The sequence below is a fragment of the Lepisma saccharinum genome, chromosome 2, assembly GCF_977018435.1.
Source record: "Lepisma saccharinum chromosome 2, izLepSacc3.1, whole genome shotgun sequence".
Classification (NCBI taxonomy): Eukaryota; Metazoa; Arthropoda; class Insecta; order Zygentoma; family Lepismatidae; genus Lepisma; species Lepisma saccharinum.
This window is the reverse complement of record NC_139230.1, coordinates 2035068-2254683: the sequence shown is the minus strand read 5'-3', so window position 1 is coordinate 2254683 and position 219616 is coordinate 2035068. Positions and strand designations below refer to the sequence as shown.

At 37.7% G+C, this 219616-nt stretch overlaps 4 protein-coding genes and 1 non-coding gene across 5 annotated transcripts; 3 read left to right on the top strand and 2 right to left on the bottom strand.

Annotated features, from left to right (window-relative positions):
* The first annotated feature begins 34164 nt into the window (after positions 1–34164).
* On the top strand, positions 34165–112703 carry LOC145983858 (dynamin-1-like protein). Its single transcript, XM_083116916.1, is given in 14 exon segments — positions 34165–34378; positions 42839–42983; positions 55714–55922; positions 57175–57385; positions 69768–69868; positions 76301–76447; positions 84112–84275; positions 88053–88203; positions 96288–96503; positions 100740–100884; positions 104404–104418; positions 105652–105972; positions 109933–110144; positions 111476–112703. Coding segments are annotated over 14 exon segments (2196 nt in total). The 5' UTR covers positions 34165–34276; the 3' UTR covers positions 111533–112703.
* A 1852-nt stretch (positions 112704–114555) lies between these two features.
* LOC145984334 (histone-lysine N-methyltransferase SETMAR-like) lies at positions 114556–114966 on the bottom strand. The gene has a single exon (XM_083117985.1). The coding sequence runs from the start codon at positions 114964–114966 to the stop codon at positions 114556–114558; it is 411 nt and encodes a 136-aa protein (XP_082974111.1).
* A 6599-nt stretch (positions 114967–121565) lies between these two features.
* Positions 121566–147919, bottom strand: LOC145983857 (RWD domain-containing protein 3-like). Its single transcript, XM_083116915.1, has 6 exons — positions 147884–147919; positions 139863–139974; positions 127988–128109; positions 125648–125828; positions 124541–124701; positions 121566–122763 (listed from the first exon to the last, which is right to left on the bottom strand). Exons 2-6 carry the CDS (start codon positions 139954–139956, stop codon positions 122536–122538), a joined length of 786 nt encoding a protein of 261 aa, XP_082973041.1. The 5' UTR covers positions 139957–139974; positions 147884–147919; the 3' UTR covers positions 121566–122535.
* TRNAA-GGC (transfer RNA alanine (anticodon GGC)) lies at positions 144669–144739 on the top strand. Its single transcript has one exon. It is a non-coding gene; the product is annotated as a tRNA-Ala (tRNA).
* LOC145983856 (ankyrin repeat domain-containing protein 16-like) lies at positions 147269–215922 on the top strand. The gene is made up of 6 exons (XM_083116914.1): positions 147269–147320; positions 171562–171737; positions 191103–191224; positions 203611–203874; positions 211877–212260; positions 215613–215922. The coding sequence occupies exons 2-6, from the start codon at positions 171562–171564 to the stop codon at positions 215639–215641; spliced, it is 975 nt and encodes a 324-aa protein (XP_082973040.1). The 5' UTR covers positions 147269–147320; the 3' UTR covers positions 215642–215922.
* Positions 215923–219616: the final 3694 nt, after the last annotated feature.

Sequence of the window (219616 nt, the reverse complement as noted above, 5' to 3'; positions counted from 1 at the left end):
GGAAACATATGTACAAAAGGACCGCACGTGTCGCAGAAATCTGTATCCGTGTCTTTACATACAGAAATTTCCTGTTACATGCGGCGCATTTTCTAGGGGTAGTGTTAGTGCTTTCATTGCCGTGTGTGTATTCACACAATGAGCAATATTTAGTGCATTCAGTATGTTGATACTTGTGAACAAATCCAACTTGACATTTGGGACAGTCAACTTTTTTCACTATAATTGTGGGGACAGAGTTGATTATATCAAAATGTTGATCATGATGCAATAAATTAATTTGTTTGGGGGCATACGGAGTGGATAGAATATCTTCATACTCTCTTTCCCCCTCTTTCATTCAGAACACTAGAATTTGATATTCTGGTCCCAATTGGTTCTGAAATTTTATAACATCTTCTACAGTGCAGCCATTGGATGGATCATGACATAACCGCATAGCGGGTTCTTTCAGTTTATTATCGTATCTTCTAAAGGATTGGATTTTGCTTGTGTTCTTGTCAACTTTGGCTTGCGCAAATGCAATTGCACGTGGCAAGTACAAATTGTCATCATTACTGATAGTAAAAGCAGTCTGTCTCTGCTTAGGTTTGCTCATTGTTAGTAAAGGGGCATATCTTCTGTAAAGTGAGTACTTTTTCTTCCCTCTACCACGCTTTGGTTCAACAATATGCGCCACAGATTTCATAGTGTTATCCACAAAGAAGGATTCATTGCTCTTCAACACTTTGGTTACATAGTGTTGAATAATCTTAGGATTTAATGCCGAAAGGGGGCGCCAAGGGATGTAAATATCCTTATTGGTTGCATTGCCGAAAATAACCAATCCCACCTGACTGTCCGATGACACATCAAAGAAAACGTTTCTCATAAAAAATTGGAACATAGACCCAACCATGCATTCAGGGTCCCCCACTACCTGATTAGGTGTTTCAATTGATACCTCCCGCCTTAACATTCCAAATCGTCTGAAATACCTTTCTCTTCCATCCACAATTGAAAATTGACTTGCCCCCACCCCTAATTGACACATTGCTGTTTGCACTGTCTCACAGAAAAAAGTCGGATCATAAATGTAGAGATATCGTCATAGAACACAACCCTGTCACACATATCGTAATATGCATTAACCAGTTCTAGTGGGGAAATATACATTACAGAGGTAAAATTGCGTATTATCTCGTCTGAAGTACTCACCGAAGTGTGAGTTGGTAGAGCTTGTAGACGCCATCTTTCACTAAGAGTTCCTTCCACTCACATGTACACAGAAGATAGAATCGCCTGCAAAAATAGAAGAATAATTGTAGTACTTGTTCACATTACGCCTCTTTACTTATCCTTCGTTTCAATATTTGTATTTACATATTATTTAAAAGCACACTACATATATGTAACAATGGACATTTCCACTTTGACATGAAAAACGTTTTAAATCCATTCATTTTACAGATAATGACACAAACATGGGATGTGCAAAATATCTCGGCGATATTTGTTTTGGTTCTCGAGAAACACGCCTTCAAACACCGCTGAAATTCACCTCCTACGTCACGGATTTGAAAACGTCCTCTCTACAGACACGAGGTCATCTGACGTCATCACATAGAAATGCGTGCAGGCGGGGCTTCTGCTCGTCCTGTCAACTTAGCATGAGCCGCGGAAGCGACGGCAAACTCACTTGTTACTGTGTAAAACAAGTATCTTGCAACTTCCAGTGCAAAAATCTGTGCTCCATTTCTTGGAGATGAATTATGCCCTAGCAGTATAGCAGTATTTACTATAACTCAGCCATTCGGTAGAGGGTTTTCCCATTAGGGTGACAACGCAAACCTTGTAAGAGTCAATGGCTGAACACGTGAACAGCCTTGTCCATTGCGAATACATAGGTTGGTTCTGACTGGCAAGAACTTAATGTTATAGGAATGCCTTTTCTGGAATTACAATTATTTTCGTCATAATATTTTTGTCGCAAATTTTAAGATAATACTTTTAGAACACACTGCTTTACACGCCAATTTCTGCAATATAAGAGGTGATACGGTATAAAAAGGTACGGTGTTTTTTAATTTCCTGCAGTAAATGACAGTTTTCTTCAGTTAATATATATTGCAAATTTTTGTATTTAGCCTACTTTTACGTCGCTTTTCCGTTCACTTTGTTTAACCGCAACGATGAGAACGCATGGTTAATTTATTATGTATCTTCTCTAACATCACATTTCTTCCCACTTTTGGCTAATCGCTCCAATGAAGATGAATGACTACAAGAGTATTCGAAGTCGGGGTGCAGGAGTACACCCCCACCACACACACACACACACACACACTACCACCAACTGCACAATCTAAGAATCACCCAACCTGCCATGATAAGAGACGAACTTTTTCTTCTGTCCCATCTCATTTCGAAAACATTCACTTGTCCCATCTCCTTTTATGAGACGAGACGGAACATGTCTCGTGAGCAACACTAACATTAACAATAGAAGCTTCCCTCTAGCTGTCCCCAAAGTCTCGAGCAAACATCCTCCCATGTAACAATTTCCAGTCCAATGAAATGTCACTCATAATGAAACAGTCATGCCCAGGTCGAGAGTTAAACCTGGAACATGCGACTTCCTCAGATAAATCATGAATTTTGTGTATAATAATTACAATGCCAGTTCATTCCTGGTAATTCTGAATCTGCAGTTTGGTTTGCATATATAAGCAGGATAATATTCAGTTTTCGAGGGCTCGTACCGTCGAAACGAGAAGTCAAAAAAAAAAAAAAAAAATTAAGAAAGTTTTTTTTGTATTTATAATGATGCATACATTGTTAATTCTATATTTTTCGAGACTTGAGGCGAGAACGAGAATTGCCCTTCCAAACCGAGACGGATGTTTATAAATCGAGACGAGACTGTCAATGAGATATTTACAAATAAACACGAGACAGACATTTACAACTCTCAACGACAACGAGATAGGATCCTTAGTGGTGAAGTTGTGAACCAACTAATTAATGCGTTCGGGGTAACGAGATGAGGCGGCTTTTTTCGCAGAACAAAATTCAAAATATATTGTACCATTTCAGTATGGGATATTGTTATACACATGGGCCTATATATAGTTCACGGGTGGGGGGGGGGGGATGGATCAACTTTTGGTATGATTAGGGTTGCTTTATTTCGTAAGTAAAAATCCAGGACACTGCTGGCTGGAAGCTTGTTGGGGAGCAGGGGGTGCTGGACCCGACAAAATTGTGTGTATGTAGTCTCGAAGTGACGCTAGTATTGATACTTTTCTGTTCATCTTGTGTCACTGCGTTTTTAAAAACCAAATATCTTTAAGATGACTCGAGGGGGGGAAAATTACTGTTTTGACAGTCTCAATGCAGTTTCTTATCGCAGAAATTACGAAACGTTCAGGAAATTGCAGACATTGGTTTGCAGTCCCATCTGGTGTGTGGAATTACGAAATTTCCTTCCCATCCGTATCCCGTCCTATTCGTCTCTAATTTAAGAGAATGAAATAAGTACGAAGAAATTTTTATGAACAAGCGGATAGAACAGGTAAATCTGGTAATTTTATTGAACAAAAAAAAAGAGGGGGGTTGGACCCGTTGAATCCCCCTTAAATACGCCCATGGTTATACATATTATTTCCTTGTAATAATTATACATAAACTAAGTATAGATATGTACTGTGCAACTAATGTAATCTTCTCAGTGTATTTTCTCTTATCTGCACAAAAATATTTGATCATAATTTGCGCAACAGAAATGGAACACAAGTAGAGGTTGACCGACTTAAGCTCGCTCGCTATTTAATATTCGCAATTCATTTGCACGTACTTATAACTAATTTGCACGGGTTTTAATTAATTCGCATGTACTTAGAATTCATTTGCAAGTACTTAGAATACTTTACATTTATGTATTTGCATGTTTATAACTTTTTATGAATATATAATTATTTATTTTATGAAAAATATGTATATAGAAGGTAATTAGAGGTACTAAACGCTATGCATATGGTTTTATATTCATTACTGCAAAGTATGTAACGTATGAAACTATAATAATTAATGTTTATAATATTGAAAATAAGAGTTTATGGTTTATGAACCGCTATGAACGGTGGTAATGGGTGTAGGTACAGGTCCAATTACGATTGGGGACGGTCCCGGTACTCGAACCCGCGATATGTAATATTATTAATTAGTACTATGTAATAATTGCATTATATTATGAAACACGGTGGTGCAACACGCTAGACAGAATACTGTCTCCGAATCTCGACTCCGCTCTGATCCCAGACAGAGAGAATGAATTAATATTCCGCGCAGGTAGACGAGAAAGGAATTTGGGGGAAGTGCGTTCAAGGTCAAATGACGTCAGAATGTCACAACAAAGAACGAACCTGATTGACCAATCAGAGAACGCGTCGGTAGATTTTCAGAACCGGTTTTTCCAAGGTTAACTAGTACGCAAGAACAGGGGAAAGCTATGCAATACTATAGGGCAGGGGAGGGATTCAACCAGACAACAAAGGATGTCTGGAAATACGCAGCAAGGGTCAAATCTCTGAAGGTATGCGTCGCTTGTAGAACCGGTTTCCGCCGCCAATTAATATTCCGCTCAGGTTTGCCTTCAAGGCACAGGACGCTTTAGCGCAGGTTTTTTTTATCTGTACTATGAAGAAGGGAGAGCTATTAGGGACGGGGCCTACAGTTTTCACCATTTGCTTTTATCACGGGGTAACGAACCTAGGACCCTTTGATTATTGATTTAGGTAGTAAATGTATGTTACTGTGTGCTATTTAACTTAATTTTGAGTTTATTTTTTACCAAACTTTGACTTTATGTCAAACATTTTCACAGCTTATTTTTATTTTTACAAAAATAACACTATTTGTACTATTCAGGCAACATTTTTTATTAAATTTTGGACTCGCAAAGATATTTTTTCTACGTTTAACTTATTATTTTACAACTTTATATTAATTTTTTACCAAAATAACACTATTTGTACTAATCAGGCAACATTTTTTATTAAATTTTGGACTCACAAAGACATTTTTTTCTACGTCTAACTTATTATTTTACAACTTTATATTAATTTTCTACCAAAATAACACTATTTGTACTAATCAGGCAATATTTTTTATTAAATTTTGGACTCACAAAGACATTTTTTTCTACGTCTAACTTATTATTTTACAACTTTATGTTAATTTTTACCAAAATAACACTATTTGTACTATTCAGGCAACATTTTTTATTAAATTTTGTATTTACAAACATATTTTTACAACATTTTAACTTATTATTTTACAATTTTATACCTATTTTTACCAAAATAACACAATTCTATCTGTTCAGGAAAGACTTTGTTACATTTTCTTCACTATAGTACAAATACCAAAGAAATAGGTATATTTTATTTATAATTTGACAAAATGTACTAGTATTTAATTCACAAAGTTAGGTAAAAAGCAGTATTTTTTAAAAAAATATTGTTACTGCCTTTAAATTTTATGTTATTTAGCCACTAACATCTGGTTTACACTGTTTGGCATCCTTTAAATAGGAAAAGAAGGAATTATTTGTTTAGTATTTTTACTACTTTATATTTATTTAAGAAAACAATTCTACAGTTTAACTTAATTTTAACAAATTGTTACTAATTTATTTATCAAAGTTATGTTATTTAGAGTGTATGAAGGCGCATAAAGTTAATATTTGTACTTATCAGTTCAACTAACAATTATATTTTACACACAAAAGATAATGTTTACAGTTAAATTACTTGAATCAGAGAATAATATTTTACAGTAATTGATTCATTCAGCACTAGTCAGTACTTTTATGTATCAGAAAGTTTTCTTAATTTTCTATTACGCATGCTATTTTTGGGCTATTCTTAAAATGTATTTCTAGGGATAACTGGTTTAATTTTCTGCTTATAATGCAAAGTTGACAGTTTTCGCACAGTGCATTGTACATTTGTTATATTCACTACTTACAATCCAAATATTATGCTTATTTAATGTATAACTAACTAACTCTCTAGCCTTCTTAAACCCGAATGTTCATGGCTGCAGCAACACATGCCTTTCATCTGTCCCTGTCCTGAACAAGATCTATATACTCCTTTCCTTCCCTACCAGTTTCCTTTAGGTCCATCTCTACATTATCCCTCCATCTATGTTTTGGTCTTCCTATTGGTCTTTTACCATCAGGTTTCCCAACAATAATCCTGTATACTCTTCTTTCTTCTCCCATTCGTACCACATGATCTACACATCTAAGTCTTCTTGATTTAATCATTTTAATAATATCTGGACATGAATACAAATTATGTACTTCTAAATTATGTAACCTTCTCTACTCATCTGTCTCCTCATCTGTTTTTAGGCCCAAATATTTTCCTAACGATCTTATTTTCAAATACTCTCAATTTATGTTCCTTTTTTCAATGTAAGAGACCAGGTTTATTTACTGTATTTAACTTTTATTTTTGTAATTAACAAAAATTAAAAGCTTATACTGTAGTTATTATATCTTTTTCTATCAGCTTATTTTGAAATTAATATTATTAGGTATAGCCTTTGATTTATAACTATATTGCTTTTTTATCAATTTATCTAACAGTACACGCAGACAAACACATGTGTACACACTTTTATGTAAATAGATATGCCTTTTTTCAATATTTTAGTATGAAGATTGCACTTTAGCTATTTAAGCAAGGGTAGGAAAGGTAGGATTTCTGAGAATTTGTTGTAGGATTTTGTTGTCCAAGTATAGATGAGACCTGAGCTGGGAGACTGTTTTGAACCTTTTCATGATAGTTTGCATGTGAACTGTATGCAAATTGAGCACTATTGACTGTGCATGCTTCTAAGTTTTGCTGTTATTTTACATCAAGTCTCTGAGACTGTAGTCAATTTTCCCATTTCAAGTAGTTTTTATTGATTGTATTTGTATATGTTTTGGGGACTTAGCAGTTTTATGTTATGAGGCAGTTTGTTGTAGAATATTTTTACATGATTGTTTTGAGATATTGAGTGTCTGCTGTTTTACTTCTAATTATTTTCCTTCTTGTGTTGTGTATTTGACTATATTTTGTCCAAGTTCGTAGTATTTAGAATAATTGTTGTTGACTTGTAGATGTAGGGAGTAATAATCCTTTGCAAGATGCCCTATACTTTAGTCTGAACATTATTCTTAGTGTTCACTTTTGAAGCCTTAGTATTCTTGTAGTATTATTAATGTAGAGGTAAATTAGGCTGAAATGTAGGCATTTTTCTGATAAATTATACTCACTTAGTTGTTTCAGCAGGTAGAAGTTGCATGATGGTTTACTGCTGATGATGTTAATTTGCTCTTCTTATGTACTACGTATGATGTAGCTTACTTGAGTAATTGGAATTTTCTACTGAAAAAAGGATGCTTGTCTATTTTATTCCTATGTTGTTGAGTTTGTCCATAAGCAAGCCATGATTTTACTCTATCCTATGCCTTGGAAGAATCTAGATATATTGTGTTTGCAGTTTTATGTTTCTCTAAGGTTTCAGCTATGTAGTTTTTTAAACTGTGCTATGGGTGTGACTATTGATTTCTCTTTCTGGATGCCATGTTGGTTTCTGTGTATTCCTCTTGCTGCTTGAATTTGACTTAGGTTGTTTGCTTTTTTTCTTAGATCTTTATTTGTTTATTTGTTCAGTACTTTTTTTATTTTTTAATATTCTTTTACATAAAAAATTCAAAGTACATTGTTAAAGTCAAAGTGTGTTAAAATTCAATTTTTCAAAGTTAAAGTTTTAAAAATACAATTTTCTTAAATTAAACGTTATAATAGTATATTTTTGTTAGTAGAAGTTTTTATACTAGGGCAAATTATTTTGTTGTTAATGTAAAATTTGTTAGTTAATGTAAAATTAAAGTAATTAAAAATCAGTTTTTCAAATTTAGTTTTAAAAATACAATTTTCTAAAATTAAAAGTTATAATAGTACATTTTTGTTATTTAAAGTTTTTATACTAGAGTAAATTCTTTTGTTGTTAAAGTAAAATATGTTAGTGAATGTAAAATTAAAGTAATTAAAATTCAAAAAAATAAAAAAGTACTGAACAAATAAACAAATAAAGATCTAAGAAAAAAAGCAAACAACCTAAGTCAAATTCAAGCAGCAAGAGGAATACACAGAAACCAACATGGCATCCAGAAAGAGAAATCAATAGTCACACCCATAGCACAGTTTAAAAAACTACATAGCTGAAACCTTAGAGAAACATAAAACTGCAAACACAATATATCTAGATTCTTCCAAGGCATAGGATAGAGTAAAATCATGGCTTGCTTATGGACAAACTCAACAACATAGGAATAAAATAGACAAGCATCCTTTTTTCAGTAGAAAATTCCAATTACTCAAGTAAGCTACATCATACGTAGTACATAAGAAGAGCAAATTAACATCATCAGCAGTAAACCATCATGCAACTTCTACCTGCTGAAACAACTAAGTGAGTATAATTTATCAGAAAAATGCCTACATTTCAGCCTAATTTACCTCTACATTAATAATACTACAAGAATACTAAGGCTTCAAAAGTGAACACTAAGAATAATGTTCAGACTAAAGTATAGGGCATCTTGCAAAGGATTATTACTCCCTACATCTACAAGTCAACAACAATTATTCTAAATACTACGAACTTGGACAAAATATAGTCAAATACACAACACAAGAAGGAAAATAATTACAAGTAAAACAGCAGACACTCAATATCTCAAAACAATCATGTAAAAATATTCTACAACAAACTGCCTCATAACATAAAACTGCTAAGTCCCCAAAACATATACAAATACAATCAATAAAAACTACTTGAAATGGGAAAATTGACTACAGTCTCAGAGACTTGATGTAAAATAACAGCAAAACTTAGAAGCATGCACAGTCAATAGTGCTCAATTTGCATACAGTTCACATGCAAACTATCATGAAAAGGTTCAAAACAGTCTCCCAGCTCAGGTCTCATCTATACTTGGACAACAAAATCCTACAACAAATTCTCAGAAATCCTACCTTTCCTACCCTTGCTTAAATAGCTAAAGTGCAATCTTCATACTAAAATATTGAAAAAAGGCATATCTATTTACATAAAAGTGTGTACACATGTGTTTGTCTGCGTGTACTGTTAGATAAATTGATAAAAAAGCAATATAGTTATAAATCAAAGGCTATACCTAATAATATTAATTTCAAAATAAGCTGATAGAAAAAGATATAATAACTACAGTATAAGCTTTTAATTTTTGTTAATTACAAAAATAAAAGTTAAATACAGTAAATAAACCTGGTCTCTTACATTGAAAAAAGGAACATAAATTGAGAGTATTTGAAAATAAGATCGTTAGGAAAATATTTGGGCCTAAAAACAGATGAGGAGACAGATGAGTAGAGAAGGTTACATAATTTAGAAGTACATAATTTGTATTCATGTCCAGATATTATTAAAATGATTAAATCAAGAAGACTTAGATGTGTAGATCATGTGGTACGAATGGGAGAAGAAAGAAGAGTATACAGGATTATTGTTGGGAAACCTGATGGTAAAAGACCAATAGGAAGACCAAAACATAGATGGAGGGATAATGTAGAGATGGACCTAAAGGAAACTGGTAGGGAAGGAAAGGAGTATATAGATCTTGTTCAGGACAGGGACAGATGAAAGGCATGTGTTGCTGCAGCCATGAACATTCGGGTTTAAGAAGGCTAGAGAGTTAGTTAGTTATACATTAAATAAGCATAATATTTGGATTGTAAGTAGTGAATATAACAAATGTACAATGCATTGTGCGAAAACTGTCAACTTTGCATTATAAGCAGAAAATTAAACCAGTTATCCCTAGAAATACATTTTAAGAATAGCCCAAAAATAGCATGCGTAATAGAAAATTAAGAAAACTTTCTGATACATAAAAGTACTGACTAGTGCTGAATGAATCAATTACTGTAAAATATTATTCTCTGATTCAAGTAATTTAACTGTAAACATTATCTTTTGTGTGTAAAATATAATTGTTAGTTGAACTGATAAGTACAAATATTAACTTTATGCGCCTTCATACACTCTAAATAACATAACTTTGATATATAAATTAGTAACAATTTGTTAAAATTAAGTTAAACTGTAGAATTGTTTTCTTAAATAAATATAAAGTAGTAAAAATACTAAACAAATAATTCCTTCTTTTCCTATTTAAAGGATGCCAAACAGTGTAAACCAGATGTTAGTGACTAAATAACATAAAATTTAAAGGCAGTAACAATATTTTTTTAAAAAATACTTCTTTTTAGTACTATAGTGAAGAAAATGTTACTAAAACTTGGCTAGTACAGTAAATCTGAGAGTTTTAGCTTTATTTGTCCGTAACTGGATATAATTGTAACTTGTTGATCTCGCCAAACACAATCTTTACCTCAATTTTGGAAGCTAGCTGAACTTTAGCGTTTCGAATAACATATAGTGAAGGCCTCTATAGTGGAAAAATACACCCAGTCTGTAAAAATTTAGAAATGTCGTCTCCTTCTCTGTCGAACCAGACCAAGAGTGTTCTCAAATGTTTCAATATATTTCTTAACATAACTAACTTTTCAAAAAAGAATACCTTGTGCCCAGATAGCTTAGTTGGTATAGCGTTAGGCTTTTAACCTATCTGTCCAGGGTTCGAGTCCCTGTCTGGGCTATTACAATTTTTAAATTTTGTCATCGGATCTTGTGCAGAATGGATATAAGATATGTTTACAGTCTGACAGATTATTATTTATCTTAAAATTTTGCAAATAAGCTTTTAAGTTTCTCAAATATCAGCATCTTTAACTAACAGTACAGCATAACCAGTATTATTATGATAGAAAAGTTCTGGTGGTAGAACCTACACCTACTGTAATATCTCTGTGGTATTAATTTACATACAGCCCATAACTTTTGGGACTGTTTCTCCTCCGTTACATTTCATCGCCATTTACCCTTAGCGTCGCGATTAGCCTCAGAAGCAAAAAAAGCGAAATCTTTTATTTGTTCTTTTTATATCTCTGAAACCACCTATACTATAGAACTACATTTAATGAATTTTGCAGTCTTCCTGTTTGATCTGTTAAATAATCCAGTCAATAAAAATATATTTGCATAGAAAAATCTGTTTTTCAGATACTTTAATCGGGTAATCTGCTTTTGCATACTTCCTCAGAAATATACACAATCATAGTTCTTTATAAATTTAGCACCTGATATAGAATAAGTCGAAGTGTAGTTAGAGTTGGCCTGTAAGTGCTTCTGGTACAAGTAGTTACTTGAAAAAGCAAATATTGGGTGTATAAAAGATAGCATTCTTGTGAAACAGTAAAAATCAAACTCATTTCCTCGTAATATTAGCTGTAAGTGCTTCTTGCAGATTAACAAAGCTCTGGCGTGTGGTCCTACGTCACCTATAATCCTTTGTAAGGTTCGTGTTGTCCTATAAATTGTCGATATACATACTAAGTCCCTTGTTACAGCCTAAGCTTTTAGTTTCAATCAGAGGATTTCAGTGTTCAGATAGTGATTGTAGCCTCGTATAATAAACCAAATGGAAATAACCCAAGTGTTGATGCACCCAAAAAACCAGTAATACTTCAAATATACCTTGAAAAAGGCTATAAGGCTAAGTTATTCTTCTAACATAGAAAAAAGTTTAGCAAGTGGACCTATGGTCCATATAGACAGTCGTCTGTTAACTTCGTATTGTAATTATATTGTTAAATTGTTATATGTAAGGGGAAAAAAACAATATTAGTAAGCGTCCAGTTATGGACCCATCGGTAAAAGAATTTCAGTCTTTATAGACACACAATAATTTTCGTTACACTAAAAATTTGGCCTCGTATAAAGGTAAATAGTCGAAATGATAAACATTTCGTGTACTTTATCCAGTAAGGCTTAGCTAGAAATATAATAAATGCGTTACAGACATAAAAATTAAGCAAGCTTTGATATTCTAGTGGCACATAATAAATATAAAATATCCTTTAAAATACTCTGACAAATAGTTGTGGGTTATCAGAGATCAAAATTTTCAAGCCATCTCTCCTGCATAAATAGGCTCTAGAATTCACTAAGCCTCAAAATAATATTGGGTACATAAAATAAAAAGCAGATGGAGAGTGATGCTGATCGCATCATCTCCAAACAGCAAAAACAAAAGTATATGGATGGAGCCCTACCTGATATATTTAGGAAATTTTAGCTAGTATAAGAGTAACAAAATACTCAGAAAACTCTAAAATAAACAAACTTTCCTACGTAGCAGGCATAACCTGACCTAAATAAATACATATAGAAATACAGAACCAAAAATAGCATAGTGGAAATCGGTAAACCCTAATAATAATAATAATAATAATAATATATTCTGTGGCTTACATTTTAGCTAAAAGTACTTTTTCTTTAGTGTTTTTGAAAAGATTTAAATAAATACTAAACTCTAAGTTAAAAATTTGTAAATGTACATATGATACAAAAGAAAATAAAAAAAATAATACATACCCTGCCAAAAAATCAGTAAAAAAGTTGAAAACATCTCTTTGTGCATCCAAAATATAATAACAAATCCTTCCTGACTGGATTAAATTGTGTTATTTGAGTAATATTAAGCCTAAACTTGTAAAATAAAAGGGTAAAACTTGACGAAACACACTTCATGTGTACAAAATTTAATTTAAACGTAATCTAATTTGTGTTATTTGAGTGGAAAGAAACCTAAACTTGGAAAAAATCTCTCTCTCTTTCTCTCTCTCTCTCTCTCTCTCTGTGTGTGTCTGTGTGTGTGGATGTGTGTGTGTGTGTGTGAGTGCGTGTGTGTCCCAAAATGTAATAAAAAACACGTTCAAATCGTGTTATTTGAGTAAATATTAGGCTAAACTTGTAAAATAAACAAATAAAAGTTGAGAACACACACTTTGTGTGTCGAAAATGTAACTAAAAACTTTCCTGAACAGATAGAATTGTGTTATTTGAGTAATAATAAGCCTAAACTTGTGAAATAAACAGATAGAAGTTGAGAACACACACTTTGTGTGTCGAAAATGCGACTAAAAGTCTTTCCTTAATAGTATAAATAGTGTTATTTAGGTTAAAAATAGGTATAAAGTTGTAAATAATAAGTTAAAAAGTTGTAAAAAATGTCTTTGTGAGTCCAAAATTTAATAAAAAATGTTGCCTGAATAGTATAAATAATGTTATTTGAGTAATAATAAGCCTAAACTTGTGAAATAAACAGATAGAAATTGAGATCACACACTCTGTGTGTCGAAAATATAACTAAAAGTCTTTCCTGAACAGATTGAATTGTGTTATTTTGGTAATAATAAGCCTAAACTTGTGAAATAAACAGATAGAAGTTGAGAACACACACTTTGTGTGTCGAAAATGTAACTAAAAGTCTTTCCTGAACAGATAGAATTGTGTTATTTTGGTAAAAATAGGTATAAAATTGTAAAATAATAAGTTAAAATGTTGTAAAAATATGTTTGTAAATACAAAATTTAATAAAAAATGTTGCCTGAATAGTACAAATAGTGTTATTTTGGTAAAAATTAACATAAAGTTGTAAAATAATAAGTTAGACGTAGAAAAAATGTCTTTGTGAGTCCAAAATTTAATAAAAAATATTGCCTGATTAGTACAAATAGTGTTATTTTGGTAAAAAATTAATATAAAGTTGTAAAATAATAAGTTAGACGTAGAAAAAAATGTCTTTGTGAGTCCAAAATTTAATAAAAAATGTTGCCTGATTAGTACAAATAGTGTTATTTTGGTAAAAAATTAATATAAAGTTGTAAAATAATAAGTTAAACGTAGAAAAAATATCTTTGCGAGTCCAAAATTTAATAAAAAATGTTGCCTGAATAGTACAAATAGTGTTATTTTTGTAAAAATAAAAATAAGCTGTGAAAATGTTTGACATAAAGTCAAAGTTTGGTAAAAAATAAACTCAAAATTAAGTTAAATAGCACACAGTAACATACATTTACTACCTAAATCAATAATCAAAGGGTCCTAGGTTCGTTACCCCGTGATAAAAGCAAATGGTGAAAACTGTAGGCCCCGTCCCTAATAGCTCTCCCTTCTTCATAGTACAGATAAAAAAAACCTGCGCTAAAGCGTCCTGTGCCTTGAAGGCAAACCTGAGCGGAATATTAATTGGCGGCGGAAACCGGTTCTACAAGCGACGCATACCTTCAGAGATTTGACCCTTGCTGCGTATTTCCAGACATCCTTTGTTGTCTGGTTGAATCCCTCCCCTGCCCTATAGTATTGCATAGCTTTCCCCTGTTCTTGCGTACTAGTTAACCTTGGAAAAACCGGTTCTGAAAATCTACCGACGCGTTCTCTGATTGGTCAATCAGGTTCGTTCTTTGTTGTGACATTCTGACGTCATTTGACCTTGAACGCACTTCCCCCAAATTCCTTTCTCGTCTACCTGCGCGGAATATTAATTCATTCTCTCTGTCTGGGATCAGAGCGGAGTCGAGATTCGGAGACAGTATTCTGTCTAGCGTGTTGCACCACCGTGTTTCATAATATAATGCAATTATTACATAGTACTAATTAATAATATTACATATCGCGGGTTCGAGTACCGGGACCGTCCCCAATCGTAATTGGACCTGTACCTACACCCATTACCACCGTTCATAGCGGTTCATAAACCATAAACTCTTATTTTCAATATTATAAACATTAATTATTATAGTTTCATACGTTACATACTTTGCAGTAATGAATATAAAACCATATGCATAGCGTTTAGTACCTCTAATTACCTTCTATATACATATTTTTCATAAAATAAATAATTATATATTCATAAAAAGTTATAAACATGCAAATACATAAATGTAAAGTATTCTAAGTACTTGCAAATGAATTCTAAGTACATGCGAATTAATTAAAACCCGTGCAAATTAGTTATAAGTACGTGCAAATGAATTGCGAATATTAAATAGCGAGCGAGCTTAAGTCGGTCAACCTCTACTAACACAAACTGAAATTGCTTTATGGAAAAGAAAGTTAAATAGGCTTTATAAATAAAGTGAAGAATGTGAAAATTCTTATTTTGCACTACATAGGTTACGGTAAATTTCGATAAATATAAGTTTAAAAAATATTTTTGAGTGTCTGATCAGCAACCGATTTTATAAGCAATATTTTTCGCATGGCCTGAGAATACACACGCAGCTGAACCCTTTCATTTATCTTGCACGTGAGCAGCACTGATATTTCATAGAAGAATGATCATTACAAAGCATAGCTTTCCTTTCTCCTATCGCTCCTTCTTCCATTATTTAAATCGGTACAGATTTGTAAAACTGCTGAACGTGTTCGCTCACCGTGGGCTACCCACCCGGAACTGGACGCTCGAAGCAGACGACAAACGAGCCCTCTCTAAGGCGTGACGTATTAACATGGCGGCGGCGTGTTTTCAGCGCAACGCTAGCCTCGCAACTTTGGAAGTCTCGTTTCTGCCTAAAACTGGACGCAGAGAAACGCGAGAACTTGCAGGGGTCGTTTTTCCAGGGTGTAGTTTTTACAATTGTTGTAAAAAAAATTGAGTGGAAATGTCCATTGCAGATATTGGTCTGCAGTCCCATCTGGTGTGTGGAATTACGAAATTTCCTTCCCATCCGTATCCCGTCCTATACGTCTCTAATTTAAGAGAATGAAATAAGTCCGAAGGAATTTTTTATGAACAAGCGGATAGAACAAGGAAACTGGTAATTTTAGTGATCCAAAAAAAGAGGGGGGTTGGACCCGTTGAATCCTACTTAAATAAGCCCATGGTTATACACATTATTTCCTTGTAATAATTATACATAAACTAAGTATAGATATGTACTGTGCAACTAATGTAATCTTCTCAGTGTATTTTCTCTTATCTGCACAAAAATATTTGATCATAATTTGCGCAACAGAAATGGAACACAAACTGAAATTGCTTTATGGAAAAGAAAGTTAAATAGGCTTTATAAATAAAGTGAAGAATGTGAAAATTCATATCCTGCACTACATAGGTTACGGTAAATATCGATAAATATAAGTTTAAAAAATAGTTTTGAGTGTCTGGTCAGCAACCAATTTTATAAGCAATATTTTTCGCATGGCCTGAGAACACACACGCAGCTGAACCCTTTCATTTATCTTGCACGTGAGCAGCACGGATATTTCATAGAAGAATGATCATTACAAAGCATAGCTTTCCTTTCTCCTATCGCTCCTTCTTCCATTATTTAAATCGTTACAGATTTGTAAAACTGCTGCACGTGTTCGCTCACCGTGGGCTACCCATCCGGAACTGGACGCTCGAAGCAGACGACAAACGAGCTCTCCCTAAGGAGTGACGTAGTAACATGGCGGCGGCGTGTTTTCAGCGCAATGCTAGCCTCGCAACTTTGGAAGTCTCGTTTCTGCCTTAAACTGGACGCAGAGAAACGCAAAAACTTGCAGGGGTCATTTTTCCAGGGTGTAGTTTTTAAAATTGTTGTAAAAAAATTTGAGTGGAAATGTCCATTCACTTACCTTAAATATAACTTCTCTTGAGTTCTTTGTCTACAACTCTCAGATAAGGATCGCAACTTGTTGTCATCTCTGACACAATATTGCAGAACCACTTCTCAAACTAACATTTCGATTTTACGCTCTTTTTATACATTGTAAGCAAAACCGACGCTCTCTCTCATTGGTTGAAATAAAACCGACGCGTTTTCTGATTGGTTGAAATAAAGCCGACGCGTTTTCTGATTGGTTAATTTACCAACCGACGCTTTCTTTTTTCTTGCAGTCTACTTCTCCTCGAACTCCTTCCCATCATCCTCTATTCTTGTGTTCTAGGAAACCTTGGTCTACTTTGACAAAAACATGTTCTAGCATGCAAGAGACGCACAGTTTAAAAAATTTGACTTTGACTGCGCATTCCCAAACATCCTTTCTTGTCTGGTTCAATCCCTTCCTTGTCCTACGCGGTTCCGTAACTTTCCTGTGTTCTTGCGTTGTGTAGTTAACCTTGAAAAAACTGGTTCTTAAAATCCACCGACGTGTTCTCTAATTGGTAAATCGGGATGTTTCTTTGTTCTGGCGTTCTAACATCATTTGACCTTGACATACCTCAACAGACGCTTCAGTTTTGATACCTGACCGGAATATTAATTCGATCTCTCTCTACCCTCAGCGCAGATATCACGGTTTCCTGTCTAGCGTCTCGGACCACCATCTTTCATAACATATACCATTATTCCTTAGTATGCTATAACCATATAATATTATTCCTTAGTACACTATAACCTTTTATTATTATTCCTTAGTACACTATACTTATTAGCAGTAGTTACATATCTCGGGTTCGAGTACGGGACCATCCTAAATCGTAATCGGACCTTTACCATTACCCATTACCGCTCTTCATAGAGTTTCATAAACCATAAAATCTAATTTTCAATATTATAAACTTTAACTATACATTACATACTTTACAGTAATGAACATAAAATCATATGCATAGCGTTTAGTACCGCTAATTACCTTATATTTACATATTTTTCATAAAATTAAAAATTAATAAAAATTATAAATATGCAGATATATAAATATAAATTATTCTAATGATATGCAAATTTATTCTAAATTATGTAAACAATTTCTGAATATTAAACACCGAAAGACGTTGGCGGCGACATCAACTACTCATTCCGAAGATAATTCTTTTTGTAGTGCATTAGTAACGGATATGACCTCCTCTATTTTTAAGCAGCATTTGAACACGGTTTGGCATGGAGTCTACTAGTTTCGAACAGTCACTCTTGATTTTCGGATCCCTGTACCACACTTGAATGAGCTTCTCCATAGTCGTACAGTCCACAGCACGAAGGCGAATTTTGCATGTAGTCCACAAATTATCAATGGGATTTACGTCCGGAGAATTCCCTGGCCAATCAAATACCTGTATTTGCTGCTTTGTCATGAATTTCTTCACCACTTTTGATGTTTCGTAGAACCTCAATATATTCTTGCGAGCGCATCATTCCTTCTATTGGATGCACGCTTCCGACACCATAATAACTGAAACATCCCCAAAAAATATTATTTTGTGGGTGCTTGACAGACTGATCGATGTGGCAATCACGAAGCTTCTCTCCCTGTGACCTTCGAACATACTGACTTCGCTGACCCTGTACAAAGAAATGGCTTTCGTCGGTGAATAGGACTTTTTGACACTGGTCTTTCGTCCATTCCTTATACTTTTTTGCCCATTTATACCGATTTCGTTTTATTGTTGTCGTTAAAAGCTGTTTCTTGATAGGTCTTCTGGCTTTTCGTCAGACCGCAATAAGGCGCCTGCGAACTGTAGAGGAACTAATTTTGATTCATTTCTCCTGCAAATCCGTTTTCAGTGCGTCACTCATTTTGCGGGGATCCTTTTTGCTTTGTCGAAGCAAGAAAGCATCATCTCTAGGGGTTGTTTTCTTCAAACGCCCAAACTTTCCTTTACGTTTAGGAGAAACCGATCCGGTTTCCTCCTGCGACTTGATGACACGACTGACAGTTGCCAAACTCACATCAAACCACTGACGCAATCTCTCTATACGTTTATCTGTTTGTTCGTGCAAAGTTACGATCTTCGTGCGTTTCCTAGGTGTCTCATCCATCTCGACCTGCTTTCGAATCACATCTGGTGAGATTTCTAAAATCTGATGCAATACTGCAGCTGCTTACGTCATGATTACATCAGTCAATGAACACTACGGCGATCGGACAGGATTCTCAAATCTGATGCAATACAGTAACCTGACGTAATGATTTCATCAGCCAACAAAACAAATGATCTAACTGACTTTTCGTGTTTGTTTTGAATACACGATTACGAGTAATGTAGAAAACATGACCCCAATGTAATCCTTCCCTTTCAATAAGTTTGACGGAAATACACCTCTCTCGATTATACGACAGATGCTAAACAAAACAAGCATATTTACATTATTTAATTTTAGTACTTCGTAAGTCTCTCGTGGAAGATTCGGACTCCCTGGACACCCTAAATAGTCCTTGGCTCGTCAATGTGTGTTTTTCTTCTTTCAGACACTCGGAAAAAGTGTTCTCTTGTCACAGAAACCCTGGGGGTTGTAAACGTGGGGGCTGAAAAAAAAGTCTGTTATGGTCGAGTCTGACCTTCTTGAGCGGGGGGGGGGGGGGGTAGCGGACAGGGAACCTTGTCTGTTTCTTTCGACAGAGCAACCCTCCGTGGAGCAAAGTCTCAACAGGTCTCCCATGCAATGGATTTGCGTTCGAAAGGGGAAATGGAATCAATATTGGTAAGACTAGGAAGAATAAATGACATCTGTCCGGTGCTTTTTTCGAGTGACACTGATACGGGCTCTTAAGCTGCAATCTTTCGCACAGACACGTATTGACGTGCAACTGGACAAACAGAGTGCTTTGGATGTGGGTCCTGTAGTAAGTTGAATTTTGCACTTAAATTAATATTGCGGGTTTTTATTTAACTAGTGCACGTCTTTCATTTTATATTTCACAGGGTTTTTTTATAGCTTTATAATACTGTCTTGTTTTATTATTTGAAATTCTACACATTTTAGAAGAGGTCAGATGGATTTCCTGTTTTTAATGGAAAGTTTACTTAAATACAACTTATTTCTTTAGATTTTAGAATTTATGGTTATTTTAAAAACAGATAATTCCTAAACATATAAAGCCTCTAGACCTCGTTTTGAGCTTATCTCGAATGTGATGGAATGGAAAATTAGAAGTTTGGCAGTTGAAAGTAGCTAACAAACATGCATCTTTATTTTAATGCAGGGTTCGATTTGAAGGGGATACAGGGCAGTGGCGCCTCCTGACCCTGAACTTAAGGCGTTGGCAAAGAAGGAATGTTAACCGCTCCCCCTCTTAGTTCTGTGAACTAATATTACAAATTTTCTCCGAATATTTTTGGTGTAAATTTAGAAATATTTAGAAAAACATTAAATTACATAAATTATTTTAAATGAAGTAAATACTTCATTTAAAATATTAATATATTTGAAGGGTAAGGAGAAGCAAGGACTGTTTAAACGAGAAAATTAATGTTCAATACTTCGCGATACAATTATTTTTTAAAGCACGAGTTTGCAACCAGAGGGGTTGGTGGAACACCCATCACCCCTACAAAAAAAAACCTGGACATAAGAATGACCCGTTCATTGAAAAATCGCTAAAATGCACATGCACATTCCCGGTTTTTCCCCTTACCCTTCATTATCCTTCCAAAAAGTAAATTTTGAAAAATCACTGCTCATTACTTACAGTTACTTGAATGCCAGCTCTATTCTTCTTACTTTAGAGAGAAATACGCTGATCACTGCCTCATAAAATTTGGATTTATCTCCTTCTCACAGCTTAGAAAGTAATTCTTTCTCGAAGGAGATAAGACTTAAATTTGTCATCCGGTTCGGAGTTTGAGTAGAGCGGCAGAATGTGTGGATCCTCTTGAGTGATGAGAAAGATCTCTCGACAGATGACGTCGTGGAAGGAATTGTTGCGATCCGTATTTCCGTAAACTCACCCACTAGATTCGTGTCCAGTAGATAATTTACAATCTCAATTGGTGTTTTCTCTGATCCTTCATTGGAAGCATAGCAAAAATAAAGTTCATTATGTAGTTTGGTTAAATTAAACAGACTGCCATAAATTTCCTGCAATTTATGTACGAGATGGTGAGGAAAGTTTTCTCATTTATTGAAGTAGCCCCGTTTTGTGGGATTTAGTAAATCAAAATATTACAATTTTTCAAATGATGCGAATCTAATTGTTATCTGGTTGCTGATATTATCAATGATTTCCAAGTAAAGCCTCCGGCAGTGGTCTTTCTATGATTTGTTGTTCAGTCGCCTTCTTTTCATTTCAACAACCTCTTCCTCTTCTACTGCACCAGTTATAGAATTCCATAGTGTATGGAAATTCTGCCTTTCCTTTTGCAGCTGTTGTTGAAATTCAGTTATTTTATTACTGCAATATACTGAACAATGCGTCTGAAAAGGCAAGCAAGTTGGATAAAGCCTTTTTTAAAAATATATATTAGAAATCCTTCAGGAAGCTAGAAAATCCTCTTGAAGTCATTACAGTCAAATGATCCAAGTCTCCACTTTCACTAACATGTTCAAAAAACATAAGAAGTGCTTCTCTGTTGTCATTGATTGTCCACACTAGCCTAGAGGTGAAATTCCATTTGGAGGAGCTAATGACGGGAACTTTCTGGACATGAAAGCAGAAAGTTCGTGTAACCTCTTTGGAAAATAAGAGAAAAACAAATACAGTGATTTAAGACCTCAAAAGAACACCTTAAGCTCTTTGTTATATTCTAAACTTAACACGGTTGATACCTGAGATTTATTGCTAATGTCTGATGTTTCATCCACCTATGATAGCCACAAAGTCTGTGTTTCGAATTTCATTGTAGATTTCATCTCTCAGAACATCCGAAACTGAATTTACATTTTGAATGCCTGCGGAAGTACCGCGCAAAACTGTAGAATTTAATAAACGTTCTTTTAATGAGGGATCCAACTCGACGCTTGCAATAAGGAATTCCATGCAATTGCCCTTATTGAGAGATGCTACATTTCCCTCACGGCCTCGGAATGGCAGTTCTTGCTTTGCTAAATAGCAGACGGCGTTAATCAACCTCTTTAATATTTCCCTGTTCTTTTTTACTTTTTCATTGTGTAATTCTAGTTCAGCTTTTCATTGAGTATCCAAAAGAACGTCAATTCTAGTAGGGTGGCAACAAAACTACTAAATTTAAAGAAAGTAGAAAGATGCAATTCAGACTCACTGTGTTTTTTCACTGCAGTATTGAGATGATTCAAATCCGCATACCCTTGATAATTCCAAACACCTTTTTTAGTCGAGAATAATAAACAAGTCCAACAGTAAAATGTATTCACCACATCACACCCGCAAAGCCAGTCTAAAATTTCATAGAGTTCTTTTCGAAAATGTCTCTCAAAACCTTTTCCAGCACCACTTTTACCTTTAACACATGTTGACGTCGTGAGATTCGGACATGGTCGACCATTGTCAATCACTTGTTTCTTCTCTGAATACGAAAGCGAAGAAAAGGAATTATTTAAATACTTTTGCACATCACTTTCACTATTCTCCATCTTAAAATAATCACATCACTTCACACCACACGTTTAAAAAATGATGCACAACAATCACGAACAAAACAACGCGGAACGCAGGGTGAATGAAAGCCAAATCGTTGGAAACAAATACAACGGTGGGTGGCAGGGTGCGCATGCGCGGTCATCCTATGTTTTGGCGGTGGTAAGACGTTGTATCTCCTCTCCAACGTCCTGGCAGTCCGGAACCGATCTGCCTGCCTGACAACCACTGGACGCTGCGCCGCGTTCGAAAACTACCGGGCGCTCGAAACTGACAATTAAAGAAAAACACTCAAAATCGTAATTTATAAAAGTACAGATACTTTCTTCTTTATTTCGTTTTCCTTTGGCCGTTGACACACGACTTACACACCCAGAGAAATCGCCACTGATACAGGGGCGGAGCCAGGGGACGCGAGGTGTTGGCGGAAGTGACGTCACCTAGTACAGTAGAAAGCGCCAAGAACAGGAGTACGCAAGTGCATAGCTCGCAGTGCAGGTGGAAGCTGACACGGTCACGTGATTTCCACACTCGTTGTTCGTTTGTTTAAAATCGCGGAGGTAGAAAGCCAGCAACACAGATTAAATATACGTTATGGGTCAGCAAGTTGTTGGTTAAAGTGCTTCTAATGTGTGGAAATGTATGTGTACGAACATTTAAAATGCAACGTGATTTCTATGGTGGAAATCAAGTGTTTATAAGGTGGAGAAAACAACGAGGACTCATTTTTATCTACTGATCGTATTTGGCGCTGCAGTCGAATTGCAATTCGAAAGACTTTCACTTCCAGTCCACAACTTCAAGACCGCACTCCAAGACCATACTCGGAGGACGCTCGCTTCAAGTACGGTCTTGCACCTTTGGGACCCTTAGAGTGTCATATTAAGGTGCGTTGCAAAATGATAAGAACGGTATGAAATTTGAACATATCGTGGGAACGAAAAGGAAATAGGAAACGAAAGTGATGCACACTGACAGAGAGAGGAAAGCATGTTATGAGAAACGTGGTACTGTTCAGGGAGACGTGTATGTGTAACAGCAGGCAAGGCCGAAGTCAAAAGAGCGTTGCAAAATGATAAGAACGCAGTGCGGTTACCGCAGTAGATGTCGTTGTCAGTGGCTACAGAAGGCGCTGTTGCAGCTAGCGTGCAGATCGCGATGTATTCATGCCCTGTTGAGGAGTACGACAGCATTGATGAAAGTTCAGAATGGGTCATCGAGCAAGATTGTTGAAACGTGAAAAGGGGCAGATATTGACATATAAGGAAGAGGGAGTGTCTTCGAATGAGATTGCATGCCGAATTTGTCGCAGTGCCTGTGTGGTGAACAATTTCCTAAAACTTGGAGACAGGTATGGAATGAAGAAAGCACCGGGAAGGCCACGGAAATTGACGCCCCAACAGGAACGTGACGTTCTGAGGAAGCTGTCTGCTGGTGAAACACCCCTCAGACAGTTGGCTCGTGATCCTCATATTCATATGCATCAATCAACGCTATCACGGGCTGTGAAACGTCACGTGTCCTGGGCCAATATGCACATGGCGTGCAAGGAGGAATGGCGGCGGGTAATTTTCAGTGATGAAAAGAAATTCAATTTGGATGGTCCTGATGGCTGGAGATACTGTTGGCATGATCTCCGCAAAGAGGAAAAGATCTTCTCCAAGAGACAACAAGGAGGACAGTCTGTAATGGTGTCGAGTGGGTTTGGTTATCATGGGAAAACGAATCTCGCCTTTCCCACAGGCTGTATGAATGCTCTCGGACACCAAAACGTCCTAACGGACAATCTGTTGCCATTTGCCAATGACATTGGTGGCGATCAGTGGCGTTTTCAGCAAGACAACGTCACTATACACACTGCTGAGTCCACTATCTTCTGGTTTCTTGACAGGAATATGAATGTAATTGATTGGCCTGCGATTCCCCCTGACATTAACCCCATGGAAAACCTGTGGGGTCTTCTGTGCCATTCAGTGTACGCCAATAGAACCCTATACAACAACGTTCATGACCTGAGAAATGCAATCATTGCTGCATGGGATGCCCTTGATGCTAATCTACTGAAAACGCTGGTGGACAGTGTGTGATCGGGTCTTCAAAATGGTGTACTGCCATGGTTCGTGTATTGGCTATTAAAGCAGGTCTGGGATGCCGTTCTTATCATTTTGCAACAGTAAACATGGCCACTTTTAAGGTTCGTTGCTTTGTACCTTTTCCTTGCCTGCTCATGACTTCTGGTCAACGCGTTTTCTCTTTCTGTACATTAGGTGAGCATTGTAATGTGCTGTGTGCCTGTACCTGTAACTTAGTAAACGTGTCACACTTACTTTTTGATTCGTTCTTATCATTTTGCAACGCACCTTATGTCATGTCGTCATATTGAGCGCCGAATGTTCATTCATTCATTCATTCATTGTTTTCTGCCTAATTGGAAGTACTGAATTTAAACCGTTATTATTGCAACAGACAAGCACTGAAAGAGATGCCGATACACATACTTTCCTGTACTGGCGGCAGCCTCTATAAAGTGCAGCGGCCGTTTTAATTTCGTCAGCATTGTTGTTACGAATATTTCTTCGTTTGTTTCTTCAAGTGGTCTGTTTGGTTTTCGATAATTGCCTATAGCTTAATGTGAGTTGTTTATTTTCCTCCTCCTTGTTCTTCCTCGCACTGAAGCAAAAATTTCAGCTGCTTTCAAAGGTAAGGTATCGGGAAATTGTAGTTAATGCGAGATGTAACGTGAAGGGTAGTTTTCTTGTTAACAAGTTCTATGTATTTGTTCCACGTAACATGTCTAGTAAACGTACCATTTCAGGCTTTTTTTTTAAAAAAAAAAAAAAAAAAAACTGTTAGGAAGATGCCCAATGTTCACGAAGAAATTTTACAGTTCGTTGTTGTGGATAGTGCAGCAGAAGGGATTTTAACGAAGACGAAGTTGCTGTGCACTTCGCGTTTTGTCCTGAAGTAGCAGACGGAAGGTACTATGTATTTTGTAGTACCTCCATTGGTTACATTGAAAGGTTCAAAAATTGTTTTTAAAGACAAGGGTAATTTCATTTTGTACTTCACTACATAGTTCAATAAGACTGTAACCTGTATCTGAATGTTTGCACTGTATGACCACTATCTTGGAGAATAAGACTTAATACATATAATCATGGACGTCCAGTGGCCTCCCCGATGGCGCAGTGGTTGCGTCATCGCCTTGTAATCAAGGGGTCCCGGGTTCGATACCCGGTGGAGGTACAAATGGTTCGGATCCCACTTTAAAAACTGTAGGTCCAGTCCCGATTAGCCTTACTGTGCATAAAGTGGACTTAAAACACCAAATCAACCAACCAATCATGGACGTCCAGGGTGGGGGAGGGGCAAGGGGGCACAATCTCCCTGGAAAATGGATGTCAATCTAAAGTTATATACTTCACACATATAATTTCATTTCAGTCAGTAATTTATGTTAATCAGAGGCGGCGATTCCCGCTTTTTGCTATTTTTGTACCCGTATTATGCTAAACCTTATCTACCAAGGGAAAGTAAACTGCCCTTGCCTCCCTTCCTCAGTTTTGGCACCTTGCTTCCCCAGTTTTGAAAGGTTGCATGTGTGTTTCATGTTTTCTTTATTTTAAGCATCGCACACCCTAAATTTCTTTCCCAACCCCCTCAACACCTCTAGATGATTAATCCTGGCGCCGCCGCTGAGGGGATAGGAAGTATTACCCCTTGTTTTGAACTATCAAACTTCCGGTTATGAATTACACATCTCAACCAGCGATCATTATTCCAGTTCTGTTCAATTAAGTTTAATGCACGATAGCTACATACGAAAATTTCGTTGCCCAATTTATGGCTTCTGCGTACATTGGGACCAATTTATACGGATCAGAGCCAACCCAATAATTTATGTGATTTTTTGTGAACTTATAATTCAAGCGTTTGAGCCCACCTAATGTTGTTGTAAAGTTGTCTCCCTGGCTGTGTCTTTCTTAGATGCCATGTATTCGGCATTTTTTCAGACTTCTGGTGTTTCACAAATTGTTTTGTATCGAATACTAAAAGTGGGTTGTGTTTTTTATGTATTTTAGGTCACTTCGTCGTTTAATCCTCTTCGAACGCTTGTTGAGATCTATAGCGATTTATTGTGTCTTAAATAAGTCGAGATAGTCCCCGATCGACCCGTGAGAGGTCCAACTATTTGACAAAATAGTCATTTATAATAGAATTTGCTACAAGTGCTGAAAGCAGTAGCGTACGCAGGATTTCATCAAGGGGGGTGTTATATCTAAAACTTTTTTCCAAATTCACATTACCATTGTTTTATTATACTTTAATTAAATAATAATAATCACAATTAATTAATAATACTTATAATTAATTAATTAGCTGAATTAATACTAATAATACAAATACCACTACTACTACTACTATTGAGTAGTAGAGATCTACATAAATATATTATTTATGAAAACAATAGAACGAAATTACTTTCTAGTCATCCGATTTTTATCAAATCCTGGGATGGTTTGTTTCTTTCTTACGAAATAATTGTCTCGTCAATGAGGTGAGACATTTCAGGGGTGAAGAAGATCCATAAATACAAGAAAATATATTAAAATAAATTGAAATAATCAAAGTATGGAACTCATCCAAGGAGCTGCGGTGATCTGGTCGGCAGAGCGTCTGACAATCACGCGGAAGATCCGAGTTCGATTCCCGAAATTGGTTGGAATTTTTCCGGCTTTTTTCCCGCATAAATGTCCCCGATAATTCACATCTGGATTATCTTGCTGTTCTTACCAACAAAACATTTTACAATAGTTAAGCTTATTGTCATTTGAATAATTGTCTAGTCAACAAGGTGAGACATTTTAAAGAGACATTCAAACGAGCTGCGGTAAACAATACAATGGGAAGGCGAATTGGTGACTGTATTCTTGTCCGCCTAGCCTTTGTCTATACATTAGCCTCTTACAACGAACCAACAACTTTATTTAGTTAATTCTCATTGTTCACGCACAAAAAAATACATGTTCGTTGAACACTGGCGTACGTAGAGGGATGGCCGATGGTGTTCCAGCCACTACCGAAATTTTGATAAAATCAGAATTTTCAAATAAAAATCTGTTAAGAACTTTAAAAAATCAAAATGTGTAAATGCGAAACCTCTTTTAAAGTGAATCCCGATTACCATTTTTGTCTTTGAATACAATTTTAATAGATTGAAAAGCTCCAAAAATACGAAATATTTTATTATGCATCCTGCCCTCCAAATCGAAGCCATTTGCTATCCACATTTACTATTCCAGCCCCTCCAGAAAAAAAAATCCTGCGTACGCAAGTGTGTTGAACATTGTGGCAACTGAGATACAAAACAACTTTTTTCTCTTTTAAATCATAGTTACCCTAACCTAACCTCATAAACTCGTGGTTATTTTCAAGGCATCACTCTGAAAGACGCGTGTGTTTGCAATGCTGTCCTTTTCTCCATGCTGCATGGAAATAATAATTCAAATTATTATTATATTATTATTATTATTATTAGTAGTAGTAGTAGTAGTAGAAGTAGTAATAGTAATATTATTGTCCCAGATCTTTGACTGTGAAAAATTGTCCATTTAATTTTTTTCATAGCATTTTTCATAATATTTCACAAGCTCAAGGGGGGGGGGGGTTAAACACCGTAACCCCCCCTTGCGTACGCCACTGGCTGAAAGTACTATCATTGTATATGTAAAACCGTAAGTATTCAGTTCTTAGAGCAAGAGAAGAAAAATACGGCTATTCTTGAAATGTTTGCCGACCCCCGTAGCGGAATGGTTAGCACATTGCGCTACGACGCCAGAGGTCCCGGGTTCGAATCCCGACCTACGCATGGATGTTTGTGAGTGTCCATTCATCAATTTCATCATATCATCATTCATCCCCATCTTCGCAATTATCCAAAAGTGGCACAAAAGCGAAGTAAAAATAAAGCAAGTCAATTAATCAATCTTGAAATGTTGAAAACGATTGATCAAAGGTGTGGGAGGACGGTAGTTCAGGAGTTAAGAGGAACACCATGCGTTAGAAGCAATTCTTTGAACCTTTGGTGGACAATATAAATAGCCGGCAATTGCATGGGAAATAGTGCGCCTTTCCGTAGTTGCTTGGAACTATCTTTTAGAGCATTATACGCAGTGGCGTCTCGTGGCCTCATATTTGGCCGGGCCTTATTTTTTAAAGAATTTAAAATATAATCACAATTCACATGAATTACAAAAATAGGTTTTTTTTCTTCAAGACTACAAAACTGGAATTACTTTTTTGAAAGAATTTAAAATGTAATGACAAATTACATGAATTACAAAAAACTAACTAACTAACTCCCTAGCCTTCTTAAACCCGAAGGTTCATGTCTGCAGCAACACAGGCCTTCCATCTTTCCCTATCTTGAGCAAGTTCTATATACTCTTTTCCATCCCTACCGATTTCCCTTAGATCCATCTCAACGTTGTCCCTCCATCTTCTTCTTGGCCTTCCTACAGGTCTCTTACCATCAGGTTTCCCAACAAGAATCCTGTAAACTCCTCTTTCCTCTCCCATTCATGCCACATGGCCTGCCCACCTAAGTCTTCTTGATTTAATTATTCTAATAATATCTGGACATGAATACAAATTATGTAGTTCTAAATTATGTAACCTTCTCCACTCACCTGTCTCCTCATCCCTTTTAGGTCCAAAGATTTTCCTAAGGATTTTATTTTCAAATACTCTCAATTTATGTTCCTCTTTCAATGTAAGGGACCAAGTTTCACATCCATATAATACTACAGGCAAAATTACTGTTTTGTAAATTTTAACTTTTAGTTTCTTAGATATTAAACGAGAAGACAAAAGTTTATGAAGAGAGAAGTAACATGCATTTCCTGAATTAAGCCTACTTTTTATTTCCTCTTTAATATAATTTTTATTTGTTAATATTACTCCTAAGTATTTGAATTTGGAAACTGGTTCAAACGAGTTGTTGTCAATAATTAGATTTTGATTATTACCTAACACTTGGTTTCGGCCTGTAAGCATATATTTAGTTTTCTCTTTGTTAACTTCCAAACCTATCTCTTTAGCAGTTTTGAAAAATATTTTAGCATTATTCTTAATTGTATTCACATCATCCCCCAGTAAGTCTACATCATCTGCATATGCTAACAACTGAGTCACACCATTTAATTTTAGTCCTTCTTTAGTTTCTTTTACCTTCCTAACAGCATATTCTAAGGCAAAATTAAAGAGCAATGGAGATAATGCATCTTATTGTTTTAACCCATCATTAATTGTAAATTTGAAAGACATATTAATACCCACACGAATTTTACTTTCTGTTTCACTGGTGCATATTTTTATTATACTAACAAGCTTCTTAGGTATTCCAAACTCTACTAATATATTATATAATTTATCTCTTTTGACCGAATCATATGCTTTTTTGAAATCAATGAATAGCTGATGGACATTTTGATTATATTCCCACTTTTCTTCAAGTGTCTGTCTGATGTGAAAAATTTGATCTGTAGTTGATCTGTTACGTTTAAATCCACATTGATAATCACCTATAATTTCATTAGCATATGGGGTTAGTCTTGTTAAAATAATGTTAGATAATATTTTATATGTTGTTGAGAGTAGAGAAATTCCACGGTAATTATTGCAGTTCATTTTATCACCTTTTTTAAACACAGGAATAATTATGGATTCTTTCCACTGTTGAGGGATTTCTTCTTTATTCCATATTAAACAAATTAATTTATGAATTTGATATATTAATGAATTTCCACCATATTTAATTAACTCAGCTGGTATTAAATCAATGCCAGGTGCTTTGTTATTCTTTAGCCTTTTAATAGCATCTTTAACTTCAGTCAAGTTAGGTTCTGGAACTAAAGGTTCTGCTGTGTGGACTTCATTTACTTCTGATTTATCTCCTACATGGACATTTAAAAGGTCATTAAAGTAGTTCTTCCATCTATTTAGAATATCGCTTGGGTCAGCTAGAAAATCACCGTCTTTATCTTTTATCAAGTTTACTTTAGGTTGCCACCCCTTTCTAAACTCATTTACACCTTTATATAAATCTCTGATATTTTTATTTTTGCTGTTTGTTTCAATTTCGTTAATTTTGCTTTTCAAGTAATCTCTTTTTTTACTTCTAAACGTGCGGTTAACTTCTCGCTTTATTCTATTATAATTGTTTAGATTTATATCATCAGAGTTATTTAACCACCTAAGTCTAGCCTGATTTCTTATTTCTATTAGATTATGACATTCATTATCAAACCATGGCTTACTTTTTCTCGGTTTATGGTATCCTATACTTTCTTTAGCTGCTGATTCTACTGCATTACGTATGTGCTCCCAATTCTTATTTACGTCTGTTTCATTTATGTTTTCATCATCATTTAAATCCTGCAAAACATCAAATCTATTTGACAGTTTAATTTGGTAATCTTTCTTAATTCTTTCATCAGTAAACTTTCCTGTATCAAATTTTAGAACTTTTAGATTTTGTTGCTTATGATTTATCACTGAGAGTCTTTCTCTTAATTTAGCAATTACTAAATAATGGTCACTGGCACAGTCAGCACCTCTATGTGTACGAACGTCAATTATACTAGTATGCCTTCTCTTGTCAATGAGAATATGATCTATCTGATTATGAGTTTTACCATCTGGAGAAGACCAGGTATATTTATGGATATCTTTATGTTTAAAAGTGGTACTTTTCACAATTAAATTCTTTGAGGTTGCAAAAGTAATCAATCTTATACCATTATCATTACTTAATTCATGAAGACTTTCTTTACCAATCGTGGGTTTAAATGTCTCTTCTTTGCCAATCTGTGCATTACAGTCACCTAACAGAATTTTCATATCATACTGAGAAAATTTATCAAAGACCTGTTCTAACTCTGTATAAAAATCATCTTTAGTATTATCATCTTTATCTTCCGTTGGCGCATGTATGTTTATTAAAATAATTTTACACCACCTACCCTGTAAAACTGCATATGATATCTTATCATTAATAAATTCTACTGTTTTAAGAGCCGAGATAATTCTATTATTTATGAAAAAGCCTGTTCCAAAATTATGATTTTCAGTACCACCATAGAAAAAAGTATAATTTTTAGTTTTACAATTCCCTTCTCCTGGCCATCTAACTTCCTGGACAGCTACTACATCTAATTTATACTTAACTATCTCATTAACTGTACACTGAAATGCCCCAGGCCGGTAAAGGCTCAGAACATTCCAGGTGCCTAATTTAATATCCTTATTCCTAACGTAGATCTTATCCTTAGTCCAGGGACCTCCCAAAGTAGTCCCCACCCGGAGATCCGAACGGAGGACTATTTTACCTCCGGAATATTTTACCTTGGGAACATCCATGGCCTTATATTGCTGTTTCTTGACATTTTTTTTTTTTACACTGCAGAGTTGTCAGCTCTACGCCTAACCCCCAATATGAATGGAGGAACTACTACACAAGACAAACACAAACACATTAGACAGCACAATTACTACACAAGACAAACACAAACACATTAGACAGCACAACTACTACACAAGACACACACAAACACATCACAACTATAACACAATGAACCTAGAGATTTAACATTAGTACACAAGTAGTTCTTTGAAATGCAAAATGAATTCCTGTTTTGCCAGATTCAACTTCAGAAATAAGAGATTTGGAAGCACTGAATACTGATGCACCAGGTATGCTCAAGTACATTACAAAAAAGTACATTACAAGTACTACATTACAATTACAAAAAAAACGTTTATTTATCTTCTTCTAAACTACAAAACTGTACTTATTTTTTTAAAGGATTTAAAATATAATGACAATTCACATGATTAAAAAGAAACAGGTATTGTTGTGAAACATACCTTTTTACTAACGTTGACTCCTGTTCTTCTGCTCAGCAAATTTTGTTATTACTTTTTCGTTGAAGCCCTCTATGTTTGAAATGTATTCTTTATCTATTGTAAGCAAGTGCCAAGGCATTTGGTCTGTCTTGTCCCATTACATTTCTTAAGCAGATTTTAATACGCTTCAATGTGCTGAAACATCGTTCAGATTCAGCTGTTGCCACTGGAGTTATTAAAACTATGTTTGTAATTTTTATTGTTTCTGAAAAGGTACCCTCTAAATAATTTTAAATAAGAAATGAATGCAATCTACTGATAGAGTTTATGTTTTTCAACTCTTCACTACAATAAAGAACACGAAGTTTCCTCTTTAGTTTTCCCTCTTCTATGAAGGCATAATAAATCTGGGAAGATGCCTCTGTTTAAAGATTGTTCTCTTTCATTATGTCCTCGTACAGTAAGTTCATATCGACCACAGAATTTTAAGCAATCGATAATTCTATTTAATATACGCCTATTTTTCCGGACAAATTCATTGTGTCTTGTAATTGACAGCATATGTCGTTCATCAATTTGTGTTCGAACATGAACCCTGCCAAACTCACTCAAACATAGCGCATGAAAGCCACCACAACACTACAGTACAACACGCGAGATCGAACGCGACGCAAAGGAACTAGCCCCGAATCAGCACTCAAATTCATTGCACTCTCCCCTCCTCTCTCTGCTAGCATGTGACCTTCACTGTAGCGTAAGTGAGTGTAGGCCACGCCTTCCTTTGCGACGTGCCCCGGAAAACTATAATTGGCATCAATGCCGCTAGGAGCGCTGTCGCATCCATTGCAACAGACGATAAAAGACTGTGTGATAGTTATGCGTTATGGTGATTGATAATTAAATCAATACGTCCGTTTTTCTTTAGGGGCTAAGCACCGGAAGCCCCAAGGGACGAGACGCCACTGATTATACGTATTATTTGACATCGGTAATAAGATTCATCTACACACAATTTCTAAGTAAGAGTATTAGGGGAGGGGTGGGGAATCCCAAGCGTACGCCTATGGTTCGTTGCCATTGCCGATATCACTTGCAAAAGTTAAAACAAACTCTTCACCAGAACCATCCATCGTAAGTGGATGGCAGACGACAGAACTACGCGGGAATGAGTAGTATAGATGTCCTATTACTGGGCCACATTTTGTTACCAGCACTGTTCGTAGTTCATTTCCTCGCCACGACTGCTAGCGCCACTCCCCAGCGCCATCTCTTGTGTCGTGTACAGCCAAGACCAAAACAGCTTCCATAGAAATTTTGACATTATCATAATAACGACCGGCGTTTTGGTTCGGGGACTTTTCGATCACCCTGTATAATTCGCTAGATATGGCATAGCTGTTTGTTTAGAATTATTATTTTTTTTCAAACTACAAGAAATATATATGCCGATTTTTTGTAACACTGAAAAAAAATGCATACAAATATTTGTATCAATTCAAGAATGCTGCTCCAGTATAGCGTACAGCATAACGTTGATTGAAAAGGGGGACTTTCATTAAAAGCCACTCCACCTTGAAAAATTCCTAACCTAACCTAGCCCACCTAAAAATATTTTATGGCCCTCACCCCTCCCCCCCATGATAATATTTCTGCCCTGCTAAAATGTTTGTGACGTCGCAGGCGAAGGGCGACGCGGAGTCAGTATCGTGTGCGGTGAGGCGAGATCATCCAAACTTCATTTGTTTCTCCATTCTACTCGTTTCATGTGTTAAATATGTTTTATACAGCATATAACACTGCTTGTTATTCATTTGAAAGCATGAAGTAATGATTTTGGTCTTATGTTCTTATAATATGGAACCTTCCACGTCAAAACGTACATTTCTTCAAGAACATTGTGTAGCATAGTTTGAAATTATGTTAAACCATAACTTATTGAGTGAGAACAATCACGCAGTATAAAAACAAGGAACCTTATGTTTCTGGTCAAGTTCTAGAGAGAAGTACAACTTCCGAATTAATGATTGCTTCTCATGTTGGTTTGTTAGAGTAATGTTCTGTAATATCATGAACTTGTGTCTCGATTTATAGACTTGTGGCTGTTGTTAATTTTTCCGCAATGGAAGCTCTGATACCTGTGATAAATAAACTGCAAGATGTATTTAATACGGTAGGAGCAGATGCAATTCAATTGCCGCAAATTGTCGTTGTGGGCACTCAGGTATGTTATTTTTGACAATTTAACCTTCTGTTACCCAGTTTTCTAGAGTACTGGAACCAGTATTTTAATTGTCTTGAGATAATTGTGTGTGACACTACCGGTACTCGTGAATCGTCAGTCACATGCTCGTGGTTGTCCATGGCGTAGGTAATTGAGATAATTCAGTTTCCCAAGTAATATCCGTAATTGATTACCTTGTATATACATAATGAAATTTTTAAAGAGCCTTCCTTACGACCTTTTGCTGACCTGATGATCGAATTTTACTACCAGCCTTTGCATTGATTTATGAACTTCAGGAAACTTCTGTTTTGGATACTTTGGTAAAACTTCGATATCATCCCAACACCTCTCACTCGTTTATTTTGTCATTTTTAACATTTGTACTTACCTATTCTGTATTACGAAAGATTCTTCAAGGTGCTATTTTGCTTTTTTCACGAAAAAAATTCAATTTTTGACAGAGTAATTATTAAACCATTGACGTTAGCCCCAAAAACCATCCACGGGTAGCCCCACAAACCATTGCCGATAGCCCCAAAAACTATCCATGGGTAGCCCCATAAACCATTGATGTTAGTCCCAAAAATTCACAATAACCCCACGAACCATCACGGGGACGATGTGTGCCTACTGGGTTAGGTTCCATTAGCACTTATTTCGTTCAATTTAGCATATAGGGACAACATAGGTTTTTCTCGATGAAAGAAAATACCAACAAGAACTTTGAAATGCTACAGAAACTCATTTCGGTTAGTAGTTTCTTGTGTAAAAATAAAGAAATCCATTGGGATGCTATCGAAGTTTTACCAATACTTTTTTCCTACGTAAATTTTTAGTTTTGCCCTTTTTTTTATGTGCTTATTGTTTGGCTATTGTAGGGGATATTATTATGTATACTCTTGTTCAGATAAAGTGCCACATTCTTCAAATGTTCAACCTTAAAAAGTGTGCGACTTTGTGAACAGGAGCGTATATATTCTACAGGAATATATTAAAAATCTGTGACTATTTTCACCAGCAAAAGTAAATACCTGAATCATACCATAACATTGTCTTATTCTATTATATTCATTGACAGTATTATGAACTTACTGCTAAAAAGTTATTTTGGTAACGGTTCAGATTGTTTTATGATTTCTCCTAGCACAAAGACTAATTATCGTAGAATCTTGGAAATCATTGTCACACGGAATTTGGCCTTCCTTAAAGTGATGAGCACTGTTTGGACTAAAACAAAGTTATTTATGTTGAAAAAACAACTTTAAAATTACCTTACGCACTTCTCATGGACAAGATATTTTCCATCGAAAAGTGACAGTAAATATCGTAGAAGCGTGAGAATGAATGTAGAAGTAAATCAGAACCTTAGTATAATGCATTTAGGGACTTTATTTTAATGGTAAGGGAACCAAACCTAACTAACCTGCCTAACCTAACCACGAAAGCATATATTGAACAAAACCTTAAGTAATCGCTAAAACTCCGCAGTGTGTGTTAACAGACGTAAATCTAAATCAAACCATGTAAAAATTGCATTCGCAGCATGATGAAATCGCAATAAAACAAAAGGAACTTGGGCCGTTATATTAAATTAAAAATGGGTGCAACTACTACTGTCACCAGGTAGTGAGAATAGCAAAAAGTGCTTAAGACCAGAAATTACAGATCAGGCGCTGGGAAGTACTGACAGAAGTAATTTTTATGCTAATAGCCCTAAACCTGACTTGCCTAACCTAACAACGAAAGTATTCAGGAATGTAATACCCCTTCATACTTGTGTAATGTGACATTAGCAGCACATGTCATAACAGCTTGAAGTATTTTTCCTACTCTATGGCATGCAAAAAAAGGGAGGATACTTTAGTATTATCCGGACTACCTCATTTCAGACAGTGTGTTTTTTGAGGTTAGGTTATTGATTGCCTTTTTCGTTTCTTTACCTAACCTAACTTCAGAAAACAGACAGTAGTAGTGGTAGTCCGTATAATACTAAAGTACCAAAAAAAAAGTACTAGTCTCCTGCATGAAAATAAATGCACACCGACGTAAGCTTCATACATATCGTGTAGTAGAGCAGGCCAGATTGTAGATCATGCACATGCACAGTTTACAATCTGGTGAAAATAGCTCAAAGGCTTGCTTCACCACCTGGTGAAGATAGTCACTCTGATATTAAAATGGCTGGGACTACTTTCACCAGGTGGGAAGATTACCAAAATCCTGAAGACAAGAGATCACGTGATCAGGTTATGGAAGTAATTTTAATGTTAACAGCTCGGTATGATTATACAATACCGGAAGTATCTACAATTGCTTTCAAATTCGGCATACTCACTAATTTTGGCGTTGTAATCACGAATCTGCAGTTAAAATTTGGCGGTCACGTCTAGAAATTGCAAAATAAGCCTAAAAAAGTGGTTCTGTGAACGGAGTAAACACCTAGTCATAACATAACGTTGTTCAAGTGATGTGCAATAAGTGAGACCTATTGTATGGAGCGTTGGTTTGCATGTGAGAAAATGGCGTCTTGCGTAAAGGAGGAAAACATGTTTGCCCCACGAACCATTCACGATAAGGTTAGGCAAGCATAGTTAAAATTAAGGTCTTCATAAACATAGTTTTGAAATGCTAATCATTGCGAAAATAGTTGTTTTCTTCATAAATCAAGGGTGTTTAGTCTGTTCACGGACCCACTTTTTTAAAATTATTTTGCAATTTCTAGATGTGACCGCCAAGTTTTAACTGCAGATTCGTGATTACGAGGCCAAGATTAGTGAGTATGCTGAATTTGAAAGCAATTGAAGATTCTACCGGTATTGTAAATTTTGCTCCAACAGCTCTAAACTTGACATACCCTAACCGGTAAAATTTTCGTTTCCCCAAAACTTCTTTTTTCAATTTTATAGGAGAAATTACTTACCGAAATGCGTTTATTTATACTTTAGGAAGGTCTTGGAATTATGTTTTTCCCTCGTTGAATTTTTTTTGGCGGTAAATCATGTAATTTTCGACATTAATTTCATTCCGATGCACGAAAGCTGTTCCCTTGCTGTCCGTCTACTACGTGAACCAAATATTTGCGAGCGTTTCATGACGTAACAACCGGTCAGTGTTTCCAAATATGCAGTTTTGTAACTGTGTAACAGTTATAGAACGTAAATAAACCTGCGTTACTGTTCATCATTTGTCATAACGAACTTGCGACACCATGACGTGCAAAGGATGCGTGGTTAAATTCGATGGGGTTCAAAATCCAGTACAATTTGTAACTCAACATGGAATTTTAAGGAGGGATTTGACAATTCCGGGAATTTCTTCATTTTGTTTGAAATTCGGTATACTCACCAATTTTGGCCCCGTAATCACGTATCTGCAGTTAAAATTTGGCGCTCACACGTGGAAATAGCAAAATAATCTCAATTAAGTTCGTATTTCCACACCCTCGATTTCCGAATTTCCCGCCTGTTCCGGGCTCCGCCCCTGGGGTAATCGACTTACCGCCCCCAACCGCTATCGCGGCCCCGCCTGTTTCTATAGACTCCCTGTTAAGGGCATGTTAGAAATTGGGCCGGATTCACCTGCACCCAAATAAGCGCCAGCAGTTAAAATTTGGCGCTCACACATGCAAATAGCAAAATAATCTCAATTAAGTTCGTATTTCCACATCCTCGATTTCCGAATTTCCCGCCGGTTCCGGGCTCCGCCCCTGGGGTGATCGACTTACCGCCCCCAACCGCTATCGCGGCCCCGCCTCCGCTCCGCTCCGGCTACCCGCCTGTTTCTATAGACTCCCTGTTAAGGGCATGTTAGAAATTGGCCGGATTCACCTGCACCCAAATAAGCGCCAGCAGTTAAAATTTGGTGCTCACACGTGCAAATAGAAAAATAATCTCAATTAAGTTCGTATTTCCACATCCTCGATTTCCGAATTTCCCGCCGGTTCCGGGCTCCGCCCCTGGGGTAATCGACTTACCGCCCCCAACCGCTATCGTGGCCCCGCCTGTTTCTATAGACTCCCTGTTAAGGGCATGTTAGAAATTGGCGGGATTCACCTGCCCCCAAATCAACGCCAAATTTATACGTGAGCGCCAAATTTTAAGTGCAGATTCGTGATTACGAGGCCCAAATTAGTAACTATCCCAAATTTCAAACAAATCGGATAAATACCCTGCATTTTAACAAGAGATTCATGATTAGGAGGCCAAAATTAGTTAGTATACCAAAAATTAACAAAATTGGAGCCTTTCTCTATATTGTCAATTCGCTCCGAGTAGGTGGGAAAAAAATCCAAAGTTCGTCAGACTTTTTCTTTGACATCAAATGAGAGTACGAGACGTGTATTACCTATTTCACAATCAGTTGCTTTCATTTATTTTAATCACTTATCGCACAACACTCTTGCTACCTTCCGTTCTGACGTCAGCAGACTCAAGTTTATTTTTAGGCTAAAGGTCTATGTTGTTATCCATATCATTCAAATTTCAGTAACCACCAAACGTCTCTAATTCCCTTATTTTTGTATTTTTCACATTCATACTTAAGTATTCTGCATACTAGAACCTAGATATTTTGCTATGAAGAAGGTCGCAACACTGCATAACCACTGATCATGGACTACGCTAGTCAAGATTTCTCCGCCATATTGCGTGTAACGCAAGCAAAAGCGAACAAAATAAAAATACTCGATATTTCGAAAATTGAGACTATTTGCCTGCAAAAAACGAAACGCGAAATAGAAGAATCCTTACGAATGCAGAATATGTGAGTATCAATGTGAAAAATACGAAAATAGCTTAAAACCTGGTGAAAATAGCTCCGAAGTTAGCTTCACCACCTGGACCTTGTGGTTACATTTTGCCTTGCTTTTTTTCCTTCTCATATTGTGCAGGGAAAATTAGAGCATCATATGTGCATATACATTTATACATAGATTAATGTATATATATATATTACATTGTACATTATCTATTTTACATTACAAAAAGTGCACCATTTGCACTACAGTGCTGCGCAATGTTATTTCTGGTCTCACACGTGATAACAAATGAACGTTGAAAGCTGCAGCATTTGTTGAATCTTACAAAATTGAATGCTGCCATTCTTGCCTACAGTATCATCATGGTTGAATGCAATTTCCTCACTACTTTGTAGATATCGGTGGTAATGAGTGAAAAAATGTGAAAATTTTATTATAAGTTTGAATTTACTTGATCATAGTGAGAAAAATGTAATGTTTTATCACTTTAAGAGCTAAGGAGCCGTTTATTCACTGTACCCCCTCGAGAATTACATCTAATTTCTTTTTGGTATAATTTTACAATACCGGACCCTTCTCCAATTTCATCCATATTTCGCATGCTCAATGATTTTGGGCTCCTAATCACGAATCTGCAGTTAATATTTGGCGGTCTTGTTTAGAATTTCGAAAAAAGGGGGTCCTTGATCGCAACCAACAATGCACGATTGCTCATTATTTACTGAAAGATTTTGTTTCTAATACTGAAAAAAGAAATGTAATTTCTATCCTACTTCTTATACTCACAAAATACATAGTCCCGATGAAGTATCTGAGGTTAACATGTGGGGGTAACATGTTGAAATTGTTATTTGACGTGTAGAAGTTGTAAAGTAAGCTTTTCAATTACCGCGATTGTTCTCCGTATACAATAATGGAAACCATGTTTGATGTGAATCACTTTATGCAAGAATGGTGTGAGGAATGTGTGGTGTGAGAAATATGCCGACTTTGAAGGTAGGAAATAAAGTTATTTTTTTCGTACGTTTTTCTTAATAAATTTTAGTTGGGTACATATTAATAATACAGGCCATTTGTTCATATTTCGCATATTCAATATTTTAGGACATTTGATCACGATTTTGTAGTTATAATTTGTCGCTCAAGTGCTACAAAACTGAGATTTTTTTTAGGGTGCCCCCTTAAACAGAATTTTACAGAACTGAGTTACTGTATTACGGAGAATAATTTATCAAGATCAAATCAATTGTGTGTGAATTGATTGATTGAGTTGGTGTTTTAAAGTCCACTTTATGCACACTACAGCTAATCTGGAATGGACCTACAGTTGGAAGTGGGATCCGAACCACTATGTGCCTCGACAGGATATCAAACCCAGGACTACTTGATTACAAGGCGACAACACTTACCCTACCACTGTGCCATCGGGGAGGCACATGTGGGTGTGTGAAGTGAGATAATTTGGGAAGCTATATGAGAATACAGGCTCTGGCAATACAGAGTTCCATAAATTACAACGAAACGCTTGGCAATTGCTCGATTTCCTTAACATTAATGATACATTTGGTACATGTGTTATTAATGCTTTGAGCTACCTGTATGTAAATACATATAAAATGAATGAAAGAACAGAAGTAGTAGTTAAAGAATCAGTTGTTTTTGCTTATCGGCTACCATTGGAGTGGCGCTATCCCAAGATCATCTTCATTGTTGGTTGCTAAAGGAACATCTTCATCTGAGCTACTACTGTCACTGCTGTCTTCCCGCCCAAGTGAAATTACAAAATCCTCCATTTGCTGCTCTTCAACTCCCTCCTTTTCCCATGCTTAGGAAATAATCTTCCTTGTGTGTTCTATAGCCGAACGCCACCTATCTGCTGTCACATCCCCGATAGCCTGTTCTGTCAATTGCAAAATTTTAGACGGTGTAAAAGGTGGCAATGTGTTCCTCTGTGCTACCAGCCCTTTGACCTGTGCCCAAAAAAGTTTGATGAGAACAATGGAAGTGTCCCGTTATTGACTGTTTAACCAGATGTTTAATCCTACACGTGTTTCTGTGGGCTCGCGAAAATTCTGAAGTAGGTCAATCCGGCAACAGCGCGTCGCTACCAGAGTGAGTGGTTCCACGCTGCTTGCTAGCGCGTCCCGACTTTAGTGAGTATGCGAAATATGAAGGAAATTGAAGAAGGGTCCGGTATTTTTAATCAACAGATTTCAATGTTTTGCGTAATGTAAAAGTAGTTCCAGCATTAGGAAAGCTTAAGTAACGAAGATATTTGATTCCAAAGAATGGCCCACGTAAGTTATAACCTGCAATTTCGGAGTATTTTCGCTGCTTTTTGTTAGTGAAAACTTTGTATGCACACTAAAATAGTGAAAGAACACATCGAATATAACTATCAGCACCAAACCTAACTACGTAAAATTATAGCTGCTTTTGTGAAAACTCATTTTGGGTGCTATATTCACTTGTGCAAAGCCATCAGGCTGTTCTTCTTCACAGTAAAGTAACATGCTAAGGTGACAGATGTACTCTACTTCACAATAACACATTTCCGAGAGCAAACATCAACTGAAAACGTTCATAAACAAAATCTTCATAAACCATTGAAAAATATTTCACTTTCTCCAGGGGGGTACAAAGGGTCAAGGGTACCAGAGCTAAATGTGTATGAGAATATAATAATTGTGCAAAATATTTAGAATTGATGTTTGTGTATTGGACACAACTGCATAAACCAAAATTCTTTTGGAATTGAGTAAGGTTGTAATCAGTTGTTTCAATTTGGTTAAGTGAAGGTAAAAGGATAGCAGTATGTAGTTATGTCTGGAGTTCTGTGATTTTGCATGTTTATTACAAAGAATTGAGCAGGTAATATCTGCAGAAATAAAGTTAGCTTTTGTAATGCCCTCTCGAAATGAAAAATGTAATAACAGTTTTCATGATGTCATTTATACCAGCCTCTGTGGCAGATTCGCAAGCTTAGCAGGAGCCAGTAGAAATCCTCAAAAATTTCATGTTTTTTACATTATAAAATTTTGTTTCAAGATGCAGAAACCACACATAACCAAGGATTTGTTCATGAAATGCAGTCTATGTAAGTGAAATCTGTTGTATTTTATGTGGGAAAAAATTTAAATACTCAAAAATATAACTTTTTGCTCAGATGTTTTAGGCAGATAAAATAGCCCAGTTTTTAATTGTGGAATTCCAATATCATGATTATCCCATTTCATGCTGATCAAAAAGTAGTTCAAATTTTCACCACCAGGTGCAAATGTAGCACTGGAAGTAACCAGTAATTTGAGTTTCTCTGTACGGCATTGTTCAATATGCACCCTGTCAATATGAATGAACCTTTAAAAACTGAAGACAGTGTGATGAATGATCACACAAAATGTTTCCCAGGATATTTATTGTTCACTGTGCATGATATTTCAGTGCCAGATTTCAACCTGGTGCTGAAAGTTGGAATTATTATTATTTTTTCATTAGCATTCACTTCCCCATGCCCCATAGCGTCTATACCAAGTTTCAGTGCAATCTGTTGCTTCAAATGGGCTCCAGTGGGCTCTGAGTAAGGCAACTTTAATTGTGGCCACTTGGTACTGCTTATATGTACATACATGCATGCACTACTGTTTCATTCGGTATGATGTAGATAGCCTGGTTATGAAATTGTGAATATTATTTTTTTTCAGAGTTCTGGAAAAAGTTCTGTCCTTGAAAACCTAGTAGGTCGTTCATTTCTTCCACGAGGAACAGGAATTGTAACAAGACGACCTCTGGTCCTTCAGTTAGTGTATTGTCCCAAGGATGATCATGAGCATCGTTTGCCTGAAGAAGGTAAATTATGTGTTTATATGCATGTCCATGTTTCATGGCAATGGTGATATTAGATTGTTATTTTTCCTTTTCAGAATGTACTGATTGTCAAAGAATGCACAAAATTAACTTTAAGTCTTATGTTATAATTACTAACATCTTGAAAACTAACAAGCTGGTATGTCTGCATATGTTGCTCTGCTGATTCAAGTTTCAGGTTTGGTGAAAGTATTGTCAGAAAAACTTGCATGATTTTTATGAGCTGTCTTGTTTTTATTCTGACCTGTTTTCCCATGCTAAACATTAATTGTGAACACATTGATGCTTGCTCAACTGGTCAAGTAAATGCACAGTTTTATTATAATTCATTCTAATGAGTTCATGTTGTATTTTTCTGCACACTTGGAAACGTGAACTCATTAGAATTAATTCTCTATTTCAGCATAACTGCCAAACCAATATCTTTAGATACAGTTTTATTGTGTGTTAGCTGTAGGTCATATTTTGGTCAAAACATGATGTAAAGCATATGTTTTTTAAACATGGGATCTTTTTAACATTTCACCAATCATACTTATGTCTGCAATGCAAAGGATTGTTTGCCTTCCTTCCTTTCCTCAGACACGTGTTAGTATTAAGCGAGATTTACGAGGAGTTCCTGTGAAACAAAGCATAAAACTGAAAGCTTGTTCATTTTTCATCTTTCAACCAAAAAAATATTAATCCTGGTTTGTAAAATTATTGCATAAAAAAATTGTAACAATTTGTTCAATGAAAAGTCTCCACTCAAATGTGAGCTTTTAAAATTCTTAATCAATCAAAAATTAAACAAACTTATAATACTCGTATTGTATTGAAATTTGAGTATGGCACGTTCATATGTATACAAATGAACAAAGAGAAGAAAAAAATTAAATGTCATGTCTGTTTTTTCAAGAAACCATGTGTTAAATGGCACCACATTTTGCTGGGACATGTGTAATCTCAACCACTGGGATTACTGCTGTCTCAACCATCTGATGAAAGATAGGGGTGTGGATGTAAGACTCAATATATTTCAATGTCATCTATGGTGAATGTGATGTGATGATCATTATGCAGCTATGACTGCCCTCACATTGTATGGAACAGTATTATTTCAGTGATTACATCAAGGAAAGCTATTAAATGTTTGAGAAGACCAAACTTCATATAATATTTTTTGGTTTCTAGCCATTGGTGAATATTTGTTTACTTCACTTTCATTTTCCACTGTTAATATATTTATTGTATCTTCCTAGTACAGACGATTGTGGGAATTAGTTGTGTTGTATATGTTTTTTTAATATTTTATATCTGTATACAATGATTACTTCCTACAGGTATACATGTTTACTTTTCTCGCACCCTCATCCGAAAACACCACAGTACTAAATCCCTTTGCCGCATCCAATCAAGCCTTAGGAGTCATTATCACAATTTTCTTGGCCCAATCATGACACCTTGTGAATGCTTGTTTGAGGAAGGTATATTACGGTTCATATTAGATCATAATTATCATCATCTTAGATTTGAATGTATGCTCCTGGGACACTGTAGGTAGTGTCTATAGTAGCAGAGACAGTAAGTTGTATGCTAGTGAACTAACAGTTGAAATAAGGTAGCATAACATTTAGTGACATATCTTGAAAGTATTCATTTTGTAGATATTTCAGAGCACAAGTAGTGTAACTCCATTCAAGACAGTTGTGAGAAAAAAGCTGTTGGAGCACAAGCAAGAATTTGAAACTTAGGAGATACTTACTTCTAGCACTGAAATGTTGATACCTCACAGTTCTAAGTTATACATGCAACTCAGTTTCCACAAAAAGTGGAGTTATGCTAGTTGTGCTCTAAACCCCTTATTCCTTTATTGCTCTTTCTCAATTACAACCATGCTTTGTCCAGACCATGGTTGAATAGAAATGTGACACGAAAATGTAAAGTTGTGCTCCAGATTTGGTTTTACCATATAATTTTAAAATATGACCATGACATATATTTTTTAATTGGAAGTTACCAAAGATGTACAAGAGATGAAAAAGAACTTCTCCAAGTTTTCGGCATCACAGTCTTTGTTTAGTTCATGCATTTGCATATTGGAAGATAGGTTGCTGAACTGCACACTGATCGGGGCTTTATTGTGTGATAGACAAAATGATTTACTTTAATAAGAAATAGAAACAAAATGCAGTGCTCCATGCATACTAAATGATGATCTGATATTGATGGCCAGACTCATGGGAATGCTCCATGAACCCTCTTTAAGTGCGGTGCCTTTAACTGTTGAGTCTTCCATGAAGTGGCGGCTAACATGCCTGATGGTGGGATAGCTTTTGCCGGCATTTGGACCCACAGCTGTATGCTTACGTTGGCACTGGATGTGTCAGTGTTTCAGTATCCAGATAGCTGGTGTCCAGTTTGTGAAGTGTTAAGTTGTTAACAACTATTTTAGATTTGCCGGCAGACACACTCTCGCTTCTTAGTGTAATAGCCGCCACTGCACGGAAGACTCGGGCCATGAAAGGCACTGTAGTATCTATGAGAAGAACAAAAAGACTAACACAAAAATGTACGTTAAGGCCGATCCACACGCTACGTCTTCAAGTACATCTTGTTGTACATTTTGTCCTACTCAGTTCCGTGCAGTCCATCATGGAGGAAGTGCAATTTTCGCAGATTGTCTTCCAAAAAGAAGGCAAATTAAACATTGTCTTCCAAAAAGAAGGCAAATTAAACATTTTATGAGGCTGCGGCCCGGGTGCCCACCCAGCATCGAATATCATGGGGGGGGGGGGGGGTAAAGGCAGTCAGGAGCATGATGCTGATCACATCACCCGCACTCACGACTGGATCAAGAAAGTGTGGGGCATTACCCCCACACACCCTATATGCCTTCATGGCATGGTGCTATGCAGAGGGGAGCACTTTACCTTTTTTTATGAGCACGAGATGTTCAGGATCGTACTGGCACTGGCTACTGAAAATGCACCAATTTTCTCACGTGACGTTACTTCATGAAATGTGTTGTGAGAAACGTTATGCTTATTTACTTATCACCTATGTCCTCTTATAAATATGTGAATAAATAAACCTTCATTGTAAATGTATATTATATTAGCACTACCTAAAATACTATTCCAATAGCTCACTAAGATTAGTTTCCCTAATTCCCTAGAATACTTTACAATGTTCAAAAATCAAAAGTTAACATAAATACCCTTTCTTGATTTCTCTTATGACAAATGTATTTACAATTCAGTTTCCTTAAAAAATATTTCTATTATAAATAATAAATAAATCACAATGTCCAAGTTATTTATATTTTCATTACTTTATGCCACTCTTTTACCTCTTGGATGAGAATGTATGATGAAGTGATTAAATGCTGATGGGACCAACACAGTGATATACACGAACATGACCATGGTTCAAACTTGGGACATCTGGCTGTCTGGAGCATTACTCTGACAGTATTGCCATGGGAAGAGGGGAAGTTAATTATTAAAAAGCACTGCCTGCGGGGTTGAAAAAAGTACTACCTTGCAGTGGCTAGCGTTATAGTATGTCCGTACACCCGGCGTTCCCAGATTTAAAATTTCAAAAATGCATAAATGCTGTGAATATAAAGTAAAATGTGTCTAATTTCATACATGTTTGACCTTCATGGCATTATAATAGCTATTTTTCACGATCCGCTTGCAACGCTCCACTAACAACACTCATTCTAGCATTTTTTTTTCAATGCCTTTCCTGGCCAGACGCCAAGCAGGTTCGGCGTAAAGGACTCTATATTCCTTGCTGCCTTTCTGGAGGGAAAGCTTGGATCTCTACAGCATGCGTGCAAATGCTCTCTCGTACGCCAGCGTATGGAGCAGAGGTCTACCATGATTGGTTCATGTGACCCTTCCTGCCTTCAGAAGCAGACAACAGCGGTAGAATTCCTACTCGGTTTTTCGCGCTCGTGTCACTCGTGCTATGTGATGCTACAATACGCAATATTGACTGACGTAACTTTACAAACCCAAATATACCACTTCTTAATGGCCACTGCATTGTATAATTTATTTGCACGAACAGCGATGTGCATTAAAAACTAAAAGATCAACACAGGTTTTGTCAAATAAGTTGGTGAAGTCCTCGTGGTAGAAGTTCAGCCTGTGGCTGCTCTACCACTTAACCACCACTTAACCCGCAAAACTATTTTTTTATTATTATCATTAGTATCTAACTGCTTAATATTGTGTCAATGGAAGTGTTTAGCATTCATTTGAAAAAACTCTTAACATCGAATGGTCTCTGGACAAAATTATTTTAAAATGTTTATCAACATTCTCAAGATGTAATAAACAGTGGTGTGAATTACTAATGAGCACTGTTACGTCAGTTGAGTGTACGATAGTTGGATCATCCACCCACCTCCATGTCAGAGTGTTTTGCACAGCGCGCAAGATGACAGAGGTCATTGGTTCGAATCCCGGCATGAGCACGGGTGTTCTTTGCGAGTGTCCCTTCTTCAATATCATCACTCATATTCATATTCGCGATTAACCAAAAGTGGTAGAAAAGCGAAGTAAAATAAACCATATCATCAGTAGTTGGATCATCCACAACAATGACGTCTACTGTTGTGCAGAGGCGCTTGTAATTCAGGTAGGTTTTTAATGGCTTGCGTCATGCAGCAAGGTATTAAAAAAGTTATAAAACACCAGAGTTCAAAACATTTGTGGCATAGTGAGGCATCTACTTTTCTAGCAAAAACATGCATGGATGATGTTTTATTGAAAACCCAGCTGACTTTAGGCAAATAAAAAATACCTGTGGCGACTAATACCATAAGTACAGAATTAAGCAAGAAAGGGCCGACCCTTCCTTCGAACTTGGTGTTCCCACTTGAAATTTCCATGCTACACCACTGCTACCTTGTTACCATTTGTGGTTTGGCTTATTTTGCTTCATAATTTTTGGCTAATTGCGAAGATGGGGATGAGTGATATATGATCAAATTGATGGACACTCACAAACACCCATGCCCGGATTCGAACTTGGGACCTCTTGCATCATAGCACAAGGTGATAACCACTCTGCCACAGACACTAAGATAGGGTAATCCGGCCTGAACCTATAATTGAAAGTGGAATTCGAACCGCTGTTTGATGCGCCCCTAAACAGAGATTGAACTCGGGGCCCCTTGATTGCATGGCGACAGAGTTATCATGGCATCATCACAGACTTCATCAGTTCAAGAAATTCAACATTCAATCTGATTGTTACGATTAGCGTGGAAAGGCAGAAAACAATTTGTAGTTTCTTGATCAGTCAAAAATCCAAATAAATTCAAATACCTTAACATTGGCTTGTAAACATCATCATCCCCAGCGCCAGAATGAACTGTTTGGCTTTTTCACTTTGGCCAACTCTTTTCGGTAAACATTCCTCATGGAATTGATTTTCCTTACTACTGTATTTCTGTTCGCTGAAGCGTCAACCTCTTTGTATTTTTATATTATGCTTCCATAGGTCTGATTCTTCTTGTCCTGGTCACTGTAGTTCTTTGAATTTAGTCGCTACAAACGCGGAAATTTCTTGCAGAGTTCAATGAACTCTGCTAAAACTCGCGTGAACATTAACGAAGATTTTTCATTGTTGTACAAAAACAAATTTATGAAGAAAAAAAGAGATCAAGATTTCGAACTCCGGTAATAGTGTTTGATCATTAGGGTCGAAGGAAAACAGCAACAAGAGGACAAAAGACTAAGAGGAGCATCCACACGCACAGACTTGCTTGCGCAGACCTTTGAGGTATGCGAACATCTTTCCTCTTGGGCTCAGTCTTTGGTTGACAATTTCTGCATGTGCGCAGTTATAAAATTTGCACAGTCTTCCGGTCCACACGCTATGTCTTGCATGCACAAGCAAGACTTAGCATGTGGACTGGCCAATAAGACAATTCACAGGTACTTCTTTACTTGAAGTAATGTTGATGATTCAAGACATGAAGTATATTATTTTTTTTATAGAATAATAGAATTACAGATTAATACATTACATAGAAAAAGTTTTTTTATTTTTTTTTTATTCAGAGAAGAAAACCAAGTATGCAAGTTTCAAGATATCAAACTGACTTCTTTTAAATGTCTGCAAATCCTACAGTGTTCTTTTGACCTCATTCCCCTTGCTTGTATTTCCAATTCTCCATTCTAGTTGATTTGATGATATGCTTATAGTTGGCTATTCAAATGCAGCTTGTATGACAAGTAGTTAATATGTTTTTCATTAATGTACTTTTAGTAATTAAGGTAACTTTTATTTTTGTCCTTTTTTTCCTTTATTGATATAAAGTTTCACAAATAACTTTTGAGATCTCATAGTTTAATAATAATATGATTAATATAAGTCATAAGCGAGTTACTAAAGTTATATCCACGAAAATTACTTGTAAATGTTCTATTAATTTCGGTGGCCTCTGCCACCATCCACTTGGGAACTTGATGCTTTGCTGTTGAATTGACTTCCGGTTCCTGTTGTTTCCTCGCTTACCGCTAGGGGCGCTGGTGTAGCCATTTAGTCTCCTGCACGTGATGGGTTTGAGTTGTTGTAATAGCAGGAGCCAAACCACTGTCGATATTCAACTCGTGCGGAAAGTGCATAATTGCATGTGTCTCTTTTGATTTTGTGTTAATTAGGGTGTGCGATGTATGCCTAACTGAAACTTTTTGGATCCTGTGTTTGTTAAACTTGAGGTACCTTGCTAGTCCGGTAGTGGGTTGGGATTTTTTTTGCATCCGTTAAGTGCTGTTGTATATGCTTGTTGACAGATCTGATGGATCTGCCAATGTAATGTGAGTCGCACTCACACTGGGTGCCATATACACCTGGGTTGTCTATTGGTGAAAGGAAAGATATCTTGTGTTTGCTTAGGGCACTGGCTATTTTATTCACTGGTTTGTGTGCGAGTTTGATGTCCTACAGTTTCAGGGTCTTGGCTAGGTGGTTGGATGTTGTCTGATGGTAAGGGAAGGCAATCCATTTAGTTTTATTGCTGTTGGCTGGGTAGTGTTGGTTAGGTTTTAGTACTTACATTTCAGCTTTGCTGCACAATGTAGAGAGTTGTAATGTGTATTCATTTTGAAGTCTATGTCTGTAACCATGGTAACTTCTTCCTTCAAATCTTCTTCACTTGAACAGTGTGAGAAAGCTCTTCAGTAGAAGTTAAGCCATACATCAGCTTTATGTTGGGGTGGGTGGTTGGAAAGGGAGTGGATATATTGGTTCCCTGCCCCTGGTTTTCTACAGACCGTGGTGGTGAATTAGTTGCCCCTCCTTTTGATGTGTAGATCTAGGAAGTTAATGATGCCTTGGTTTTCCCGTTCTATTGTATATTTCAACCTGGGTGCCGAATTTCTGTGTGTTTGTCCACAATGACAGCTGTAAGAGCTCGCTGTTGAGCATTGTACATGACGTTTTTCATTTATAGCTGTTCACCTGTACTTTCCACTGAATGAACTTTGGGAAGACATCACATGTTTTGCATACTTTGAGGAAACTAATGTCCATTCGTCAAACCAACAGTTTGCGTTCGTTCCTGGCAGATATGGAGATGGCACTATTGTCGTTTACAAAAACAAAGAGGAAATAGATCTACTTATGGAAAAACTTAGCGACATTCACCACAGGTTGAAATTTACAATAGAACGGGAAAACCAAGGCATCATTAACTTCCTAGATCTACCCATCAAAAGGAGGAGCAACAAATTCACCACCATGGTCTATAGAAAACCAGGAGAAGGGAACCAATATATCCACTCCCTTTCCAACCACCCACCCAAACATAAAGCTAATGTATGGCTTAAGAGCCATTATTTTGAAATTCGAACAAAAAAAAGGGATATTTGGATAGTTGTATTTTTTGATTTGCTTGATTTTTTTATATGTTGAAGTAGGTCATGAGAAATTAATATTGTGCAATTTTGAGACCTTGAAAAATTTTTCCGTCCCCTGTAGAAAATGTCAAAGTTCACGGTCAAACTACCTATTTTTCATGAAAAGTGAAACTTGGGTAAGTTCAGAGTGCTGTATCTTTGGAAGTCAACAACATCCCAAACTTTTGTTTTGATATACTGTTAACATAAGACTGTTTGCTTATATACATTCAATTGTTTGGATTGGACATTGTTGCTTTCCATTGTTATGCAGCTACAAAGAGGATCCAAAATGCAGTTTTTCCCTGGTTTTGGCCCTTAATATCTTGGTTAAGCAACACTACCCCAAAGATTTGTTTACTGGGCATTGAAGCTCACTACTGGGACAAGCTACCTGATATAGCACATTACTGGGATATTGATGCTGTAAGCAGATATAACCCTTGAATACTCAAAAATTGAGAAACCCGCATCTTTAGAATTAGGCCTATCTCAAAACAGCATCAAGGTAAAAATACACTAAGTATGCCAACTTGTAGGTGAATATATGTACTAACAACAGGAAATGAAAAAAAACTTTGGGGCCTCGTCCCATTTTCCTGAAAATAATTTTTAAAATATTAGGGGGGGGGCTATACATTGTTTAGTAGGCAGCCATCTATTTGCCACCTTTTCCTGCCTTTGACATTCTTTTTACTGGGCCAAAGGGAGGTTATTATCCCACCCCCCCCTCTTTATGCCTGCCACTGTCCATATTGCAATAAGAGTATACTTGTAAAAGATTCTATATTATTGTACCAAATAAAACATTACTTTCTTGTTATACATAACTTGAGATTCCCAGAATAAACCAATTTCAATTCATGTGGGCTTAAGAGTGGACCTTCCTGGTCAGGGTTCCCGGGTTCGAATTCCGGTCTGGGGATGATTGATTGTTCTTTCTGAGTGTCACTTCATTGATATCATATCATCACTCACCCTCTTTGCCATGATTAGTAAAAAGTGACAGAAAGGTGATGTAAAATAACCCAATATCAGGCAATAAATCTCAAATAGGCTTAGGAAAAGTAGGTTTAGGATATTTCCATCATCTTTAGTATTGTTCCTGCAAATAACCAACGTGTTTTTTTTATCATCATGGCAATTCCATTAAAGAAATTTTGAAACATCAGACACAAATTTATATTTTCAGGTGCTTCACCTTTCAAGCATAATGGGGTATTCCAGATTTGCTTGGTTTTCTTTGAATTGTGGTGAGGACAAGCCTTCAAAAAGTGATCAGTTCTCCCATCTGACAGAACTAGATGAAGAGACTTACAACAAGCATTCTAGAAAAGCATGCAACCATCTTGATGTGGACATTCAAGCAGTGCTTTAAGTTAAGAGGATGCAGAGGATGGTATTCCCCAGTTTGCAAAAGTTTTGCTGCCTACCAACGCGTTGGTGACACTCAGAAACAATCAATTCTCCCCAGACCGGAATTCGAACCCGGGACCCCTGGCATTGTGGATTGCTATTGTAACCACTCCATCACGAAGGTCTGCTCTTAAGCCCGCCTGAATTGAAATTGGTCTATTCTGGGAATCTTAAGTTATGTATAACAAGAAAGTTATGTTTTATTTGGTACAATAATATAGAATTGTTTACAAATATACTCTTATTGCAATATAGACAGTGGCATGCATAAAGGGGGGGATAATAACCCCCCTTTGGCCCAGTAAAAAGAATGTCGAAGGCAGGAAAAGGTGGCAAATAGATGACTGCCTACTAAACAATGTATAGCCCCCCCCCCCCCCCTTTCGAAAGTCCTTGGTATGCCACTGTGTATATAGAGCTTTGTTTTTAAGCCCACTTTATTCACAGAAAAGCTAATCGGGACTGGGGACTTGCAGTTTAAAGTGGGATCCGAACAACTTGCACCTCAACCTTGCATCAAACCCGGAACCCCTTGATTACAAGGATGCGACATTCCCACTATTCTATCTATCAAAGAAAGAAAAACAAAAACTGTCGCACAACTTGTCAAGACATGGGCTGTTCCATTTGCAACAAAGAAAAGTAGGAGAAAGGTCTGTTCCACTTTCTGATAGGGGAGGAAATGTGATAATTTACATTGACATTTCCTAATATTTAAAAAATTATTTTCTCAAATTGGAGGAGGCCCCAAAGTTTTTTCATTTCCTGTTGTTAGTACATATATTCTCCTACAAGTTGGCATACTTAGTGTATTTTTACCTTGATGCTGTTTTGAGGTAGGCCTAATTTTAAAGATGCAGATTTCGCAATTTTTGAGTATTCAAGGGTTATATCTGCTTACAGCATCAATATCCCAGTAATGTGCTATATCAGGTAGCTTGTCCCAGTAGTGAGCTTCAATGCCCAGTAAACAAATCTTTGGGGTAGTGTTGCTTAACCAAGATATTAAGGGCCAAAACCAGGGAAAAACTGCATTTTGGATCCTCTTTGTAGCTGCATAACAATGGAAAGCAACAATGTCCAATCCAAACAATTGAATGTATATAAGCAAACAGTCTTATGTTAACAGTATATCAAAACAAAAGTTTGGGATGTTGTTGACTTCCAAAGATACAGCACTCTGAACTTACCCAAGTTTCACTTTTCATGAAAAATAGGTAGTTTGACCGTGAACTTTGACATTTTCTACAGGGGACGGAAAAATTTTTCAAGGTCTCAAAATTGCACAATATTAATTTCTCATGACCTACTTCAACATATAAAAAAATCAAGCAAATCAAAAAATACAACTATCCAAATATCCCTTTTTTTTGTTCGAATTTCAAAATAATGGCTCTTAAGCCATACATTAGCTTTATGTTTGGGTGGGTGGTTGGAAAGGGAGTGGATATATTGGTTCCCTTCTCCTGGTTTTCTATAGACCATGGTGGTGAATTTGTTGCTCCTCCTTTTGATGGGTAGATCTAGGAAGTTAATGATGCCTTGGTTTTCCCGTTCTATTGTAAATTTCAACCTGTGGTGAATGTCGCTAAGTTTTTCCATAAGTAGATCTATTTCCTCTTTGTTTTTGTAAACGACAATAGTGCCATCTCCATATCTGCCAGGAACGAACGCAAACTGTTGGTTTGACGAATGGACATTAGTTTCCTCAAAGTATGCAAAACATGTGATGTCTTCCCAAAGTTCATTCAGTGGAAAGTACAGGTGAACAGCTATAAATGAAAAACGTCATGTACAATGCTCAACAGCGAGCTCTTACAGCTGTCATTGTGGACAAACACACAGAAATTCGGCACCCAGGTTGAAATATACAATAGAACGGGAAAACCAAGGCATCATTAACTTCCTAGATCTACACATCAAAAGGAGGGGGGTGTAAGGGGTGACCTTCCACGTAGGCGCCCAAAAGTCAACCTCACTTCCACATAGTGCACCCTGGAGTAAAGACTAACGAGGCTCTGGCGACTGGCACTATGGCCAGTATAATTTTGTGTGTGTTGTCTGGTTTGTTGTCCTTGTGTGTGCTGAGTGCCCGTTTACGGCCTCAGCTTTTAACAGAAGTCAGAACATTTTAAATTTTTTAGTTATGCAACGTTAGAGTTGTTATTTGTAATGATAAGAGGCTGGCCCCCGTATAATGTGACGGGAGCAAAATAGCCTAAGTGCTGACGCTCCCACAATTTTAAAATCAAATTCAAATTCAAAAGGAGGGGCAACTAATTCACCACCACGGTCTGTAGAAAACCAGGGGCAGGGAACCAATATATCCACTCCCTTTCCAACCACCCACCCCAACATAAAGCTGATGTATGGCTTAACTTCTACTGAAGAGCTTTCTCGCACTGTTCAAGTGAAGAAGATTTGAAGGAAGAAGTTACCATGGTTACAGACATAGACTTCAAAATGAATACACATTACAACTCTCTACATTGTGCAGCAAAGCTGAAATGTAAGTACTAAAACCTAACCAACACCACCCAGCCAACAGCAATAAAACTAAATGGATTGCCTTCCCTTACCATCAGACAACATCCAACCACCTAGCCAAGACCCTGAAACTGTAGGACATCAAACTCGCACACAAACCAGTGAATAAAATAGCCAGTGCCCTAAGCAAACACAAGATATCTTTCCTTTCACCAATAGACAACCCAGGTGTATATGGCACCCAGTGTGAGTGCGACTCACATTACATTGGCAGATCCATCAGATCTGTCAACAAGCATATACAACAGCACTTAACGGATGCAAAAAAAATCCCAACCCACTACCGGACTAGCAAGGCACCTCAAGTTCAACAAACACAAGATCCAAAAAGTTTCAGTTAGGCATACATCGCACACCCTAATTAACACAAAATCAAAAGAGACACATGCAATTATGCACTTTCCGCACGAGTTGAATATCGACAGTGGTTTGGCTCCTGCTATTACAACAACTCAAACCCATCACGTGCAGGAGACTAAATGGCTACACCAGCGCCCCTAGCGGTAAGCGAGGAAACAACAGGAACCGGAAGTCAATTCAACAGCAAAGCATCAAGTTCCCAAGTGTTTGGTGGCAGAGGGCACCGTAATTAATAGAACATTTAAAAGTAATTTTTGTGGATGTAACTTTAGTAACTTGCTTACGTCTTATATTATCAACTGCATTGTTTATTCCCCATTAAATGAATATGATTAAATTTATGACTTAGATGTGACAAATTGTAAATAATCATGTCAATTTTTTGTTCATTTGAATAAAGTAAAAATGCAGAGGACAGTTTCTTCATTATTCAAAATTTCAATTCTATTGTATTGAACTAAACTAATGCTTATATCTATTAATTTCAGGAAGTCTCGATTTGGAAGAATGGGGGAAATTTCTGCACACAAAGAACAAAATATATACTGACTTCAATGAAATTAGAGACGAAATTCAAAATGAAACTGATCGAATGGCTGGTAGGAATAAAGGCATTTGTCCAGATCCAATCAGCCTTAAAATATATTCAACCAAAGTCGTTAATTTGACATTGGTTGACTTACCAGGCATTACCAAGGTAAGACTAGTGTTAACTTTGAGCGAAGAATACCCTTTGTGCAGAAGCCTCTTAAAAAAGGGGGGGTATCAAGCATGTGCTTCTTAAGTGTGTATGGTGATAAACCAAAAAAGTGAAAGATGACAATTGTTTACTTTAAAGAGTTTCTGATCATTTTTTCTTTTTTTAAAAAAAGAATTGTGCTCTTGGAAATGAAATTTTGAAATACCCTTTGCATTGATCAAAGTTGAAAGAATACTTAAATTGATGGGGGGGGGGGGGGGGTGCTGTGACCACCACAATAATCCAAAGTGATGGAAATATTCTAAAATGTAATTATTACTATTATGTACGAGATGTTACATTAAGTAAAATGTAAAAAACAAGTTTAAAAAATCTTCCCAGAAATCAGTGAGAAGTGTCTGTGCATGTCCAACTAATTAATGAATTAATCAAAGAAGCTTATGAAATTTGGTGCAAAGTTTACACCTGCATGCTGAGATTTGTCCATGAAAGCATAATATGGAAACAGGAAATTTATATCAGAAGAGAATAAGAGAAAATTAATGAGAAAATATTAAAATTAGATATAGACATCAAATGTAACAAAAAAAGGGGTTGGCATAAACAACATTGTAAATTTAACAAAAATCGTCGATCTTAGTGATACTGAATACTTCTGAATAAGTGTGCGGAGTGCCAAAAGATATGATCTTAAAGAACAATTTATGTAGTTGTAAGTATTGATAATGCAGCTAATTAGGTTGAGGAAAATTCTTGTGTGTTTTTTTAGGGAAGGAAAGTAAGCATTTGAATGGTGTGTGTCAGACACATGTTGCCAGTTAAGTGAGATGTCAACCAAGTTTAAGGCAATCATCTTATTAGCACATCTAATAGACAAAATGCCAATTAGATTTTTAACTGTTTGTATGCAGACTGTGTCTTTTTTCAACATATTGTAATAAAGATGAAGTTTTCTCTGGGATATCAGCCAGTTTATTTCCAGATAGGCTTCTGAGCTTTCGAGAGCTAATGTCACTCTCATCTTCAAGGATTGAAAGCTCGGAAGCCTATCCAGAAATAAACTGGCTGATATCCTGAGAAAAAATTCTTCACCATTCGCTGCCAGGAAAACTTCAAGAATTACTTCATATTATAATAAAGTTATGTAATCCATTTATAAATTGTACTATTTTTGACCTTTCATAAACATTTGAAATTTTTGAATGTTCTTATGCAAATTTGGTTTTATTTCATAAATTAATATCTGCAGGTCCCAGTTGGTGATCAACCAGAAGATATTGAAATGCAGATAAGAGAATTAGTCTTACAATATATCAGCAATCCAAATTCTATAATTCTGGCGGTTGTTACAGCAAATACGGACATGGCAACAAGTGAAAGTTTAAAAATAGCAAAAGAAGTTGATCCGGATGGAAGGAGGACATTGGCAGTGGTAACTAAACTGGATTTGATGGATGCAGGTTTGTATTAAGTTTTCTGCTATGGCTGAACCATTATCAATGCCAGTGGTATTGATTTCAGAAAGTATCTGTTGGATATGCCGTGCAATTCTTTCGCAGAGTCTAATTATCCTGGAAGTTATGCAAAGTTTGAAGTTTCCATTAATATTGTACCAATATTATATGAAAAAACTGTATTTCTTGATTACGTAACAGGTATTCACATTTGGGAAATGAGAGACATGGTAGTTAATAAATATAGAAAACCTTAGTGCTCACTTTTTTCCATGAAGCTGTTTTCTGAAGTCCTATTATTTTTTGTCTCCACTGCCACCATCCTCTATAGTTTTTAGTTCTTGGCTGCTGCTAGGTGCACTGTTGTGATTTGCCTGCCTGTCAGTTTCATCTGCTATTGCCCGGTGTTAACTGCTGCAGTAGGGGAATCCATGTGTGGTGTGCTTGTCCGCTATCAATGTTTAGCTCATGTGGGAAGTTCATGATGGCTTACACTAACGTTATAAACCTCCACCCACTGAAACCTGAAAGAAAGAAGAAAAAACTACTAGCCGAGTGGAAACTTAAGCAGCTGATCAAAATGTCATGTTGAGTTGATAAGGAGGATGCCCTAACAAACTACAGTCAAACCCCGATTTTACATTCCCGCTTAATATGTTCAGCCATCCAGGTCCCGTCAAAAAGCTATGTTAAATAATAGGTCATTCACCTTGATTTTATGTTTGCTCTAACTCCAGTTTCCCGCTTTATACTTTTTCCAAGGAGTGCTGTTGTGGTAAAATTTGCCCGAAGGCTGGTCTGTTGGCCAGGCAACTTTTCCCTCCTTTTCCTTGCTTTCGCAGCTGTTTCGTTCACCCTGCAACCTTAAACTTCCAGATGTTAGGTTTATCATGCGAGAGTAGGGAGTGAAGGGGCATGATTCCATGCAGGAAGGGGGGAGGAGGAGGCACACAAGTTGCATTTGTCATACCTCCCTTGATGGACAGGAAGGTGTATTCCCCTTGAAAATTAAATGGGCCGTTCCTTCTGCCTCAGGATCAGACAACAAGTGCCCTGTTGCCAAACTGATTCTCGCTAAATGCTTCCTTCCCTAGAGTTTGAACACAATGTGTATGACCAAATGTGTTCACCCTGCCTCACCACAAAAACACAAATGGAAATTTGACAACAGGACTATCACCTATTGCTTCTTTGCCCACACATTTACGGAATCCTTCCTACTTGATGGGAAGGAAAAAGAGGGAGGGACTTGTTTCTAGAAACTTTTCCTTTCTTCTTATTTGCAGCGTTGGAAATGGAAAAAATAAGAAGGATTTGCCATATCCGATAATAACTGCATTTTTTGTTCAATGGGAAGTTGTGTAGATTCCTAAGGAAATACGATTGGATCTAGTTCGATATTTTTCATCTGAAGTTTTTTTACAAACACTATCATTTGGTAATCAGAATGAAGCTGAAAACACACAAGCTAAAGTGATTATATTCTTCTATGGGCAGATAGGGTGATATTTTACTCACAGACAGAAAAATATTCTTGTCAAATCAATTGTGTGTGTGGAGGGGGGAGGGTTCACATTGTATTCTTTTCCGTGAGGCAGAGAATGTTTTCTCTATTCATATTATGTGACTCGTGTGTTGTACAGTGACGAGGCCAGGAAAAATGAGTGAATAAACAAGGGGTGCAACAATATTTTCTGAGAGCAGCCAAATTTAGTACACATCTAAATGCCATTAAAATGTGTATTTGAGCCAAAATGTACTTTTTCTGATTTGCTGGGAGGCCGTGGTGGCTTAGTTGGTAAGGCATCTGACTGCCACGCTGGAGACCTGGATTCGATTCATCACTAAGCCCCGCGACAGGTTAAGTTTGCAGCAAGTTTTATGTATTAATCCATGCGAGAACGGCCCTCAGCTCCTCCTGTGCCAGTCTTGCCTCAACCGCCGAACAGTTCAATCACATACAGTGAGAAAACACCGCAGTATTGCAGCGGAACATTATTCTGCGGGCACGATTGGGGTTTATATATGCGAAAAATTGCTGCAAACTTAACCTGTCGCGGGGCTTAGTCTTGTAATTACTGACTTGTAGTGCCAAGTATTTCTGCCCCGATTTTCTTGCTCATGTCGAAGTGAGCCCCCCTTACTCGAGACATCTTAACCAATTAACATAACGGTGAAAAGTGATCCCCAGTCTCCTTTCCTCTGATGTCTAAAATTACGCAGTTGCTCTTGAACCTGAATACGCACATTCAACAAACACAGCGTATGGCAAGTAAAAAAATAAAAATATGCCCTTCTTTCCCCCACTTGAGCTCATTCTGCCATTGTGCACAACTATAAAGTAATTGGAGTATTCAGCCCTTTTCTCTTTCTTTAATGGCGGCCGTCGGATATCTTGCTCATATGTTGGAAGCATTGACATGACAGCATGGGAGAGCGTCTAATCAGTGATCCCCCCTTCCTTCTTTCTTTCTGCAACTTGGCCGGGAATGAGCACACTTCTGATAAGACTTGCTCAACTGCATTGGCATCGCTCCACCACCTGTTTATCTCCCCTTCCCCTCCCTCCCATTACAAACTGGTCAGAAGGGTATCTGCAAGCAGCAGGCAGCTGGCAACTGGCGTCAATGTTTTGTCTCCTGGCTCCAGAGCTAACACTCATCCAATCTGAAGAAAAGATAAATATCATTGCTTTGAATCTTGTCAACCCCTTCCCTACCTTTGGCCAGTATTTTTCTAAGAGAAAAAAATAACATGAAATGGAGGAGAAGATGGCAAAGTGAAGTCCAATTGTAACCTCTCAAAATGCGTAAGTTTGACAAAGCTTGTTTTGTGCACTTCATGCTGTTGGGCTGATTGGGACTGGATACGTATGCAGCTCAAAGTGGGGTCTGAACCATTCTGCACGTCTTCAGAACACTTTGATTACAGTATATAAAGATGCTTCACGTCCATCTATAAATGATCATCCCCCTCCAATTATCCGGGACTTCTAATTGGAGATCCTACACAATCAGATGCATAAACTGAACCTAATAGGCGACAGTTCGAAGCAGTCATCCACCATCTTTACCCTGGAAAGTGGATCCTCCATTAATCCGTCATTGACTTTCACAGCAGGTCTTGCTTTGTTCCTTAGAAATTCATAATCATACTTCTTTCCCATGTTAAATAATTTTTGACACAATATACCCCTAAAAAGTCAATTATGTAGTCATTTTTGCTATGGACACTTGAGTTTCACCCCTCCCACTCGTCAAGTCTACGTGGAGTAAATGAGATATTGTCAATTCAGTTTCTTTATAGAGATTTCTTAACGTATGCTTCCCCGCTTTTTAAGTTTTTTTATTTATGGGCCCCAGAAAAACGTAAAATCGGAGTTTGACTGTACTCCAGCTCTCTTCTTCTACAATCTCTTCTGGGTTTTCTAGATACGTTGGCATGTTTTGTCCAACCACTTGTTGCAACTTACATTTCGATAAGCCTATTAGTATATGTTCCCCTCATAAATTATAGTTTGTGTGCATGAAAATGTTTATTTCATTTATGTATGGTTATTTTTGGAATGTAATTACCTGACTCTGGAAGACTGCCACGATTTGATTCTGGATGGTAGACTGTGTTACAAAGTGTGAAGAACTTCCTTCAAGTTATCTGCAGCAATAGTAATTGACAAATGAAAGCAAGGGCAAGGAATGTGTCGTGAAATGTATCAATGGAAGGAAGGTTCTTGAATGATCTGTGTTAATTCGTCAAAAATAAGTAAATACACCAATTACATATATATTATACCCCAAGACCTCGACATACTCTTACTTTTTCATACGTGAGGGTTGCTATACTTCCCTGCTTTGTTGTCACATCGTGCAGATTTTCACATTAAAATTTTCAGGGGTGGGCATTTTTTTTTCTGTTGACAGGTGTACTTGTCAAACACAGCCCACATGCTCGTAGACACTACAATCAAGGAAACACATGCCATCATGCACTTCATGATAGGGGAAAAGCACACCGCACATGCATTCCTCTACTGCAGCAGTTAACATCGGGCAATAGTGGATGACAACAGTGCACCAAGGGGCAGCCAAAGAGCTAAAAGAGAAATAGAAGCATGCCAAGCAGTAGTGCAACAAGTCCCAATGAGGATGGTGGCAGTGGCCGCTAAAATTAATAGAACTAGTGGGTACCTGGAGGACACTCTGGGGGGTAAAGGTGGCCACGGGCATTGTGCTGATCACATCACCCCCACCTTCGGCCATGATCAAGAAAGTGTGTGGCCTAACTCCACACCCCCTATACGCCTTCATGGCATTGTGCAAAGCACAGGGGAGCACTTTATTTTACTTTATGAAAAACAGCTTTGCGTAAAATGTGAGTACCGAGGTTCTTTGTATTTATAATAGGTATTTTTATATTCTGATGTATTTTTTTAATATTTGTAGCAAGACTCTGGTAAATTGATGCTTGTAATTGGAGTGGAATACTCACCCACTAATATTAATCAATATTTTGAACTTTAATTGTTACAATTTTTAAGCATTGTTACCAGTGTCAGTTGCAGTATGGGTATCAGCTCAGCTTTAGTTTTTACTATTAATGTTTCTGTCATAGTTCGGCTGTGGCTTTTTGTCTCTCCTTTGGAATGAGTTTTCAGGAGGAGCAAAGGGTCATGCAGTAGCATTGTAACTCTCTTCCTTAACTTTGTTTCCATTCAAAAATATGCAAATGAGATATACATTTGAACTCCCAATTTTACATTCCACTTGCATTTACTATTTTCCACTCAATATGTTCAGTCAACTTTGTCCCATCAAAAGGCCATGTTAAATGAAATTATGTTTACCTCTATCTGACCATGCAACTTTGGCAAGTATATTACATAAATCCTTAGTAATGGACACCTCCCCAAACTTAAATGTAACAATAAACTATCGATTAATGTAAAAGTAAATAACATCCTCCCATTTCGACATCTAAAAATTAAAAAGTTTGGCAGAATCACTCTTCAGTTCACTTTATGCTGTTAGGCTAATTGGGTCTGGACATGCAGTTCAAAAGTGGAATTTGAACAACTGAACATATGCTTCCCCTAGAACCCCTTGATTAGTCTCTGCAGGAGATCATCCCTTTGATACCCAACATTAAGCAATCATCCCTGAGACTTCTACAGAGAGCACACAAAGTCCGTATACCCTATATTTTCATAGGTGATCATGTTTAATTTTTGCAGATGACTTTGGCACATGTCCTTCCACTGTCTCAAGGTCCTGTCCTCTATTGACACACTGCATTTTTAAGTTCATTGTATGAGAGTCATGGCAGATGGAAGTTCAAGCAGTGCTTGACACAAGTGATTACTAGGGGCATGCATATTTCGTTTTTGATGTAAAAACGAAATTTGATAAAACACATTGTAGTGTTAATTTTTCATGTTTTTGAAAGGTGTGAGATGCATTTTGTGACCATGTTTTGTCACGAAATAATGCGAAATTAACTGCAAAAAGCGAAATTAACTCTTAAACACGAAATTTACCATTTATATACCGACGCGACACTTTCTGAAGTCTGAAGTATCCTGTGAGTTATGCAATTCCCGGAAAATTGATTAATTCTGCTGTTAATATTGGAGAAGCAAAAATGGACTCCTTTACACAGAAACAAACTTAATACTCTTATAACTACATAAATGTGCTATTAGAAATGAAATGTTATTTCTATGGAATAAGTGTAGTTTTTCAATCAAATTTAGGATTATATTCACAATTTTAAAACCAAAATGCCTTTTTATATACCACTTTTCATCCAATTTTTCACCGCTATAACACCGATATTTCATTTTATTTACCGCTTTTGAACCCGAAATTGACTCAGTTTTTGTACCGAAATTTTGCTTTTTTATTTACCAAAAATATGTGCCTCTAGTGATTACACAATTAAGGAGCATTTGGTCGTGGCCAATGTGTCAGTTCATGAGTGTCCAATTAACAGCATATTGATAAGAAAAGAGTCATTGTGCAGTTTGAAAAGGCAGCACAAACAAAGAAGGCATTGTTGTTGCAATGGGAAAGGAAGGCAATGTTCATGACATGCTGAGAAGTGAAAGATCATCCACAAGGCTTAAACTTTGTGCACATGTGGCAGAATCTGTCCGATGATCCATGGTTATATCCATGCGAACATGTGCTACTGAGTTGGAAATACGTTCAACCTTTGTGATATGTGTTTGGACTTCGTGCAGACCCTATGAAACTAGTAAGAAATGTATGTAGAGTAAATGGAGGTAACTTACATTTAAATTTAACATTGAACAAGGTACATTTAAATTGCCGAACATTTCTCCAATCAGAGTAAGGGCTTGTACATTTTAATGCTCATTTCTCTTTCTGAACCTTGTTCTTACTCCACCGAGAGCAAGCATAAAACAGGTTTCCATATCCCTGAAGGTCATCTGTAGCATTCCTTTGATCTTTTGTCTTGCTATGTGTAGAGTGGATTTTATTGCAGCTTGCAATGCTGTTACATTACAGATCATTTAAAAGATGTCATCTTCCTTTCTGCACTGGAGGTGTTGTATATCTACTATCGATTTTTATCATTGATGTCATTTTTATGTCTTGATTCCATAATGTTTTTTCCCCATTGATAGGATAGAATACTTGTAGTACACTTCTGTTCACAGAAAGTGGCACACTCGTTTGAGTTAAAGATGAGCTTCAGAGCCAATTGAATGTGGCAGTACAGCCAGAGTAAAGGTTCGGGAAAACAGCACTCTGCAGTGTTGCTTACCACTAAAGTTTGTCACCAGATGCAGGGAATTTTATGACTTGCCGAGTGAAAAGAAATGGTCACAGGAAAGCCTTGCATTTTAATTATTAATGCAATCCAGTGTCCAAGTTTACAAGAGAATGGCGGGAAAAAATTCTTGAAAATATGTTCGAGATACTCAGTATCCCATAACTAATCTAAAAAAAAAAAAACACTACCTCAATCCCTTTGCTTGGGGAAAAGCTCATCTTTATTTGAAAGCAGAGTGGGGTGCATGGTGGTTCCATACCCTCTTTACCCACCTTAACGTAACAGCAATGTCGACATTCCCCAAGAAGACGCGGGTTCGAATTCCGACCCGAGCATGGGTGTTCTTTGAGAGTGTCCCTTCATCACTTTTCCCATATCATCATTTATCTTCTTCGTCGCAATTAACTAAAAGTGGAAGACAAGCGACGCTAACAAAAAATAAATCAAATTGGCATTCAGGATGTGGACGGGAGAAAATAAACAATCCAAGGCAATAATAATATCTATCACAGCCCGAATGACGTGACTTCAGGATCACTTTCGTTTCTTTCTCTTACGTATGCAAACTGCTTTTCTAGCTTGTAATTTGAACTTGAAAGTAGTTTAATAGAGCTCCCAAAATCAGTACAGGCTGGATGAATGTCTTCATATTTTCCTGAAAAATCACTCTTCTTTGTCAAATAGTTAGTTTAAAAATATAATTATGTATGTGCCATTGACTTATAAGATTCGTTGCCACATATCAGAATCTGCTATGTTGACAGAAGCTAGAGCACGAAGATTATTAGGGGTTGGAAACACTAACCTTGCTCAAAAGCACATCTTCATTAATATGCACACATAACATTAACTTATAGTCTAAGAGCAGTGTGTGCACAGCATAGAGACACTATAGCATGAAGCGTATTGCTTTCAAATTAATGTAATTAGAGAGAGGGTGCATTGAAAGTTTGGAACTGGACAGGTAAAAGTGCAATCTTCAGGAGAAATCACCCTAATTGAATGCTTTTTCACACTGCGGCTTGTGTCCATGTCGGTAAACTGACAGCTTCATAGGCTGAAATCCTAGGTTCGATTCCCCGTGTGGTCAAAGCATTTTTTTTTCCTTTTCTGCCAAATGGGTGCCACGAAAAGTATTTCACCGAGTCACGTCTTTTTACTTTGTTGTTGTTTGTTGTTCGTGTGGCAAAGAGAAAATAATTCTTGAAAGGTCATTCTTCAATCTGGTCACAAACTACTTGAGCTGGAGACATTGTTTGGGTGCAATGGCAACACCCAACCCTGCCTGTTGATGACCTGCGAGGGGTGTAAAGGCTGCTCCCTCAAAATTCTGAGAAACATCGAAGCACATCGAAGTGCTCGGTTCCTACACTGAAATCCAGTATAGATCTGTATTGAAGGTTCTAACTTTGTAACATCAACTGCCTTAAACTCTCCAACAGTGAAGTGTGACAAGTCGACAGATTTGAGAGACATTATGCAGGCGGCAAAAAAAAGTTCCCTTTGAAAATTAAATATTTTCTAAAAGAATAAAGTCATAATTTTGTTCTTTTTTGTGTATTTTCCCCCCAAAAACGAAAAAAATATAGGTTTCTCTTTGGCACTACTTTTTGGCATCTGAACGTTTGATTGAATTGAAAGTTGGCGGCTTACGCAATTACGTTATGCATTAATCATATTCGTAAATGCCAAATTGAGCCGAATTAATGGAGTCTAATTTTGAAACCGTCACATGTAACTTTTCACCTTGAAAGAAAATAAAAAATATTGATCTCACCAGGGTTTGAACTCATGTCACGAAGTTTCAGACCTATTTTAAAGAGTAATACGAGATGTGTCAGGCCGACGATGCACTAATTGTGTACGAAGGGTTCTGCAAGGATCCTCGCTCTTGCTTCCTGGTGAGGAGCCAGGTGGTAAATCACAAAATATTAATTCCTAAAATGGAACACTATGGGATAAGGGGTAACGTGCTTGAAAATTATGAAATCATACTTATCAAACAGAATTGAAATTAGCCATGAAAGAGAAGGAAACTTAAGAAAATACAAATCCACTCTAAAGACTTTAAAATATGGAGTTCCCGATACTTACTTTTTCTTATGTACATAAATGATTTACCACTAAATATACAGAATACAAAGATTTTGTTGTATGCAGATGATACCAGCACAATAGTAAAGGGAAATTATGTGATCGAGTTAGAAGCCAACATTGAAAAAACAATGGAAGAAATGAAATCTTGGTTTGACAGTAACAAATTACTATTGAATGAACAGAAAACAAATTACGTGCTATTTCACACTAAACGAAACAATAAAATTAAAGATGTAGTAAAGAATAGCCATCTTCCAGTAATATAAGTTAGCGAAACAAAATTTTTAGGAGCAACTATAAATGAAAATCTAAATTGGTCAAACTATGTAAAAATACTCGTTAAACTAAATTCCAAAATAATTGCACTGAGGATATTAAAACAAACACTTAATACAAACTCACTAATTCAGGTATATTATGCAATGTTTCATTCACTAATAAATTATGCAATAGAATTCTGGGGGAACTCACCGGCAAGTTTAGAAGCAAACAAAAGCAAGCCGTTAGGATTATAGCAGGAATAAAGACTAAGGAATCATGCAAAATGTTGTTAAATAAATTCAAAATATTAACCCTCCCTTCACTGTACATATATGAGCACTACGAAATTCAAAAGAACATACATATAACATCCGAAACAAACCGCTTCTAAAGCCATACTTCACGAGGCTAACATTAGTTCAAGAAGGACCCGAACAGATGGCAATTAAAATATTCAACCATTTACCAAATTATATAAAAGCAGAAAGTATGACAAGTTTCAAAAACAAATTAAAATAAACAATTAGTTAATAAGGAATATTATAGCTTAGTGAATATCTAGATTATAAATTATAGAAATTTTGTAATTAAAATTTTATATTAACTGTATTGCACCCTCTTCAAATCCGGGAACTTTTCTAATATTGGAAGCGGCCCTCGTGCCCACCCAGCTTCGAATGACATGGGTACCTGGGGGAAACCGTGGGGGGTAAAGGCGGTCAGGGGCGTGATGCTGATCACATCACCCCCACTTAAGACCGGATCAAGAAAGTGTGGGGCATTACCCCCCCTATACGCCTATACGCCTTCATGGCGTGGTGTTAAGCACAGGGGAGCACTTTACTTTTTACCCTCCAAATATCAATGTATATGGTTTATATGGAGTAATAAATTCAAAGTTAACACTGATATGTGGCGACGAATCTTATAAGTCAATGGCACATACATAATTATATTGTTAAACTAACTATTTGGCGAAGAAGAATGATTTTTCAGGAAAATATGAAGACATTCATCCAGCCTGTACTGATTTTGGAAGCTCTATTATACTACTTTTGTGTTCAAATTACAAGCTAGAAAAGCAGTTTGCATACGTAAGAGAAAGAAACGAAAGTGATCCTGAAGTCACGTCATTCGGGCTGTGATAGATATTATTATTGCCTTGGATTGTTTATTTTCTCCCGTCCATATCCCGAATGTCAATTTGATTTATTTTTTGTTAGCGTCGCTTGTCTTCCACTTTTAGTTAGTCGCGACAAAGGAAATAAATGATGATATGGGAAAAGTGATGAAGGGACACTCTCAAAGAACACCCATGCTCAGGTGTTCCAACATTGCCAAAATAATGTTTGTAGTAGGGATGTGACTGATTAATCGGTACTCTTATCGGTATTGGCCGATATAGGCATATCGGTGTATCAGCTTATTGGTAAAATTACCGATTATTTTACCGATCTGATATATCGATAAATATCTTATAATTTAGTCCCAAATTCTGCCATTTTGTTGTAATTTTTATGGATAATCTCCATGCCCTAGTTTCTAAAAAGTAAATGTCTAAATATTCAACTTCTTTATCACTGCAGTTACCTTGAAACACACATTTATTTAGGAGGAACCTTTCAGGTTCTTAAGGACAATTTATAATTTTATATCTGATTGGTATGTTATTGGTATCGGTAAATTTTATAACATTACTTTATCGGTATCGGCCAAAATTTCGTATTGGCCCATCCCTAGTTTGTAGCAACCAGGGGATGATGCTTGATCCTTCATTCTCTATTGTTGACAACAATTGTAAATAAACACGAATTTCAAGTGTTACAATAACAACAGCAAACAGTTGGGAGGTGTAAAATCGAGGAGGGGAGATTGTTCGGATGACAGAAAACTTGTAATTAATGCAATTGGAGAGTATAAAAAGGTTGTAAACTTTCTTTGTTTAACAGTTATTCTCAAGATATACACCCAAATCTTTGTCACACAAGGACATGTACGAGGGCTATATTTTTTCAACCTCCGATAGGGCATGAAATCAAAACCATAGTGAATAGCAAAATATGTTTATTAACAAAAGTTTTGTACACATATAATCTACTTTTCAACGTAAACACCAAGAAAATTCAGACATTTATCGTACTGATGCACCAGCTTTCCAATACGCTCTTCAAAAAAAGGTGCTGGCTGTCTGTTGAGCCAGGTCTGCACGGTGTGCCGAAGCTCCTCATTGGTGTGGAAGCGCCGTCCTCCCAACCACTTCTTCATAGCCAGGAAAAGGTGGAAGTCACTCAGCACCAGGTCTGGGATGTAGGGATGGTGATTAAACACTTCCCAGGGGATCGTTGAAGAAGGTCTTGGGTTGACGCAGCAACATGTGGTCGGGCATTGTCATGAAGCAAGACAATGCCTGAGGTCAGCATGCCCCTCCGTTTGTTCTGGATGGCTCTGCGTAGTCCGCACGATGTCTCACAGTATGCAGCCACATTGATTGTGGTCCCCAGCTCCATAAAGTCAACCAGTAACACACCTCGCACTTGGCGGGAGAGTCGATTGTAGAAGATATCTCTATGCGCCTGTCGCTCAGCTTCAACTGAAGCGTTGGCCTTGGCAGGGATGGTGGTACTGGCAAGGGGGACGCCAATCATGCTGCTTGATGCCCCGCTTCGTAGCGCTTCACGGGTCACCTGGCGGCGCCATCGGAGGTTGAAAAAAAATAGCCCTCCTAGTTATTGTGCAAATATGGAGTATATGTTGAGGAATGTTCTGAAATATGGAAATAATATGTACAATATGAGCCAAAAACTAATATATGTACAAATATGAAAAATAAAAACTGAATTTTTTGAGTCTTACCATAACTGATTTCAGCTTCATACATAAATATGTATTTACATATAAAACTATTCCCAATAATCAACTTTTCATTAATTTTAATATTGTGGTCAAAGGAGAGGTACAAATATGTGGTGTAAAAAATGCATTTTGTAGGAATTTTTGGCATGCAAAAGCCATTTCAGTTTTCATATATATTTATTCCAAGTAGAAAATACAGTTGAACCCCCATTTTATGTTTCCAGGTTTTACATTTTCTCACATTATGCATTCAATAATGATGGCCCCAACATAGGAAATTGTTATAAAATTTTCCTGCATTTTATGTTTTTTCAGCCAATTATCTTGAAAAACATAAAATCGAGGTTCCACTGTATTGATTAATGAAAATCTGACATTTCAGGTACTGACGCAATTGACATCTTGTGTGGTAGAGTTATTCCAGTAAAGCTTGGAATCATAGGTGTTGTGAATAGGTCACAGCAGGACATCATGAATAATAAGGTGGGTATTTTAATGTAGGTACACTAAAATTATTTATTGTAACATACCTGACAAGGCAGTAATATATATGTATATAGTAATTCCTCAATCACTGTTCACGTAGTTCCATTTTCTACTATTATTGTTACATAAAAGGATGAACTGAACATACATTTCATAGACGTTTCATAAAGCAAATGTGTTATAAAATTTATCATAACCTGGAATAGAAAAACTGGTTCAACACAGATGTCCCAAAATAAAAAATAAAAACTTTGAAATTGAATAAAAATTAACTTCACAAAATTCCCCAAGTAATGGTGACATTTAACTCGCATACAGTACACTTTGTGACAAGAGATATGTAGAATACACCACTTATTACAATCAAGAGCAAGGGCAACCCTAGGGCAATGGGGTTAATTGACCTCATGGGCTCACCTCTACTGGGTTTTTGGGTCCCTTTGAAGTGTTAAACAGTTGATAAATACCTTGTCACAGTGTCACTAAAAATCGATAATAATGTGGAACATGTAACAGGTGTGAAGAATGTGGGAAATTTATCTTAACTCTTATTTGAATATGAAAAGGGCTTGAGGCCCCTTCAAATTATTTTGTGGTAAGTTATAGTTTAACCCTTAACCTTTTGCCGCCCAAGGCCTTTTTCACATGTAAGCCTCTCTGTCCCGAGCCGATTTTGAGTAAAATGCAGAGTTTCAATTAAATGAGTGTAGATTGGAGGCTAATTGCCCTAGAGAGATGAGTGATATTCCGTTGTATGCGGAATGAACCAGAGATTCAGACTATATGAAATTTTTGCAAATTCGGCGTATATGTGGTGGGGGGGAGGGGGCTAACTCTCAAAATTCCAAAATTTCGGGGAAAAAATTTGTTCCCCCACCCTCCCCTCAAGCAAAAAGTACATGACAGTGTCGACGTGCACATGGAAATGATCGCTAACATGTAAGGAACACAAAAATATTTGCATTATTATCATATGACCAATGTAACTTGAGTTATACCCCCAAAAGGAATTGTCGGCAGGCCACTGATTCAAGCTTCAAAATGCAGCGGTACCTTGAAATGACTTTCGCTCAGAGACTATTTGCCCTGGAGGTATGAATGATATACCGTTGTACGCAGAATGAATCACAGATTCAGACGATATATAATTTATGCACATTTGGCGTATATATGGAGAGAGAAAGGGGGTAAATCCCCTGAAAATACTTTTTTTGTAAAAAATGGGGTTTCCCCCCCCCCCCCCCCGAAAAAAAGGATATGCAAAGTTCAGAATGCACATAGAAATTATCGCTAACATGTAAGGAACACAAAAATATTTGCATTATCATCATATGACCAATGTAACTTGGGTTGTACCTCCAAAAGGAATGGTCGCCACCCCACTGATTCAAGCTTCAAAATGCAGAGTTACATTGAAATGACTATAGCTCAGAAAATAAATGCCCTAGAGATATGAAAGATATACCATTGTACTCAGAATGAATCACAGATTCAGACGATATATAATTTATGCACATTTGGCATACATATGGAGGGGGAAAGGGGGGAAATCCCCTCAAAAATACTTCTTTAAAAAAATGGTGCCCCCCCCCCCCCCGAAAAAAATGTCAAAATGCAAAATTTATGCAAATTTGGCGTATATATGGAGGGGAAGGGAGAAAACCCCCAAAAATTATTTTAAAAAATTGTCACTTCACCCAAAAAATGTCCTTGCACTTGGGCACAAAACGACACCTACGCACAACATTCACGGACAAAAAGCTAGAACGTAGTGAAAAATGAGCGCCAATTCTTGCAGCTGCTTGAAATTCTATTTTTAGACAATGCTGGGTAACCCCTGTTGCCACTTGTGCTAAAAAAAACAAAGGTTTCCTTCAGCACGTTTCGAAATTCCATTCTCACAACGCAGATTCAACAACCAGTCTTCCCCCTCCCCCACCCCCTGCTTGCGTCCTCACGGAAAACTTTCATTTTGACATCGGATACTGATAAACAAGCTTCCTTCGAATGCACTTAGCAGGAGGGAGTGAAAAGCATTGCTTTAGAACAACAAAGTCGGTCTTCCTTTGTTGGCAAAAATTTGACGTTGAAAAGAGGCAAAAGAGAAGTACCTTTTCCCGCCTTTTCCCCTCCATTTTCATGAAGACAAAAAAAATATGCAAAAAACCATTTCTGTTAAATACATGTGTTAGGAACAATATAAAAAAATAAAATCAAAATTCTAGCCAAAAATAGAAAAGTTATAACGTAAAAACTACGACCTTGACACAGCATCTCGATCGAGATGCTTGGGACAGTGAGGGTTACATTTGGGTATCTCGTTCGAGATGCTTGGGCGGCAAAAGGTTAAAAAATGGGTTTAACCCTCAAAATTTTTTTTATTTTTATTTTGCAATTTTTTTTCATTGGTTTTGAAAACATCACTTTTTTTCTCAATTTTGGTGTTTCAAAACACACTTTTGGCAATAGAAATATGACCTTCCAACATTCCTGGTGGCTAAAGCATGGATGGGGTCAGTAGGAAGGAGAAGCCTGCTAAGCGGTAGGGTGACCAGGCTTCCTCTTTTATCCGGACATGTCCTCCTCTGTAGGTGTCTGTCCAGCATCCGGGCAGATTTTTTAGAAATCTGTAAATGTCCTCCTTTTTTGGAAAGAGGATGGCATCGACCATAGCAACTGTGCTGCATAGAGAATGCTTCCCCACATAACGATCATCATATCACTTGGGGTGCGTCACGTATTCAAGCAATGCTCACCTAGCATCTGGCAGCCGAACACGATCACTTTTCCGACTGAGTCATTAGTAGGGTGCGGATTTATAGACACTAAGAACCTCTCAAATAGGCACAAAAATGATGAAAATAGGCACTTAAAAAGGTACTATATACTAAGAAATGCACGAAAATATACACTAAAATTTAAAAAAAAAATGATATTAAAATGCATAATGAATATGAACTTATTTCACTTTTCTTTTTACAATATACTGTTATACTATATTAGCACTTCAGTTTATACATAAAAGTGCACTAACGATTAACAAACTATTAATACTCTTTTGATCAAAATTGACATTTGTCGGGAATCGTCAGTTAAATTAATTCTCACAAAAAAGAGCTTGTGCTAACGACTGTACAGATTTGAACAAACGATGAAAAAACAATTTGCATCATTGTGACAAAAAAATGTAAACAGTGTTCCAATTGAGAGCCTCAAATTTGAATACCAGATAACATCAACAAAGCCTTCTTCAATGTAGGGTAAGCCAAAGGCATGTAATAAAAACCTGAAGTATGCAAAAATTGCAGAATACAATTTTTTGGCACGATTAAGCGGCATTTATAGACACTATAAAAGTGCATTTTCGGATTAGAAACACCATGAAACGAACTTTAAACATTAATGCCTGTGTTTTAATACAAAGAAATAAAATAGGCAAAATTCCACACCTTTTGCTCTTTGAGACTGCAGGAACGCACATAGTCTGTAAAAGTAAAGTGCTCCCCTGTGCTTTGCACTACGCCATGAAGGCGTATAGGGGGTGTGGAGTTAGTGCCCCACACACTATTGATCGCGGCCGAAGGTGGGGCTGATGTGATCAGCACCAAGCCCCTGGCCACCTTTACCCCCAGAGTTTCCTCCACTTTATATGATGCTGGGTGAGCGTCGGAGCTGCTTGAACAGGTAGAAAAAATCCTGGATCTCCCCAGCCGGAGATCAAACCTCTCTTTCGCCTGATAGTCAGACGCCCTAAACGACTAAGCTGTGCAGTTCTTTTTTGATTGATTGATTTGGTTTTTTTTACTTCTCTTTTCTGCCACTTTTGGCTAATCACGAAGATGAGTATGAGCGATTATAGGATGATTTTGATGAAGGAACACTCACAAAGAACACCCATACCAGGCCCGGGATTAGAATCCAGGACCCCTGGCATTGTGGCGCAGTGTGTTAACCAATCTGCCATGGAGATCAGCCTTTTCCTTCTTGAGTTATACATAGGCGATACAGAAACGTGTAGTGAGAATTTTGTTAATTAAGTAATATTAACTTTCATGAAATAACGAAGCAAGAGTGTAAATTCAACAATAATCTTGCAAGAAAATATCCGGCTTTTAAAGGGATGGAAGAAAAGAATATGATGTAAGTGTAAGGTGCTGTTACTTTCCCCTGCTGTTGAAAGAGTGCTAGAAATGTTCCTGGCATTAAAATTATTTTTCTTGAAACAATCTAAACTACCTAAAATTTTAATTCTGTTTTTGGAAATAAGTTAAAATAAATCTTACTTGTTACATTTGCATTCACTTGTGGGGATATTTCATTCTAATATCCAAGAATTAGAAAAGGAGTAAAATTATGTGCTTCAAATTGTAGATATTCTTTGTCATTTGTTAAAGAACAGATTAGGAGATTGCTTTCTTTGGTTTGGTAAGAGGAAGTTATTGAAAGAGAGCACTTGAAAAGTATCTGTGAGCAAGGCGTTGGCAAGATTTTTTAATATTGCTTAAATTGTGAGTAATGGCAAATGTGGTGCCTCTTTTTTATGACTTTGTCCTCCTTTTTCGCCATGCTCTGTCCTCTTTTTTGAATGTATGTGCCTGGTCACCCTACGGAGGGATCAGATTAATTTCAAATTTTGTGTAAAAAAAAAATAGTACTTTCCCTTCTTTTCTTCTAACTGATTACAGAAATTTTTTTTTTCATCAAGATTATAGCCCACATATACTGATCAAAACTAGTTATCATTTGTACCTCTAATGTTCTTAGTTCCGGAAATATAAAATTTCATTTAGAAGCATGCAGAATTTCAAATTTCCCACTGAAAACCCACTCGGCTTTAGTGCAAATACCTGGAAAATCAGCCTCTGCATCTAAGGGTTAAAGACCACATGCAAATGAGTATATTCCCTGGTTCGACTCCTGGCCTGGGCATGGATGTTTGTGAGTGTCCATTCATCAATTTCATCATGTTATCACTCATCCCCATCTTCGCAAATTAGCCAAAAGTGGCACAAAAAGCAAAGTAAAATTAAGCAAATCAACCAAACAAAGCAAATGAGTTTTTGTTGGAAAAGTTAATGAACTACCAAGTTAGAGTGTATGGCAATAAGAGACACACAGGGTAACTGAAAACTCAATATGCTGACCCAGGCAGAAATTTATTTTATTTTAAAACAAACTAAACTTTATGTTTCAGCCTTCTAGCAAGGTCTTCTTCAGACTCTGTACCAGATACAAATGAAATAAGGTACAAAACAGGAAGATATATATATATATGTATATAATCAAAAATCACTCCCCTCCATACACAAGATTATTAGAAAGTTGTTTATCTGGAACATTCTTTTCCAGGTGTTCCAACAGGTGACTTTCTCGTGTCAACTGTTGTTTCACCTGGCAGGCGATTTAGGTAAGCATTTCCTTTCATCTGGAACGTGGTTGGACTCCTTATCCTTTTTCTTCATTCCTCTTCCTTCTTTTCTCCTCCTTCGCTCTTGTCCTTTCCAGTCTTTCTAACAACTTCTTCCATTATTTGTTTATCTTCAGTCCTCCATCCCTAACCTGAAGAAGACCTTGCTAGAAGATTGAAACGTAATGTTTAGTTTACGTTTCAAATAAAATAGTCAGTATATTGAGTTTTTGGTTATCATGGAAACAAGGCTTAATGGTGTTATCATAGTGTAACTGAACCTTACTACTAGATGTATAACTGTAATTTATGACAAACTCTATATAAAGGTATGAGATGAATTGTTTCTTCCCATATCGATGACAATCTGTGAGCAAGTAAGTTAATTTGGCATTTCAGATGGGACTCACATGTCAAGTTACCTGCTAATTATCGAAGACATTACTGGGAACACACTCAACCACCTGTCCATATATTAAACAAAATAATAATAAGTCATGCAGTTATTTGAGGTGCCCTTTGACTCATACAATAGAGCTAACTCTGATTGTTGATGCATTATTTAAGTTCATGCACAGAATATAATGTGTGTTTCTATCCAGTACTCGCATCAAAGAGCACTCAAATTCAAATTGTGTCATTGTTGACCCGCAGCATCCGTTTCTTAAATGGAATTTTACATAAACAACAGTCTATATGTTGAATTTATAGGATTACACAAAATTTCTGGAGCACACAGAGAACTTTGCAGGGAAGGCTGCATAACTGGTGTTTAGATTGTAGTGGAAGCAAGTGATTGCGATACAAGTGGCAGGATGCTGTTGCTTATATTGTATTTCTTTGTGAATACTTGTTGCTATTTGGGGAGGAGGGGCTTTTATTTACTTTAGGTGCTTGCATAGATCACTGGGTACAAAATTGCAGTTAAACATTTGTTTTCCTAACAGATTCCACTAAAAAATATGTAAATTTTTAGGTGCAGAAAATGTGGTTACCATACTTTTGTTTGAATTTTGTTTTAGTCGATTGCTGATGCCTTGAAGGATGAAGGAGCATTTTTGCAAAGAAGGTATCCTACATTGGCTAATAGAAATGGAACTCCGTATCTTGCTAAAACTTTGAATAGACTTCTTATGCATCATATTAGAGACTGCCTGCCAGAATTGAAGGTATTTGTCCTGTGTCAAATTAGTTTAATGCATTTGTGTCTCAGAAAATGTTCTATATTACGGTGGAACCTTGATTTTAGGTTTTTCAAGGGATCAAGCTGAAAAAAAAACTTAAAATGCAGTAATATGTAAAATCGAGTTAAATTTTATAACATTTTCCTTTATTGGGGCCATCTAGATTGAATGTATAATGCAGGAAAATGTAAAACCTGGGAACATAAAACTGGGGTTCCACTGTATTTGATTCTTGCTGAGAATTTACTCCGGATTAAAAGGAGAAAATGGTGTTGTGTAGAATTAATTTATATTACATTATAATGTAGTAAAAACATACCTTGCATTGTTAACATCATAACAGGGTGGTGGCAAACCTGGAAAACTAGGAAAAGTCAGGGAATTTCAGAGGTAATAAAAAAAAAGTCAGAATTTTGTCTTGATTGACCAATGTTTCTTTGTTGAACGGTTGATGGAAAAAATGGTTCTGCCAGGCATTTGATTTTAAAGATGTCATTATGAAGCACTGCACAACCATAGTCCCAGAAACAAGTGATGGGAGGTGGGGAGAGAAATTTCCAGAGGGGCAGACAAATATCACATGTAAAATATATTGAATTGTTATTTTCTTGTATGTATGAGACCAATAAGGGGGCAAAACTGTCGCCACCAGAAAAAGGGGGCACACCACCACGCTCCAAGCATTTTTGGTACCGTGGAACAAGTTTACGTGGACCCTCTGCATAGAAATCTGCCGCCTGGGATCTCAGTAAGTCGAGAACTTCACTATCATTGAAACATTGTGAAGCAAGTCACTTTTTGAGATGAAGGAACAGAATGTAATCACTTGGGGAAAGATTGGGACTGTATGGTGGGTGATTAAAATGTTCCCATTGGAATTTTTGAATTGTTGCAACAGTACGGTCAGCTGTGTGTGGGTGGGCATTGTCATGAATAAGCAGAATTCCAGACCGTAACATTCCTCTTTGCCGGTTAATGTGATGGTGTTTGCTTGAATTTCTTCGGTTTTGGTGAACCGGAGTGGCACCGTTGCATGGATTGCTGCTTAGACTCACCAGCGTACGATATTCAGGTTTCGTCTCGAGTCACTATGTGAGAAAACAAGTCATCGCCATCCTTCTCCCAGTGGGCCAAAAAATCACGTGCTGATTTCATTCTTTCAACTTTGTGAGTGTTTGTCAACATTTTTGGCACCCACCTCACACACAGTTTGCTATAACCCAGATTGTCCATTACAATTCAGTGCAATGTTTTATCAGACACTTTAGGAAACTCCTTTCCTAGATCAGTAATGGTGAATTGGCGATTGGATCACACTTTCTCATCAACACGTTGCACAAGGTCGTCCATCTGAACACTAGGCCTGCCGCTCCACTCGTCATCATGAACATTTGAATGTCCTTCCCAAAAAGCACGGCACCATTGTCTTACCTTTTCTTCACTCATTACTCTTGGTCCGTAAATGGCACACAATTCCCGATGAATGTCAGCTGCACTCAGTCCTTTTGCGTTGAGAAATCTAATCGCCTACCTCACCTCTCATTTGGCAGGATTTTCTATTACAGCAGCCATTTCAACTTCCTGCTACTCGCACGTATGCACCTCCACACTGAGAAATATACCTCTGTTGCAGGCACAGAATACTCAAGCATGCTTCCGTGCACCTGCAGCTTCATTGGTGTTGCCAGTCCCAAGTAAAAAATTATTGGCCCTTTTTTTGAATGTGCCTTGTATAAACTTCCGGAAGCTATTATCAGCATCATGTCCCGGTTTAGGTAAATCAGATACCTGTACAATACAATAGATTCCCCTTCTATAAATTGTTTTAATATACCCTTTCCACCCGCAATAATGGGAACTGTGTGTTTTCAGTTTCACAGTACAGTGTGTCCGTAAAATAATGGTGGGGTTTTGAACAATCATAGTTTTGGAACAAAGCATGGTAGAGAGATGAACAATATGTCAAAGCAAAGAGAAGCTCTCCAAGTTTCTTACCTGTTCAGTAGACTTCAATGTGTGAACCCTTAGTTGCCCTGCAGACGTCAAGACAATATTCAGTCTCTTCCCATACACGGCAGAGAACATCTGGTGTGATAGACGAAACAGCTTCAGTGATCCTTGCTTTAAAATGGTACAAATTTTGAACCAGACAGGAAAACACTTGTGTTTTGACATAACCCCACTACAAATTCATGGGTGAAAGGTCTGGAGACTGTGGGGGCCACGCAAGAACTCTCCTTGTTGGACCCATCGCTGAGGAAATGTTTCGTTAAGAAAATCCCCCACGATTGTGGAAAAAGGTGAAGGAGCTCCATCTAACTGGAAAATGGAATTCTCTGCTATTTCGGGCATTGCATACCCTTGTAACATATCCAGGAAGGTGGTCCAGATTAATGTTTGTTCAGCAAACACACATTGAACCTTCCTTTGCACCACAAACAGGATGACTCAATAGCTCGTGCAGCTTGCATGTCCTTGAAACACAATGCGCATGCGCTATCCTGTGTGCCTGTAGGTGTCAGCACGTAAGCTTTCGCATACATAAACTTGGAGAGTTTCTCTTTGCTTTGACGTATCATTCATATTTTTACCATGCTTTGTTCCAAAACTATGACTGTTTAAAACCTCACCATTATTTTACGGACACACTGTACAGTGATACCCCAATTTTACGTTCCCGCATTATATGTTTTCCCGCTTAATATGTTGATCCAGTCAGGCCCCAGCAAAAGGCCATGTTAAATAATAGGACATTCACCTCAATCTTACATTTGCTCTAACTCCCGTTTCCAGCTTTATACATTCTCCGAGCCGTGATGATGTTTTAAAATTGGCCAGAAACCTGTTCTCTTGACCATGTGACTTCTCCCTCCCTCCCTCCCTCCCACCAACTTGAACTTCCAGAAGTTAGGTTTTTGTGCTAGAGGAGGGGGAAGAGACATGGTTCCTGAGAGAGGGGTGGTGCATAAGTTGCAATTGTCATACCTCCCTTCAGGGACAGGAAGGGAAAAGGGCACTTCTTGCATTCCTCGTGAAGATGAAATGGGCCAAGCCGATCCTTCTGCCGCAAGTTCAGACAACAAGCACATTGCTCTCTAAATGCTACTTTCCCTAGAGTTTGGACACAATGTGTGTGACTGAGGTGTCTTCATTCGCCCTTCCCCTCCACAGAAACGCGAGTGGAAAATTGACAACGGGACTCGATCACCATTCGCTTCTTTGCCCACACATTTACGGAATCCTTCCTAGTTGACAGGAATGAAAAAAAGAGGGGGACTTGTTTTTAAAAATTTTTCCTTTCTTCTTGTTTGCAACGTTGAAAATGGAAAAAATTAAGGATTTGCCATACCGGATAACAACACTTTTTCTTCAATGGAAATTCGTTTAAGATTCCTAAGGAAATATGATTGGATCTAGTTCAATTATTTTTAATCTGAAGTTTTTTCAGGGGTGCTATATCATTTGGTTATCAGAATGAACATGCTAAAGTGATCATTTTTTTCCTATAGGCAGATAGGGTGATATTTTACTCACTGACGGAAAAATATTCGTGTCAAATCAATTCTGTGGGGAGAGGAGGCGAAGTTGGGATAAATGATTCTTCTACGTGAGGCAGAGAATGTTTTCTATATGCATATTGCGTGACTCGTATGTATGTAAAGTGATGGGGCCAGGAAAAATAAGTGAATAAATTAGGGCTGCGGCAATATTTTCTGAGATAAAAAAAAATAACCTTGAATCACATCACCTTCAAATTTGCAAAAATCGAAGAATATGTGGGGTAAAGGCAGTCGGAGCATGCTGCTGATCACACCATCACCCACATCCTCCTATACATGTATGCATCACAGAATGGTGCAAACTGCATGGGAAACTACCTTCACCTTTTTTGCATTTGCAGGGGAGGGGGGTTGTTTGCTTTCTCATGCCCTCTATGGTGTATCATCACTTGCCTTGTAATTACTGAAAAGTGCCAAGTATTTCTGCCCTGTTTTTCATGCTCGTGTGGAAGTGAGAGCCCCTTACACAAGACATCTTAACCAATTAACATAATGGCGATAAGCGATCTCCCGTCTCCTTTCCTCTGACATCTAAAATTACGTTGCTGCTTTTGAACCTGGATACGCACATTCAACGAACATTGCATACGGCCAGTAAAGAGAGAATAAAAAGCCCATCTTTCCCCCCACAGAAGCTCACCAATCTGCCACTGTGCACAGCTATGCAGTAATTGAAAGATTCGACACTTTTCTCTTTCTTTAATGCCGGGCATCTGATATCTTGCTCATATGTCCGAAGCATTGGCATGACAGCATGGGAGAGCATCTAATCAGTGATTTCCCCCCTTCCCCCTCACTCCTTCTTTCTTTCTGCATCTCCAACTTGGCCCGGAATGAGCACACTTCTAGTAAGACTTGTTCAACTGCATTGGTGCTGCTCCACCACCTGTTTGTCTCCCCCTTCCTCCTGTTACAACTGGTGGGAGGGGTGTCTGGGAGCAGCTGGCAACAGGCACCAATGTTTTGTCTCGAGGCTCCAGAGCTATGACTCATCCACTCTGAAGGAAAGAAAAACAGCATTGTTTTGAATCTTGCCTCAGAAGGTTGTGATTAAAAAAAAATACAACCTATTTTTTTTTTCTTGTCTTCCATCTGATAAATACCTTGAACAAACAGAGCAGTGCAGGAAGGAAATGCACATGATGTTAAGAATAATATAATCGCCGCTTATTATCGGAAGGATTCTCGTGCTGAAGATAAATCACTCAATTTTAAACTTTGACGGGAAGTCAAAAAATGAAAGAAAAAAAAGGAAACACGTTATTTATGGGAAATTATTGGTGGAAGGGGTGTTTGCGCTCTGCAAGACTTCTCCAATAATAAATTGAGTATTAACATGGATGTAAATAACAATCAGTGGCATGCCCAAAGTGGCTGGATGGGGGTCAGTATTTCTAAAAAAGGCAGGAAAAGATGGCAAAGTGAGGACTGACTACTAACCTCATCCCCCCTTTCGAAAATCCTGCGTGAGTCACTGATAATTTATTGCGAAGTCTAAACACGTGTAAGTTTGACAAAGCTTGTTTTGTTCATTTTATGCTGTTGGGCTGATTGGGACTGGATACATATGCAGCTCAAAGTGGAATCTGAACCATTCTGCACTTCTTCAGGACACTTTGATTACACTATATAAGGATGCTTGGCCTCCAGCTATAAATGATCACCCTCCCCCCCTCCAATTACCGGGACTTCTAAAAATAGCAAATAATTACCAGTTTACAGAGTAAACGGAGATCTCACACAATCAGATGCATAAACTGAACCTAATAGACGGCAGTTAGAAGCAGTCATCCACCATCCCTACCTTCGAAAGTGGGTCCCATTAATCCGTCATTGACTTTCTCAAAATGTCTTCCTTTTTTTCCTTAGGAACTTTTAATCATACTTCTTTCCCATTTTTAAATAATTTTTGACACAATATGCCCTCTAAAAAGTCGATTGTGTAGTCCTTTCTTACTGACACTTGAGTTCCACCCCTCCCTTATGCTATCCTGCTTTTTACGTTTCCCACATTTTAAGTTTTTTATTTCCAGGCCCCTGAAAAATGTAAAATCGGGGTTTGTCTGTACTTGGATATACTGTGAATGTTTTGTACTGAAGGATACGTCCCATAATGTAAGGTAATATGACACTTTGTTTTGTGTCATTCCATTGTTTGATAATCCTAAGAAGCAGGTATAAGGATTTTGATGCCAAAAAGACGCTATGTGTTGCCATGTGTGCAGCGAATTCACCCTGCCGTAATCTCTCTCTTGTGTGCAAGGGTTAAGTTGTTTGCTTTTCAGAGAAAAGTGAAGTAGGATACAATTATTCATTCACAGAAAAATGAGTCTGAAGTTGGGGTTCTTGCAAGCAGAGGAAATTAGAAATCTCCTAACCTCAGTCACAATAGCAACATTTAATAACAAGATAAACCAGGAAGAATGAGAAATTACACAATTTGTTTTTTTTTTTCATTAATGACACTTATTTAAAGCAACTAATTTTTGTAACTTTAAAACAATCAAATGTTGTATTTCAAACTGCCTGGATAACAAAAAATCCCTCCATATCTTGTGAATTGTAATCATTTTTCAATTTGAATATGAATCATGGCTAAATAAAGTCAGTTTCTTGTAAACTAATACAAGTACTTGATACATTCAATACCTGGAAGCTGTATGAGTTTATTATTTTCATTTATAAATATGTGGACTTAATATCAGGAAAAATGGAACTTTTGTTCTGGAAAACCTGAAAAAGGAAGGGAATTTCATTTTTGCTTGTCTGTAGCCACCCTACATAGGTAACATTACCAAAGTTGCAGAACATACATATATTCTTGCAAGGAAAGTGCACAAAGACAGTCAAGATTGGCCTGTGTTAGAAGTGCTGTGTTTTGCAATCATATCCAGGTGTCAGGTAGCTGAATAGGAAAATTCTGTACAAGCAGTGTGAAACATGGTTGGCTACTGCTGATGAAAATAAATGTTTTACGTTCTACAGTAACCTCTAGTGGCTCCTGCTGGAACCAGTGGAAGTGTTCATAATCAGCAAAGAAGTCCCTGCATGTGTAGATGAGCTCAACATGTATGCTCTCATGGAGCTGTGCAGACACCAACTTACATGCATGCATGACCTGTAGTTCTCCAGAATATTATGACATTGCATTTATTATTTGTTTGTTGTGTGTTGCTTTCCAACACTGTATTGTAGTATTACAATCATAATTTTACACACAGAGTTCGGTGATAGTTAGTTTCTACTGTTTTCATGCAGCAACCATGGTTCCCTTCTTTTACAATATCCTGTGAGACAGGGAAACGAGACACTTATTTTCTATGCATTTGAAAAGAAAATTTTAATTATGGTACATGAACATTTTTTGTGCAACAGTTGCAAAGGTTTATTGACATATTGTCTTCCCATCACATCAGTGAACATTGATATAATTCTATCATATATTTGCTCCATTTGTGAGTATTTTGTATTGTGTTCATAGTACTGCAAAGGAACGTGGATTTCAGTATTACAGTCTCTCTTCAACATTTCCAGAGGTAGGGTGAAACTTGACTACAAACCCATTTAGAGTTGTAGAGGTTGCTAAAGGTAGTGCTTTTCACACATGCTGCTCTTCATTATGTCTTTCCTTTGTGCAAGTATCACCTTGATGATCAATGGGAACTTTGTCCTTCATGAGGGAAGGAAAAGTAACCAGCAATTGAAGGTCAGTTGCAAAATTTGTACTTAGAATCCAGGAACATGGAGTGACTATGGTCGTAATTTTCTTTGAGTTTAGAATATTATTAGGATATCTCTGATACAGCCCAGGCAAACAGATGAATGCAAGTTGTAGCTGGAGTAATGAACACCTCTTTCAAGTACTCTGTAAAATTGTGATCCTGTTGCTTGCTTTAGAGACAGTTTGTGAACTATTGATATGTGTGTCAAATGTAAATGAGAGAAATAGTTTATTATGATGATGAAATGTTCAATTCTAATACAGAAAAATTAAATTTCCTATCTGTTAATTTTCTTTCACCTTTATAGTTGCTTATGATCAGTGTTGACCGTGCATTTTACATATTTTTTTTCCTTCCTTTTATCTAGACACGGGTGAATGTGATGGTATCTCAGTTTCAATCCCTTTTGAATTCATATGGAGATGATGTGTCCGATAAAAGTCAAACTCTTCTTCAAATAATCACTAAGTTTGCTTCAGCATATTGTTCAACAATAGAAGGGACAGCAAGGAATATTGAAACAACTGAATTGTGAGTAAAATCACTACTAAATCATCTGTATGTGGGTCATTCTCAAAATAGGGGTAGAACCCTTGTCCGGCAGTCATAAAAAAAATTTAAAAAATATTTACGATTTTTTTTTCCAGTGGGAGTTAATTTAGTTATTTGATACAAGATAAATCAGCTTTATTTCTTTAAGAAATAATTTTTCCTCTCTTCAGAATTTTACACAGAATATGTCGATTTTACCCTCCGTGGACTCCATATTCAAAATTTATGGATATGGACTATTTTAACATCATTTCCTTTATACAAGTTAAGTTTTCATATGTTGTGATTAATTTCATAATCACATTAGAACCCCCTAAGAAAACCAAAAAATAATTTTAAAAAGATCTTAGGTTAGTAAAATGTAAAAGTATAATGTCCCAGGGGGAACTTTCCACTCCATGGACACTGGTAAAATGTCCCCATAAAAATCCACAGATTGCATCACTGTTCACTCCAAATCAGGAAATTGGAGGGAATGTATGCCATTGTGATTTCATGAGTGTAACGACCGCCATGTTAGGCAGATTTCAGTTGTATATTGGCATTTATCTTATTCCTATACTTTCAAGTTAAGAACTTGGATTAAATGATTTATACTTAATTGTTTTCATAATTCATGTATATATTTACGTTTTATCTTACGTTATATTATTATTCACGTATTTTTGCAACATTTATTCAGAATTTATAGGCTAATAATTATCCCAAATAATATATGCAATGTTTTCATTGTTTTTCAAATGCAAAATGGCTAGGATTATTACTATCTTTCACACAAATTTTGTTGTTTAAGCACAAGTTAAATACATTTCTTCTTAATATTGATTTTTGTTCAACAATGTACAAGATTGAAGTAATTTGTCTTCGTTATAAATTAAATCTTTATTTAATCATTTTTATGTGCAAGGGCAAATATGAATTATTTGATAAAATCAGTTTAGTTATTTCTATATAGTTTAATATTGTAATATTATAGCAAAATATTTCTCCCTCGTTTTCAATATAATATATTTTTCCTATTGGCTGTTTATGTTAGGAGTGGGGGAACCACACTACGTGTTTTTGGCGATGTAAAAACTTCCACATTGGCATTTTTAATTGTTGCCAACCTGAACTTTAGCTTACTATCACAAATTAACATTGATGTGTTATATAAATTATCAGTTTTTCTTGCGTTATTTTATGTTATGAGTTTGTATTTTTGTAAGATAGAACAATCTGTTATGCTGCGCCTCGCGCTTGAGGTAGGTAGTTGAGGTCTTGCTATTAACTGTGAAGGTGGAGCGCGAACTCTCGTGTTAAATAAGTTCCTTATCACTGCCTACGAGCGTGCATGACCCAGCAAAATATAATTTTTAACTTGTGCGAAACAGTATGTATGTGCGCAATTTGTGATTAAAGATTTTGGACATGTTAATTATAAAGTGTTTGAATTTTATTTACTGTCACGTGTCGTAATTCTGTGGTTTTCTTTCTGGAGGAATGTGGATCGCCTTAATCCCGATTCCTGGGTAAGAACTGGTGCTCCCAACTGTCCAGCCGGAGCAAGGAGCGGTGTGTTGCCAATTCGGATCTCCATACCCTGGAGTTACGAGTGGTGGCACGTTGCAAGAGACAGTTGGAGGTGCTTGTATTGCCTTTTGTGCGAGATGTTTGGGATTAAATTCAAATGTTCCAACTTTGTTGAGATCACATTTCCATTCTGTGGACAAGTCCTTCAAGGCGAGGAATTTTGCAAACCATTCATTAATATGATTTAAGTTATAAACATTATGTACAGAGTTCATCTAAAAATTTCTGTTTGCCTAACTTGAATTTCCATGAAGTAATACAACAAGAAACATTTTGTCCCCTACGTGGTATTCTCCTCCGTGGACACGGAGGGTAAAATTTCATGTTTTTATCATTTGTTGAATCATAATTAATAACACCATTTGTAATTTTAGCTATCCTTTTGAAGTGATTTTTTGTAGATTCGAATATTTGTTTTTGTTTCCTTATATCTCTTGTTTACCAAATGAATAGAATAACTTATTGATAAATAAACTTGTTTTTGTTATTTTCATTTTTTTTAAAAGTGATATTTGCCATCCTAGTAGGCCCCTAAAGACAACAAAAATACTGCAATTTTATGGATTATGTGTAAACAATTTCTGAAATTCATGTTTGATGTAATTTATTTCTGCTCCTCCTCCTCCACTCCGTGACAAGCCAATTTTACAATTTTTAATTTTCTGATTAACTAGGGTCAAATGATCTTGGCCAAGATTAGTAAGAATAGAATATTTCATTAGTTATACAAATTTTAAACAGCCGGCTCCCGTGGCAGAGTGCTTAGCACATCATGCTACGATGCCAGGGGTCCTGGGTTCGAATCCTGGCCTGGGCATGGATGTTTGTGAGTGTCCATTCATCAATTGCATCACATCATCACTCAACCTCATCTTTGCAAATTAGCTAAAAGTGTCACAAGAAGCGAAGTAAAATAAAGCAATTCAATAAATAAATCAAAATTGTAAACGATTTTAAATTTTTGTGAAATCATCATCTCATTTCTACCCCCTTTTTTTTTAGAATTACCCATACAAGTTACACATGACGTGGAAGTAAAATAACAAATTCCATGGCACAGTAGGCCTTTCAGTTTTACTGTGTTACTTATAAGTTTGTGTTATTTTAATGAAGCATCCAATGTATTGATTTTTATTCAAAGTATGTATCTAACCTGAAAGTCAGGGTTATCTAATCAGTACCAGAAAATAATGGGGTGTTTCTTACACATGCAAAAAACTTAACATGGTGTGCTACAATGAAATTCAAAAAATGGTTCCTGACCTTGATGCATAAGATCTGTGTAAAGAATCCTTACTGCAGAAAAACTTGGAGCAACTTCCAACAGTCTGTGCAACTCTTTCCTCTCTGAACTCACACACAACTTCCTCCTCTCATGGTCATCCTGCCCTGATACCTAAGATAGCGCTGAAAGCTCGAGTTTGAATTTTTGCGTTTTCATGCTCTTTCTGTGTTTCAAGACAAATTTGGCTATCCCAGCACTAGGAATTAGGTTTAAAATAATAATAATAATAATAATAATAGAAAAACATAATCAGAAGAGGACAACTGGGAAGTGGATTCTATCAAAGTGTTAGGATATCGATACAGAATAGGGATATGCCTATGGTGTGCAAATGGAAAGTACATAACGCACACTGTACACTCATATTTGTGGATGGAACAGATGTTTGGACAGAGGAAAGAGAGATTGTAGTAAGATGCAAGCAGTAAAGATGAGATTCTTGAGGAATATAGGAGAGAACATTGGAAGAGAAAGGATAAGGAGATTTGGGATATTGAAGCTGCAGGACGTAATAGATCAGACACACATGAGTAGAATGAAGCCAAAAAGACTGCCAGAGACTAGTAACAGAATAATGATGATGATAATCAAAAGCTGTTTTTATAATTAATGTGCATTACTTCTATGCAGAGACTGCAAAAGTTTAGATGCATTATTTCTATGCAGAGACTGCAAAAGTTTAGACGTTCATAAGTTCTGAAAGAAAATGAACGAAGATGTGAAATTTAACTACAATATATATCATGAGACAATTTTGAATTATAATTTTTGCTCTAGTACTTTGATTCAATATTTTTTTTATTGTATTACTTTGTGTGGAAAGCATGTTTTTTTAATGTATTATATACATTTTAATTAAAAGTCAACATTTTCTTTAACACTTGATTGTATACTCACAGGTGTGGTGGAGCTCGTATATGTTACATATTCCACGAGACATTTGGAAGAACTTTGGATTCCATTCATCCCCTGTCAGGTCTTACAAAAATGGATATTTTGACAGCAATTCGAAATGCAACTGGTCCGAGACCAGCACTTTTTGTTCCTGAAGTAAGTACTGTTGCACAAATATTGCTATTTCCTTTTAGAGAAGAAGTAGTGGTATTTATTGTTGGTTATTGATACAATTTACAGTGACAGTGCTGTGAATTTTCAGCCATGTCATCCTTGATTATCAGGTTCAGATTCAGAAATACTTCTTCGTACATCACTGTAGCATAAGTAATACTATTACACTGCCCAACAAAAAAGTATTTTTTTTTTTTGGTGCCTTGGTTTTTAAGCCTGTTCCTTGGATTTTTGGGGGTGCTGATTCCGAAAATTGCATTGGATAGGCTGCATCAGCTCTAGTTTCTTAGATATAGATATGATATATATACAGGGTGTTTCTAAAGGTCGTTTACAACGCTTGGGAGGTGATTCCTCACACGAAAACAAGCAAAAAGTCTAAGTTCCATTTTTATGACTGAGGCTTCGTTTCCGAGATAGGAGCCTCGCAAAAGGTGACAAAGTGAACGTCACACCTGACTTGGACGAATACTATAACAGATAGAGAGGCGGTTCCAAGGGAATCATAAAGGAATCGTATGTGCTCAGTCCGGAAGTCACTATGAAAAGTTCACTGCACGCATGCGCAATGGAGTCCTCAAAGGAATTGGGGATTTCCAGCAAGAAAAATACATGGAAAGGGTATGTAACGCAGCAAGAAGGACCGTGACAATGAGAAATGCGTTAAAGACAACACATCCCGACGTCAAACACCAAAACATGAGCACCGAACACAAAATCCGAAAAGTTGAGCACGGTTGCATACCCCAGTTACACGCGAGGAATGAACGAATCATGTCATGTGGCATACGAGAGACACATTACTCCACCAGGAGGAGGGAAAGAAAAACACATTATCAGGTGATTGCGACAACGTGTATTTTTACACGCGACAACTACGTAATATCCCCCCCCCCCCCCGACACACACACACAACAAACAACAAATGCTACAATGTCTTATGCACAGACAGTGCGTGTCACTGTACACCAACTGAAGATGTCATTTTCACCACACAAAGGGGGTGGGGAGCAATACCAAAAGTGTTCGCACGCGATCATTGTGACGTAAAAGAGACCAGTTTTGGAAGCGCTGCACAGGCAAGTCTGGCTCTCGTAGTCTACGTTTGACCTTCATGACTGCTGTTCCCGCGAGAGGAGCTCGAAGGGTTGGTTCTCTCCGGCAGTCGTTCCAGTCGTTTGCAGGTGCTGGGATATGATCAGCAGTTCGCTCTAGGTTGTCATACGCATTGAAGAGTACTAGTATGTTGTATTGAAAGAAGTTGACGTGGTGGAGTGGACAAGTCAAGTATCGCAACAATTGGTCTGTGGTGTTTTTATGGTGATACGCCCAATTTGTGCAGTGTGCCAGTGTTAAACAAAAACAATACTTTGCAGTTCCAGCTCCCTATTACACAGATGGCTGCGTATACGACCCAGCAGCTAGCAGACATGCATCTCATGTATGGGGAGGCACGTGGTAATAGCCGCGAGGCAAGGCGTCTTCATGGAGAACGCTTTCCACATAGACCTTTACCGTCTCACACCTTCTTTCAGGTAGTGGACAATCGACTGCGTGAAACAGGGTCAGTGTTACCACCGCGGCAAGAAGTTGGAAGACCCCGAAGTGTACGCACACATCAGTTTGCAGAAGATGTGTTAACAGCGGTCGCAGAACATCCTGGAACTATACTATAGTACGCGCGTGCTCGCTCGGGCACGAAACACGTCTCATGTGAATGTTTGGCGAGTGTTGTCAGAGGAAGGAATGCACCCTTTTCAACTGCAGAAAGTACAAGAACTGTTACCTCGTGACTTTCGCCCTCGTATGGAGTTTTGCCAATGGTTGTTGCATCATCTGGACACAAACCCTCACTTCGGGGCAAACGTATTGTGGACAGATGAAGCCATTTTCACCAGGATTGATGTCTTCAATAGTAGAAACAATCATGTATGGGACTTTGACAACCCACATGCACTTTTTGTGGCCCATCACCAGCACAGGTTTTCAGTGAATGTGTTGTGGGGGATAGTACATGATCATTTAATTGGACCATACATTCTCCCTGTTCGCCTGAATGGTCGCACGTATCATGCATTTCTTAGTGACGTTCTGCCTGAACTGTTGGAGACCGTACCTTTGGCACTGCGGCAAGAAATAGGTACCAACACGATGGTGCACCAGCTCATATCGATTGTAATGTACGACATTTCCTGCATGACGTGTTTCGCAATAGGTTCATTGGTAGTGATGAGCCTGTGCCTTGGCCACCGAGGTCGCCAGACCTCAACCCTCTCGATTTTTTCTTCTGGGGAGAAATGAAAACCCTCGTATACGACACACCTGTCACATCAGCTGAGGACCTCGTTGTCGCATCAACGTCGCCGCCGCGACGGAAGCAGATACATCTGGCTTGTTTGCTCGTACTCGACAATCCTTGAAATGTCGCTGTCATCTCTGCGTAGAAGTGAATGGCAGACATTTTGAAAACCGTCTGTGATTATTGCCCTCGGCAAATCTCAGTGAGAACACTCTTGGTATTGCTCCCCACCCCTTTGTGTGGTGAAAGTGACATCTTCAGTTGGTGTACAGTGACACGGGCTGTCTGTGCGTAAGATATTGTAGCATTTGTTGTTTGTTGTGTGTGTGTGGGGGGGGGGGATATTACGTAGTTGTCGCGTGTAAAAATACACGTTGTCGCAATCACCTGATAATGTGTTTTTCTTTCCCTCCTCCTGGTGGAGTAATGTGTCTCTCGTATGCCACATGACATGATTCGTTCATTCCTCGCGTGTAACTGGGGTATGCAACCGTGCTCAACTTTTCGGATTTTGTGTTCGGTGCTCATGTTTTGATGTTTGACGTCGGGATGTGTTGTCTTTAACGCATTTCTCATTGTCACGGTCCTTCTTGCTGCGTTACATACCCTTTCCATGTATTTTTCTTGCTGGAAATCCCCAATTCCTTTGAGGACTCCATTGCGCATGCGTGCAGTGAACTTTTCATAGTGACTTCCGGACTGAGCACATACGATTCCTTTATGATTCCCTTGGAACCGCCTCTCTATCTGTTATAGTATTCGTCCAAGTCAGGTGTGACGTTCACTTTGTCACCTTTTGCGAGGCTCCTATCTCGGAAACGAAGCCTCAGTCGTAAAAATGGAACTTAGACTTTTTGCTTGTTTTCGTGTGAGGAATCACCTCCCAAGCGTTGTAAACGACCTTTAGAAACACCCTGTATATATGAATGTATACAATTTTAGTCCGCTCTTTAAAAGAGATCTTTTCTGCAGAATCGGGATGTCATAACCAGCTTTCTTATTTGCATGAATCATCCCAACGTATTTTGCTATATTTGTGGCAAAACCTATTTCTGAGTTTGTAAAAAGAGCATATGTATGTTATTTTGTTGTCAGGCTTGGAGATCAGCATCAGCCATGGGCTCCTCATATTGTATGCAAAACTTGTACGGATCATTTGCGCCAGTGGACAAATGGAAAGAGAAGCTGCCTGAAATGGTGTGGAGGAAACAGAAAAAACATTTCGATGGCTGTTAGTTTTGTCTTGTTAATACCACAGGCACCAATCGAAATAATTGTGATAAGTGGTCTTAACCTGATCTGCCTTCAGCCAGGAGACCTGTTCTGCACTGTGATCATGTAGCTATTCCACCTTTCCATGAACTACTACAGCTCTCAGGGGATGAGTTTCACATGTCTGATATAGCACAAGGTGAAGAAAGTGGGGGCAGTGACAGTGATTTCCAAACAATTTCACATAGTAAACATTTTGACCAGAATGAATTGAATAATTGATCATTGACTTAAATCTTTCCAAGGAGTTTCGGAATTGCTTACCTCCAGACTAAAGGAACAGAAAGTACTTCAGCCTGCAATGAAAATTACATTTTATCGAACGAGAAAGAAAAATGATTTGCTGCCATTCTTTACCGAAGACAACTTAGTATTCTGCAATTACATCGGAAGCCTTCTTAGTCTGTAGGCCAGCCAAGAATTCGGTATAATTTGGGGGTACTAATTTTCCTCTATGCCACAGTTATATGAGTGTGTAAAGATACCAAAAATACATGCTTGCCATGAAACTTTAATTAAATAAAATAAAAAAATAATAGAAATGGCAGCCAATCCAAGATGGCGGATGTTGACATTTGAAAAAATGACTATATATCTGAAACCAACAAACTTTTTTTTAAATGAAAGCTTAATATATGTTCTATATTAAATGTTATCTTTAGTTTTTCGATAGGAGTAACCGTTAAGTAGTTAATCATGGATTAGTAAAAAAAATCTTATTTTTTACTATTAATTTTATATTTATAATTAATTTATTAATCTAGGCATCTGAGAAGAAAATGTTCCAAACAAACATTGTAGCATAAATGCTTATCTTTAATTTGACATATTACACTTGTTGGTTTTCACCTTAGAATTCATATAAAACAAATTAATTATTTAGTGTGTGCATCGAATTCTTCTAGCAGCATGTGTCCTTAGTCCTATTTAATTACATATATTATAACTAGTATTGACTATTGCATAGTATATTATTGTTATATACATGCAATAACATTTAATAATAATCATAATAATTGATATTATTATTATTATTAATAATAATAATAATAGTTGTTTTGTTGTAGTATTAACTAGCCATTAATTTGTTTAATTGTTACCAATGTTCATGGAAGAATGTTATTGATTGATTGAAATTAAAATTTTGTATGCGTAAGCACTTAGGCTATATTCACCAGTCATATTAGATGAGGCTAAGCCCCTTACAATGTATAGAAAATTGCCATGCGTGTCTCTAAAAATCTCCTTACCCAGAGTAAAAATCGAGGCGGTACTGGAGCACTTAGCACATATATTCCTATGAACAATACACAGGAGACCATACATACAACCAAATAAAGTTAGCCTCCCCAATGACTTAGTGTAACGTCATTGCCTTGTGATCAAGGGGACCCGGGTTCGATACCCTGTGGAGGCACAAAGTGGTTCGGATCCCACTTTAAACTGTAGGTCCACTCCGGATTTTCCTATCTGTGCATAAAGTGTACTTAAAAATAAAATCTCAAATCGAACAACACTGCAAAGGATTGTGCTGGCCGTAGGTTCAGACGCCAGAGCCTCGTTGGTCTCCAAGACTGCAGTTGCTGAGGTGAAGTACGTGGAAATGAGGTTAACATTTGGGAGTGTTCAGAAGAACATCATAACATACGTTAAAACTCGTTATTAATTATTACAGCCGAAATGTCTGCTTTCAAGAAAGTAAAAATATGTAAAAACAGAAGATGACCAGAGAATTTACCCTATAAGAATTCGATGCACACACTACATAATTAATTGGTTTTATATGAATTCTAAGGTGAAAACCAACAAGTGTAATATGTCAAATTAAAGATAAGCATTTATGCTACAATGTTTGTTTGGAACATTTTCTTCTCAGATGCCTAGATTAATAAATTAATGATAAATATAAAATTAATAGTAAAAAATAAGATTTTTTTACTAATCCATGATTAACTACTTAATGGTTACTCCTATCGAAAAACTAAAGATAACATTAAATATAGAACATATATTAAGCTTTCATTTAAAAAAAGTTCGTTGAAATGGGGCTGTTGGTTTCAGATATATAGTAATTTTTTTCAAATGTCAACATCCGCCATCTTGGATTGGCTGCCATTTCTATTAGCTACCCAATTGAGATGGCAAGGATGGTTTTTTGGTATCCTTACACACCCATATAACTGTGGCATAAAGGAAAATTAGTACCCCCAAATTATACCTAATTCTTGATTTTTGCCACTTGGCCCATAGACTATCTGAAGGAAATTGGTCTTTCGGAATATAACCCAAGTAAATACGGAGAAACTAGTACTCACTTTATCCGTGAAACTGTTTTTTTTTTCTTCTTGTTTTATTAATTTCAGTGGCCACTGCCATCATCCTTGTTGGAACTTGCTGTACTGTTGCTTGGCGTGCGTCTTTTGTTTGTAGTTCTCCGGCTGCCACTAGGTGCGCTGTTGTTAACTGTACGTCTGCATCCGTGTCGTCTGCTATTTCCTGGTGTTAACTGTTGTAGTAGAGGAATCCAAGTGTGGTGTGCCTGTCCGCTATCGATGTTTTGCTTGTGCAGGAAGTGCATTATGGCATGTGTTTCCTTGATTTTGGTGTCTACGAGTGTGTGGGCAGTGTGTTTGACTTGTACCTTTTGAATTTTATGGCTATGGTATTTGATGTGTTTGGCAAGACCAGTAGTGGGTTGGGCTTTTTTTTGCATCCATTAGGTGCTGTTGGATTCTATCATTGACAGATCTGATGGATCTGCCAATGTAATGTGACTTGCACTCACACTGTTTTGTATACACCTGGGTTATCAAGGGGGGGAGGAAGTAACTTTTGTGTTTGTTTAGTTTATCAGCTATTTTGGCATTGGGTTTGTGCACTACTTTGATGCCATATGAGAGAAGGGCTTTATGTGGTTGGATGTGGTGGGATGATAGGTGATGGCAAACCATTTATATTAGTTGTTGGAGGTTGATTGTGGCTGGTTATGGTACCTGACCTTTATTTCTGCTTTACTGTACCAAGTGGAAAGTTGTGCTTCTGTGTAGCCATGTTTCAGGGCTATTTCAGTGATGGTGGCTATCACTTCTCATAGATCCTCTTCTCTGCAACAGTAGGAGAAAGCTCTTCTATTGTGATGTCCAGAAAGTTGATCTTACCATGTTCCTCTTGTTCTATGGTGAAGTTGAGCCTGGGATGTATGCTATTTAGCTTGTTCACTAGAAAGTTGATTTCTTCTGCCTTTTTGTGTATGACTATTGTGTCGTCCGCGTACCTTCCATATCGGATGTATTGCAGTTCTGGAGTATGAAGTATCTCTTTTTCAGCCAGGTGCATGACGATGTTGGCTAAAGGAGCTGATAGCGGATTGCCCATCGTAAGGCCCTCGGACTGTGTCTTTTCATTGACAGTTCAAAACATAGTTTGAAATGTGTTCTTTTAAATAACGGCAACAAACATGGTTCTATTCTAATCGGACACTCCATCAGGATGAAAGAAAAGTACAGGACTATCTCTTTAGTCTTGGGAAAAATAAAGTACCAAGAACATCAATGGGTGATTTGTGCAGACTTGAAGATGGTTAAGAATGACCCACATTTCATATCATCAATGAATGAAATCAAATCATGTGCCTGCTCTCCATTTGTTTTTGTGAAAAACTTTCTTGGCAACAAAAAGGCAATCAAGTGCACAGGCTTGTCTGTAACATGAGTGTTAAACTCCATTATCTGCACAGCCACTTAGATCGCTTTCCAGGGAACCTTGGTGACTTAAGCGAAGAGCAGGGTGAAAGATTTCACCAGGTCATAAAAACAATGGAAGCCAGATACCAAGGAAGATGGGATGCACACATGATGGCAGACTATTGTTGGAATCTTATGCAGGATTGTCCCGGCAGATCCCAATCTCGGAAGTCTTACAAAAGGAGCTTCTTGAGTGTCTAATGACTGGAAAGTTTACGTCATAAATCTGTGCTTTTGGTAGATTTTTAGGTAGTACATTTTTCATTTAATGTTTAATGTTTCTTCATGCTTAAAATATATTAATTTAAAAACACATTAAAATATCCTGATTTTTTATATATTGATTATGGGCGAGCAGAACAAAGAGTGGCATATGACATGCACTGTATCTCAAAAACTAGAGCTGATAAGGTCAAATATAACCAGAATCAGGTCTAACATTTGAGGCACCAAAATGTGTGTTGGCCACTGTTGTAGAAGTGAAAAAGGTCAACTTTATCCTATCAATTATGGATTTTTTTTTACAATATCTGATATTTCCTTTTATTACATGTTTGTTTTTTCTTAAGGCATAACACTGAGACTTACAAGGATAAAAGGCTGAAATATATATTTTTGTATGTGTGTGTGTGGTACTGCATTTTACAGATAGGAAGTAAAAATGTGTTTCATGAGCAATAAATTCAAACTAAGTATTACCAGAGATTGACTTTGAAAGTGCATTAGTAATGGAGTGCTATTCTGTGTTGTAGGTGTCCTTTGAACTTTTGGTGAAGCGACAAATTCGCAGACTAGAAGAACCATCCTTACGTTGTGTAGAATTGGTCCACGAAGAAATGCAGCGCATTATTCAACACTGTGGGACTGAAGTACAGCAAGAGATGTTACGTTTTCCAAAATTGCACGAAAGGATAGTTGATGTGGTGACACACCTTCTTCGCCGACGGTTGCCTACCACAAATGCAATGGTATGCTCTAGTATCTAACTAACTAACTAACTCTCTAGCCTTCTTAAACCTGAAGGTTCATGGCTGCAGCAACACAGGCCTTCCATCTGTCCCTATCTTGAGCAAGATCTATATACTCTTTTCCATCCGTACCGATTTCCTTTAGGTCCATCTCAATGTTGTCCCTCCATCTTCGTCTTGGCCTTCCTACAGGTCTCTTACCATCAGGTTTCCCAACAAGAATCCTGTAAACTCCTCTTTCCTCTCCCATTCGTGCCACATGGCCTGCCCACCTAAATCTTCTTGATTTAATTATTCTAATAATATCTGGACATGAATACAAATTATGTAGTTCTAAATTATGTAACCTTCTCCACTCACCTGTCTCCTCATCCCTTTTAGGTCTAAATATTTTCCTAAGGATCTTATTTTCAAATACTCTCAATTTATGTTCCTCTTTCAATGTAAGGGACCAAGTTTCACACCCATATAATACTACAGGCAAAATTACTGTTTTGTATATTTTAACTTTTAGTTTCTTAGATATTAAACGAGAAGACAAAAGTTTATGAAGAGAGAAGTAACACGCATTTCCTGAATTAAGCCTACTTTTTATTTCCTCTTTAATATCATTTTCATTTGTTAATATTACTCCTAAGTATTTGAATTTGGAAACTGGATCAAACGAGTTGTTATCAATAATTAGATTTTGATTATTACCTAACACTTGGTTTCGGCCTGTAAGCATATATTTAGTTTTCTCTTTGTTAACTTCCAAACCTATCTCTTTAGCAGTTTTGAAAAATATTTTAGCATTATTCTTAATTGTATTCACATCATCCCCCAGTAAGTCTACATCATCTGCATATGCTAACAACTGAGTCACACCATTTAATTTTATTTCCTTCTTTAGTTTCTTTTACCTTCCTAACAGCATATTCTAAGGAAAAATTAAAGAGCAATGGAGATAATGCATCTCCTTGTTTTAAACCATCATGAATTGTAAATTTGTCAGACATATTAATACCTACACGAATTTTACTTTCTGTTTCACTGGTGCATACTTTTATCATACTAACAAGCTTCTTAGGTATTCCAAACTCGACTAATATATTATATAATTTATCTCTTTTGACCGAATCATATGCTTTTTTGAAATCAATGAATAGCTGATGGACATTTTGATTATATTCCCACTTTTTTTCAAGTGTCTGTCTGATGTGAAAAATTTGATCTATAGTTGATCTGTTATGTTTAAATCCACATTGATAATCACCTATAATTTCATTAGCATATGGGGTTAGTCTTGTTAAAATAATGTTAGATAATATTTTATATGTTGTTGAGAGTAGAAATTCCACGGTAATTATTGCAGTTCATTTTATCACCTTTTTTAAACACAGGAACAATTATGGATTCTTTCCACTGTTGAGGGATTTCTTCTTTATTCCATATTAAACAAATTAATTTATGAATTTCCACCATATTTAATTAACTCAGCTGGTATTAAATCAATGCCAGGTGCTTTGTTATTCTTTAGCCTTTTAATAGCATCTTTAACTTCAGTCAAGTTAGGTTCTGGAACTAAAGGTTCAAGCCTGTGGAAGAAGGAAAGGAACAGAAAAGTGATCCAAATACGAGAAATGAGCCTCAGAGCTAACTTCAGGGCTCAATAACTTTGGAACTATTGATCACAGCCTAGTGATATTTACACACCAAACAATCCTCTCACCAAGTAACACATGTATTGCATCAAAATACCCTCAGCTTGTTTACGTTAGCAAATAAAATACCCTAAAATATGCCTTAAAAAGCCTTACGTGGCAAAAAACGCATATTTTGTGTGCCTGCTGTTACAACTGTAATCCAACCAGGAGGGTGGCATTACTTTTTCTAGTAACCCTGGTGTGAACTCAGTATGCACACGTTATGTCTTCTCCATATATATCACCCAATCCATATTATATGTGGTTGAATATGCAAGAAATTGAAAAATCACCAGAAAATCGTGGATTTTTGAAATGGTGTAGCACAAAAGGGACAAGAGATATCCAAACCAAGTTGCATACACTACGTAATTAAACCTTCCTCTAATGTATGTTAAAATTTCAACTTGTTATTGCAAGGCCCTAGTGCACAGTAAAGGTAGACCCTTAAATGCTCAGCACGTTTTCAGTGAGAAGTTTAAAATTGTGCAAGGTTTTAAATGAAGCTTTATATCTCTGTAACTACGAATGCCATAGTTACAAATTATAGCTTGTTTCTTTCAGTACAGTCTCGGCTACATGCCTATTGTTGAAAAGATCCAATTTGCACTAACCAAATAGAAGAAGAAGAAGACCAAAGTTAATAATCTTATTTTTTCTTTACAAAATTTCAATTTCGTCGGGCCCCCACGTAGGCATCGCCAGGGACGTGAGGGTTCAAAACAGTTCCTTCATATTGCCTAATATGTATTTCATTCTCGTAGCAAGACTTGTGCACTTACTGATGACACTTTCGTAGAAAAATATTTTCTAATATATATGCCGTGTTTTTTAACGGGAAATTCAAAATACCAAAAATTGTTATCTCAAAAACTATGAATCCTAGAGTTAAAACTCGTTATCTCGTTTTCTTTCGTATAACGAAAGTATTTAGTAAAGTTCAATTTGATTCTGAATATATTTGGGGGGGGGGGGGGGAGTGGGTGCCCCGAAAAAAAAATTACTGGTTATACATTAAAAATTATATTTTTTTCTCCGAAAGTATCAGAAGCAAGTCCGCAGTTCTTACCACGAGAATGACACATATATCCGGCAATATGCAGGTTCCATTTTAAACCATAAAGTTCCGGTGTTGCCTACGTGGGGGCCTGATGAAATTTAAATTTCATAAAAAATATAGTTTTATTTAACTTTCATCTTCTTCTACTTGATAAATGAAAATTAAGTTTATTCGACCATAGGTGCCTACGTGGGGGCCCGACGAAATTGAAATTTTGTAAAGAAAAATAAGATTATTAACTTTGGTCTTCTTCTTCTTCTATTTGGTTAGTGCAAATTGGATCTTTTCAACAATAGGCATGTAGCCGAGACTGTACTGAAAGAAACAAGCTATAATTTGTAACTATGGCATTCGTAGTTACAGAGATATAAAGCTTCATTTAAAACCTTGCACAATTTTAAACTTCTCACTGAAAACGTGCTGAGCATTTAAGGGTCTACCTTTACTGTGCACTAGGGCCTTGCAATAACAAGTTGAAATTTTAACATACATTAGAGGAAGGTTTAATTACGTAGTGTATGCAACTTGCTTTGGATATCTCTTGTCCCTTTTGTGCTACACCATTTCAAAAATCCACGATTTTCTGGTGATTTTTCAATTTCTTGCATATTCAACCACATATAATATGGATTGGGTGATATATATGGAGAAGACATAACGTGTGCATACTGAGTTCACACCAGGGTTACTAGAAAAAGTAATGCCACCCTCCTGGTTGGATTACAGTTTGTAACAGCAGGCACACAAAATATGCGTTTTTTGCCACGTAAGGCTTTTTAAGGCATATTTTAGGGTATTTTATTTGCTAACGTAAACAAGCTGAGGGTATTTTGATGCAATACACGTGTTACTTGGTGAGAGGATTGTTTGGTGTGTAAATATCACTAGGCTGTGATCAATAGTTCCAAAGTTATTGAGCCCTGAAGTTAGCTCTGAGGCTCATTTCTGGCATTTGGATCACATTTTCTGTTGCGCACTACCTTCTTCCACAGGCTATAACTCTAGAACTGTATTTTGGGAAACCTAATATTTGGAATACTAGCCTTCCAGACATGATTGAACCTTCGTGCAAATTTCATCGAAATCAAATAACCATGACCTGGAGGTCCTGATCGATCTGACGTAGTGACCCATTACATTACAACTGGTGAAAAATGAGGAAATGCAAGATGAAATTAAAATCCAGTCATGCTGATATCACACCAATATAGTTTAATATAAGTAAGGAGAAATAAATATTTTATATTTAGTTCTCTTGGAAAATATTTTTTTTCACAAACAGAGCAATTGACCTAAGTAATTTGACTTGATTGAGGATTCAAAACTTTCACATGGAAATCAATTTGATATAAAGGAGTGATAGAATTTTTCTCTCACACTATTTATTATTTCCTGACTTATAATATTGAACATAATGTTGAGAAAGTATCCATGAAAATCATTAAATTTTGTGTTTCAGTGAAAGTAAACTTACACTGGATTTATTTTCAGGTTGAAAATATAGTAGCCATTGAATTGGCATATATAAATACAAAGCATCCAGATTTCCATAAGGATGCAGCTCTAGTCTCTTCCCTGTTGAAGTCTGTTGAAGATGAAATGGAGAAACAAGGAAAAGGGCCCCACAAGAGGGGGAATTGGTGTTCCAGCAACCACCCCTGCAACATCGAATACTTTAGAGGGAGACAGAGAAGTCTCAAGACAACACCGGTATGTAGAGGGCTGAAACTGTTATTTCCTTGTAAGTTTTGCCTTTGGGGTTCAATTTTAACATGTGATCATGTGCTTCAATTTCTAAATTATTGTAGGGCTCGAAAAACTCTTAAAAATTTATAAAATAGAAAATGGGTAACTCAAGAGTAGAATTCCTGAAACACATCAAGAACCAATATGCCATTTCAGATAAAAATTAATATAAAATGTAAATCACCAAAGCATTAAGGTGCAAGTACATATGTAAGTGTAGACTATTTATTTATACATGGAAAACTCAATATGATGAAGAAGGCAGAAATTCATTTTATTTTAAAACATAAACTAAAATAATTTTGTACTTGGTACAGAGAGTCTGAAGAAGACCTTGCTAGAAGGTTGAAATGTTACGTTAAATGAAATAAAATTTCTGCCTTGGTCAGCATATTACTGGCCATGGTAGCTCAGTCGGTAATGCGTCTGACTACCATACTAAAGGTCCCGGGTTCGATCCCCGGCCGGTTCAAATCCGGGAACTTTTCTAACGTTGGAGTTGGAAGCGGCCCCGGCGCCCACCCAGCGTCGAATGACATGGGTACCTGGGGGAAACCCTGGGGGGTAAAGGCGGTCAGGGGCATGATGCTGATCACATCACTTGTGACCGGATCAACGTTACCCCCACGACCCCTTAGCGCCTTCATGGTGTGATGCTAAGCACAGGGGAGCACTTTACCTTTTTTTTTTTTACCTTGGTGAGCATATTGAGTTTTTCATTTCATGGAAACAAGAGTAATGGTGTTATATTATCTTTCGTGAAAAATCATGTTAAAACACCGGCATAGAGACAATAAATTAATCTTGATCTACATTTTGACAATTACTTTTATAAGGATTAATAATGTTATTTTTGGATATATAGTGAAACTCCGATTTTACATTCCCGCATTATACGTTTTCCCACTTAATATGTTCATCCAGTCAGGCCCCGGCAACAGGCCATGAGAAATAATAGGACATTCACCTCGATTTTATGTTTGCTGTAGCTCCCGTTTCTCACTTTGTGTTTTCCGAGCCATAACGATGTCTTAAAATTTGGCAGAAACCTGTTCTGTTGACTACGCGACGTCTTCTTGCTTTGGCAGCTGTTTCATTCACCATGCGACCTTGAACTTCCAGATGTTAGGATTTCGTGCGAGAGGAGGGAGCGAAGAGGCATGGTCAGTGGAAGGGGGGGGAGGCAGGGTACAACGTGCATTTGTCATACCTCCTTGAGAGACAGGAAGGGAAAACTGCATTTCTTGCATTCCCCATGAAGATGAAATGGGCCGATCCTTCTGCTGCATGTTCAGACAAGCGTGCTGTTGCCAAACCGATTCTCTCTAAATGCTACGTTCCCTAGAGTTTGGACACAATGTGTGTGACTGAGGTGTCTTCGTTCGCCCTTCCCCTCCACAAAAACGCAAGTGGAAAATTGACAATGAGACTCGATCACCATTTGCTTCTTTGCTCACACATTTACTGAATCCTTCCTAGTTGACGGGAATGAAAAAAATAGGGGGTGGGGGCCTTGTTTGAAAAAAACTTTTCCTTTCTTCTTGTTTGAAACGTTGAAAATGGAAAAAGTTAATGATTTGCCATACCGGATAACAACTGCACTTTTTCTTCGTTTAGATTCCTAAGGAAATATGATTGGATTTAGTTCGATTATTTTTAATCTGAAGTTTTTTTCACGAATGCTACATCATTTGGTTATCAGAATGAAGCTGAAAACTCACAAGCTAAAGCGATCATTATTTTCTATTAGCAGATAGGGTGATATTTTAATAACTGACAGGAAAATATTTGTGTCAAATCAATTCTGTGGGGAAAGGGGAGGGCCATGGTTGGGATAAATGATTCTTCTACGTGAGGCAGAGAATGTTTTCTATATGCATATTGCGTGACTCGTATGTTGTAAAGTAATGGGGACAGGAAAAATGAGTGAATAAATGAGGAGTGCGGCAAGATTTTCTGAGAGCAGCCAAATTTAGTGCACATCTAAATGTCATTAAAATGCGTATTTGGGCCAAAAGAGCAAGGGAGCTGCCCAAGCATGGTGGTGATCATGCCACCTACCACTTCCCCATATATATATAAAGGATAAAAGCAAGGAGGGCCAAAAGGGCTAAATAAAAATCAAAGAAGGTAAAAGGAAACACTCACCGGGCAGTAGAAAAATTTAAAATTTTCGCTAATTATATATGCATACACACACACACATACAAAAATGGTGTAGGAGACATGTAAGTGTTTACTGTCTCGTACGCCATTTTTGTTTATCTGCCCTTCTGGCACACTTTCTCGTTCTATCCCTTATATATATATATATATATATATATATATATATATATATATATATATATATATATAAACACAGGAATAGGATCAAAAAAGGTGCCAGAAGAGCGGATAAATACAAATGATGAAGGAGACAGTAAACACTTACCACACGAAGAGAAATAATTCTATATTTCGCGATATATGTCGCATTTTCAAAGTAGAAGATAGATAGATTGGAGTCACATGGAGTAGATGCACAGAATACTGACTGTAGCGTCTCTACGATCAGTGTTGCCAGAAACAGTTGATAGAGAACAAAAAGTACTTTAACCAGTGTTTACTGTAAGGTGGGTGGGTAGTTTCGGGGAGAAGATGAAAGGGTTACTGCTTGGTTAGGTTGGGTTCGGGGGTATAGTGGCATGCAAGCCTGCTATATAGGCCCTTTCCCATCACCTGCAGAAAGATGTGTCAGAGTGGGAGGTAAAAAATGGATGATGGCAACACTGAATCAGTTATTGAAGGTGGTGTTATGGCTGTTGGTGTGGATGGCAACTGTGAAATCGGAGTTTTGGGTGGAAGAACGGTGGTTATTGATCCTTAGGTTCAAGGAGGTGGATGTTTCGCCTAAGTAGAATTTGCCCCAGATTTGGCAGATGAGGGTGTAAATCGGATTGGATGAGTGGCAGGTGCCTTTAGGGTGAAGGGTGAACTCACCTGCCGCTGTGGAGATCAGGAGGGTGGGGGAGGTGATAAGTATGGGGCAGGTCTTGCATCTGGGTTTGTTCCACCTGGGAGCTCATCCGATGTGGGAGATAATCCAACCAGTTAAGGGGTGTCATGTGGTCAGCACAATGAACCCCAGGATGTTGTTGTAGGTTTCCATGACCGGGTTACGCTATTCATTCGTAGCTTCCCAAGTTCCTCATGATGGTGGGCCACCAGTCCCATACACAAGCCAAAATCCCAGGAGAAAATTTGTTATGATTCCCCCAGGAGACTCGAACCTGCACTGTCCCAGAGCCTGAGCCCAAAACATGACACCTTAGACAGACAATTGGGGAGCTGCTTGAACAGAATTAATGGCTACAGTCATGAAAGCCAGGAGAGAAAAAAAAACAGCAGCGATGGGACCTGATGCGCTGACCACCCGTCACCCAATGTAAAAGCTGCACTGGCATGCCCTAGCTCTTTGAGGGCTGTTGCGCCATGGAGTTTGTAGTTAGTAGGTTTTTTTTTTTTAATGAGTACAGTAATTATTTTTTTTCATGTTTGTGTATTTTATGTATCATGTGTATCATTAAACAAAAATAATAAGCATGCCATTGTAAATATTTGCACTGTTGCTATACCACTCGCAATTCCAACTGGCGGCTGGGAAACAACAAATCAACGATCAGTTGAATTCTCTTCGACTGATATCGGGCATTTTCGAGTCGCAAGACACCAAATGATCCTGGTGGGATGAAACAACTGAGGTTGTTGACACTCATCAAGGTACACATCCCCGAGGATGATTGGTGGACAGTTGGAGCTATGTGGCAAAAACTAGGCCAGCCACCAGTTGGGCTTGCGATCAGTATAGCCGAATTTTAAAATCTGCAGGGATATGGTAGAGTCAGTCATATATTAGAATGTATTGCTGTTACTGGTGGAGCCTTCTTTAGTGCAAGAATTAGTTACTTTTAATCCAATCTTATATTAAGTAATAAATTAAATGTTTTACAATCACATTTCAAAATATGTAGCTTTATCATTCATAGCTTTCTTAGTTCGTATTTGCAAAATAAAAATAAAATAAAAAAAATTAAAAGCTGGCTTCTCGGGAAAAGGTGCTGGTACTTGAATTAAGTTTTGTCTACCCTTGGTGCTTACTATTTAGCTATGTGGGAACCCGTTTGGAGGCCTGTTAATGCAGGAATGTACGAGTGGTGGAAACATTCCAACATTGTTGTGTGCAAGTTTCCTCTGTTAATATGTTAGAGAAGTTTTCTGACTGTTGATGTCAGCACTTATGATGAGATACCAAAGTAATGGCTATTTTTTAGGGCTCAACTGATACCAAGACTGATGTACCAATATCTGAAATTATCAGTTGCAAATTATTCAGCAATGCTGGCTGATACTTTTCCAGAGTTTGTGTATTTCATGGGATCTGCAAAAGTGCTACATGCAACACTTGCAGAGACTAATTAACCAGACAATAATGTGAAACCTAGATAGTTTAATTTGTTCGGAAAAATTGGTTTTGTGATCAAATAACAGCTATTTTAATATTCTGGTGTAATTTTTGAATATTTTGAAACAAAATTCTTGTTAATTGATGCATACAATGCAGTGGAATGCTTACACATTAATATTAATCAATAGGGACATTCAGTGTCAAATTTCAAAGTATCAACATTGGTATTGGCTCAACCTACAATTTTTGTTACATATTTCACACCAAAGACAATTATGTTTTGACAGAATCATGCACTTCGACATCATGAGCAAACCATAAATGCAAGTAGTTGGCTAGATAAACTTCTTCCAAGTGGACGCGTGGATAGCAAGGATCCCTCCGCAGAGAATTCACCAATAACCACTCCTGTGCATCAGATGGAATCCAAATCCACTTTGAGCCCACAGAAACCAGTAAATCTCTTACCGGAAGTTCCAATGCAAACCAGTAGAAAATTGTCTGAGAAAGAACAGAGGGACTGTGATGTTATAGGTTAGTATTTCACTCACTTTATTTACATGCTACATTGAAATTCTATAAGGTGTATACAGGGTGATTCAGAATTCCTATTACACACTTCTAGGGGTTGTAGAGAGGACTTAGTACCATGCGTTCATTTCGATCTTCAGCCGATAGATCGCGAGAAGTGTGGCGGGCGGCGCTAATGGAGATGCCGACATTTGCGGCCTGTAATGCCCGCTTATTTTTATGGACATATGCAGACATTTATATAAATATTGCAAAACGAGCACTAACCTGTGTTACAACATGCAAAGTTCTTCTGTAATTCATCCAAGTTCTGGCCTTATGTACACAAATAAACACGCTTTAGAAACGATGTTAAGAGCCACAGATAATAAAACATTTTAATCATAGTTTTGACCAGTAACGTCCTGCTTAAGTTTATATCCTTGAAAGAGTTTTGTGTCGATGGGGATCGTTTGGAGAATTCGAATGTGCAACACTGTATCAAGATTACGCTGCTGACGAAACCGTTAAAAGTCAATGGTGTTTGCGAGCTTCCTTGCAATCCAAAATCTCAGAGCTTGAGTTTTTTGTTCCTTCGCGACTAGATGAAGACAGAGCTGTGAATATAGTGGTGAGCAGATGTAAACCAAGAGCGTGTTAATTTTGTACTGTGCGCAAGAGTGTTATTCTTGGTTACTTGCCGTTACTTGTTTGTGTTATTGCAGTGTGTATGTGTGATGTGTCAGTGAGACGATTGGAATGACAGCCGCAAGGTTCACGTTAGAACAAAGAATTTTTATGTATGACACTTACATGAAAACAGACTCGTGTCGAGACGTGTGTAGGCAATTTGTACAGAAATTCCCAGGCGTTTCACCTCCACATAGAGATATGGTTAGACATCTTGTCCTTAAATTATGAGAAACTGGATCGTTAAATTTTTAAACACCTAAGCAAAAACGACGGATTGTAACTGAAGCAAAACTCGATGAAATTGGTGCAGCGTTAGAATGTTCTCCAAACAAACCTCTACGCCGTGTTTCACGGGAGATGGGCGTGTCAAAATCATCAGCACATACAGCCACTAAGCTACTAAAATTAAAACCGTACTCTTATAACATAGGTTAGTGCTCGTTTTGCAATATTTATATAAATGTCTGCATATGTCCAGAAATGTACAGTTTTGGTACTACACAGATGACAAGATCGCATAATTTCACATCTCCCGCTTTACCTGCATCACTACAAGAGCTACTCGATGTGGCGACCCTGAAGTTCATTAAAAACAGTGTACCTTCAAAGGATGTTTGCATACACACGCTCAAAAATACCTGGTGTCTGCTGCAGCCAGAACCCGTGAAACCAGGTCTTCCTCAGACACTACAGGAGTCTCATAAACAAGACTCTTCATGTGGCCCCATATAAAAAAGTCAAGAGGAGTTAGATCCGGCGATCGTGGTGGCCAAGGAGTTGGTTCACTACGACCTTTTCCTGTATGTTTGATTGAGATGTTGTCGGATGTCATGGAAAAAGTGTGCTGGTGCGCCATCATGTTGGAACCTCATGTGCTGGCGAATGTGGCACATCATCCAAGAACTGCGCCAATACTTCTTGCAGGAAGGTCAAGTACCTCGGACCCATTAGGCAGCCTGGAAGAAGGTACAGCCCAATCAGATGACCATCGATGATACCAGCCCATACATTGATGCCAAACCGTTGCTGAAATCCATGAGAATGTATGGCACGAAGATTTTCGTCATCCCAGATGTGCCTGTTCAGACTGTTGAAAACACCTTCCCTGGTGAAATGCGCTTCATCTATAAAAAGAACAAGCCGAGGAAACTCGAGAACTTCCACACAGTGGTGTAGAAACCATGCACAGTAATTGACACGTGGTACAAAATTTGCTGGACTCATTGCCTGTACCCTTTGGGGTACTCTCTGCATAAGACGTTGTGCAGCTCTACCATTACGTCCAGCTTCGCCGTAAATTAACAACATGTTGGTGTTCTCGGCAAATGTGTATTCAACCATACTGTACTGTCTTCTGCTACGACTGAATAGCAACTGACGTGAAGGTCAAAGCACACCAGATTGTAAACAGAGGACATTGGAAGCAGCACACATGACATCAGGTGACTGAAGACGTTGAGCTCCGTCAATGTGGGTTGCCTACTGTGAAGTGGGAGATGTGAAATTATGTGATCTTGTCATCTGTGTAGTACCAAAATGGTATGTTTCCGGACATGTTTTTTTTATCAAAACTTGATCTACTAAGTCCCCTCTACAACCCCTAGAAATGTGTAATAGGAATTCTGAATCACCCTGTATGTGTGACTAAGTAAGATATAGTTGTTAAAAGTCTAAAATAACTACATAAACCTATTTACTTACCATTTAATTGGCCAAATATTTATTATTACAAATGCCAGAAAATGTAAAGTAATATAAGGACTTAAAATAAAACTTCATAACATTAAAATTACCTTCTTTTTTATGTAGGTAACTTGAACTATCTCCCTTTTTCAACCTTTTCTTAACTTGGTACAACACATACTTGCAAATGAAGGGTTCTTGAGATAAGACTGAACATAAGCTCAAGTCCACACAAGTAGGTTTGACCTGAGCATGGGTGTTCCTGTATTCATCCTCATCATTGCAATTAGCATAAATTTTGGTATTAACCCAAAGGGGCAGAAAAGTGGCATAAAATGAACAAAATCAAATCAGTCCAAAAAGGGAGAAAAGGAATATGAAGTAAGAAAAATGCAAATTCACATTACCGTATTTACGCATGTATAATGTGCACCCTGGTTTTTGATGGGAAAAAGCAACAAACAATTATATCTCGTATATGCTCCTCACAAAAAGTTTGGAATATTGTTATATTAGACAATAGGGATAGACATGGAATGAAACAACACATGGTTTGGTCTGGTGGATGTTCGCTGACATATGCCACTATGCCTATCACCTATAGCCCAATACAACAATATTTGGAACTACTTGTGCCTAATGTAAGAATATTCTAAACTTTTTGTGAGGAGTGTGCAATGTGCAGTACAATTCACGTTCAAGAAATTGCTTTCTTATTCATAGGTCATAAAGCTGTTGCTATGCCAATCAAGAACAAATGGCATCATAATTATTAAATGAGTCACCAAGCCACACCAACTCCCCCTCTCCTTCCAATGTGTTTAAGCATCCCAAAGCTTTCATTTCTGTAACCACCTTATTTTTTCTGTAGTAGAAGAAAGCAAGATCAAAATTATGTTATGGATTTGCAGCATTCAGGAAGTGTGATGGGATGAGAGGTGCAGCTTGAATTCTGCTTTTCTTGGTGTCTGAAAATGTTCCATGACAAAGTGAAAAATCGTGGGAAATGGCCATTTCACTTTTATAGTGTTTTTTTTTTATAAATTATTGTTACTAAAGAAATCCAACCTGGCAATTTGTATTTGCACCTGTTAATACATACTTGTTATATGCAGTGACAGTGAAAACATGTGTGGTTTCATGTTGGCTGTCTGAATTATTCCATGCATAACCACAGTTTTTGGGGTCAAAAATTTGGAAAAAAATGTACATTATACATGAGTAAATATGGTATTACTTGAAAATTAGATTTCATCGGTGGCCAAATATATTTAAAATTTTAACATTGAACTCCTGATTTTGCCACCAATTTACCATTGAATTTTTGCATGGGCACAAGCTTTTCTTTGTGAGTATCCTTTCATCAATTTCATCTAATCAGCACTTATCCTCACTTGTAGTTGGTCAAAAGTTACAGAAAACAATGCTAAACAAGAAAAGTACAAAATAAAATACTTGAAAATTGTAGATTACAAAATAATCAGATTTCATCTGATCTTTCGTGGTATTCCCTTACCATTCTAATTTGTTAATTTGTTTCACGTATAGTGTAGTGCAATTAATTCCTTCATCAATAGATAACAAGAAACACTATTTTTGTTATTTCAGAACGACTGATTAAGTCATATTTCTACATTGTGCGTAAATCAATTCAAGATAGTGTCCCTAAAGCAATAATGCACTTCTTGGTCAACTTTGTAAAAGACAATTTGCAGTCTGAACTAGTAACTCATCTTTATAAGTCTGACCAAGCAGAGGAGTTATTAAATGAATCTGAACACATTGCACAGAGGCGAAGAGAAGCTGCAGACATGTTGAAGGTAAGTATATGTGTTTTATTTTATTCATTGTGAGCAATGCTATGTAGTAGACATGCATTTATTATCAGGACATGCTCAAAAATGAGAGTACACACTGTAATGTTAATTTTTTATGTTTTTGAAAGCTGTGAGGTACTTTTCCCTACAAGAGACTTTTTCCGTAAGTCATAACAAAATGCACAATTTCAACAAAAAGAACTGGTCTTGTGAACTTGATGAAACCAGTAATTTTACTGACTTTTGGAATGCAGTAGGTAAAAGTTGGCAAGAGTGTATGTTGCAACATTTTGTTTATGGAATGTTTTCACATGGCATCCAGGGGAGACCTATTCTTCTGGCAAAAATAAATTCAATTACAGACATTCTTTCTAATTTTAATTGCATTTTACAATCAGTTATAGGTACCATCATGCTGTGCACATTGCCTTTATTGCTTTGTTTTTAAATTATGTTTATTTTCTAAACTAGTTTCATGTTGTTTGCAAGTAGATGATTTTCATGGATGCATCACATGAGAAGCAACTTTAGGAATGGCATAATCCTGGAAATGATTCAAAATTCAAAGTTTCTATTTATTTTGCACCAATAGTTCATGAAAAATCTGTATTTTGTGATTACATAACAGATAATTTGATATTCTGATGTAATTCTTGAATATTTTCAAGCAAAACTCTGATAAATTTATACTCATAATTGGAATGCAATACTTACACACTAATATTAATTAATATTTTGAACAACTTTTAGTTACTATAATTTTGAAGCATCGCTTTTGATACCAGTGAGAATCAATAGGAGTATTGGTTCAAAGTGACATTAGCTCCCAGTAAATTGATTGATCACCTAAAATTTGTCTTAATGTGGAATGGCAAAGCATGGCAGCTAGTATAGTATTATGTAATATTTGTTTGAAAAAGCCCAGGAGACTCCATTCCGTTCTGGTTCTTCAACAGTTTCCTTAGTTTAGCCAAGGGCTTTTTGAAATGGATATGGTCATAGGGAACTTGCAGAACAGTTACTTTAGTGGAGAAAATTTAGCAAAAAGCAGCTTGACGAAAGATTGAACCTGGATCTGGTATATCATGCCATTGCTCCATAACTGAGATGTCATGAATGCCCTCCTTTTTTGCTTCCACTGTTAACCTGTGTGGTTACCAGCCATGCCACAGTGGACTCTTTTAGTCTTTGGATTCTTCTAGACATAGGTCAGTTGCCTTGCCCCTCTCAATTGTGGAACTGAATGTGATTCATTTTGCTTGTGAAAACATTAGAAAGGTATTTTTGATGGGATACCTCTTATAATAATTGTTGTTTTCTTATTTTCTTTGCAGGCTCTTCAACGAGCAAGCCACATCATTAGTGAAATCAGGGAGACACACATGTGGTGAAGTTAGTTCAGAAAAGTTTAGGAAGATGTATTTGCTTGATAGATAGCAGAGTGATGCACTGTTAAATGAAAATGCTATTTAGTAGACTTGTGTGTTTCATCCTGTTAAATTCCTCTTTCATAAACTAGAAGTAACTTACTATTTAAAGAAATTTCATGAAGTAGAAATATGTAAATGTTGTTTTGCATTGAGGCTCTTACATTTCACAGAAATCTGTTACTACTGTTGTTTGGCACATGTGAATAAAAACAAGGGCCATTTTCAATGTACTTTTCCTACTTTTCAGTTCATTTGCATATTTTTTGAGTCAATATGATGATGATCAATTTCTTTTTCCTTCAAAATTTTCATAATTTTTTATGCTTTGATACCATAAAGATATTCATTAATCACTTTAAACTGAGAAACCATCATTTTTGTATTCTTTGTATGCTGCATACACACTTTAGATAAAAATGATTATGGTTACACGTTCCATGATGTGGGGAGGGGGAGCAAAAGCCAAGCACTGAGTAGTGCCGGTATTTTCTGAAATCATAAAATCTAAATTATTCAAATTACTGGGGGGAGAAAATAGTATTTTTTTGTACCTTGGAATTAGAAGTTTTGTATTCTAACAACATATGAAAAAGAAAAATTTTTGAAACACACCTTAAGAAAACATAACTTCAAAATTTTAAAGGAGAAGTATATTTTCATGCGTGCCCTACTTTTTCCTACTTTACTTACTTTTTGCCTCATGAACCTGAATATAATGTCTTTAAAAATAATAATATGACTCAGTGGTATACATGTGGAAAGACTACTTGACTTTCAACTGTCTGAATTTTGTTTTGTTATATTGATAAGAACCAGGGAAGATGTACATCAGTTATGCTTAGGTTTTTTTATTGGTGTTGCACAATGCTGTTTTTCTTGCACATAAATTATGTTGATCCTGCGGCACATGTGAATAGAGATTAAAATTTTAGTATCATTCAGTTATATATATTTGAACACTTTAAAATTTTGTTTTGTGAAAGCTGAAAAAATTGCAAAGTAGTAAACGTGCAATGAAATAATAATCCCAGGACTTTAGTTTGGTCACAATGCCTTTCATTGCATATTTATTTTATGTTCTTTCAGTGAATTTTATATTCAATTATAAATAAAGTGGATTCATAGTAAAACACTTCTCAGTAGTTCATCTTATTTACATAGTATATTGTTCTCATAGTTGATAGAATTTCCATGAAATTATGTACTAATTTATTTCAATTATATGTTTTCTTCAGACAGACATAGTAACAATTATGTTCTCTCAAAGAAGGGAAAAACTGTATTTCTTTAGTGGTTGAAGTACATGCAGCTAACAATCAGGACAGTTTTATGTGATTTGTCAATCTAGTTTCATTTTCAAATCCATCAGTAGCTACATCAACAATACATGTTTTGTTCAAATTCATTATTATTTATTATTATTATTTAACTTCTTTCTTCTACTAATTACTAAAACTTGTGTGCCTTCCATGAGCATGCTCTTATAGTCTAATTTACACTAAATTAAATTAACTATGAGGTATAATTCTATCATCATTAGTATGAGATAAATATTTTTTTTGAAAATACGCATTGTTTTGCTGTGTGTTCTCTTACATTTAATATTTTTCTTAAAGTAAAAATAACAAATGTGTAATTATTTATACAAGAGAGAAGCATATACCAGACAGTATTTTGGAACTGTTTCCGATCTTGAATTTTCAGCAATGTCTGTAGGAAAAAATAGATTTTAAAAGAACTCACTTCTAATTACTAATGCCTACATTCTTTCTTATGAGCATGCCCTTGGAGCCTGATTTGTACTGAACACAATGAAGTATCAATAATAACTATATCATTATTAATATCAGAGCTAAATAATTTGAGAAATTGTGCATTTTATCCTGTGTGAGGCATGTTTCCTTGCATTCAATTTTCCCCCCTCAGAAAAAGTGTGCAATTCTTCATACGAGAAATGAAGCATACACTAGTCAATATTTTGGAAGCATTTTCAATCCTGAGGTCAAAGGGTTGTCGTAAGGAGGTGTGGTTAACCTTAGAAAGCTAATGTGTCCTGTGCCAAATGTTAAAGCTAACCATTTGTCTGCTGGACTACCGATTTCTTCAAAATTAAAACTCAGCCTAAATTTTGCAAAACATAGTTTATTTACTACGAAAGTTAGTATTTACTTACAAAAGACATGAATAGCATGCAGGAATGCAAAATTTCATTTTTATAAGTCTTGAGTGCACTCAAAACAACACATCGACTGGTGTTCACCACACACAGCTGTGGAGCAACGGCAGCAGAAGAATCTGGTTATCCTCTTCTTGAAGAGCAGAATGCACAAATCTTCCTTCCTTGTTGTTGAGCAACTGCATTAGTTGTTGGCATTTCCAAATTCTGGATGTTAGCAAAATCTCGTTAAGTTTTCGTAGAAGATTTGGTGTACATAGAGACTAACATTTTGTCTGCCAGACGACGCAAAATTAAAAATACACTGAAGGAATACTTGTAAAAGAACACCAATACTTCCCAGTCAGTCTCTCTGACGCAAATGAAGATAAGACAGGGTGGGGAGCAGAAGAGCTAAGTGGAATGGGGTGAGACAAGAAAAGGGCACCGCATGTGTAAACTGCCAGACAAGTTAGCTTTCTAGGGTTAAATTTCAGATTTCATGAAAAATTGCTTTCTTTTAACTTTATTCTTCTAATTACTAAATTGATGCATGATTTTTTTAAGAGAAAGATCTTATATGCTGACTTATTCTGAACATAATGAATAATAATTTATAAAGCTCTACTTTTCTTACTTTCCCAATATAAATTATTTTTTTAGAGCTGTACAGAATTTCAAATTCCTTGCAAAAAAAAGCCATCTATTGAGGTAAGAGGGTAAGTAAGGTCTCCAATTTTTTTTAAATACAAAGAAACATTTATTGTCAATAATGTTTACATCATTTTAAAGCTTGAACATTTATCTATTTTTATACATAATCGCCATTTCAGTCGATGCAAATGTGTAAGCGCTGTAGCAGTTTTTGTATGCCCATGTCATACAAGCTCGCTGCCATATCATTGAGGAAGTGTCGAATCTCATCCTTCACCTCATCGTCGTTGCTGAAGCGCGTTCCGACCAAATGTTCTTTCAACTTTGGAAACAGGTGGTAGTCACTGGGTGGCAAGTCCAGACTATAGGGTGGGTGGGTGATGATGTCCCATCCAAACTGTTGCAGGAGGGCAACGTGGGGACAACCGTTGTCGTGGAAAATGCTTACGACCTTGCTCAACATTCCTCTTCTCCAGTTCTGAATCGCCCATCTGAGTTTTTTCAGTGTCTCAGCATTTATTGTGATCCCAGAAGCCATGAAGTTGACCGACAATACACCCTTTCGATCCCAAAACACAGTTGCCATGACTTTACCGGCAGACTGTGTTTGTTTGAATTTTCACAGCTTGGGCAAAGAGGAATGCCGCCACTCACGTGATTGTTGTTTGGTCTCAGGTGTGAAGTGTAACACCCAGGTTTCGTTACCCGTGACAATCAAATCCAAAAAATTGTCCTTTTTGTCTGCATGGCAGCAAAGAAATTTGCGGGAAGAGTCAACTCGTTGCCGTTTGTGTTCTTCAGTGAGCATTCGCAGGACCCATCATGCGCACACCTTCCGATATTGCAACTTTTCTGTCAAAATCCTATGAGTGGTGCTTTGGGAAACCTCGGGAATGTACAGAGATCATCCAGAGTGATCCGCCTATTTTCACGCATGGTTTGCTCAACCTTCGCGACTGTCTTGTCGGAAATTGACTGTCTCCCGCATCTTTCTTTGTCGTGAATTTCAGTATGACCAGCTGCAAACTCCTTACACCACTTGCAAACATTTTTGACAACCATGCATGACTCGCTATACACTTCCATCAATTGCCGATGAATTTCAATCGGTTTAATGCCTTTTGCGTTCAAAAACCGAATAACTGCGCGAACTTCGCACTTGGCACTATAGCAGAGCGGGAGCTTCATTATAAAAGGCTGCCAAGCCAAGACTGAGCATCCCAGCGAGGTGCACGCGAGCTTGTTTGGGAGTGGGAGAAGCAACCAACACAACAGTGTTGCCAACTGCCAAATAAAAAGATTCTTTGTATTTAAAAGAAAATAGGAGGCCTTACTTTTGGGATTACCCTCGTAGATACAATGGAAAACACCCTGCTGGGTGTCAAATGTTCAAAGAATAAAGGTGGAGTACTGAAAATCAAGTGATAGAACTATCTAGCATTGCTTTCTTAGGCACTACCATAAACTAGGGTCACTGGCATGCTCAGGGCTTTTGTGAGGGGAATATGACAGTAAAGGAGGGGGTTAGGAAAGTATGTATTTTTGTGCAAATTTGCCTAGGCACAGTGTACTTTAAAATGCATTACTAGAAATAAATTTCACAATGAAATTTATGAAAACAAAGGATAGACTTGTCTGTTCACATATCTGAATTTTCAACATTCCCATGAAAAATGTAACATTATCTCGCTGATTATTTCCTTTTTTCTCAACACTGAAAATATCTCTTGGGAATTTGTTAAAAGATGAAGGACTGCAAAACTGGAACATTTAGTAAGCCAAGCCTGTTGCAATCTTCCATACAGAATTTGTTGAAATTGTTACAAAGCCAGATGCTGCTGTGTTAGCTTAGTAGGTTATGGCAGGTTTACAAATGTTAACCATTAGAGAGCTTTGTTCAGCACAGGATACATTTCCCAATTATGTTGAACATAATACACTGTGAATAAATGACAAAGATAAAAGAGAGAGAAAAAAAATAATACATGAAAGTATGAACGTCTATGTACACAATATTTACATCAATTTCAATCGGAAATGGACCTTCAGAAACAAATGAAACCTTTCTTACTGAAGCATGTCACCTCGGTTCGTTGGTCATGCATGCACAGTAAATGTGAAACCCATGTATCGCAACACCCCCCTGTCCATAAATGCAACCGCCCCAGGTGCAAGACCTGCCCCATCCTCATTACCTCTCACACCCTCCAGATACACACGGCCACTGGCAAATTTACCCTCCATCCCAAGGGGACCTGCCATGCCTCAAACCTAATCTACATCCTCACCTGCAACATCTGTGATGATTTTTACCTGGGGGAAACATCTACTGCCCTCAACCTCTGCATCAATAACCACCGCTCCTCCACCCACAACCTGGACTTCACTGTCGCCGTCCACACCAACCACCACAACATCCCTTTCAATGACTGCTTCCGGGTAGCAATCATCCATCTCCTACCCCAACGAGCCAACACCTCTGTTCGCAAAAGATGAGAGAGGCCCTATATATCGGCCATGAGTGCAACCACTCCACCTGGCCTGAACAAGGCCAACCAGTAACATCCCTACCTTAACCCAGCTCATCCCACCCTCCCAACATACCTCATCCCTCCCGACCCATCCCGTCCACTCACAGTTTCCGATGAGCCTGGTGACGAAACAGTGTTTTTTTTTGTTCTACGCACCACTTCTTCTTCGATGGGGACCTGGCAACTCTGCAAGGCCCCAACTTCCGGTTCAGTCTCTTTCTCCTCACACTGATGATGCTACAAAGTTAGCGGAAATTTTGAATTTTTCTACTGTCCGGTGAGTGTTTCCTTTCACCTTCTTTGATTTTTACTTAGCCCTTTTGGCCCTCCTTGCTTTTATCCATTATATATATATATATATATATATATAATTATATGTAATTTGAATTTATGGCTGTTTCAGTTCATAGTTGGATACTTAACTTTCTCAATAAAATGTACACACAAAATAAAAATTCCCATTCGTAAGCTTTACCTGTGTGAAATACAGTAGAAGTAAACATTTTAAAATTTTCTGCAACTTTATGCTTTCCTGCTAACAGTACAGAAGTTTCATTCTGCATTTTGCTGCAGATTCCTCAATAGTCTAGGAATTTACATAACCTGTAGGAAAATGCAGACTCTGAAAAATCTTGGTTGGCAAATAAAGAGTTAAAACTTTGTTTTTGTTTGAAGGGCTTGGTGTAAAACATGGTGACATTTTGGTCATTTCTGAGTTCCTTAAGAAAAAAGGTTATTAGAAGCTATAGGGGAGACCGGGGCATAGCGATCCCCTGGATCAAAGGAATCCCTCGAAGAAAATGCACTTTACATTGCTGCTACCAAGCAGGAAACATGTCAACTGCAGAGCAGCCATCTTGAGTATGCTGTAGCCGATGAGTGCTGCAGAACGTGGACTGTGAACAACAAGTGGCGATAATTTTTTTTTTTGGGCACGTATGAACTAAGGTAAGCAGTTTACAATATCGTGTATTGTTAATTGCGTTATTGACCGAATCTGCTGGTTGAAGCTTGTTGTGAGAGGGCAAAATATGAACACTATACACATATGAATACTTCTGTTCTCGGAGTGTTCTTTGATGGTGAGAATGGCCGCTGATTTCAACACTGGTGTGGGGCAAAGTGATCCCTGAAAAGGAAGGATGGATCAAGTGCAATGGATGCAAACAATGGACACACGAAAAATGTGCTGGTGTGGAGGAAGATGATAGTGCTTATACTTGTGACTTTTGCCTTGAAAATTAAGCTAAGTACACATTTAAATTACCAACTTGTATTTCGTTAAAACAATTTTTTCTTTGTTTTTATTTTCTTCATATGAACCTGTTTCATATTTTCTTCTCTGAATGACACCCGTTTTCTTCAACGTGTTTGTAAGTTAGTTACTTTTAATACATTTACTTTTTATTAATAAAATTAATTAATTCTATACTTAAAATCGTATTTGATAATAACAATTTGAAAAGGGATCACTTTGCCCTGAACCTGGGGTAAAGTGATCCTTTTGCATTACCTTACTTTTGGCCAAGTTACTTCTTAAATACGAAATAACTTCAAACATATATCAATGTAAAGCCAAATGATGTGGTATCAACTGTGTTAAGTTTCAATGTATTCGTCGCCATATAGTATTCTGTAGGAAGGGTCAAAGCTAAGGGGGGTCACGCTGCCCTGGTGCAGCGTTGTGTTTTTGTGTTGCGTTTACCAATTTCAGAAGGCCTCACTGAGTCCAATGAAAATTATATAATGGCAATTTCACTTGAAAATTGAAGGATGGCACATTTTACTTTGTAACTCAAAAATGACCAAAATGTCACCATGTTTTACACCCGAGCCATTCATTTTATTTCACACTGTTTTGTGAAAGAATATGTGAGAAAAATATATTTCACATCTTTTTAAGACCTATGAAATAAGCATTACAGTCTACAACCTTACATTTCATGCTACCAAAAGTCAAAAATGCATGTCCATAGAACGTAACCATTTTCCTTCTCGTGCAATTTTATGTCCATATTATTTATATTTATTGTTGCCATATATTTATTCTTAGTCACTCGGGGGAATACACCCAACTTTTTTTTGGCAGTTTGTAGCTTCGCGAAATGAAGGAGTGTCGCAATGAAAAGGATGTCAAATGAAAGCTACATGTTTTGTTATTGTTACCTATACGTTTTATTACTGTAGAAAAATAAACAGATGAATGTCAATTTGGGCAAATTACTCCATCTTCAGGGTATAATGCCCACCCATTAGGGGTAAAATGCCCAATACAAGAAACAATTGTTGTAATACTTGACAAGACATATTTAAAGGAAAATAATATACAGCATTAACTGGAAGATTATTAACGTTTGTTTCGTAAACAGAACATAATTTGTACAGACATGCATAACACTTCTAACAACATTTATTTTGAATTTACCATAGCCTCTTTTACTGTTTACGTTTGTGAGAAATTGCATTGCACTTTGGACACGTGAACGTGAATTTGGTACATATTTCATGCATCAAAATACTACAACGAATACACTGGATCCAGTCACATTGTGGTCCTTTCTTATAATAATTCCCATGGGCATGGGCATATTGTACTTAATTTCTGTGGGCATATCACTCCACAGCTACAAGCAGAAAATTGAATCACTGGGTTGGCAACTCTGAGCACCATGCGGCAGTTTCACTGCAGATATGTTTCCCCAACTCTTAATCTTTACACCAAATATAATTCAGTTTCTTTCTCTCTTGGGAATATTATTGCACACTGTTAATACAGCAACGTCCAAAAAATTAGTACCTCAAAAATTGTCTTCTTACCTCATAAAATTAACCCTGGATGGCTTCAGATTCTTCACACAAGCTCCAAACCTGCTGCCTCGTCTCGCCACGGAGGACGCTTTCAAACAAGAGTCTGAGAGTTGCCATAACATTAATGTTGCACGAGATACGAGGGGGTGGGCATTTAACCCCGATGGGCATATTCCCTAGAGTGACTCTACAGTTAGTAACAGGAATGAATTGTTATAAAAGTTTACTTTATGTTTAATTTACTAGTGTGCATTTGAAACTATTTATTTTGAATTAATTGTTTGGGGTCTAAACAGAATTTTTTTGTGTATTGCAAAGTTTTGATGTCCCAGTTTTGTTACATGTCACAAGTATCAGTCAGTGAAGTCAAAATCCACAAAATTTAATGCACGAGTTGTGGCTTGTATTTCATTTTCTTTTGACTACTACAGCTATTACTACTATTCCAGTCAAGGGATCCCACTTTGAACTGAAGGTCCAGTCCAGATTAGCCTATCTCTGGATAAAGTGAACTTAACACTGACAAACTTTTTGACTACTATTCCACTAAGATTTGTTTACCAAATTGGCCAATTTTCTGTTGATGGCAATAAGAATACAAAATGCAATGAGTCTCTAGTCTTGTACATAAATATATTTTACTATTTCACAAATGAAATCCCGCACCGTAGCTGTACAGTCTAAGGTGCAAGATTTGGGCTCCGGGTATGGGACGCATGCAGGTTCGAGTGTCTTGATTTCTGCCTGTGTATGGGACCGGTGGCCACCATTGTGAGGAAATTGGAGAGCTACGAATGAGTAGCATAACCTGGTCATGGAAACCTACAACTGGGGGTTTGTCGTGCTGACTACACGTCACCCCGTAATGGTTGGATGATCTCCCACCTATGCTGAGCAATGAGGGAATGAGGCTGACAGTTGGCAGGTAGGCCCTGGCCCTCGTGGGCTGTTGCGCTGTGGGTTAATTTATTTATTATATTTCACAAGTGAAGCTCTATTTCTATGGACATATGAACTTAGTGCATCGATAATTTTTTTTAAAGCATCTTTTCAATTCTTTTGGATGAGTCTCAAAATGTACAGCTGACATTTATCGTGTACTTACATTTTGCTATTACTGTTGTATCAACATGAAATTTTCTAGCTCATGAATACAATTGGGTGTATGCTGAGAGTTTTACCCATTTGATGATGTAGGTGCAAATATGCACAATAATTCACACACACATGAGGGGAGGCCAAAATCTTTGAAACACACCTTAAGAAAACATCTTGTTGACTTCTACACCCACATTTGGATTCTCTCTCCCATCATTTCAAAGTTTTGTACCATACACAGCTGCCATCTCTTCATGGATCAATTGTGCAGGAACCTGATCACAGCTTGATCCTCAATTTTTTCCAACATTCTGCCGTCTCCTACACTCGTGGCTGCAACTCCAGTTCGACAGGACCGGCAATGAAGTAAATTGGCATGATTGTTATACATAGATACCAACCTATAACTGTGTTGAATTTCCAAGTGATCTATGTACATCATGGTGAGAGTAAGAACTTTTTGGCCTCGTCTCACACAGTGGAAATTATATATTTATCAGGAACCTGTGAATAAATAACTGAAATGCATGCAAATCTGGGAAATATGTTTTGTTGAACCTGGATGGTTAAATATATAATGTGGTAGAACGTAATCTGGGTTTCACTGAATATGTGTTTAATATGGCAGTTTTTATGAAGACTAATGTTTTATGTGCTTTACACAAAAATTTGGCAAATCTCTCTCGAATCATTCAAATTAAGGTATCCTATCAAATACAAATTGTCAGTACATAGTTATAATAACTGTATGCCAGTATTTTCATTTAAAGCTGTTTATTTCATTTGATGTGATACAATAAAAATCGGCTATCTGAAAATTCTAATGCAGAAATAATTGTGTTTAAACAGTAGATTCATTTTTGTTATTCAATCAATACTGTCTAGTCATATCGCACATCTACATAAAAACATAATGTATGTATGTATGAGTTGACATAACATGTATTTATCAGTGAGAAACATTCTACACAGATGATTTTGGTGTATTTAAACCTTAGTTTTTCTAGGAAGATACAAAATGCTCCAACTATAATGTACAAATGCCATTGTTTCTAGCCTCAAAAGTTTTAATTATATCTATGTTCATAAGGTATGCACCCACCTTTCTATATTTGTATTGTAAATGGATGGAACTTACTATTGCAATATGTGTTGCTTTTGTAATTTTTTATACAGCTGGATACTGAAGCAAACAAGAGTACTTGGTGTTTGAACAATTCTGTCAGTTCAGCTGAATGGAGAATTCCATGCAATTTTCATAAGTTGAAAATGTGTAAAATATCAATATTGTAATTCGATAAAGTATTGTAATGGTAGTACTTATTAATACAAGCCATTTTGTTAAGATTTCTCTATTTTGTCTTTGTAATCCTAACTACTTTCCTTATTACGAAAGAGAAGAAAACAACAGAAACTTTATATCTAATGTTGGACACAAATAATTTAATTTTCTGTTATATTTAGTAAGAAAATAAGAAATGAAAATTTGATTACTCGATTTAGCAGGTAGCTAAGTAAACAATAGATAGGTTAGTTTACTGCATTGCTTTACATGTAATGTATAGTGAAATTTTTGTAACAATCTGTAGTTATATTTACAAAAGATTTAATTTATAATGTAAAAGTAGCAAAACAACAACAAAATTATATTAGCATATTTCACTATAAAAGTCACAATGTTAAGGAACAGGAAATATCAGAACATTTACACTTGGAAGTTAAGATTTTTTGCAATGTGGATGGATGAATGAAGAGAAAAACTCATCCAATTGAATGTCTTTGAAATAATTCTCCATTTCTTCTATGGTTGAAAATTCCTTAACGTGAAATCCACCTTGTATTACTGTGCACTTCATTTCACCAAGAACAGAAAGCATTCTCTCCTTGCATTTCTTCCCTGATGAATCCACATCAACATTGTGTGTTTTGTGTTTCAGAATATATGCCTGGAAAATGTAGCATGCAACAGAAAATACAAATAGCATACACTAGTATTACAATGTGCATCAGATAATATTATACCATTAAAGGTTTTGCCACTCTATGCTGGAATAAAATCTTTAGTAAATTTATTTAAAAATTCAATCTTCACTCTGTTTTAAAACTCTTGAAGGTTTAGTTGTTCACAGTGGGTGATAAAGAGATAAACATTTGGGATTTGATATGAATTTATATGGATTGGTGCACTATTGAGTTTGGGTAAATTTATAACAGTAGTATAAATATTGTTTTCATATCAATCGAACTCTAAGAGAGAGCCAACAACCAAAGCAGCTCTAAGAAGACAGTAACAAGACAGGCTGTGATGGTGAAGCTTCATCAAAAATCAACTAACTAACTAACTCCCTAACCTTCTTAAACCCGAAGGTTCATGGCTGCAGCAACACAGGCCTTCCATCTTTCCCTATCTTGAGCAAGATCTATATACTCTTTTCCATCCGTACTGATTTCCCTTAGGTCCATCTCAACGCTGTCCCTCCATCTTCATCTTGGCCTTCCTACAGGTCTCTTACCATCAGGTTTCCCAACAAGAATCCTGTAAACTCCTCTTTCCTCTCCCATTCGTGCCACATGGCCTGCCCACCTAAGTCTTCGTGATTTAATTATTCTAATAATATCTGGACATGAATACAAATTATGTAGTTCTAAATTATGTAACCTTCTCCACTCACCTGTCTCCTCATCCCTTTTAGGTCCAAAGATTTTCCTAAGGATCTTATTTTCAAATACTCTCAATTTATGTTCCTCTTTCAATGTAAGGGACCAAATTTCACATCCATATAATACTACAGGCAAAATTACGGTTTTGTATATTTTAACTTTTAGTTTCTTAGATATTAAACGAGAAGACAAAAGTTTATGAAGAGAGAAGTAACATGCATTCCCTGAATTAAGCCTACTTTTTATTTCCTCTTTAATATAATTTTCATTTGTTAATATTACTCCTAAGTATTTGAATTTGGAAACTGGTTCAAACGAGTTGTTATCAATAATTATTTTGATTATTACCTAACACTTGGTTTCGGCCTGTAAGCATATATTTAGTTTTCTCTTTGTTAACTTCCAAACTTATCTCTTTAGCAGTTTTGAAAAATATTTTAGCATTATTCTTAATTGTATTCACATCATCCCCCAGTAAGTCTACATCATCTGCATATGCTAACAACTGAGTCACACCATTTAATTTTAGTCCTTCGTTAGTTTCTTTTACCTTCCTAACAGCATATTTTAAGGGAAAATTAAAGAGCAATGGAGATAATGCATCAAAAATCAACATGGCCTCTAATGTGACATGACATGGAGTAAGATGTACATACTACCCTATTATTAGTAATTATTATTGATTGTAACTATTTTTTAGTGACTGTGAAATATGTAGGCTATTGTGGCCATGCATCCACATAGTACACCCTGGGCTGCACTTTGCAGACTAGAGAGGCTCTGGCATCTGGACTTACAGCTAGTATAACCCTCGGTAGGGCTTGTGTAGTGTGATTGTCCCTTCATCAATCTCATCTTATCACCACCATTCATTCTCATCTTCATGATTAGCCAAAAGTGCCAGAAAAGTGAAGTAAAATAAATCAAGTCAAATGAAAGAAGCCATGCTAATCATGTAAACTTTTTCCGAGAACCTGTGAATTTTTTTTCTTGTCTTCCAAGTACTCTTAAAATATTTTCAACATTACCACACGAGAATAAGTATATTAGCAGTGAACTTACTTTAATATCTTCAGAATTTCCTTGAAGGATCAAAATGATCAGTCGCCCACAAATGAAAAGGCCTCCTTTCAAATTCAATTCTTCTGTCCATCTAGTTATTGTACGTATGTACTGTTTCTGAGAACGCATGTGATCTAACATAATACCAATGGTATCCCTTCCTAAAACATAAAATAAATATTTTTGAGACTATAAAACCAATAATGGTGCATTGAACAGGGGGAAGGGTTTGCCCACACTGCCTCATATTATAAAAAAACAAACAGTGAAACATTATTTTAATTTTAATATTTTATAGAATTCACAACTAAGTGGTATCTCCCAGTCAATGAAGGTGAAAAATGGGCTCAAACTGCAACAAATCACAGAAAGCCCAATTTTTGCAAATATTTAGATATTAGTTAATATATATATATATATATATATATATAGTTAATATTAGGGAAAGCACTTGTAGAAAAGCTAAATCATCCTCTCTTGTCCCCCCCCTCCTGATCAAAGTTGCACCTTCTCAAAAATTTGCTCATAACTTCCAAATGACATTTTTGTGATACATTTTGAATTCTAGGCTGAGTAGAGTGTTCCAATGAAAGTTTTAGATTATTTCTTGAGCTTTAAAATGTTATACAGTTATATACCAATACCAATGCGGCAATCAGTTACACACAGTTTAATGTAGAGGTATGTCACAAAGATAAAGGAAAGTATCAATAGTGTTGTTGTTGGAAGTGCTCATATCCATGCACATGCTCTGTTCACAGCATCAGCTGCAGGAAAGGGGGGGTTCGATGATCCTATGAACAAAAATTATCTCCCACATTCTTGAAATTGACAGTGTTTCTCTTTGACAGAAGATACTATGTTTAATTCTGCATAAGTTGCAGAATGTCCAATTCATGGATACTCTAAATATTGTAATACAGAAAACTGAATCTACTGGATGAATTTACATAATGTCTCTTCTAATTACAATATGTATCAACTCACCTTGATTGTCATACAAGGCACACAATTTTTGGGGCAAACATCAGATCACATGCCATTATGCTGGAGGTGAAAAAACTATCCTGCAGCTGAACGCTAAGGGAATCACAACTGCCACATTACCTAAAGAATCAAAGGTTGAGTCTCCATGTTTTCTGCACCCTTCAGGATGTCTGACTTCTGCTAGTGTTCGTTGACAGATATGAACCAGCTCTAGGATCATGGGATGTCCTTGTAATGAGATACTTTCTTCTACAAGCGTATGTCTAATATCTTCAACTTGTTCTCGGTTTAGGAAATTGCTCTGCATAGAAGAGCATTGGGTTATTGTAAGTTGCAACAAGAATTACATACATTAAGTACATAGTAAACATTATTGCAAAAGAAAAAAAAATCTGCAATTTCAAATCATACCAACAGAACAAGTACTGATAAAATGGAGAAAAACTGGAACTTATTCTGCATTCCCTCCTAACCAACATTTGTACATTCATAAATTTCCCCACTTACCCACTGAGATAGATCAGAATGTAGGGAAACAATAAAACCACTGCATTCTCAGAATTTCTTTAAAAAGTTTTATTACGATGAACATATTGAATTCTACAAAATAATGATTTGATTGATTTATTTTATTTGACTTCACTTTTCTGCCACTTTTGGCTAATTACAAAGATGAGGATGAGTGATGATACAAAGAAATTGATGAAGGGACATTGACAAACACCCATGCCCAAGCTGGGATTTGAACCTGGGACCTCTGGCATCATAGCATGCTCTGCTAACCACTCTGCCACAGAAGCTGGCTACAAAATAATGAGTTTTCCCTGAATATATACAGGGTAAGTCAAAAAGAATGAAACAACTTTACGTATTTATTATGAATTAACTATTGAAGGTAGGAGAACATACAAGGCACCAAAATACAACACAACTCTCAAAGTTTCACTTACATCACAAAGATTCAACATTCAATGTGGGAGCTGCGTGTCACACAGCATATGTCCAAGTGGTAATAGAGTTCTTGCCATACACGAGTCAGCATGTCCACATCGATGGTTGTGATGGCAGTAGCAACACACTATCGTAACTCCGACATATCTCTTGGCAGGGGCGGCACGTACACAGCGTCCCTCACATACCCCCACAGAAAGAAATCACAGGGAGTTACTTCAGGTGATCTGGGTGGCCACTTGCAATATGCCATGTCATTGTCAATAGCACGGCCAATCCAGCGGTGAGGCAGATGTTCATTCGGGTAATGCCAGACAGACTGCAAGGTGATAATGGGGCGGTGCCCCATCTGTTGGAACAGGTAGTTCATGGAGTCCTCATGGAATGTTGCTTCATCCGAGAATGCTTCGTCCGAGAAAACTAGGTGGCGTACAAAATCTTTATCCTCCATGTCCTCTTGCATATCCATGCAGGATCTTGTCATTTGGTTTCCAGATGCAATTTGTATGGCTTGGTGACCAGTGGCTTATGAAGAACACGTCATATGGTTTTTTGAGGCAGCTGCAGCTCACGACTGGCTTGGTATGTGGATTTTTCGGGTTTCTTGTGAAAGCTTGTCTGACTCAACTTTCACATCTGATACACGTGGCCACCCCGTGCTCTGTCATTTACACATGGAACCGGTCTCTTCAAACTAATGGTACCAATGGTAGATGTTTTTCCAAGATGGTGGATCTGTAACAAAACGTGTGCGGAAATACCGTTGTACCATTGTGATGGAATCTGTCTTCACCAACTCCAACACACAGAATGCCTTCTGTCTTATCAGATGCCATTGTTGTCATACTAAGCTCCACACACTTTGTTGTTACATAGTGTGCTTCGCGTAGTACGAATAAAACTTTGAGAGTTGTGTTGTATTTTGATGCCTCATATGTTCTTCTACCTTCAATAGTTTATTCATAATAAATACGTAAAGTTGTTTCATTTTTTTTACTTACCCTGTATATATATGTAGGTATATATATATATATATATATATATATATATATATATATATATATATATATATATATATATATATATATATATATATAACAACAGCATCCAGAATAGCCAACCTCCATGGAGGAGTAGTCTGTGTAATGCACTACAAAGCCAGATGTTCCAGGTTTGAATTCTGGAAAAGGTATAAATGTATTATTGTCTTTGTCCCATTATCCAGTTCATCATTCATCCTTGTTGTCATTATCCCAAGTGATGTAAAATAACCAAACTAGAAAGGAAGAAGATCATCCCCTATTATTCTCAACCATTGATGATATCCCATTGATGATATCCACACTTCACATAGTAATTAAGAGCAAGGTAAGAAATATGTACTTATGCAAAGAAGTATGCAAATGACTTAAAAGTTAAATCCATTCTTGCACCATAAATCTGTCTTGTATAGAGAATAAAAAACACAATTTATAAATGACCTGTAACATAAGTTGACTTGTTGGTTACCTGTAATGAAATTTCAGGTGGATGTTGAGGATACTCCTTGCTAAGGCAAAATGTTACCAGAGCAGAAATTTCCTTTCGGTCTTCCACTACAACATGAATAGTAAAAATAGTCTCATTGCCACCTGAAACAATGAATGCAATGTAAAAAGTGTACACATGTCAAATAACACTTGAAAATTATGTATAAACGTGAATTCTTTTCAGGGGTTACTTGTAATGTTTACAATCTTATAGTTACCATTTTCATATTTAAATTACAAAATTAATGTAGTTTCTCATCTTTGTGATTATAAATTTTATGACATTTCTTACTGTTTGTTTATTTTGAAAAATCCTTGTAAAAAATATCCTTCAACACTTGATCATACTCATTGTTGTATGAATTTTGATTTTTGATTCAAAGATGTTTCAGGAGTGATTCAAATCCTGGACTGTAGCAAAATACAAGTACTCTAGGCCATTATTGAGGGATTTTACCATATTTCATCTGGTCTGGTAGTCTTGGGATCATAATCCTGGACTAAATATAAACTAGAATTTCAATTGTAGACTCTTCTTTGATATTTTCATGTTTTGCAACTTTGACTGATTTGCTTTATTTCTCTTCACGTTTGGCTAATTTGAGAAGATGGGGATGTGTGATGATGTGTTGAAATTGATGAATGGACACACAAACATCCATGCCCAGGCCAGGATTCAAACCCAGGACCCCTGGGTCGTAGTTTTGCAACTCTGAATGCTTATAGGAAGTATTATATTTCAGTAAATACACATATCCAAAATGAGAGTGAATTCAATGCACAATTCAATAAAAAAATATATGCTGTGAATACCACACTCACATTCAGTCTACACTACAGTTTGATAATATATCAGACTTACGATTGCGGTGTACTTATTTGGTAGCATAGCATTTATGTTTCCAAACAGACTCACATTAACACCTTATTGAACCAAGTGTTTGGTGCTCTTCCCTTATTATTATGTCATGGCAGGAAGCAATTATAGCCTCAGTTAATTGCCTTTTATGTGATGGATGCTACATTGTACACGGTTTTTCAAACAGTGCCACAAATTCTCTATTGGCTTCGGGTCAACTTTTGAATGAACAACTGTTCGCATATTTGTGCTGTGCTACAGGGAGCTGAATTCTACTGAAAACAAAACTGGAGCATTCTTGGGGAAAAGATCCCTTCTAGAAGATAGCAGCTTTGGTTGGGGGTTGGTGTCAGTGTATTTCCTCATGTCTAAAGTGTAATTGCTCACATCTGCATAGACACATGGTCATGCTTGCAGTGTTCTGTGCATTTGTCTCCATTCAGCCAGGATGTGACTATTGTCTTACTCTACACCTTACATGTTTTCACTTATCACTACCTTGCAGTGGCGTCTCCTGAGAAAAATATTTAGTGGTTCTGCACAAAAAAAAAAAAAAAAATGGTTGTAAGGTATATGCACATGAGAAGTACGTGATCATGCAGTCAAAGGAAGAAACAAGCCATTTTGATTAAGAGAAAATAAAGTTTTTAAAAAAGTATCATACACACATACCTTATCGTTTGTAAATGAACTAACTCTATTCATCAAATATTATCCAAATATTCGCACAGAAAATACCCGAAATTCATAAACACGTTTCACTACCCTCGGCTTCGGACTCAAATACTGTGGTAAATGAAGGGATAGTTTCAACTTTTCACAATGAATGACCTTCTACTCAGCAGGAGGAAGAGGCTCGGCCTCAGCCAGAGGGCTGTCATGGTTTTCGAATTAGCAGTGCCAACCCTAGAACAATACTGTTCTTTCTGGAATTAGTATTGTGTTGCCTGAACAATGACCGAATAAAATAAACAAATCGGTGGTACGTCTAGTTTCTAGTTTCGTAATTTTACCTTGCTTTTTTACCTATTGACTTTATCACGACAATGAATGTGGATAGTAAAAGTAGGTGGTATAAAATACTTTATTTCGCACCTAAAATATAAATTTTCCTTTCCCAGTGGTTGGCAATCATTTTTCGTTCTGCAAGCCAAATCATTCATAAACCACCACTTAAGATCAGGAGCCTACTACACAACCCCAAGGACACTTTAGGACTGAAAACACCTGGAGTTGACCACATTGCTTGCAAATGCAATGGGCAGGACAACTGAACAGCACTGCAGAGAACACACCAAAGTTACATTAAGAAGTTCCATGTGAAGAGTCTGAGTTGGCAAAACACTCAAGCAAAGAGGGATACGGAATTGATTTCAGCAACACAGAAACTGTCACCAAATCCACTATTAGGACTGTGTTATCAAAGAGGTAATAGCCATTCATGAAGAAAAGGAGAATCTCACAGAGCTTGAAATGGATCCAGCCTGGCTAGCAATAGTCAACCAACAATATGCAGCAGACACAGTTCCTGATTGGTCCACCATCTACACTGGGAACACCTCACCCCAAATACACATGTTATATTGTATGTATGTATAATGTGGCACTGGAATCTGGTACACAGTGAACAAACAGCATCCCAGGAATGCTTTCCGAGACCACTGATAGCGCTGTCTTATGCTTCCAAAGTTTCATTCACATTGACAGGGTGCATACTGAACACTGCTGTATCGACATAAACTCAAATTATTGGTTGTTGCTGTAGTGCCTCGGTGCCACCCGGTGATGAAAATTTGAACATTTCTTTTTTGTCAGCATTTGCATCCCCATTGTCTTTATAGCCTCTCTATCAAGTTGCACTGCAATCTGTTGTTTCGAATGGGCTCCAGAAGGCTCCGAGTAGGAGAATTTTAATTCGCAGCACCACATTTCAACCTGGTAGTGAAAATTTGAACCTTTTTATCATTGCCAGCATTTGCTTCCGCATTCAGATGTCCCCTCATCAGAACTAGTCTAGTCTGTTAGTCTAATTGCAGATATAGTCTCTTGTTTATCATCCTTGAACTGACAGAAGAACAAAAGGCCTGTTTGCCTCTGATGGTCTCGGATAATATTCTTCTGTTATTGAGATGCAGCCTTTTCATTTTTGTGTTCTTCAAAGATATGCTGCACTTTTTGGGGACCCTTTTTCCTGATTCATTTTAGAGATTTTATTTCCTTAAAATGTAAGCAAAATTTTTGTACTCCAGATTTTGTCAGTGTCCAAACTACTTACCCTGCAATTACTGCACTAGAAAGACCAGGTTCACATAAAACAACAACTTATTTGCACAAGTGTTCAATCATATCTTTTGCTTTGTGAAATTGCTCTATATCTTGTGTACATTTTCACTTTGAAAAACACAAGCACAATTGGAGATTGTGTGAATATTGTCAAAGTTAAAATAATTAACTGTTTTTCTACTACAAAACAGTCAGCACAGCTGATTTGCTATAAACTGAACATGATGCATCAGGCCTACTGTTATTTGACTGGTACCAGTAGGGGTTGCACCCCCAATCTGAAAACTTAATGAATCACAGTTGTTCGTTGAACTAAAATATGTGTAACTTTTTTTAATGGCAGATATTTGCATTCTGTTTTTGTAAAGATTTACAAAATATTATCAGAGCAGTTGATACTTTGCCACTTAATTACATTATTGTTGAAGATCGAAAGATGGCATCAGACTGCAATGTAGACAGATGAAGAGTGTAGACAGAGAACAGGCCTTGGACAATATGGTGCTCACATCAATGCTTGAATGCATACTTGGTGAGGTGACAATTCAGTGAACATGTTCTGCACATGTACAGGGTGAGGCAGAAGTCTGGCACCACCCTTTTAATTTAAAAACGACTCGACAGAGGGCAATGAAATTTCGGATATGGGTAATTGGGGGTGGGGAACACCAGATGGGGCTAGTGTGTATCATGGTGGCCATCTTGAAAGCTGCCATCTTGGAATTACATCCAGATTTTTAAATGGGAAGGGGTCATCTAGCATATCATTTTACATGTGCGTTTTCTCAGAAATAAGAATATGCAGTTATTTTTCCCTAACTTTATTTGGTGAGGATATCTTCACAGTTGAAGTTCACATTTGATGTAATGTAATGGGTTGGTATTTATTTGTTCCAGGTGATCTAACATGGCTCTAACCCTCCAAGAACGGATCAAAATTGTTATAAGTGGGGAGCGCAGTGCCAGGGTCATTGCAGAAGATTTCAATACCCGGCATCAAGAGAGAACATCTCACATACCACAGTGTTGTGTGTAATGAAGAAGTTTAAGAAGACGGGATCCATGTGCGACAGAGAATATAGTGGATGGCTGAGAACAGCTACCGACGAAGAAACAGCAATGGTAATCGTGGCATCCTTCGTCAAGAGCCCAAAATGCAGTACCCGGTGTTTGGCTTCAGTGTCAGGAGTCAGTCAGAGATCCATACTCCGTGTGTTGCATACTAACAAGTAGCATCCCTACAACATTCAAATACATCAGTTCTTAACTGAGGATGACCCAGACAGGTGGTTACAGTTTGCAGACTGGGCTTTGGCTCATTTCAACGAGGATCCCCAGTTCCCAAAAAATGTTCTGTTTAGCGATGAGGCAATATTTTTCGTGAACGGTGAGGTAAATAAGCAGAATCATTGTTATTGGTCAGATACCAACCCATCATGGACAGATCCTTGTAAGGAAGTCAGTGCGGAAAAGGTAATGGTGTGGTGTGGGATATGGAACACCCGAATTGTGGAACCTGTCTTCATCCATGGCAACCTGAATGGGGAGAGATATCTGAATTATCTCCAGGAAGATGTGTTCCCCTCACTGATGAACCCAGGTGGCAAATTACCAGCTCCGCACTACACGTTATGTGTCAGGCAGTGGTTGGATGAACAGCTCCCAGGTCACTGGATTAGTTGAAGAGGGTCCACTGAGTGGCCATCCCATTCTCTGGACCTTATGCCCCTTGACTTTTACCTTTGGGGTCATCTTAAAGCCATAGTTTATCAAGAAAAAATCACTGATCTCCGACATCTCCAGCACTGGATCCAACAAGCATGTGACTCTGTCGACCCTGCAGTGTTATTGCATGTCCATGAGGACTGGCTGAAATGTCTTACATTGTGTGTGTAGCACAGAACGGGCAACACATAGAGCATATCTTGTAGGATGCCAAATGTGAACTTCAACTGCAAAAATATCCTCACCAAATAAAGTTAGGGGAAAAATAACTGCATATTCTTATTTCTGAGAAAACACACATGTAAAATGATATGCTACACGAACCACCTTCCCATTTAAAAATCTGGATGTAATTCCAAAATGACGGCTTTCAAGATGGCCACCATGATACACACTAGCCCCATGTGGTGCGTCTTCACCCCAATTACCCATATCCGAAATTTCATCGCCCTCCAAGTAGTTTTCAATTGTAATATAATTAAGTCTTGTTTACCAGAGGTGTATATTCGGGGCTATCTAGGCTATCTGTGAAGCCCAGACTCAGTGAATAAAATACACGAAAAATATCTATCAGAAAATGTGCATAAAATTGTTCATTTCAATAAGAAGATGAACCTGATTTCTTAGAGGAGTTGGAAACATTGCCTGCTTTCTTTGAATTCGTGAGACGACTGGCCCATCGCTGGCAGGCAACTCCACGGGGGTCACCGTGGTCAAGCTTGACAGGATCGGGATCAATGTTGCAAACCAATTTTTCCCAGCATGTAATTTCCCCAGGATCGGGGAATTGTGGAGCCAAACTGTTACAGGAGAGAGAACAGGGTTGCATATGGCAGGGGGAAAACCTTCTGAACTTCCTCAACAGTCTGGGTCAATGTTGCAAACCAATTTTTCCCAGCATGTAATTTTCCCAGGAAGGGGGAAGTGTGTCACATGCAGGGACAAGAACATCATTGAACACTTGCAGAGGAGTTGAAAAAGAGGTCATTGACCTTCAAACAACTAGAGATACAGTGGGGAGTAGAAAATTGTTGGCTGAGCGGGAATGGTTTATGAGTGCATCTAAAAATTACCGAAATGAAGGACCAGTTCTAGTCTAGATCGCATCGAGTGGTCTTGGTGTGTGGAATTTATTTAGAGGCAGCGTGTGAATACAGTAGTGAGTGGATTGTACTTTTGTGAATGATATGTGCTGTGTTGTGTAGTGAACTGAAATGAGGGACATAATTAAGAAGCTGTCTATTCGGCTTACGAATGATGATAAGCTCCAAATCGTTGTGGATTTTTCTTGTATGTCCACTTTATGAACAGATAAGCTAATGGGGATCGGACCTGCAGTTAAAGTGGTATCTAAACCACCATGTATCGAACCCGAGACCCCTTAGTTTAAACGAAACTACGTAACCACTGCACCAACAAGGAGTACCCAAACTTAAAATCATGAAAATAGGTAGGTTGAAATTTTATTTTTATTCTCGTATATATGCCTACATAATATTTCGCAATATGGGCCTCTTATTTATGCAAATAAGAATGAAATTCTTGAAATCCTTTCCTTACTGACAGTGTACATTTCCTTGTTTTATTTATGAGGTATATATTTTTAATCAGAGTCACATCACTTCAACCCGCCACCCCAAATGAGTTAAAAAAACAAAAACACCCCCACCAGCAAATTTTTGTCCATTCGAACACTATGATATGGTGCGATAGCCCAGGTTCTTAACCCAGTATACGCCACTGTTCAGGCACGTATCCAGAGGGGGGGCTTAGGGGGCTCGAGCCCCCCCCGAAAGTTTTAGGTTTACACTAGATAAAATGAGGTTTTTTGTTTCTTGTGGTGTGAAATAAAATAATGTGACAATAATTTAAGGAAAGAAATAATTATCGAGGCAAGACGGAGAATGTTCCGTAACCCTGTTATTGATAATAGCACGTATCCAAGATGGGGCACAGGGGGCTCGACCCTCTCCCCAGGAAATTTTTCACTTTACGTTAGATAAAATTAGGTTTCTGGCTTCTTAAATAATGTGAAAATAATGTAAGGAGAGAGATAATTATCGAGGCAAGACGGAGCATGTTTTATACCCCTGTTATTATTAATAGCACGTAGCCAAGGTGGGGATGAGGTGGCTCGAGCCCCCCCCCAGGAAATTTTTAAATTTACACTAGATAAAATTAGATTTTTGGCGTCTTGAATAATGTGAAGACAATAAATTTATAAATCTGAGAGAAATAATTATCGAGACAAGACGGAGAGTGTTCTATAACTCTATTGTTGTCAATAGCACGTATCCAAGGTGGGAATCGGGAGGCTTGAGCCCCCCCTTCAGGATTTTTTCTGTTTACACTAGATAAAATTAGGATTTTGGCTTCTTGAATAATGTCATGATAATTTGGGAGAAATAATTATCGAGACAAGATTGAGAATGTTCTATAACCCTGTTATTGTTAATAGCACGTATTCCAATCGACATGTATCGCGTGTCCCTTCGGTCTGAAACCTTCCTAAGTCTTGAAAATCCAAGTCACAAGGATGGAAAATTAGGGCCTTGTTAAGGTTAGGTGTGAAGGCAGGCAGACGACAGCACCCTAAAGGATCATATTCAAACCTGCAGGAAGAACGCATCTTACTTCAATCTCCAATACGATGATAAAAACTTCTGGTGAGTTCATTTTAAAAAAATGTGTCCGAGATAAAGAGAGGCGTGCCCAGGATTTTCGGAAGGGAGAGGGGTTACGCATACTATTTTTGGTGGTCAGTCCTGATTTTGCCATTTTTTCCCTGTCTTTGACGTTCCTCTTTTTTTTTCTAAAAAAAAAGGCATACTGGGTAAAATGGGGTTATTACCTCACCAACCCTCCCTTGGGCACGTCACTGGAGATAAATGAGTAAGCATTTGATCATACTGGGAGACGAAACATTAGATGTGTTGGGAACGGAAGGGTTTTCATTATGCATTAATTGTTTCGTGATCCACCTGTATTCGAGAAGACTTCCTTTGTTTCGTGCCGATATATAACAAGACAGCAGAAGCTGTGACAGGCATTTTTGAACACTTGTGAGTGCTAAGGTCTGAATCTGAACAATTTGGTGGGTTTCGGCTTTTATAAGAGCTGAAAAAATGGGAGGACAAGACACGTTAGTGGTGTTCAGGCTCGAATTAGAGGGAAATATTCGAGAGCTGTCTGCGTCCAGTTCGCAACCCACAATTTGAATCTGGCGTTGTCGAGTGTATTGTCCATCCCGTGCATGTGTAACAGCTTCGTAAAAACACTCAAAGATACCATAGATGTTTTTATACCTGATGAGAAGAAATGGACAAACACACATACTGAGATGGTTCCGGCACACATTATTAATGCATGGAAACAGAGGAGTCGAGTGATAAAAAATGTTCTGATTTCACGTTCTGATTAAAATGATAGCCTTACAGTGGCAACGATTTAAGGGATAGTTGCTCCCCATTTTTTATATTTCTGCTTCAAAATTATGGCCTCTTAATGTTAAGCCTTGGCTACCAAGAGAAAGTAAACTTTCCTTGCAACGCCCTCCGGACCCCCCCCCCCCCCACATTTTGGAACCAAATTGCCACCACTGGTCTTAAACATACAATTGTGAGGTTCTTACTATACCCCTTAAAAAAATGGTGTTGAGCCCCCCCCGAAAGAAATTCCTGGATACGTGCCTGCCACTGTTGTTTACATATTACAAAAACACTAAGTTGCTGACCAAGGCAGTTTATTAAGATGTTAAAACACTTAACATGTAACGTTTCAACCATGTATCAGGGTCTTCCTCAAATGAAGAACTAAACTAAAATGATGAAATCCCCAGACTACTTCAGACCTTTTATAAGGTCCACCACGTGCTCACTGTTTTTCACGGCTCTGCTTTCTTGTTCTCTCACTAACACTTCAATTACCGTTTACAACTTCTTCTCCAATGGTTCCAAAATATTGTCCCTGCAATTCATCACTGGTCTCAACTTTATCTCTTCTTTACGTATTTTGGGAAAGCCTTTAAGCCTTTTTTGGACCTTATAAAAGGTCTGAAGGAGTCTGGGGATAAAACTACAATGTTTAGCCTAGATGTGAGAAGCATGTTCCCGAGCATCAAAAGGGGTCACATAGTGGATATAGTGAGAAAGAAAATGAGGAAAAACATTATAGGGGAATGGGATAGTGATAGAGTGGTGCAAGCACTGGAAACCATTTGGGACAATGGGTGAAGTGAAGGTCTGAATATAGGCTCTTGCTTGAGCCCTGTGCTGGTGGAATTGGTTATGAATGAATGGGAGAAGGAAGTGATAGTGAAAGGAGGAGATAAGTTAATTCTGTTTTGCAGATATGTGGATGATTGTTTTGGGATATGGAAGGGAATGAAGAGGCAGCTGAGTCAGCTAGTTAAAGATATAGAAGATGAGCGAGCAGGAATATTCCTTGAGCTCGAAATGGAACAGGAAGGGTCATTAAATTTTTTGGATATTATGATGAAGAAGAGAAGAATGGGGATTGTGGCTACATGGTATCAAAAGAAGTGTTTGGCAGGAGTGTTCTGCCACAAAAGAAGTGATGTGGGTGAAGCAACAAAATGTAATTTTATAAGGAACATGGAAGACTGATTAAAGAAGATATGCACAGAGAAATAAAGGGGAAGAAGAAATCAACAACTGTGGCAACAACTGGAAGAGAATGGCTATGAAAAGTAAGACAGACACAACATCAACAGAAGAAGGAAATAAGTAAAAGAGAGAGGACCGGAAGAGAAAAAGAAAAAGAGAGATGGTTTGGCATAAGAAGTATGGGAGGGGCCACAGAGAAGATATGCAAAGTGCTGAGGAAAGTGGGTGTAAGAACTTACAGGAAGGGAGGACGCACTGTTTTAAGTATAGCCAGAAAGAAGAAGGAAAAAAAGAGAGAGGAAGAAGAGGAAGGGGTTATCTACGAGGTGAAGTGCAGAGGATGTGAAAGTGTATATATAGGGGAAATGAAGAAGAGACTGAAAGACAGGTTAAAGCAACACATGGATGATGTGAGATTGAAGAGAGACATGAATGCCATATTCAAACACACTAGAGAAACGGGACATGAAGTAGAATGGGATCTGGTGGGGTGAATAGGAAAAGAGAAGAGAGAACTGATGAGAAAATGGAAGGAGGCCAAAGAAATAGAAAAGAAAGGAGAAGACATCATGAATTGGAATGGAGGACTCAAGATAAACAAGGAATGGAAGAGTGTGTTCGAGAAAGTTGAAAGGATGAAGAAAAGGAATGAGGGGAAAAAGAAGAAGAATGAACAAGGAAGAAAGAGAAGAGGAAAAGAAGATGACCAGAGGAGGAGTATTCATCCATATCCAGAGAGGTAGGAGGGGTGGGGGAATGGTAAACAGGTGGTTCCAGACTCTTGCTAATCTTGACCTGTCTATCACCTGTCAGTGTGGTAGACCCATTAGTCAACTGTCAAGAGGTGATATATTTAATTCCTTTGGAGAAATCTTTCAAGATAAGGACTGTCAACTCGATTTGTTTTTGTGTGGCTAGTGACCCTGTTATGTGTATGTAATCTTTCTGTGTGTAGTATATTTCATCATTTTAGTTTAGTTCTTCATCTGAGGAAGACCCTGATACAGGATTGAAACGTTACATGTTACGTGTTTTTACATCTTAATAAACTGCCTTGGTCAGCAACTTATCATTTTCAAATTAAAGGGTGGTGCCAGACCTTTGCCTCACTCTGTATATTGATGATGTGATGTCAACATCAGAAATATAATTATAATTGGACATTCAATTAACTTTTCTATTAATAATACAGAAAAACAGTTTTTACAATTGAGGGGGTCTGTGCAACAGTGGTCTAACCCTCTCCAACAGGCAAAATAAGATAATGTTGCCATCTGTTGGCAATCGAGGTGAACTATCTTTCTACCATGTGGATTAGACCAATTCACCACGTATCTCCTAGTTAGAAGCCACTTATTTTTGTCCCCCGAACAAAATTTCATGTTGTTTGAGTGCAAAATTAGTCCAATCTCAAACTGCCAATGAGAGCTCAGTGTAATAATATCAAAGATGGCTGACGTTCAGGGTGAAAGTGATGTCTCGAGTAATGAAAAGGGGGAAAATGATGTTGTGTCAAGTATTGTTATTCAGATGCTATAGAGCAAGGTACATATGTGAATATTGTTAAAGGACAAAAGATTAGGGATAAACACACTCTTGAACTACAACATGTTCAGCTAATACCAAAATATTCCAATCCAAGATCAATAAACCCAAAGAAACTTAAAGATATTCATGACCTTTTGAAATATGTTCCACCCATTCACCATTCATTTTACAATAGTCTGGTATCTCAAAATAGAACTGAGGAAGATGAAAATATAGAACATATGATGGAGGATGATAGTGAAAACATTTTTGACATTCCTGATTATGTGTAGTACTGTGTAATCATGCACAAAACATACTGGAACAGTATGCAAAACTGTTATGCTTTTGCTCGTAATGATACAGTGTATACTCTAAACATTTTATTAATAGAACCACGTTGTGTACTATGTAATCACTTTAAATAATATTAAAACTTATAAACAAAATATTAGGATGGAAATATGTTTCTTTGCACTACATTTCTTCAAATATTTCTTTTCTCTTATCTCATGTACAAACATGTCAGTGTAACAGTGGTCTAACCAAGAAAGGGTGTTGCAGGTTCCTCATAAAAATTACAATATATCTAAAACTACTTAACCAAACACTATATATCATTGTAGTTAAGTTAACCAAGCATCATGGCACACACCACTACCAAAAAGATTGGGATTTCCAAATTCCAAGAAAAACCACAATTGTCTAACTTTAACTTGCAGTTTCTCTATTTTTAAAAAATGTGGCTTAGACCACTGTTGCACTGACCTGCTCAATTCTCACATTGACTGTCCCCTTTATACAAATGTGAATTAGTAAATTATGAAGCAACTTACCACTTACTTTCAGCTCAAATTCCTTGTCTTTACAAAATATTGCTTGCAGAACTTCAAGCTCACTTTCAGTATCTGCATTCATATTGTGTTGCATTTATTACCATGTTATTTGCTGAAATAAAAGTTAGTCTTTATAATGTTTTTATTAAGCTTGCAAATTTTAGGAGAGATCACACAAATAGAAACTGTTCATTAAGCTAACCTTCCTCACTGACAAAATAACAGAAATGAAACATTTATCTATTCTTAATTTGAATTGTGTGACGTAGACTTGTAATGGAGTACATCTATTCATCCCTGAATTTACATTTTATGTGCCTTTTGCTATAATGAATGGATATGTCAAACTTATCAGCATTCATGGAAGAGGTAGAAAGTTGATGAACTATTTTCTTCTTAAATAGGCAATTCTCCAAAAAACATATACTTTGCTGTCTGCAGCACATTTTTCTTTCTTGAATACCAATAATTATATTTCTTTAGTTAAGATGAATCATAAACATGAGGTTTACTGAGTAGATTTCCATTTTTTATTTTACTTAAAATAAATGTATTTTACCATGAATTGAGGGATATTTGTATTCCTCCGTTACATGTTGCAGACTTCATTTTTACACACAACCTTCAAAATGGCTTCATCAGTATCAGAATTTTTTTTCCACTTTAATCAATTGCTTTTAATATTAACAGTTTATCTTTAGTTTATCAGAAATATAATGTAACAAATCTCAATTTGAACATAAAAAATCAGCTTTCAATCTTTGTCCAAGGGTTTTTGTTTATCCTCCATGCAGAAATATATTTGGAGTTAAAATTCCCTCTAGGAAACAGCACTGTCTACACAAGACTGTCATTTCTGTCCCTTCTATGTAGTGATAAAAGTTTGATCAGTGGCAGATGTACGAGGTCTGACAATTAAGTTCACAGACTTGCCACTGTGCGTGTACGTGCACTCTACAAAGAGCTCGGTAAGGTTTCATAACCTTGGTAGATCAGTGTCTCACAGCTGTGTTTGTGTTATGTAGAAGGGTCTTACTGAGTGGTGTTCATTATTTTTGTTGCATGTTTTTGTGTGGTGTCGCAAGAATAGTGGAGCTTCAATTAGAGCAATCAACAAACATTACTGTGGATTGATCAAGTCAGACTAGAAAAAACTGGAATGACTCAACAACGTTCTACCTAAGGTTGTGGAGGTTTATTTGCTATTGTAACTGTCTTGCAACACTATAAACTATTCCCTGTGCTTGGCTGCTTAAAGGCCTTCTAGATGCACTAGACAAGCAGGAAGCCATTTAATAAGTGAAATTATAACAAGTGCTCAACACCTATGACACAAAGACGAGATAGGTTGGGTGAATAACCTAGAGTCGCCAAGCAAACAGTCACAGAAAAAGTCCCCTGCTGCAGTGACATAGGTTGTTTATCATCACCGATGCTAATGGTGCTAAACACACTGTGTTTGGTGAAAGGAAACAGAATATCTCCATTTCAGGAGTGGATATGTTTCAAACAAAAGAAAGTAAACCATCCGAGGGACCCGACCAACATCTTTTATCTCTTCCGCATCTTCCTATAGTGAAATCATAAGAGGGTTGGGGTGAAACAACCTCAAGTTTGCCCTTTCTCAGCACCGACACAATGGGTCAGTCATCTGCGATGACAGGAAATCATACAAATGAGCTAACATGCTGACCTTTGTTGTCGGCAAACTTTGACAATCTTTCAAGTTGAATGCTAACAAATCAATTTGGCTTCTGCTGGTGTTCGGAGTACAGGTATCATTAGGGGTGAGCATGGGTTAACACATCCTGCACCATAATGAAAAAATGAAGTATGTATGTGAAACATATTGGTGAAATATACAGCAAGCCTTCCTCAATAATTGAAGCTAACAGTAACTGCTTATGCTGGGGTTTCAACTCCCCTCCCCACCTGCTTAAAAAACACACACACACACATATATATATATATATTCTGTGCCCCTGTACTATCACTTTTTCTCTCATGAAAATGTGGTATATCCTGTGAAATATCAACATCTATTTTGTGTGGTAAGTGTTTACTGTCTCCATCATTTATGTTTATCTGCCCCTCTGGCACTTTTTCTCATCCTATTCCTGTATATATACCGGGTGGTCCAAAAGTCCCGGAATGGTCAAATATTGTGAGAAATACACATCGAATCCGAAAATAAAAAAATAAGTGTTTAATAAGTGAAAGAAAGCTATTCAATGATATCACACGTGATTCCCCAGCCCCGCCCCCTGGGGGTGGGGTGGGGGCAACTGTGAAATTTGAAATGGAAACCCCCATTTTGTATTGTAGAATCGGATTGTACGTAAGAAAATAACCGGGTTTCTGTACTACATTTCGTGTAACCCAGGAACAACGATGTGGACATAATAGCATTTTGTTCCCATTGGGGTGCTTGTTTTAGGTGAGTCCCCTCACCTCTCACCATTGGGGTGCTTGTTGTAGGTGAGTCTCCTCACCTCTCACCATTCGGTGTTCTCACCAACCTCAATTCATTTCCTGCTCAAATTGGTATCCCCCCTTTCCTTGGCACAGTCCCAACGAAAGATACACACCATTGGACACATTCTGTAACATCTCCAGACTAATGTCATTTGACACTACGAATTCTGTCTTTCAATTCCTCGATATCGTTGGGTTTGGTTTCAAAAACTTTGCTTTTCAAGTATCCCCAGTAGAAGAAATCAAGAGGTGTTAAATCGGGTGACCTCGGTGGCCACTCTATGGTGCCCCTTCTACCAATCCACCTGTCAGGGAAAACGTTGTTCAGCACATTGCGAACAATTAAAGCAAAATGAACTTGAGCTCCATCTTGTTGATACCAAACATTCGCGAATGCATCCCCAACGATAGTTTGTATTTCAGGTATTATCTCATTGGTCAACAAATTTACTTACTTTTCAGATGTCAAATTGCCATCAATGAAGTATGGCCCGATAATACGATTACACAATATTCCAGCCCAAACATTAACTCTTTGCAGGTACTGCGTACGATGCTCCGTCATCCTGTGGGGATTCTCAGTGGCCCAATACCTCATGTTATGCTGGTTGACAGATCCACTCAACTCAAAGGTAGCTACATCGGAGAAACAAGTCCACCACAGAAATCGATTATTTCTGTCGAATAGTAGCATCATTTCTTCGCAGTATTCAAGTCTACGATCGTAGTAGTCTCTGATGAGTTCTTGCACTAGTTTTATTTTGTACGGATGATACTGATGCGACTTCACAATTCTAAGGATAGATGTTTTACTTACTTCGGTTTGTTGAGCTACTTTTCGACTCGAAGTATGGGTGTTTTCTTGAAAATGCAATAGAACTTCCAAAGATTTCTAGTCGTTTGTAGCAGTTTTAGGTCTTCCACATCGTGGTTCATTCCTGACTGCTCCAGTTCTTTCAAAGTGATCAACGGTTCGATAAACAGTAGATTTTGAAATAGGTGCACGATTCGGGAACGTATTGTTGAATAAATGCACAAAGTCTCCGTATGATCGTTCCCTATCACCAAACCCATGCATCATGAGCACTGTTATCCTTTCCCTCTCTGACAATGCCATCGTTGACAGAATACGAACAGTAATGGATTTTCTATTCTTTCATAGACCTATTAATACTCTATTACGATTCCCCCTCCCCCCCCCCCCCTCCTTCATGAGTTGCAAAGAATGCACACAGGGTTACTGAAACTAAATTTCACATTCTGTAAGATCTCACCTTTTACACAATGATCGCCTTAAGCACGCGACCTTCACCATGGTAGATTACAGGCAGCTCCTAACGCCGAACCGACCTGGTGGCACGATGAGTAAGACAACTGTGTGTGTGTATCGTTGTTGGTTTGGAACTGCTCATGCAGCAAACTGCGCATGCCCGCATAGCATCGCCAGATGGCAGACCAGTCACCTTCGACCGTCCCTATGGGAGCGCGGAAGAAAAACAAATCAGGCCGTGATGTAAACAATGAACAATTCAGACGTTTATGCTTTTCGACGTTGGGAACGGAGAAAAGGCGGTGGTGAGTGGGTAATTAAATTCCGGTCACCACAGAGGCGAGGGGACTCACTTAAAACAAGCACCCCGATAGGAACGAAATACTACTACGTCCACGTCGTCGTTCCTGGGTTACGCAAAATGTAGTACAGAAACCCGGTTATTTTCTTACGTACAATCCGATTCTACAATACAAAATGGGGGGTTTCCATTTCAAATTTCACAGTTGCCCCCGCCCCACACCCAGGGGGCAGGGGTGGGGAATCAAGTGTGATATCATTGAATAGATTCTTTCACTTATTAAACACGTATTTTTTCTTTTTCCGATTTGATGTGTATTTCTCATGATATTTGACCGTTCCGGGACTTTTGGACCACCCGGTATATATGTATAAAATATATTGCTCATGCTACAAAGTCAGAGGTTCTACCTAAAAGGCATGGACGTGTCATTGTTCCTTATCGTCGTACTTACCTATAGATGAAAAAGTCATGGCCCACAATGATTTTTTTCTCTTTATCCGAAGATAAAGGAAATATTGAAAGGAAGGTTTTTCATGACATTCAGGAGACATCAAGGGTAATACGAGAACATTCCAGAAAGATTGTTGTTGTTGTTGATTTGGTGTCACTGTTTTACCTCTATGGAATCGTCTCTGTCAGTGCTACCCCAACGGGATCTGCTGCCTTTGAAACACAGTACACTTCGATGTTGCCTGGTTTCTCCCAGCATAGAGTGTGTTTCCAACAGTGACAGCGAAAAATTAGGCAAGGCCAGGCTGGCTTGGTAGCTCAGTGGTAGAGCAATGGCATGGCATGCCAGAGACCTGGGTTCAAGTCCCGGTCGAACCTGCATTTTTCGCTTAAAAATTTCTATGTAGTACATCTCCTGTGTGTGCCTAATCTTCAATAAACTAATCATGGGTCATAGTCTACATCATATAAATTATACAGATTATTCATTACTTTATCATAAGACATATTTAATTCAAGAATAGTTTTGTCTTCCATGCAACTGTAGCAAATGGGGGAAAATATGCCTGACCTACTAATCATCCGTTATCATAAATGAACAGAAATAAAGTAATTGTTATGGTGTGTGTGTGTGTAATAATAGACAGCAAGCAAGTAATGTTTATTTTTTTTTGTCATAAAAAAAGGTAAAGTGCTCTGCTGTGCTTAGCCCCACGCCATGAAGGCATACAGGGGGTGTGGGGGGTAACACCCCACAACTTTCTTGATCCGGTCATGAGTGGGGGTGATGTGATCAGCATCATAGTCCACACATTTTGTAGATTATGTCTTATTACTATCGATGGGGTGACCCTTCCACATAGTACACCCAATTGTCAACCTCACTCCCACGTAATACACCTTGGATTGCATTGTGCAGACTAACGAGGCTCTGGCATCTGAACCTATGGCCAGTATAATTCTCATAGGGCTGTGTGTGTGTGCTGTCCTTATGTGTGCTTAATGATCCTTTACAGCCTCAGCTTTTAACCCAAGTAAGAATATTTTAGTCCTCCAACATTACATTTATGTTATATTAGTTATATTTAAGTTATGGTAAGGGGCTGGACCCTATATAATTGACTGGTGCAAAATAGCCTAAGTGCTGATACACCCAAAATTTCAAATTCAATCAATTATTACCATCGATGGGTTCTGGTATATTGATGTCACACATAATTAGCGAATAAATACTTATTTATTCTTTACAGTCAGAGGTTGATAGGAGTAACATGTGGAGACCTTTAAAACCCCTCAATGAATCATTTGTCAGTTGTAAATGATTTGATTCAAATGTGAACAGGGTTGCATTAGGGGTATGCAATGAGCACAGGACACCATGCTTCTGGAATGCATATAAGTTTACTTAATATTTTATTCACATTCATTTCTTGTGCAAATGTGATCACATTCAAATAGAAGGAAGAACATTAAAGAAACTTCCATTAGCAGTTCACCTTCATTTTTAATGAGCTTACACATTATGCACAATGGAAACCAAAGTTTCAAACAGTAACCATACGATGTGGCAATACTGAAAACACACATCATTGCTACAAAAACAGGTTCTGAAAAGAAAATTTCCGCTGTATTGTAACACAGTTGAATTTCCTGTAAATGACAACTATGCACCCATTTCTGTCAAGCATGTATTACGCATCAGTTCATGAAATTTTGGAATCTTTCGTGATCTTCAGATATGACAAAATGCTATTGGGGCATTTCAGTGTTATATGTGTGACATCTTACACATAAAATATATGGTTCTAGACATGGGATTGATTTAAAATATTCTAATGAACTGATTTCATAGAATGATGAAGTACTTGTGGTGTCTTCTAACAATTTTTTTTAAAAAAAACTTGAGTATGATGACATATCCTAGATGTACGAAAAGCATTATCAAAAATGTGATACATGTGTGATATTTTAAAAATGTAGCAAAGTTTTATTTCATTTGTCTGTGGAGCAGAGGGGTTACAGATGCGAATAATTTTTGTTTGTGAATGATGCAACATTTACACCATAATGCAATTAAAAACAATGATAATTTTCGGGTTGATTAATTTTGTTATTTCATTGGTGATACTAATGGTGTTAAATTGTGTTAGCAATTATTATCGTTATGTGATAGCTGTTTCAACATGAAATGCCGCTACAATTGAACATTAGGGAGAAACCCTGTGTGTGATTTTAACAATAGGTATAATTACACGATATTAAAATTATTATTAACACTAACCATGCAGAACTTTACAAGAAATGCAAGCAGTCTAGACATTTTCGTTTTTAAAAATACATGGGTCTGGCAGATTAGTTTGCACAGGATTTCGTGTTTCCTGATGGTGACCCTGGGAAGTTGTATCATTACTTTGCAATCAACTGTGGTTCTTTCTGATGAATGATGATGAAGCTTGCTGATTTGTGTGTTATTTCTTTTCAAATATTAGTGGGATACAATGGCCATGATTTATTTGACATGCTTGTTTATAACTATCATGGGTAATAGGAGCATCCATCCGTCAGACCCAAGACTCAAGAAAACACTTTGAGCAGTCTTTTGACAAAAATAAAAAAATAAGCTTTATTTACATTTTAACGAAGGCAAAAATATGTAAAATATTTCTTCACTTTTCTCGCCATTAAAATGCATAAATATTACGTACTCTTCCAATTTGGCAAAAATTGACAGTTTAGAATCCATACAAAAATGGATTACAGAAAAAATAATTAAGAATAGAAAGAATAAACTCGTAGTACGCTAAAAAGAACCTGCCTAAGTATCGCAGAGTTAAAGTCTCATCATTTGATTAGATCAAGTAACACTTGAAGAAGACCTAGGAGGTGTACGCTCTACGCTGTACGATTGGGAGCGAGAGGAAAATCCACAGATAGTAAATCTGTCAAGTTGAATTACCAGGTGAAATTTTCAGAAATCCATTATTCTCGTTAGTATTAAAGAACGGCCTGTTTTTATGTCACCATCTTCTCAGCTATATTATGTTAGGTGTATACTTCCGTACATGTAGACATGGTGTATTGGTTCAGGAAGCGAGTTGCATCTGTCATTCAATTTTCCCTCCCTTGTGCTTACATGAAATGTTGCTTCTGGAAGACAACACAAATGAGAATGGAGTTGCAGTAGTATTACGATAATTAGCGAAAAGTGGTAAGTACCTACTGTGTTCTTAATATTTAGTTTTTACATATTCTAATGATTCAACATCTGAAGGAACGAATGTGTGCAATAAAACTTGATATTTTTATTATTATTACAATTTCCCAGCTGGTTTCGCAATGCGTCACGTACATATCAAAAGTATTCGCTCCGTATAATCGGACAATCACACAGCAAACAAGTTTTACTTTGAATACCAGAATTTTATTGAACATCATAAATATATATAGTGCCCACGTTTATTGTACTGCATTATGTATTTACATACACTAGGTTGATCAATATTACAATGCTAAAATGCATACCAGGAAGATCGACGTCGAAGTCATATTGAAACAGTGTTGCACATCCGTCAAAATATTTCTATTTATTTTCAAAGTTTAAAAAAATATCTTCATGTGTGAATGACTATTTTATCACCTATGTAATTACAATGATTCCCCCCACTGCCTAAATTGCATACTGTAAGGAATATATTCCACCCATAGACCATTTCAAGGAATCACGGCACGGTTCATCCTTTATGCACTGTAGAGGTGTGCGGGACAAATTCTTTTTGGTCGGGACGGTAAATTTTTTAAATCCCGAAATTCGGGACGGGAAATATTCGCCATTTCCCGACAAAGTCGGGAAATTTTCGGGACGAGAAATGTTCGAAATTTCTCAAAGCTCTGAAAATCTCGAATTCTACACGTAATTTTAACTTCAAGTGATTTTTTTTTTTTTTCATTTCTGGAATAAAAACTAACAATTTCCGATAAGTTGCAGAAACTTAGAATGCAGAAAACGTCGAAAATTAACTTTTTAAAATGGCCATTCGGTATTTCCCGACTGCTCGGGATCCCGAAAAGTCGGGATCGGGACGGAATTTTTTTTCCCGATCCCGGTCCCGTCTTTTCGGGATCCCACACACTGTACTGTGTTGCTGTGTATATGCGTCTGGATCTTCCTCTCCGCACAATAGTTTTGCTACCTTGTGTACTGACGTCAGATGAGGACTGCGGACGAGGTTAGATCAGGCCTTTTAGGTTAGGTTCCATTAGCATAAATACAATGAAAAATTATAATTTAGGCTAAGGGAACTAAACCTAGCTAGCCTAACCTGACAACGTAGGCATCTAGCCTAAAATTAAAAAGCTATCTCCTGTGACGTCAGAACATAAGGTTGCTCAAATGTTGTGCGATAATAGATACCCGTTCATGAACGAATCGGAACGGGTAGAGCTGGGGTAGTAGAGAGTCTATCGACTGGACAGTTCTGCACGTGATGTATGTGTGCGGAAGTAGCGGAACTGAAATATTTGGGTTGGGACGAGAAATGTTCGTCATTTCCCCTATAAATCCGGGAAATTTTGAGGACGAATATTCACGTTTTCCGTACACTTGTAATATCACGAATTCTACACAATATTTCACCTGAATGAGTGATTATTATCGCATTTCTAGAATGGAAACGGACTTACTTCCGAAACAGACACGAGAATAAAACATCGAGAATCAAATGCTTTCAACACACACAGCCGTTCAAAATTTAAAACTGTTCGGAATACCGAAAAATCGGGAAATAATTTCGACTGACTACAAGTATCGACTCCAGCCAAAAACGAATAGCGCATGGATAATAAAGGATTTATTATCCTCATAAATTACGCAAAAGGGTTTGGAACAAACGATTTGAAATAATTTTTCAACACGTTCAATTTCACATTAGCTAATAATGGAAAAGAAGCATACAAACTGTAGTTTTGAATGGCAGAAAATGAATGATAAATGCATTCCGAAGATAATTCTCTTTGTACATATAACATGCATAACTTTCATGTACAAGATATGTTTTACACATATTCAACATGGACAGGCCCGTAGCTAGAGGAGGGGCAAGTGGGGAAACCCCTCCTGAAAGCCTGCTTTGCCCCCCTGTGGAAAATACAGAACACATTCCTACCTGAAATTCTCACTAATCTTTACAATTATATCATGTGTTACTCTAGCAACATTACAAAGACACTTATTGATTTTGTGATTTACTAAGGTGTGTGGGATTTCGTATAATGTTGTATCAGGATTGGGGGGGGGGATTCCCTTCGAGATTCAGACTTCGGGAAATTATTTCGCAATTTTCAGTATCTAGAACATTGTGACATTTTGAGTAGTGCCTAATGTGTTTGGATGTTTTCTTGAATGTGTTGCTATGAACTTTCAACTGCTTAAATCTTTGTTTCCCAAGTCTACCTTTTGGAAATAGTGATATAGTGATTCATGTGGTAGAGAGGGGGAGTGGATATTTGATTTGTGTTGCTTAGCATTGCTTTTCTGCCACTTCTAGCTAATCGCAACAATAAGTGATAACGTGAAATTGATTATGAAAAACTAAATATGCTGACCAAGGCAGTAATTTATTTTATTAAAAACATAAACTAAAACGTAACGTTTCAACCTTCTAGCAAGGTCTTCATCAGACTCTGTATCAAGACCTGATGAAGACCTTGCTAGAAGGTTGAAACGTTACGTTTTAGTTTATGTTTTTAATAAAATAAATTACTGCCTTGGTCAGCATATTTAGTTTTTCATAATCATGGAAACAAGGCTTAATGGTGTTATAAGTGAAATTGATGATGAAACACTCACAAACAGTGCTGCAACCACAGGAGGGCAAGGGGCATTGCCCCCCCTCCGACCTTGGACGGAAGTCCATTCTGAGGAAGCAAACATTGAAGTAGAAAAACAAGACTAGGAGAATCTAAGAATAGCAGGACAAATGGATACTCAAGATAGAATTAGTTCTCACGTGTTCCCTGCATTTTTCTTCCAGACGGCCAAGGGCACTTGCAGGGAGCACAGAGGGCAATTACCCCCCTCCATTTCAAATTTTATTTTTATACAAACGAAAATATTTTTCGTAAAATTTTCTTGCTCACTTCGCTCGCAATGTCCGCTATTCTTATAGTCCAAGTTCAGAGCCATAGCTATGGGGCGGCGGGCTTCGGCCCTGGGAGCCAAACGATCTATATGAAAAACAAATGTTAAAGAGAATGTCATGTCGCCCCGTAAAATTATTTGCACCCTATTAAATCAACTTCTCTCTATGAAACTTAATATGAAATATTAATGATGACACTGTAATCCAAGAAGTCAATGATCAAACAAGGGATTCCTATATGTTTGTCGGGTGTCAAACACATGTATTTCAACTTTAATATAATACAATTCACAAAATATTTTGCAAAATGTTTAACGTAACCAGTAGGCAAACATTGTTCTAATTATGATTTCAGCAAAGGCTCGCAAAAATCTAAAACTCTCTCCAACTTTATGTCTTACTATAATTTAATTAGTGTAAACAATGTGTTAAACACCAACAACAAAACACTAGATTTAGTTCTGACTAACATCCAAAACGTGTCGGTCTGTAAAGAAACTGAAACGTTAGTACCGGAGGATGAACATCACCCACAACTTAGCATCGAATTCTTTGTTTCAAAACACGTTAAAGCAAATAAAGAGAAAACAATTAGCATACGTAATTTCCAAAAAGCAAACTTTGAAGTAATGTACCATGAAATTGCTAACATCAACTGGGAAGAAATATCCAATCAAAAGAATGTAAATTACGCGCTTGATATTTTTTACTAAAATCTTGATAAAGTTTTCGAAGCCATCGTCCCGTACAGAAACTAATCTATAACATCACGCTATCCTAGTTGGTTCACCAATGGCATAATTAAACACATTAAAAGCAAATCCCACCACCATAAGATATGGAAACGCGCAATTGGTAATACCAACTTTCATCGTGTACAGTTTGAAACTCTCCGCAAAATAACCAAAAGGCAAATTGAAAAAGCTTACAGGAATTACCACCAAAGAAATAAAACCAAAGAAATCCTATGGCCCTGACGTCATTCCGCCCTACGTGTTAAACAGATGTGCAAGCTTATTAGCCCTACCCCTAATGAAAATATTCAATCTTTCCCTAGCTACGTCTGTATTTCCCACGAAATGGAAAACATCTAAAGTGGGTACCGTACCCAAAAATAGTGGCACCGGTAACATTGAAGAGCATAGGCCCATAGCTTTATTGTCTGCACCCGCAAAAGTTTTCGAATGTCTTATTTATCAAAGATTGTTGTCACACATATCCCCAGTAATATCTACAAACCAACACGGCCTCGTCCCGGGTAGATCCACTGTTACGAACCTATGCCTCCTAAGTCATTTCGTTGCAACTAATCTAGAAGAAAGAAATCAGGTAGATGTCATCTATACAGATATATCCAAGGCCTTCGATAGAGTAAACCACGATATTTTGTTGAGTAAACTCTCGTGTTACGACTTCTCCAAACCAGCATTTAATTTCTTTGCTTCTTATCTAAAAGACCGTAAGCAGAACATATCTTATAAAGGAATTTTAACAAAAGAGTTCGCAGTTTTCTCAAGAGTCTTCCACGGTTCGAATCTCGAACCTCTGTTGTTTCTAATTCTAATCAATGACTTACCAAAGTACCTGTGTGACTCATACAGACTCTTGTATGTGGATGATTTAAAATTCGGTAGGAGTATTTGTTATATTGATGACTGCAAATCGTTACAAAATGAAATCAATACAGTAACAAAATGGTGCAGAATAAATGATCTTAATCTAAACATAGAAAAATGCTGCGCGATGACATACTCGCGCAACAGAAAGCAAATTGAATTCAATTACAAAATAAATAACACAAAAATCAAAAGGGTTAACGAGGTGAGAGATCTAGGAGTTACATTTGATTCAAAACTTACATTTGCAACACATGATGAAAGGGTCGTAAATGAGGCACACAGGAACCTATGGTACGCAATGAGAATGAGTAAAGAGTATATGAACAAAGAAATAATGAAAATAATATTTAACGCTTTATTATTTAGTGGCCGCGGTGGCTCAGTCAGTCTCGCGCGAACCGCGGAAGGAGGAAGGTGGATCGGTGCTCTCTCCCGTAGCGTGTAGTTGAGACGGTGCGGGTGTATTACGTAATCGTCCAGTCTTGAAAATGGCTATCAAGCGAGTGAACATGTTGAAATTGAACTTTAGAGAAGTGAGAAATAAGCCCACGTCAAATGAACTACATCGCTGGATAAGTATGACATTGAAACTGGAACCATAACAGGCTGTAAGTATAGAAGTGGACAATTATAGAAAATGTGTTTTTGTGAAACTATTGTCTAAAGTAACGGGTGAACAGTTATTACGCGAGTCGAAAGGAGTGTATATGTATAATGACGATGACGGCGAACATGAAGTGATAATGACGTGGGCAGATGAAAATCATGTGATAGTGCGGCTGCACGTCGTGCCGAGTGAAATGTCAGATGAAGCATTATATTCTGTACTATCTAACTACGGACAGGTGATCTTCCTTGATGACGAAACGTACTCAAAAGACCACATACACCCAGTGAGAACCGGAAGAAAATTGGTGAAGATGAACTTGTCCCGTGCGATACCTTCATACGTTACGATCAGTGGCGGCCGTTATTGGGTCACGTACAATGGTCAAGAGCGTACGTGTTCCTTCTGTGTTGCGGTCGATCAATTCTTTAACCAATGCCCTAGTCGCCAGAGGCCAACAGTGATAACTCGTACGCAGGGAGAGTGCGACCCGCCCCATTCAACCTCAACAGCGCTGAAGAAGTGATACACAATGATCAGACAGTACTTCCAGTTACAATAACCAAGGCGCAAACTGAATCAACTGTAGACGCCAGTTCCGATACAATACAGGATGTCCCTTCAACGCCGACCGAAGAAAACAGCACCCTGCCTAGTGTTAGAAGTTCTGTCGATCCCATGCAGGTTCCAGTATCTCCCAATGACGAGACTACAATCATGCCGCTAAGTGTCCATACTAAGCAGATGACTCCTGTGAAAACCATCGAGAACTCACCACCAGTAGATGCAGTTTCTTCGCAGACGCCAAACATGGACCTGACTCTAGAACCCCCATCATTGCCGACCCCATCTTCACCCACACTGGGAAAGAAGAAGAGGAAGAAGCCACGTAGCACAGACCAGAATCACACCCACCCGGCGAAGAAAACGAAAGAACAGCGTTCACCATCGCCAGTGAAGTCTAGCCCCAAGTGTGCCCAACCCTTTGAAAACACCCCCAACCCCACGATGACGAACATTCTAAATACTGATTCTTTAGAAAACCTATACATGCAATGTTTTGGTTGTTTATATCATTAGTGTGTTATATGACGGCTCCCGTGTATCATTTTGCCACACTAAATCTGAACAAACTATCCTCTACAGTCAAACACCATGCCTTAACTGATTATATAAAGCAAAGTGTTCTAGATCTTCTTTTCCTTCAAGAGGTCGGTACAGACGATTTTACATGTGGCCACGACTACCCTATATATAATAATTTCACATACAACGCCACAGGTACTGCCATTTTGGTACGACAAGGTATACCTGTTAACAAAACTTTCCTGCTTCCCTCTGGGCGAATTACGTGCGTCGAATTAGGTAAAATCTGGTTTTGTAATATCTATGCGCCTTCAGGATCAGTGGCCCGCGAGGCACTAAACACTTTCTATGCAACAGAAGTGGCGACAACTTTAAGGGGCAACCACCAACATATTGTCCTTGCTGGGGACTTTAACTGTGTGTTACGACGACAAGATCAATATCCAGGGTTTAACTCATCCCTTAGTCTCTCTACTCTGGTCGCGGCCTTTCGCCTAGAAGATGTCTGGGAAACCGAGCACCAACAACTGGAAGGATTCACCTTCATACGTCCAGACTCGGCCAGTCGATTAGACCGTTTCTATTAAGTGCAAACTTATTACCCAAAGTGTCATCTATAAAGATTTTTCCCACTTGCTTCACCGACCACCTCAGTGTGCAACTAGACATGGTTGCCAAAACTGCGGTTCGGAGACGGGGATACTGGAAACTTAATAGTGGGATTCTTCGAGATGAACAATTTCGAACAGCCTTCAAACAAAAGTGGAAGGAGTGGGAAAATATGAGCAGGCGCCAAACTCACATCATTACATGGTGGGACACGTTCCTGAAGCCGTCAATCAAGCATTTTTGTATAGCATACACACGTATGATGCACAATACAACTTCTATTACCGCGTACTCCACGAGTTGACGACACCACTCATACAGTGCGACCCAGTCCTGCAGGAACTGAAACGCATAGAATCTGTCCTACTGAGGATGCACCACGAGCAAATGGCAGGTTTCGTGGTGAGAAGTCGCCTCTCAACAATTGACCCCCAAGAACAAGCCAGTATTGCCCATGTAAGCGCAGAACAGCGAAGTGGGAAAAGGAAACTCATAACTAGATTGCAACAAGGGGACGAATGCCTCGCACAACCCTCAGACATTCGTGCATGCCCATATGAACACTTTGCAGCAGCACAATTTAAGGCATCCCAGGCGGAAGAAGAACACGTGTCATACCCCGATATCCCCACGCTATCAGGGGAAGATGAAGCCATTTTAAACCAACCCTTCACCAAGGAAGAAGTGGAAGCGGCCATCCAACAAGCTCAAAAAGGAAAAATCCCGGAAATAGACGGACTACCGATTGAATTATTTCAAACATTTTGGCCTACCATGGCATACGTGCTTATGCGGTGGCTCAATGCCTGTTTTTGCGCAGAAGAAGCTAGGTCGTACAAGCTCGACAGGTGCCATAGTCTTAATCCCAAAAGTGATACATCCCTTAACACCTGAACATTATCGCCCCATCACTTTGTTATGTGCCGATTATAAAATATTGGCACGAGTATTAACGCGCCGACTACAACACCATGCAGCTACCCTACTAGGCCCCCATCAATGTGTGCACGGAACTAATGGTAATAGCGTATAACTACCGTCCTCACCAGCATACGAGACATCGTTACTGTAATGAATGAAGCCCCTGACTCGGAAGCATCTCTAGTGGCCCTGGACTTCAAAGGAACATTTGACTCATTGTACCAGCACTATCTATTTCGGCATTTAACTCACGTTGGATGCGGAGAATCCTTCGTAGAAGCGATAAAGAGCCTATGCACCCAGGCTCGTGCACATTTGTGTGTAAATGGAACATTATCCTTGCCGTTTGTTCTTCAACGCTCTGTTAGGCAAGGTTGCCCTTTTTCACTCCTCGCCTTCTGTAGAGCTCTTAGCCCCTTCCTACACCAAATAAATCAACGACTACGAGGAATACGAGCATATGGCATGACCTACCGAGCTTTTGCATACGCCGACGATGTCACAGTGGTGGTGCGTGATCATCAGGATTATGTTAACCTAATGGAAATCTTGGAACAATTACGAGTAAATACAGGCTTGTGTCTGAACCTGAAAAAATCAAAAATACTACCCTTGTGGACAATGGCATGGAACTGGACAGAATCTGTCCCAATGACCGTGACGGACGTATTGAAAGTACTCTGGATCTACTTCTCGAGAAACCTGGTCGAGACTTCCAACCACACATTTCAAACCATAGTGCCTAAAATACAAGCAGTATTACACTTCAACCGACTCCGCCAACTGTCACTAAGCGCTAGAATCAAATATGTCAACACTTATGCACTCTCGAAACTATGGTATGTGGCGCAAATACTACCCGTGCCTACCCAAACGGCTGCGAGATTCCGGAGAATGATCACACGCTTTCTCTGGCACGGTCACATGTTCCATGTAGCTCATAACACACTATGTCTACCAACTCGCCTTGGAGGACTAAACCTGCTCAGTATCGACCGACAAGCGCAAGCCTTATTTTTGCACCGCCATATCACCATGATAGTCCAGCATCAAGATAGCATCACGGCTCGTGTGCTACGCTCCATGCTGGATCAAGTGGAACTATGTGCCCCAATTTAGCCAGGTGTTATACCCACTAAATTTCTCTATTTACGAACAACCATAGTGGAAATTTGTTACATGTCGATGCTCCTTCCAAGTGTGGATCCTTCTGATATAACAGTCAAATCTCTATCAAAAATGCTGCAAACCCGGATGAAACATATTCCGCGTATTGTCCCATTATTCCCCAATGTGCGCTGGAGAAACATAGCGGCGACCCACCTCCCCAATCGAGTGCGCTCCATATGGTACTTAACTGTACACGATGCTATCGTCACTAGAGTACGATTGCAGAGATACCTTATGGCAGACAACTCCCATTGTACCAAATGTGCAGAGGACGACACCTCAGTGCATCGACTGACGACATGTGTAACAGTCGTGGAACATTGTAAACACCTTAAGAAGTTACTTGGAATCATATGCCGCCGCTCCCCGAACGAGTTCACGGTGAACCACATATTAGCTCCAGAGTTTCAGTATTTTCCTCTCACAAGAACACGTGCAGTGCAATTTCTCATAGGACATTATGTCTATTATGTGCTTGGCAACCAACCTCATGTACCAAAACTGTCATTCAAATTCTAGGTAAGGGTCCCGGGTTCGAATCCTGGTCGGGCTTGGTTGTTTGTGAATGTCCATTCATCAATTTAATCATTTCATCAATCATCAAATCAAAATCAAATTGTAGGCCAGTGAACAATATTATCACAATGATCAGATAACCTGTAAAGCTTTGTATGCAAATTTCCTACATGTGATCCTTTGAAATTCACGTCCAAATGTAAAATCTGTGTAAGTAATAGCTTCTTTCAATAAAGAAAATTTAAAAAGAAAAAATAGTCGGTGACGCGTCTGACTACAATGCTCAAGGTCCTGGGTTCGATCCCCGTCCGGTTCAAATCCGGGAACTTTTCTAACGTTGGAAGCGGCTCCGGCACCAACCCAGCGTCGAATGACATGGGGGGGGTACCTGGGGGAAACCCTGGGGGGGTAAAGGCGGTCAGGGGTATGATGCTGATCACATCACCCCCACTCAAGACCGGATCAAGAAAGTGTGGGGCCCCCACACCCCCTATACGCCTTCATGGCGTGGTGCTAAGCACTTCATCTTTTTTTTTATTATTATTATTTAACGCTTTAGCCCGAAGCAAAGTAGAATATGCAGAAGAAATATGGGCTCCTCAGGACAAAAAGTACACGCATAAAATAGAAATGCTACAGTCTAAATTCGTAAGGTACGCCACTTATAAAGAAACGAAAGAGGCATGTATCCCCGATACGAATCATACACTTCCCTCTGTAAACACCACAACCTGCCTTCTCTCAGCAAAAGAAGGAAGATGCAATTGCTGTGTTTCTTATACAAAATCATGAACAATAATATTCAAGTGCAACATCTTTTCTGGAACAAATACACATATCTGTTCCTATCTCCAAGACACGATCCAAAGGGGGGCCTCTTTTACTGTAGTAACAGAAGATGGAACATCATAAATAAATCACCTATCAGGAGAATGTGTGAACTGTACAACAGATGTTCCAAAAGGGAACCAAAATTAGGTTTGGTTTGGATTTCACATGCCTATTAGGGTATTCAAAAAAGCTATTCAAGGAATGGAAGAATAAATGTCAACAATGTAAACATAAACGGAATTTTTGTAAATATATATTTCTTTCGTAGTTTATTCTCAATTACATATATGTACGTACTTTCTAGAGTGTCAATTATCTAGAGGTCCTTTATTACATACATAATTAATATATTTCTTTATGGTAAATAACTTCTATCATTGATTTATACTGTGTTTATTTTATATCCATATTTTATGTAATTTATAATATATTATATTAGTATCTCATTCGATCCCCGGCCGGTTCAAATCCGGGAACTTTTCTAACGGTGGAAGCGGCCCCGGCGCCTACCCAGCGTCGAATAACATGGGTACCTGGGGGAAACCCTGGGGGGTAAAGGCGGTCAGGGGCGTGATGCTGATCACATCACCCCCACTCACGACCGGATCAAGAAAGTGTGGGGCGTTACCCCCACACCCCCTATACGTCTCCATGGCGTGGTGCTAAGCACAGGGGAACACTTTACCTTTTTTATATATATATATATATATTGTACATGGTGGTAAAAATCTGAAATACTGAGTGTGCATTGTAATAATTGAAATATTGTATTCATGTAGGCTATTTTTGTACATAATAGTCAGATATTTTATTCCACTCTCTTCAATGAACATATATTATTATAATTCGCTTTGTTAACTGTTGTATACACATTTAATTTAGCGTTGACATGTTTTATGTTTATTTACATTTCTGCACAATAATATTTCTTATCAAACTGTAAATTTACAAACTCAAAGCAAAAAATGTAGAACACTGTAATTGGGCATTCGCCTGTTGTGTTCAATAAATAAATAAATGTTTAAATGTTCAAGAAAATTTGACGAAATGTATTCTTATTTGCATAATATTTGGAATCGAGGGGGGCAATTGCTCCTCTGTGCCCCCCTGCAGGTGTCCTTGGCCGTCAACGTTTGCCCCCCAGAATTGAATTCCGTCGAAGGTTGGGGGGCAATGCCCCCCTGTGGTTGCGCCACTGTACTCATGGCCAGGTTGGGATTCGAACCCGGAACCCCTGGTGTCGTAGCACACCATTGTTTTCAAATGTTTCTGAAGGTAGAAGTCCTAAGGTGTCAGATCTGGGGAACGTGCAGGGCTTTTAATAGATCTCCGTTGCCAATCAACCTAAATAGAAATTTACCATGAAGAAATTGCCACAATGTTCACATAGTGTGGTCACACACTGTCCTGTTTCAAAACTCTGGAAAAGTGCCATATCCCGTAAACAAGAATGATAAACCTGTTCACTTAACCAATCCAAGTAGCCCTCATCATTTAAGGTTCCGTTGTTAAATATGGACCAACCAATCCTGTTCTCCATACCACACCATTAGCTTACCAGCAACAACCATTCGGCTGGAATATGTTTACTGTAGATTATCATATCACAGGTATTGCATATTCTTTTTATTAACTTCACCGTGAACATAAAAATTAGCCTCATCACTGAATAATTTTTCATTCCAAAGGAAGTGTCACGTTATAATTGTTTGAGACACCTTTCCCAATAATCTTCACTATTCAACTCTTTGGAGATTGTCGCTGATTAAAATCATATGCAACGGTACGTAAACTTCTCTCTCGAGATGACAGTGTGATATCGATGAGTTCCTAACACGTTAGAAGCATTCTAATGCTTTGTTTTTAACACCTCGAAAGGAGAAAATGGTTACAAGCATGCAGTACTAACTTTTTGCTAGTTAAAGAAATGTTGAGAAAAAAAAACAACACACAACTAGGGATCCCCGTGTGCCTAACCTATTTCTGTCATGACCAATTTTACTTAGGATAACTCTTTTACATTTTGTAGGGGGTGTTAAGGGACTTTTGACTCATCATAGTAGGCTACATGTAATAAGGCTTTTATCAGTCACATAGTTACACATATTATATCTTCTGATCCCATTGTAGTCCTCGAATGATTTTTTGATATCTATTAGAGTATGGCATGAGGGACCAAATATATTTTTTCACGATTTTTGGTGACGTCGTGTTTTGAGATATTCAAGGTCAAAGGCCAAGGTCCCGTGACAATATTTTATTTTTATCCAATGGTAGGCTTGTTATATATCACTGGAAAGCATGTTCAATTCCCTGTACAATAAGCTTTATTTGAGTTTCCTAGGCGAAATAGGGGCGGAGTTACAGTACATTAAGTATAGATAAGCGGGCTCAAAAAGGGCAATTTCTGCGAACTTTGACCTTGAATAATTTGACAATTACAAGACGCACGAGGCTCAAAATTTTCACAGTTACTGAGTTCCATAGATAGTTGCAACTCCCCAAATTTCATGAAAATCTAAGATGGTCAGGTTGTAGGTTGTGTTGATTTCGTATGGGATGACTCAAAGGAAATGCTTCCGTCTAAAGCGGACTCGAGAAAATAGTACATCAACATCACACTTCTTTCGAGGTTATAATACTCGTATGTCCTACTTCTTCCTTTGGAAATAAGATTATCTCTGTTACGGCTAATCGCTAGTCCATTTATTTCTTTCCATGCCGTACACACTTCCACGTTGTGGTCAAATGTGAACTAGAACTTGTCCAATTTTTCTTTGATCGTGTACATGAGCAATTTCAGAACGTTCAAGATTTTGAATAGGAATGCTGTTCAACGACTTTGAATTGCGTTCAATTCAACTACTTGTTCATGATCAATTTGATCGTGTACAAAGCGCTTTAGCGAATCTCTTGCGTATTTCTAGCTGTTTCATGGTGTCACGTGACTAATGTCGCGCAAATATGCGAATATTCTGACTTATTTTTTCACCTCTCTAAAATATTTAAAATTCAATATTTTTATTATTTTCCTTTGTCATCGCCGCATCTCCCGATGACCGGACGCCTCGCCTCTGGCTAGGAATTATAAAGATTAAAATTGGGCCTCTCCGCCCCGATAGTCTAGCGATATCACTGCAGCCTTGAAAATAAGAGGTCCTGGGTTCGATCCCCTATGGAAGCACATTTCATTAAGTGGCTCGGATTGCACTATAAGCTGTAGGTCTCGTCCAGAATAACTATAGTGGACCTTAATACAAATCCAATCAACTAAACATTGCAATGCGGTGTAAAAACCAGCATGCTTAGGCAATTTTATCGCACGCCTTGGCCCACATGTTAATTATCATTTATGATGTTAGAAAATAATTTCTGCAGTACGGTCATAGTGGCCAAATTTTATTCTGTGCAGGAGAATCCATCTTTGAAGCACATCTAAGACCATTGATCGCATTCTGATCAGCCTTTATACATAATATATTCTGAATATTATTACAGCAGTTATTTTCACAAATCAAATATCCAGTGCAAGAGGTGCAACTACGTCAATGTGTTTGTCTTCTAGTGAAGGCGAAATTATAGTGAAAATATGTTTCTTCTTTGAGTGTGGCACTTTCTTTCTTTGAGAAATGTTACTGTAAACGGAAGTCATTTCTACCCATTTCTAGTCCAAAACGAAAGATATTTTATGTTGGGAGAGAAAATCATTAATACGCTTTCTTTTCAAGGGTATTATTTTTAATTTCATGCATAGGCCTACTTTATTAAATTGGTCGTCCCCATTTACTGACGCACGAAAAGCTACATCTTTCGTCAGTCCCTACTGATTTGGACAGTTTAGAGTCCGAGTAAAAGCTGATGCCAAAAGTTATGGCACACTACGAGCAGGAAGGAAACTTAAAATAAGGACCGTGCAACAGCTGCTTGCAATGGTAGAAACATTCAAAATGCCTTTCACGGACTTTATAAGCTCCGTGTTTTTTAAATGCGCATACCCCATTAATAACTGCTTGCGGCAAATCAAGTGCACCTTCGTAATCGAATAGGTAACAAGAAGCTGTTCATTGAGCAAAAGCTTGCAAAATCTTTGAATATAAACAAGGTTGAAGAGCAGCTGCTCATAAAAACAGACGTACCTTATTGTAGTTTCTTGCTGTCGCTCTTTTTCTTATTTTATCACAAAAGTATTCACACTCTTTCAGTGGCGTAGCTGCCGCCCCCGCCCCGAGGTATAGAGGCCCCGCAATGGTCTCTTTGTGATTTTAAAATGTGAATACTCCCAGAAATTCAACAGATGGTGAGGCTTATATGAAAAAAAGAACCCTACGAAACAGATGTGGGTCAACAATGACACAATTCAAACTAGAAATTCTTAAAGGCGAGCAATAATTTTAGTTATTTATTTACTGTCCGTGAACTAGAATATGTATCCAAAGTTGGCACTGCAATTAAAAAAAAAGAACGCCCCGATATGTCCACTAGTTTCAGATATATGCATGATTTCCTGAAACACTTCATATTAAATGTTTAAGGGGCGTAAGGGTGGAAGCTCCAGGGGGTGAGGGGTGGCAGGCCCGTACCCAAGGGGGGGCAAGGGGGCTATGCCCCTCCTCGAGCCATGAAATAATTTGATGCAAACCTACAAAAATAACATGTATATTTTTTAAGATTTTGCAAGAATTTAGGTTTTCTTCTTGTATAAACGAATGGGTTGTCTCTGGAGAGAGGCAGACTCCAGAAGTCTGCAGTCTAATACATTTATTAATTTTAGTTTTATAACCATTTATGCGAAGCTGCAAAAGGTTTCAATCTGGTCGGGACAGTTCACCATATTTACTCCCTGTCTAGACTTTTTTCGAATGCAGTCTTGATGAGAAAATGTCCTCCTTTTGTGGTTAATTCACATTCAGACATTATAAGAATAATTCCATAGCGTTGATGGTCACATTAATGTACGAATTCCCATGGCGGAAGGGTGATCTCCCACCTTCCCACCAACGATCTTGTTCTATTAAAATTTTTCCCCCATTAAAATTTTCCGAGGGTAAGAGTTTGTGTTATAACAACAAAGATAAGCAATTAGTTTGGACTTCAAACATACTTTACTAAGGATAACATCATAAATACCTACAAAGAAGGAATAACATGCTGTCAGCCTGTGTGTGAATGTTACATACATCTCTTGTTCTCTCTCTCTCTCTCTCTCTCTCTCTCTCTCTCTCTCTAGGGCTGGTAACAGCATGGGGTAAAAATATATTTCTACAGTCATGTCATAGATAAGATTTTAAAATTATATCAAATTGGACTAGTAAGGAACGGAGCCGTAGCTGCGAAGGTGTTTATCATTGTCACCCTAGGCCCCTGGAACCTAGAAATTTGACCGACCTGTTATTTCTCCTCCATTTCTCACCTCCTTTCGTCGGGAATAAAACATAGCATTTGCATGTTAATTTAATAGGAAACTAATGTCTTCTTAAAGTTTCTCATTTCTTGTCCCTCCACCTAGTTTTCTTTAATTTGCAATCGATTTTGCTAGATGTGAACAATAACACACACTGCTTCAATGAAGATGGTGTGGGATACACAACTGAATAGCTTCCTAGTTCCTGGGTGTGTGTTTTCGAGTATGTCAGTTTCACTCTGGCACAATGAAACATGTATGTAGATTAACTTATACTTTAATAACACGAAGCATGTAAATAACACTGAATATAATGAAAAGTTCCTCACAAATTTACACGAATATGACGAGGCGTACCACACCTGTACGTCGTCTCACGACTCAACTCGGACTCGCTCTGCGCATGCGCACACTGCAGGGCAACAAGCTTAATAAGAATGTCAATTCGTCTGAAAAACAGCTTACTGTCCTTTCATTAGCCACATTTCTTGAATGCGAAGTTTTCTTTTCATCAAATTCAGGGGAAAAGAGTAGGTACATAAAATTTCTACAATGTCTAAGTATGTCAGCTAGCCTACGTCTAGGTAGGGGTGGGGGGCGAAAATCATTCTCGTCCTGGGCGCTGAAATCTCTAGCTACAACTCTGATAACGAAATATTTCCTTTTGAGAGACCATTAATAGATTTACACCATTATAAAAACATAACACAATAAAAGTATGAAAACTTAATTATCATTTTTAATAAAAAGCAGTGATTATTGCTTTTGCTAAAAATGATAATCAAATAATATTTAACACTTATTAAAAACACTTCACCTATCTTCTAATTTCTTGACATTTTGTTGTTCGTGAAAGGAATTAATTTGCTATTTTATAAATGTAGCAAATTAATTTGTTTATAAATATAAATATATAAATAAATTAATGAATTAATTAATAATATTACCCCCTCAAAAAAATTCTGGGTACTAGCCTGATGGGTGGGGACTAAAGCAGTTTAACAGTACTGTGTTTAGGTCGATAATAATAAAGGTTTTGTGGTAACTTTCAAATCTGGTAAGCGGTTTCCAGTTTGTCGTTTTTCCAATTTTCTACGGAATTCTTGTAGTTTTCTCCTCCGTTCAACATTTTCTTCACGCAGTAAGTATTTACTTATGGCAGTTCAGCGTTAGTACGTCCCGTTATTGTGTGTGAAGAAATGAACAATGCAGCCCCACACACTAGTAAAATTAGAAATATGAATGTAGTAGGAAATTTAAAACGGAAGAACACTACATTGACAACTGAAATCAAGAAACGAGATACCACCAAATCACATCAAAGAGAGTTAGCAATGCATAGTAGTGTATGACAATCAGTTTTTGTCACCTACGTTTTCGTTATTTTATACTTTTTCTGTAACTTCGTATCCGCTTGAAGCTTCGGTAGAAAAACACCACGTTTCTGAACCTTTTGTGTTTTTCTGCTTTTGTCAACTTTTCCCCCTTTCGGTCGTAGGAGTTCGGGACCAACAATGTGCTGTGATAAATCTTTCACTGTTTTTGAGCGACTTTTGTACATTTGGCGACGGAAAGTCAACTTGGGAGGCCAATTACTGGAGGAACATGTTACGTACCGGATGAGGGTAGAACTATTCTTTTCGCCCCATTCTAACGCAACACGTGTGCTTGAAGAAGCTGGACCAGGCAAAAAATGGACGCTTGACCACCAACGTCGTAACTTCAGATTCCCGCGCCTAAAAGTCAGTCCGTTGTATTCGAAGTTTCAAGCTGTCTTTATATAGTGGCAGAACGAACAAACACATACAGTCTACCGCCAGTTTTCGAACCGACAACACCTCTGCGACAGTCGGAGTAAAGATTCGGGACTTTGTCTTTTTCTACCGCGCCGTGTATTTTATCCTGCGTGAGTGAGTGACAGTGACTAGTTGTACGAATACGCAGTGTTAATTAGTGACCTGTGCACTGGATTCGCGTTATTCGTTTTGTGACGAGGAACATTAATACCACTATGGCGGGCTAATCACGAGAGAAGGAGGGCCTTGGGTCTTCCTAGCTTGCATGAAGCCGACAACGCAGCAGATCATCGCTCAGCGTCGCGACGCCACACCACTAAAACGCCGCCACAAGCGCTACAAAAGCCACAAATGACGCCCACAGCCCGATTAGAAGCCATGAAATGATACCGCCGAAAGCCGCCAGTCGAAACAGCATTCCTAGAGTACTTCGACGCCGACACCGACGCCCGACGAGAATTCTACGGAGAGAGAGAGAGAAATTGGAAGATGAGGCGACACCAGCCCACACTTAGATCTACCGTCTAGAAGAGAAGATTGAGATAATGAAGCGACACCTACTGCGTCTTGAGACGACGCCGACGTCCCGCGTGAGATTAGCAGCGAGAATCCACGAGTACCCCCGGTAAAGAACTTCGCCCTTTTTCGCCGTCCCCCCAGAAAGAGAGAGAGAGACGATGCGAAGCAATTAATCGCTCCATTACGAGGCCGACAAGATTATCGCCGTGATGTTGAAGCGTAAAGGAAGGTGTGTCCCAGAAGATTGCGAAGTGCCGCTACAAAGAAGTAGCGTGGGGAAGTGTTAGTGCTGCAAAGAGGACCGCGGATCGATGTCCCGCCGCCGTTTAGAGGACTACGGTAAACGTCGCTGAAACGTCTAGAACGTCGAGATGGTATAGTATACTACTGTTAATTTTCTATATGTGTGAGTGATCATCTACCCAAGCCTCCCAAGATCGGTCGTCGGACGAAAAGATACCTGTATTTAAAATTAAAAGTCGCGAAGGTATTGATTATAATTATTTCTTGCCAACATAATCTAAATTTCAAAACAATTGCTAATTAGGAAGATCGATTCACAGCATACTGTTGTTTTTCCACGCTCTGCGCCGAACTGTTGAGTAATATTTTTGTTTATGTCACCTTATATGCTTTACTCGGTAATATTTGATTAAAACTGCATAAATCGTGTATCTATTGCAGAAATCATCCCTCAAGTTTGCTAAGTGAGGAAGTAAATTAACTTCGTGCTATTTTTAATATATATTCATACATAAGTGTCTTCACTTTCTAGTCTGTAAACATGTGTGTCTTGCAGTTGATATCTAAGCCTAATGTTATTGAAGTTCCAAGGCGCATTAGTGATAATTCTACAACAATTATTTAAATGTCTAAATAAAGTGCAAGAATAAAAAGTTTACGTGTCATGCCCGTTGGCAGAATGTAATGAGCACGCGCAGATGAAAGTTTAGTATCTTTAATTCTAAGCACATTAACGTCTTCGGACGCAGTTTAATATTCCTATGAAGAACTAAATATTGCATGGTGTCTAAAAAGGGCCAATGTACTTATCTTAATGTAATTATTCCCCTGCGGTATGAGAGAGTGTGTGAATGCTTGAATGATAGTGAGGGGTTGTGTAATGTGTCTATTTTTTGTGTGTTATATAATATACATTATTGTTATATATGATTTGACTATGATTTGTGTTTAAACATATAGTATACTTATCCTCATAACTGGTGGTATTTATATTTTAGTTCAACGTTAAGTCAGCAAAGCATTTCTGCTGGCTAACATCAATTATTATTATTATTGATTATTATTATTATTATTATTCAACGTCACTTTATGCACGAGTCGGCTATTCGTCGGGGGTAAAAACCGATCCGGTCACACGTACCCTGGAATCAAAACCGTTAGCTGGGCCCGACACCTAGGAAGGGGACTTCGGTCTCCGGACTAAGTGTCAAACATAGGTCATGTACCAAAAGGTCCGGTGAGAAGTGAGGAAAATAGCCGCCTGAAAACTGAGCATAGCAAAATGCACCGAAATCTCAAGAAAAGAATACTTATCTTTGCAGACAGCCATGGTCGAAATCTTGCCACATACCTAAATAACATTGTGACAGGTGTCACCTGCAGTGCTACAGTGATACCTGGAGGGGGAATAAAGCAGATCACCAACAGCACTCTTAAAGACTGTAAGGTATTACGACAAAATGACAATGTCATATTGATATGTGGAACCAACGACGTGTCAAAGAATGAAGGAACTACCGTCACCAACACCCTAAAGCATGTCCCCAGCCATCTAACCCATACCCAAGTAACAGTAGCAAACATTCCCTTACGTCATGACCTCGAAAGAACTTCATGCGTAAATGATGCAACCAGAGCCGTAAATAAGGACATAGGAAAAATATGCATACGTTTCAGAAACTCATCAATACTATGGCAGGACACACTACAGAAAAACCTGCACACATGACATGGATTGCACTTCAACAAGGCCGGAAAACAGCATATTGCTAAATGTATCATTGGACATGAGCTACGCAAACAGCAACGAAGTGCAACAAGTAATGCCCCTAAAATGGACAGTAAAAGTCTCAAATGTGAGGTGCGCAAATGGTAAAGATATTTAAAATAGTGACAATCATAATGAATTGATACATGATGGAAAAGGAAAAGAGGTGAACGATGGAAGAGGTAGTGAAGTGGTAAGCGATGGAAAATTTAGTGAAATGGTGAATGATGAAAAAAGTAGTGAAGTGGTGAACGAAGAATGTAGTGAAATTGAAAATAGCGAAAATGACAGTGATGGGAGAATTGAAAAAGGCAAGGAAGTGAAAAGTGGCCAAATTAAAGAAAAACAAAAATAAATTTTTGTACGAACATCAGATAGAATTACAAATATTCCAGACAAACTGAAGAATGACTTTTTATGGTAAACGATAATGAAGCAAGTAAAATTAAAGTTGTAAGGAATATTAATACACAATCTACAACAATGTTAAACAATCAATCTAAACCAGTAAAAAGCAGGGAACGCAAAGACGTAAAAATTGCAAGTGAAGTAAAAAATAAAAATATGGAAAATCTAATGACAAGTAACTGTCCCCTGACAATTATGCACAATAATGTACAACGCCACCAATAAAATAGGGCTCATAGAATTATCCTTACATGAATTCCAACCTAACATTCTGACATTGACTGAATTTAGTCTCACCGAGGACGAATCACAATTTTATACCCTAGAAGGATATAGCTTGGTGTCAAAATTTACCAGGGAGCAACACAAAAGTGGAGGTATTGCCCTATATACAAAAACTAGCTTGACAAGGACAAAAGAGGTTAAGTGGCTTCAACCATTATGCAATGAAATGGTATTTGAAGCTGCTGGAATTGAAATTAATATAAATAATCATATTTATACAATAATAACATTATATAGATCCCCAAGCTGTAATATCAATGATTTTCTTTCAACATTTGATGTGTTACAAAGGCTAACACTGCCAAATTGCAATGTCATAATTCTAGGTGACATAAATATTGATCTTCTTCAAAGCAATACAAAAAGTAAAGTGTATATAGATCTTCTTTAATCTCATGGGCTTAATCAAATTGTAAAAAAAAAAAACACCAGGATAACACGCACTACTAAAACCCTTATAGATCACATTAGCACTAACATGCCTTCTGACATGATAAAAGCAGAGGTGATCCACAATTTAATATCCGACCACACAGCAGAACTAATGCAAGTACCTGCCCACAAACCACAATATAATAAATATATATGCAATAGAATGCAGAAATATTAATAAAGAAAATAATATGAGATATTTATGCTATCTTCTAAAAATAGAAGAATGGACAGAAGTGTACCAATCAGATACTACGGGAAAAATTTGGGAAAATTTAATAAACACACTCGTATATTATGTAAATGTTGCATGTCCTATTAAAAAGAAATATATATATATATATATATATATATATATTTAAATAAAATAAATAAAGATTGCGTCACTAACAAACTTCTGCAGAAAAAAATTGAACTAAAGAGTATCCATGACAAATTCATAGCTACCAAAGAGAAGATTTATAATGGCATGTATAAATGTAAGAAAAAAGAGTACGAGAAATTAATCAAATCTGAGAAAGCTCATCATCACAAAAAATAAAAAGTAATGGCAATAAGTCTACAATCATATGGGATATACTAAACAAGCAACGAGGGAAAAATAACAATAAAATCAAAGAAAATATCTCACTAGCTATAAATGGAACTGAGGTAAAAGACCCAGAAACCATAGCAACAATATTCAATAACACTCTTGTGAATGATAATCCAAACCCCAGATTGCAAACAAAATACAGTGAAAATTTGGGCCAATACACTAATGCCATTCAAAACTCTATGATTCTAGAGGAAATAAGTAACAATGACCTTGAGAAAACTATTAATTCCCTAAATAACAAGAAATCATGTGATATTGATGGTTGGTCTAACCATCTAATAAAAAAATGTACCCACTGTCTACTCCTGCCTATACAATTTGCTATAAATTCATCTTTAAGAAATGGTATATTCCCAAAGATCTTAAAAAAGAGCGCCATAAAACCGATATACAAAAAGGGTCCTAAAACAGACCCCTTAAGTTACAGACCAATAGCAATTACTTCACCCTTCTGCAAAATTCTCGAAAAAATAATCTCCAATAAAATCCATGATTTTTGCTCCAAATTTAATATTATAAATGAATATCAGCATAGTTTTCAAAAAGACAAATCAACGAATTCTGCAATAGTATAGTTTATAAAAATAATTACTGAAGCCTTGGAGGACAATGAAATTCCAAGCACAGTATTTCTAGATCTGTCCAAAGCATTTGACTCTCTCAACCACAACACACTTATGATTAAACTGTATAGTTTAGGTATCCGAGGTGGCACATTTAACTTAATTAAATAATTTCTCTCTCATCGAATACAATGCACTCAAATTGAGCACGCAGATAATTCATCTATCGAAACTTTCTACTCAAGCTACAAATCGTCAAAGATAGCTGTCCCTCAAGGATCTATACTTGGTCCATTATTATTCATCCTTTACATCAATGACATACCGATGAACAACATGACTCAAGCTATCACCTATGCAGATGACACTAACATAATATGTAGGGCAAAACAAAAGAACAATTAGAAATTCAGACATACATCTCAATTAATCAAATAACCCAGTACTTGAACACTAATAGCCTAAATGTAAACCATCAAGAAACAAATTTCACGATTTTTAACCCTGGCAACAAGATGAACTTTGATAGCTTGACGGTTTACTTAGATGAAAATGAAATAGAGTATGCTAATCATGTAAAATTCCTAGGATTGATCATCGATGATAAATTATATTGGGCATGTCATATTGACTATCTGTGATAAACTCACAAAGAATCTTTATCTATTGAAAATCCTTTCACAATATAATATTAAGGAAATCAATATGAACCTGTAGTATGGTCTTATTTATCATTAATTAGAATACTGTATTACAGCTTGGGGAGGGGCAGCTCACGTACATACAAAAATAGTGTTCACATTACAGAAAAGGGCTGTTAGACTTATATGCAAAATACCATCCAGATTCACATGCAGAATTGCCATTCGCGAAAAGAAAATTATGATTGTATACTCGCTCTATGTTTACAAATCTATTATATATGTACTGTACTTAATGACAAGACTCAAATAAGAAATGAATAAATTCATGGACATAATACAAGACAAACACAAAACTTCCATATCCAGACTAACAGATTAACTCTGACCGACAGATCACCACATTCTGCAGGCATAAAATTCCACAACAACCTTCCCACTTGGCTAAAAAATATCACTCCCTTAAAGAAAAAAATGCAGCTATATAATCAAAAAATACCTCACAGACAGATCTCTGTATGACATCAATGAACTATAAACTAGATTGGGTACAAATATTAAGTAGACAAAGAAATGTCATAATACCATAGAAGGAACAATGTAACTCTAATTAAAAGAAGAAAAAAGTCATTCATGTACTTTATATATATATATATATATATATATATATATATATTATACAGGTATCATTATTATCATTGTTTTTAATATTGTGAATGTAATGTACAACATTTTTTAATTTTTTTTATCACATACGTGTATGTGCAGCATGTAAAAATCTTTTGTTCTTATATTGTAATTACTTGTATAGCATACCTTATATTTTCATGTATCTGGACGAAATCCATACCCATGAAAAAATTGGTCAACGGATGAATAAAGATTATGATAAGTTCATCATTCACTCTCATCGTTGCGATTAACCTAGACATATGGAAAAACATCGTAAAATAATATAGAAATAGGAAGAATTGTTATCTCTTGATCATGAATACCAAACTATCATATAAAGTGTACGCTTTCTCGAAATGTATTCCTCTTTTTTTCCAGATGGCAACAAAAGACCCATTGCACCATAAGATTCTTCAGGCTGCTCAGGATGGAAATGTAAATTTATTGAAGTCTATAGTGAATGACTCATTCCAGTTCAACGACTGCTATTACCTAAAGTCTGGAGACACGCCACTTCATGTGGCTGCTAGGGAGGGAAACGTACCTGTGTTAAGGTGAGCGCCTATTCATTTTCATTTTCCACGCACATACGGACCAATAACCCCGAGTCAGCAAGAACAAATTATTTTCTTGTGAAAAATTACGTGACATTATGTTTCTTAAATGATTACTTTTAAATTATCTTTTTTTTTTTAGAATAATCGTATACTCCAGTTTAGTGAATCACGAAAGGCGGTGGACTTTTGTTAGTATATTTAAACGTGTATAAGCAGAGACAATGCACCCCCTTTTTATCAATTTGCTTCTCATTTTCTCAAGGTGGTGTGATACATAGGAAGCCGCAGAACATACTATTGAGGAAATAAACGAATCATCATCTTGATATCAAGTATAGGCTTAACTACTTGTTCGTCCAGAAATACAATAAAATTAATATACAAGTAGGAATAAAATATGTTTTAAATAGTTCATTTAACAATTGATTGGTAAAGGAACATTGCTCTGTCGGCTTTATTCAGAACGTAATAATGTTAAATATGAAAATTATTATGTCAAGTTCAAATTGATCTTCATATGCTTCCTGATTCTCCTTTAAACTTTTCGTATTCTTTTAGGACAAATCTGAACACGAAAATCGATAGAGAAATTCATCTGTAGCACGCTTCTGCTTTAAGACTCCATTATATACTTCTTCCCCATGACTTACACTGGTCAACACGATTTTTGGCACACGGAAGGGAGAAGGCCTCTCTAATAGAACTGTTTGTTCACCCTGAATTCAATTATGCAGCCGGAATCTTTCCATCGCCTACAATTTTCTTAAGACGAAGATTTGTTGTCGGGACATGCTGCATGACAATGGTGTATTCCCGTTTCGCCGAATCCAGTCTCATTTAATGGTTTATCAACACAAAATAATGTGATTTCTCATCTCACAACCATTTTATGCGAATTACCCATGTATTCCTGAGAATATAATGTTGTCTCAAGCTGGTTAAAATAATCTTGTTCAGGATTTGAATGTCCGGAAAGGCTGAACTTTTGTGTTCTAAACTGAAAGCCTGCTTTTACGTTAAAACGTGCTTCTTTCGTAAACACCAGGATGATTTATTCTGAAGAACATAATTTAGCCTATTGTAATAATATTTTCTCTGAGATGAATGAACTTGATGATGAACATGAAACAATCGAGTGAGGCCTGTTTATTGGCACTTTGAAATCAATTTGAAGGCTGTGGTGTTGCAAAATGGGATCAGATTTCCTTCTATGCCTTTATCTTATGCAACCAAGATGAGGAAATTGTGTACCTGGCTCTTGGAAGCCAATTGAACCATGCATTTTAATTAAAAGTCATTGTTGTTAGCAGATTCGAAGCTCGGTTATATTCAATTTTGCAGTTTCGTGTTCAAATGCGACGTCAGGAATAAGAAAAATCATTAGATCAAGAAAGAATTGTAAAGACATGAAACGTTTATCCCTGGACGAGAAAAAGAAAAAGAATATAGTATAGCCTCTTTCGTCAACTGTATGAATTCCCTCTTCCGCTTCATATAAAGTTAGTGATTTTCTGGGTTTCATTATTGGAAAGGAAAATCAAGGCCGGAAATATTGGGTTTATGTAGGGATGTGCCGAAGCCGATTACAGATGTATGAAAATCGGCCGAAATTGACACATCGGCATCGGTATCGGAATCGGAAAAAATCCGATATTTAAACCGGTACAGATTATACTAGAGTTTTTACCTTCTAATAAGTTTTACATTCTAGTTTTGTAAGATTTATTGAAAATTTGGTTATGAATCGTCATTATTGTAGAGTTTTTGTAATAAAATTATTGCAAACTCATTCAGAGGATCAACCTAACTATAAATCTGAAATAAAACAGTACATTGCTGAACCAGGATCTGCTGTTGTATTGGAAATTCAAAAATGAATATTCAAACCTGAAGCAAGTCCTGTGAAAATACTTGGGCATACCTGCTGCATCAGTATTCAGTGATTGAGTGTTCAGTGTTGCTGAACAGATTTGAGATAAGAGAAGAAGTAGGTTACTTCCTGAAGTGCTTCCAAATCTCGTGTTTCTGAAGTTGAATCTGGCAGAACAGGAATTCATTTTGCATTTCAAAGAACTGCTTGTGTACTAATGTTTAATCTCTTGAGAATCCATGTTCTTCTTAAAGGTTCACAAGTAGTGGGTTTTATGCTATGGACGGCGCGAGAAAGTACGAACCTCTCTCCAGCAGTTTTGGCCTTACTTAAAACTTGGTCAACATGCCCATATGAGTTTTTTGCTCAAGTGTGGAGCACTTATAATTCAAGATTTTTGTAAAAAATGCCCTCGGGAATTTTTCAGAAAGTACGAACCTCTCTCCAGCAGATTTGCTATACTTAAAACTTGGTCAACATGTTTATTTGTTTAAGTGTAGCACCTGCCTAACCCAAGAATTTTATAATTCAGAAAATATCAAACCCCCCTCAAGCAGATTTACAAAATTGTATCAGTTTGTCTATAAACTTGTATCCATACCTACCTATACATATTTACTTCAGGTTTAAGTTTAATTGGATTTGCTTATTTAATATTAAAACAATGCAATATGCAGAGCCTACCTCTAGAATTGGTCCGTGTTTGCATGTTTCCCCTCTGTGGCAATGTGCGCAATTCCCGAGACGTTAGTATTGATTTTTTTCCTCAGTGCTAGTATTTACAGAAATTCCTGAATATTGCATCAGCCAGTATTGTGAGACTGACTGAGGGGGACAGACGTGTTGATACAGTGCTTCTCATACTTACAGGTTTAAATTCATATTGAACAATATAAAATCTGATATTTGTTGTAATCTACTCATATTTAGAGTCAAGCTTATATTTGTCTTAGCCGGTTATACATAACAAGGCCATTGCTATTCTATACATGCATGTTTGTGCAGGCATTTGCGCCGGGTCAGTGTGAATGATTTTCCACTTGTAAGCTATTGGCTTTACAACCTGTCATAAGATTAATATTAATAATATTAATCCATAGAGATTAGATTTGAATCCCAGGAAATTTTATATAAATACCAAAACCAAAAATATTAAGTGTATACACACATATATACATATACACATACAAATCACAGTGCTGAACCCAACTGATATTTTTTATTCAGTATAAAGTTTTGAATTGAAACCCAGGAAATTGTATATAATAAACAACAGCAAAAATGCCGAATCAAAAATATTGTAATCAGTGCAATAAAAATATATCCAGCTCTAATTGGGCCAAGCATCAAAAAATTTGTAATCCAGACAAATACAAAACTCCCACAAAAATTTGCCCCAAATGCAATAGAAAATACAACATGGAATATTTCACATATAAACATAAAGATACTTGCTCTGCACAACCATCCACATCTGGTCTGAAAAGAAGGCACGAAGTACCTGTTAATGCCAGAGCAGCAAAACAGCTACGCCATGAACCTATCCGTAGCAGTTTTAACGGCCAATTAAGAGATCACCGGTTTGTATCAGAGCCAAGATGTGGCATTGAGAATTTCTTGAACAGTATAAATTCTGATCTGCAGGCAATTCTTAATGCACAAAATGGCTCTTATAAGCTATCCCTCAAATTGTTTGTACAATATAAGAAACCAAACGGCACAAAATTTACACAGCCCCACATAACAGAAACTGTACCTGTATATTCAAATACAAATTCAGACAAAATAATAAGCAGGCTGATAGATCAATTGAACATCAAACACTCTGAATTTGCAGCAAAAGAGTCAGGATGGAGCCTATGCGGTTCATCACACAAGCTCTATGTTAATATTTCTGAATTCACTCCATTACAAGGATCCACTTATGTGCCACTGCCTGCTAATATCAAAAACAAAAGAGCCGTGGTCAATATAAAAAACGCCGACCAGAAATGCTTTTTGTGGTGTATATTAGCTGCTTTGTATCCAGTTTCAAGGGATCCTCAGAGAATAACTTATTACAAACAACATGAACATCTTTTTGACGATGTAATGGAGGGTTTGGAATATCCAATGTCAGTTCAGAATATTGATAAATTTGAAAAAAAGGCCAGGCACATCAATGGCAAACAATTATCTATTAATGTATTTATTTGTTCCACTGGCAATTGCCCGATAGCACCTCTCAGAATTAGTACAATTGATGATGAATCAGCTATTCCAATTGATCTGCTCTTAATTGAAGGAGATGATACAAACCATTATACTCTGATACATAATCTTGAAGCTTTAGTGAGAACACAACTAGACAAATCTAATAGAATATTCAAGTTGTGCAGAAGATGTTTGACTGTATTTGATGGTCAAAAAATGGTAAAGGGGGTTCCTGAAAAAAATGCAGAAATTGCAAAAAACAAGTTAATTGAGCATCTGAAATACTGTGGCAACCATAAACCTGTTCATATGGTGATGCCCAATCCAAGTGAAAATTGCAAATTCAAAAAGTTTGAAGCCTTGTTGGAACACCCAGCATATATTGTCTGTGATTTCGAATCGAACCTCAAACCTATTGCATTCTGTAGCCCAGATCCAGAAGAATCTGCAATTACACCATACCAGCAACATGAACCTTCCAGCTTTTGTTTTCTGGTTATACGGGATGGTGTTATTATTAAAGAATATTCATACATGGGACCAGATGCCATCAAAATATTTAAACATAAAATAGAAAATGAGTGCCGTGACATAGCATCTAACATCTTATTAATATCAAAGCCTATGTTGCCTTTAACAGAGAAACAGATTGAGGATTTCAACAATGCAGAAAAATGCCCGGTATGTGATTGTGAATTTTCAGATGCAAATATCAAGGTACATCACCATTCTCATACAGATGGTCGATATAAACAGGCCCTGTGTAATAGCTGTAATATTAAGATCAAGAGACCAAGATTTATCCCCATATTTTGCCATGGAGCATCCAATTATGATTTCCATCATCTGATCAGGTACGAGGGGTTTGACAAGCAGAATTTAAACATTTTAGCTGAAAATGATGAAAAATATATATCTATTAGCAAGATAATTAAAGTTGATGGTGTTCCTATTCACATAAGATTTCTTGATTCTTACAGATTTTTACCTGCTAGCCTGGCCACACTAGCCTCTCAATTATCTGATGATGACTTGAAAATCACACGTGCAATGTTTCCAAATCTGGACCTGAAATTAATTAGGCGGAAGGGTGTATATCCATATGACTATGTTACAGATTTTTCTAAATTTGATGAGTGTTCCCTGCCACCGCAAGAAGCATTTTACAGCAGAATCAGAGGATCTGGAATCACTGATGAAGATTATCACCATGCCAAATTGATGTGGAACAGTTTTAAATGCAAGACATTTGGTGATTATCACATGGCTTATTTGAAACTTGATGTCACTCTCTCAACTGATATATTGCAAACATTCAGAAAATCTTCTATGCAAAATTATGGACTGGACCCAGTGTATTTTTACAGTGCCCCGGGCCTAGCATGGTCTGCAATGTTTTTCAACACCAAAAAGCAATTGGATCTGATCCACGATCAAGATATGTATCTGTTTATGGAGAAATGTATAAGAGGTGGGATGGTGCAATGTTCCCAGAGATATGCCAGAGCAAATAACAAGTATATGCCTGATTATGATCCAGCACGGCCATCAAATTATATACTGTATGTAGATGCAAACAACCTCTATGGTCACGCTATGATGGATAAATTGCCATATGCAGGGCTTGAGTGGGTTGAAGATTTCAATATTGAAGATCTTAAGAATTTTGATGACAGTGACAGTGGCCTCTTCATAGAGGCTGATCTGATATTTCCAGATCATTTGCACAATAAATTTTCTGATCTGCCCCCAATTCCCGAGGTTCAGTGCTCACCTGGCTCTAAACAGAAGAAGCTCATGATGACTCTAGAGCCGAAACAGGGTTGTGTCCTATATTACAAAAACCTCCAGTTCCTGATGAAACATGGTGTTCAAGTAACCAAAGTTGGCAAAGTCTTGAGGTTCAGGCACTCAAGATGGTTGAAACCATACATTGATACAAACACGGAGCTTCGAACATCTGCAAAGAGCCAATTTGATAAGGGCTTGTTTAAATTGATGGTGAATTCAGTATATGGCAAAACAATTGAAAATGTCAGAAAACATACCGATGTTAAAATAATTACTGACCCCAGCCTGAGCAAAAAATTGGTTGCAAAGCCCAACTTCAATTATAGAAGAATTTATGATGAGCACATGGCACTTTTCAACATGATGAAAACAAAGATCAAATTTGATAAACCTATTTATGTAGGGGCTGTGATATTGGAATTGTCCAAATTACATATGTTAATATTATATTATGACGTGCTGAAACCTTTTTATGGTGATCGTGTAAAATTATTGTACATGGACACGGATAGTTTTATTCTTGATATTCAAACAGAAGATGTTTATCAAGATATGTCACAGCCTGAATTGTTTCAATATTTTGATACCAGTGAACATACAAAGATTCAACAACACCACAACAAAAAGGTGCCTGGCAAGTTAAAAGATGAGACACTTGGTGATGTTATTGTGGAATTTGCTGGGTTAAGTGCCAAGATGTACAGTTTTAAAACATGTAGTGCTGTTGTCAAAAAAGCCAAGGGCATTGGCAGAGTTACTGTGGAAAAAGAGCTTGTATTTGAAGATTATAAAAATTGCATCAAATCACAGAATTCAATTAGAACATCAGAAAATAGAATTCAGAGTGAGAATCACTTATTGACTTCAAATATTGTAACAAAAGTGGCTCTGGACCCACATGATGATAAGAGATGCATTTTATCATGTGGCACACATACTTTACCTTGGGGGCATTGTGATTTGAAAAGTGGGAAACAATGCCCAATTCCAGAGCATGATTTGAAATAAATAAACATGCCTATGAACTTATTTGGGTTCAAAAAACAGGCTATTATGGACCTGCCGACACCACAACCCTCTCCTGATTTACAATCTGTAATGTCTAAACTGAGTGGCTTGTTAATTATTCATCTGAACAGCATACTTACAGATAATGATGAAGAAACAGGCAAAATATTGTATATATTTAATAATAATTTAAATTATTACCAATTACCTGTAGGTGGGCAATTGCAATTTATTACAACCCCTGAGGGTGATGTCAAGATTTCAATAGGGAGAAATATTTACAGAATTAAGCACTCAAACATGGTTTCTGGCACTGTATATACTGTTTCTGCTGGTGACTGCTTATATATTGAGGTCCCGGGATCATATGACAAGCTTATACCCTTTTTTATAGAATTAAGAATCAGATATTCAATAATAAATAACCACTAAAAGAAAATGCCTAATGATATATTTGGCCATACAAGACATGAAGATCACAGTGATGAGATTCTGATGCTTGATGTCAGAGTCAAGAAATTAAGAAGTGATTTACAAGCTTTACAAACCACACTGAATGCCAGTCTTCAATTAGAAATTACAAATTTACAATCACAATGCATGGACCCTCTTCTTAAAATTGATTCTGAACTCAAAGTGCTGCTTCAGAAATATACTGACCTGGCAACATTAGATAATTTTCAAAGTTTGGAAGAAGCTGTAGCAGCTCTTCAAGCCAAATTTAAGACCCAGGCCAACAACTCCGAGCAATTGAAACAGCAATTGGAAGAGCAGATAAATAATGTCCAGGCACAGCTCCAAACAATTGTCAAAAGCATAAAATCACAGGAAGATTTTGATCTAGTGATTTCCACTCTAAAAGAACAGATTCAGTCACTGGAGATACCTAACCTGGATCCTCTGCACAATGCCATAGCCGAGGTTAAAGAAAAAATTGAGACACTTGAAAATTTTATGAACAACTTGCCATCTTCTGATGCTTTGAATGCAATAACTCGGAGTGTAGCAAACATTAAGCTGCAACTTGAAACATATGAAGATTTTGGAAAAATTCAAAGTTCCATAACCCATCTTGAGGGTACAATAGCAGCAGTGCAAAGTGATTTGGCAAATGTACTAGAATCTCGCCTGCCTGGGATTGTAGATACACTTGTCAGTGTCCAGCAACAAATCACAAAGCTTGAAAACCTCAACACTGAATCTGAGCTATCTCATTTTCATCACTTGATCGATGATATCCAAACAAAGCTTGAAATTTTACAACAATCAACACCCACTCAGGCAGATATAGCCCTGCTCCAAAATGCTATGCAAAATGTGGCTGATGCTTCTGAATTAAACAATGTAAAATTGGCACTTGAATTTTTGCAGAATACAGTATCAAATCTTCCCACATCACAGGAACTTAAAAATATTAAGAGAGCTGTGAATAGGATATTGAAATCAGAAGATATCAAGAATATCCAAGCAGAGATCAAACAACTCACTCAGACAGTGGCCACTCTACCAACCAATCAACATATTAATGAACTGCATGCCCTGTTTGAGGATATCAGAAGACAGGTCCATGATCTTACTGCTCAAAATTCAAAATTGGCAGTTGTTGAAAATTTGCAACAAATTGTAGCTAATATCAAGCAACAGCTAGGGACCATGGAATCCAATCAAGCAAATGCTCTGTCTGTTTTTGCCACCCAGCTTCAAGAAATTGTGCAACAATACAAGAGACTTGCTGTGGACATAAAAATAAAGCCAGGCCACGATGATGTTGTTAGAACCATCAATGAGCACCTTGAATCTGTAACAAGCAGATTGCTTACAGCAGAAAAGGAAATAACGGGCATAATCGAGAATCCAAAACATACAGTAATTCTTGAATTGTACAGCATCCCCAACAAAGAATATGATTCACCATTTACACCAGGTGGCAAAATATATATGCTGTCCCCTGCACAATTTTATTACCAGTTTTTTGTTGGGGGCACATTGAGACCAATCAAGATCAAATATTGGCTTCAACCACAGGCACACCACTACCCCACCTTATCAATAACAAATGCTGAGAACAAAGTGAAAATCACCAGTGTAGAGTTAGAGGATTTTACAGACCCCAATACATTAGAAACAGCCTATACTGAAGATGATGGCACTTTGGAATTTAAAATACATATTGGAGACAAATTATATTTAGAAAATCCTGTAGTATCAGCTGCTGAACACCCCATAGTTGCAATATTCTTGTTTACATATCATGTCTAGACAAATTATTGTTGATGAATTACACAGACAAGCCAGACATAATTATAAGAGACTCCCAGTAGTCACAAAGGGCATAGATGATTTATGGCAGAGCGACTTGATTGAGATGGCAAGTGGGCAGTTGAAAAACTTAGACAAGATCAACAAGGGCTACAAGTATCTACTCACTGTCATAGACACATTTTCAAAATTTGCCTGGGCTGTGCCACTCAAATCCAAGACTGGAAAATGTGTTACAGAAGCCTTCAGGACAATCATCAATCATTCAGGAAGATCCCCGCGCTATTTGCAAACAGATAATGGCAAAGAATTTTATAATTCTGTGTTCCAACAATTTATTAAAAGCCAGGCAATAAAACATTACTCGAGTTACAGTGATCTCAAAGCCTCAATTGTAGAGAGATTCAACAGAACCTTAAAAAATCTTATGTATAAACAATTTACCCTGCAAGGTAATTATAAATGGCTTAATATTCTTCCAGAACTTCTACATAAATATAACAACTCGGTCCATTCCACAATCAACATGAAACCCTCTGAAGTAACTTCATCTGATGAGCAAAAATTGATCAGGACTGTTTATTATCCTAGATACCAGCCAACAACAAGAAAGGCCAAATACAGGGTGGGCGATCAAGTAAGAATCAGCAAATATAAGCACTTATTCAAAAGAGGCTTTACGAGAAACTGGAGCACCGAATTATTTACAGTGGTTCAAGTTAAACCCGGGACCCTTAACACATATATAATAAAAGATCACCGAGGAGAAATTCTCAAAGGCCGATTCTATGAACAAGAGCTCAGCAAAACTAAACAGCCCGACACATATCTCATAGAAAAAATCATCCGCAGAAAAGGCAACAAGTTATTTGTCAAATGGCTAGGTCATCCGGAAAACAGCTGGATCGAGGCAGACAAAGTGATAATATGAGCACCTGGGATGTTATAAAAAGGCTGCCAGAACCTGAACAGCAGAATAAGAGAAATGGCAACTTGCTGCCTGATAATATTAGATGTCTTATTGTTGGGCCATCTGCTTGTGGTAAAACTACACTAATGGTTGATAATTTTTTATTGGCACCCAACTGGTTAGACTGGAAAAACAGGCACTTGTATGTCTTCTCTAAGAGCTTGGAACAATTAAAATATCAGCAGCTGATGAAGCTATATGATGGATTGGATATTGCCACTTTTGAACCAGATGTTAAGCCACTTCATGAATGTCTCGATAATTCTGTTGTTGTGTTTGATGACATTATACTGGATAATCAAAACAAGGTTAGAAATTTCTTTACACAGGGCCGGCACAAAAACATTGACTGCTTCTACCTGGCACAGACTTTTTCTAAAATTCCGAAGCAACTGATCCGAGACAACAGCAATTTTATATGTGTGTTTCATCAAGACCATACCAACCTCAAACACATACATGATGAATATGTAGGTGGTGACTTGAGCTACAATGATTTTTCCAAGTTTTGCAGCAAGTGCTGGAACCAGGACAGTTATGGGTTTGTCACAATTGATATGACAAGAACACCTAATACTGGCAAATACAGAAATAAAATCAACGATTTTCTAGACGTTGAAACATATATAAATAACCATGAAACGACCAGTCATTGATGATCTTAAGTTAAGAGATTATCTTGTAAAAAGATTTAAGGGATGGAAATCAGAGAACCGTGGAATTTATGAAAAACACAAGCAAACAGAACAGCCTGTCATTGATGCTATTAATAATTTAGGTAAGAATATCAAAACTGTTACAGAGCAAAATCAAGATTTGATCACAGAGCTTGTGCCTGTAGCTGCAAGGAACATATTAGATTATCCATTCACCCCACTTTCCAGTATTCATACACCTAGTCCTGTTGCTCCTAGAAGAATTGAGGCTACTCAGGATCCTATTGAATTGGGTCTTCTTGCTCAAAAATATTTAAGCACACCTAAAGACAACAAAGATGAGGTGTTTGGCTTATATGCTGACACAGAGCTTGATGGCAGCATTATTCATAGAATCGGTAATTTCAGAGTAACTTTTATGGGGGATGATATAATTGTTTATTCAGAATCTCGTCTCGGAGAAAAAGGTGGTTTTGTTAAGTACACCGGCACACCTGGGTTGTGGGAACTGATAACTAGGAAAAGGCCTGGCAGCTATACAGATCAAGATTATGAGGATTACAAAGAAATATTAATAAAATCAGATGCTCTATACCAGAACAATGATCCCACGCAAAAAAGAGTCAAGTCTAGCAGTGGGGCAAAATACAACAATTTAATCAAGCCCATATGGTCACAGATCAAGACAGGTAGTGGGATCAAACAATACAACACCCTGCCTAAAGAATTTGTCTGGGTTGATGATGTCAGGAAACTTGTGGATAGGTTGCTGGTGATAGCTGGGGAGGAAAATGCTGGCAACCACAATTTTTACAATGAAAAAGTTGGAATTATGGACATGATAAGCACAAAATTATCTAATTTTATAGTGAATGACCCTAAGGGCATTGGATATCTTATAAAAATTATTAATACTCTACCACCTAAATTTTGGAATGTTTCTGAGGGTCGGGGCCTTGTTAATGACATTATAAACAAGCTGCCATTTGAACTACACATTCCAGGCTATCAGTATTGTGGTCCCGGTACAAAATTGGACCATAGAATAAACAGAGGGGACCCTGGTGTTAATCCCCTAGATGCTGCTTGCAGAGACCATGACATAGCATACAACACACATTCTGATCTTGACAAGAGACATGTTGCAGACAAGAAATTAGAAGAGGCTGCATTTGGCAGATTTGTAAGCAAAGATGCATCTTTGAGTGAAAAAATAGCAGCATTGGGAACCACCATAGCTATGAGCACCAAACAAAAACTGGGGTGGGGGCTGTGAATATGTATATAATAAACCTACAATGAAGGCCAAGGGTGTTATGTATCAAATACCTTATGCAGGTCTCAAATCTCTTAAAACTATTGACAGCCTTTTGACCAAAAAGCAGCGCAAGAAAAAAAACTCTTGTCTTGCAAAGGGACATGGTATGAAATTGTTGCTTAGCACCCCCCAATTAAAAAAATTACAGCAATCCAGGAAAAAATCACATGTAGGGGGGTTCATATTTACTATCCCTGCCATCTTAGCTGCTCTCGGGGCTGTTGGGAGCTTGGCTGGGGGATCAGCTGCCATAGCAAAAACAGTAATAGATGCCAAGAAAAATAGGGCAGAATTAGATGAGCAGAGGCGCCATAACCTGGCCATGGAGAAAAAAGGCAAAGGTGTTAAGAGAGCCATGAGTAAGTTTAAAAAAAACAAGAGCCGCTTACAAACCAAGATATTGAAGCTTTAATCAAGCCATTGGGCATCAAACATTTTAGAGGTGTGTACATGTCTGATTCTTTGCCGGAGCAACCACTCAGGAAAGAGTGTGGCATTGTTAATTTGGATGAGTACAAAAATCAGGGCACTCACTGGATTTGTTATCTTAAATATTTAAACAATGAGGCATTTGTGTTTGATTCATTTGGAGGTGTTCCACCTGAAAATTTAATAAAATATCTAAAATCAGCTAATCTTTATTACAATAATGCCCGTGTTCAAAACTTCAAAGATGTTAATTGCGGACATTTGTGTTTATCTGTTCTTAGATATATGTCTCAAATAAATAAACCATCAATTGAAAATTTTCAAAAGGCCCTGTGGTATTTAAAACATCATGGGGGTATTCCATCTCACCAGCCAAAATTCAATATTAAAACTCAAATTGCATGATGACATAGTGTATCCCAAAACAATAGCTCTCAGAGCATTTTACGGCATGTACTTGATACCTAATATTACTCACCACAACAACACAATTGCAGTAGGGGATCAAAAAATTGTCATCACTCCAGGGCAGTATAATCTGTCCACTCTAAATGCTCAATTACCCAGAGGTATAGTATTAAGTCAAAATTCTGTCACTCACAGAGTAGAGATTGTATCTGCTACAGAAACGGTGCATCTGGGTACTATAGGAGAGCTGTTAGGATTTGAGAACAACACAAAACTTGAAGCAGGCATCAAACACACTGCTATGAATATACCTAAATTCTTAGCCATAGAGACTCTAAATATTCACTGTAATGTGGCCGAGGGTATGATCACCAAATCAAATGGCATAGGCACTCACAAACAAACCGGCATCATTGCAACATTCAAACCTAATTCCGAATTCATGGAGCCCATCATCTACAATCCATCCCCAACATTATATTTTCCTGTGTGCCATAATAGAATAGATTACATTGAATTGATGGTCACTAATGAAAAAGAAGAATTAGTTGATTTTGCTGGAGCCACAACAACTGCTATCATAGAGATTAACATTTAAATAAAAATACATACAATGGAAAATATTGAGAGTTATGAGCTACAATCATTCCCTCCAAACAGGAGGACATTTGCAAATTTAAATCAACCCAACACGGAGGTTGAGGTTGATCTTGATGTAGGGGATGGCTTTATACACCCCCACAGAGCAGATCTATACATCAAATTTGATGTTGTAAAGCTCGATGGAACAGATTATCCGGCAAATTCGAATATAAGATTGGTGGATAATTTTGTGCCGCATCTGTTCTCTGAAATTGAGATCAGAAAACATGGCGTTGTTATAAACAGAATAGATTATCCCGGCATTACCTCCACAGCTTTGGCCACATTAAAATTATCCAAAACCGAGGCTTCTTACTACAAAATAGGGGGATTTGAAGCTGGTGATAAGATATTATCTAAAAATCATACAGTGCTGTTCCCGATGCGCCTGTTGCCAGGATTCTTCTCGGATTACAAAGATATTATGTGGAAGGGTGGTTTAAGAATTACATTTAGAAGAGCTGCCAATGATAATAATGCTTTGATGAGGTACAGCACATTAAACCCTACAGGAGAAGCTCTGCCCAATACCTTACCAGATGCAGGCAAATGCATTATTCAGACTATGGAGTTAAGAATCCCGGTTGTTGAATATGAGGCCAGTTACGCTCTTAAATACAAAGCTGATATCCTAAAAAATCCGCAAATTCCTCTGCAATTTTACACATATCAATGCGTACAGAAAGTTGCCACTGGTACTTATTATGAATTTGATGCGACAACTTCATTCTCCAGTATTCAATTTGACATGCCTGATTTTGTGGTGGTACTGTTTCAGACTGGGAGACACAATAATCAGGAAAAAAATTCAAGTAGATTTGATAACTGCAACATCAAGAACATATATCTTAAAAATGGCAGAAATGAAGTCTTTCCTAGGGAAAATTATAATTTAGACATGTCCAAGAATGATTTTCTTAAATTATATGAGGCTTTTTCGGCTTTCAAAAGGGTCACTACCGGGAATACAGACCTGTACTACACACCAGATGAATTCAAGGAACGGAGACCCATGTTTGTAATTAACACTTCAAAAAGAAAACAAGTTGTGGTCAATGACAGAACAAACATTAAAATTATCTGTGAATTCCACGAGGCTTTACCCGATGATACCATATGCAGTGTCATTCTCATAGGTGAAAAATCATATATTTATGATGTAAGAAATGAGCGAGTCACAGAGCAGTTTTAGAAGCACGATTCAGGGCTTCCCCTATGGCGCAGTGGTAGCGTCATTGCCTTGTAATCAAGGGGTCCCGGGTTCGATACCCAGTGGAGGCAAAAGTGGCTCGGATCCCACTTTAAAACTGTAGGGCCAGTCCCGATTAGCCTTACTGTGCATAAAATGGATTTAAAACAGCAACTCGAACTAGAGCCACGATTTAAACACAGAAACTCTTTGGATATAAAACAATACTTTACCGTCAGGAAATATATTACTTACCCATTTTATACCACCTCTGCTCGTAGCAGATACCTACCTAAAATACTGCCAAAAGCTAAAATACAGAAATATTGCAATAATTATTCTGTAAGTTACAGACTTGTATACAACAAGACCAAGCCTAAATGCAATTCAGTTTGCAATGACAATATCCAGGAATTTCCTCAATATGATGGATGGCCCCTGAAAAGGGGGCATAGTATAGATAAGAATTTCTCTTTGAGTTCCATGACAAATAACATGTAATTTCCCCTCGGAAAAGACACAATAGAGGCAATATCAATAGATATAATCACTCAGGCAAACAGAATGAAGGCAATTACTCTTTAATAATAAATAACTCTCTGAAAAGACGCAGTATAGATTATATCTATTGGCATACAACTCACGGGCATGCAATAATTTATTGTTGGCCAAAACATGGAACTGATCAAAAAGATTGGAAAGAACATGCAATGTTTACGTGACCTCCATTCTATTGTATTGATTATGCAGTTTTGCCCCGTATTGTTGAGCTCCCAGATAACAAAACTCTGGTGATTCTTAATAGAGAATAATTTTGCTCTGTTGTATAACATTTTTTACCAAATTTAAGATCTGGGAGCTATCAACAAAAACAAAATTATTCTCAAAATCTCACATATGGAATGCCACATCTATCGGGACTCGAACCCAAAGCCCCTTTGTTTACAAAACAACAATATTAACATTTTGCCATCAGATTTTATGAGGACTCAAACCCGAGCCTTTTGATTACAAAGCAATGCACCACACTCCACTCGGTCTCAGAACCCAATAGATATCAATTCAAGATTCCTGGGATTTTGACAGAAAAACATACTATAAGCTTAATTTCTGGTGTGGCCAAAAATATATCAATTTTTGACAAAAATCTGGCTAATGCAACTTTTGTAAGTATAGCAAATCTGCTGGAGAGAGGTTCGTACTTTCTGAAAAATTCCCGAGGGCATTTTTTACAAAAATCTTGAATTATAAGTGCTCCACACTTGAGCAAAAAACTCATATGGGCATGTTGACCAAGTTTTAAGTAAGGCCAAAACTGCTGGAGAGAGGTTCGTACTTTCTCGCGCCGTCCATAGCATAAAACCCACTACTTTCACATAACATTTTGTAGATGCAAATGTACATTCGCATCTCTTGAGAATATATATGTATATACATATGATATGCAATAGAAATGTACATAGAAAATTTATTTTTGTCATGCTGAAAATAGCATCCCATTTCTGTTTAATAATCTTATGTATCGGAATCGGTTAAATATCGGCATCGGTTCCAAAAATTATCGGTGAGTACATCGGCATCGGTAAATTTTCAGCTTCGTCACATACCTAGGTTTATGCTAAGTTCGTAGCGCTTTTTTTTCACCGTGGCAAAAGTATTTTTATTTCATACTAATTTGAGATGAACAAAAGACATAAATTAATCATTTCATTGTTTAGAGTTGCTGTTTTAAGTCCACTTTATGCACAGTAAGGCTAATCGGGACTGGACCTACAGTTTAAAGTGGGATCCGAACCACTTGTGCCTCCACCGGGTATCGAACCCGGGACCCCTTGATTACAAGGCAATGACGCTACCACTGCGCCATGGGGGAGGCCACACTTCATTGTTTATGACTGTCCACCAACGCCGGGGCAGTTTTTTAATTCAGCGGCTGAAGAAATCAGCTGTTTCGGGGTTAAAAGCGTCGTCAAGCCAAGTTTCAACAGCATTTTCGTCACCAAAGCTTCCTTGAAGGTTGATGCATTGAGAACTGAAAAGGTATCAATCCTGGGCGCAAGATCGGGGGGGGGGGAGGGGGAGAGTAAGGAGGGAGTGTAATAACTACCCAACCAAGCTCCTGGATAGCAGCTTTTGTCATGTTAGCGGAGTGTGGGTGTGCATTATCGTGCCGCAGCACTTCCTGGCCTACTCGCTGATTTGGTTGTTTTCATTTAAAGCGTGCGATATCCTGAACCTTACGCTATGTCCAACGTGGATACGGGCAGCGCGGTGCGTGCGGTGCGATGCGAGCAACGCGGCAGTCGTATCCGATCAAACCTGTAGTCAGCAATGAGCCCGTCCTACGTGGACACGTTACGCGTGCGATTCGTCCGCTCGCAACGCACGCAACGTTTGATTTTCAAACAGGTTTGTTTTGTATCGCATTTGCCGTCCGGTGGCGAGTCGCCGAGAAAGATGGAAGGGCTTATTGCAGAAGTGCAAAGAAGAAATGTGTTGTGGGATAAAACAAACCCTCGTTACAAAGATCGTTTAATTGTTGATAAGGAGTGGGATTCCGTAACAGTTTTCACGTTTTAAGTATTTGAAAGTCGTGAGTGGATGAACAAAAACATCAAATTGTATTCACTGAGAAGAAATCACAGAATACGGTTCGTACATTTTCTGCTGCTCTCGAAGCGCGGTTGTTCCTTCGAGAGCTGTAGGTTCCTGTCCATCACATTTTCGTCCAAGACGTTTACAAGAGAATCTTTTTCTATGTCAATTATAACATTATGCAGAATGCGAATTGCTTTAACAATATGAACAGCATGCTGTACACTAGTTTCAATTGGTTTCAATAGGATCCTAAATTTCGCAGCACTTATGCCGAAAGCACACTCCACGATAATTGAAATATGACGCGGCTGCATTATTTGAACTCTTCTTTTAGAATATGGTCTCATAAGATACGTTCGTAATGGAAATGCTTCGTCTCCTACAAACACAAATGGGTCTTTTTGATGGAAGTTGGACAGCTGCAAATCTTTTGGTAAGAAACCATTTTCGACATTTTGATAAAGTGCTGAGTTAGAATATACACCAGCATCACTTTCTTTGCCATATGCACACACATCGATCATTAAAAATCTGTACCTTGCATCAACAACGGCCAAAAGCACCGAACTGGAAGCCATGTTAGTCGCAACTGCTCATCACAATCGCACGCAGTAACGTTGGACACTCCCGGCGTTCACGCACATATCTGCGGTGCGGCGCTCGCATCACACCGCACGCACCGTGCTGCCCGTATCCACGTTGGACATAGCGTTACCCATGGAATGCAAATGTCGCACGATGGTTGAATGGTCACAGTTCATCACATTTGATAATTCTCGAGTCGACTGATGTGCATCCTCGTGGATTAAAGCGTTCAAACGGTCTTAATTAAAGCCAGATGGTCTTCCTGAACGTGGAGAAACGCTTAAGTCAAAAATGCCCTCTTTGTAATGACAAAACCATTTCTTGCCCTGCTTTTCCCCTTGGCACTCTCCCCGTACAATGGACAAATGTTTCGAGCCGCTTCCGATGCCTTTGCTCCTATGTTAAACTCAGACAGAAGAATATGTCGGAAATGTTCTTTAGCCCTTAAATAACACAGCCTTTCTTCAAATCTGTAAAATTCAATGTGTGTTCACAAGAACAGCACTGCAACTCCAATTGGTGAACATTAAACGGTAAACAAACTCCTAACATCGCAGTGTTGCCATACCAAACACAAACGCTACGAACTTATGCATCAACCCAATAGTTAACCCCACCTCTCAAATAAGAGCTTTTCTTCGAGATGGAAAATTGTATGATAAATGAACGTGGTGGTCTATCAAAAATTTTGAAGGGATTGGTGCAACAACATGACAAGCCACATTTTGGCGAAGATGTTTTTTTTTCGGCTTAGGCGGTGTGTTGCTACCGTAGGCAGGTGATATTTCCGAAAATTTTCATGTTGTTAACCAAATGATTTTCCCTATTTTTTTTACAAGAACATGACAAGCCACTGTGTAAGATTACGTCATACAGTGACATGTTTCTCAATCCCGGGAGGAAATTGTTTACGTTTGGCACTTCATTGCCTAATGCTAGTGATGATTTCAGTTCCAATATTCATTAGATAAGTTGAACAGTGTCATGCCTTCACACTTGAACTAGATGTCACAAAAAATCGTGGGTGATGAACAAAAAGTACTTATTTTTTTAAAAATTCAGTGTGATAACTTCTATTAGGATCCCATCCTTCCATAATGTTTAGTTTTGTTCCCCACTGTTATGTTTTCAAATTTTTGCCCGCGAATTCTTAAGTCGTGTTTGTATTTTTGTTATTTTACGTTACTTTTCTGTTTCTATGCCAATCGTGGTGGTGAAGATGAATGATGGTTAGATGAAATTGATGAAGGGACAGACAAAGGAACAACCATACCCAAACCAAGACTCGAACCGGAAACTTTCGGTAGTGAGATCGTGGGCCAATCACATAACTTTCTCGACCACCCAAGCGGTCTTTCATACGTCGTGAAACAAATGATGATAATACAATGCAGAAATAAATGGAAAGTTACTAACGATAGAGTAACTTGCCAGTTTCATTTTCAGATTTTTGTGTGAGGAATGTCCAACTACAAATCCAGACGTAGGAAACTTTGATGGAAAGCGACCGCTGCACGAGGCGTCTCAAGCAAGCCAAGTAGAAGCCGTTTGTTACTTGCTTTCAAAAGGTAAGTTTCGCCACGCCAAAGACATCCATCATACTTCTTATTACCAAAGTTTTATAAGACACAAAGAACTTCCATACTTGAACTATTCTGCATAACATTTTCTTAAACTTAAAACGCGTATTTGGCCTCCCCGATGATGCAGTGGTAGCGTCGTAGCCTTGTAATCAAGGGGTCCCGGGTTCGATATCCGGTGGAGACACATAGCGGTCCGGATCCCACTTTAAGCTGTAGGTCCAGTCCCGATTAGCCTTACTCTGCATAAAGTGGACTTAAAACACCAACTCAATCAATTAAAACGCGATCTTTGAACAAAAATATCACCCGAAAAGTGAACGTAACTTAATTTGGTAAAAAAAAAACTTTGAAAGTTACGACATGCATCTACTAAACTTCATTGACCTACGGTTTTATGCATAAGAGGGGGGTCGAACAGGTCCGTCGACCCCCCTGCAAAATATCATTCATTTCAATTGACAAAAACGTAGAAAGCTTTGTCATTCTTGTTGTCAATAACAGAAATGAGGTTCAGTTTGTTGGTATTCGAACAGAATAACCAAAGTAAAAACTGCATTACATCGAAATAATTGAATGTAAAATGCAATAACTGTTTTCAGATTCTGCCGTTTAATGCAGAGAATACATTGTTCCACAGTTTTCAAAATCCAAAATTTAGTGTTCTATGTGAGAGGTCAAACAACATAAACTTTATGACTAAATTTTCCCCTAATTTCTAAAGCATTTTCTTGAATGAGGCATGTAAATCTTAATAACAAAATAGAATAATTATAAATCAAATTTAAAAAGATGATGAAAAACAGTTGTTCAGGATTTTCACTCAGCTGGCGGATGAAGTAGAAAAGTCTTCCTGAGGATTTAATAATAATAATAATAATAAGGAATAAATAGGTATATTTTTATTAGTTTGTAATAGTTATTGTTTTGTAATAATAATAAAAACGTAAAGTGCTTCTTTGTGCTTTGCACCACACCGTGAGGGAGTGTAGGGGGTGCGGGGTTAGGACCCCACATTTTCTTGATCTCGGCCGAGCGGGGGGGTGATGTGATCGCCTTTACCCTCCAGAGTTTCCTCCAGGTACCCACTTTATACGACGCTGGGTGGGCGCCGGAGTCGCTTGAACAGGATAAATTCTTTATTATATTATTATTATGTCTAGTATTCACGTTTTATCCGTCGTCTGACTACCCCCCCCCTTGCAAAAATTGCTGGCGACACCCATGGTTTTATGTGAGATCCGAACCTAGAGATTTGCTTCCACGGGGATTGAACCCGTGATAACAAGATGGCGTTCTTTATTACCAGATTATCGTCCCGTAAGGCCTATAACCAGACATGCTACTTAAAGATTTATTTATTTTATTTTACTTCGCGTTTTGTGCCTCTTGGCTAATTTGTGAAGATGGGGATGAGTGATGAAATTGATGAATGGACGTTCACAAACAACCATGCCCGATTGGGATTCGAACCCGGGATCCCTGGCGTCGCAGCGCGATGTGCTAACCACTCAGCCACAGGGTCCGGCGCTACTTAAAGATTTCACCGTGCAGTTAAGACGTAATTTCTAGCAAGCTGATTCATTTAAATCGCGATTAAATCAGGTGATTTTTTTGGGGAAAATCACTGATTTAAATCACTTTAAACAAATAATTTATGGAATAATGTACATAAGAATTTTGTAGATATCAGAATCATTTTTAGTGAAAGTACATTAATCTTGTAATCATTTAATGGTGTTTATTAGGCTCTAAGAAAGGAAACAAAATATATATACGTATACTGATGGGGGAAGCTCATACGAAATGAAATGTAATATGTGTAAACTGCAAACACACTTATATTTCTCTTAATTTAAAATCCAATGATATTAATGGCAAAAATAGCAAACATTTTGTATAGAATAATATACAAAGTACTAATCATGTTAAACCGTAAATAGTGTCATCATCATTAACCTGTAAATAAACATGGCAGCTGATATTTTGCAAATTATCGTTAAAAAAATTGCCAAAATTCAGCTACAAAGACTGCAACAAAAAAATTTAAGTTACATTTATATAGTACATCCAGAATGTGTCGTTTTCATTGGAAGAAAAGTTACTGAAATAATTGTACTTTCAATAATACACTCAACAAACATTTCCATAGTAGGCTCATACAGGGAGGTTATTTCAGTCGTTTACCGCGAGCGTGTCGGCCGCTTAGCGGCGCCTTCATGCAACAGGTCCCGGCAAATTGCGTTACAGGAAGTCCGTAACAGAAACTGCTTGTTTTGTAATGTTTCCACTTTTCACAATTACAGTTACAATTACAATTGAAATAAGCACGTACCTTGTCGCAAGGATGCTGGAAAAGGTGTCCTCCCAAATACAAATATTTCTGGCACCTTATTTCTGACATCTAATCTTAGATTAGACATCGCTACTTTATCCTCAGTTGTCGCGAGAGCGCCGTCGGCGTATCGGGGGAGTTCTCAGCCGCGAGAGGGTGCGAATGCGACACCTGTCGTCAGTGATGCCAACCGTAGGGACATGGACTTTTCACTATATTTCGCCCGCGTAGGGACATATTTGCCAAATGAGGGAAAACGTAGGGACTTTTTTCAATCTTGGAAAATAACATTTTATTGTGCAAAGGTGCAAAGCTTACTCGCCAGTCAGTTGCACTTTCTTCGTGCTCGGTTTGGAATGAATGGATTAGTTTATCTGGATACTTTAGCGAGGAGGAGAAAAGAAAAACTAACTAACAAATCTCCATCAGAATTTTGGAACATGTTATCGGTTACCAAGAACTTTCAAGGCAAGTTCTTTTTTGAAAACATTTCCACTCTCGCGAAAATAGTGCTAACATTGCCACATTCTAACGCGGAAGCGGAAATAATATTTTCAATGTTAAGTGGTACAAAAACAAAAAAAGAGAAATAAAATGGGACCAGAATTGTTCAAGGCTGCAGGAAATACAGCATCACCAACCAACATCTATCTCTTCACAGCAGCAGCATGTATGACTTCAAATAACATAATCAACAGTAAACGACTCAACGTTATTCATTAGGGGTGTGCGGGATCCCGAAAAGTTGGGACCGGGATCGGGAAAAATATTTCCCGTCCCGATCGCGACTTCGGGAAATGACTTCCCGACTTTTCGGAATCCCGAGCAGTTGGGGAAATACCTAATGGACACTTTAAAAAGTCGTTAATTCTCGACGTTTTCTGCATTGTAAGTTTCTGGAACTTATCGGAAATTGTAAGTTTTTATTCTAGAAATGTAAAAACAATCACTTAAAGTGAAAATGACGTGTAGAATTCGAGATTTCCAGAGCTTCGGGAAATTTCGAACATTTCCCGTCCCGAAAATGTGCGGAAATTGCAAATTTTTCGTCCCGAGTGTCGGGATTTAAAAAAAAATCCGTCCCTATCCCGTCCCGACCCAAAAAATTCTGTCCCGCACACCCATTATTCATTAAGGCAAGAATTTACAATACCGGACCCTTCTGTAATTTCTATGCTACGTCTTATACTCACGAAATAATTAGTCGTGATGATTTATCTCAAGTTAACATGTTGGGGTGAGGTGAAAAAATTGTTCATTAACGGGTAGAAGTTGTAAAATAAGCTTTTCAATTCTCGCAATGATGCTGCGTATACAAGTATGGTAGCCATATTTGTTGATATGAACAATTGACGTTCGCAATTAGTTACGCTGTCTACAGCGTTGCCACACTGTTGATTTCATACTTGGAGAGCATGGATCGTGTACGAATGGCGGAAGAGCACAGTAAAAAAGTTGTTAATGTTGTACAGATTTTTAGGTGGAGTGTGCAGGAGGATGGCCGTGGGATAATTAATAAACTTATGGATTTCGGTATATTGCCCAAATAAGGTGCTTACATGTGAAAGCGACAATCACGATGTAGAAGAACATGTGGAGTGTGGACTGATTTGATTACAGGTAAGTTTGGCAACAGTGCATCAATCGTAAAATTACAGGATACGAAAATGGCGTCTTCGATGATGAACGTTTACCGTTAAAGTGCTACGAATTGTTTATTTTTTTATCGGTTCGTAATCACAATTAGCGCAAAACCATTCACGGATAGCTACACTGACCATTCTCGGTAAGGTTAGGTTAAGTTAGGTTAGGCAAGGCAAACATAATTAAAATTTGGGGTCGAAAAACCATGCACGGGTAACCCCACAAACCATTGACGGATAGCCCCACGAACCATTCACGGTAAGGTTAGGTTAGGATAGGCAAACATAGTTAAAATTTGGGGTCGTGGTAATATCAGGAATGTATATTTCGTTTTTTAAGTATTTGAAACACAAAATTTTTCAGTAAATAATGAGCAATCGTGCCGATCGCGGACCACTCAATTTAACTTATTTTGCAATTTCTACTCGTGACCCCCAAATTTTAACTTCAAATTCGTGATTAGGAGGCCTCAATTAGTGAGTATGCGAAATATTACAAAAATCGGGGAGGGGTCCTGTATTGTAAATTCGCTCCTTCATTGATTGTGGAAGCACGGAGCAGAAAGATTTGGTAAGTAAATGTGTATATTTTATCTTCTGTTTTGCATGCTCATGAGGTGGTGTTTTTTTCAGTCGCTTTACTTGGCGTAAGGACATTTGGTCAGTTGTAGGGATATTTTCACTACGTCTTTAGGGACATTGCCGGAAAATGGTTAGCAAAATTGTCGGCTACCAGACGTAGTGAGTCTAAGCTCATGTTCACTTCTTTTTGCGTTTATCAGTACGCGTGTTGTTTATACTGTGTTATTGAGTTAGTGTGCTAGTGCTTTATTGTGTGTTAATTGTTATTCATTCATTAGTTATTCCGCTAAACAAATATAGTCTTGAACAAAGAGTTTTTATGTAAGATAATTACGTGAAAACGAACTCTTGCAGAATAGTGGTCAGGCAATTACGAGAGACAGGATCTCTTGAACCTAAGAAACGTGTTGTATTGCTGTTGAAGGAGGTCTCTTATAACACAGGAGATTAGTGATCATCATTATTATTACTTTTAAATATCATTTTACCCTTTCGGTTTGCTTTATGCGCCGGGATGCTGTCTTCCCTTTCTGTCAACTGAGGATAAAGTAGCGATGTCTAATCTAAGATTAGATGTCAGAAATAAGGTGGCAGAAATATTTGTATTTGGGAGGACACCTTTTCCAGCATCCTTGCGACAAGGTACGTGCTTATTTGAATTGTAATTGTAATAAGTGGAAACATTACAAAGCAAGTGGTTTCTGTTACGGACTTCCTGTAAATCAATTTGCTGGGACCTTTGCATGAAGGGGCCGCTAAGCGGCCGACACGCTCGCGGTAAACGACTGAAATAACCTCCCTGTATATACAGTACCAGAAACAGAAAATTGCATATTTACATCCTTTCTATAAAAAACAACAACATATACTATTTGTATCTATATGTATGGTGCCAAAAAACCATACAAGCAATTTTAAGCAGTGAAGTCAAAAGATGACATTTTACCTCAGATATTTATGCTTATTCTTTTAATAGCAAACATGGCAGATATGATAGAAATGTTGTATCATCACTGTTTAGAACCTTTACAATTGCCCAATATAAAATTATACTTAAAATATTTCCTGTAATTGATGTAATGTGACTTAAAAGAACGCAACAAGTAATCTCAGTTTGTGATGCCTTGTCTCGAACACACTAGATTTGTATTCTATTACCTAACTTCTCCTTCAGATTCCATACCACAAGCAAGTGCCACTACGGGTTACGAAGCCACATCCTCATTTAACTAGCATTTGTGCACATAGCGTGTATGGGTTTGTAACCTATTTCTCGAAAAGGTTTTCCATTATTTTGGTTGCCATTCCACAGCGCTTCCATTTGCAACGCGAAGAAAGCGAAGATGTCGCGTGATGCTCGCAAGACACGCCACTTTTGTGCCTGTTCGTCAATTGTTGGAAATCGAATCCTGCACTTTACAGGTAATGAGTCGATGTCACGGTCAGTTGCTAAGGCCGCGTAGCAGGAAGTGCGTAGTGTAACGACCGAAGCAATGACCTTTCCAAGGTTCATCGCCTGCAAAACGCACGAAATTCGTTCGACCCAAAGCGCGATAGAATAGAGTGGAGTGGGATCCAACCAACTCCGTGATGAACCAGCAACCCTCCAGAGCCAAGGCCCGGGTGATGCGCTCGAGAAGGGGCGGATTTATGTGCACTAGAAATGGCCAAAATATGCATTAAAATAGGCAAAGTATGTACTATAAATTTTAAAAAGGTGTCCAAAAATTGTGCATATCAATCTACAGTATATATGCTTTATGAATGCACCAATACCCTCATACTTCCCGAGTAGCATGCTACTGCCCACATAAGTCAAGGATATCAAGCAATTCCCACCCACAGTCCCATATTCCTTGCGTAGTTGGCTAATGTATTTGCTCAGCATTGATAGTGAAAAAATGCATTTCTTTCATTGGTATTTTTACGGATAGAGATGCTTTACAGAGCAGAAATCTATGACTAGTTGCTGGGGTTTATTTTAGGCGTTAGTCTCAAATAACAGGATCATAATGCGCATTAGTTATTAACAACTAAACGACAAAAAGTGGTAATAGCAACAAAAAATCAGAACAAAAAGAAGCCTACTTTTTCAACGCTAACTTTGGATGCCATTGCATGCGTTCTTATTTAAAAAAAATCGCCAGAATTTCGAAGATTGAACTATTACCCCTGCGACAGAAAAGGACTCCAAACTTTGAAAACGTTGTGCTTAGTCCTTACGACATGGCCTACGCTGTTCACGGCGGAATTGTGCCCATGACTCACAATAATAGTGCATGTAAATATCCATGTGAACCACAAAAAAATATTTTAATACCTAAGATATTAACTTAAAGCTCAGGGTAGACTTGACAAATCGTCCGTCCACGTAAACAGGGAGTGGATATAAACAGATGCACACAGCTAGAGAGCTTCTATACTAATGCAGGGTAGGAGTTGATTTCATGTACTCAGTGGCGGCGATTTGGTTCCAAAACTAGGGGGCAAGTTTAGCATAGTGCGGGGCAAAAGTGGCAAAAAGTTGGGTCAACGGCCTCCTAATCGCCGCCACTGCATGTACTTTATCTAAAACTGAGCCGACGTCAGAATTATGGAATCAAGTCAGAACTTCCCAAGTCAGGAAAGGGAGGTTCTAGTAAATTATTCTTTGTATTCGTAAGCACATCCAGTGCCTTTCACGGTCAAGTCGCACATGATCGGTGGCTAGCACGCCGGTCAGTAAGAGCTCTACTGCCACACGGGAGACTCTGGTTCGATTCCCGGTGTGGGTGATCTGAGGTCGGAATTTTGCCGGCCTTGTCCCCGCGTAAAGTAGCTCTGGGGCTCGCACAGCCTCAAATCAATGGGCACCTGGATGGTAAAGGCGGCCGGAGCGTGGTGCTGATCACATCACCTCGGAAATAGTCTATATCGAGAATGTGGGGCCCTAACCCCACATCCCCTTAATGTGCCTTCATGGCGCGGTGCTATGTGCACGGGGGACTTTACCTTTAAAAGAAACGCCATCGTTTTCAAAATATTTTTTTCTTGCCACTGATGTACTAAAATCTTCGATTTACAATTAAATTTGCAGAACTGAAACTATTAGACACGGCTTGTAATAATATTAAGGACACAGAGACGAGCTTGTAAAATTCAAGACTCGTCCAAGGTGGTGTGTATATATAATTACGCAAATATTAGTAATCATCTTGGACAAGTCTCGAAGAATAGGTATCAAAGAAGTTGACAAAATTATGCTGGACCTACAGTTTAAAGTGCCATATGAACCAGAGTGCAATGTGCCTCCACTCGGCATCGAACCCGGCACCCCTTGATTAAAGGTTGCAACGTAACGTGCATGAGTGCCTACGTAAAGGTCTCCCCTAACACCCAACGGAACTCTTGTGCACCATAGAAACTTATGATGTTGGAATCGCAGATCGTGTTTATTTCCCTTGCTAATACTGTCCTGCTGCTGTGTAGCGTTAGATTTTACTGGGTTTGCTTCTAACGGTGCAACGATTTTGTAGAATTTTTAAGAAAGTAACTTTCGACACTTCCTTTCCTGTCCCCTGATGCTTGCTCTCAATCGATATTGCAGGAACTGCGCAAACCTCCGCCTCTCTCCTGTCTCTCGCTCCGAGCAGGCGAAGGCCTTGAACCCGCAGCTCTCTCGCCACGAGCGTGAGTGACCTCGGAGGAAACACCTCCTGGGAGTGACCAGCTTCAAGGTGAAAGAACTGGCATCGTACAATCTAGGTTATCGATGGGAGTACGTTCCGCTTTTTTCACTGCTGTGGATGTATTGTGCTCTCCCACTTCGTCTCTTCCAGTGATCCCTCTCTCCACTTTTTGCAGCATTTTGCAAATAAGACAATATCGTGAAAACTCCATACTAGTTCGTTAGCCACGATATCTGTTCCAAGCCCCGTCCACAGCCCGCAGATTGAAGCAGGAATTAGGTCAATGTTTCTATTAATGGACTGAGACATGGATATACTGAATTTTAGGTCGCGCAGAGGATTTGACGCTGCGCTACTTGACTATGATCGATTATGACCCCCCCCCCCCCCCCCCAGGGTCCCCACACATCTTCCGTTGATTTGGTTAACATTTTGTCCACAAGATATCACAATTGAGGCGTTGCGGTTATTAGGGGCGAACTCGACAATGGTCGATTTTTCTGTTATTGTTGAATTATATACATACATTGAAAACTTTAGGAACTCATGCAACGTCTAACGGGGCTCTGCATCGCCTCTAATACTCTGAAATTTGCTTTAGAGTAGGGCAACGCAGGAGCAACTACAGAAAGATGCTAATAATTTTCAACTGCTGATTCTTGCAACTTGTATTTTTCGAGTTGCAACGCGAACGCCTCGATTGTTCAAACCACTGGGTTGAAAGGATTTTAACAATTTTTCATTATGGCTTATAACGTCCCTCAATTTTAATAATGTCATTTTCTTCACTGTCACAGCCGTAGCATAACTATTCCACACATAATTATTATGGAATAAATTAACTATTGGTCTCTATATATACGTATATCAGGTAAAATTTTCCCCTTGAATGTCCCTGTATAAGCGGCTCTTGGTAATCATACTACCTTTCAATGAGTACCTGGAGGCAAAGGCAGCCAGAAAGTGGCGTTGATCACGTTATAGTTGGAAGTCCTGATTGAACGCCTGTTTGGTATCTTTGACAGCTCGAGAGGAAGCCGACCGGATGCGTATCTGGTTTCGAGCCAGCACCTGTTTTTCTGAGAAGCACTGTTGCCACTTTTACCTCCAGTGTTTAGACATCCAACACGAACTGCGACGACGTTACACTCCCAAGGTCTCCACATTGTATTAAAAAAAAAACAGCAGAACACAATAACACAACCTAGCAAAGATAACTGGAACCTCACGTTATGAAATACCTATAAAGAGACTGAATTGGCAACATCTCATTTACTCCACGTGGACCTGACATGTGGTTGTCAGAGGGAAACTGATCTTTCGAAACTTTTTTGAAGTGAAGTTGCGTTCGAATCAGGACTTCAAATTTACCTTCATAATGCCAGAAAACGAGAATATATTTATACGTCTTCATGGCACAGGAGGACTTTATCTTTTTTATATGCAATAATTAACCTATAAGCTAACTGTAAAATAAAATTACTAGCGTATTTTTGTTATTTTATGTCGCTTTTCTGCCACTTTTGGCTAATTGGAACTATGAGGATGAGTGACGCTTAGATTAAGTTAATGAAGGGACCTTCACAAAAGAACACGCATACCCAGGCCGGGATTTCCCGTAAACTTGAAAGTGACTCTGAATGCCAGAGTCCTGGTCGAGTCTGGATATTTTTCTTTTTTTTTCTTTTTGTAGTAACATAGTTAAACCTTGTTTCCATAATAAATACACTCAAGTTGCTGATCAAGGCAGCTTATTAAAAATTAAAGGAATTTATACATAACGTTTCTTCCCTATATCAGGGTCTTCCTCAGACGAAGAACTAAAAGAAAAAACTAGTTTAGTTCTTCGTCTGAGGAAGTCCGTCTTCATATTGTCCACCGAAGATTGAAAAGAAAAAAAAAAACTTTCTAGCGTATGTTTTTCGTTGCTTGCTCCGAGATATGAAGGATTTCGGTTTTGTATATGTACGTACTGAATATTACTTTCAGTGCTTGAAGAGTGTCATTAGGTACAGCTAATTGTATTACAAATAAATGCTTTGTCAAATGATATTCCAAAGTTAGACCTCCTACAAGTTGATTGGGAACCATTTCAACTCAGCATTTTTTTTAATACATCGCCCTCTAGATTGATTGATTTGTTGATTTAAGTCCACTTTATGCACAGTAAGGCTAATTGGGACTGGACCTACAGTTTAAAGTGGGATCCGAACCACTTGTGCCTCCACCGGGAATCGAACCCGGGACCCCTTGATTACAAGGCGACGACGCTACCACTGCGCCATCGGGGAGGCCACTCGCCCTCTAGATGTCTGACAAAATACTGGCTTCTAAAAGGCATTGGATGTGATGCACATCTGCCATAAATTGTTTAAAAATAATGTAGATATGCGTCTTTAAAATTAAAATAAACTATATAAGTATGATATGTGCATTAGTATGGTTTCTATGTTCAGTGGGTGGGAGATGATTATTTCTGGTTGGGATAGCTGAAGATAGAGTTAGGGGGGAATCCTACTCACCCTCTTTAATCTCACCCTGCATTGAAATGAATAGATGTATCTTTGTTTGCAATTTTCATATTTCAAACTTCTGATTTTCCGTTCCGTTAAATTTAAAATGAGACCAGAATATGGTCCAGAGCTTTATATGTTTCGGGATTGTTATCTGGTCTTAAGAGCTGTTTTTTTTTTAATAACCACAAATTCTAAGAAAGACACTGAAATAAAAAATATATATATTTAAGAAAATTTTGCATTAAAAACAGGAAATTCGTGTGTGCTGTTCTCGAATGAAATATTTAACATACCTTCACATTATACCTAGGTATAGGTACCAGTGAAGTAGTGTACACACACACACACACACACACACACACATACACATAGGAGGCTGAATTTTGTACCCCCCACCTTCCGTACAACAGAGGAGGATCATCTGATCCTCCTCGAGATGGGTCTCTATGCCACTGTTTTTGTCTAATTGTATTTGTGCTGAAACAGTAACTATACCATTTTATGTGTTATTCAAAAATAGGATTCAAGATTTCGAAACTACGAAACCTGAGTTTTCTTGTCAGCTCTTCACACTGAAATTGAATGAGTCTCAATACTAAAAAAAATATATATATAATAAATAAATAAATAAATACTTCGTCTACAGGAATGGAAAGGGCCTGAGCATGCGAAGACTTCTTGCTGGAAAATAACATGATCTCCGTTAATCACACACAGTCAACGTCAACGCGAAGGTTATGGCACATAGCGGTTATGATGTTCACTCAACTATATGACGTCGTCCTTAGTACAATTGCGTTCCAGGCAGGACCACAAGCCTACAGTTAGCATGTAAATCCGACTTTTTTCCAGAGAGATTACGATCTTTAGAAATATTTTTCTGTCCACACCGCAGTTTCTGCGGGAACTGATTTCATTTTCGTTCAGTTTTCAAATCTACGCATTAAACATAAAATTTTGAATCTATCTTTATTATAAAAGAAGGTATAAAAACAGTCCCAGTTGTATCAAGGAGCGATTAAATTGCGGAAAAGAGTATAGTTTACAAATTTTGTCTGTATTGAACATTGAAAAATATATTACATTAATTTCCACCTCCCAAGAAATGAAACAGAAACAAATGTGCGAAAAATCAGCCTTTCACGAGATTTGAACTTGTAGACTCAAGATAAATGAGCCGGCTCGTTACTAACTTTACATCTTAGACAAATTTACCGCGGAGAAATTCTGTCCTCAAAAGTAGAAATCTAACACAGTTTGTTAAGCTGCCCAATGTTTTCTCTAGTTCTTTATTCAGTCTACAACAGACATTGTGGTCTGCAACCGTGTCTATGGGACACTACTATCGTCAAGCTACACCAATTGGACACATCTAATATTTTTAAATGTGAAATGACAGTTTTAAATGCTCCTAATAATTTCTTACTTCTGAATGTTAGTTCCACAATTGGTCAGACACCACACCACGCATGCAGTTGCTGCTCACAAGTAAATCACTTGTTTGCTCGCGTATTCAACAATGGAAGATATTACCTCCAAAGCACAAAGTTTAATTGGCACAATGGTGAAGATATTCTTTAAACTTATGATAGTTTTTCACTTTTCTCGCTCCCTTTCTTGTTTTCTACAGGAGCAGAAGTGAACTCCCTGAAACGTGCTGATTGGACACCGTTGATGCTTGCCTGCACCAAGAAGGGAGGCAACGCTCTTTCAGTTGTTCAAGTCTTGCTTCAGAATGGTGCCAACCCACATCTTAGAAACAAAGACGGTTGGACAGCTTTCCATTTGGCATGCAGAGAAGGAGACGTGAACATAATCTCTCATTTACTAAAAACACAGCCAGAGCTGTGGACTACTGTCAGCAAAAATAGCCGTACTCCGTTACACACAGCAGGTAAGTTTATACTTCAATTCAAATAATAATTAGTCGAATTGTCAGAAGCTACAGGCTTAACTAGGAATTCATTTTCGGGAATCAAATTTAATATATTCTTATTTATATGCCAGAGAAGCGAATTCCCCGGACGTTAATCACGCTGTCGAACTTCAGTATCTATTAAACAGGTAGAAACTTCGTCAAATGTGAAGGTGGTTGAGTTATCTGTCCTTCGATTGCAAAATGAGTGAGCTTTCATCAGCCTTCCGATGGCGCAGTGGTAGCGTCGCCTTGCATTCAAGGGGTCTCGGATTCGATACCCAGTGGAGGTACATCATACAGTGGTTCGGATCAGTAGTGGTATTTGTGGTACTACTGGCGCGAGAAAGTATGAGCCCCCCTCAAGCAGATTTGCTACACTTAAAACAGGCTCAACATGCCCATATGAGCTTTTTGCTCAAGTGTGGAACCCTTGCCTAATCCAAGATTTTTGTAAAAAAGCCCTCATGGATTCCATGAGAAAGTATGACCTCTCTCAGAAAGTATGACCCCCCCAGATTGATTTGTCTACACTTACAGAAGGCACTTCTGTGAGATTGTTGTCCATAAACTTGTCAAAAATATGCCCCTCCTCATATTTTTTTTGACCACACCTGAAACTATGCCAAACGTATTAACACACACCCACACCCACCCACACATATTTACTTCCGGTCCACTTCCGGTTTACTTCCGGTCCACTTCCGGTCCACTTCCGGTCCACTTCCGGTCCACTTCCGGCCCACTTCCGGTTTAAGTTCAATTGGCCACCAGGCTCAACTTATATATCTAATATTAAAATAATGTAATTATTCTAGAATTGCTCCGTGACTCTCTCATTTCTTACATCATAAACATATGATTTTTCCCCTATGAGAATAACACTACAAATGGTGTCATCAGGTAAAGCCTCATGGAATTCACAGATAATTTTAATGTTTGTCCTGTCATTCACCACAACTTGTTTCCTTTTTGAAGCATTGATGACAAACATGGGTCTCCGTGTTTTGAATTCATCTGGTGTGTAATACATGTCAGTATTGCCTGTAGTGACTCTTTTGAAAGCCGAAAATGCCTCATATAATTTGAGGAAATCATCCTTGGAAATGTCTAAATTGTAATTTTCTCTAGGAAAAACCTCATTTCTGCCATTTTTAAGATATATGTTCTTGATGTTGCAGTTATCAAATTTACTTGAATTTTTTTCCTGATTGTTGTGTCTTCCAGTCTGAAACAATACTACCACAAAATCCGGCATGTCGTATTGTATGCTGGAGAATGAATTTGTAGCATCAAACTCATAATAAGAACCAGTGGCAGGCTTCTGTACGCATTGATATGTATAAAATTGCAGAGGAACCTGTGGATTTTTTAGGATATCAGCTTTGTATTTAAGAGCATAGCTGGCTTCATATTCAACAACCGGGATTCTTAGCTCCATAGTCTGAATAATGCATTTGCCTGCATCAGGTAGGGTATTAGGCAGAGCTTCTCCTGTAGGGTTTATTGCACTGTACCTCATCAAAGCATTATTATTATTTGCAGCTCTTCTAAATGTAATTCTTAACCCACCCTTCCACATGATTTCTTTGTAATCCGAGAAGAATCCTGGCAACAGGCGCATGGGGAACAGCACTGTGTGGTTTTTAGATAATATCTTATCACCAGCCTCAAATCCACCGATTTTGTAGTATGAAGCCTCTGTTTTGGATAATTTTAATGTGGCCAAAGCTGTGGAGGTAATGCCGGGATAATCTATTCTGTTTATAACAACGCCATGTTTTCTGATCTCAATTTCAGAGAACAGATGCGGCACAAAATTATCCACCAATCTTATATTTGAATTTGCCGGATAATCTGTTCCATCGAGCTTTACAACATCAAATTTGATGTATAAATCTGCTCTGTGAGGGTGTATAAAGCCATCCCCTACATCAAGATCAACCTCTATTTCTGTGTTGGGTTGATTTAAATTTGCAAATGTCCTCCTGTTTGGAGGGAATGATTGTAGCTCATAACTCTCAATATTTTCCATTGTATGTATTTTTATTTAAATGTTAATCTCTATGATTGCAGTTGTTGTGGCTCCAGCAAAATCAACTAATTCTTCTTTTTCATTAGTGACCATCAATTCAATGTAATCTATTCTATTATGACACACAGGAAAATATAATGTTGGGGATGGATTGTAGATGATGGGCTCCATGAATTCGGAATTAGGTTTGAATGTTGCAATGATGCCAGTTTGTTTGTGAGTACCTATGCCATTTGATTTGGTGATCATACCCTCGGCCACATTACAGTGAATATTCAGAGTCTCTATGGCTAAGAATTTAGGTATATTAATAGCAGTGTGTTTGATGGCCGCTTCTAGTTTTGTGTTGTTCTCAAAGCCTAACAGCTCTCCTATAGTATCCAGATGTACTGTTTCTGTAGCAGATACAATCTCTACTCTGTGAGTGACAGAATTTTGACTTAACACTATACCTCTGGGTAATTGAGCATTTAGAGTGGACAGATTATACTGCCCTGGAGTGATGACAATTTTTTGATTCCCTACTGCAATTTTGTTGTTGTGGTGTGTAATATTAGGTATCAAGTACATGCCATAAAATGCTCTGAGAGCTATTGTTTTGGGATACACTATGTCATCATGCAATTTGAGTTTCAATATTGAATTTTGGCTGGTGAGATGAAATACCCCCATGATGTTTTAGATACCACAAGGCTTTTTGAAAAACTTCAATTGATGGTTTATTTATTTGAGACATATATCTAAGAACAGATAAACACAAATGTCCGCAATTAACATCTTTGAAGTTTTGAACACGGGCATTATTGTAATAAAGATTAGCTGATTTTAGATATTTTACTAAATTTTCAGGTGGAACACCTCCAAACGAATCAAACACAAATGCCTCATTTTTTAAATATTTAAGATAACAGATCCAGTGTGTGCCCTGATTTTTGTACTCATCCAAATTAACAATGCCACACTCTTTGTTGAGTGGTTGTTCCGGCAAAGAATCAGACATGTACACACCTCTAAAATGTTTGATGCCCAGTGGTTTGATTAAAGCTTCAATATCTTGGTATTGATATGACAAGAACACCCAATAGTGGCAAATACAGAAGTAAAATCAACGATTTTCTAGACGTTGAGACATAAATAAACAACCATGAAACGACCAATCATCGATGATCTTAAATTAAGAGATTATCTTGTAAAAAGATTTAAGGGATGGAAATCAGAGAACCGGGGAATTTATGAAAAACACAAACAAACAGAACAGCCTGTAATTGATGCTATTAATAATTTAGGTAAGAATATCAAAACTGTTACAGAGCAAAATCAAAATTTGATCACAGAGCTTGTACCTGTAGCTGCTAGGAACATATTAGATTATCCATTCACCCCACTTTCCAGTATTCATACACCTAGTCCTATTGCTCCTAGAAGAATTGAAGCTACTCAGGATCCTATTGAATTGGGTCTTCTTGCTCAAAAATATTTAACCACACCTAAAGACAACAAAGATGAGGTCTTTGGCTTATATGCTGACACAGAGCTTGATGGCAGTATCATACATAGAATTGGCAATTTCAGAGTAACTTTTATGGGGGATGATCTGATTGTATATTCAGAATCTCGTCTCGGAGAAAAAGGTGCTTTTGTTAAGTACCCCGGAACACCTGGATTGTGGGAACTGATGACTAGGAAGAGGCCTGGCAGCTATACAGATCAAGATTATGAATATTACAAAGAAATATTAATAAAATCAGATGCTCTGTACCAGAACAATGATCCCACACAAAAAAGAGTCAAGTCTAGCAGTGGGGCAAAATACAATAATTTAATCAAGCCCATATGGTCACAGATCAAGACTGGCAGTGGAATCAAACAATACAACACCCTGCCTAAAGAATTTGTGTGGGTTGATGATGTCAGGAAACTTGTAGATAGGTTATTGGTGATAGCTGGGGAGGAAAATGCTGGCAACCACAATTTTTACAATGAAAAGGTTGGAATTATGGACATGATAAGCACAAAATTGTCTAATTTTATAGTGAATGACACTAAGGGCATTGGATATCTCATAAAAATTATTAATACTCTACCACCTAAATTTTGGAATATTTCTGAGGGTCGGGGCCTGGTTAATGACATTATAAACAAGCTGCCATTTGAACTACACATTCCAGGCTATCAGTATTGTGGTCCCGGTACAAAACTGGACCATAGATTAAACAGAGGGGACCCTGGTGTTAATCCTTTAGATGCTGCTTGTAGAGACCATGACATTGCATACAACACACATTCTGATCTTGACAAGAGACATGTTGCAGACAAGAAATTAGAAGAGGCTGCATTTGGTAGATTTGTAAGCAAAGATGCATCTTTAAGTGAAAAAATAGCAGCATTGGGAACCACCATAGCTATGAGCACCAAACAAAAACTGGGGTGGGGGTTGTGAATATGTATATAATAAACCTACAATGAAGGCAAAGGGTGTTATGTATCAAATACCTTATGCAGGTCTCAAATCTCTTGGGCCTATTGATAGTCTTTTAACCAAAAAGCAGCGCAAGAAAAAAAGCTCTTGTATTGCCAAGGGCCATGGTATGAAATTGTTGCTTAGCACCCCCCAATTAAAAAAATTACAACAATCTAGAAAAAAATCACATGTGGGGGGTTTCATATTTACTATCCCTGCCATCTTAGCTGCTCTCGGGGCTGTGGGGAGCTTGGCTGGGGGATCAGCTGCCATAGCAAAAACAGTAATAGATGCCAAGAAGAATAAGGCAGAATTAGATGAGCAGAAGCGACATAACCTGGCCATGGAGAAACAAGGCAAAGGTGTTAAGAGAGCCATGAATAAGTTTAAAAAAAACAAGAGCCGCTTACAAACCAAGATATTGAAGCTTTAATCAAACCACTGGGCATCAAACATTTTAGAGGTGTGTACATGTCTGATTCTTTGCCGGAACAACCACTCAACAAAGAGTGTGGCATTGTTAATTTGGATGAGTACAAAAATCAGGGCACACACTGGATCTGTTATCTTAAATATTTAAAAAATGAGGCATTTGTGTTTGATTCGTTTGGAGGTGTTCCACCTGAAAATTTAGTAAAATATCTAAAATCAGCTAATCTTTATTACAATAATGCCCGTGTTCAAAACTTCAAAGATGTTAATTGCGGACATTTGTGTTTATCTGTTCTTAGATATATGTCTCAAATAAATAAACCATCAATTGAAGTTTTTCAAAAAGCCTTGTGGTATCTAAAACATCATGGGGGTATTTCATCTCACCAGCCAAAATTCAATATTGAAACTCAAATTGCATGATGACATAGTGTATCCCAAAACAATAGCTCTCAGAGCATTTTATGGCATGTACTTGATACCTAATATTACACACCACAACAACAAAATTGCAGTAGGGAATCAAAAAATTGTCATCACTCCAGGGCAGTATAATCTGTCCACTCTAAATGCTCAATTACCCAGAGGTATAGTGTTAAGTCAAAATTCTGTCACTCACAGAGTAGAGATTGTATCTGCTACAGAAACAGTACATCTGGATACTATAGGAGAGCTGTTAGGCTTTGAGAACAACACAAAACTAGAAGCGGCCATCAAACACACTGCTATTAATATACCTAAATTCTTAGCCATAGAGACTCTGAATATTCACTGTAATGTGGCCGAGGGTATGATCACCAAATCAAATGGCATAGGTACTCACAAACAAACTGGCATCATTGCAACATTCAAACCTAATTCCGAATTCATGGAGCCCATCATCTACAATCCATCCCCAACATTATATTTTCCTGTGTGTCATAATAGAATAGATTACATTGAATTGATGGTCACTAATGAAAAAGAAGAATTAGTTGATTTTGCTGGAGCCACAACAACTGCAATCATAGAGATTAACATTTAAATAAAAATACATACAATGGAAAATATTGAGAGTTATGAGCTACAATCATTCCCTCCAAACAGGAGGACATTTGCAAATTTAAATCAACCCAACACAGAAATAGAGGTTGATCTTGATGTAGGGGATGGCTTTATACACCCTCACAGAGCAGATTTATACATCAAATTTGATGTTGTAAAGCTCGATGGAACAGATTATCCGGCAAATTCAAATATAAGATTGGTGGATAATTTTGTGCCGCATCTGTTCTCTGAAATTGAGATCAGAAAACATGGCGTTGTTATAAACAGAATAGATTATCCCGGCATTACCTCCACAGCTTTGGCCACATTAAAATTATCCAAAACAGAGGCTTCATACTACAAAATCGGTGGATTTGAGGCTGGTGATAAGATATTATCTAAAAACCACACAGTGCTGTTCCCCATGCGCCTGTTGCCAGGATTCTTCTCGGATTACAAAGAAATCATGTGGAAGGGTGGGTTAAGAATTACATTTAGAAGAGCTGCAAATAATAATAATGCTTTGATGAGGTACAGTGCAATAAACCCTACAGGAGAAGCTCTGCCTAATACCCTACCTGATGCAGGCAAATGCATTATTCAGACTATGGAGCTAAGAATCCCGGTTGTTGAATATGAAGCCAGCTATGCTCTTAAATACAAAGCTGATATCCTAAAAAATCCACAGGTTCCTCTGCAATTTTATACATATCAATGCGTACAGAAGCCTGCCACTGGTTCTTATTATGAGTTTGATGCTACAAATTCATTCTCCAGCATACAATACGACATGCCGGATTTTGTGGTAGTATTGTTTCAGACTGGAAGACACAACAATCAGGAAAAAAATTCAAGTAAATTTGATAACTGCAACATCAAGAACATATATCTTAAAAATGGCAGAAATGAGGTTTTTCCTAGAGAAAATTACAATTTAGACATTTCCAAGGATGATTTCCTCAAATTATATGAGGCATTTTCGGCTTTCAAAAGAGTCACTACAGGCAATACTGACATGTATTACACACCAGATGAATTCAAAACACGGAGACCCATGTTTGTCATCAATGCTTCAAAAAGGAAACAAGTTGTGGTGAATGACAGGACAAACATTAAAATTATCTGTGAATTCCATGAGGCTTTACCTGATGACACCATTTGTAGTGTTATTCTCATAGGGGAAAAATCATATGTTTATGATGTAAGAAATGAGAGAGTCACGGAGCAATTCTAGAATAATTACATTATTTTAATATTAGATATATAAGTTGAGCCTGGTGGCCAATTGAACTTAAACCGGAAGTGGGCCGGAAGTGGACCGGAAGTGGACCGGAAGTGGACCGGAAGTAAACCGGAAGTGGACCGGAAGTAAATATGTGTGGGTGGGTGTGGGTGTGTGTTAATACGTTTGGCATAGTTTCAGGTGTGGTCAAAAAAAATATGAGGAGGGGCATATTTTTGACAAGTTTATGGACAACAATCTCACAGAAGTGCCTTCTGTAAGTGTAGACAAATCAATCTGGGGGGGGTCATACTTTCTGAGAGAGGTCATACTTTCTCATGGAATCCATGAGGGCTTTTTTACAAAAATCTTGGATTAGGCAAGGGTTCCACACTTGAGCAAAAAGCTCATATGGGCATGTTGAGCCTGTTTTAAGTGTAGCAAATCTGCTTGAGGGGGGCTCATACTTTCTCGCGCCAGTAGTACCACAAATACCACTACTCGGATCCTACTTTAAACTGCAGCTCCAGTCCCGATTAGCTTTACTGTGCATAAAGTGGACTTAAAACACCAACTCAAACAATGCAGCGTGAAATGTAGACAGATGGATCGCAAATATGAATAGAACAATGAATAAGTATGTGTATCAAATTTTCCCTTTATATACGGTATTATTCTACTTAACGAAATATTTCCCAAATGTTCTTTTCCAACATCCTCTTTATTCCGGTATCGGTCAATTTGAAGAAGTTATTATTTTAGGAATGCTGAAATATTAATGAAAATAACACTTTTCTCTTTCCAGCACTTCATGGGCATTGTGAAGTAGTGCAGTTATTACTAAGACAAGCGAATCCTCCAGATCAACCTGATTCTTGTGGCACTACAGCGTTCATGGAAGCAGCAAGAATAGGCGATGTTAAGACGTTGGAGCTTCTTAGACAATTTGGTGCTTCAGAGTGGAAAGAAGATATGATGGGTCGCAACTGTCTTCACCTGTCTGCTCAGGCTGGTCAAGTGAAGGTTATCGAGCATTTAATTCAGCAACGGGGGTTCGATCCGAATTCTCGAACGTTCACGGGTCTCACTCCTTTGCACTTTGCTGTCCGAGATAAACAGTGGGATGCTGTGAATTGCTTAGTTCGACTTGGCGCAGATACCAGTGTCAAAGATAACAAAGGCCGTGAGGGTAAGATTATTTTTTCTTTCACGTTCGTTCACAGTAGATTACGATTGACAGATTTTAAGTTCGGTCATGCAATCAACATTTGTGTCCCTCGTAGGGGTACGGATACGGGTATCGAAATTTCTTTTGTCCATTTAGCATAATCATGTTTTTAATGATCATTTGGTGTGGATGAAACTTCCAGTCGTGTGTATGTGTGTGCCATTCCAACGTCTTTATGAGATTCAAGAAACCCGAAATTAGTTTAGAATCCTCCTTCAACAGCCTGTAAAACTTTACCGATAGCTTAAGGGTAGTAATTTTGAAGAGCTTGCGCCATAAAAGGTCATAAATTCTACATCAAAAGTAATGAACTCTGCATGACATACATTGTTCGGATTGAAGAATATATAGAGGCATTTCTTAAGAGTTTGTAGTTTTCTTACTTAACATTATTTTTGACACTTTTAGCTAATTGCGGCGACGAGAATTAATGATGATTATGTTAGATTGATGAAAGGAATCCCCGTGCCTAGGCCGACACTTGATCCTGGAAATGAAGGTGGCAAGAGCGCGAGTAGAGAGCATCAGGACGATAGATTTTTACAGGAAAATGTATCCTGTGTATGGTGTACTACTGATCTAATTTGGAGAGGACGTAAGATCGTAAAGGCGACATGATTGACTGATCTATTATTTTATTTAACGTCGCATTTCTGGCACGTGTGGCTATTCACGACGATGCGGATGAATGGCGATGAGCTGAAATGGATGAATGGATAGTGACCAACACATATGGATGAAAAAACACAAGGCTCACATAATATTATACTGTCTGCGGGTTCAGACGCCATAGCCTACCAGACGGCGCAGTGGTAGCGTCGTCGCCTTGTAATCAAGGGGTCGCGGGTTCGATACCCGGTGGACACATGGTGGTTCGGATCCCACTTTAAACTGTAGGCCCTGTCCCGAATAGCCTTACTGTGCATAAAGTGGACTTAAAACACTAAATCAACCAACCAAATAGCCTGGGACAAGGAAGTTGGATAAACCTGAGATCTGATGACTTCACGAACAATACCTGTTGCAGTTTTCACAATTTCAGGCGTTCGTCTTTCGTCTCCCCTTCTTGGATTCTGTATCGTGCTTCCGACCGTTTCTTGTGCCTTTGAAATATACGAGTACAAGTGTCCTTTTTCTGATACTAGCTGTGATATTATCATACTGAAAATTTTATTAAACTTTCCTCTGATATCTTACACCAATCAGTACGAAGAAATTTTCGGTGCTTTACTACGAATACTTCTAACGTGACAAGCATTAATATTTGCTTAAAATAATCCGAAATCCATTTTCGGGCCATCTTCGACCATGGATGAAAGGAAGATTCGGAAAAAATGCAAGGAAACGATTGATGCATGTACTACCTTCAATATCGATTAAGCCTATAACATTTATAACCGATCACCGTACCGATGATTCTGGATTAGATGAAGTTTATGATGGACACAAAACATATAACCTGGGGCCTCCCCGATGGCGTAGTGGTAACGTCGTCGCCTTGTAATCAAGGAGTCCCGAGTTCGATACCTGCTGGAGGCACGTTGCACAGTGGTTCGGATCCCACTTTAAACTGTAGGTCCCAGTCCCGATTAGCCTCTCTGTTCATAAAGTGGACTTAAAACCACCAATTCAAACTAAACGAACAAAACGCACTCATGCCCAAGTCAGGGCTCGAACTCGGATCCTTCGGTAGCGAGACCGTGACTAGACTATTCAAGACGTTGGGCCACCGAAGTGGCTATAATTTCTTCTATTACTAATCCTCGCTCATTTCGAATATCTGCCTTCTCTTACCAACATGTTTCTTCACTTCTGTTAATCTCCTGAAATCCCGATCCCAGTTTTCTTTAAAGTCGGAACGTTCGCTGACAGATATCCTCAGAGTGAGAACTTTCTTAGGTGATGGATTTATTGCTGCACAGGGGTTTATCCAGAATTTTCCATCTGGGGGTGGGATTCAAATTCGTATTTGGGAGTTTAAGGGTAAATTGAGAACTAAAATAAGCATCGATTGGGCCTTTCTGAATAATTTCAAAGGGCGTTAAAGTGTGTGGATTCCTCTCTACTGTAGATCTTCCCGCATCAATGTGCACACGTAGAGACTACATCCGTCTTAACGTCACCTTTACCATCTCTACGCCTCGCACCACTGCCCGTTGAAGTCGCAAGTTCTCTCCCAATTAGGAAAGCAGTTTCGTCAGATAGAGATGCGCCACACACAGGATACAATTTTTCCTACATATTTAGGTTAGGTCTTTTCTACTCTTCGCCTGAAATACAGAGCAAAACCTATCACGATTTATCCAGTTAATAAACCATTAATTCGTAATCATTCCTTATTCCTGTCTTAATAAACAGAAAAAATCGTAAAACTGTGTGTATTAAAATCAATATTATTTCTCAACATAGTCTCAAAAGAGGGCTATACACTTGGTCCAGCGAATTCGATAAATTTTATTTTTTGTCAGAAAAATAGGCTTTTGTCAAACTCTGTAAAATAGTCATCGACAGCAAAAATTTATTACCACCGAACCAATTTGTTATGCTCAGAAACAGGATGAAATTGCCATTTCAACTGTGACTTTGATGGTTTGTGTCGCCATTTCATTGAAATATACCCAAGTTTTTAAACCCTAGTATGGAAAGTATTAATTACTTTAATTTTTTTCCTCCGAAAATGACAACATAAAAAGGGGGCCCATATTTAGACCTTTTCCTCTACATGAAATTTTTCTTCATGTAAATGAAAGGTTTGTACGTCTGTGCCCCAGAAAATAAAGGGAAAAAACTATTCCGATGCCTTCTTTCAAGAAATTCATTTAATTTCTGTTTGGTTACATGCAAGGTTTTTAAAAGAGAGATGGTTTAGTAAATATTTGGAAAATCGTTAATACTGTATGTTTTGCGTTTGATGGCCACTCTCAAAGTCCAATCATATTTCCCCTGAGTTTCAATACGTTGTTGAATTCTTCACATTCGTCGCAATTAGCCAGAAGTGGAAGAAAAGCTACGTATCATAATCTCACATTTCTGCCGTCAAGTTCGGGATGTGAATCTTAAATTGTTTGATCTCTTAACGGTCTGCAGCTCTACTTTGTCTTAAGCTGTGGACGCTTGCTCTGCGTTTCGCGGCCATTTTTTTTTTCAATATGATGGACGAGGCTCCAGTCGAATTTCCCACAATTTTTAGCATATTGTTTAGAACAGCTTATAACATTTTAACATTTTTCTGACAATTTTGCGTTATGATTTTCCCCCGTTACTTGTTAAAATTCTGATTAATGTACTTACACTTGACTTGTTCTTTTAACAGCATTAACTGGGAAGGAGGAAGCCCATTAAGGAGAAAACTTCATTGTCAAGAGAAAATGATTGGAACTAATAAGTCATGATACGAGAGGTGGCAAAACAAAAGTGTTATACATACATAATATTTAATGTCATTTATACGTACATTACAACTGACATTTGATTTGCCATGAGAATAGTGTAAAACATGTATTCAAACTACAAGAGTTAAAACATGCTTTTATTTAAAAATTAAGATAATGTACAATTTTCCATTTTAATTCCTAGAAAATTAAATGTATTCTAAATTGAATATGAGTTTTCTGTTACATGTACTCAAATAATAGTTTATTTGAGAGAATAACATATTCTGAACCTCACCCGGGTAATAAATATGTATTTATTATGAAATACAACCTTAGTGACAATGAAGTTCGACCAGTCACAAATATAGGAGTGCGTTGTGAAAGAAGGAGAACACATGCATATGCTGAACATATTTTATTCAGCAGGCTACATGGAACAAAGGAAAACATAAATTTCCGCTGCAACGCAGCAATGTATGGTGTCCACACAAAAAAAAAACATTTTCGTCCATCTACACGTGACATTGAAGTTCGACCACTGTTAGAGGGGATCCTGTTTACCATGGTGTGACGCCGCCCCGTCGGCGAATAACTGTGGCAATGCGTCAGGGCATGCTGCGGACGAGTCGTTCAAGGTATTCCACATCGATGCGGTCCAATTCCTCCTGCAGGCAGGCGATAAGAGCAGCCACTGTCGTGGGTCCCCTCTGTTGCACACGTCGCTTAAGAACACGCCACACATTCTCAATGGGCGAGAGGTCGGGACTCGATGGTGGCCATGGCAGAGTTCGCACGTGATGGCGAGTCAACCATTCTCTTGTCAGCCGCGCTGTATGAGGCCTGGCATTGTCGTGTTGAAAGATGAGACGCCGCCTGTGGAACAGGTGCCTTCGCACTGTGGGAAGATGCCACTCCAGTATGCGTGTATAGGCGTGTGCATTCACAATGCCCTCACAGACGTGTAGTGGGCCAACCCCAGATGCCGTCATGCATCCCCATACCATCACTGACGCAGGTTTCTGTACCCGACGTGCATAACATTTTGCTTCATTCTGTTCCTCCTTCCGACAAATGACTGTTTTCCGTATTTTCCCGTACACAACATTGAAAATGGATTCGTCCGTCCACAAAACCCTGTTCCACTGCCGAAATGTCCATCCCCGGTACATTCGTGCCCACCGTAGTCGATTGCCTTTGTTCAACATGGAAAGAAAGGGTTTACATTTCGCCTTGTACACTCGGTAACCGCATCGCTGTAGGTAACGGCGAATGGTTCTGGTTGACACTTCAATGTGAAAGCGTTCTCGAGTCCACAGTCGTAATTCGGCCACAGAAACATGATTGTTGGTCTGGATATAGCGCCTAAATATCCGTAGGTCACGCACGCTCAGCAGGCGTTTTCGACCGGGGGCCTTACCTGGCTCTGTAGTACCCGTATTTTGGTGGTGTTTGATGATGCAGTGGACGGTTGACTTGGGTAAGTTCAGTTGGCGCCCTATTTCCCGTTCACTGAGTCCATCCCGTTGCAACTCCACCACTCTTCTCCTCAAGGTGTTGTCAATAGGTTTGCCCCTGGCCATGGTGATGATGCACTGCGGTTCCTCGGTGTACAGCACGCGCTTATATACGGCGGACTCCCTTATCGTGTCCGTGACGTCATGCTTCCATCGAATGCGCCACTATCTGGAATTTTGCGTATGGGTCTGGTGCCTGGTCGAAGTTCAATGTCACGCGTTTTCGTTCTTTACGTGACCTTGGGTGCAACATGCTGGGATCACGATTCTTGCCTGCTCACACGCCTCCTCTTACACACATGCGTCACTTCTGCGGGTCACCCATTCCACCGCCTATGCCTCTGTGCATTTAATCACGCATTCCTTTCTGGTCGAACTTCATTGTCACCAAGGTTGTAAATATTGTAATATTTGCAGATTTTTTATTAAATCTTTTAGGTGTTGATTGTTTATGTAATTGCGAGGTGTGTGTGTCAAGGGTGTGAATTTGATACGTGTGGAGTCGTCCCAAGCAAAGTTCAAAGGACAAAGCCTTTGAAGGGACCCAACAACATCATGCCAGTACAATTATATCAAAGCTACGATGCAGAGCTGCATCAAGGCGTGATACTGTCACACATTGGCGACGCCAGAACATTTTGTTTGGTTTGTACAGTGGGGTCCATGAGTATTACCGTGAAAATTGTCCATGACTATTTTCATTAAGTTTTCTCTTACATCCTATGTGTTTTTAATCGATGGATTTTTTTGTATGCTGGTGCAGAAATTGTCAACAGCTTTTTTTAGATTTCTTTTAATTCTTGAAGCTCATATTGAGTCAAATAAAGTGCACGAAGATGGTGATGGACAATTTGCAAGGTAATACTCATGGATCCCACTGTACTCTGCCTCAGTGGTCATGGCACCAACGTTGCAGGAACGTACATCCTGTGCTAGCTACGCTATCCTCAAAGCCCGAATACAGAATATAAATCAATTAGAAATTGTGTATAAAATTCTTCATTTCGTAAGAAGAATCTTGGGTAGACATCTAGCATCCCGGGCCCAAGTTTTCTAGAGGCACATTTAATTTCGTATCGTTTTTGGCAGAGAACCGAATTGGCTAGTTTTGAATATCTTTACTTCTCCGTGCTTTTCAGTTTAGCTAGGACAAACATGGCACATTATTTGGATTCCATATGAAATTTTACACAAACTAAGGCCATTTTAATTCTACTCAGATCTTTCCTGAGAAAAGAGATTTAAAAAAGTGCAACAGATATGGACGATTTTTATTTCTTTTTAAAGTTTTTCTTTTAATTTATCATCCCTTTTTTGCCACTTTTGGCTAATCCCAACGATGAGGATGAGGGATGATATCATGAAATTGAACAAGGAACACTCCCAAAGAAGACCCATGCCGAGACCGGGGTTCGAACCCAGGACCTCTGGCAGATGTGAATGAAGACCATGCATGTTATTTGAACATCATGTAATGAAATATTGTGAAATTGGATTGATTTGTTGTTTCAAGTCCACTTTATGCACAGTATGGCTAATCGGGACTGGACCTACAGTTTAAAGTGGGATCCGAACCAATAAGTGCCTCCACCGGGAATCGAACCCGGGACCCCTTGATTACAAGGCGACGAGGCTACCACTGCGCCATCGGGGAGGCCGAAATATTGTGAAAGAAAGGAGGAAAAGGAAATAAAGTGCACACCCAGAGGCAAATATAAAGTTTTCAGAATTCCATGTCTTTGTTACCGCTGCAAGATTTCTTGCATTTACAACACTGCGTACAGTGCACATTGACTCTGAGACACTTGCACTTCTTATTCATTTCTTTTCTGATCTCTGTCTTATAATGCTCGTGTCCTTTCTGGTCAGTATCTTATAGTGCCATGTCTTTCCTAATCCCTGTCTTTCAGTGGCCATGTCTTTTAAGTTTCGTGCTAAATTATCACTTCCGTTGAAATATCTAAATTCTTTGGTCTGCATTAAAACAAGACTGTTCATAATTGCTTACGTTTGTAAACCAAATCAATGTACTTTTTATTGTCCACTTTATATAAATGGTCTGCGACAGGCACGTATCCAGGAATTTCTTTCGGGGAGTTCTGAACATTATCTTTTTAAGGGGTATATATAGAACTTCACAATTGTATGTTTGTCAGTGGTGGCAATTGGGCTCCAAATCTAGGGGACTGTTCAAGGAAAGTTTACTTTCTCTTGGTAGACAAGACTTAGCATTAAGAGGCCATAGTGTGGAGGCAAAAAAAAAATGAGGAGCAACTATCCCCTAGATCGTCGCCACTGTTTAAGGCTGCCATTTTAATCAGAACGTGATTAGAACATTTTTTATCACTCGATTCCTTTGTTTCCATGTGTGCCGGAACCATCTCAGTATGTGTGTTTGTCCATTTCTCCTCATCAGGTATCAAAACATC

Excerpts from the sequence above, each read along its gene's own strand:
- LOC145983856 (XM_083116914.1), top strand. The coding sequence starts at position 171,562 with ATGGCAACAAAAGACCCATTGCACCATAAGATTCTTCAGGCTGCTCAG. Across the intron at positions 171,738-191,102 it reads GGAAACGTACCTGTGTTAAG|ATTTTTGTGTGAGGAATGTC; the intron begins GTGAGCGCCTAT and ends TTTCATTTTCAG. Across the intron at positions 203,875-211,876 it reads TACTCCGTTACACACAGCAG|CACTTCATGGGCATTGTGAA; the intron begins GTAAGTTTATAC and ends TTCTCTTTCCAG.
- LOC145983857 (XM_083116915.1), bottom strand. The coding sequence starts at position 139,956 with ATGCAACACAATATGAATGCAGATACTGAAAGTGAGCTTGAAGTTCTG. Across the intron at positions 125,829-127,987 it reads CACCTGAAATTTCATTACAG|AGCAATTTCCTAAACCGAGA; the intron begins GTAACCAACAAG and ends TCTTCTATGCAG. Across the intron at positions 122,764-124,540 it reads GAAATTCTGAAGATATTAAA|GCATATATTCTGAAACACAA; the intron begins GTAAGTTCACTG and ends TACATTTTCCAG.
- LOC145984334 (XM_083117985.1), bottom strand. The coding sequence starts at position 114,966 with ATGGCAACTGTGTTTTGGGATCGAAAGGGTGTATTGTCGGTCAACTTC.